Consider the following 272280-nt stretch of genomic DNA (forward strand, 5'->3'; position numbering starts at 1 on the left):
GCAGTGAGCTATGATTGTGCCATTGGACTCCAGCCTGGGCAACAGAGCAAGACACTGTCTCTAAAAGAAGCAAATCAGAACCCTTGTGCGCTGTTCATGGAAATGTAAAATGGTATAGCCATAGAGAATATGGCAGTTCCTCAAAAAGTAAAAAATGAAATTACCACGATTCCAGCAATTCCACTTCTTGACATGTATTCAAAAGAATCAAAGATCTTAGAGTATTTGCACACCCATATTCATCACGGCATTATTTACAATAGCCAAGAGGTGGAGGCAACCCAAGTGTCCATCAGCAGACGAATATATCAACAAAATGTGCTCTCTACATACAACGGAATATGAGTCACCCTTACAAAGGAAAGAAATTCTGACACATGCTGTAACGTCGATGAACCTTGAAGCCATTGTGCTAAGTGAAATAAGCCAGTCAAAAAAAGACAAATACTGTATGATTCCGCTTATATGAGGTATCTAGAGTAGTCAAATTCACGGAGATGGTAAGTAGTGTGGTGGTTGCCAGTGGCTGTGGGATTGGGAAATAGACAGTTGTTTAATGGGTATGGAGTTTCAGTTTTGCAAGATGAAAAGAGTTCTGGAGATTGGTTGTACGACAGTATGAAGGTACTAAAGCCACTGAACTGTATGCTTTAAAATGGTTAAGATGGCCGGGCAGGGTGGCTTATGCCTGCAATCCCAGCACTTTGGGAGATTGGGGCAGGCGGATCACCTGAGGTCAGGAGTTCAAGACCAGCCTGGTCAACATGGCAAAAACCAGTATCTACTAAAAATACAAAAAAATTAGCTGAGTGTGGCGGCAAGCACCTATAATCCCAGCTACTCAGGAGCCTGAGGCAGGAGAATCACTTGAACTTGAGAGGTGGAGGTTGCAGTGAGCTGAGACTGTGCTCCAGCCTGGGTGACAGAGAAGAACTCCGTCTCAAAATAAAATAAAATAAAATAAAATAAAATGGTTAAGTTGGTAAATTTTCTGTTATGTCTTTTACCATAATTAATATAAATGAGATTGAGCTATATCACTTAAATGGAAATAACTGTATGACCTATTAAGAGAAAGTAAATTATAGAACAGGTACAGGGTGATATTGGTTTTAAGTTTTAATATCACAAATATTTAATTGTTTATTTAGAAATATACAGTATATATATAAATGGATAGAAAAAGTTCTGAAGATAAAGCTTTCTCTTCCCTCTCTTCACTGGTACAGAATTCCTTATATAAATTAATGTCAGGCTGGACGCAGTGGCTCACGCCTGTAATCCCAGCACTTTGGGAGGCCAAGTCAGGTGGATCGCCTCAGCTCAAGAGTTCGAGACCACCCTGGGCAACATGGTGAAACCCCATCTCTACTAAAATACAAAAAGATAGCCAGGTGTGGTGGCACTCACCTGTAGTCCCAGCTACTCAGGAGGCTGAAGCATGAGAGTCGCTTGAGCCCGGGAGGCAGAGGTTGCAGTGAGCCGAGATCACGCCACTGCACTCCAGCTTGGGCTAGAGTGAGACTCTGTCTCAAAAAAAAAAAAAATGTTATAGGACTGGATTGTGGCTCACTCCTCTCACTGCCATAATATGGGTGGAATCATCCTGGATAGGCCAATTATAATATCCTTATTCCCATTGCCATTGTGATTATTTCAAACCTGGATATCGAAGACAAGCCAATTAGTTGTAACCAGAGCTTTCACTGGAGAGTTACGCTCTTTTTCTGTGGGAGAACTGTTAAAAGCTTTAAATACAAGCTTTAAAATTGAGAGACAATATTTACTAACACATTGGAAGTGCCTACATGGGTTTTACTTTACATAGCCAAACCCAATCGTAATTAATATCGAATGTATGTCTCCTAAACCAAGAGAGAAAACAGAAAGGAGAAATTCAATTAATTAAAAAAAAAGCAGAACTTGTCAAAATGTATGGAACTGCACCATTGGTGAACTATATGTTTCATTATGTGTAAATGTTTTAAAAAACTAAAAGGAAAAAGAAATGTAGAAGAAGAGAGAGAAGAAGCAGCAACAGTAAATACAAAACATAAAGTAAGATAAGGGCCGGGCGCGGTGGCTCACACCGGTAATCCCAGCACTTTGGGAGGCCGAGGCAGGCGGATCACGAGGTCAGGAGATCGAGACCATCCTGGCTAACACCCTGGCTAAAACCCCGTCTCTACCAAAAAAATACAAAAAAAATGAGTCGGGCGTGGTGGCGGGCGCCTGTAGTCCCAGCTACTCGGAAGGCTGAGGCAGGAGAATGGCGTGAACCCGGGACGGGGAGCTTGCAGTGAGCCGAGATCGCGCCACTGCACTCCAGGCTGGGCAACAGAGTGAAACTCCGTCTCAAAAAAAAAAAAAAAAGTAAGATGGTGGGAATAAGACTAGACATGCAGTAGTCATAATGAATGTGACTGGGTTAAATAGCCTTATTAAAAGACAGATGCTCAGACTGGATTTTTTTTTAATCCTGTGGCTGTATGTTATTTACAGACGTAGCTAGAACAGAATGGCACAGGACAGCTGGAAATAAAGGGAAAAATAAATTTACCATAAAACTCAACAATTCCACTCCTAGGTATCTACCCAAGAGAAGGAAAATACATGTCCATACAAAGACTTGGACACAAATGCTCATATTATTTTTTTTTTTTAATTTTTTTTTTTTGAGACAGAGTCTCGCTCTGTTACCAGGCTGGAGTGCAATGGTGCGATCTTGGCTCACTGCAACCTCTGCCTCCTAGGCTCAAGTGATTCTCCTGCCTCAGCCTCCCGAGAGCTGGGATTACAGGCACGTACCACCACACCCGGCTAATTTTTTGTATTTTTAGTAGAGATGGGGTTTCACCATGTTAGCCAGGATGGTCTCGATCTCCAGACCTCGTGATCCACCTGCCTCGGCCTCCCAAAGTGCTGGGATTACAGGCGTTAGCCACCGCACCCAGCTGCTCATATTATTTTTCTTCATAATAAACAAAAAGTGGAAACAAACCAAGCAACCATAAACACAGTGGTCCCCAATGTTTTTGGCACCAGGGACTGTGGAAGACAGTTTTTCCACAGATGGCAGTGGGGCATGATTTCTGGATGATTCGAGCACATCACATTTATTGTGCACTTTATTATTCTTACATTGTAATATATAATGAAATAATTATACAATTCACCATAATGTAGAATCAGTGGGAGCCCTGAGTTTGTTTTCCTGTAACTAGACAGTCCCATCTGGGGTTGATGGGAGACAGGGACAGATCATCCGGCATTAGCTTCTCATAAGGAGCACACAACCTAGATCCCTTACGTGTGCAGTTCACATTAAGGTTCACACTCCTATGAGACTCTAACACCGCTGCTGATCTGACAGGAGCTCAGGCGGTAATGTGAGCGATGGGTAGTGGCCATAAATACAGATGAAGCTTCACTTACCTGCCCGCCACTCATCTCCTGCTGTGTGGTCCAGTTCCTAACAGGCCACGGGCCACTAGTGATTCATGGCCCATGGGTTGGGGACCCCTGCATAACCAGATAAATGGATAAACAAAATGTGGTGCATTCACACGATGGAATACTGTTCAGCAATAAAAGGTATAAACCACCAATAGAACAACATACATGAATCGCAAAATGAAGTCAAGCAAAAGAAGCCAGATACAAAATATACAGATGGTGCCTGACTTAGGATGGTTTGACTTAGGATTTTTGACTTTACAATGGGTTTACTAGGGTATTACATGCATTTTCAGCTTACAATATTTTGATTTACACAAGATTTATTGGGGCTGGGCATGGTGGGCTCATGCCTGTAATCCGGCACTTTGGGAGGCCGAGGCAGAGGATCACTTATGCCCAGGAGTTTGAGACTAGCCTGGGCAACATAGGGAGACCCCATCTCTATAAAAAATAAAATAAAAAGAAGGTTTTTTGGGATGTAGCTCCATCATAAGTCAAGAAGCGTCTACACACTGTATGATTCCATTTACATGAAACTCTAGAAAAGACTACTCTATAATGATAAAAAGTAAATCGTTGTTATGGTATTAGTGGTGTCCATGAAAAAAAAGAAAAAGAAAAGAAGAAAGTAAACATTGTTCACCTGAGGTGGAGGTAGGGTATTGGCTGGATACAGGCACAATGGAATTAGTGGGGAGGGGAATTCATTGTTTCTAAAAATTATCTATTTTGATTGTTGTGATGATTGCTTGATATATTGATTTGTCAAAACAAATCAAAATGCACACAAAATGATTGCATTTTATTGTGTGTAAATTATGCTTCATTAATTAAAAGATGGAAAAGGACACGCAAAAGAAAAAATAAGCCAGGTACAGTGGCTCATTACTATAATCCCAGCACTTTGGGAGGCTGAGTGGGCGGATCACTTGAGCCTAGGAGTTTCAGACCAGCCTGGGCAACAGGGTGAAACTCTGTCTCTACAAAAAATTTAAAAATTTGCTGGGTGTGGTGGTGCAATTGTGTAGTCCCAGCTACTAGGGAGGCTGAGGCAGAAAGATCGCTTGAGCCAAGGAGGTCGAGGCTACAGTGAGCTGTGATCACGCCACTAAACTCTAGCCTGAACAACAGAGTGAGACCCTGTATCAAAAAAAGAAGAAAAAAAAAAGAAAAAACGGAAAAAGAATATGCTGTTTGAATATGCAACATGGATAATATTGAGGTTTTCTTTGTGGGCTAACACATGGAAAATGTCATGAAAGTACAATGTACACTTGAAAAGGAGGTGCACTCTCTGTTATGTATGTTTAATATTTATCCATAAGATCTACCTAATTAGGTCTTCTGTATGCTTATACTTTTTTTTTTTTTGAGACGGAGTTTCACTCTTATTGCCCAGGCTGTAGTGTAATCACGTGATTTTGGCTCACTGCAACCTCTGCCACCCAGGTTCAAGCGATTCTCCTGCTTCAGCCTACCAAGTAGCTGGGATTACAGGCATGCACCACCATGCCCGGCTAATTTTGTATTTTTAGTAGAGATGGGGTTTTGCCATGTTGGCGAAGCTGGTTTTGAACCCCTGACCTCAGGTGATCTACCTGCCTCAGCCTCCCAAAGTGCTGGGATTACAGGAGTGAGCCACCCGTGCCTGGCCTATGCTTATACTTTTTATTTTTGACTCTTTCAGAAGTCAAAAGCAGAAAAATACATTAGAGTGTCCTAATACTCATGCTTTCTTTTTTTTTTTTTTTTTTTTTGAGACAGAGTCTTGCCCTGTCACCCAGGCTGGAGTGCAAAAGCACGATCTCAGCTCACCGCAACCTCTGCCTGCTGGGTTCAAGCGATTCTCCTGCCTTAGCCTCTCAAGTAGCTAGGATTGCAGGCATGTGCCACCATGCCTGGCTAATTTTTTGTATCTTTAGTGGAGATTGGGTTTCACCATGTTGGCCAGGCTGGTTTCAAACTCCTGACCTTGTGATCTGCCCGCCTCAGCCTCCCAAAGTGCTGGGATTACAGGTGTGAGCCACTGCACCTGGCCTTTTTTTTTTTAACTACTTAGGGTTTCCACTTCATTAAAGTTGCTACTGTATTGTTTTGTTCATGGATACTCATAACTGTTACAGTTCTTCCTAATTGTAGCCTTTGGCATTTTACTACTACGTTTTCATGCTGCTGATAAAGACATATCAGAGACTGGGTAATTTATAAACAAAAAGAGGTTTAATGGACTCACAGTTCCATATGGCTGGGGAGGCCTCACAATCATGATGCAAAGTGAAAGGCATGTCTTACATGGTGGCAGAGGAGAGAATGAGAGTGAAGTGAAAAGGGAAACTCCTTATAAAACCATCAGATCTAATCCCAGCACTTTGGGAGGCCGAGGCGGGCGGATTACGAGGTCAGGAGATCAAGACCATCCTGGCTAACACGGTGAAACCCCATCTCTACTAAAAATACAAAAAATTAGCTGGACATGGTGGTGGGTGCCTGTAGTCCCAGCTACTTGGGAGGCTGAGGCAGAAGAATGGCGTGAACCTGGGAGGTGGAGCTTGCAGTGAGCCTAGATCGCGCCACCGCACTCCAGCCTGGGTGACAGAGCGAGACTCCGTCTCAAAAACAAACAAACAAAAAAACCAAAAACCGAAAAACCATCAGATGTCGTGAGACTTGTTCACTACCACGAGAACAGTATGGGGGAAATTGCTGTCATGATTTAATGAACTCTCACCAGGTCTCTCCCACAACACATGGGAATTATGGGAGCTACAACTCAGGATGAGATTTGGGTGGGGACACAGTCAAACCATATCCGGCATTATAATGTATCCTTTTGCCTCATTTAATGATTTTTGGTCTAAATTCTACTTTTTCTGATATTAAGAACAGGACTTCTGCTTTCTTTTTCTACTTCTTTTTGTATTGCATTTACCTTATATATTTTGTCCATCTTTTTATTTTTACCTTTTCTAAATTCATTATCCCCAAAGTAGGGTGCTCCAGACTAGTCACTGCTGTGTGTCCTTTGTTTTCTTTTTCTATTCTTTTTTTTTTTTTTTTTTTTTTTTTTTGAGACAGAGTCTCGCTTTGTCACCAGGCTAGAGTGCAGTGGCACGATCTCAGCTCACTGCAACCTCTGCCTCCCAGGTTCAAGGGATTCTCCTGCCTCAGCCTCCTGAGTAGCTGGGATTACAGGCATGCGTCAACACACCCAGCTAATTTTTGTACTTTTAGTAGATATGAGGTTTCACCATTGGCCAGGATGGTCTTGATCTCCTGACCTTGTGATCCACCTGCCTCGGCTTCCCTAAGTGCTGGGATTACAGGCGTGAGCCACTATGCCTGGCTTCTTTTTTTTTTTTTTTTTTAAGAGGAATTTCCCTCTGTCACCCAGGCTGGAGTGCAGTGGGGTGATCTTGGCTCACTGCAGCCTCTGCCTCTCGGGTTCAAGCGATTCTCCTGCCTCAGCCTCTGGAGTAGCTGGGACTATAGGCATGTACCACCACACCTGGCTAATTTTTGTATTTTTTTAGTAGAGTCAGGGTTTCACCATGTTGCCTAGGCTGGTCTCGAACTCCTGACCTCAAGTGATCCTCCCGCCTCAGCCCCCCGAAGTGCTAGGATTACAGGCATAAGCCACCACACCCAGCTTTTTTTTCTTTTTTAAAATGGGAGTGTTCACTGTGGATGTTCTGTTCCTATTCTGCCATTGTATATGTGGTGTTTAAAGGCAGATTATTTGTCCTTTTGGCGCATAGGTCTCTAGATCAAGTGAAGCCACACCTCCTGATATAGAAACTACTACATATACCCCTTGCTTGCATCACCTACATATACCTCTACTCTGCATCACCTAGATGTGGTGGTCCTTGAGCGTGATGCCATTACTGGACAGGACTTTCAGATTGTCTCTGTGGGTGAGGGAATTGTGTTTACTTTGCCTGTTATTGGGAAAGTGAGTTCAACATTTGGTAAACAGAGGGTAGAGTGTAGCAATGGCTTGTGCTGGTCACCAAGTATTTCTGGCTCTCTACTTTATGGACCAAGGTAGCATTGCTCTTCTCTACCACCTTTAAAGTCAGATGTGGCAAGGTGACTTGCTTTGGCCAATGAAATGTGAGTGAAGATGACATGTATCATTTCTTGACGAAGATTTAAGTCATTGTGTGATTAGCTGTGCCCCATTTGCCCTGTGTTGGTAATCATGAAAGCCTGGAAATGGAAGCTGACTTGGCCTGGGTCCCACAGAACATCTCAGCCAGTTCATGGTGGTGACATTAGGGTGAACAATAAGTAAGCATTTCTTGTTTTAAGCCATTGATATTTGGGTTGTTGTTTGTTTGTTTGCTTTTATTACTGCAGCATGACCGTGGCCTATACCAACTGATAAAGTATATGTTAAAAAGTTGGAGTTGAAGCAATTAGAAAAGAAAAAGAAAAGATATTCAAGTTGGAAAGGAAGTAAAATGATCTCTATTCACAGATGATATGATCTTACATGTCAAAATCCCTAAAGAATTCACAAACCACTGTTACAGTGAATAAATGACTTCAGCAAAGTTTCAGGATACAAAATCAACACACAAAAATCAGTAGCACTTTATATAGTAATAATCACATGACTGATCTGAAAAAGAAATTAAGAAACCAATCCCATTTGCTATGCATCAAAAAGGATAAAATACTTAGCAGTAAAACTTACCAAAGAGGTGACAGACTTGTACACTGAAAATTACAGAACATTGCTAAAAGAAAATTTTTTAAAAAGATACAAAAATATAGAAAGGCATCCCACAGTCATGGATTAGAGGATCCCCTATCATTAAAATGTCTGTACTACCCAAAGCAATCTACAGATTCAATGTAATCCTTATGAAAATCCCAATGGCAGGTGGGGCGCGGTGGCTCACGCCTATAATCCCAGCACTTTGGGAGGCCAAGGAGGGCGGATCACTAGGTCAGGAGTTCAAGACCAGCCTGACCAACATGGTGAAACCCCATCTGTACTAAAAAATACAAAAATTACCCAGGCATGGTGGTGCGCTCCTGTAGTCCCAGCTACTTGGGAGGCTGAGGCAGGAGAATTGCTTGAACCTGGGAGATGGAGGTTGCAGTGAGCCAAGATCGCGCCACTGCACCCCAGCCTGGGCAACAGAGCAAGACTCCATCTCAGAAAAAGAAAGGAAAAGGAAAAAAACAAAAGAAAATCCCAATGGCACTTTTTGCGGAAATAGAAAAAGCCATCCTAAAATTCATATAAAATCTCAAGGGACCCCATATAGCCAAAAAAATAAAAAAAATCTTGAAAAAGAAGACTAAAGTTGGAGGTCTCACAATTTCTGATTGCATACTACAAAGCAGCAGTAATCAAGAAAGCATGGAACTGGCATAAAGACAGATGTGTAGACCAATGGAACAGAATAGAAAGCCTAGAAGTAAACCCTTGGATATTTGGCCAAATGATTTTTATTTAACAAGGGTAATACTGGGGAAAGCTCACTCTCTTTGACAAATTCTGTTGAGAAAGTTGAATGTCCACATGCAAAATAATGAAGTTGGACCTTACACCATATACAAAAATTAACTCAAAATGGATTAAAAACCTAAATATAAGGCCTAAAACTATAAAACTCCTAGAATAAGCTGGGCATGGTGGCTCACGCCTGTAATCACAGCACTTTTGGAGGCCAAGGCGAGCAGATCACCTGAGGTCGGGAGTTTGAGACCAGCCTGACCAACATGTTGAAACCCCATCTCTACTAAAAATACAAAATTAGCTGGGTGTGGTGGCTCATGCCTGTAATCCCAGCTACTCGGGAGGCTGAGACAGGAGAATCGCTTGAACCTGGGAGGTGGAGGTTGCAGTGAGCCGAGATTGCACCATTGCACTCCAGCCTGGGCAACAAGAGCAAAACTCTGTCTCCAAAGAAAACCCAGAAATTTATTTTTTCACAGTTCTGGAGTGTAAGGGAAGTCCAAGATGAAGGCACTGGCATCTGGTGAGGGCCTTCTTGATGTGTCCTCGCATGGCAAACAGATGACAAGCTAGTCGAAGTCTGCATAAAGCTTCTTTTGCATAAAGCTTCTTTTATAAGGGCCTTAATCCTGTTAATGAGGGAGGAGCCCTACTGGCCTAATCACCTCTTAAAGATCTCACCTCTTGGCCAGGTGCCGTGGCTCATGCCTGTAATCCCAGTATTTTGGGAGGCCAAAGCGGATGGATCACCTGAGGTCAGGAGTTCGAGACCAGCCTGGCCAACATGGTGAAACCCCATTTCTACTAAAAATACGAAAAAATTAGCTGGGCATGGTAGCGCATGCCTGTAATCCCAGCTACTCAGGAGGTTAAGGCTGGAGGATTGCTTAAACCCGGGAGGCGGAGGTTGCAGTGAGCCGAGATGATGCCACTGCACTCGAGCCTGAGCAACAAGAGTAAAACTCCATCTCAAAAAAAAAAAAAAAAAAACAAATGCCACCTCTTAATACTATTATAGTGACATCATGTAGATTTTGGAGGAGAGACATTCAAATCATAGCAGATGGTAAATTTAATGTTATCTTTTTTTAAAAAAACACAAAGTAAATATAGATATGTAGATCAAAGCTATGCACAGTGGGAAATGAAAGTTTAATTATCAAAGGAACTGTTGATCTGAACATCATATCCATTTAAGGTTGTTTTATTGGTTTTTGGTTTTTGTTTTTGTTTTTTTTAGGCAGGGCCTGGCTTTGTCACCCAGACTGGAGTGCAGTGGCATGATCTCAGCTCACTGTAATTTCTGCCTCCTTGGCTCAAGCCATCCTTCTATCTCAGCCTCCCAGGTATCTGGGACACCACACCCAGCTAATTTTTGTATTTATTGTAGAGATGGGGTTTCGCCCTGTTGCCTAGGTTGGTCTCAAACTTCTGAGCTCAAGCGATCGCCCACCTCAGCCCCTGAAAGTACTGGGATTACAGGTGTGAGCCACCGTGCCTTGCCTAAGCTTTATTTTAAAGGCTGTTTTCAATATTACTTGAAGATTGGGCAATACATGATGCAATCAAACAAAACACAGGTTTCAGGTATGTATAAATACTTATGCTTTATTTCATATATAATGCTGTGTGTTCCTTGACACACACAGTTCTATGTATGCCAACTGGTCACTGTAGTTTATCACAGCAAATACATCTTCGAAAGAAAAATGTTAATGCCCTAGAAATTTTCATCTGAGGTATCTAAGCCCGTAATAGGTCATCATTAAATTGTCTCTGAATTATTGTTGTGTATTATATAATGTGTGTATTTTGTGTATTATATATTGTGTATTATAAGTTACACCACAAATACTACAATATGTTCGCTCACTCTAGAAATTAAAAAGTGGGAGATACACTTGAATAAGTATAATGGATTGACCCATAGATGACTTTATATTACATAAACTACTTAAGACACATTCTTTGTGCTGCTTTTTCTAAAATAGAATATGTTAATATAAACATATTTGAAATTCAAAAAATTGGCCTGTGTCTGTTTTGTTTCTCAGTGCAATTTCTGTTATCAATGTGCTTATAAGTAATAATTTATTAATACTACTAATAAAAAATTAACATGATTGAGAGGAAAAAATCTGGATTAATTAGCTAAAGAAATAAAGCATGTAATTCCAACCCAGGAGAGGGAAAAATAAGTCATAAAAAAAGAAAGTGGGCCAGGTGCAGTGGCTCACACTGTAATCCCAGCACTTTGGGAGGCCGAGGCGGGTGGATCAACTGAGGTCAGAAGTTCGAGACCAGCCTGGCCAACATGGTGAAACCCCATTTCTACTAAAAATACAAAAATTAGCCAGGCATGGTGATGTGCACCGGTAATCCTAGCTATTCGGGAGGCTGAGGCAGGAGAATCATTTGAACCCAGTAGGTGGAGGTTGCAGTGGGCCAAGATCACACTATTGCACTCCAGCGGCGGGTGACAGAGCAAGACTCCATCTCGCAAAAAAAAAAAAAAAAAAAAGAAAGAAACTGGATGAGACAGGAGGATCACTTGAGCCCCAGGAGTTTGAGATCAGCCTGGGTAACAAAGCGAGACCCTGTCTCTACAAAAAATAAAAAAATTAGTTGGGAGCAGTAGCATGCACCTGTAGTCTCAGCTACTTGGGAGACTGAGGCAGGAGGATTCCTTATTCTCCTGAGTTGAGGATGCAGTGAGCTATAATCCTGCCACTGCACTCCTGCCTGGGTGACAGAGTAAGCTCCTGTCTCAAATAAATGAGTAAATAAATAAATAAATAAATGGCCGGGCATGGTGGCTCACGCCTGTAATCCCAGCACTTTGGGAGGCCGAGGCGGATCACCCGAGGTCAGGAGTTTGAGACCAGCCTGGCTAACATGGTGAAACCCCGTCTCTACTAAAAATACAAAAAATTAGCCAGGCGTGGTGGCAGGTGCCTGTAATTCCAGCTATTCAGGAGGCTGAGGCAGGAGAATTGCTTGAACCCAGGAGGCAGAGGTTGCAGTGAGCCGAGATTGCGCCACTGCACTCCAGCCTGGGCGACTGAGTGAAACTCCATCTCAGAAAAAAAAAATAAAAAATAAAAAAAATAAATGTATCTGTCTGTTCTCACACTGCTATAAAAATCTATAATACCTAAGATTGGGTAATTTATGAAGAAAAGAGGTTTAATTGACTCACAGTTCTGCAGGCTGTACAGGAAGCATAGTGAGGGGAGGCCTCAGGAAACTTACAATCACGGCAGAAGGTGAAGGGGAGGCAAGCACATCTTACCATGGCAGAGAGACAGCGAGCTAAGAGGGGAGTGCCACACACTTTTAAACCAGCAGATCTCATGAGAACTCACTCACTATCATGAGAACATGGGAGAAGTCCGCCTCCATGATCTAATCACCTCCCACCAGGTCCCTCCCCCAATATTGGGAATTACAATTCAACATGAGATTTGGGTGGGGACACAGAGCCAAATTACATCAATCAATCAGTAAATAAGAAACTGGCAATCTAAAAGAGAGGAAGAGAAGAGAAAAAGACAAGACAGGTGCAACAACTAAAAAAGCACAAAATAAAATTGTTAGATCTTCTCACTTAATCTTTATATATATAAATATATATAATATATATTTTATTTTTGAGATAGAATCTCGCTCTGTCACCCAGGCTGGAGTGCAGTGGCGTGATCTTGGCTCACTGAAACCTCCACCTCCCAAGTTGAAGCAATTCTTGTGCCTCCACCTCCTGAGTAGCTGGGATTACAGGTACATACCACCATGCCTAGCTAAATGTGTATTTTCAGTAGAGACAGGGTTTCACCATGTTGGCCAGGCTGGTCTCAAACTCCTGGCCTCAAGTGATCCGCCCACCTCAGCCTCTCAAGTGCTGAGATTACAAGCATGAGCTACCACACCTGGCCTCAATCTTCTAAATATTTTGACCTCTTTTACATATTTGCCATTTCCTTCTCTTGTGTGCATTCTGGATCTTTCCCCAATTCTATCTTTCAGTTTTCTGATTCTCTCTTCAGCTTTGTCTAATATGCTGCTAAATTGTTAAATTCACTCATTTGGTTTTTTATTTCAATTAGATTTTTTATTACTAGAAGTTCTGTTTTGTTCTTTTTCAGATCTGTGTTTTCTTAGCTCATCTTTGCAAGTCTCTTTTTTTTTTTTTTTTTTTTTGAGATGGAGTCTCGCTCTCTTGTCCAGACTGGACTGCAGTAGTGTGATCTCAGCTCACTGCAACCTTCGCCTCCCAGGTTCAAGTGATTCTCCTGCCTCAGGTTCCCCAGTAGCTGTGACTACAGGCGTGCACCACCATGCCCAGCTAATTTTTGTATTTTCAATAGAGGTGGGATTTCACCATGTTGGCCAGGCTGGTTTCCAACTCCTGACCTTAGGTGATGTGCCTGCCTCAGCCTTCCAAAGTGCTGGGATTACAGGCGTGAGACACTGCACCCGGTTCAAATTACTCTAAGTATATATTTATACTCCCATCAACAGTACATGTGAATTTCAGTTGCTCCACAACCTCATTAGAACTTGGTATTGTCAGTGTGGTAGATACTGCCAGTTGTCCCAGGATCTACTTTCCCCTTCTTCCTTTAATAACAGATTTAATGTGTTTCACCTGGATTGCAGCTAGGCATGCCCAACCAAATCATAGACAAGATGATGTGGCTGAAAGTAATATGCATCACTTCTGGGTCATGACCTTAGGAAGCATGCTCCTTAGAAGGTATGTTCCCCAAACTCAAGATCTTTTTGATGATGTTCTTTTTGCATTTGGTCTATACTTCCAAATTACTTTTTATGTCCCTGTATTTGAATACATTTGCCTGATAATGAAGGTCCCTTCCCCAGGGTAGTGAATATTTATTGTTTTTGCTTGCCCACATCGACTCCTTCTTCCTAATAGTACCTAAATTTTTTTTCTTGAAATGTTACATTTTCCTCAATATAGTAGTAGAATTTAGATCAGAGTGCCCAGCCCTTTCCCTATAGAAGCTGAAGGGGAGCACTGAAGGCTCCTTCTTTCAGAACCTTTCTCTCACCATCTTCCCATAAATCTAAGAAGTCATTGAGTGGCTTAGGGAGAAAAAAAAAGAGTTGAGCCTTGTTTCTTCTAGCATCCGGAGCCTTGATGGTGGAAGGGAAGCAGCACAGCATGAATATTGCCAAGGTTATATATGACCAGGTTACTCTGAGTCTGGACACAATCCATCGAGAATCCTGGTGAAATGCCTGCCTAAGAATAGATCCCATAGCAGTTAATCTGCATCTAGATCCTGTTGTTTCCAATTGCGTAAGCCACAAGAGCTAGCAGAGGTTTTATTCCAGAGAATGGTTTGTAAACCACCAGCCAATCAGAATATGTCCTCAAACCACTAGCTAGTAAAATGTCACATCCTCTTAGAGGCCTCATTCAAATCACTCTAGTAACCCCAAGAATGAAATGTAACAAGTAAGAAATGCAGCTAGGTTATAAACCTAGCCTGGAGGAGACTCATAGTAGTTGACTTTGACAGCACTGACAATCAGCAGCTGACTTCTCTGGGGTCTCCCACACAAAACCTTCTGTGTATTTGTGCTTCAACTCATCTTTTAGACCATTCTGAATCAGAGCACTTTATATTTTTATTGTTCTTTACTTTTTGTGTTCTGGATTGGTGAAATTAATCTCTGAAAAATGGGCTGGGCTGGGCGCGGTGGCTCACGCCTGTAATCCCAGCACTTTGGGAGGCCGAGGCGGGTGGATCACGAGGTCAGGAGATCGAGACCATCCTGGCTAACACAGTGAAACCCCGTCTCCACTAAAAATACAAAAAATTAGCCAGGCATGGTGGCAGGTGCCTGTAATCCCAGCTACTCAGGAGGCAGAGGCAGGAGAATGGCGTGAACCCAGGAGGCAGAGCTTACAGTGAGCCAAGATCGCGCCACTGCACTCCAGCCTGGGCAACAGAGCAAGACTCTGTCTCAAAAAAAAAAAAAAAAAAGGGCTGGGTTGGTCTTTGTAATGTGAAGTCAATGTTACTAAGCTGTCATGAGGAGCGCATTATACCAACAATGAGGCTTCCTTTAAAGAATTTTTGGGGCTGGATGTGGTCATTCACACCTGTAATCCCAGCAATTTGGGAGGCCAAGGCAGGAGGATTCCTTGGAGCCAAGAGTTTGAGAACAGCCTGCACAAATAGTGAGATCCTATGTCCACCAAAAAGTAAAAAGTTAAAAAATTAGCCAAGAATAGTGGCGCATGCCTGTAGTTCCAGCTACTCTGGAGGCTAAGGCTGTGGGATCGCTTGAGCCCAAGAGGTCAAGGCTGCAGTGGCTGTGATTGTGCCACTGTACTCCAGCCTGGGCGACAGAGTGAGCTCCTGCCTCTAAAAAAATTTAAAAAGGAGATTGGCTGCAGTGACTCATGCTTATAATCTCAGCACTTTGGGAGACTGATCACCTGACGTCAGGAGTTTGTGACCAGCCTAGGTAACATGGTGAAACCCCATCTCTACTATAAATGCAAAAATTGGCCAGATGCGGTGGCTCAAGCCTGTAATCCCAGCACTTTGGGAGGCCAAGGTGGGCAGGTCACCTGAGGTCAGGAGTTCGAGACCAGCCCAGCCAACATTGCAAAACCCTGTCTGTACTAAAACTACAAAAATTAGCCGGGCGTGGTGGTGCATACCTGTAATCCCAGCTACTAGGGAGGCTGAGGCAGGAGCATCACTTGAACCCGTGAGGTGGAGGTTGCAGTGAGCTGAGATTGTGCCACTGCACTCCAACTTGGGCAACAGAGTGGGACTCTTAAAAACAAAACCAAACAAAAAGCAAAAATTAGCCAGGCAAGGTGGCTCATGCCTGTAATCCCAGCTACTCGGGAGGCTGAGGCAAGAGAATTGCTTGAACCCGGGAGGTGGAGGTTGCAGTGAGCCGAGATTGTGCCACTGGACTCCAGCCTGGGCGACAGAGCGAGACGCCATCTCAAAATAATAATAATAATAATTAATTAATTTTTTAAAAATTGCCTGGCACAGTGGCTCATGCCTGTAATCCCAGCACTTTGGAAGGCCAAGGCTGGCGGATCACTTGAGGTCAGGAGTTTGAGACCAGCCTGGCCAACATGGTGAAACCCCATCTCTACTAAAAATACAAAAATTAGCTGGGCATGGTGGTGCACACTTGTAATCCTAGCTACTCAGGAGGCTGAGGCAGGAGAATTGCTTGAACCCAGGAGGCAGAGGCTGCAGTGAGCTGAGATTGCGCCACTGCACTCCAGCCTGGGCAACAGAACGAGACTCCATCTCAAACAAAAAAAAAAACTTAAAAAAAGAACAAATTTTTTGGAGACAGGGATTCTGTATAACAAAAATGACTGCCGGGTGCAGTGGCTCATGCCTGTAATCCCAGCACTTTGGAAGGCCGAGGCGGGTGGATCACCTGAGGTAGGGAGTTCAAGACCAGCCTGACCAACGTGGGTAAACCCTGTCTCTAATAAAAATACAAAATTAGCCGGGGTGGTGGCGCATGCCTGTAATCCCAGCAACTCGGGAGGCTGAGGCAGGAGAATTGTTTGAACTCGGGAGGCAGAGGTTGTGGTGAGCCGAGATCGCGCCATTGCACTCCAGCCTGGGCAAAAAGGGCAAAAACTCCGTCTCAAAAGAAAAAAAAAACAAAAAAACAAAAATGACTATGATCTTTGAAAAATAATTGTGCAGGCTAGAGGCTTTGAGTGGCTGAAGTATATGTTAGTTCCCCGAGAGTAAGAAGCTAGGGGATAGGATCCCCACAGCATCTAGAACAATGCCTAACTTTATCTTGAAACAATGAGGGGAATGTGAAAGGGCCTGTTTAAATAGTGGTGCTGTCTCCCAACTAGGTGCTGAAAGACCCTTTGTGTTGAGGGCAGGAATCTGGTTAGAGGACCTGAGAGCCTTAAGCTATCAGGCCAAGTGGGAAAGGAAAAGGCAAAGAGAAGAGTTTCCACCCACCTCCACCTAATCTTACCTTTCTCTGTCTTCCACTACCATCACTTTTTTCGTTTTCCCACCTTATTTTTTCAAAACTTTTTTGTTTTTTTCTTGATACAGGGTCTCACTCTGTTGCCCAGGTTGGAGTGCAGTGGTGTAATCTCATCTCACTACAACCTCTGCCTCCTGGGTTCAAGCCATCCTCCCATCTCAGCCTGCCGAATAGCTGGAACTACAGGCATGCACCACTATGCCTGGCTAATTTTTGTATTTTTTGTAGAGATGGGATTTTGCCATGTTGCCCAGGCTGGTCTTGAACTTGTGAGCTCAAGCAATTGGCCCATCTCGGCCTTCCAAAGTGCTGGGATCACAGGTGTGAGCCACTGCACCCAGCTTAAAATGTTTTTTTTAAATTGTGACATACAGCACACAGACAGGAAAGCATAAGGGATAAATGTACAGCTCCATAAGTTTTAACAAAGAAAATATTTGTGAAATTACCACTTAGTTCAAAAAATTGGCTGGGTGCAGTGACTCATGCCTGTAATTCCAACACTTTGGGAGGCCAAGGTGGGTGGATCACCTGAGGTCAGGAGTTCAAGACCAGCCTGGCCAACATGGTGAAACCCCATGTCTGCTAAAAATAAAAGAATTAGCTGGACATGGTAGTGGGTGCCTGTAATCCCAGCTACTCAGGAGGCTGAGGCAGGAGAATCACTTGAACCCGGGAGGTGGAGGTTGCAGTGAGCCGAGAATGTGCCACTGTACTCCAGCCTGGGTGACAGTGCTAGACTCCATCTCAAAAAAAAAAAAAAAAAAAAGAAATAGAACATTGTCAGCACCCTAAAAACCCACCCACGTCTCTCGCCACCAGGCCTACTCTTTCCCTTCTTCCCAAAGGCAACTACTACCCTCACTTCTAACATTTTAATTTGTTTGCTTATTTTTGAAATATATGTAAAGTTAATTGTACAATAAATATTCTTTTGAACTACTATTGTTCAACATTTTCATGAAGGTACATTTATTAAATTATAGCATATGGAAAAATGCACAAATCATAAGTGGTACAGCTTGATGAATTTTTCACAAACTGAATGTATCTACGTAACTAGCACACAGATCAAGAAATGGAGCATTATCAGAAGTCCCCTTTGTGCCTGCTTCTAGTCACTATCCCTCTCTCCCAAGAGTAGCTACTATCCTGAGTTCTAACAGTATAAATCAGTTTTATTATTTTACCTTATATATGTGAAAATATACAGTATATACTCTTTTCTTCCTAGCTTTTCTCGCTCAATATTGTTTGTGAGGTTCATCTGCATAGTTGCAGATAGTTGTAGATCACTCATTCTCATTGCTGTTTTGTATTCCATTGTATAAATGTACCACAATTTGACGATTCATTCTAGCGTAGGTGGATATTTGGGTTGTTTTTTCTTCCATTTTCAGCTATTACAAATACTGCCAGTATGGGCAGACATGGTGTGTTACACCTGTAATCCCAGCACATTGGGAGGCCTAGGCAGGCAGATCGTCTGAGCTCAGAAGTTTTGAGACCAGCCTGAGCAACATGGTGAAACTCTGCCTCTACAAAAAATACAAAAATTAGCTGTCCATGGTGCCGTGCACAGTAAGTAGTAGTCCCAGCTACTTGGGAGGATGAGGCGAGAGGGTCACTTGGGCCGGGGAGGTTGAGGCCACAGTGAGCTGTGATCATGCTACTATTTGTTTTTATATAAATTGTATATTTGTGGCCAGATGCAGTGCCTCATGCCTGTAATCCCAGCACTTAGGAAGGCTGAGGTGGACAGATCACGAGGTCAAGAGATGGAGACCATCCTGGCCAACATGGTGAAACCCTGTCTCTGCTAAAAATACAAAAATTAGCCGGCTGTGGTGGCGTGTTCCCGTAATCCCAGCTACTCAGGAGGCTGAGGCAGAATTGCTTGAACCCAGGAGGCAGAGGCTGTAGTGAGCCGAGATCATGCCACTGCACTCCAGCCTGGTGACAGAAGGAGACTCCGTCTCAAAAAATAAAAAATAAAAATAAATAAATAAATAAATAAATAAATAAAATAAAAATAAATAAATAGTATATTTGTACACTGTTGGAACTCAGGATAGTAGTGGGAGAGGATAGTGACTAGAAGGGGCACAAAGGGGACTTCCGGCAATGCTTCCTTTCTTGATCTGGGTGCTAGTTAAATAGATGCATTCAGTTTGTGAAAAATTCATCAAGCTGTACCACTTACGATTTGTGCCCTTTTTTTTTTTTTCTTGAGACGGAGTTTCACTCACTCTGTCGCCTAAGCTGGAGAGCAGTGGCGCGATCTCAGCTTACAGCTTACTGCAAACTCTGCCACTTGGGTTCAAGTGATTCGTCTGCATCAGCCTCCCCAGTAGCTGGGATTACAAGTGTGTGCCACCAGGCCTGGCTAATTTTTCTATTTTTAGTAGAGACAAGGTTTCACCATTTTGACCAGGTTGGTCTCAAACTGCTGACCTCAAGTGATCTGCCCACCTTGGCTTCTCAAAGTGCTGGGATTACAGACATAAGCCACTATGCCCAGCCTGTGCACTTTTTTATATGCTATGATTTAATAAATGTTTCCTCATGAAAATGTTGAACAATGTGATCACTCCAGCCTGGGTGACACGGCGAGACTCTCTCAAAAACAAAAACAAACAAATACTGCCAGTATAAACATTCTTATTTATGTCTCCCGGTGAGCATATCTATGCATTTCTTTTTTTTTTTTGAGACGGAGTCTTGCTCTGTTGCCAGGCTGGAGTGCAGTGGTGCGGTCTTGGCTCACTGCAACATCCGCCTACTGGGTTCAAGCGATTCTCCTGCCTCAGCCTCCCAAGCAGCTGAGATTACAGGCATGCACCACCATGCTCGGCTAATTTTTGTATTTTTAGTAGAGATGGGGTGTCACCATGTTGGCCAGGCTGGTCTTGAACTCCTGACCTCATGATCTGCCCGCCTCGGCCTCCCAAAGTGCTGGGATTACAGGCGTGAGCCACCGCACCCGGACCATATCTATGCATTTCTGTTGGTTATATGCCTTAGAGTAAGATTCCTGGGTCATGGGCTATGGGTCTGTTCAGATTTGGTAGATACTACCAGACAGTATTTCAGAGTAGTCATCCCAATTTACATTCCCACCAGCAGTGTATGAGAATTTCATTTGTTTCACAGCCTTGCCAACCTTCAATATTATATCTCTTATTTTAGCCATGTTGATGAGTTGTACATATACTGGTATCTTATTTTGGCTTTAGTTCACATAACCCTGGTTTCTATTGAGGTTGAATTCCTTTCACATGTATTGATAATTTAACTTTTATTTTATGTGAAATACCTTCACATCTCATTTTTCTCCTATAAGTTGTCATTTTCAAATTGATTTGTGGGATTTCTCTACATTGTCTAAATGAATCCTTTGCAGGTTAAATGCGTCACAAATATTTCCTTGTACTCTGTAGTTTCTCAGTTTCTTTATGAAAGGTATCTATGTATAGATTATATATGTACATGTTTATTTGTATATTGGCTTTATGCCCAGCAATCTTTTGATTCCCATAATTTACCTGTAGATTATTTTGGATTTTGAATGTACACAATATAAGTAAACAATGACAATTTTGTTTCTTCCTCTCCAATACTTATTTCCTTCCTTCCTTCCTTTCTTCCCTTCCTCCTTCTTCTCTCCCTTCCTCCCTCCCTCCTTCCCTTTTCCTTTCTTTTTATACCCATTGCATCAGTAGGGCCTGCATTACAATGCTGATAAGATATTGTATTAGTTTCCTAAGGCTGCTGTAACAAAGCACCACAAACTGGGTGCCTTAAAACAACAGAAATGTATTCTTCACAGTTCTAGAGACTAGAAGTCTGAAATCATGATATTGGCAGAGTCATGCTCCCTCTGAAACCTGTAGGGGAATTCTTTCCAGCTTCTTCTTAGCTTCTGGCGGTTTGCAGCCAATCTTGGGTTTCCCTTGTCTTGTAGCAGCATAAACCCAGAATCCCAGTCTCTGCCTTCATCATCACATAGTGTTCTCCCTCTGCCTCTGTGTCTTCACATGGCCATCTTATTTTAAGGACACCAGATATATTGGATTTGGGGCCCACTCTACTCTAACATGACCTGATCTTAACTAATTACATCTGTAACTACCTGATTTCCAAATGAGGTCACATTCTGTAGTACTGGGTGTTAGAACTTCAACATATTCAACTCATAACAGATGTGATGATAGTGGACGTCTGTACTTTATCTTAGTGGCAAAACTTTCAACTTTTCACCATGAAGTGTGATGTCAGCTGGGTACGGTGGCTCACACCTGTAATCCTAGCACTTTGGGAGGCCGAAGCGGGTGGATAACGTGAGCCCAGGAGTTCAAGACAAGCCTGGCCAACATGGTGAAACCCCATGTGTATATATATATATTTTTTTTTTCTTTGTTTTTGAGACAGAGTCTTGCTCTTTTGACCAGGCTGCAGTGCAGTGGCACGATCTCAGCCCACTGCAACCTCCGCCCCCAGGTTCAAGCAATTCTCCTGCCTCAGCCTCCCGAGTAGCTGAGATTACAGGTATGCGCCACCACGCTCAGCTAATTTTTGTATTTTTAGTAGAGATGGGGTTTCATCATGTTGGTCAGGCTGCTCTTGAACTCCTGACCTCAAGTGATCCGCCTGCCTTGGCATCCCAAAGTGCTGGGGTTACAGGTGTGAGCCACCATGCCCGGCCTAAATTTATACATTTTTCAAAAGATAATGTCAGTCCAAAATATTAAAAACACAACTAACTAGGGTTTCTGGGTTGGGTTCCTGATCTGGGTGCTGATTTCACAAGTGTGATTGGCTTGTGAAAATTTACTATGCTGTATACTTAAGACATGTGTTAAATAAAATTTATAGCAAGTCGTGGGTTTGGACTAACCTGCATTAGGCCCAAGAGAATAAACCAAAATGGAGTTTATTGATGTTGCCATGCCAAAATTAAAATCTTTATCTGACCATTCAATAAACCAGGAGAGAGAGAAATAATAGCCAAGTCTGCAAACGGTCCATTTTTAGCCAGCATGATAAAGAAGTCCTCTCTGCTTTAACCTTATAAGAAAAGAAACTTTGAAACAAACAATCCACTTTTAGTTTTCTGTTTCTCTCTTTTTTTTTTTTTTTTTTTTGAGATGGAGTCTCACTCTGTCACCCAGGCTGGAGTGCAGTGGGACGATCTCAGCTCACTGCAACCTCTGCCTCCTGGGTTCAAGTGATTCTCCTGCCTCAGCCTCCTGAGTAGCTGAGATTACAGGTGAGCACCACCACGCTTGGCTACTTTTTGTATTTTTAGTAGGGATGGGGTTTCACCATGTTGACCAGGCTGGTCTTGATCTCCTGACCTGGTGATCTGCCTGCCTCAGCCTCCCAAAGTGTTGGGATTACAGGAGTGAGCCACCGCGCCCTGCCTCTGCGTTTCTTTTCTGTCTATGAAATTATCCCGATTGTTCTGCTCATTGGAACACTGTTTCTGCTTTATAGAGTGAGACGTTGCCTGATTCTAGAATAGCAGGTAAAAGTTAATTAAGATCTTTAAACTAAATTTGTTGTAATTTTGTCTTTTGACATGTAATTTTCTGTATATTCGTTATACTTCAATAAAAAGTTAAAAGAAACATAACTAAATTTCTATTTGAAAACAGAAGCTCTTCCTTTTGAAGGATGCCTTGCTGCTCCACTTTCCATTCACATTCACCTCCTGAGAGAGGTGAAGATCTGGGTTGCTAAGATGGAAGAAAGGTCAATTCTTTGCATGTTACTCAAGTGATGCACTGACACAATATTCTCACAGTTCTCCCTCCCCCCCACCCACACACACCCAAAAGAATTCAGTGTATTAGCTTTGCTTTTTAGTGATTCACTCAAGCTAAAGTAAGAGTTTATGTCTGGTATTACGTTGAGAACTTTTGGAAGATTGTCTTCCAGGTTGTCTTTAGACCATCTTTGTATCTGGTTTTTGCTCTTTGTTTTTGCTCTGAGATTCTGCAACACAGATTTATATGTGTTGAGACAGTCTAAAAAATTCCATTTCTCCCCTTTTACAATTCCTGCAGATGTTACTCACTACATGTCTGCAGGAATTGGTGCAATCTTACACTCTGCCTTGAAAACACCTTTCCATTCTTCACAGCTTTGTTCCCAGTTGAATTTTTGGGTAGAATTGCGTTAGGTCTATTCATTTAATTTGGGAGAAACTGACATCTTTACAATTTTTCCTCTTTTCACCCAGGATCATGGTAAGCCTCTCCATTATTTGAAGTCTAATTTCATCCTACTTGGATATGCTTCTTTATGACTCTGTAGTTTTCTACATATAAGTCCTACATCTTTCTTGTTAGAGTTTTTCGTAGTTGCTTTATGTTTTTTTGTTGTTGTTGCGATTGTTGCTATTGTGAATGGAACCCTTTTTTTTTTTCATTCAAAAATGAACCCGTGGAGCGATAGGATCTCTACCACCTCTTTCGGCTGTGAGACTCTATGGTTTTTCAGTTCTATGAGAACATTCTACTCGCGCCTACATTATCTGAACCCAAAGGACGATGGCAACCACGAGTCTCCAATTAAAGGGCCGCTCTATCTCGCCTTTGTTCTCCTCTCGGTGGTTACTGCGCAGACGTAGTCGCCCAAGTCGCGTCCCCGCCTTCCCGGTCGCGGGCCCAGCTCGGGAGCGCCGGCGCACTGGCGCGCTCCGTTTACACGCTCCGGGGCCTGTAGGCGCCGCGAGTTCCGGCTGTCGCCGTCGCCGCCGCGGCTCCTGGAGGTCGGTTGCGACGAGTAACGGCGCTAGGACGAGCTCTGCGCCTTCTTTTTCGATATGTACCCGAATTGGGGCCGGTATGGCGGGAGCAGCCACTATCCGCCGCCGCCGGTCCCACCGCCGCCGCCAGTGGCGCTTCCTGAGGCCTCGCCGGGGCCCGGGTACTCGAGCTCGACGACTCCCGCGGCCCCCTCCTCCTCGGGCTTCATGAGCTTCCGCGAACAGCACTTGGCGCAGCTCCAGCAGCTGCAGCAGATGCACCAGAAGCAAATGCAGTGCGTGCTTCAGCCCCACCACCTTCCTCCGCCCCCCCTGCCGCCCCCGCCAGTGATGCCGGGGGGCGGCTACGGAGACTGGCAGCCGCCACCGCCACCGATGCCCCCGCCACCCGGGCCGGCCCTCAGCTATCAGAAGCAGCAGCAGTACAAACACCAGATGCTCCACCACCAACGAGACGGGCCTCCTGGTTTGGTTCCAATGGAGCTAGAATCCCCCCCTGAATCTCCGCCTGTGCCGCCCGGGTCCTATATGCCCCCATCTCAGTCTTACATGCCCCCACCTCAGCCGCCACCCTCTTACTACCCCCCGACCTCATCTCAGCCCTACCTGCCTCCTGCTCAGCCGTCCCCTTCGCAGTCCCCACCTTCCCAATCCTACCTGGCGCCCACCCCTTCTTACTCATCCTCCTCCTCTTCCTCGCAATCCTATTTGAGCCATTCCCAGTCCTACTTGCCCTCTTCTCAGGCATCTCCTTCCCGCCCCTCCCAGGGCCATTCTAAATCCCAACTACTAGCTCCACCACCACCGTCCGCCCCCCCTGGAAATAAGACAACTGTCCAGCAAGAGCCTTTGGAGAGTGGGGCCAAAAACAAGAGTGCTGAACAGCAGCAAGCCGCCCCTGAGCCAGATCCCTCTACGATGACTCCACAGGTAAGAAAGCATCTGCCTGAACCTCATCTTTCACCTAGAGGGCCCTGAATGAGCAGGCCTCAGATCTTTAACCAGTGCTTAGTCTAATTCCAACACACAATGACTAGCTAACACTCCAAAGGATTCCGTAAGAGTCAGAGGGCTGACAGCTCAGCTTTTTAATTAGCTAGATGTGAATTACTAAAAAAACAGCGTTTGTAGATGTGTGTGGATTACATACAGTGGTGAGGTGGCTCAAAAGTTACCTCTCAGATACATTCCTTGGTTTCTTTGACCATCCTCTTAGATTTTGTTGCTGTTGCAAATAGATTTTGTTGCAGAGGGTCTTGTTTTAAAATTGTATTTTAAACCAAAATTTCCATTTGAGAGAAAGCGTGAAAAAGAGGCCTCTCCAAGGGCTGACACTTGAATGTTTGTAAACTTTATGATCAGTTAGCTTCTTTTAAAAATATTACTTAGGGGCCAGGGATAGTTGTTAGCTTCCTGAATTAAGAGGTTTCAGAAAAAGGATGGAAATCTTGTCTTACCAGGACCATCCTAATTATGCTTATAGGTACATATACAATACATAGATGAGTCCCTAGACCCTTTTGGGGATCTATTGGTCCATTTTAGGAATTGACCCAGACATCCTTTTCTCATATTATTTAAAGATTGTTTTAAGATAATGGGCAATTTTCTGCATTTCATTGTTATTACCATTCACTCCAAAGAAACAGCCTTGGAATTTGGCCAACGTAAAAAAAGTTTGGTGATATCTTTTCGTGAGAGTCAGCCATTCTTATCCCACAGAACAGACAAATTGACAGGGTAACAGTAATAAACGAGTTCTCCCTTGAGAGAGGGAAAGTCAAACTAAAGCAGAATAAATCAGTTGTTATGATTTCCTGAAGTAGACACTTTTTCAGCGATTACTAATTTACCTTAGATTCACTAAGGAAAAAAGAGAATCTTGTAATATAAACGCTCAGATTTACCTATAAAAGATTTCCAAAAGATAGGGGTGCAGTATTATAATTTTACGGTGGTTTGGCATTAGAAATTAAGAACAGAAGCAAGTTGTTTTAAGAAATGATGCTTGGCACATCTTCTGGAGAAAACACTTGGGATGCTGAAATAAAGTAGTAGAATAATGATTCTGTTGGCTTACATCGAATTTGTACCATCTCACCAGTTTATTTTCCCCAGATTGCTCTATTATAGAGACAGACTTTCTGTCCTCTTTCCCACCCCACTCTGAAGTCTTTAGTACTTTTGTTGTCAAACATTCTTAGAGTTAGTCTGAGCCAAAATAGGACATTTATTTTCTCATTGTACTAGACTGTTTTTCTGACCTTACAGAGAGACAAATTAATTGTATTTTTGGCTTTTTTTGGGAGGAGTGTGTGTGTCAGATCAGGCCTTAATATGTATAGTTACTATGAACAGTGCTTTTACTTTTCTGCCTTTGTACCCTTGTCTGTAATGAACTCAGTGTCTTGAATATTCAGTGCCTGCAATTCTTTGGTGAGAGGCAGAAAGAGTGGTGGAAAATGAGACTTGTGGTGCACATAGACCAGATCAAGAAGAGCCTTGAAGCCTGTGGCTTTCTTTCTTCTTTCTAGAATTCATCCTAACCTCCTCAACCTTCTGTTTCTCCTTAGAGTTGTATTGCTTTTATAGCATATCTCAAATATCAAGGTTTCCATGAAGCCCTGCTTGTGCTCACCCATCTGGTTTGGTTCTGTTCTTCAGATTGTAAGTCCCTTGCAGACAGGAATTATCTTGCTTATCTTCTTATTACTATAGCACCTAGGACAGTGCCTTGCAAATTGTAGGCTCTTCACGGATTTGTTGAATAAAATACGAGAGTTGTCATGTTCTAGACTTAGGATATGTTGGTTTATTAGATGATAAATATTTCTTCATGCCAGTGCCAGTCTCTGGCAATCCTTCTACATATTTATTATTCTTTGATTCATATTTTGTTTTTGGAATGTGTCATTCAAAATTTCTTATCGTGAAATATTTTTAAAATACACAAAATAGAGAAAAAAGTATGATTCCCCATATATACCCATCATTGAGATTCAACAGCTATCAAGATTTTGCCATGTTTACTTCACCTAGGCCTTTTTTATTATTGTTGCATATATATATATAGAGACAGGGTCTTGCTCTGTCAGTCACCCAGGGTGGAGTGTAGTGGCATAGTCTTGAGTTCACTGCACCTCTGCCTCCCAGGCTCAAGCCGTCCCACGTAGCTGGGACTACAGGTGCATGCCACCATGCCTGGCTATTTTTCTTTCTTTTTTTTTTTTTTTTTTTTTTTTTTTTGGTAGAGACGGGGTTTTGCTGTGTTGTCCAGGCTGGTCTTGAACTCCTGAGCTCAAACAGTACACTGCCTTGACCTCTCAAAGTGCTGGGATTACGGGCATGAACCACCACACCTGGCCTCTGCTGAAATATTTTAAAGCAAATCTTAGATCTTATGTCATTTCATCCCTACATTCTTAGTCAAGTACCTCTGTAAAACAAAACAAAACAAAACAAAAAAAGACCTTTTCTTTTCTTTTTTTTTTTTTTTTCTGAGACGGAGTCTCACTCTGTCGCCCAGGCTGGAGTGCAGTGGCGCAATCTTGGCTCACTGCAACCTCTGCCTCCCGGGTTCAAGCGATTCTCCTACCTCAGCCTCCTGAGTAGCTGGGATTACAAGTGCATGCCACCACGCCTGGCTAATTTTTGTATTTTTAGTAGAGACGGGGTTTCACCATGTTGGTCAGGCTGGTCTTGAACTCCTGACCTCGTGATCCAGCTGCCTTGGCCTCCCAAAGTGCTGGGATTACAGGCGTGAGCCACCATGCCCGGCCAAGACCCTTTCTTAGATAAACACATTGTTAACACCTAATAAAGTTAACAGTTTCTTGGTATCATCTAATACCTGATCCGTTCAGATTTCCGTTATTGTTTCATTGTACTAATGGAACTAAAAATAATTCTTTGATACCATCCATGTTAAAATACCCCAAATTGACTCAACAGTGTTGTTGTTTTCTGTCCTCACAGTCTGTTCCCAAATAATGTTTTGTTGGTGTGTTCAAGTCAGAGTCCAAACAGAATACTGAAAAGACTGTTAGTATAGATCAGGGTTTCTCAGCTTCGTCACTATGGACATTTTGGGCAGGATGATTCTTTGTTGTGGAGGGGCTTGTCCTATGCATTGTAGGATGTTTAACAGCGTCCCTGACCTCTACCCATTGGATGCCAGTGGCAGCCCCCAGTCCGACAACCAAAAATGTTTCCACACATTGCCAAATATCCCCTGGAAACAAAATTGCCCTCTGTTGAGAACCCTTGACCTAGGTCAGTCCCTCCTATTTTCTTTTTCTACCTCATGTCTTTGAACTTGATGAAAAATCTGTGTCAGTTTTCCTGTAGAATGTCTGACATTCTGCATTGTCTGCTTTTTCATGGTGTCACATTTGACTTGTTCCTCTGTCTTCCACATTTTTTTTTTTTTTTAATTAGAAGTTAACTCTGGAACCTTCATTTAAGTTCAGCTTTCTTTTGGCAAGTGTTGCATTCCTCATGGGACACCTGATGCCTGATTGTCCCACTGTTAGTAATGCCATTGGTCTCTCTACTGTAAAGCTTTCTATCAATCTTGCATCTAATGTTTCAGTCTACTGGTTCATCAATTGAAGAAAGACCTTGCCTAAGTAAATTATTTCATTAGACAGAGGTTGCAACCTGGTGATTTTTTTTTTCTGCCGTTTCTTCCACAGTTACTATATAGAGTTCTGTAAAGAAAAACTTTTGCCACAGATATTTGATTGGAAATATAGTTGGTATAGGAAAGATAAGATAAATACTTGATATTTTTCCAGGTATTTTCTAGTTTTTTGGGTAAAGCGTTGATGATTTAATGGAATGTGTTTGTTTGTTTGTTTGTTTGTTTTTGAGAGAGAGTCTCACTCTGTTGCTCAGACTGGAGTGCAGTGGTGAAATCTCGGCTCACTGCAACCTCCGCTTCCTGGGTTCAAACAATTCTGCCTTAGCCTCCCAAGTATATGGGATTACAGGTGCATGCTACCATGCCTGGCTAGGTTTTGTGTTTTTAGTAGAGATGGGGTTTCACCATGTTGGTCAGGCTGGTCTCGAACTCCTGACCTCAAGTGATCCACCTGCTTCGGCCTCCCAAACTGCTGGGATTATAGGCGTGAGCCACTGCGCCCAGTCGGAATGTGTCTTTTTGAATAATTAATTTTTCTATGTGTTTAAAGGACTGATTTATTTATTTAGTTAGAGCTGTTGGCTTTGATTAGTTTTTAGAGGTATCATTTATTTAATGTTTAAGTACTTACTGACTAGCAACTATGTGCCAGGTACTATGAGTACTGTGGTTAATACTGGAGATGAAATGGTTAACAAGATAGACATGGGACCTGCCCTCATTGACTTCTTGTTTCAGTTGTGGGGGAAGGGAGAAGACATTTAGTAAGTAATTAAGAGGAGACGTACAGAGTGCTATGGGATTATAAAATATCACTAGATTATTCCCCAAGGAACTGGCAAAGGCAAGTTTTTTTTTTTTTTAAGTTACCACTGTATTCACAGTACCTTGCATAGGATCTAGCACATAGGAGGTGGAGAACAAATATATTTTAAATAATTGAATATAGCTGGGAGCTCTAACCTAATTAAAGAGGATTCTCTTTGTAAAGTGATATTTTTTATTTTTTATTTGTTTTTATTTTATTTTATTTATTTTTATTTTTTTGAGATGGAGTCTTGCTCTGTTGCCCAGGCTGGAGTGCAGTGGCGCAGTCTTGGCTCACTGCAACCTCTGCCTTCCGGGTTTAAGCAATTCTCTGCCTCAGCCTCCCTAGTAACTGGGATTACAGGTGCCTGCCACCACGCCTGGCTAATTTTTTTGTATTTTTATCTTTTTTTTTTTTTTTTTTTTTTTTTTGGAGACGAAGTCTCACTCTTGTTGCCCAGGCTGGGGTGCAATGAATGGCATGATCTTGGCTCACTGCAACCTCTGCCTCCCGAGTTCAAACAATTCTTCTGCCTCAGCCTGCCTCAGCTACTCCCAGGAGTAGCTGGGATTACAGGCGCCTGCCACCATGCTCGGCTAATTTTTGTATTTTTAGTAGAGACGGAGTTTCATCATGTTGGCTAGGCTGGTCTTGAACTCCTGACCCCAGGTGATCTGCCTGTCTCAGCCTCCCAAAGTGCTGGGGTTACAGGTGTGAGCCAGTGCGCCCGGCCATTTTTTTTTTTTGTATTTTTAGTACAGAAGGGTTTTCACCATCTTGGCCAGGCTGGTCTTGAACTCCTGACCTCGTGATCCACCTGCTGCGGCCTCCCAAAGTGCTGGGATTACAGGCGTAAGCCACCACGCCGGGCCTGTAAAGTGATATTTAAGTGAACTCTAAAGAATAAGTAGGAGGACTGGGTGCTCACACCTGTAATCCCAGTTCTTTGGGATCATTAGAGGCCGGGAGTTCAAGGCCAGCCTGGGCAACAAAGTGAGACCCGCCCCCCGCTACAAAAAATTTAAAAAACTAGCCAGGTGGCCAGGCGCAGTGGCTCACGCCTATAATCCCAGCACTTTGGGAGGCCTAGGCGGGCAGATCACGAAGTCAGAAGATCAAGACCATCCTGGCTAACATGGTGAAACCCCATCTCTACTAAAAATATGAAAAATTAGCCGGGCGTGGTGGTGGGTGCCTGTAGTCCCAACTACTCGGGAGGCCGAGGCAGGAGAATGGTGTGAACCTGGGAGGCGGAGCTTGCAGTGAGCCGAGATCGCGCCACTGCACTCCAGCCTGGGCGACAGAGTGAGACTCCGTCTCAAAAAAAAAAAAAAAAAACCTAGCCAGGCATGGTGTTGCATGCCTGTAGTTCCGGCTACTTGGGGGTGGCTGAGGTGGGAGGATTGTTTAAGCCCAGGAGTTCTCGTGCCACTGCACTCTAGCCTAGGCAACAGAGTGAGACCAAAAAAAAAAAAAAATGAGTAGGCCAGGTGCAGTGGCTCATGCCTGTAATCTCAGCACTTTGGGAGGCCGAGGCAGGCGGACTACTTGAGGTCAGGAGTTCAAGACCAGCCTGGCCAACATGGTGAAATTCTGTCTCTACTACAAATACAAAAAATTAGCTGGGTGTGGTGGTGCACGCTTTTAATCTCACCTACTTGGGAGGCTGAGGTGGGAGGATCACTTGAACCCAGGAGGCAGAGGTTGCAGTGAGCCAAGATTGCCCCACTGCTCTCTAGCCTGGGCGACAGAGTGGGACTCCATCTCAGTTAAAAAAAAAGAAAAAGAGTAGAAATTAACCAGAAGTTAGAATTCAAAGAATTAAGTTCAATAAGGCTCACTGAAAGCTCAGGGTGAGGATGGTAGGTATGAACTAGATCAGGGAAGGCCTGTAAGGACTTTATTCTAAGGGCAGTTGGAAGCCATTGAAGGATTTTACATAGATGAATGTGACAGATTGGCATTTTTGAAAGCTCACTCTGCTTGCAGTGTGGAGAGCAGAATTAGAAGGAGCCAGAGTGATTTAGAGAGAATAGTTACTGAAGTAATCCAGGCAAGAGATAATAGTGGTTTAGACTTTGATGGTATTAGTTGAGATGGAGAGAAGTGAGAAGAGTGGAGAAATATTTAGCTGCTAGAATCCACTTTGAGGTTGAGTAGTTATGGAGAGGGAGGCATCAAGATTGATTCTTAGGTTTCTGGGCTGGGCTGTAGGGTGGATGGTGGTCAAATTTACTAAAACAGAAAAACCTAAAGGAGGAGGAGGAAGAACATTTCTGGGGGTGAGGAGAAAATGATGAGTTAGGTTTCAGACATACTGAGTTTGGGGTTCTTGAGACATAGATTCCAAATGGAAATGTCCAGTTGGAAGTTAGATATAGCTCTGGAGTCTAGATGTAAGATCTGGGAGACATAGATTTATAAGTCATCAGCATAAAAATGGTATTTGAAGACACAGAAATAGATGAAGCCTCTCGAGGAGTGTGTGTAGAGTAAGAACTGAGGTTAAAGGACATTAAGCCTAGCTCCACAAATAGCAGTATCTAAGGGAACCAATGAAAGAATGGCCAAATAGGTATTCATATTAGGTTGGTGCAAAAGTAATTGCAGTTTTTGCTATTTTAATGGCAAAACCACAGTTACTTTGGCACCAATGTGATAGATGGAAAATCAAGATAGTGTATAGTGCGGTGCCATGAAAGTCAAGGAACAGACTCTAGGAGGAGGGAGTCATCAGCTGTGTGAAGTACTGCTGAGAGGTCAAGCAAGATAAAGACTGCGAGTTATCTTTTTCACCTACTGACATGTAGATTATTGTTGACCTTGGCAGGAGCAGTTTCATAGTGACTGAAGCCATATTGCATTGATTTGAGAAGTGATGGAAGGTGAGGAAATGGGGATGGTGAGTATAGACAACTCTTTCAAGAAGTTTGACTGAAGGAGAGAGAGAATGAGGGAAGGAGCTGGAGGAATAGATGCAGTAAATGAGCATTAAAAAAAAAATAGGTGGGGACTAAGCTTATCTGGTGACCCTGATTCTTACAGTAGAATGTGAATCTCAAAAATATTTAAGCCTATTTTAAATAAATTTCTAAAATGGAAAGCCAATTCATTATTTTACCAGGTGTCCTCCCTGCCCCCTGCTTTAGAATATAAGGCATAGAACATTGTCTTATAGGCATTTATGATAACCTGGATAAGGAAGGTAATCTTCTAAAATTAATCTTTAAAACATTACACACAAACACTCACCTCCTTTATATTTCTCCACTTGGAAAATCATTTAGTATCTAGTTCATTACTAGCAGCAGTGGTCAGTAAGTGCTTCCTGAGTACATTAAAATCAACATGTTTCTTTTTTTTTTTTTTTCATAGAGATGGGATCTTGCCATGTTGCCCAGGCTGGTCTGAATTCCTGGGCTCAAGTGATATTCGTGCCTCGGCAGCATCTTTCTTAATAACAGTATTTGTGACAAATAGTTCTATATTCTTAATTTTTTTTTTTTTTTTTGAGATGGAGTCTCGCTCTGTCACCCAGGCTGGAGTGCAGTGGTGTGAGGATCCGGGCTCACTGCAACCTCCGCCTCCCAGGTTCAAGCGATTCTCCTGCCTCAGCCTCCCGAGTGGCTGGGATTACAGGCATGTGCCACCACTCCCGGCTAATTTTTGTATTTTTAGTAGAGACAGGGTTTCACCATGTTGGTCAGGCTGGTCTCGAACTCCTCACCTTGTGATCCGCCCGCCTTGACCTCCCAAAGTGCTGAGATTACAGATGTGAGCCACCACACCCAGCCAATAGTTCTACATTCTTTATGTTTGAAATCCCTTCATTCAATCTCGTTTTAAATGTGACCTATACTATGATTTTCCTCTACCAATAAAACAACATCCCATATGAAATGGAGTTATCTGATATGATGGGACATTCAGAAGAGCTGGCATCATTAGCAAGTTCAGGCATGTTTTTTTCTTTCTAAAATAGGGATAATCACACTTCTCTTAGGGTCAGTAAGGACATTTGTGAGTGATATTATTATTTATTTGCAGAGCTTCAAAAATGTGCTGAAGCCTATCCTAGGATTGAATTAGATCTGGTTACTACTTATAGGGTTCATATTAAATAGAAATTGACCTACAAGGCGGCCGGGCACGGTGGCTCATGCCTGTAATCCCAGCACTTTGGGAGGCTGAGGCGGGCGGATCACAAGGTCAGGAGATCAAGACCATCCTGGCTAACACGGTGAAACCCCGTCTCTACTAAAAAATACAAAAAATTAGCCGGGCGTGGTGGCAGGCGCCTGTAGTCCCAACTACTCAGGAGGCTGAGGCAGAAGAATGGCGTGAACTCGGGAGGCGGAGCTTGCAGTGAGCCGAGATCGTGCCACTGCACTCCAGCCTGGGCGACAGAGCAAGACTCCGTCTCAAAAAAAAAAAAATAAATAAATAAAAAGAAATTGACCTACAAGGCATACTGTCAGTGAATCAACAAGTACTTCAGCCCTTAACAAGTTCTTAACCCTGGTCTGGATCTAAGACAAAGCATGAGAATAGGTGATAAAAGAAGAAGCTGATAAAGAATCTCGACCTGTACAGTTTTCATCCTGTACAGTCTTTATATCTTTAGCATTGGCTTAGTTTGTGAAAGATAGTTTGCATCTTTGTATCTTTTAATAATGCTTTCAAAGCAACTTTAAAAAAGGACTTTTAACTTCTACTTGAAAGAGAATGTACTAATTTTTTTAAAACTGAAGGATAAGTCTGTTGATGTTTTCAGTATTAAAATAATAGAAGGAAGTGTTTTAATGCTACATTATTATTATTTTTATTAATACTACATTATTATTATTATTATACATTATTATTATTATTATTATTTCATGGTCAGTGTGCTGTTTTCTTTCTTTCTTTCTTTTTTTTTTTTTTGAGACAGAGTCTTTCTCTGTTGCCCAGGCTGGAGTGCAATGGCACGATCTCGGCTCACTGCAACCTCCGCCTCCCAGGTTCAGGGGATTCTCCTGCCTCACCCTCCGGAGTAGCTGAGATTATAGGTGCGTGCCACCACACCCTACTAATTTTTGTATTTTTAGTAGAGGCGGGGTTTCACCTTGTTGGCCAGGCTGGTCTCGAACTCCTGACCTCAGGTGACCTGCCCGCCTAGACCTCCCAAAGTACTGGGATTACAGGCATGAGCCACTGTGTCTGGCCAAGTGTGCTGTTTTCTTACATTGAATAGTAAAAGTACAGATACTCTTCAACTTACAGTGGGGTTACATCTCAATAAACCCATTGTAAGTTGAGGATAATGTAAGTTGAACATTTAATACAGCTAGCCTACTGAATACCATAGTTTAGCCTAGCTATTAAATGTGCTCAGAAAGTTTACATTAGGCAAAGTCATCTGGCCACACAGTACACAGTAGAGTATTGGTTTTTTTCTTGTTTTGTTTTGTTTTCTTTGAGATGGAATCAGTGAGTGGTGCGATCTTGGCTCAATGCAACCTCCACCTCCTGGGTTCAAGCGATTCTCCCGTCTCAGCCTCCCAAGTAGGTGGGATTACAGGCACCCGCCACCATGGCCCAGCTAATTTTTTTGTATTTTTTTTGTTTTGAGATGGCGTCTTGCTCTGTCGCCCAGGCTGGAGTGCAGTGGCGTGATCTCGGCTCACTGCAACCTCTGCCTCCCGGGTTCACGCCATTCTCCTGCCTCAGCCTGCCAAGTAGCTGGGACTACAGGTGCCTGCCACCATGCCAGGCTAATTTTTTTATATTTTTAGTAGAGATGGGGTTTCACCATGTTAGCCAGGATAGTCTTGATCTCCTGACCTCATGATCTACCTGCCTTGGCCTCCCAGAGTACTGGGATTACAGGCGTGAGCCACTGTGCTCGGCCTTTATTTTTTTGTATTTTTGTAGAGACGGTTTCACCATGTTGGCCAGGCTGGTCTTGAACTCCTGACCTTAGGTGATCTGCCCACCTTGGCCTCTCAAAGTGCTGGGATTACAGGTGTGAGCCACTGCACCTGGCCGAGGATTGGTTGTTTGCCCTCATGATGTGTGGCTGACTAGGAGCCTAGGGCTCGCTGCTGCTGTCCAGCATCACAAGAGAGTATCATACTGAATAATTTGAGCCTGGGAAAAGATCAAAATTCATGGTATGGTTTCCAGTGAAGACATATCACTTTCACACCATCATAAAGTCGAAAAATCGTAAGTTGAACCATTGTTAAGTCAGGGACCATCTGTAATTATATCCTGGGAGCTGCTGATTATATGTATAATAGTTAAAAACAAAAAACCCAGTCATGGGTTAAACGTCAAGATAGAGTTTATGAGATGGAATTTATTTTTCCCAATAGATTGGAACAAGTTTCAGGTAATAGTAATGAGTGACTGAGAGGGAAGGGCTTCAGTTGATCAATAACCATTTATTGACATCCTACTATGTGCTCTAGCACTATGCTTGACTACCAGATAGGATATAAAAAGAGGGGAAGGCAGCTGTCCCCTAAGAAAAATTACATTCTTTGAGTGAAAAGTAGGTAACAAATCAGTATGTTTGGTGAGAAAAAGGTATGTATTATGTATATTTAATGCATCTGTTTGTGTATGGAAAATTAGGGGAGGTTATACTATAAAATATTAACAGTGTAGGAAATCCTAGTTATCTAGAGATAATTGGATTAGAAAATAGGCAAGTAAAGTGAATTCATTTAACACAGGAACCAAAAGTTTATTGTAAAACATAAAACATTTGATTGAGACCCAGTCTGGATAAACAAAGCTGAAAGTGATAAGGATAAGCAGATTTTATATTTGATGGAATTGTTATAAATGAAATCATAGCCAAGTTTTAGAATGAACGAAGAATAAACTATAGATTGGGTTTCTTTGCTGTAATTTTTGTGGGAAAATTGTATAACAACATTATAGATCATCTTTTATTTCATTTTTTGACATGTTGAAAAAATATTTTAGGGATTTATCGATTTTTATAGGGACTGTTTTTCAACCTTTGGTATTCAGGCCATTCTCTTTTATAGTTTTTACTGTAAAGTACTGTTTGGTTGTTAACTGGTGGGACTTCTAGCAGATCCTCAGCTGCCAGTAATAAGTTCCAAACATCACTTTCTTGAAATACTACATCCATACAATTGTAGTAGAATCATATGCTTTTGTTAGTCAAATAAGTATACAGGGCAGTTCATCAGTGAATATTTTAGTGTTATAACTTTTGGTTTTCTTTATGCAACCTTGTAACCATGGGAAATTATATAATACTAGGATAATGACACTCCTGTAGTTTTTTTCTGAGTGGTGAGATTTCTTTTATTGATTTTAATTAATTAGTTATTACTTACCTGTGTAGTCAGTTTTCTTTATTTGAGATTTTTAAACTCACCACAGACACTGAATTAGTGAATACTGAACCAGTGCTCCTTGGGGAAATACAGGGTTAGGTTCCTGTGAGTCTCCTGTCACATTTTCATCAACTGATGAACACATAGCTTTGTTTATGTGTGTTTCTGTTTAAAGAACCTTATTTAGTACATACTGTTGATTTATTAACATTGTACTCATGGCCAACAGCACTGTAGCACTTGCCCAAACAAAGCTGACCTAACACAGATATTTTCTCTGTGAGACATAAGACCGCTTTCTTGCTCTTGGGACACTAAACAGCACCTCAGCTCTATGCCTGGGGGCCATTTTAAACAGTGAAATCAACAAAAAAGCACAAAAGTTTGAAAAATGTGGCACTAAATAGACTGAAAAGGACACTTATTTATAGTATGGAGCTGGAACAAGAAGGCAGAGCATCACCTTGCACTTCATCTCAGCTGGGAATGCACACGAGTCAGGAGACTCATGTTTTTCACTGCTGTCCACATGTTTGGGAATGACTGGGAAAGCTCAGTGAGTATGGATTTTGGGTTTAGAAATAAATTTTAGGTCGGGTGTGATGGCTCATGCCTGTAATCCCAGCACTTTGGGAGGCCAAAGCGGATCACTTGACTCCAGGAGTTTGAAACCAGCCTGGGCACCATGGTGAAACGTGTCTCTACAAAAAATACAAAAATTATCCAGATGGTGGCACATACCTGTGGTCCCAGTTACTCGGGAGGTTGAAGCGGGAGGATCATTTGAGCACAGGAGGCGGAGGTGGCAGTGAGCTGAAACTGCACCACTATACTCCAGCCTGGGTGACAGAGGGAGATGACCCTGTCTCAAAAAAAGAAAAAATTTTAGCAAGTAGGCAAATTTGCAAATACAGAATCCAAGAATAATGAGGATTGGCTGTATTTTCTAATATTTCCATACTAAGCTTATTGTTGTAATTTTTAAATGAAAGCACAAAATAAGCTTTCAGAAAATTAAAGTACAGTATAATTTAGAAGATAAAGCTAAGGCTTTTAAAATAAATAGAAAGCATTTTAAAACACAGTATATTGGCCAGGTGCGGTGGCTCACACCTGTAATCCCAGCACTTTGGGAGGCCAAGGCTGGTGGATCACCTGAGGTCAGGAGTTCGAGACCAGCCTGGCCAACATGGTGAAACCCCATCTCTACTAAAAATACAAAAATTTAGCTGGGCTTGGTGGTTGGTGCCTGTAATCCCAGCTACTCGGGAAGCTGAGGCAGGAGAATCACTTGAACCTGGGAGGTGGCGGTTGCAGTGAGCCAAGATCATACCACTGCACTCCAGCCTGGGTGACAGAGCAAGACTCCATCTCAAAAAAAAAATAAAACACAGCATATTCTCTTATATGTGTGTACATCTGAGTATGGGTAGACTAATGCTACAACAGGTGTTTAAAAGGGGGAGGAGGCTGGGTGCAGTGGTTCACACCTGTAATCCCAGCACTTTGGGAGGCTGAGGTAAGAGAATTGCTTGAGCCCAGGAGTTCGAGACCCGCCTGGGCAACACAGTAAGACCTTGTGTCTATAAAACATAAAAAAATTAGCTGGGCGTGATGGTGCATGCCTATGAACCCAGCTGCTCAGGAGGCTGAGGTGGGAGGATTGCTTGAGCCTGGGAGATCGAGGCTTCAGCGAGCCATGTTCAGGCCATTGTACTCCATCCTGGGTGAGAGAGCGAGATGCAGTCTCAAAAAAAAAAAAAAAAAAAAAAAGAGGGAGGAGCGCTAGAGGAGAAAGAGAGAAGGCAGAGAAGAGAGGTAGGACTGTTCAGTTATATTCATTAATTACAAGACCCCTGTCAATAAATCTGAACAAACTGAAGCCAGGTTAAAAATAAGTAGCTGTGAATACTGAAGGGATTTACCCTGATCATTTATCAAAAAGATGGCTCTCACCTCCAAAAGCATGTGTTTTATTAGAGTGCAGAAGCATGTTGAATTAATATGTATGGTTTAATTTAAATGTATAAATTTGAGGGAGGAACTGAAATTTTTCTGTAGCCTGTGTTTAAGATCTTTTTAACTTATTTGTCTTCCTCAGTCTAGCTTTGCCTTTTCTTACATATAGACACATGAACACAGACATAATGATAGCTCCTTGTCAACACCAAGTTGCAGAGATACATGATTGTCAATCAGAATTCTCAAAAATTGTTTCTGTTGTAGGAACAGCAGCAGTATTGGTATCGACAGCACTTGCTTAGTTTGCAACAGAGGACAAAAGTTCATTTGCCAGGACACAAAAAGGGTCCTGTGGTAGCAAAGGATACACCAGAGCCGGTAAAAGAAGAAGTTACAGTACCTGCCACCAGTCAAGTTCCAGAATCTCCTTCTTCTGAGGAGCCCCCATTGCCACCTCCAAATGAGGAAGTGCCACCTCCTCTCCCACCTGAGGAACCCCAGGTAACCATATAATTAATTGTTTGTGTTTATTAAATTATTTAACTTTTTTCTGATTCATTTATGTATACTTTTATCATAAATGGATATATATTTTTGTTTTTTTAAGTACCTATAAAGTTGCGTTTATGAAATAATCAGATGTCTGTTGTATCAGGTTTGTTTATTTATTTATTTATTTATTTATTTATTTTGAGACAGGGTCTCGCTCTGTTTACCAGGCTGGAGTGCAATGGTGCGATCTTGGCTTACTGCAACTTCTGCCTCCCAGGTTCAGGCAATTCTCCTGCCTCAGCCTCCTGAGTAGCTGGGATGACAGGCGCGCACCACCATGACCGGCTAATTTTTGTATTTTTTAGTAGAGATGGGGTTTCACCATGTTGGCCAGGCCGGTTTCGAACTCCTGACCTCAAGTGATCCACCTGCTTCGGCCTCCCAAAGTGCTTGGATTACAGGCATGAGCCACCACGCCTGGCCTGTTGTATCAGGTTTAGAAAAGGAAATTTTTCCTAGTTTGAGTGAAGAGTTGGATACTCTTCTGAATCGAGTGCCTCTAAGCACTAAAGGAAGATGCCAGCATATGTTCATAGTGACAACACGGGGCAATAGTTGAGTGCATGAGCTTTTAGAGTCAAGCTACCCAGGCTATAATCCAGGTACTGCCACTTGCCGGTAGTGACTGGGCAAATTTGTTAACCATTCCGTGCTTCAATTTACTCCTCTGCAAAATGGGTATATTCAATAGTAGCTATCACACAGAGGTACTAAAGCATTAAATGTGATAATTCTTGTCACTCAGCTTAGTGACTGGCACATGGGAGGTTCTCATATTGGTCCAAAGGTCATTGTTCTCCCAAGAGCCTTATATGAAGGGTTTAATCAAACCATTATGGTTATATTGTAGTCCATTGGTGAAAAGTGACAAAAAAAAGAAAGGGATTTTTCATAGAGTGAAAAGGTCTATAACTTAAGGTTCACTTTTTTTTTTTTTTAGACAGGGTCTCACTCTGTTGCCCAGGCTGGAGTGCAGTGGTGTGATCTCAACTCACTGCAGCCTCAGCCTCCCAGGCTCAAGTGATCCTCTTGCCTCAGCCTTCCAAGTAGCTGGGACCTGTCTTCCCTCCCCTCCCCTCCTTTTTTTTTTTTTTTAAGATGGAGTCTCCCTCTGTCGCCCAGGCTGGAGTGCAGTGATGCGATCTTGGCTCACTGCAACCTCTGCCTTCAAGGTTCAAGTGATTCTCCTGCCTCAGCCTCCCAAGTAGGTGAGATTACAGGTACCCGCCACCATGCCTGGCTAATTTTTGTATTTTTAGTAGAGACGGGGTTTCACCATGTTGACCAGGCTGGTCTTGGACTCCTGACTTCAGGTGATCCACCCGCCTTGGCCTCCCAAAGTTCTGGGATTACAGGTGTGAGCTGTGGTGCCCAGCCTGGGACCACTTTCCACTGGGAAAATTGTTGTCATATTTAGGAATAATAAGATTATTATTCCAGTGAAGACTATAGAATTTATAAACTCCTTTGTATTAGTATCCATAATAGTATAGATAGAGCTATGTGTTTTATCTAAAGATAGAATAGCTGCTCTCAATCCAAAAAGAACTGAAGATACTGTGTTTGACAATTGGATATTTCTAAGTTGTAGGGATTCTGGACTTTATAATACATTTATAAAATATTTTTGCTTGCTGTTTTATGACTTACATAAAGATGTGTCTTCTTTTATCTTTAGTCCGAGGACCCAGAAGAAGATGCCAGGTTAAAGCAGTTGCAGGCTGCAGCAGCACACTGGCAGCAGCACCAGCAGCATCGAGTCGGTTTCCAGTATCAGGGAATAATGCAGAAGCACACTCAGTTACAGCAGATTCTACAACAGTATCAGCAGATTATACAGCCCCCACCACATATACAGGCAAGTGCTTCCATAGTCCACAAATAGGAAGTTGCCCCAAGACATTGAAAGGATTTGTTATTCTTGAAAGATTTAAGTGTGAAAAACAAAAGATACCAACAGTTGAGAATTAGTTGTTTCCCAAGGGGTGCCCAAGTAGTTATCTGCCACATTACCTGGGGGACTGGGAAGGGGTTGGTTATAGTAGAGTTTCCTGATCATGTCAACCCAGGCCAGATGTTAGCTTACTATTGCTAAGGGTCTTAAGAGCTGGGGATTTTTACCATATAGCTACAGGTTAACCTGTGTTTTGCCTGTAAACTACTACAGTAACAGATAAGCAAAAAGGCCAAAAACAGCCATCACAAAAAACCTAAGCAAATATACTGTAAAAGATAAAGTGACTTAGATACTTGTTTGTCTTGTATCTTTGAGGGGTAATGTTGTGTCTGTGTATCTATAATAACAGATCATTTTTCAAGTTCTTGAAATTATCCATATTAAAAACTTGAAAAATACTTATTGCTAAGATAGGTATTTGCTTTATTGTTTGGTTGGTTTTTCCAACTCTGTAGTAAGTTGTCTAAGCCAAAGGAAGGAAGAAGAATGATCATCACTCAAAGAACTTAACGAACTTATTCTTAGCCTCCCAAAGTCTTTAGTGTTCTAATTTCCTAAAGCGTCAAATGCCCTTGATTCATTAATATTTTAACCTATGATTAATTCTCTTATATGAATGGTTTTAAATAGTTTTTTATCCCTTTATTTGTAGACCATGTCTGTAGATATGCAGCTGCGGCATTATGAGATGCAGCAGCAACAGTTTCAACATCTTTACCAAGAATGGGAGCGAGAGTTTCAGCTATGGGAGGAACAACTCCATTCCTATCCTCATAAAGATCAGCTTCAGGAGTATGAGAAGCAGTGGAAAACATGGCAGGGACATATGAAAGCCACTCAGAGCTATCTCCAGGAGAAAGTCAATTCATTTCAGAACATGAAGAACCAGTATATGGGGAACATGTCAATGCCACCTCCTTTTGTTCCATATTCTCAGATGCCTCCACCTCTACCTACAATGCCCCCTCCAGTGTTGCCTCCTTCATTGCCACCACCAGTGATGCCCCCTGCCCTCCCTGCTACAGTGCCACCACCTGGCATGCCCCCACCTGTTATGCCACCTTCTCTACCAACCTCTGTTCCCCCACCAGGGATGCCTCCTTCTCTCTCTTCTGCAGGGCCACCACCAGTTCTCCCCCCACCTTCCCTGTCTTCTGCAGGGCCACCACCAGTTCTTCCCCCACCATCTCTCTCTTCAACAGCACCTCCACCTGTCATGCCCCTCCCACCATTGTCTTCAGCTACACCTCCTCCAGGAATACCTCCCCCTGGAGTTCCACAAGGGATACCTCCTCAGTTAACAGCAGCCCCAGTTCCACCAGCCTCCAGTTCACAGAGCTCGCAAGTTCCAGAGAAAGCTAGACCAGCACTGCTTCCTACTCCTGTGTCTTTTGGTTCTGCCCCACCCACAACTTACCATCCTCCATTGCAATCAGCTGGTCCATCAGAACAAGTGAATTCAAAAGCTCCTTTGAGCAAGTCTGCTCTGCCATACAGTTCGTTCTCATCTGATCAAGGACTTGGGGAGTCTTCAGCTGCTCCATCTCAGCCAATCACTGCAGTGAAGGACATGCCAGTGAGATCAGGTGGCCTGCTTCCAGATCCTCCTAGAAGTAGTTACTTGGAAAGTCCAAGAGGCCCAAGGTAGGTCTGCTTTTTTTCTCTTTTTTTTGGTTTGGCTATTTTATTAACTTAGGCTATTTGGTTCTCGATGGTATAAAAAGCTTCATTTATACAGTGTTTATACTCTCTTTGTACTTACATTGTCTGCTTGTTAGACATCACATATGTAATCTAGAAAAGGTAACATTCCTCCATTTCTTTGATGTCTCTGCTTTTGTCCTATATGTAGAGATTATAATCCAGAATGAATGTAGTATTGTGGAGTAATGCTTATCATTTTGTATTGACTTATTAGCTTTAAAAATAATATTAAACTTTATCTTTTTTTTTGCTTTTTCATTCATTTGACAAATAATTGAATTGGCAATTACTATTTGTTAGATAATTTGTTAGTTGTTAGAGATAAAGATGAATAAGCCAATATTCTACTGGCTTGAGGCAGTGAAATTTAGCATAAGGTAAGTAGGACTTTTATATTACCCATTCAGCAAATATTTAAGTTCCTGCTCTTGTACTTAGAGCAGTGAATATAATAGAACACATAAAATTCCTGCCCCCATGGAGCTTACATCCTTTGTATTTTCCCCAGTTAAGGAGATACTTCTGTTTTGCCTAAACAACATATTTAGAAAGAAAAAAAAATTGCTGGTGTGTAAGTTTTTTCTCTTTACCTTCTAAAAACTGTTAAATCCATTTTTTCCAAGTTTGTAAAAATAGATTTTTCTCCCCAAGTTGACCTAAATGATAAATTTTCTATGGAAATTATTATTATTTTTTGAGACAGGGTCTCGCTTTTTCACCCAGGCTAGTGTGCAGTGATACAATTATGGCTCAGTGCAGCCTCGACCTCCTGGGTTCAAGCAGTCCTCCCACCTCAGCCTCCCAGGTGGCTGGGACCAGAGGCGTGCACCACCACATCTGGCCAGTTTTTAAAAAATACTTCATAGAGATGGGGATCTTCCTATGTTGACCAGGCTGGTCTCGAACTCCTGGGCTCAAGCGATCCTCCTGCCTTGGCCTCCCTGCCTGCCTTGGCCTCCCAAAGTGCTGGGATTACAGGCATGAGTCACCACGCTCAGCCAGAAAAATACTTTAATCAGTTTTTTTTTCTCAGTTGGGAATTGTAGTAGAAATGCATACTCCTTATACAAAATTCAAACATTACAGAAAAGTGTAGGAAAAAGTGGAAGTCACCTAATTCCACCATCTGGAGAGAATAATTTTAAAAATATATGTTGCAGAAATGGGATCATACTGAGTAGATTATCTTATAACTTATTTTTCCACCAGTCTGCGTATCGCTTAGATTTTCATCTCAGTATCAATGGATCTACATCATCATTTTTTTCAACCTCATTTTAACATTTGAAAACAAAATATATCTTTTATTCCCCAAGTTTATAATTCTGAAAGCAGTGTGGCACAAAACTCCATCCACAATCAAAGTTAAGAGAAAGGGTAATTAACATGAATTCCTCTGTGTACCAAGAAGCCTTGCTAGAGACTTTACACACATTATCATCTCATGGGAGTCTTCTCAACAACCTGTGAAGTAGGCAGATTATTCTCCATTTACTCTTAACAAACTGGCACTGAGAGGACTGGGTAACTTGCTCAGTCAGGATTATTTAGCTGGGTGAGTAGAACCCCAGAATAGGTACAGTTGAGTCTGGAGGGTCCCCAAAGCAAAAGTACTATTTAAGCTCTGTTTACTGCCATGTTTCAAGCCTATACTGTCAGTGCTTATTTGGCATGTGTATCATCTTGATTTGAATTCGTTCTTATCTCCTGGAATGAGCATTGCCTTTTAGATCTGTTAACTAATTTGCTATCAGAGAAGTACATTCTTAACACCTCATGAAACATAGATTTCCTGCTCCCTTGATTTCTGTCATGTTAATATTTTCTCTCTTTGCCTACTAAATCTTGGCTGTGCGAATTTAGGACCTATTTTAAGTTTTTTCTTACTTCAGAAGAAAATAACTTCTCAAGTTAATAATCTCAGTGCTGGGAGGATATTAGCAATTATCTAATATTATATCCGTCTACAGCAACGCGCATTTGTATTCCATTTCAGTTTGTCACAATGAGTCTTGCACATATCGTCTTATTTATTCCTTTTAGTGATATCAGGAGGTAAATAAATACATAAGAAAAGCTGAGATTCAGAGAGGTTGTAAATATCTTGCCTGATATAACACAGCTAGTAAATGGTCAAGATGGGATTAGAATCCAAGGACTTCTGACCCACTTTAAGTCCATTGTACTCTCTGTGATGAGCAGTTGTATGCTTAACATTGGCATTGTGATAAGGAACACTGCCATATAAGGCATTGATTCTAGAAAGTTTGTTTTTTACATTGAACCTAAATGTGATTCTTTAACTTTTATCTGTTGATTCTAGATTTGCCTCTGGAGCAACACAGAATGAATTATCCTATGCCTCTTCTACAGCATGTCACTACAGTTATTTAAAAACTATTACCCTCATGTCTCCCTCACCCTACCTTACCCAGTTTGCTCTGCCAATCACAACTCAGATTCTTTTCATCTTAACATTGTTTCTAACCTCATCCTGCTGTACTGCTCACTGTCCTTTGAAGGGCCTTTGGTTTGTTAGTCTCCTTCAGAATGAACACTTACTTCAGATGCAGAGGACCATGGGCCTCGTACCAACTTCATTATAAATAATGTGCTTATATTGTATAGCTTAACAAATTGCTTTTTTATTTGTTTTTTTCAGCACTCTCACAATGTTGACTCTTGTTGAGTTTAACATCAATCTATCTTCCCAGGTCTTTTTCACATTAGCTTTTATTAAGCCAAGTCTCTCTTATCCTGAACTTGTGTGGTCGGTTTTTTGTTTTTGTTTTTCTTGTTCCTTTTTCTAAGACTTTACATTTCTCTTTAGATTTTTTTCTAGTTAAGTTTGCGCCATCATTTCAGCCTGCTGAAATCTTGGTGAATGATGATTATATTGTTTTAGGTATGTGATATCTCTCTTCAGCATTTTCGTCTGCAGCTTTGATAAGGATGGCTTTTTAATCCTTGAATTAGATCCTGCTCACATTATCCACCTTGTTTTGAAAACTGTTCCCCAAACTAGCTTATGTCATTGCCATTTCAGTCACCCCTCTGCTGCTTTTGCTCACTCAGCCCTTATAGAGTATAGTTTGGGACTGTTACCCAGGCATAGTTCTTTTTCTCCAGGGTAACTAGGTAAAAAATCAGTGGGAAGCTGATTAGTGAGTGAACAAGACTAAGGTAAGAATAATCTATACTATTAAGGAAACCTGTGAACTTCCTGTATTCCTAATTCAGATTTTGCTATCAAGATATAACTGATATGGTAAGCCACTTTTTTAATAAAATAATCAAAGCTGATTAGAAAAACAAGAGTTTAGAACACAGCTAAACAAATTTACTGATAACATGCTGTTACAAATAAAGTACTGTAAATGGGTTTGAGTTTTTGCAAAATCCAGATTTAAGCTGCTTTCTAAAAACGAGATTTCTAAAAAGTCATGTGACAAAACTGCATGACATGTAAATAACATGTCACATTGTTGAGAGTCTAGGGGAGCTGTTTTGACACTGTGTGTAACATTGGATTCACTCAGTCTTCCAGAAGACTACTGTTGGTCCAGAAAACTGTCATATCAATGGATGTTGGTTTTCCAGGACCTTTTTTTTCCCACATATAATAAAACTTACTGAAACGTAACAGAGAAGTGCACAATTTTAAGTGTTCAGCTTAGTGAATTTTCACAAAATAAAGACACACATTGGCCAGGTGCGGTTGCTCATGCCTGTAATCCCAGCACTTTGGGAGGCTGGGGTGGGGGTGGGGGGTGGGGATCACGAGGTTAGGAGTTCAAGACCAGCCTGGTCAGTATGGTGAAACCCCATCTCTACTAAAAAATACTAAAATTAGCTGGCATGGTAACATGCGCCTGTAGTCCCAGCTACTTGGGAGGCTGAGGCAGTAGAATTGCTTGAACCCAGGAGGCGGAGGTTGCAGTGAGCCAGGATCATGCCACTCTACTCCATCCTGGGTGACAGAGTGAGACTCCGTCTCAAAAAAAAAAAAGGCACACATGGTATCACTACTAGGTCAAGAAATAGGAATTACTAGTGCCCAAGAAATCTCCCTCATCCCCCTCAGTTATTTTCTAATACCCCAAAGATAACTGCTATACTGAGCCATAGATCAGTTTTACCTATTTTTGAACTTCATGTGAGTAAAATAATGCTGTATGTACTCATGAGTCTGGCATCTTTCACTTGATATTGTATTATTGTGAGAGTCATCCATGTTGTGTGTAGTAGTAGTTTGTTTATTCACGTTCCTGTACGATAGTTCATTGTATGAATATAACACAATCTGTTTATCCATTTTAATATTAATGGTCATTGAAGTTTTTTGGTTATTATGAAAAGTGCTGCTGTGTGTCTTTTGATGCTGTATGTGTCCCTTTAGATGTATGTGTTTGTTTGTGTGTGTTTAATTTTGTTTGGATATCTATTAAGGATTGGAATTGCCTGATTATAGAGTATATACATGTTCTGCGTTAATGGGTATTGTTAAACATTTTTCCAAAGTGGTTGTTTCAGTTTATATTCTCACCAGCAGTGTTTCAGTGTTTCAGTTTTTTTGCATCCTTATCAACACTTGGTATTGTTAAACTTTTAAGGTTTAGCAATCCTAGTGGCTGTTTAGTGGTATCATGATAATGGATTTAATTTACATTTCCCTGATGACTAATGAGGTTTCACTTTTTTTCATTTGATTATTGTTCATTTGTATTTCCTCTTTTATGAAATGCTGATTCAAGTCTTTTCCCCATTTTTTGACTGGGTTTTATGTCTTACTGATTTTGTAGGAGTTCTTTGTGTATTCTGCACATCAGTTCTTTATCCATTATATGTATTAAAAATTTCTCACTGCAGGACTTTTTATTTTCTTAATGAGCACTTGAATGTAAACGCTGCATGCTGGGTACAGTGGCTCATGCCTGTAATCCCAGCACTTTGGGAGGCTGACACGGGCAGATCACTTGAGGTCAGGAGTTTGAGACCAGCGTGGCCAACATGGTGAAGCCCCATCTCTACCAAAAATACAAAAATTAGCCAGGCATGGTAGTGTGCGCTTGTAATCCCAGCTACTTGGGAGGCCGAGGCACGAGAATCACTTGAATGCAGAGGTGGAGGTTGCAGTGAGCCGAGATCGAGTCACTACACTCCAGCCTGGGCAACAGAGTGACAGAGCGAGAGTGAGACTCCATCTCAAAAAAAAAAAAGAAACTAAATGCTGCAGAATGACAGTTTGATCTCAGTATAGTAGAAAAGTAGTCTTTACCGTTTACCTTTTAGGTCTAATGGACCCTTTGTATTTTAAAGTTTAAAGTAATTTTACAAATAGTTTACAGAATTTAAGAATAAAGGGGCCGGGCATGGTGGCTCACATCTGTAATCTCAGTACTTTGGGAGGCCTAGGCGAGCAGATCACTTGAGGTCAGGAGTTTGAGACCAGCCAGGCCAACATGGCAAAACCCCGTTTCTACTAAAAATACAAAAATCAGCTGAGCATGGTTGTGCACACCTGTAATCTCAGCTACTCGGGAGGCTGAGGCATGAGAATTGCTTGAAACTGGGTGGCAGAGGTTGCAGAACTGCACCACTGTACTCCAGCCTGGGTGATGGAGTGAGAGTCTGTCTCAAAAATAAAAATAAAGGGATAGTGAAAAAAATGTTAAAGACAAACTCATTTCATCCATTAAATTTGGGCACAGAAACATCTTAAAAGATGAAATAATTCTGTCATATACCCCTTTTTTTTTTTTTTTTTGAGATGGAGTCTCGCTCTGTCACCCAGGCTGGAGTGCAGTGGCGCAATCTCAGCTCACTGCAAGCTCCACCTCCCAGGTTCACGCCATTCTCCTGCTTCAGCCTCCCAAGTAGCTGGGACTACAGGTGCCCACTGCCACGCCTGGCCAATTTTTTGTATTTTTAGTAGAGACGGGGTTTCACCGTGTTACCCAGGATGGTCTCGATCTCCTGGCCTCGTGATCCACCCGCCTCGGCCTCCCAAAGTGCTGGGATTGCAGGCGTGAGCCACCGCGCCCGGCCTTCTGTCACATATCCTTTTAGCAAATTGAGATGGTCCAGGTTCTTGCTGCAAAATATGTGATAAGATCAGATCCTTCCTGTTTAATAACTAAGTGGATTACCACACCACATTTCCTTTCTGTTCTTAGAAATATATTGTCAGCTGGGCATGGTGGCTCACACCTATAATTCCAGCCCTTTGGGGGGCTGAGGCAGGAGGATTGCTTGAGGTTAGGAATTTGAGACCAGCTTGGGCAACATAGTGAGACCCTGTCTCTACAAAAAGTAAAAAATTAGCCAGGCTTGGTGGCATGCGCCTGTGGTCCCAGTTATGTGGGAGGCTGAGGTGGAAGGATCGCTTGAGCCTGGGAGGCCAAGGCAGCAGTGAGCTGTGCACTGCACTCCAGCCTAGGCAACAGAGTGAGATCCTGACTCAAAAAAAAAAGAAAGAAAAGAAACCCCAAGGCTATAAGTATTATTATTTACTTTTTCTTCTTTTATTTCTTTGACCTTTTATTTTTAAATCAATACTCCATATAGAACTGATTTTATATAGTGTGAGGTAGAGGTCAATGTTTATTTTTTCCAAATAACTATCCAGTTCACCCCAACACCATTTATTGAAGAAGTCATCCCTACTACTTTGCAGTGACTTCATCATAAATCCAATGTTTAATTGAGTTTGTTTCTGGACTCTCCATTCTTGTGGTCTATTTGTCTGTCTTTGCATTAGTGTCATATTGTTTTAATTACTGTAGCTTTACAATAAATTTATCTGTTAGTGTAGGTCCTCCAATTCTGTGCTTCTAGATAAGGGATTGGCAAGCTTTCTTTTTTATTTTTTCTTGAGACGGAGCCTCGTTCTGTCACCCAGGCTGGAGTGCAGTGGCGCTCACTGCAACCACTGCCTCCTGGGTTCAAGCGATTCTCCTGTCTCAGCCTCCCAAGTAGCTGGGATTATAGGCGTGCACCACCACGCCCGGCTAATTTTTGTATTTTTAGTAGAGATGGGGTTTCACCATTTTGGCCAGGCTGGTCTCGAACTCCTGACCTCAGGTGATCCATCTGCCTTGGCCTGCCTGGGTGCTGGGATTACAGGTGTGAGCCATCATCCCTGGTCTGGCAAGCTTTTTATAAAGGGCCAGGTGGTAAATATTTGTAGGCCTTGTGGGTCACATTTGGTCTCTGTTAAATATTTTTCTTTATTTTATTTTATTTTTTTTTCACATTTTAAAAAAATTTTATTGAGACAGGGTCTTTACTCTGTTACCCAGGCTAGAACGCAGTGGCAGGATCACAACTCATTACAACTTTGACCTCCTGGGCTTAAGCAATCCTCCCACATCAGCCTCCCGTGTAGCTGGAACTGCAGGTGTGTCCCACCATGCTTGGCTACTTTATTTTTTGTAGAGATGGGATCTGCTTGTGTTGTCCAGGCTGGTCTCAAACTCCTGGGCTCAGGCCATCTGCCCACCTTGGCCTTGCAAAGTGTTGGTATTACAGACATGAGCCACCATGTGCAGCCTTTTTTTTTTTTTTTAACCCTTCAAGAATGTAAAAAAGATCACTTTTAACTGTATTTGGAACATAGGCCATAGTTTGCTGACCCCTGTTCTGGATTGTCTTGATTATTCTTACTAGAATCAGCTTGTCAGTTTTCAAAAACCTGCTAGAATTTTGATGAGCATTGCATGGAATCCATTGACCATTTGGAGGAAGAATTGAAATCTTTATAATATCAAGGCTTCTGATCAGTCACAACTACGTTTTGACTGGCTTTAGGATTGGAATTGTGGACTTTTTCCATTCTATAGCTATCTTACTAGGATTAGTAAGGGACTGTGAGTGCTATAGGTTTTCTTTATATTTCCATTTGTTATGGTTGTTCTTGTTTATAGTGATAACTTATCTTTGGGAATTTTAATTTTAGGACCTTGGTTATACATATTTAGAAAACAGGTGCTATTTCACATGAAAAGTAAACAGGAAGGAATTTAATTCCAGAATTTGGTATCTTGTAATTCCCATGGTTTGTTAATTTTAATATGTTTCTGCAAATAGTATAATACAGAAAATACCTTCTTTAAAAGTATTTGTATAACTGCATCGTACCTCTTAGGTTTTTACATTTTGGAGTTTTATATCAAATTTTGAAATTTTTATAATTCTAAGATATTTATACCTAGTTTTAGGGGTTTTTAAAGAGATTTATAACACACTTAACTATACAAATAAACACTTTCTAAATACTTAAAACCAGATATTTGCTTATTTTTCTTTTTATCTTACCAATGTACAATGCTTGCGTTTTTATGTGATTGTATTTAGTGAATTTATGTAATGTTTCTACTATATTTTAAATACATGTTTTTATATGTCAAAAGGGTCATAGTATTTCATTATATTGATTTAAAGGTGGCTTATTTTCATACAGATTTTTAATATGAGTATCTCTTGATATATTTGTTACAAAGGCTTAAAAGGTCTCTAGTTTTATAAATGAAAATGGTTTTGAGTGTGTCATTTTGTAACATCTTTGAACTTTGAAAATTTGAAAGTCCAGTAATAGCCAGGTGCAGTGGCTCATGCCTGTAATCCTAGCACTGTGGGAGGCTGAGGCAGGTGGATTGCTTGAGCTCAGGAATTTGAGACCAGCCTGGGCAACTTGGTGAATCCACATCTCTACCAAAAATACAAAAATTAGCCGACCCTGGTGACATAAAAAATTAGCCAGGCATGGTGGCAGGCACCTGTGGTCCCAGCTACTCGGGGGACTGAGATGGGAGGATCACTGGAACCCAGGAAGTCTAGGCTGCAGTGAGCTATGATCATGCCACTTCATTCCAGCCTGGGTGACAGAGTGAGACCCCTGTCTCAGAAAAGGACAAAAAAAAAAAAATCAAATAGTGATAAATATTTGCCATTTATATGTAGTGTTGAAAGTGTATTTCAAATGGTTTCAACAATTTCTGGCCCCCAGAATGAAAATAAAATGATGGGCCTTGGCTGTTGATCAGCAATTTGGTCTGAAAACAAAGCACCCTACCCTTTCAACCCTTCTGCCATGTCCTCTTATCTGCACACCTTTTAATGCTTCCTACTTCCTTTGTCCTTTCCTCTGGCTTTTACACATGCTCTTTTCTTTGTCTGGAATTCCCTTCTTGCCATTCTTTGCTTTATTTTTTCCTGTTTTTCCTGCCCTGAGGCAGCACTTCAGTAACTACAGATTGGGATTCTTTAATGAAATCAGACATTGAGAATACTTTGGTTAGCAAGACAAACATGTTCCATATTTATCAAATTCTGTTCTAATTGTTTGAGTTAATTGTCTCACTCTTCCTGTGGACAGTGAACTCCTTGAGGTTAGGCATGACTCTCTTTTTAGCACCAGCACATTACCTGACAATCAGTAGGTGTTCAATAAAAGTTGCTTCTTCCAAAATGTCAGTCATGGATAAAATTCTCAAGGCATTCACAATTTTGTTAGGAAGGGACTTTGCTCATACTTAGAATTTGATTAGAATACTAGATAACATGTTGATAAGGTCTCTCATGGACTCTTATACATTGTGGAAGATAGTCTTCTTTTATCGCTTACGTGAACAAATAATTGCTACATTTAATACATAGCAAATGATTTTATACAACTTTAATGGTTCGATATATTATTGAGGCACTTTGAATTAATAAGTGTAATTCCGAAAAAGGAACCACACCTTCACAAGCCCTAAAGTGGCATACTTTTTTTTCCTTCTGTAAATATATACTCTCCATCCTTAGCATTGTGATGTATATACTTTGACAAGTTTCTGGTCACCTTCTTTCCCCTTTGCCCATTATAGCTCTGCCAAGCCTTCACTACTTCACATAGACCATCTACTCTAGTGCTGCTTTCTCAATCTTAGCAAACATTTTTATTTTGCATTATATTTATAATTTAGCTTCCTGCCTTACAGGAAATCAAGTCTACCTATCAAGCCCAGTAAAACATCTCACTTCTAACCCTTAGCTTTACTTAGCATGCTCATGATCTTGTAGTCTCAGGAGAAGCGGCCCTTCTGATGAGGGCTAACCCTCTCTCTGTGCCCTTTAAAGAGATACAGTTTACATTTTTATCAAAGTGATTCATATGCATGGTTTAAAAAAATTGGGCCAAATGGCCACCCACTGCTCCATGCCCCCCAAATGTTTTTTCCAATGGCATCCTCTTTCAATTATTTAGCTGTTTCTTTTGGTCGCCATCTTCATAGCACTAAATAATTATGTTGCTCTTTTCACGACTTACACACTTACACATTTTAGATATTACATATTTATTTAACTGTCCTGAAAAATAAAGTTTTCGTTCTTCCTCAACACTCTGCCATATGGGTGTTAACTGCAGCATTCCCCTTGCCGACCCTCCAGAATGTGATTTGCTGTTTATCGAATCTCATGACTTCCTGTTAGCCTTCAGTACTTCCATTTCCTGGAGTGCATGCTCAAGTAACTTGCTAAGGAAGTGTGGGTGAGGGGTAAATTTTCTGAGTCGTCCTGTATCTGACAATGTCTTTATTCTAATCTCACACTTGCTTGCTAATTTGGATATAAAATTTGATGTTGAAGATAATTATTCCTCAAGGTTTTAGGATCATTGTTCTATTTTGTTCTGTCACATTGTGTAGGTGTTATACTGTTCTGATTCTTTTCCTGTTTTGGTGACCTCCTCTCTCCCAAACTTAAAAAATCTCTGGTGTTCTGAAATTTCAGTGTTTTTTGTTTGCTTATTTAGTTTTATTATTAATTGTACTGAGTACTCAGTATGCTGGGCCCTTTCTATCTAGAGATTGGAATCTCTTAACTCTGGGACATTTCTTTGTGCTATTTCTTCATTAATTTTTTTTCTCTCGTTTTCTGTTTCTGGAACTCTTCATTAGTAGGATTTTGGATCTGTTGGATTGATTATCTTTGTGCCTTTTATCTTGCATTTTGTTGTACTTCCTGAGATACTTTAACTTCTAGTCCTTTTATTGCATCTTTTATTTTGAGAATTGGAAATTTTTTTTTCTATGGTTCTTTTGGCGTTGATCTTTTTTATAAATAGCACATTGTTCTTGATTTATAGATGCAGTCTCTTTAAGAATCTCTCTGAGGATAACAATTTGAGTTGAAAGTTCTTTTCTGCTTTTTGCACTCTGTTTTCTCCAAATCCAGATCCTATTTATCTTTAGTTTTTCTTTCATTTTGGATGTGTTCCTCAAATATCTAGCAATCCTTGGCTGTCCATTTATGTTTAAGCATGGAAGACACTGACAAACTGATTGGGAGCTCTGTGTATATGAGAGGGGCTTCTTACCTGTCAGCTTTCTGCTTTATGTGAATAGGGTAAGGAACTGTCACTACTGCTAGGGGACTCTCAAATTCAAGGATTTAAGAGACATTCAGCCTAAGGAAAGGCTGGTTCATGGTTCCGAATATAGATTTACGTATTTTTAGCCCCAAGTTTTATTCCTTTCCTTCCCTAGTACCCCCTAGTGTCTGAGAATCCTGACCGTCTCTGAGGTTCTCTGGGCAAGCCAGCCTTCTTTTGATTTTATCCCTTTCTGCCATCAGTACTCTAAACTGGCTTCTTCCTGCTCTGTAAGTTACCACTTATATATGTTCTTTGTCTTTCAGAATGTACAAACAAGATTTTCATCTTCTGATGACCCCCTCTCTCTGTTTATTGTGGGTTTGTGTATTTTTAAGTTCCTTGCAGTGGGTTTGTAAAAAGCCAACTTGGCTAGGCTAAACTCCATTTCCCAAAATTCCCTTTCTCTCTCTCTTTTTTTTTTTTTTTTTGAGACGAAGTCTCACTTTGTCACCCAGGCTGGAGTGCAGTGGCACCACCTCATCTCACTGCATTCTCCACCTCTTGGGTTCAAGTGATTCTCCTGCCTCTGCCTCCCGAGTAGCTGGGATTATAGGCACACGCCACCATGCCCAGCTTAAGTTTTCTATTAGTAGAGACAGGGTTTCACCATGTTGGCCAGGCTGGTCTCGAACTTCTGACCTCAAGTGATCCACTCGCCTCCGCGTCCCAAAGTGCTGGGATTACAGGCGTGAGCCACTGTGCCTGGCAGCCTTTCCCATATGTTTCTGATTAGGTTAGGTCACAGGGAGATTTTCACACCTAACATGAGACATTTATTCCTGGACAACCAAAAACATTCTCTTTCCCCAGAAGAGCACACAAAGTCTTTTTTTTTTTTTTTTTGTCTTTAAGATAATATTAGTTCATCCTTCTCCACCTGATTCACACTCCCTCTTTCATGTTTTGTAACTTAAATACTGAAATATAAGGTTAACTCTTATTAACACGTTAGATAATAAGGAAGAAAACAAATGAACCAAAAAATATTTGGTTAATACACACATACACACACACATATATATTTAAACACATATATATCAAATTAAGGAAGAAATATTTGTAACTATTGTAGTCCATATTTCTGCAATGGTCGTGTGGTCATAGCTGGTATATATGTTCTTCCACTACTCATTCCATATTCCCTTTGCTCTAAGTAAGTACCCCAGCCAGTTCTGATTCCTTGCCTGATGGGGTGACCCAGGCTTTCATTCTTGAAAGATATGGGCTATTAGCAGTTCTTTCTGAATTACTTCTGCTATTTGCAGTTCTACAAAACCCTTTGCAGTTTTCCGTGGACTTGAATCTCAGGACATGGGAAATACTAAGAGATGTCCTAGAAGATCTCTTGCATTTCGGACACACTTCACTTCACCTGTATTGTGCAGTAGTCACTCAAATTCCTCTTGAAAGTTAGGGTCAATCATCCCCAGTGAATACAGTAAACCTCTCCATTGCCTCTTGATTTGGAACTTCACAGTAAAGTTGCGGTCTCAATTTCAGGTTAGTGGAATCATTTGTTGTGTCCCCTAGTGGATGTGTTCGTCTCTTTGAAACTAGACTTTTAGAACAACAAAGCCTGAAGTCACAGGGATAGGAAATAAATATTTTGCCAACACTGAATTTATTAGTCTTCACTGATTTCCCAAAGAAATGAAAGAAAAAGCCTCCTAGCACTCATTAAACGTCATGAAAGGCATCACTGTCTACTACTCAGTCACCTAAGCCAGAAACCTTGGAATCATCTTAAATTCTTCCCTTACAACTATCATTTTATTTCTACTGGTGACAAAATCCTATCAATTCTACCTTATTTTACATCTCTCACTTTTATCCCCTCCTCTACATTCTCATATCAGTCACTGCCTTAGACTAGGCATCACCTTCACTTATCCAAATTGTAGAGATAATCTTTAAACTTTTTGTCTCTGTCCACTATTTTTCTGCTAAAGCAATCTTTTTAAAAATCAGACTATATTTAGTGGCTCTAAGTGCTTATAAGGTAACACCAAACTCCTTAACCAGCTGAATTAATTTATCTGTTATAATCGAGATCCAAGTCAGATGGCTTTAACAAGTTAGAAGTTTATTCTCTCTTAGGACTTAGATGATGGCTCAGGAATCCAGTTCCTTCTGTTTACCTGGTCCTGGATATTTCACCACCATGTCAGAACCAGCATGAAAAAGGAAATGGAGAAGAGGAGGATGTGCCCTTTCCTTTAAGGGGACAACCCAGAAGATGTGCAAATCATTTGCACTCTCAGCTCCTTGGCCAGAACTTGGCTGCCAGTTCTAGCTGCAAGAGATACTGAGAAAGAGAGTCTTGTCTGGGGGGCCTTGTGTCTAGCTACAGGAGGCCTGTTATTGTAGATAAATGGGGAATGGGTATTGGAAGACCACCAGTAGTCTCTGCCACATGAGGCATACACAGTCTTCTGGAGAGTGATCCTCGCTTACTTCTTTACCTTATTTTTTAGTGTGCTGCTTTTCCACATTTCCTTCTTTATCAGCTCTCTTGACTCTGTTTCCCCTTTGCATTAGCCATGCTAAACTATTTGCACTTCCAGACATGCTCTGCTGATACGCGTTTCTCCGCCTTTCCTCATCTTGCTTCCTTAGCTTGAGGTGCCCTTGCCACATACTTTCCTCATCTCCAACTCATTCTGTCAGCTTGATTTCAGAGAAGTTGTCTTTTAAGACTCAACATAAGCCTCTCCAATTCTGTTGTCCTTATTATGTACACATAGACTTGAGACATTACATCTCTTGGTACTTAGTTACACTTAGACTATCTTTATGTTTGGTGGTAAACTCTTTGAGGGCACAGATGACATTTTATTCTTGTATCTCTTGGATGTAATGTAATGCCTGACAGATAGGGGATGTGTACTTTCTTTTTACTGGATGAGCAAGTGGGTTTATAGCAAAAATAACTGCAGACTTTTTAAAATGTCAGAACCTACTCTTAAGACAGGGCTGCTGTTTCTTTCTTTCTTTTTTTTTTTTTAACTTTTGTCAATCGAAATGTTAGTGCTAGCTCTAACAATATTTATAATCATCGTATATTTTCTTGTTAGTCTTTTCATATTTAGTTTTTAGTTACAATTTAATTCCAGAAGTGCTCAGAGTTAGTTATGGAATTTGTTAATTTTTTTGTCTTTAAAATGAGCAGCCTTTTCTGTCTCCTAAGGCACAGTATTTATAATTGCTTTTTTTTTTTTTTTTTTTTTGAGACGGAGTCTCGCTCTTGTCACCCAGTCTAGAGTGCAATAGTGTGATCTCAGCTCACTGCAACCTCTGCCTCCCAGGTTCAAGTGATTCTCCTGCCTCAGCCTCCCAAGCAGCTGGGATTTACAGGCACTTGCCACCACACCTGGCTAAATTTTTGTTTTTTTTTTTTTTTTTTTTTAGTAGAGATGGGGTTTCACCATGTTGGCCAGGCTGGTCTTGAACTCTTGATCTCAGGTGATCTGCCCGTCTCTGCCTCCCAAAGTGCTGGGATTACAAGTGTGAGCCACTGCGCCGGGCCTGTAATTGCTTTTTAACCGTTCAGTATATCAGTGACTTGCGGCAGGAGATGTGTTGAAGTAAATTAGATAATACTGGCATGATTTCCAAAGCCTGTCCTAAGACCTTCTGAGCACTGCCACCTTAACATACTGGTTCTAAGATATTGGTGACTCAGGATTTATTTAATGACTGAAAAGAGTCATTGTTGTAAACAAATTCTAAGGCAAGAGTGCCTTAAATATTCTTACATGGAGAATTTTTTTTTCTGCTTTACTGTCTTGAGTAATATCTTTTGTTTTACTTGTAGATTTGATGGTCCTCGAAGATTTGAGGATTTAGGGTCAAGGTGTGAAGGACCGAGACCCAAAGGGCCTCGTTTTGAAGGAAATCGCCCCGATGGGCCAAGACCCAGATATGAAGGTCACCCAGCAGAGGGCACTAAAAGCAAATGGGGAATGATTCCCCGGGGGCCAGCATCTCAATTTTATATTACCCCCAGTACATCCCTAAGTCCTCGACAGAGTGGACCACAGTGGAAAGGCCCCAAACCAGCTTTTGGACAGCAGCATCAGCAGCAACCTAAGTCACAAGCAGAACCTCTTTCAGGAAACAAAGAACCATTAGCAGACACCAGTAGTAACCAGCAGAAGAATTTTAAAATGCAATCAGCTGCATTTTCCATTGCTGCAGATGTAAAGGATGTCAAGGCGGCTCAGTCAAATGAGAATCTAAGCGACTCTCAACAAGAGCCACCTAAAAGCGAAGTCTCGGAAGGGCCCGTAGAGCCCTCTGATTGGGACCAGAATGCTCAAAGTATGGAGACTCAAATCGACAAAGCCCAAGCTGTTACTCAGCCTGTACCCCTTGCGAATAAGCCTGTACCTGCTCAATCTACTTTTCCTTCAAAAACAGGGGGGATGGAGGGAGGAACAGCAGTAGCAACATCATCATTAACAGCAGATAATGATTTTAAACCTGTGGGTATTGGTCTACCCCATTCAGAAAACAACCAAGATAAAGGCCTGCCTCGGCCAGATAATAGAGATAATAGATTAGAAGGCAATAGAGGCAGCAGCTCATCTTACAGAGGTCCTGGGCAAAGCAGAATGGAAGACACACGAGATAAAGGTCTAGTAAACAGAGGTCGCGGCCAGGCAATCAGTCGAGGCCCAGGATTGGTCAAGCAAGAAGACTTTCGGGATAAAATGATGGGTAGAAGAGAAGACAGTCGAGAGAAGATGAACAGAGGAGAAGGTAGCCGGGACAGAGGGTTGGTGAGGCCTGGAAGCAGTCGGGAGAAAGTGCCAGGTGGTCTGCAAGGGAGCCAGGACAGGGGTGGAGCTGGCAGCCGAGAAAGGGGACCACCTCGGAGGGCTGGCAGTCAGGAGAGAGGACCTCTTCGAAGGGCTGGGAGTAGAGAGAGAGTACCACCCCGAAGAGCTGGGAGCAGGGAGAGAGGACCACCTCGAGGGCCTGGCAGTCGAGAAAGGGGACTGGGAAGATCAGATTTTGGTCGTGATAGAGGTCCATTCAGACCAGAACCAGGAGATGGTGGGGAAAAAATGTATCCATATCACCGAGATGAGCCTCCTAGGGCTCCATGGAATCATGGAGAAGAGCGAGGGCATGAAGAGTTTCCATTAGATGGTAGAAATGCTCCAGTGGAACGAGAAAGACTCGATGACTGGGATAGAGAGAGATACTGGAGAGAATGTGAACGTGACTATCAAGATGATACACTAGAGCTCTATAACAGAGAGGACAGGTTCTCAGCACCACCATCTCGGTCTCATGATGGAGATAGGCGAGGCCCTTGGTGGGATGATTGGGAGAGAGACCAGGATATGGATGAGGACTACAATAGGGAAATGGACAGGGACATGGACAGGGATGTGGATCGGATTGGAAGACCTATGGATATGTATGATAGAAATTTGGATAATGAGTGGGACAGAGATTATGGGAGACCACTGGATGAACAAGAATCACAGTTTCGTGAACGGGATATTCCATCTCTTCCACCTTTACCGCCCCTCCCACCTCTTCCACCTTTGGATAGATATCGGGATGATAGATGGAGAGAAGAAAGAAATCGAGACCATGGGTATGATCGAGATTTCCGTGATAGGGGTGAGTTGAGGATTCGAGAGTATCCAGAAAGAGGAGATACATGGCGGGAAAAGCGAGATTATGTTCCTGACAGAATGGACTGGGAAAGAGAACGGTTGTCAGACAGATGGTACCCATCTGATGTGGATAGACATTCCCCCATGGCGGAACATATGCCCTCCTCACATCATTCCTCAGAAATGATGGGGTCCGATGCAAGCTTAGACTCTGACCAAGGCCTTGGAGGGGTAATGGTTCTCAGTCAGAGGCAGCATGAAATCATTTTGAAAGCTGCACAAGAACTGAAAATGCTTCGGTAAGTTGACTCCTTCAGATCCTTTCTTTTAATAAAAACCACATTCAGACTGCTCTTTTTAAAGTGATATGATATATTTGAATGGAATCATTTTACTTCAAGTTCTTATCACATACTTTTAATTTATATTTCTGGTCATTCAGTGCTGTTTTAGGGTTAGAATGGGTATTTAGGAACTGTGTTAATGATAAACTTATGCCCTAAGATGTGAAAATTGATTGCTGTCTTGGCCTTTGTAGATGTGTTGCTGGCATGCCATGCCTGTGCATGTTTCAAGTGTCAAACTTCAACTTTTCAGTGTTCTGGATTTCACAGGGTTCATGTGTAACCTTCATTTTTTCCAGTAAGCAGTTTGTTCTTTGGTATTAGATCTGATAGACTTTATATTCACTAATCATTGATAAAACTTTGGAAAGTGCTGTATTTTTCTTTGTTGAAGCGAAGAATGGTTTGCTTAGGAGCATCCTCAGATTTGTCTAACTATTGATACTTTCTTTTGGGGATGTTTTGTCTTTCATTATAACTAAAAGCAGATATTTCTCCTTGAGGATGTTATTTGTTTCTACATAACCAAATGTTTTCTTTGTGAAATGGAAAATAGGATTTCTTGACTTAAAATCAACTGTGTATAGGTATCTACATAATTTTCCTCTTTTCTTGTAGTAACAACAATAACAAAAGCTAACATTTATTGCATGCTTACTCTGGGCCAGGAACTGTACTAAGTGTGTTGTGTATAATAAACTCATTTAATCCTTAAACCAGCTGTATCTTGGGATAGGAATTTAGAAATCAGTGACAGATTGAAAGCTTTTTTAAAGCAATTTTTTTGAGAAAGTCAATTAATGATTAGGTTTTGATAGATTCCAATGTATTTCTTCCATTTTTCAATTCTGGTTTACATTTGTGGATCTTAACAATAAATTATAACTTAAACTTTAGAACTAGGAAAGAAAAATATGGTGAAGAAAAGGTAATGATGAAAGACCAGATACGGCAGGTTTGTATGGTCTATAGCTAAGAGGTTTATTTTTTCCAGATTACTCATGAAGAAAATGTGGAAAGCATGCTATAGAATATTTAGCTACTACACTGTTCACTTTTAAGTTATAGACACCTTTAATTTTAATTTAACACCTACCATGTAACTGGGCACTTGCTAATAATTGAGTGTATATTATGTCAGTCTATCTATCTCAAAGGCCTGCAAAGATAAGGTAGTATTATCCCCACTTCACAAATGACACTAAAGTTCAAAGAGGTTAAGTTCACTTGGCTAGTAAGTGGCAAACCCGGCCTTTGAACTCAATCTGTCTAAAACTCTAAAATCTGTGTTATTTATGGAGAATACCAAGCTGATTGGTGTTGTTAAGCTGCCAAGGTTTCTTTCTTTTTCCTTTTGAAATTTCTTCTTAATTCATTATTGCTTTGCATGGCAATGCTGGATAAAAGGTGCTGCTGCTGCTTCATCCTTTTTTAAAGCTTTCTAGGCAACATGAACATAATTAAACAGTATATAGGGAGTGATGGATAATGTCATAGCCGAATACAAGTCATTTATGTTGTGTCAGTGTAAAGTTGTAAGGAGTATCATAAGGGATGTGATGATGGGATTTACCTGAGCAGTAAATAATCTTACGAACTTGACCCTTACTTTGTGGTCCCTCATTTGTGGACCCTCATTTGGGTCACTTTAATGTAAGGAGAAAATTATAAAAGGTCTTAAGAAGTTGTAGTGGATTTTACCCATGTTTAGGGTAGGCATTGTGAAAAAAAGTAAAAGGAATTTCATCAGTTTAAAGAAAAAACCGAAGGATTACATAATTATCTTCAGGAATATGAAATGTTGTTTTTAAAGGTATAGACTGACAATTGTTCTCACCATCTACAGCAGGGGCCATAAATTAAAATGTCCCCAAGAATCAGATAACAAAAGTGAGTGAAAGTGGGCCAAGTATAACTCTGTAGAGATGGTGAAGATTGTGACAGGTTGTTTCATCTAACATGGGCAGCCTCTACTGCACTCAACTGATTGTTGGCATGTGGGAATGTAGGCCTGGTATTACCATATCTCTTTAAGATTTGAATTTATATATGAAATATTTTGCTTTGTAAATATGACAGCTAATTTCAAATTTTAAAAACTGATGTGAAAGCCACATTTTGAAAACCTTTTTAAGGCCATATTTGGCCCATGGGCCACCATTTTGCCACCTCTGGTCTAAAGAGTTGAAAAAAATAGGCTGGGCGTGGTGGCTTACACCTGTAATCCTAGCACTTTGGGAAGCTGAGGCAGGCGGATCATGAGGTCAGGAGTTCGAGACCAGCCTGGCCAATATAGTGAAACCCCGTCTCTACTAAAAAAAATACAAAAATTAGCCGGGTGCGGTGGTGCGTGCCTGTAGTCCCAGCTACTTGGGAGGCTGAGGCAGGAGAATCACTTGAACCCGGGAGGCAGAGGTTGTAGTGAGCTGAGATCACGCCATTGCACTCCAGCCCAGGCCACAGAGCAAGACTGTCTCAAAAAAAAAAAAAAAAAAAAGCCAAGAGAGCTTTTGGTTGGATTAAAGAAAAACATAACAAGTAGGTGAGATAGAAGAAAACTACTGAGGCAGGTTGTAGAATCTATTCTTGAATATCTTCAATAATTTATAATTATTTATATGTCTTAAATGACTGATGAGTTAGCTACATAAAAGCAAAAGAGGGTAATCCCGGAGCTGCCCATGTATGGCCACTGCAGAGAATTTTAGGACAAGGTTTTTTAAGGTCTCTTCTTTTTAATTAAATATTAATTGTAGTCACTTAGGAATGGAATAAGCATTCTTTATGTACTATGTCAATTTTATTTGTTTGCAGGGAACAGAAAGAACAGCTTCAAAAGATGAAAGACTTTGGGTCTGAGCCACAGATGACTGACCATCTACCACCTCAGGAATCAAGATTGCAGAATACATCTTCAAGACCTGGAATGTATCCGGTATGGGAGAATGTGTGCTCAGAAAATGAAATGGTTTCTACTTTGTATGTATGTTTGATTTTTTAAAAAAATTGAATAAATTACAAATTTCCTCTATAAAATGTAAATTTTAGAAACTTAAAAGTTTATGGTAATTGAACTTTGAACACCTTAAAAGCATGTTCAAAAGTGTGGCAGAGATGCTCCTTTTCCCCAGATTTTGATAAGTACACCAAGTACACCTGAACTACATAGCTTCTGTTCACAAAATGGTGGAATTTTTCTAATAATTTTTATGTTAAAATAGTCCTGTTGTCTGGGCATAGTGGCTCACTCCTGTAATTCCAGCACTTTGGGAGGCTAAGGCGAGAGGATTGCTTGAGCCCAGGGGTTTGACACCAGCCTTCGCAAGATGGTGAGACCCCCATCTCTACCAAAAAAAAAAGAAGTCCTGTTTTCCATCTAGGCAGGGCTAGATGTGGGCCTCGTGATGCTTCCTACCTCTTCAGGCTACTAGTCCTTCAGATGGGGAAATGTCATACCCCAGTACATAACTCAGAACAGTTCAGGCAGTATGAAAAGGGGTGTTTATGTTAAAGACTTGAGTAATTAAGTTCTCCTTTTTTTTCCAAGAGCATGCCAGGACTTCTTTTATTTTTGTTATTTTACCTTTAAGCCAGTAATGGGCTTTTCAAATGTTTAAAATGTTATCTTGCAAGTAGTTTTATGATAATATAATGAAGAAAACAGCTCTACTGAACCTCTACTGAACCATTTCATCAAATTAACACTTTTAATTTCTCAGTGTTGCCTTCCATCCTGGTCTAATACTTAACAGTAAGACATAGTTGTTGACATCAGTGACCACCATGGTGTTGTTGACTCCCCAGATCGGATCTCCTGACCTTTGTATGCATCTACCTGTCTGCAGGGTTTCTGTCTGTGGGTGTGACTCCTGTCAAATGCAGTATATTCAAAATGGGGCTCATTATCATACCCCATTAAATTATCTTTTTTCCTCACCATCACCTGGTCACCCTAACTTGAAACCTGAAAATCAACCCTCCGTCTTGCTCCATCTTGCTGATTTGTCCTACCCTGCTGCTGATTGATTTTACCTCCTTTGAATCAAATTCTCAAGTATAATTACACCCATTTTAAGCCTATAGTTCGAGTTTTGACTGATGTATACCAAAAGATAAAAAAATTCTCGGCCAGGCGCGGTGGCTCACACTTGTAATCCCAGCACTTTAGGAGGCCAAGGCGGGCAGATCACTTGAGGTCGGGAGTTTGAGATGAGCCTGACCAACTTGGAGAAAGCCCGTCTCTACTAAAAGTACAAAATTAGCCGGGCGCGGTGGCGCGGTGGCGCATGCCTGTAATCCCAGCTACTAAGGAGGCCGAGGCAGGAGAATCACTTGAACCTGGGAGGTGGAGGTTGCGGTGAGCCGACATGGCGCTATTGCACTCCAGCCTGGGCAACAAGCGAAACTCCATCTCAAAAAACAAAACAAAACAAAATTCTCATCATCCTAAAAAGTTCTCTCATGCCCTTTTGTAGTTGGGATTACCCCATACTCCACTTCAGGCAGTGCTGATGTGATCTGTGGCCAGATGGACATTTTAAAACAAAGCTCACCATGTGGCTACCTGGCTTTAAAACTCTTCAGTGTTCTCCCATGCCTTCAGGATGAAATTTAGAATTTCTTGCATGACTTTCTTGTTCTTCCTGAGCTGGCCTGACCTCTGCTGACCATTGCTTGCTACTCCACTCTCTGATGCTTCATTTTCCCTCCACATAGAGCTACTTAACAATTTTGTGAATGTGCTAGATTCTTTTACTTCTTCATTCCTTTGCATATGCATGTTGTTCTCTAAGCCTAGAGTCTTTTCTTTGCCTTCCCATCCCCTCCTGCAACTGGCTAATGTTTGTTTATCTTTTAGAACTCAGCTCTGCTATTTTCTCTTCCACCTATGTAGGGCAGTTACCCTCGTACATACCCTGTAACATATCTTGTACTAGTCTCTGTTGTCATCTTTATCATGTTGCATTTTGATTGTCTGTTTTCTTGTCTGTCTTTCCTTCTAAATTGAGTCCATAAGATAAGAACTATATCTATCTTTCATCTTTGTGTGTCTTAGTAAATAGAAGCGCCAGATTGTACATCCACATTTCTGCTTTATTTGCTTAACAAATCATAATCATCTTTCCATATTGTTATATGCTATATTATTTTTTGATTTACAATAATTTATTGAATTAATTCAATTTCTGTTGAAATTTGTTTCTAATCTTTCACTGTTAATATTACCCTAATGAATGTCTTTCTATTGGGTTCTTATTTTAGATAACTCCTTTTCTTTTTTTCTTTTTCTTTTTCTTTTTTTTTTGAAATGGAATCTCACTCTGTTGCCCAGGCTGGAGTGCAGTGGCATGATTTCAGCTCACTGAAACCTCCACCTCTTGGGTTTAAGCGATTCTCCTGCCTCAGCCTCCCAAGTAGCTGGGATTACAGGTGCCTGGCACCACACCTGGCTAAATTTTTTGTATTTTTAGTAGAGACAGGGTTTTACCAATTGGCCAGGCTGGTCTTGAACTCCTGACCTCAGGTGATCCACCTGCCTCAGCCTCCGAAAGTGCTGGGATTACAGGCATGAGCCACCGCACCCAGCCAATAACTTCTTAGGAGTAAGTTTTATGTTTTTGTTTTGTCTCTTTTTTTTTTGCTCTGTTGCCTGGGAGGCTGGAATACAGTGGTACAATCATAGCTCACTGGAGCCTCAAACTCCTGGGCTCAAGTGATTCTCCCACCTCAGCCTCCTGAGTAACTGGGACTACAGGCACACACCCCATGCCTGGCTAATTAAAAAAAAAAATTGTTAGTAGGGACAGGGTCTCGTGTTGTTGCCCAGGCTGGTCTCGAACTCCTGGGCTTAAGTGATCCTCATGCCTTGTCCTCCCAGAGTGCTGGGATTACAGGTATGAGCCCCTGCACCCAGCCAACAGTGATTTTAATGTCTCAAAGTGGGATACTTCAGTCAAAGAATAAGCATACTTTTTTTTTTTTGAAACGGAGTGTAGTCTCTTACCCAGGCTGGAGTGCAGTGGCGCGATCTCAGCTCACTGTAATATCCACCTCCCGGGTTCAAGTGATTCTCCTGCCTCATCCTCCTGAGTAGCTGGGATTACAGGTGCCTGCCACCATACCTGGCTCATTTTTTTGTATTTTTAATAGAGATAGGGTTTCACCATGTTGGCCAGGCTGGTTTTGAACTCCTGACCTCAGGTGATCCACCTGCCTCAGCCTCCCAAAGTGCTAGGATTACAGGCATGAGCCACCACACCTGGCCCAGAATAAGCATACTTTTTAAGTGATTCCTGTCACATAGCCAAACAGCTCTCTATAATAGTTGTATAATGGCCGGGCGCGGTGGCTTATGCCTGCAATGCCAGCACTTTGGGAGGCCGAGGCAGGTGGATCACAAGAGGTCAGGAGTTCCAGACCAGCCTGGCCAACATGGTGAAACCCCGTCTCTACTAAAAATATAAAAATCAGCCGGGCTTGGTGGCATGTGCCTGTAATCCTAGTTACGGGTGAGGCTGAGGCAGGAGAATCGCTTGAACCTGGGAGGCAGAGGTTGCAGTGAGCCAAGATTGCACCACTGCACTCCAGCCTGGGTGACAGATCAAGACTCTGTCTCAAGTGCACCACCTGAGGTCAGGAGTTCAAGACCAGCTTGGCCAACATGGTGAAACCTCGTCTCTACTAAAAATACAAAAATTAGCCAGGCATGCGCCAGGTGGTGTGCACCTGTAATCCAAGCTACTAGGGAGACTGATTCAGGAGAATTGCTTGAACCTGAGAGACGGAGGTTGCACATAGCGCCATTGCGCTCCAGCCTGGGCAACAAGAGTGAGACTCTGTCTCAAAAAAAATATAAATAAATAAATGAAAAAAAATAATTGTATAACATCTATACTATAGCCTCATAAGCATTAGCTACTTAATATTTTTGGTATATTTAATGATTTTAATACAGCATTTTTGATTACTAGTGAGCATGAATATTTTCCCATATTTGTTAATTATACTTTCCTCTTACAGAAATTCTGTTTGTGTCCTTCACCCATTTATCTGTTTGAGTCAGGTTTTTTTTTTTAAATTAACTCATTATCCTTAATATAATATAGATATTAACCCTTTCTCATATAAACAATAATTTTAAAAAATGTATCTTACTTTCACTATATAGAATGAAGAAAGCACTTTTTAAAAAATTTATAAGTATACTTCCATGAGATCTTAAGATATTTAAAACTTGTCTTGATAGATCTACCCAGACTGAATAGCTTCATCCTATATTGGCATTTTCTTAACAAAGTTTACCATGCCGTACTTTAAAAGTTTACCTTTAGGTAATAGCCATTTGTCTTTAACTGTAGCCAGTAGTTACCTCCAGTCAAATAATGTTCCTTCCATATTAGTCAACTCCATTTTATTATTCAGAAAGTTTATTTTTAAAGTACTGCCTATATATGGGCAAATATATAAATAAAGTATATTGTGGGCAAATATATAAATAATGTATATATGGGCAAATATATAAATAATGTATATTGTGGATCTAAAATAGCTGTCAATAAAGAAAAAAACATCCTAGAATAACAGAGAAGTAAAAAACCGAAACAAAACAAAACACCAAAAAAAAAAACCAAACCAGCCAGACACAGTGAACTAAGAAATGGGTAGTAAGTGTTTGAATCACGCTTACGAAGATTAAAATAGAGACTAGGCATGGTGGCTCACACCTGTAATCCCAGCACTTTGGGAGGCTGAGGCGAGAAGATTACTTGAGGCCTGGAGTTCAAGACCAGCCTGGGCAACATAGCAAGACCCCGTCTTTACCAAAGAAAGAATAAAAATAAAATGTATGTGGCAACTGGGTTTCAGTATTGAGTAGATAGGACCTATCTGCTAAGAAGTCCTACCATCTCCGTCATAGACATTTCTGATGGCACCTGGTGATGCTTTGGGAAAACAGATGGAAGGAGGGCACACAACAGTGGCACTCCTTAGATTACTAGATGTTCATTTAGTTTATTTTGTTGTTTCATAGTACTCATGTTCTCTGTTGGTCTCAGCTTTATCACAGACGACTATTGTCAACCAGATAACTGAAAGGAACAGAAGTGTGGAGGCTATCTAGGATTTCTCTCACTGAAAATTTACTGTTTTTGTGAAGGAGATAGGTCTCTAGAGTAGGAAGATAGTTCTTATTTATATATTCATTTCTCTCCTTCCTGCACACTGAGCTTAGGAAGATAGTTCTTAACCAAGGGGTATAAATCAGAATTATTCATGGAGGGTTTTGTTTTTTTAATTTTGAATTACTGGTGGGACCCCACCTACAGAAGTTCAGTAGATTTGGTATTGGCCTGGGACATTTGAATCTTACATGGCTACCACCCTAATTTGGAGTATGGAAATTTTAAAACATTTTCATTACCCCTGTAAGATCACTGCACCAGTTTACAGTTAGTTAATCCTCATTCCTACCCTTGTCCCAGCACTTTCTGTCTATATAGATTTGCCTTTCTGGGCATTTCGTATAAATGAATTACATAATATGTAGTCTTTTGTGTCTACCTTCTTTTCAAAGTTTATCCATGTTGTAGCACGACTCAGTACTTCATTTCTTTTTACTGCTTTTAAAATTTGTTTTTATTTATAACCTGTGACATGAATATGCCACATTTTGTTTAACCATTCACCAGTTGATGGACATTAGGGTTGTTGAATAGTACGGCTATGAATGTTTGTGTGCAAGTCTTTGGATGGACGTATGTTTTTATTTTTCTTGGATAGATACCTAGAAATGAAATTGCTGAGCCATATGATAAATTTATGTTTGGCCGGGTGCGGTGTTTCATGCCTGTAATCCCAGCATTTTGGGAGGCTGAGGCGGGTGGATCGCCTGAGGTCAGGAGTTCGAGACCAGCCTGACCAACATAGTGAAACCCCATCTCTACCAAAAATACAAAAAATCAGCTGGACGTGGTGGCGGGTGCCTGTAATCCCAGTTACTCAGAAGGCTGAGGCAGGAGAATCACTTGAACCTGGGAGGCAGAGGTTGCAGTGAGCTGAGATCGCGCCATTGCACTCCAGCCTGGGCAACAAGAGTGAAACTCCGTCTCAAAAAAAAAAAAATTATGTTTGACTTTTTGAGAGAAATTGGCAAACCATTTTCTATAGTGGCACCATTTATTCCCACTAACAATCTAAAAGGGTTTTTCTTTCCTATATCCTTGCCATCATTTGTTTTTGTCTGTCTTATTAATTATAACCATTCCAGTGCATATGAAAATGGTATCTCATTGGGATTTTAATTTGCATTTCCCTAATGACTAATGATGGTGAGCATCTTTTCATGTGCTTATTGGGCATTTATATATTTTCTTTGGAGAAATATCTATTCTCATCTTTTGGCCATAGTTTTTTTTTTGTGATTTGTCTTACCGAGTTTAAGTGTTTTGTATATTCTGAATTCAAGTTCTTTATTAAATATAAGATTTGCCTATGTTTTCTCCCTTTCTGTGGCTTGTCCTCATTTTTTTTGATGGTATGTTTTGAAGCACGAAATGTTGAGTGAGTCCAAGGTGTTAACTTTTTTCTTATAAATTGAGAACCAGATTTTAATTTCCACTGATCTATAAAAACATAGTGGTATACTTGTCCGCTAAGCTATTTATTCTGTTCTCTAGCCTCCAGGGTCCTATAGACCTCCCCCTCCTATGGGCAAACCACCAGGTTCAATTGTAAGACCCTCTGCTCCACCAGCAAGATCATCTGTTCCTGTGACCAGGCCACCTGTCCCAATACCACCACCTCCACCTCCTCCACCTCTACCTCCTCCTCCTCCAGTGATAAAGCCACAAACTTCAGCTGTAGAACAGGAACGATGGGATGAAGATTCTTTCTATGGGCTCTGGGATACAAATGATGAACAAGGACTGAATTCAGAATTTAAGTCAGAAACTGCAGCAATTCCATCTGCTCCAGTATTACCACCCCCACCTGTTCACTCTTCCATTCCCCCTCCTGGCCCAGTGCCTATGGGTATGCCACCAATGTCCAAGCCACCACCAGTACAACAGACTGTTGATTATGGCCATGGCCGAGGTGAGTAATGATAGTGAACTTGTATTTGGGATTCTACAGGGATTGTTAGCTTCAGCTTTAGCTTTTTCTAGCTTCACTCTTACAGTACTTTATCTCTGATTTTGTTTACCAGATATATCCACTAATAAAGTTGAACAGATACCTTATGGAGAAAGAATAACTCTACGCCCAGATCCACTACCTGAAAGATCAACTTTTGAGACAGGTAGGATTCCCAGAGAGGTCAGTATTTTTAAACATTTTAGGGCCTAATTATCACGTGATTTTCCTTTTGGTGAGATTATCTGAGCCTCCATTTAATACAGCTAAAAGATTCTTAAGTTGAATTTAGGGCAAAAATTTATACCAGCTCTGAAGTTAGATTTATACTTTTCTGCTTTTATTTCTATAAAAGGGATGTAGTTATTTTGTACTAATTGTTTTTGTAGAGCATGCAGGCCAACGTGATCGTTATGATAGAGAAAGAGATCGTGAGCCTTATTTTGATCGTCAAAGTAATGTCATAGCAGATCATCGAGATTTTAAAAGGGATCGTGAGACACATAGAGATCGAGACCGGGATCGTGGTGTTATTGACTATGACCGGGATCGATTTGACAGAGAACGCCGACCCCGAGATGATAGGTATGCTATAAAACAATCTTTGCTAGGTGTGCAAATTACTATATACTTAACAGTAAAAATTTAAGAGAAATTTAATAAGTAACATATTCTTCTCATGCATGTGTATATGTAATTTGGAGGGGAAAGAACAATTCTGGACCAGTTTTCAGGAAAGTAGGTCCTTGACTTGGTAGCTTGAATTCCAGAGAATTAAATGGGAGATGGAGATAGCCAGAAAGGAATGGAAATGGTATTGTCAATAAAGGTGCAGTCATACTCAGTAGGCAAGAAATTTATTTTTGCCATTCATGAGCTTTTTATTTATTATTATTATTATTATTATTATTATTATTATACCTAAGGGCATTCTGGCAGCCAGCCAAGGGAAAGGGAAAGGGGGGCAAGCCCGTGAACTATTTATTTATTTATTCATTACTATTTTGTATGGAGACGGGGGTCTCTCTCTGTCTGTCACCCAGGCTGGAATGCAGTGGCGCAGTCTCAGCTCACTGCAGCCTCCACCTCCTGGGCTCAAGTGATCCTCCCACCTCAGTCTCCTGAGTAGCTGGGGCCACAGGCATGTGCCACCATGCCTGGCTAATTTTTTTTTGTTTTTGATGAAGATGTGGTTTCACCATGTTGCCCAGGCTGATCTCAAACTCCTGAGCTCAAGTGATCCACCTGCCTCGGCCTTCCAAAGTGCTGGGATTATAGGCATGAGCCGTCATGCCCAGCTTTCCCATGAACTTTTTAGATATATGTATATAAAGTAAATCTAAATGAAAAAGCAAAGTCAAAATGTAAATATTGGCCGGGCGTAGTGGCTCACGCCTGTAATCCTAGCACTTTGGGAGGCCAAGGCAGGTGGATCTCTTGAGCTCAGGAGTTCGAGACCAGCCTGGCCAACATGGCGAAACCCCATCTCTACAAAAAATAACAAAAGTTGGCCGGGTGTGGTTGTGTGCACCCGTAGTCCCAGCTACTCAGGAGGCTGAGATGGGAGGATTGCTTGAACACTGGAGATCAAGGCTGCAGTGAGCCGAGATCACACCACTGCATTCCAGCCTGGTTGACAAAGTAAGACCCCCATCTCAAAAAAAAAATAAACATTTACTGTGTGGAGTACCTGCCTATAGAGAAAATTGGGCAGTTAATGCTGTTGCATTATAAAGCAGAGAACCCCAAATATTTTTTATTTGCTGAAGCACTTCCTATTACACCTTCTAGAGCTCAGTCATATCGAGACAAAAAAGACCATTCCTCATCCAGAAGAGGGGGTTTTGATAGGCCGTCCTATGACCGGAAGTCTGACCGACCAGTCTATGAAGGACCATCCATGTTTGGAGGTAGAGTGATGCCTTATTAACTACGAGGATGTTGAGAATGTAAAGCATGGGAGATGCTTTCCATTGTAGCTATGAATTTAAATTTTTAGAGTAAAACGTATTCAGATTTCTTAGAGCTGGTGGCATTGTCCTAAAAAATAGCAGTGTAATTAATGAAATAAAACATGTTTATTTTTGAAACAAAGTAGAAACAAAATTACTAGTAGTCTCACTACCTACCATACTACAGCTATTATAATTTTGTAGCTTTCCTCTCATTCTCTCTTTACAGACATATTTATGAAGTTGTAATCAAAGTATAATAATATAATTTCTTTATCGTGATTGTTGTGATTGATATTGCACCATACACATTTTTCATATGTAAACCTATTTTATTAATGGCTCTGTGACATTCCATTGAGTGGATAAAATATAAGACCAAGACCCTTATTGTTAGTTATTTAGGTTGCTTTTAGTTTTTCACTGCTATGATTTACACTTAAACTAGAAACTCATAACTATTTATAGGAACAGGCTCTCCTGAGATGGTGTAACTCTTATTCTTAAAACCATAAAGCAGAAGTTACAGAACTTAGGACCATCCAGCAAAGCATTTATTATTCTTCCATGTCCTGTTGCTTAACTTTCCTACATTTAATACAAACAAGGATGAATTCAGTGTTTTGCAAAACATTCTATTTGCCTGAAATCATACTTAAATCTCATTTTCTTGACTTCAGTAGATTTTACATTACCTTAAATTTTCTCTAATTGAAGTTAAAAGTGGCCCCAAAATCACTGGACTTGGTTTGAATTATATTACCTTAGAATGTGTGGGGAGAGTTGAATTTCAAAATAATTACTATACAAATAGTAATTTTGTTTAACTGCTGGAATCCTAGGAGAACGAAGGACTTATCCTGAGGAGCGAATGCCTCTGCCAGCTCCTTCACTGAGCCACCAGCCACCTCCAGCTCCACGAGTCGAGAAGAAGCCTGAATCAAAGAATGTGGACGATATTTTGAAACCACCGGGCCGGGAGAGCAGACCTGAGAGAGTGAGTCCTATGAAGTTGATTTGTCTTCATGCAAACCAGAAGATAAGAGATCTTGTTAATATCCTGAAAAGAATTTCTTTATTTTTCTGCAACATAGTAATAATATCAGATTCAAGACGTTTTACTATCTCTAAATCACCATATAATCTCATAAATGGCCTACACTATAGAATCTTTAAGAATTTAGCACTAAAGTACTTGGCAAAAAAGATGTTGAATTTTAAAACATATTCATGAGACCTCAATTAATTGCGCGTTGAAGAGAGGAAAAGTGGATTTGGTTTTGTGGTATGTGGAATAGAAAGGGAGAATTAGGAGACTTGATTAGCTTAGGCTTAATTTCCTAGTGACCTCCAAATGTGTGCATTCTATTAAATTTGTCTTATTACAGAATAATTAGACTGACTCCATTTGAATTAACTGGTACTGGAGATTTCAGCCAGATATTTTAATTCCATATATACAGAATTAATAGATTCTTGTTTTAAAGTCTTTTTGCCTACTATTAATATATAGCTACTTGACCTTTCCTGTGGTTGCTGTTTGCATGATAAATCTTTTACCATTTCCTTACTTTCATTCTGTTTGTATCTTTTAATGTAAAGTGTGTCTCCTGTAGTATGCCTATGGTTGGATCTTTTTTTTTTCCATTCAGGTTCCCTTTATTTCTGACATTTCTTCACCATCCTTGCAAGGGTAACTCCCTAATCACTCTAGAAATTCAGATTCCTATTTCTGACTCTGTAGGACACAGCGGATCGTGTTTTTTAATGCAGTCTGACAATCTCTGCCTTTTGATTGGATTGTTTAATACATTCACATTTTTTTTTTTTTTTAATTATGGATTCAGGATACATGTGCAGGTTCATTACACAGGTATTTTGTGTAATGCTGGAGTTTGGGCTTCTAAAGAGCCTGTCACCCAAAAAGTGAACATGGTACCCTGTAGTAAAGTTATTATTGATGGCTTAATTTCATTTTTGGATTGTTCATTGCAAATATATGGAAATATGGTTTATTTTTGTTTATTCATCTTGTATCCTGCAATACCACTGAATTCATTTATTACTTTTAGTAGATTTTTAGTGGATTCTTAAGGTTTTCTATGTATAAGATCATGTCATCTGCAAATATACTTTTACTTCTTTCTTTCTGAATTGAATCCCTTTTATTTCTTGCCTAATTGCCCTGGCTAGAACCTCCAATGCAGTGTTGAATAGACATGGCAAGAGTGGACGTTCTTGTCTTGTATCTGATTTAGAGAGAAAAAAATACAATCTTTTACCATTAAGAATGATGTTGCTGGGTGCGGTGGCTCACGCCTGTAATCCCAGCACTTTGGGAGGCTGAGACGGGCGGATCATGAGGTCAGGAGATCGAGACCATCCTCGCTAACACGGTGAAACCCCGTCTGTGCTAAAAATACAAAAAATTAGCTGGGTGTGGTGGCAGGCACCTGTAGTCCCAGCTGCTTGGGAGGCTAAGGCAGGAGAATGGCATGAACCCGGGAGGCTGAGCTTGCGGTGAGCCAAGATCGCACCACTGCACTCCAGCCTGGGCGACAGAGCGAGACTCCGTCTTTAAAAAAAAAAAAAATTGGAAATCATCATTCTCAGTAAACTATCACAAGGACAAAAAACCAAACACTGCATGTTCTCACTCATAGATGGGAATTGAACAATGAGAACACATGGACACAGGAAGGGGAACATCACACTCTGGGGACTGTTGTGGGGTGGCGGGAGTGGGGAGGGATAGCATTAGGAGATATACCTAATGCTAAATGGCGAGTTAATGGGTGCAGCACACCAGCATGGCACATGTATACATATGTAACTAACCTGCACATTGTGCACATGTACCCTAAAACTTAAAGTATAATAAAAAAAAATGATACTAGCTGTGGAATTTTTTTGTAGATGCACTTTATTAGGTTGAGAAAGTTCCCTTCTATTCCTAGTTTGTTGAATGTTTTTATCATGAGAGGATGTTGGATTTGTTGAATGCTTTTTCTGTGTCAGTTGAGATCATCGTGTGATTTTGGTTTTTAGTCTGTTGATATGATGTGTTACATTAATTGATTTCATATGTTAACTTTCATTCCTGGGATAAATCCCACTTGATCATGGTGTGTAATAATTTTTATATGTTGCTGGATTCAGCTTGCTAATATTTTGTTGAGGATTTTTGCATCCATATTTATAGGAGATATTGTAGTTTTCTTGTCTGTATGTGGTTTGGTGTAATGCTGGCCTCATAAAGTAAGTTAGAAATTATTCCTTCCTATTCGATGTTTTTGAAGACCTTGGGAAGAGTTGGTATTTAAATGTTTGGTGAATTCAGTAATGAAGTCATCCAGGCTTGGGCTTTTCTTTGTGTGTAGTTTTTTTTAAATTACTGTCTTAGATTCTTCACTTGTTATAGGTCTATTCAGATTGTTTATTTGTTCTCGAGTAAATTTTAGTAGTCTACATCTTTCCAGGAATTTGTCTGTTTCACCTAAATTATCTAATTTGTTGGCATACAATTGTTCATAGTATTCCTTTGTAATCTTTTTTATAAGGTTGGTAGGAATGTCCCCTCCTTCATTTCTTTTTTACTTGAGGCAGAGTCTCACTGTTGCCCAGGCTGGGGTTGCACTCCTGGGCTCAAGTGACCTTCCTGCCTCAGCCTCCTGAGGAACTGGGATTATAGGCACACGCCACTGAGCCCAGCTTTCATTTCTGATTCTGGTAATTTGAATCTTCTTTTTTTTCTATTCAGTCTAGGTAAGAGTTCATCAAGTTTGTTGATCTTAGTCAGGCATGGTAGCTCATGCCTGTCATCCCAGCACTTTGGGAGGCTGAAGTGGGCGGATCACTTGAGGCTAGGAGTTCAAGACCAGCCTGGCCAACGTGGTGAAACCCCATCTCTACTAAAAACACAAAAATTAGCTGGGCATGGTGGCAGGCACCTGTAATCCCAGCTGCTTGGGAGGCTGAGGCATGAGAATCGCTCAAACCTGGGAGGCAGAGGTTGCAATGAGCCAAGATTGCACCACTGCACTCCAGCCTGGGCAACAGAGCAAGACTCCATCTCAAAAAAAAAAAAGTTGGTCTTTTTTAAAGAACCACTGCCACCATTTGGCTTTATTGACTTTTCTCTTTTTTTTTTTGTTTTCTCTTTTATTAACTTCTGCTTTAATCTTTATTGTTTCTTTCCTCTGTTTCTTTAGTTTGCTCTTCTTTTTCAAGTGTCTTAAAGTGGATGGTTAAGTTATTGATTTGAGACTTATTTCTTTCCTACTTTAGGCATTTATAGCTATCAATTTCCTTTTAAGCACTGCTTTAGCTGTATCCTGTAAGCTTTGGTATGTCGTGTTGTTTTCATTCACCTCAGAGCATTTTCTGGTTCCTCCTGGTTTCTGGCTCCTGGTTTCTGACTCCTCTTGATTTCTGGTTCCTCTTCATTTTTTCTTTGATTCATTGGTTATTTAGGAGTATGTTGTTTAGTTTTCACATATTTGTGAGTTTCTCTAATTTTTTCTTACTATTAATTTCTAATTTCATTCCACTGTGGTCCAGTAACATACTTTGTGTTATTTCTGTCCTTTCAAATTTGTGAAGGTTTGTTCCATGGCCTGTTGTATAGTCTATCCTGGAAAATGGTAGGTCATTGTTTACTGTTATCTCATTGCAGAAAATTTTCTCTCAGTGATTTTTTTTTTTTTTTTTGGTCTATTCTGTTTCAGATTGTTGTTATAATGAGAGGGTTACCTGGCAGTGGAAAGACACATGTTGCAAAACTTATTCGAGTGAGTATGGGGAAGCTGAAAAATCAGCTGCTTGTGCTGCTTGTGTTAGTAGTCACTTGCCTTCTTATTAACAGCAAGCAACATAATGCCAATAGAATTGTCTTCCGTTTGATCCATTAGAGTTGGCCCATGTGGTAGATCATGTCCCATATATATTTTTATCTACTCAGAGAAACATTTTTGCCTCTGCTTGATTTGAAACCACCAGAATATTGTATATTATTTAGCCACAAGAGGGAACTTTGGTGTGAACATTAATTTATTCCATAAATTCGTTTTAACCTTCTTGACTATATGATTCTTAGGATAAGGAGGTAGAATTTGGAGGACCTGCACCCAGAGTTCTAAGCCTGGATGATTACTTCATCACTGAAGTGGAAAAAGAAGAAAAAGATCCAGATTCTGGAAAGAAAGTGAAAAAGAAGGTATGGTATTCATCTCAGATCTCATTCTGATTCATTAATAGTATTTAAAGGAAAACGTGTTTGGAGAGAAATGTGGGTTTTTTGAGGGCAAGGACCTCTCTTTTCTGAACACGGTACTTTAGTACTTGGGTGTGAAGGAAAGACTACAAAGTCATCTCTATCCAAATACTAACCAAGGAAAAGGTTTAGGATGATTCTTCGCTTTTGCTAATTCCGTATCTCTTTTGGGGGACCTTAGGTAATGGAATATGAATATGAAGCTGAGATGGAGGAGACTTACCGCACCAGCATGTTCAAAACTTTCAAAAAGACTCTGGATGATGGCTTTTTTCCCTTCATCATCCTGGATGCCATCAATGACAGAGTTAGGCATTTTGACCAGTTTTGGAGTGCAGCAAAAACCAAGGGATTTGAGGTAGAAACTTAAAGAACTTTAAGGTACTTTGTGTTGTCATGTAAATGTTATATATCTTTGCCTAATTATTATTCATTCTTGCTTAGGTATATTTGGCTGAAATGAGTGCAGATAACCAGACTTGTGGCAAGAGAAATATTCATGGAAGAAAGCTTAAAGAAATAAATAAGGTGATTTTAAGAAACATAGAATAATAGAGTACTAACATGCGCTACATAATGATGTTTTGGTTAAGGAAGGACTGCATATATGGTGGTCCCATAAGATTATAATGTATTTTTATTGTACCTTTTCTGTGTTTAGATATGTTTAAATACACAAATACTTCATTGTGTTGCAGTTGCCTACAGTATTCAGTACATTAACATGCTGTACAAGTTTGTAACCTAGATGTGCAGTAGGCTTTATCATCTAGGTTTGTGTAAGTATACTCTATGATGTTCACACAATGACAAAATTGCCTAATGACCCATTCCTCATAATGTATGCCCATTGCTAAGTGATGTGTGACTGTACTCTAAACCTCATATCATCTGTATCAGCACTCTTGTCTGGAAGCTCTTGTTTATCTCCTTTTTTTTCATAATAACTTTCCTATCTGCTTTAGTAAATGTTTCTCTTCCTTTGTTTCTTTTCCTAGCTCTTCTTGAAATTAGCCTGTTATGGCCTGGCACGGTGGCTCAGGCCTGTAATCCCAGCACTTTGGGAGGCTGAGGTGGGCGGATTGCTTGAGCCTGGGAGTTTGAGACCAACCTGGGCAACATGGCGAAACCCTGTCTCTACAAAAAAATACAAAAATTAGCTGGGCATGGTGTCATGTGCCTGTGGTTCTAGCTACTGAGGAGGCTGAAGTGGGAAGATCACTTGAGCCCACCATGTCAAGGCTGCAGTGAGCCATGTTGGCGCCACTACACTCCAGCCTGGGTGACAGACTGAGATTCTGTCTCAAAAAAAAAAAGAAATCAGCCCATTAGACTTTACAATATTAAATTAATATTTAACAAATATTTAATTAATATTTAACAATATTTTAAAATATTGTTAAATGTTGTTTATCTTGGGTGCTTACTTGGTCTTTGAGTAGTTTCTAGAGATAACTCGACCATCTGAATTTTTCAATAGATGGCTGATCACTGGGAAACTGCACCTCGTCACATGATGCGTCTAGATATTCGTTCTTTGCTGCAAGATGCTGCTATTGAAGAGGTGAGTATCCTTTGGTTCAAATGCAATGCAAAGTGACATTACTTTTTCACCATTTTACTTTGAAAAACTTAAAACCTACAGAAAAGTTACATGAATAGTATTCATACAAGAACACCTACTGGTATGCCTTTCATTGAGATCACAGTTAGTATTTTGCCACATTTTTCTCTGAATGCATGTATTCTTATTAACATTCTTGTTAATGATGTCACTATTTTTGTGGAACCATTTGAGAGTTAAGTTGCAGATCTCATAAACCTTCACCCTTAAATATATCAGTAGGTATCTTGTAAGAACAAGGACATTCTCTTTTGATTTGATGACAGTTATCAAATGCAGGAAATTTAGTATTGATAAAATATTATATTAAGTAATATAAATTTCCTGAATTAAATTTCTTGAATTATCTCACATATAGTTTATATTCACATTTGACCAGTTGTCCGTATAACGTGGTATATAGAAATTTTCAAAAATCCAAGATTCAATCCTTTAATATAAAATATAGTTTCTCAGCCTAGTCATTGTCATGAAAGATAAAGAATTTATGAAGAGTATAGGCCTATTTTGTAGAATACCCCTCAATTTGAATTTGTCTGTTTGTTTCCACATGCTTCGATTCAGGTTAAACATTAGCGGGAATGCTACATAAGTGATACTGTGCCCTCTCAGTGTGTCACATCAGGAGCCATATGGTGTTAATTTATCTCATTATTGGTGATTTAAGCACTGATTACTTGGTTAAGGTGATATCCATCAAATTTTTCTACCTTTTTCTCTTTGTGATAAGTAATCTGTAGGGAGATACTCTTTTTTTTTTTTTTTTTTGTAGAATTTATTCATTTATTTTTTCACTGACATTGAATTTTTTCTTTTATTTATTTATTTATTTATTTATTTTTATTATTATTTTTTTAATTTATGAAGTATTTATTGATCATTCTTGGGTGTTTCTCGGAGAAGGGGATATGGGAGGGTCATAGGATAATAGTGGAGAGGTCAGGAGATAAACACATGAACAAAGGTCTCTGGTTTTCCCAGGCAGAGGACCCTGCGGCCTTCTGCAGTGTTTGTGTCCCTGGGTACTTGAGATTAGGGAGTGGTGATGACTCTTAAAGAGCATGCTGCCTTCAAGCATCTGTTTAACAAAGCACATCTCGCACCGCCCTTAATCCATTTAACCCTGAGTTGACACAGCACATGTTTCAGAGAGCACAGGGCTGGGGGAAAGGCCATAGATCAACAGCATCCCAAGGCAGAAGAATTTCTGCTAGTCAGAACAAAATGGAGTCTCCTATGCCTACTTCTTTCTACACAGACACAGCAACAATCTGATCTCTCCTTCCTTTCCCCACACTTCCCCCCCTTCTTTTCAACAAAACCGCCATCGTCCTCATGGCCCGCTCCCGATGGTCGCTGTCTCTTCGGAGCTGTTGGGTACACCTCCCAGACAGGGCAGCCGGGCAGAGGCGCTCCTCGCTTCCCAGACGGGGCCGCCTGGGGAGAGGCGCTCCTCACTTCCTCCCAGACCGGGTGGCAGCCAGGCAGAGGCGCTCCTCACTTCCCAGACGGGGTGGCCGGGCAGAGGCGCTCCTCACTTCCCAGAGTGGGTGGCCGGGCAGAGGCGCTCCTCACTTCCCAGAGTGGGTGGCCGGGCAGAGGCGCTCCTCACTTCCCAGACCGGGCGGCCGGGCAGAGGCGCTCCTCACTTCCCAGACGGGGCGGCCGGGCAGAGACGCTCCTCACTTCCTCCCAGACGGGGTGGCGGCCAGGCAGAGGCGCTCCTCACCTCCCAGACAGGGCGGCCGGGCAGAGGCGCTCCTCACTTCCCAGACTGGGCGGCCGGGCAGAGGCGCTCCTCACCTCCTAGACGGGGTGGCCAGGCAGAGGCGCTCCTCACTTCCCAGACGGTGTGGCGGCTGGGCAGAGGCGCTCCTCACTTCCCAGATGGGGCAGCCAGGCAGAGGTGCTCCTCACTTCCTCCCAGACGGGGTGGCGGCCAGGCAGAGGTGCTCCTCACTTCCCAGAGGGGGCGGCCAGGCAGAGGTGCTCCTCACTTCCTCCCGGACGGGGTGGCAGCCGGGCAGAGGCGCTCCTCACCTCCCAGACGGGGCGGCCGGGCAGAGGCGCTCCTCCCTTCCCAGACGGAGTAGCCAGGCAGAGGCGCTCCTCACTTCCCATACGGGGTGGCGGCCGGGCAGAGGCGCTCCTCACTTCCCAGATGGGGCACCTGGGCAGAGGCGCTCCTCACTTCCTCCCAGACGGGGTGGCGGCCAGGCAGAGGCACTCCTCACCTCCCAGACGGGGCGGCCGGGCAGAGGTGCTCCTCATCTCCCAGACGGGGCAGCCGGGCAGAGGTGCTCCTCACTTCCTCCCAGACGGGGTGACGGCTGGGCAGAGGCACTCCTCACCTCCCAGACGGGGCGGCCGGGCAGAGGCGCTCCTCACCTCCCAGACGGAGTGGCCAGGCAGAGGCGCTCCTCACTTCCCATACGGGGTGGCGGCCAGGCAGAGGCGCTCCTCACTTCCCAGATGGGGCAGCCGGGCAGAGGCGCTCCTCACTTCCTCCCAGACGGGGTAGTGGCCAGGCAGAGGCGCTCCTCACCTCCCAGACGGGGCGGCCGGGCAGAGGTGCTCCTCATCTCCCAGACGGGGCAGCCGGGCAGAGGTGCTCCTCACTTCCTCCCAGACGGGGTGACGGCCGGGCAGGGGCACTCCTCACCTCCCAGACGGGGCGGCCGGGCAGAGGCGCTCCTCACTTCCCAGATAGGGCGGCCGGGCAGAGGGGCTCCTCACATCCCAGACGATGGGTGGCCAGGCAGAGACGCTCCTCACTTCCTAGACGGGGTGGCGGCGGGGCAGAGGCTGTAATCTTAGCACTTTAAGAGGCCAAGGCAGGAGGCTGGTAGGTGGAGGTTGCAGCGAGCCGAGATCACACCGCTGCACTTCAGCCTGAGCGCCATTGAGCATTGAGTTAGCGAGACTCCGTCTGCAATCCCAGCACCTCGGGAGGCCGAGGCAGGCAGATCACTCGAGGCCAGGAGCTGGAGACCAGCCTGGTCAACACGGCCGAGAGATACTCTTAATATCTTTTCCCCAACAAGTTTTCATTCATTGGTAATTCTTGCCTGAATTAATTATTTATTTGATGGAAGGAGAAATTTTCTGTTTTTTACCAGTTGTAGGTTTCTGTTTTGTTTGACCTCTTCCATATTCAATATTGTCATTGTGCTTTTTTTTTTTTTTTTTTGAGTTGGAGTCTCACTCTGTCACCTAGACTGTAGTGCAGTGGTGTAATCTCGGCTTACTGCAACCTCCGCCTTCGGGGTTCAGGCGATTCTCCTGCCTCAGCCTCCTGAGTAGCTGGAACTACAGGCATGCGCCACCATGCCTGGCTAATTTTTGTATTTTTGGTAGAGATGGAGTTTCACCATGTTGACCAGGCTGGTCTTGAGCTCCTGACCTCAAGTAATCTGCCCACCTCAGCCTCCGAAAGTGCTGGGATTACAGACGTGAGCCACCATGCCCAGCCGTCATTGTTCTTTTATGTGTTTTTAATTCCCATGCCATTTCTCAACCCATTTCTTTCTGGCTTCTGCCACTACCATTGTCTGGCAACTCTTTCACTAATGATTTCCGTGGCAGTGGACAGTTCTCATTTCCTCTATTGATTAATTTTGCAGCCACATGTGATATAGTTGACCATGCCCACCTTCTTAAAAAACATATTTTTCTCTTGGCTTTTGTGAATTCACATTCTTCTGGTTTTCCTTTTACTTTTTTGGCTATCTCTTTTCAGTCTTCTTCACTGGCTTCTCCTGCTACTCAGTCTTTAAAAGGGCCCCCTTAGGGCTCCATCCTAGGCTCTGTTTTTATTTTGTACCCTCTGTATAGATCATCTGAATCTTTCTAGTAGCTTAGATTGTCACTTACGTGCCATTAATGTTATAAAGTCTGAACTGAATTATATTACTATCTTAACAGTAGTGTTTCTGAATGGAGAGAGTATAGGTGATTTTTATAATCTTTTTACTATTATTTTCCAAATTCTCTACAAAAAATCTATATTATCTTAGTATACCTCAAACTCAACCTATCCAAAATATAGTTCGTCCAAACCTGTTTTTCATTTAGTAGTCTCTGTTTTAGTAATTAGAACCCTAACCACTTGATTGCAGAAACCGGTGCTCTGGGAGTTATCGCTGACTCTTTTGTCATTGTTGAGACAGAGTCTGACTCTATTGCCCCGGCTGGAGTGCGGTGGCATGATCATAGCTCATTGCTGCCTCAACTCCTGGGTTCAAATGATCCTCTCACCTCAGCCTCCTGAGTAGCTGAGACTACAGGCGCATGCCACCGTGCCCAGCTAATTTTTAATTTTTTTTTGGAGATGGGGGCCTCACTATGTTGCCCAGGCTGGTCTTGAACTCCTAGACTCAAGCGAGCCTCCTGCCCCAACCTCACAAAGTGCTGGGATTATAGGCGTGAGCCAGGCCTGACTCTTTACTCTGCCCTTATGACCTGTCATGTAGTCAAGAAAGTTTAGTCAGTTGTACCTTTTAATGACCTCTGTAACTCATCTGCTTATTTGCATTGCTACCACTCTGGGCCAAGCCAATATCATCCCACTTTTCACTATACTTTTTCTTATATTTTGAAATTTGAATCATTGACATGTTTTTACTTGATTGGAAAAATACTCATTAAAGATTTTTAAAAGTCTAGTAATCCATAGGCATTCAAAATAGGTAACCATCTACTTAGCACTTATACTTAACTTTACAGGGAATTATACAGATGGATATTCAAGGAAAATTAAAGGCAGTAGTATCCTGTCTTTTATCAGTTCTGTTTCAAAATTTAGGGTGTTAAAAATTACTTGGTATGTAACAGTGAGCCTGTCTTGCTCTGGGCAACTGTATTCATTCCAGATCTCAATGAGGGAGTCAATATTTTGCTAAATGTTAACTCAGTCTTTTTTTTTTTTTTTTTAATGGTCGGTATAGGTAGAGATGGAAGATTTTGATGCAAATATCGAAGAACAGAAAGAAGAAAAGAAAGATGCAGAGGAAGAGGAAAGCGAACTGGTAGGAGACAGACCAACCACTTTGAACAGTGTCTCTTTATTAAAATTCTTAAAGAAGGTTTAAATTCAGATCTGTGGTCAGACAACTACTGTTGATATACACTTTAGTGGTAATAGTTTCCATAATCATCTTCAAGGAGACTTTTGGATACTCTTTATTTTTCCCCAGACCAAAAGAACCCTCTACTGTGGTGTTAAAAGAAACTTTTAACAGAGTGCTAAGAAACTTACCCTTGTACTCATCTATTTGTGGGTGGTTTTAGGGGAGTATACCTTTTAAGAAAATCAATTACATATGAAAGGGCATTCTTACATTCCAGCAGATATGTGGCACAGCCTACCCAACATATGCATAATTGTCTCTTCTTTGCTACAAGATCTGCAAATTTGAGTTCTGTCAACAGAGGCAGAAGAACTTATTGAATGGGGAGGCAGAGGGTTGCCACTGGCTGCCTAGATTTGTTCTTCTGCATTTTATCCTAAGTGACGAGGAAAAATTAAATGACTGTGTAGGCAATGGATTTTGCTTAGGCTGATTAGAGGCTTACATAGTGTGAGTTTAAAGTTTCTGTGTACCTAATGTAAAATGCTTTCGATCACACCTCTGTAGAGATGTTTGCCTTTCCCTGTCATTCAAGAATATGCAACCTGTAGAGTTACGTTGACTTTTCAGTGTTTGCTGAAGTACAGAGATTAGCAATGCCTTGGAATAGTGTTGCTTTTTAAATCCAGAATATTACTCGGTTTATTTAATACTTGAGCCCTTGCTAAAGTTGCTCCTCATATTCTTTTGAAAATGTACAAAATGAGAACTCTGATTCCTACCCCCTAGAGTATACAGAATCTCCAGGGAGTGGTCCCATTGAACCCGTGTGTGATATAGAGGACTCTTGATAAAAACTGTGTTTATATAAAGATGGTGTCAACCTCTACATTTCAAGATTTCAAATGTGGATTAAAAAATAAGTTTTAAAGTTAATGGCATTTGAGTCTCAGTATGTGTTTTTTTTAAATCTATTTTTCTTAAGTTGTATTTTGGCATATATAATTTAAAATGTAGGCAGGATATTCACTACAAGGTCCACGCTCTTCTGGAATATGGCTAATGACTTCTTTAGCCATTTGCAGCGTGTGTACTAGAAACTGATTACGTGAGAAGCCTATAATGTTTTAGCTTTCTGAAGCTCCGTCTTTCTTTTGTGGAGATTTCAGTTCAAGATATGGTTCATAACATCTGACTTGCTTAGGTGTAGGTCAAAACTTGGGAACTTTTAATTGAGTGTACTATTACTTTTTAAAGTGAAACACACTGTAATACTATATTTTTACATCAGAGTCATGGCAAGGAAGCCTTAGAATTCTACCCTGCTGGATTATCTGTTTTATTTCCAAGTGGCCTACAATTTCAAGCAATGGGAGAACAATATAGTTTAAAGGAAGTTTAAAGGATGATTCCAGCAGGGGGAAATGAATACACTTGTTTGCCTAACTTGATTATAAAACTTCTCTTAACCCATTCAAAGATGCAGAATTGAAATCTTTTGCTATTGGAGTCCATTCTAAGAGTAAAAGATGCTTGGAGAATATATTAACCAAGGGTTAAGATCAAGTTTCATACCAACCACTCAGATCATTTAAATGGAATTCTCAGTAAACTTTGCATTTTCCACTCTGCGCTAATTAATATAGCTGGATGAAATCCAAAGTTTTGTTGGTAAAGATAATCCTTTGTAGGGGATCATTGGTATGATAGTTTGTCTTCTTTAGTGCTTCAGTGAACCTAGTAGATAAAATTTATAAATATATTATTCCCGTGATGCTTAAAGTTTTCAGACGATTTTTAAGATGTAACTTGTCTTCAGTACTTTTAGCACTATCACTTCAGCATAGCTTTGTCTTGGTTTGTTCTAAAAAATGTATTTGGGTAATATATAATTTGTAATCCAAAATACTACCTAGTAAGTTGAAATTGAATTATTAGTTCTGGCTGGTAGACTAGAAATGTATGAAACCCATAGGATTATGCTCTATTAAACTCTCACACAGAAGCTATCATCATGAAATCTTCAAAATGCTTTGTGACTTAACTTTACCTGTGTGTCAGTTTGTTTCATGAACTTGAACATTCCCAACAGTAGAGAGAGAGATTGATTCATAAAAGAAGATACTGACACCTTTGATGAATCTGTCCTATTTACTAGGTTCCAATATTAACATTGCTGTATGTTAGGTCTAATGGAAAACAGTCTAAATGAAGGTAAAGGGGAATAATGATAAATCACATGGTAAAAGCATATACTTGCTAGGTGAATAAACAGAAATGATTACTGCGTAGTTCAATAGGCACATTGGGAAATTTGAAAATCTTTTGGGAGTGACTTTGAAATAAGCCACCCAGTTATTTTATGAAATATGAGATGTAAGTTGCCAGTGGAGATTTCTGGTTTTTCATGTAAGAGGAAAACATAATTTTAAAAAACATCAGAAATAATAATCTAGTTTTCAGCTGATGAAAATGTTCTGAATTTGATTCAGTAAAATTAGCCTTTGTATGCTCTAACTGGTAAATGAATTGAGTCATTTTAAAATGAAGTTGAACTTCCTAATCGGGTAATTGGGTTAAGTGCCACCAATTCTTTTCCTTTCTTTTGAGTACTTAAAATTACTGAAATATAAAGTAACTATCTTGAAGAACACTTTTTGCACCTTATGGCTACTATCACTTGAGAATAGCAGTTGTATTTAGAAGATAACCTAGCTAGTATTACAAATTCTCTGATACTCTGAGTAATATTAATATTAGCACAGTAACTACCTGTATGTTCTTATCATATTTGCTATGCAGCTGTTGTTCAGACTACAATTGTGAGTCCTGAACGATAGCTGCCTCAAAGCGCCTTCATGATACTATCCTGAAATGACTACTCTGAAATGTGGACAGTGAAGTTTGGTGAATTTGGTCATTTAGTTTCTTCAAAGATAATGAGATTGTGTTTCCCCTAAGGATGTATTTACAGCTAGTCAGTGGAAACTGAATCCATTCCCAGTTTTAATGCTTTTCCAGTTCAAACGTGATATGCATGTATGTGTCTCTTTCTAACCCTTCGAGCTTCTCTCTGTGTACGATTTAGGGTTACATTCCGAAAAGCAAATGGGAGATGGACACATCTGAGGCAAAGCTAGGTGGGTATTTCCTTTTTCCTGTTTTTGTATGTGATACCTGATGGTAATGGTCGTAGATCTTTCTGCTATAAGAGGAACAAATTTCCTAAAACTTCTACTTGAACAGAGATTTCTGGCCTACCTTATATCTTCCAATCTATTTTGCTAGCTTTTATATCTTGTAACAAAGTGATAAGTATTTTAAAAGAACTGCTTTCAATACTATTTAAAGTTTTTAGAGTCAACAGAAATATTTGATAATTTAGCAATGAAATATTGTCACTTATAAAATCTATTATTTTATATTAATCAGAAATGTTGGTGCTGATGAGATTTCTTTTTTTAAAGAATATTTAAGTGCATCCAAAGTTAAACCTGATCATGAATACTTTAGATAATAAAAATAATATAAAGTTTAAAATTAATTAAAAGCCATTTATTTTCCTTGTATAATAAATGAGAGTTTCTGTGTAGAGAGGAGTAGATATATAATTCAGATTTTTGAGGAGCCTACTTTATAAGATTCAGTTTAAATTTTTCTTCAAATTATTAATGCCAAATTCCAAGGTAAACCAGTTTAAATGATTGTCTAAATCAGAATTTGGAGTTGCTTAATGTGAAGTTATCTGTCAAACAAAAAAGTCATACATATCCAGTGGATTCCCTCTATTATATGTTGGTGAAAACTGCAAAATATTTTTTCAGTTTTACTTCGCTTAAAGAGAACCATTTAACATGTTGATTAAGATGTATTAATAAAAATCTAAAACAATGTGCTAAGGACTTTTTGAGATCAGCCTTACTGGTGTATGAAGTATGACTATCAGTTTATATTTATTTTCCTGGTATTATACTCCAAAACTAAAGGAACCATCTAAGTATCTTAAATTGATACAGGAAGTTTGAGTCATTGAGCTGCTTCATTGCTTGGGACATGTGTTTCTGACATCAGAGGAGTGCGTTTTACATGCAGTTACATAAGCTGTGCCTTTAATTTGCCCCAACTACTTGTGTTAGTAGTTGGTATTGACTAGGTTCTGTGTTAAAAGACAGTTCCACGAACTGTATTATTACACTACTGGTATAGGTGCTTTGTTGTCAAGTCTAAAAGATTTTTTTTTAGTTTATGTCATGTGAAAATTATATGTGGTTTTTGACATATTCTTCTAGTAGTCTTCCCTCTGTGGGAAATCTTAATAATAACCAATTGTCATCTTCCAGAGACCCTTAAAGCACTTATGTGTTTAAATGCAATTAAATATGTGGGAAAATAAAAATTACAAAATACTTTTAAAATAATAATAATGCTTTAGTTCTGCTTATTTCGACGTTAGATTAACTCTCTGTGAAGTTCTGTACGTTAGAATGACCCATAATATGCCAAGATCATTTCTCTCTTCTGGTTCTCTTAAATATTGATTATCCTTTAGGGCAAAGAGAGATCATAAATAAAGATAGTTAAGGGGAATGTAAAAGTGATAAATATTAGCTTAACATGTAATCTCTAGAGGCCTCATGTAATACATGATCTGGGATAATGCTGTTTTAAACTCAAGCCAGTCCATCTTTTACTTTTCTTTGTTTTTAAAAGGAAAAGGGAATTTAGTTGTGATGATTATTCAAGAATATATATTAATATTGATATTTCTTGGAATTTCTGGAAAAAATTCTGGCCCGTCTACCATTTGCTTCTCAGAAAAAAACATTTTATACAAATTTTCAGTTTTAAAGACAGAATAGTAGACAATGAATTCCAGAAATGGATTTTTTAAATAAACCATTTCAATGAAAGGCACTGAAGATCTGGTAATAAATCTAGGAAATAAATTTTAACATATTTGCAGTCGGGTTTTTATTATTTTTTAACAAGAGTGACAGTGATGTTGTATGTAAGGACTTGTATCTTGCACCACTGTATTGAGAGCTAATCCCACCACAGGGGAAGGCAAATTTAGTGTGCATTCTTGAAAGTGCTTAGTACTTTGAGGTTGGTCCATTGAGCAAACTGAGAAGATTCTTCTATAAAACATGAGGATCTTGTGTCGGATCTTGTAGCCTATTTATGTTGCCTTCCTTATCATAACAAATTTAATATAATTTGATTACCAAGTACAATTTATTTTTCTGAGTACTTTACCAACATTCTCCAATTACTCTTGGAAAATGATTATACTGGGTGGAAATGTATTAAGTTTTAGCAGTGTCACATGTTGAGCGAAAACAGTTGAATCTGAAACAGGAATTTTGATTCACAAATGAGTCTGCCAGTGAGAACATACTTACCTATAGTCTTTAAAGCAGCTGGTTAGATCTTATTGCAGATTCTTGGTCTATGCTCATTAAGTATAGTACACAGTTCAGCCTGTGCCTGAATGTTAAATTGGAAGTGATGTGATTTTAGAACAGTTCAGAACAGGCCTGAGCTACCTCTGGCATGGTTGTTGAAGGCTGCCTGTGGCCCACCTTCAGTCCCACCAGACTGGTTCTTCCCTGCTGGGACACAGGCATCCTAATGCAAGGGTGGATTGTTACTTGCCACATCAGGTGCTGGGATTCAGCATTGAAGCTACTTAAACTCCAGTGACATGATTTTAGTTTCTCATACTGTGAAGCTAGAATATTTGAGACTGTTACCATCCTAATTTAGGTTTCTTCATGTAAAGTACTTTTGCTTTTCTCATCTCAGTGTCATTTGTCTCTACTCTTGAGTTGTATATTGGTTTTCTACATGTCAGACAGATTCATCTCTTCAGAGTTGGAATATAATTATTATTTGTATAGGTGCATAATCTTGTATGTTTACTTTGAACAGATTTTCAGAAATACCATTTACATTTAGAAAATACATAGCTGTATCTAAGGAATTTTTCTGTTGTGCTATAATACATACTGTTTCAAATATGTGGTAAAATTCTGTGACCTGCCATATTGGATTTAAAACTTCATCTTCATCTTAAAACTTCATGTTTTGAAATCTCTGAAAATCATTAGTGTGCATGTATTGAACACCAGTCTTTATTCTGTAATTAACACCCCAGATTTCTTTCCCCTCACCTTATGCCATCCATCTGTGTGTTTGGTTTCCAGTATGCCATGTGGAAGAGGTGTGAGCCTTTCTTCAGCCCAAGAAGGAAACTTTAAACATATTTGCACAATAAAATTTCAAATTAAACATTTCAACAAGGGTGCTCAGACTAGAAATACATGCTCTTCTGAAATGCCATGTTGCAACTGTAACTCCTGTCATACATATCCAGTGTATGAGGAAAAGTTCTTGCAGTTTTCACACTGCGCTTCTGTATTGCTGCCTGGCTGTGCTCTGTTGTTGGAACTGAAATATGAAATTTTTACTTTGAAGTATGTTAATGTCAAAGTTGATCGTATTAAGTTTGGAAATCCTTTGAGGTTTATCTAATAAGTGTGTTGGAGCTTCTTTCTCTTCTGGTAATACTGTACCCTGTTGAACCAAGAACAGTTTTATTGTTTGTGGGACTTCATTGGTTTTCTAATACCATAACCTGTGTCCCTGTGCAGTCAGGGGGTCACTTCTTTTAAGATCATGTATAATACGACCCGTCATATACACGTAGATAGAGCCATTTGGTACAGCATGTGATTCCAGAGATTAGAAGACTGGATCTGTGGAATCCATACATGTTAAAATTTTGCCAAAATGAGATGATTAAAATTTTTGTGAGTTTTATAAACTGTTGCAGTTTGCCTTACTGATTTTTCAATGATAATCACTTTTATGGGAAAGGGGCTTAGGAACAAAAAACTTTGCCAAGAATGCAAAATTTTACTGGTTTTTAAAGCTTGTAACAGTTAGTTGTGTGTAAAACTTTTATATTTGAAACGTAAACTCACCCTTTCTGCCACTGCTTTCATTGCACTTTTCATACCAAGTTCTCTCCAAGGTGGTGTCTAAAAGATTTTTATTATATACAGTCTTTATGGAATTCAATGAAGTGTGGTTATGCTGTGTTTCTGAAGTTTTTAGGCTTTTCTTCATTGGCCTGCCTAATACTAGTGTGTTTCTTTAACTTCAGATGATTCAAAAGTTTAGTGCTTCATTGTAGCAAAAAATGTATATAACTCATAATATCCTACATGTAGTATTCAAAATCAATTATTAATAACCAATAAAAGACTCAACACATTTTCATTGCGTGTTCTTCTTTAAGACACCTAAACTCATATCTCATAATTTCTGAATCCGCAATCCCTATTCATTAATTGATTACAGTTTTTGAGTTGTTGGAAAGCCTAGCCCCCTCAGATTCAGGGTTCAAAAAGAATTACCAGGTCTGGTAAAATTGTCTGACTAGCCCTTAGCCTCAGAATGGTCAACTTCATGGTATAAGCAAAGAAAGTGGTGATCTCATATAGTCAGCTTATTCATGAACATTAATTCATGGTGAATGCACTCACAGCAACCAAAATCCAAAAAAAAAACCTGTTCATCTAAAACCTTAAACGCTAGCTTGGCTTATTAAGTTCTTGGTACTACCTGCTTTTCATATGACACAGTATCAAACATGATTGCAGATGAAATGGGTGGTGTTAATATTGTGTTAAAGAAAAAAAGAATGGAAGACACTGTCTAGAAAAGCCCAACTTTGCATTTGCCATCAGAACATGAGAGCTGTGGTGGGTGGGAGGACAAGGAGGCCAGGAGCCAAGTGCCTTTTCTTGCCTTGCCCATATTTGCTCTTAAACCAACATCATAAACATAATGGCTACCAGTGTGAATACCAAACAATGGAAATTGCACAGAACTTGATATTATCTCAGCCAAGAAGATAGTTTGGATCTGCAAGTGATGCTGCACTCAAAAATGTGGATATGCCCTCTGAAAGCGTTCCAGCCTTCTTTTCCCCTGTGTGTGTGTCGTGTGCAAACTCACACTCTTCCTTAATGCTACGGCTCTGTGTTTGTCCCTCAGACAAGTTGGATGGCTTGAGGACTGGTACTAAAAGGAAACGTGACTGGGAGGCCATTGCCAGCAGAATGGAGGATTATCTTCAGCTCCCCGATGATTATGATACTCGTGCTTCTGAGCCTGGGAAGAAGAGGGTAAGAGACTTTGTCAATAACTGCCAACAAATGAAGGGCCCATTTAGGCATCTGGTTTTAGGAAGTTACAGGCAGATAATCACATGGATGCTATTTTTAGAATGATTTCGTTTACGCTGTGTCATGTATCCCAAGAAAGGAGTCAGTCATACCTTATAAATTATCTCATCAAAATGTACAAGTAACTTAAAAAATTGGAGAACAGAACCTCACATGGCTAGCACGTTGTCAACCTTAAAGGCATTGGGAGTGGCCAGTCACTTGTGCCATTTTGTCATGGGGCAAAAAAAGCTGGGTACAGAGTAGGGTATTGAAGATAACCTGTGGAATTTCTTAATGGATGGGATGTAGAGGGTCCAAAGGTAGATCAAGGGTGACCCCTTGGTACTCTGGCCATGAACACTGCATGTGTGTGGTACCATTTAGTGAGAGAGAAAACTGGGGGAGTCATAGGTCATAATTTTTGGAACTGAGAGAAATAATTTAAGTTCTGTGAGAGAAATTCTAATTTTTCTTCTAATTAAGTTAGAAATATAAGTGAAAATGTCAAAATGACTGTTGGATTTATTGGTATAAAACTCACCAGAGAGATCAGACTGAACTAACAAATTTCAGGAAATGGTATTTAAAACCATGGGACTGAATGATCTTGCCCAAGGAAAAAGTATAAATGGAAAATGTAATAGGACACCAGACTCCAAAATTTAGTTTAGATAGAGGTATTTCAAGAAGAAAAGAGTATAGTCAGTTTTTAAATGATGCAGAAAAGACAAGTAAGTTTGGAACAGATAAATGGCTGCTAGATGTTGGCACCATGGAGGTCACTGATGATTGTAGTTTGTCATCAGTCTACAGTGATGAGGCGGCAGAAACCAGTTTGGAGCAGATTAAAGAATGAATAAGAAATGATGAAGTACAGTACAGCATATATAGGCAACTTTTTGAAGTTTTGCTGTGAAAGGGAATAGAGAAATGAAGCTAGGACATTAGATAGTCTTTACATAAATGTTGAATTCAATAAAAGTGATAGATGTGTATATCCTTTAAAACAAAATAAAGCAAAGGGATCGTATTGTATATACTGTTCTGTACAAGTCTTTTTCAGCTAATCCATCTTGATCTTTCTATATAAGCATATACAGAACTAACCATTCTTTTTAAAGGGCTACTTGGTGTCCCGTTGTTTGGTTGTACAATCAGTTATTTAACTAGTCCCTTTGTGATAGTCCGTTTGCGTTGCTATAAAGGAATACGTGAGATTGGGTAATTCATAAAGAAAAAAGGTTTATTTTGGCTCACTGTTCTGCAGGCTATACAAGAAGCATGGTGCTAGCATCAGCCTCCTGGTGAGGCCTCAGGAAGTCTTCAATTACGGTGGAAGACAAGGGGGGAGCCAGCATGTGACATGGCGAGAGAGGAACCAAGGGGAGGGGGTCCCAACTCTTTTTAACAACCAGATCTCACATGAACTCAGAGTGTGAACTTGCTCATTACCATCAGGAGGGCACCAAGACATTCATGAGGGATCCTCCTCCATGACCCAAACACCTTCAGTATTGGGGATTACAATTCAACATGAGATTTGAAGGGGACAAACATCCAAACCATAATGTGTTTACTGATGGATGCTTACAGTGTTTCCATTTATTGCCAGTACAGATGTGAAGGTTGTGGTGTGTATGTCTCTCTTTACACACTTACATGCAAGTAATTGCCTGTTTTTCTACACTTCGACCAGCAGTGCTGTTATCAGACTCTTTTAACTTTTGACAATCTGATACGTGAAAAAAAATAGTGTCTCATTTTTCATTTATTTACTTAAGAATGAGGTTGTGCATCATTTATCTTTATGCATCATTTCTTTGTATTTCTTTCTTAATGAATTTTCTCAGTGCCTTAGTGTGCTTAGTGTACTTTGTAATGGGTATCATTACAAAGAATCCAGGTTTCGAAGCTTTTTAAAATACTGCAGATACTCCAAAGCCTGCCCTTGTCTGTGTAGCTTCAAAGGATGGGTAAGGGAGAGCCCACTGCCATTTGCACCCAGCATCACCAAAGGATTGCTTATAGTGATACCTCTTACTACAGTTTTAAGGCTGGAGCCAACAGAGGCAGAAGTGGCCCTTCCTTGAAAATAATAAAGTGTAGTTCTGGTAACAATGAGTAATCTAAAATGAGAAATATTTTCTCTGTTTTTACTCAGGTAACTGTCACTGTCTTCACTGAGGAGTATGTAATCCCATGCAGTTTATTTTGTTAGGTTGGGTGACCAAAGAGAACTGAGTGGTGCACATTCCAGTTCTTTAAAGTTGCTCCTCTTTAACTCTCCTCCCCTGCCTTATACCTTGACTTCGGATAGTTTTTAACTCTTGAACCACTCACCAAAACCAACATTAGAGCACAAGGAGATCCTACAGGTAGCAAAGAATACAGAATGCTGTACATTACTCATTCCTTCTCTGGGGTTTCTTTGTTTCTGTGATTCAGCTTGTTACAGATATCAGGTGGGTTCTTGGGATTAACTTCCTCTATAACGAAAAGGTGGTTCTGTAGAGTTGGTTATGTTAGAATTTTGCCTAAATGGCTAGGCTTTAAAATATAATTTACTTTTTAAATGTTTGCTTGCTTGGGTATAAAATGGTAGCTTACTTGGACTTTAATTTGTATTTCTTTGATGGCTATGGAAGGTGAACATTTCCCTTGTTTGTCTGCTGAATTTGTGTATTTTAGAAATATTTATAGTGACAGTGGATGAAATATAAGTACCTCAAACCTTTGAGTGCTAGTCAAGATTTTTCTGTATTATAACAATTTTATTTTTACAGGAAAAAACCACAGCAAAAATGTCGTAAGTCTCAAAAGTACCTCTAGGAAAATTAAAAGGGACACTGACATTCAAGAAGCCATTTCAAGCTGAAAGTCATTATTGTGCTCCTTACATTTTTAGTGGTTCGGTAATCATTTATTCATTCCATATGTCGAATGTCTTTGTACAAAGTCTATGAATGAGTGCTCTTAAGGAGCTGACATCCAGTGGAGGAATTCAACATGTAAATAAATAATTTTACTATAGCATCAGTATAAATTAGAGATATTAACAAAATACAATAATTTCCAAAATATTTTAATTCCAACTTCATTTGTTTTTTGTTTTTTATTTTTGAGACAGAGTCTCACTCTGTTGCCCAGGCTGGAGTGCAGTGGCGTGATTTTGGCTCACTGCAACCTCTTCCTCCCAGGTTCAAGCCATTCTCATGCCTCAGCCTCCTGAGTAGCTGGGATTACAGGCACCCACCACCACGTCCGGCTAATTTTGTTTGTATTTTTAGTAGAGACGGGGTTTCGCCATGTTGGCCAGGCTGGTCTCAAACTCCTGACTTCAGATGATCTGTCTGCCGCAGCCTCCCAAAGTGTTGGGATTACAGGCGTGAGCCACTGTGCCTGGCCTAATTCCAATGTTAAAATCTTGAGCATTTATTCGCAAACATACTACTCATTTCAAAAACAACTACACACTTTTTCTTCTAATCCTACATTCTTTATTTTATCTGAGTTTAAAACTTAGAATTTAAACTGTAGATTTAAAAGTAGCAAGGTGAGATTGATCGGTATATTTAACTATGTGCTGAGGATGCCGTGGGAATGGATTTAAATTTGCTGTGGGCTGTTTACTTTTTCTTTGTTCAATGAGCCTTACCATATAAGGGGCAAACTGGCCACTGAACAAAGAAAAAGTAACCAGCCCACAGCAAATTTAAATCCATTCCCACGGCATCCTGAGCACAGTAGTGTGTTTTCACATAAATGCCCAAGACTTAGTTCGTAATGATCTTTCGCTAAAATGTGTATGCTTGATCCAGGTGGAGCTGAGAGAATATATATGAATTAAATTTAATTAATTAATTAATTTATTTATTTATTATTGAGGTAGGGTCTCTCTGTCACCCAGGCTGGAGTACAGTGGTGTGATCTTGGCTCACTGCCACTTCTGCCTCCCAGGCTCAAGCAATTCTCCCACCTCATCCTCCCTAGTAGCTAGGACTTCAGGCACCCACCACACACCATGCCCAGCTAATTTTTGTATTTTTAGTAGAGACACGGTTTCGCCATGTTGCCCAGGCTGGTCTCGAACACCTAGGCTGAAGTGATCTGCTGGCCTCGGCCTCCCGAAGTGCTGGAATTACAGGTGTAAGCCACTGTGCCTGGCTGTATATATGAATTAATCAAAATAGGTACTTCAGCATTGATGAGCAGAATACCCAAAGATTTTTCTATATTGAAGCCCACATTATTTATTAGGCTTCTTATTAAAGCCCATGAAAGACATTGAGCCATAGGTTTTCTATACACTAAAAACGTACTTTCTGGAAAGTCAGATGTTACCAGTTTCTTCCCACTGCTATTACTTTGGCTCCTCCCTTTGACCAGGTGATACTGTTAGAAGCCTAGTTATTTCATTGCCAGTCATGCAAATGGTAATTAGTGTACATTAGAGCAATAATGCATTCCCAGGTTCAGTGTAAAGAGCATGTTTTTTCCGTGCTCTGGTTCTCTCTCCTTGTCACAGATAATAAATCACAAGCCATGTTTAAAATACATTCTCTGCAGTCTTTGATACTGTGTAGTGCAAGCAACAGATTCATAGTTTGTTTCTTTTTAAGAATCTGAACTTTTATAGAATATGTATATCTCCATATACTTTTAAAAACATATTAACATAATATGTGACTGGGCATGGTGGCTCATGCTTGTAATCCTAGCACTTTGGGCGGCCAAGGCAAGAGGATTGCTTGAGCCCAGCAGTTTGAGACCAGCCTGGGCAACATAGTGAGACTCTGACTCTAAAAAAAAAAAAAAATTACAAAAATTTTTAAAAAGCATAATATGTAAGAATATATATATTTTAAAAATCAGAATACCAATAGGAAATATCCCTGATCCATGTATTTGTAGTTGTAATCTTGCCATGAATTATATCAGTTGAGTCTGTTTCTTGGTCTCTTTATCTCATGAATGAAAGTAATAATACCAGCTTACTGTTTTCTCTAAGATTAAATTTCAAGAAATATTTTTGTGTAGAGATAAATAAAATTCAGTTATTGATCTAGGGTGTTGATAGTCTGTTAGGGAAGACAGATCTATAAGTGGATAATTATAGCACAGTGTGGAAGTTCAAAAGCAGACATATCAAAATCCAGAAGTTAACTGTGGGAAGCAGTGATTATTTGATTGGCAAAGGAAAAAGGGGTAAGTCAGGGAAGGATGACTAGACTCATGCCAAGTGGATAAGGTTAGGGAAAAGACATTTCAGGAAGAATGACTAGTACATATATGCAGAGTTATAGAGACATGAAATGGTGCGATGCACTCTGAGTGCTAGAAGGAAGTCTGTATTGTTTGTATAAAATGCCATAGGCACTGGCCAGAGATGTTGCAGGAAAGTGTAGCTGGGGCCAGATCAAGAGGGACCTGAGTTCTTGGACTTTGCCTGGTAGGTAGGGGAAGGAGTTAAAGCAAATGAGTCACAACTGTGTGTTTTAGGAAGATCACTCTGACAGCATGAATCTGGAGGGGGTGAGTACAGACAGGAAGACTAGGTAGAGATTAGTGCTTTGCTTTCAGGTGAAAAAAAAAATGAGGTCAGTGAATTATTAAATAAAAAGGAATGGCAGAGGAGAAAGAGAGGACAGGATTGAGCTGAACTGTTCAGGAGCTGGAATGGTTAGGACTTGGATTGTCCAGAGAGTTTTCTCTCTGTGACTTAAAATATATGGCTTTTCCCAGTTTTCCTGGGTTAGTTTTTAATTTTTTAAACTTGCGATTTCAAATGAGTCATTCTACCCCTTAGACTGTCCAGAGAGGGAGGGGGCTCTTTGCATATTTATTTTTCCTAAAGCTCAGCCTAATACTGTGTTCTTTTTAGGTCAGATGGGCAGACCTGGAAGAGAAGAAGGATGCAGATAGGAAAAGGGCCATAGGTTTTGTGGTCGGACAGACTGATTGGGAGAAGATCACAGATGAAAGTGGTCACCTGGCTGAAAAAGCCCTCAATCGAACCAAATATATATGAGACTTAGTTTTTGAACGGAGTCATTATTCCTCTAAGGTGAGAGTACACAGTCATATAAATAGCCTACTGTGTGGTTGCTTCAAAGGGTTTGAGATAAAGAAGACAGCATATTTTGCTAAAAATGCTCTCTTCTCGTGTTATTTTATAGTTCTGAAAGAGTAAGTATGTACTAGTTGTTAACATTTACAATACTGTTAGAAAAGGAAGCCATTTTCTGCAACCTGGCTCACTTATAAAAATAAAAACCTTGAGAAAAACTTATTCTATAGATTTGGGAAGGACTGAAATGATGTTATACTAAGGGCTACTGAACTTTTTGCCTGTTCTTTCCAGGTGTGACAGCCTTTTCTTTTCTTTCCAGGTGGTTCGCTTTGAGGTGGTCTGAAGCCAAGGCCTCACGGAGCTTCTTTGTGTGTCACCTTGCTTCCACATTTCAGTTCTTGTTTTGTTTCTACTGCTTTAGTTTTTTTTAAAGTTCTCCAGTGTCCCCAAGAGGTATTAGAATCTTGCTGTACCCAAGCAAGACGTTAATTTTTCTTTTAACTGTTTTGGGGAGGGAGGGAGTGATAGCTTAACTGCTGAAGCCAGGCGGGGGTCTGCTGGAGGATTCCAACTGAGAATATTTCCTCCACTGTACAATGTCACAGACTGTCATCATTGCTTTGTGGCTGTTTCTGTTTTTTACTGTATGTAACTGGTAGCTGATTGTACTAGGATTAAAAACAATAAACTTTCATGATAAAGCCGATGAGATTCATGGGCTATACAGCATGGGCCCTTTTCTCTTGTTTTCTGAATTTTATTTTTAATTGCTTTTTAAATATGGTTATGTCCTAATTAAATGCTAGCTGAACATCCCAAAACCTCTTTTTCATTGAATATTATATGGCTCAATGATTCCGTAGCACATGTTGTAAAACACAGGGTTCAAATGATGTTCAAAACACTCGTCTTTGTTGTATAGCTGATTTCTCTATCTTTGTGTCTTGAAGACTGATAAACCAAGTTCAAATATTTATCAGTTCCCTGGAGCATATCCATTCTGTAACGTGATGCTTTATTTAAAAATTTTTTTTGATCCTCTCTGTTCTTCCCTCTCTTCTTTCCTTCCTTCTTCTTTTCACTTTCTGCCTTTATGCTATGTTAGGTTTTTATTTTTTCCTGATCTGACTTTGAATCCTGGTAGACAGAACTGATGTATTCTGTGGAACTCAAGCTTGTTGCCTTCATTTGAACTTGAATTGTGGATTTTTAAATGAAGATTGCAGGGAAAGAGTATAAAGATGCAGAGCACTCTGGCATGTAACCTTTAAGCCTGTCAGGTTTTCAAGTTCTTGCCAGATTGTTCATTACTGGAAAGCATGGCCTTCTGCACAGAATTTCCTCTCTTGTGGTTAATACCAGGTGGAACCCAGAAACATACAGAGATAAAACCCAAATATTATTTTTATTTAAACACAGAAAAGGGACTCTTCCCATCCTGCAAAGAAAAAAGTCATCTTTTAGCATGAAAGAAGATGAGAGAGCCTTCTTCCTCAAGCAGCATTTGCATTTTGTAATCCAACTCAGCAATTTGTAAATGTGTTCACTGAAGACTTCAATATTTTGAAATATTCTCTTTCAGGCCACAGATGAAAATCCTTTACTTTTATGACCTACATTAAAGACTGTATGAATAGAGCTAATAGTTACTAGCATTTGAATAGTATCACTTTGGGTTCAACAAATTGATATTATAGTACTGAATACCCCTAATTTAATGGAAATTCTAACAACTTTCTGTACTTTTATCTGCCCTGAAAATCTGAATTTTTAAGCAAAAGAGACTTTAAGTTCATTAACAAGTCAATATTGAATGTATAAATTGCTACATAAAATAACTTCCGCTGTTTGTAGTATTTAATAAGCTATTTTGATTGCTTATTGGCCTACAATACATTTCTGTGTACTGACCTTTCTCAGCAGCCTTTATTATGTTGAGTGAAGATATGTCGCAAAAATAGCCAAATAGAATTATTGTTTGTACAAAGACTCATTTACTACTTTCAAAAGCCACCCAATGCCTATTATCAAAAACAAAACTTCCATAATGTGTTCTCTAGTTCAGACGAAATGGAGGCCGATATGTTCTTCTGCAGGATGCTTTATTTCAGTTGTCCTTAACCTTGTGATGTTCTAACTGACAGTAGTCAGAATGCCAGTGAAATTAGTGGTGATTATCCGTGAATCACTTGGAATCATGGGTAATTTTGCGTATGTGTGTTTTAACCTTACAGCCATGGCTTTATGTCTGTGCTTTTATACCAGGGCAGGGTGGGGAGCTGGGGAAGAGTTAACATAGTCAGAAACGGCCTCTGCCAGTTTTCAGAAGATACAGATTATGTGACCTTAGAGAATGAACATAGAGTGCTCTTACTTTAGAAAACGGGTATAACAACCTTCATGCAAGGAGATTAATGAAAAAAGATTTGGCACCAAAAAGAGTAATAGAGACAGCCAGTTGATAATTGATTTTGCTAGTCCAATGTGGGACTTAACAAAATTCTTGCACTTACATTACTACTAGAAGCAGTATAGTATAGGAAGTCCAAGGTATCTTGAAGAAGAAATTTGGTGTGGGTAGAAAATGCCATATTTTAAGTTTGTTAAGAGGTGTCCTGGAAATGCAGAGGACCAATCTTGGATTCCATTGTTTGCTAGCATTTTATTTTAATTTTATTAACATTGTTTGTTTTCTCTTAGAAAGTTGCTGGTTTTAATCATATGAGTTTTATTTTAAATCTTTTGTGGTGTCATGTTACTTAAAATAATCTTATGTTGGGAAAGGTTTCTGATACCTTGGTGGGTATTTCAGCTTTTTTTTTTTTTTTTTGTCAGCTCTGTAAAGGATGATTTCAGACATTTTAAACTAAAAGTGAAATCTCTCACTTAAGTGATCCAACTTTACTTGTAAACTTCCTGTGTGAGGAATTCAGTAGATGAGACCCAGAAATTTTTCTGTTTGAGAATATTTAAAGTGCCATATTTGAAATATTCAGGGACCGATTACAGAAATCAGAAGCCATTAATAATAATACAGAAGTAGTCTATTGACAGTTGATCCATATGATTTTCTAGAAGTTTGAATTTGATTCAGATATCAGTGTTCAATCCAGAAGTTTATTGACAAAGATAAAATCTTAAATTTTCTGGTTGGATTTATTTTCCTCGTGAAAGAGTTTTGATCATTGAGCAAACCAGAGTAGGTGCCATCTCATCTGGAGATCAACTATTACATTTTTTATTGGATTGACTAAGAATCTCAACTGAGGTTTTCTTATTTTTAGGCCCCTCAGTTTTTGTATTAAGTATTTTATCCTGCTAACTGTGCAAATTGCAGATATTTTGGTAAAGGTGTCTAGAGCCTGGCTTAATTCCTAGGATTATAAAAGTAACAGATTCTCAGCTGAGGTAAGTTTTACTAAGCCATAGAAGGAGAATGATTTCTCATTTTTAGTGTTCACAGACCCTAATACAAGTTCAGGTTCTTCTCCTAGAAGCTGTATGACCTTAAGCAACTTTTTTTTTTTTTTTTTTTTTTTTTTGAGACAAGGTCTCACTCTGTTACTCAGGGGCTGGAGTGTAGTGACGCGATATAGCTCACTGAAGCCTCAAGTTCCTGGGCTCAGGTGATTCTCCCATCTCAGCCTCCCAGGTAGCTGGGACTACAAGGGTGCCCCACCACACCCAGCCTTTTTTTTTTTTTTTAAGAGACTGGTTTTTGCCATGTTTCCCAGGCTGGTCTTGAACTCCTGGGCACAAGTGATCGCCCATCTCAGCCTCCCAAGGTGCTGGGATTATAGGCGTGAGCCACCGTGCCCGGCTGAAATATTTTAACCTATCTGAGCTTCAGTTTCCTGCCTATAGAATGAAAATAACAAAACACACCTATTAAACATTGAGATAATGCGTGTAAGCTACTTGGCACAGTACTGAGCACATAGTAAAAGCTCAAAAATCAGTAGTCATCATCGTTACTTTTTCACTTGTTCTCACGTGTTCTTTTTGAAATTAAAAATATCCAGCTGGCTTGAAGACAGTTGTCACGTTTTATAGTCAGCTATCATAGACTGAGCTATGTCGTATGTAATAGTACAGTGTGTTGAAAGAGTAATTATTCAGAAGCATTTTCAGGTAACCAGTAACATTGATTTTCAGAACTAGTATGGAGGCTTGAGAAGCTCAGGTGTAAAAGGTAATTTAGTACTTAGAGGGGGTTGAGTAGTAACAGAAAGTAGTTGCCAGACCACAGGTATAAACATAGGTGAGGGCACAGAATCATTGATTTGCCTTGATTTTCACATATTCAAGAAGAAAGTAACTTTGTGAATAAATAATGCGTTCATAAAGGTATAAAACTCAGGAGGTTCAAGTGTCCCATTCATCTTAACCCTCAGCCTCCCACGACTCCATCTGTAGAGGCAACCAGTGTTAATTGAGAAAAATTATGTGGATAAACATTAAGTATTAGTGTTTTTACCTGGTTTTTGTATACACACTACCTTATTTTTCCTTTACCAGTATGTTTTAGAGGTCATTCAGATCATATATAAAATATTCACATTTTCTTTCCCCCCCCACCTCCCTCTTTAGTTTTCCAAATGTACCTTCATAATATAAAGAGGTTTACTGAAAAAATTCAGAAATTGTTTCAACTGCATCTCTATTCTTTTCATGGCATGGAATATATGGTATGGGTATATTTGTATACAATTCTTTCATATATGTAGGTTGGTGTAACCACCCTGCACCTTTCTCCTAGTCCCCCCAACCCCACCATCTCTAACCCTTGGCAGCCACTAATCTGTTCTCCATTTTTATAATCTTGTCATTTAAAGAGTGTTATAAATATGAAGTCATACAGTATGTAACCTTTTGGGATTGGCATTTTGGCTTTTTTCACTCAGCGTAATTTTCTTGAGATTCATTTAAGTTATGTGTGTCAATAGCTTATTCCTTTTTATTGCTGAGTAGCTTTCCAACTCATTCTCTTTTGCAGCTGCAGAATATTTTATGTCTTTACTATCATTTTAACTTACAGAGTCTCTATTAATGGGTATTCATGCTCTCGTTTGCTGTTGTAAATTATGAATTTCATATATACTCAGTCATTCTGCGGCTTCCTGTACTTGCCTGATTTCTAGCAATGAAGGAAAATACCGATGGCATCATTTCATAGACATACTCAAAGGATGACAAGCACTTAAGGACCAGCACAGCACAGCGGTGAACTATCAAGACAGTATGACAGTAATGAGATGACGAAGGCACATCTTGTTTCCTGGAAAATTCTGCATGACAGGAGTCTGACATGACGAAGGCACATCTTGTTTCCTGGAAAATTCTGCATGATAGGAGTCTGACAAAGCAAAGAACCATGATGTGTCTTAGAGAACCAGAATGGCCAGAGACTCTGATGATCCCCTGGTCCACACGTGACTGAGAGTTAATACCTTAGGTCACTGTTCTCAGAACCTGGATATTTATATGCACGTGCACCTCAGTGACTGGTCCGTTCTCAGTTTTCAGGTCCATTGCTTTCACATTTCAAATAGTCAAGGAGCATCTTTATGACTGGGGCTGAGCTTCTGCATTCATGTACAGCCCTCTGCCTGCCAGCAGTGCCTTGCATTTGTGATCCTACAAAGAGCCTGTGGACTTAATGGTTTACTGTATAGGGAAAGGCTTGACTTTATGTCTTCTACTTAAGAAGCTTGAACTTTTTACCAAATATTCGTACTCCTTTTCCTGAAAATACTGATCTAGGCTACAGATCCATCTCTTACCATATTTGAAAGATTCTAATAATATCTTCTGCCATAACTTGAAATTCCACTCTCAGATCTGTTATTTCTGACAGTGAGTTTGTATTTCTCAAGTAGATATGTCTGATGCTTATTTCTTTTACAGTATCTGGCTCAGTGCATGGCTCGTATATCTGTAGAGTGAGTAAATACAGGGAATGTTTCCTATGTGTATGGCAAGGGTCACAGACTCAGGCGGGTAACACATGAGCAAGGCAGAGGGTGGAGACTGGTAAACTAGACAACTAGATAGGTCAGGTCAATCGGGAGCAGCACCTGCTCAGCCATAGCAGATTGTGGCCATGTGGGGATGTAGGTCTCACATTGCCAGATTTCCTGGGTTTTCAACAAATAGTGAAAAATCTGGATTTTTATGTGAGATCTTCCAATATTTCAGCATCAGGTTCTTTTTGTTTGTGAGTGCTTTGGCCCTCACAGCCTGCCTGCCACATCTGACTTGTGGGCTGCCAGCTTGAAACCTTTGATATTTAGAGAAGTGGTTAGACCTTAGAGTTGGTTCTGGTGAGATCCTTCTTGTTTTACAGATGAGGTTTCTGAGACTGAAAGAAGGGAAGTGACTTGCTCAAAGTCTCACTGTTACTCAGTGGCAAAACAAGACTAGAATTTGGGTTTCCTGGTCCATAACCTGGCACTTTGTTTTTTCTTAACTGCAATACCTCCTTTATGAGGACCTTCATAAATTCTAGGGTGGCGAATTCTCCTTTATTTTGTGTGTCGTGTGCAAGTGGACATGTGTGTATTTACTAAACTCTGTGGACCTGGAAATACATTCTGATATGACTATCAGGAACAATGTGATTACTTCTGAAACCAACTTCCTTAAACTCTCACAAGTATAAGGTAGCTATACACCTAGGATCCCTCTTAAACGCTTACTACTTAGTTGGGTAATTCTCATGAATAACAGAAGCTTGAAAATTAACAGAGTATTGGATTCAGTGATTGTACAAGAGCAGTGGAGTTTTCTCCACAAAGTAGAGAAAATCATTTGTGTATTTTTGTGCAAATAGCTTACAGAAGTATTAATAATTTTGTTTTCTTTAATTTGTAATTTCTTATGTAACTCGTCCATTTGCTTTCACTCCAGTGATGAGCATCTTACCTGCTTCACTTGGTAGTGCTCCATTCCTGATCTTTTTAAGGACAAATTCATCAACTTGGCGTTAAAGTCTGTCAGTAACATGATCCCAGCTGCTTCTCCAGATTCCTCTTGCCCTGTCCATGTGCACTACACTGCAGCCGCACTGTGTGACTTATTCCCTGGGGTTTCTATTGTTTCTGCCTTCCTTTTCTCATCCTTTAGATATTATCGTTATTGGCTGGGCACAGTGGTTCACACTTGTAATCCTAGCACTTTGGGAAGCTGAGGCAGGCAGATCACTTGAGCCCAGGAATTAGAGACCAGCCTGGGCAACAAAAATCTCGGCTGCAGTGAGCTGATACTGCTGTCCAGCCTGGGCAACAGGGTGAGACTTCATCACAAAAAAAAAAAAAAAAAAAAAAAAGCCAGGCACGGTGGCTCATGCCTGTAATCCCAGCACTTTGAGAGGCCGAGGCAGGTGGATCACGTGAGGTCAGGAGTTTGAGACCAGCCTGGGCAACATGGTGAAACCCCATCTCTACTAAAAATATAAAAATTTTCAGCTACTCGGGAGGCCGAGCCAGGAGAATCACTTGAACCCAGGAGGCAATGACCCAAGATTGCACCACTGCACTCCAAGCTGGGTGACAGAGCAAGACTCCATCTCAAAAAAAAGATTGGTGGTGGGGGAAACTGTCCAAAGGCCCAGCTCACATGGTACTGCGTCCCTGAATCTGTTCCTCATCTTGTTCCCTCCCAGCTCTCACAGGCTTTGTTTGTACATGTCCTACCATCTTCTCTTAATTTGCCTTTCTAGTAGAGTAGCTTATATATCTTCCCCCCCATCCCTACCCACTTACATTCAAGCTCCTAGAAGGTGAGAACTATGTTTTACTCATCTTCCATCCTTGTAACACATAATATGCAGTATCTGTTACATATAGTTGCTACTCAAGAAGTATGTTTAGAATTGATGACCTGGTGATTTTTAAGTATAAAATTAATTCATGTAGGTTCATATGTGTATGATTTATAAAACCAATTCTTGTGTTTGCTTTTTCCCTACCTCTGTATCTTCCAGCTGGTGGCATATCAATACTTAAGGCATAGCAAATTCAAATGCCTTCAAAGGACAGGAAGATAACTGTAAATGAGAGAATTGGCCAGTAATTTCATAATATATTTAGTTGTATTCTTTCAACAGAAACTTACTTTCTTTGCAGATTAGACATGTAGGAATATTCTTCACTCTTATGGAAAAATACCCTGTTTCTCATTCTCAAAACTTTTGGCACTCTCTTAGTTCTCCCTCCTTTGGTAGAGACGTAAGTACAGTATTATTTTTTCTTTACTGTGAGAAAAACAACAGCAGAAGCAGAATAAAACAGGGTACTTGGCCCTCTCAGCCTCAGGGTTCAGGAAGCAGTAGGGTATGGTGGAGGCTGGGATGGTGCAGAGTGCTTGTCCTGTCTCAGGGGACAGTTCTCCAGCCAGTGGTTGGAATGAAGAAAGACAGACCCAATGTTACTAGATGAAGATGAAGTGGAAGTCTGGATTTTTATGTGAAATAGTCACAGTAGAAACAAATCACATCTGGAAGCCACATGTTACCAATAGGCTGTCATTTTGGGACTTTTCTGACATATACTCTAAAGGATGATGACAAGTCTGAAAGACAGTTATGGCAAAGAAGATATTTGTAAGAAAGGAAACATCAGATTTTATTACATATAAATATTTTGAGCAGCACCTTTTTACTGTATTTTGGAAAAGCATTTCTGTCTTCATTGAGCCAAGTGGCAACACATATGTAATATACTGATGCTGAATTTGCGGTGGGTTGATTTTTGTCCATTGCTGGCTTTCACATGGAAGCATGAATATTGTCTCCCCGCTACCCCTTTTGAGTGACATCCTTCCAGTGCCTCCATTTCTCAAGTTGCAGGTAAGCACCTTGTGTGTATACAGTTAAATAGTGGGCACACATCTATCCCAGGAAAAGAAGACAGTGAGAATTCCCTTTGGTTAAGTGGAACAGCTAAATGGCCACTATACCTGGATGCAAATTTGGTCCAAATATTCTGCTCTAAACCCTCCACTGCTTTCTACTATTTCCACTGAGGAAAGAGGATGTGTGTCATTAAAGCTCTGTTGGCACCTGTCACAGTCAAGGTGGGTATAATTATGTTTAATTTCTTAAAGTGTTCCTGGGCATCGTCTTTTTCAAATTCATTTATTCTGTCCAGAAGATGTGAATTCATTTTCATTATTAAAAAATAAAATATTACAGATAAAGCTCAACACTCCCCTCTCCCCCTTAAGCACAAATACCTTGAATCTTAGAGGTAATTACTGTTATTTTGGAGTGTGGCTTTTCCAAACCTTTTTGTGTGTATTTGTATACATATGTACTTGCCTATACAAATACAGTTTTACTGTTTTTTACATGACTGATATTCTTTACATACTGTTCTGCAGACCTACTGTGTCTTGGATACACACACATGCATGTATATGTATATATAGGTAAATATATATACATGCATTCATGTTTGTGTATATTCCATGGTATGTGTATAATGGATTACTTTTTCCTTTTTTTGTGAGTTTTTCACTGTCATACCAGTGTTGCATTGAACATCCTTGTAAATGCCTTTTGCAGGCTTATTTTCAAAAATCTTCCCCCGGGGAAGATACAGAAGAATTGAATTACTGGGCTATAGGGAAACCATTTCTCTTTTTATGTTCTCCTAATAATTATCTACATGTGTGTTTTAGAAACAGTCTTAATTTAACATTGGGGGTTTCAAAAAAATTTTTTTCTCATTTTAAAATTCCAGTTTTATATGCTGCAGTCATTTGAATTCTGCCTTTTGAATCTAGATTTGGAATTGATATGGATAAGCAAAATAGGTTCTAAGTGGTAGCGATAGTTCATAACCAGTTTGCTTTTGGAATAGGTGCTGTTTCAATCTTGGGGAAGGTAAAATGTCAATTGAGAAAATAATCTTTAATCATGAAGTTCTTTTTTCCAAGTCATTCTCTGCTCCCTTTGGAATTATGACAACTTGGATCCGGAGGTGCTGTGAAAATATTTTCTTACATCATACCTCTTCTTTTCATACAAGTTTGAATGATCCTGGAAAATACAGTTTTTGTATTTTCAAAAAAAAAAAAAATGAAGTCTGGAACACCCACTTTTCTTAATAGGATCTAGTTTATTTGTTTAGGTAGTAAAGCTTTTATTAAAAGAACATACTTTGAGGATTTTCTGTTTCTCACCTGGGCCTTCTGTTTTCACTAGATATGCAACTGAGTGCATTGGCAGGGCCTCTACTAGACCTGAAAGGCAGCATTCCCAGTGTTTATTTTCAGGGCCAGAGGGAAGGCTATTGACTGACATTGGAGGCCTTAACTCCTGGATTGGTAAGGTTCTGGTGGAATGATTGCTTAGATTCCATAAACACTCAAATAGATGATTACTCCTTTCTCTATGTATGCATTTTTGGAAGAATGATAAAATATAAAAAGTGTGAAGAGTTGTGCACTCAAGTGGTGGTTTTGACCTGGGGAGCTTTTAAAACTCCCAAAGCTCAGGCTACACCTCATAGCAATTAAATCAGAATCTAGGAGTGGGACCCAGGCCTTGGTAATTTTTTAAAAGGCCACCAGGTCATTCTAATATGCAGCCAACTTTGAGAACCGGTGGGGTAAAGGGGATTTTAAATTTTATTTCATCTCTAGCTGACGATAGGTTCATTAAGCAAAACTTGCGAAGGCCCTGGTCCGTTGGTTAACTTTGCAGGTGTGGAAGATAACAGTTGTTGGAAGGATGCTTGTTAATAAAACTCTTTAAATGTGCGAAAGAAAATCCACCTAGCTTGAAAGAGTTAATGCGGTTTCCAAAGGTGCTTGATAGCCAAGGAACAGCTTAGGCACAGGGACAGTCTGGCTTCTTGGAAGCAAATAAAGCCAAGATTTAAAATGCCTTTTAATCTAAAACATGTGTTTGCCCGTGGGCCTGGAAACAAGCCTAGGCCTTTGCAGTTGTGAAGTTTCCTCACGATAGACAGACATGAGTTGTGGTCCAACGTTATTTAAACTTGAAAGCTTAGAGGAGAAATTTGGTTTGTGGAGGAGGTTGTAGATGGAAGAAGAGAAGTGCAGTGGGCAGGCAGAACAAATTATTTTTCTGTGGCTTGTCCTTTCTGATTTTAAGGAGAGAACTAGTTCATAGTTCCAGTTATCACATACAAAATGAACAAACCTCAAGAAAATGAGAATTGCTATTTTTAATAAGCTAGAATGATCTCTTTAAATTAATCTGCATTGATACCTAAGATAATTAATCTCTATTTGTGGCATAAGTGTCCTTATAAATGCATTTTATGGTGGTATGGACTTTTTTGCGTCTTCTTTAGAGTACATGACTCCTTCGGTAGAACTTTTCCCCAAAGATTCTGATTTCTCATTGTTTTTTAAATTTTTATTTTGAAATAGTTACAGATTCATAGGAAGTTGCAGAAAAAAATGTACAGAGAAGTCCTGGTGTATTCTTCAACCAGCCATCCTCAATGGTAACATCTTATACAATGAGAAGTGTGTGTCAAAACTTTTAAAAGCCAAGAAATTGATGTTGATACACTCCACAGAGCTTATTCAGATTTTACCAGTTTTACAAGCACTTGTGTGTGTGTGTGTTTGGTTCTGTGCAATTTTATCTCATGTAGCTTCATGTATTTGTGTGTGTTTTGTTCTGTGCAATTTTATCTCATGTAGCTTCATGTAATCACCACCACCATAATCAAGATTCAGAACTCCATGTGGGAATGTGAAGAACTGTTAAGAGAATGAGTATAGAATGAGTCACTTTGCTTGTAGTCCCATCATGACTTAAATTCAGGACTTTATATTGTTGGGGACTGCTGCTTTGAGGGGGTAAGTAGCATAGCTTTTGCAACATAAAGTGGCTTTTTTTTTTTTTTTTTTTCATGAGATCATCAATATTGGTGCTTTTCTCAGTAACTATGCTTTTGAGTAGTTCAAGCATGGTCACTTGCTTTATTTGAAGGGAGTAAAATGAGAAGTATATGCCCCAGAGCATAAGAATCTGTTGCTGATCTTAATTTTTGGACAAATTGAATGCTAGGAAGTTCTTTTTCTGCCAAACTTCAGAACATTTGAGACCTGCTCAGTAAACAGTCATTGTGTATTTTTAGTCCTAAAACAGTAAGAAGACTATTGGCCTCCCAGAGAAATGCCCTGATGTGTTTGAATTGAATAGGCATGGCTTTATAATAAAGAAATAGAAACAGTCACTTTAAATAGCATATTCTAAGCATTAAGTCAACTGTCAAACCCTGCCTCACCCCCATTTTTTAGGTGTTACTGTCTCCAGAGCATAAGGATACATAATCATGTCTACCGTTCACATGGCATGAGGATAAATCCTCATGGATAGGATAATTTAAAAATTATCTTTGCAACTGGTATGTCAAAATTAAGGTGTTTAGGAAAGTCCAGTGTTATTAAACTTTCTGTTCCCAGGACTTGCTGATAAATTACAATCAACAAAACAGTTTGTATTCTGTTCTTGTACCCACATCCCCCTGTCTACCTTAGAAATTCTTTTTTGGGGCACCATTTTTGGCAAGAATTCTATATGAAATAAGAGTTTCTGGAGTTTGCTCTGATTGGTTCAGAGTCAGCAAGCTCAGCTCTGATGAAGTAATGGGATGTGTGAAAAGAAGTGTCTAAACACAAAGATAGGAATCTTGAGCAAAAGCAGCTTTGGGGTATATATCAAAAATGCATTCTGCCTGATGTAATTATGTTTTTTTGTTAGAAATTTAATACAGTAAGAAGTCAGCAAAACTTGATGTTGACAATCCCATTGTCTCATAAAGTTTGATTTGAAAAAGACAATGTAGAAATAGACTAGCCAGAAGACATTTAGAGCCTTAAATATTCTGATAATCACCAACCCACACTCATGGAAGAGCAGAGGAGAAGATAATCAACATTAGTGACTATAAATGAAAAGAACCAGAAAGGAGGCTGGATTACTTTCAATCAAAAAAAGTAGGTTGGGTGTGGTGCCTCACTCCTGTAATCCCAGTGCTAGGAGGCTGAGGTGGGTGGATCTCTTGAGCCCAGGAGTTCCACACCAAACTGGGCAATATGGTGAGACCCCATCTCTACAAAAAACAGCCATACATGGTGGTGCATGCCTGTAGTCTCAGCTACTTGGAAGGTTGAGGTGGGAGGATCCCTTGAGCTCAGGAGGTGGCGGTTGCAGTGATCCAAGATTTTGCCACTGCACTCCAGCCTGGGTGACAGAGCAAGACCCTGGATGCAAAAAACAAACAAAAACCAACTATATGAAAAAATAATCCTGAATATAGATTTAACTGTTAAGAGGGGAGAAAACCAGGATTCCAGTTATGTTTCCCTCCCCACCCCTGACCCAGTCAAGAAGGCAATGAACCAGCCCCTTTTAACAAGTGGAACAACTACAGAGACGTTTTTGAATAACTGTACAGAAGTTAAGAAAATATTCAAGCCAAAACTATTCTACTCAATGAACATAGATAACAGCCCCAAAAAGCAGTGGTTAGAGATGGCAAGTTGCATAATTTTAGAAATACCACATTAGTCACTGAGCTTTTAATTAAGAGGATGTCAAAAATGCAGTGTAGGCCGGGCGCAGTGGCTCAGTCTTGTAATCCCAGCACTTTGGGAGGCAGAGGTAGGTGGATCACAAGGTCAGGAGTTCAAGACCAGCCTGACCAATATGGTGAAACCCGTCTCTACTAAAAATACAAAAATTGGCCAGGCGTGGTGACATGCGCCTATAGTCCCAGCTACTCAGGAGACTGAGGCAGGAGAATCACTTGAACCTGGGAGGCGGAGCTTGCAGTGAGCCAAGATTGCACCACTGCACTCCAGCCTGGGCCACAGAGCAAGACTCCATCTCAAAAAAAAAAAAAAAAAAAAATGCAGTGTATCCCCCTGTGTAAGGAAAAAGCAGGTCAGCGTCTGAGCAACAAACCAAGAAACAGCAATAGTCGTAATGCCATTTGTCAAGTAAACATGTCAACATGGGGTTGTAATTAAAAAGTAAATGACGAAATGCATATAAACTTTATAGCACAAAGGCTTTTAGCTGGGTTTTCTTCTCAAACTATATTAACATAGTTTAAAGCTAAGTTTTATGGTTGCATCAGTGTTACATGTCAGTGGTGTTCTTAAGCTAAGAATTCTTTTTCACTGTGAAGCAGTACAAATTCATGACTTTGCTAACAATTTATGACTGCTGAACAGTAATACAGCTAACATTTACTGAGCACATACTATGCTCCGGAAGTGTGTTGAGCATTTCACATGTATGGTTTTACCTGAACCTTAGAACAATATTATGAGGTAGGTGCTGTATTATTATCTCTGTTTTACAGATGGCCAAGCTGAGGCCAAGAAGAGTAAGTAATTTAGAGAGATCCATAGCTGATAGGTGGGTGAGCCCAGATGAAAACACACCCCAAAGCCCATGCACCTAACAAACTACTCGACTTGGGAAAGGTATTAGGTGAGGTGGAAAGCAAATAGGGTGGGGGAAGCATTGTCAGGTCAGATACCTGAGGATAAAGTGGGAAAAAGGTAAAGGGAGGAACAACATTCTTGCAGACAGCTGAAGCTCCAGTCCAGAAGCAGTAACTGAGGGCATGGAAGTCAGAGCCACAGAAATCAGTAAATAGGAGAAAGAGGGAGGTTTTCCTAAGGGAAGAAGAGGAATTGACATTTGTTTGAGGTGTGACTGGAGAATTGGAAATGGCAAAACAAGGGTTTCTGAGCATGAACAGTGAGATCGTGAGAAATGAAATCACCCTGAAAAACTCTTGGTGAAAGAAAAGCAGACCCCTGGTGAGCAGATGGACATGTAAAACTGATGATGGTTTGGGTTGTTCCTTTACTGTGTTCATTGTTTACCTGCCTTCAACATTTCATCAGACACTCCCTTCCTCTGGAGGCTAGCATCTGTTTTGCTTTTTTTTTTTTTTTTTTAAATAGGACTGAGCATTCAACTCTTAGGCACTTGGTTATATATAGCACTTAGGTTATTGAAAAGAGGGCCGGGTGTGGCAGCTCATGCCTGTAATCCCGGCACTTTTGGAGGCCAAGGCAGGCGGATCACCTGAGGTCAGGAGTTCAAGACCAGCCTGGCCAACATGGCGAGACCCCGTCTCTACTAAAAATACAAATATTAGCTGGGCATGGTGGTGTGCACCTATAATCGCAGCTACTTGGGAGACTGAGGCACAAGAATCACTTGAACCCGGGAGGTAGAGGCTGCAGTGAGCCAAGATTGCGTCGCTGCATTCCTGCCTGGGTGACAGAGTGAGACTCCATCTCAAAAAAAAAAAAAAGCTTTTTCTTTGTGTAGGAATTGTCTAATCCTGAAAAATACTCCTTTCATGAATCATCTTCTTCCACGTGTGAGTGCTTAGTAACTCTTTGTAAATGTAGATACCATGATCTACCTCAAAGGTACAGCATGCATTATTAATACTCTAAAGTGGATCATCTGAACTCGTACTTTACAGGTGTATGTGTGTATACCTGTGGTAAATCTGACCAAGAATATTTTATACAATACTTTCATGAAAAGCATTATATTTGCCATATTGTCACAGGTGCATTTCTATCCACCCCAAAGGTTCAATCCCTGAAGCAGTTAAGACTTGTACAGAACTCAAATTCAAATGTATATAATCCTCAGCCTTATATTGTTCTAGCTAAAGTATTCAGTATCTCTTTCGTGCCCATCACTGTTTCATTATCTTGTCTGATGATCTTGCTTTATGTGAAATCTATGCAATGCTTAACAGTTTGTGTAAAAACATCAAAGGATTTTTAAAATTTCTGTTTTGATTGTATATATTATCAAACTATGATCTGCTTTACAGAGCAAAGGATCAAAACTGTAAATCAAAGGACTAGAATCAATTATTACGAAAATCTGGACTATATAGGACTTCAGAAAACTGGTTACCAAAATTTTGGCTAATTTTGTAAGGACTTTTTTCTTTTTTTGAGATGGAGTTTCGCTCTTGTTGCCCAGGCTAGAGTGCAATGGCGCGATCTCAGCTCACCACAACCTCTGCCTCCTGGGGCTTAGGTGATTCTCCTGTCTCACATCCCGAGTAGCTAGGATTTACAGGCATGCGCCACCATGCCCGGCTAATTTTGTATTTTTGGTAGAGGTGGGTTTTCTCCATGTTGGTCAGGCTGGTCTCAAACTCCCAACCTCAGGTGATCTGCCCGCCTCGGCCACCCAAAGTGCTGGGATTACAGGCATGAGCCACTGCGTCCAGCCTTTAGGACTTTTAAAAGAAATAATTTTTATCTTTTTCTTTCTTTCTTTTTTTTTTTTTTTTTAGACAAGGTCTCACTCTATCGCTCAGGGCTGTGCAGTAGCATGATTGCCGGCTCACTGCAGCCTCAACCTCCTGGGCTCAAATGATCCTCACCTTAGCCTCCCAAGTATCTGGGACTACAGGCACATGCCATTATGCTGGCTAATTTTTGTATTTTCTTTTTTGGTAGAGATGGGGCCTCACCACATTGCCCAGGCTGGTCTCAAAGTGCTGGGATTACAGGCATGAGCTATCGTGCCCAGCCAAAGATATATTTTCAAAAGACACTTGTAAAATTAGGTTAGGGAAGTGCAATTTTAAATTATTTTTTTCTGAGGATTCTATATTTTGTCATTGAAAGCAAAGACAACATTTTAAAAGTGGACCTACGTAAGAGGGCTGGGTGTAGAGCTTTATTAAAGAGCGCTGTGCTATTTGCTGTTTATGCTTTGCTCATTCTCTGATGGAAAATAAATTGTTTAGGTACCCCTTACATGTCCAGGAGATGCCTTCAGCCTCTCACTGTTTGAGTCTGGTTTGGGATTTGTATACTATATGAAACCGTGTTTGAAATAAAGGTTCCTAATGAACATTTTCCTCCATGGGATACCAATCAGCTGCCTGCTTTTAATTGATAATTGGGCATTAACTTCTCAGTAGTGCCATCATCATAAACCACAGTCCAGACCCTATAGTCCACCATTGAAAAATTAGACAATTATGCAATATTTGAACATGTCTAATCTAGGAGAGAGTAGCACCCAAGGCCGGGCACAGTGGCTCATGCCTATAATTCTAGCACTTTGGGAGGCTGAGATGGGAGAATTGCTTGAGCCCAGCAGTTCGAGACCAGCCTGGGCAACATAGTGAGACCCCCATCGCTACAGAAAATTTTTAAAAAATTAGCTGGGCATGGTGACATGTGCCTGTAGTCCTAGCTACTCGAGAGGCAGAGTTGGGAGTATCACTTGAACCTGGGAGATCAAGGCTACTGTGATCGTGGCACTGTGCTCCAGCCTGAGTGAGAGAGTGAGACCCTGCCTCAAAAAAATAAAATAGTGCCCTTATATACCTTAGTGGAAAAAATGACCAGATCTTTGGCAAAGTATGATTGCTAAAATAATAACCCACTCAGCTTACACTCCATGTGTTTCCAACAGAGAGGGATACGCACTTGGTAGAAACAGAAAATTATAATCAAATAGAATTCTTCTGTTGGCAGAGCATATATATTTATACATTCTTCTGTGTTTAGCTCAGTGGTTAGAGAACACTTCCTGGAAAGACTGCAGTACACAAATGTTTTCAATTTGAGCTTGTACATTTTATCTAATTGGTCCCTGAGACAAGGTTCACTGCCCTGGAGGTGACTTGGCTCAGTCTTTAAACACACACTAATGAATTTCAGGTTTGGGACAGAAGAAGGGCTGTTCTCTATTGGACAGTCATGTGAACTTGTTTCCCCTGTATGTCTAACTTAGGTATGTAATGTCACTCTGGATAGAGGGTTCTTCTACTGTGTCCAGACACAGAAAACTGATTGCCCTTGCTTAGAGCACTCCATGCTTGCCTGTGTTTAAAACTTAGGTTTGGCAGATTCCTTCATTTTTGTGAAAATAGGGCAAAGATCTTCTGAGTGCAATTGGATGTACTGGAGGGCACTTAACCTTTAGCCTGTAAAGATGGGTTTGGGCTAAGTCTGTTTTGTTTTTCCTTTCAGCTGTTTGAAGAGAAAATTCAAAGGAAAATTCATCTTTCATACTTTTTATGCTGATAGTTCTAGTAATAGTTTAGGGATTTTATCTCATCTGCTCCAGCAGCACCCCACCAGAAAAATTATGGAAGTTGAGTAGCCGAATATGAAACTTGTTTTATACAGACAGGAAAGAAGCTAATGAACTCACAGACACCCCTTATCAGGACAACAAAGCCCGAGCTGTGTATTACCCCCACCCCACCCCACGCCACGTACCTTTGGCAGTGCTTACAAAGACTTGATCCTGACTAACTTAGAAGACAGATGCAGTTACCCAGCTTTGTACATGTCTTGCCTATATGCTCAAGAGTGGGTTACAATTGTGTTGGGCCAGCAGGGGGGGAAATGTTGATTTCGTGAATTCCTTCATCAGTGGAAGGTCAGTCATGGACTGTAATTTTGTTGTGGAGTGGGAAAATTTCCATTTCTGTGTGATGCTGCATTTGTCCCAGTTATGCCATTTATCATCTGCAAGGCTGTGCACAGCCTGTGTAAGCCTCCTGTCTGGACTGCGGTTCTTCCTTCCTAATTTAAGCAGCATGGGCCAGATGATCTCCTAAGGCCCTTTCTACCTTTCACAGTGTGAAGTTCAGCTTCTTCTGCATATATGAGGTTGGGGCACCAATTGCAGTGGTCAGCTGGAGACTATTTGCATTATCCAGCTGATAAACTCTTCCAGCAGACAAATGTGAATAAACAGCAACACTCAAGTCCTGCAGAAAGTTTGTCTTGAGTTTGCTGAAATGATCAGCAGAAATCTTGGGCGGTGAAGTGCTCCTAAGTGCTGGGCAGGAGTTGTCAGGTGACGGTGCCCTGTCAGCGCTGGATGCTTACTAGGGATGGGGTCCTGCTTGAGATACTGAGTTAGCTTCAGGAGATGGGTCCAGCATGCAGTTGGGCATCAGAAAGTCTTTGTTCCTCCAGGCTCCTAACTGTCCCTATCAACCCAGAAGTCCTAGCCTCATAGGCTTTGGTGAGTTACCTTGCAGTTCTAAAGCTTCTGTTTGGTCATTTTTTAAATGATGATAATAACTACTTTTCAGGGTGAAAAGCTTAAAGTATGTGAAAGTATCTAGCAAATAGATGGCGCTTTATAATTAGGTGACTAAAAACAACAATTTGTAAAAATCCCAAATAAGATAACCTTATCTGAAAGAGGGGCTCAAAAAACTGACATTTGTGTGTGAATAACATTGCATAGGACATACTGTCCTTTAATCCTTAACAACCTCATTTTACAGATACAGAGATACCAGGAAGTTCCCAGGGTCACAACACCTGGAAACAATGGAGTTGAGCTTCAAGTCTTCTGGTTGGAAACTTGTGTTCCTTTTACAATATACTACCAATACACCAATATAGTTAGTACATTTTATAGTTAAATTTCTGATGATTCTGGAAAGGGAAATAAATGATCAAAATGGTAATAGTACCTATTTTGGTAGAGATTTCCTTGTGCCCTTTTTATATGACTACAGCTAAATTGCCCTTTAAGACAAACCCAGGAAACCCTAGCCAGTCACTCCTCACGTTGTGGGATCTTAACTCCGAAACAGCTACTGGGGATAGCTGGAAGATTTGAATATCTCTGGGATGTCACTGTCCAGTTTCGAAATAATTTTATAAATGGGTTTCTTCCAGGAAGGATCTGAGTCTCTCCCTGCGGAGACAGCCCTGAAGAACTCCTGTAACGTCAAGCTGGCAATTTCCAAGAAGCAATCTGGAACCTGCATTTCCAAAGAGACCCACAAGAAAGAAAAGACGTGATGCTGGGAAGCACTGGTGCCAGAGCCCTCACTGGCGGATGCTGCCTGTTTCTTGGGTAGTGGGCTAGGAGCATCCCTGCTCTAGCGGCCCCTGATTCTGCAACCCTAGGAATCCTCTGCTCCCTCATCAGACACAAACCTTGATAAGACAGCTCCAATGAGAAAGCCCTGGGAGAAGGTGAATTAAGGACACTTCCTTTGTAGGAGGAGCTGATCCTGCTAATGGGTGACTTTTTATTAAGCAGGTCAGAAAATCTTACTGAAAGTAAATCTGTGGCTCAAAGAGACTTTGGTATTCTTTTCCCTAGCACTAACTGGAAAGGAGTGCCCCCAAGCTTCTGACTGTCATACCGCATTCCACTGCCTTTTGGGCTGGGTCTGAAGAGCTTACTCTCCTGCTTTCAGAGCCGGTTGACAGGGGTGCTGTTCTAGAATCCTAACCCAGACTGGCACCATGAATGATGGGTTGCCCCACCGCCAAGCTCCAAACCCAGCTTGGCTTGGGGCTTGCCGCCACTGCAGGTCAAATGACCACCCTATGTGGAAAGATGCAGCAGTGCTGCCTGTCCCATACTGACCCTGACCCCTTGAGCCTCAGAAAGGGAGACACGGACAATTTTCCCCACAGGTAGTCTTAGCTTTCCAAACATATTCTGACTGACCAGTCAACAAGTGGATGACCGCAGTTCTTGTATTTTTTGGAGGCATCAATAAACCACTCTGTGATCACAGTCAAGGGAGAAATCAAGAAGAGGGAAGTGTAATCTGTGACCAGATATACCCGGCACCTGCAGAATCAGATGCCAGCCTAACAGCTGTCAGCTGTGCATGAGGCAACATGCGTCTCTTGATTAGGAATGTGCACCAGTGACACCTAAGCTCACCCTTCACTGACGCTTTACCTCTGAGGTGCCACCAGTGTGCCTTCATAGGGATCCCCGAGGGACTGAGCTTGAGTGTTGTTTATTGTTATTTCCAGGAAGGATTTGAGGTGACTTGCTATGGAAGGCCCACTGATACATTTTCAAGGGAAAATACAGATAAGAATCAAATCATGAAAAGCACAGAAATTGTTGAGAAAACCTAGGCCAAGACTAGCTGCCACAACTGAGCTCAGCATTCAGTCCTGAGCCTCCTGGCACTAAGGCAAAAAGTTCAGTAAGTTATGTAACTTGATAATGACAGGGTATTCAGTCTAAGATGGTGTAATACCTGGCAGACCTCTCACTAAGCTTCAGAATGAAGACTGGCTGTAGACTCAGTTTGCTGCTTCCACCTGTTGCCAAAGTGAAGCTGTTGAGGCTGTAATCTTTGTGGATGATACAGAGATTGGCCCAGGCTGCCCTGGCTCTCAGTAACTTAAGGAGACACAGAAGGGGGATCTTTCCTAAAACTCGAATCATGTAGGGAAGACACTCATCAGATCTCATGGGAACCCAGTACATGGTCTTACCTCAAAGTCATTTCCCTTGTTATAGTGCATATTGAGAGCTCGAAAAAGTTCTGAATTGCGGAGAACCACCAGCATTTTGGGATTTGTGACACCATCTGAAATTGCTTGCCGGGCAGATTTTTCCATTTGGATGTAATAAAACTCACGAAAGTTGCTGAACCACTTGATCATCTGGGAGGTAATGCAGCGGTTGAACTGTACAAACAAGAAGTCCATCCAGTCAGACATTTGCCTCTAGGTGCTCAGAATTACAACTGTCTGCTTCCAGCTCAGTATAGGGGTTCAGATACATGGCTTTAACCAGCATTAACAGGGGCTTCCTTTAAAAAAAGAAGCAAAGCCACCACTATTTTCCAAGCCTATTTAGTTATACTCAGAAAAATCTAAATTAGCTACAGTGCCCATTAGAACATAACTTTTTTTTGATATGCTAGATTTATGAGGGTTGTTTTACCCATGAAAAGCTTTTTCTGGTGTTTGAGTGGGACTTAGGGGTCAAGACCAGCGCGGTGCCAGATTTTGCTGCACCCAGGTGGACTGCATGGCAGGCCTGGGGCCTTCCACCTGGATAAAGGGCCAAGGGAAGGGCAAGGTGTAGGTCAGGGAGCAGTTTATTAGCAACTTTGAATTGTGGAATGAATTGAAATCAAAATCAGAGGTTGCTTCAGGGATCAACCAACCAACTGAATATGAGGGAAAGAAAAGCTTGAATGATGTAGACCAAAAGTATTAACAGCCCGTAACCCAACATCCAAGGTAAAGGAGGCCCTCAGAAACCTTTTATGGGAACAGGGGAGGTCTGGTCCCAACAATTAGTTTGATTTTCCTTATTGTCACACTTCATCTGTATGTACGTTCACTCAGTTTTGAACTATAGCAATTTGAACATAAATTTGACAGTGTCTGACACTCTCTCTCTCTCTGCCTCTCTCTCTCTCTATTTTTTGTTTGTTTGTTTTTGTGTGTTTTTTTTGAGATGGAGTCTCGCTCTGTCGCCCAGGTTGGAGTGCGGTGGTGCGATCTCTGTTCACTGCAACATCCGCCTCCCGGGTTCAAGTGATTCTCCTGCCTCAGCCTCCGAGTAGCTGGGATTACAGGCGCACGCCACCACGCCAGCTAGTTTTTGTATTTTTAGTAGAGACGGGGTTTTACCATGTTGGTCAGGCTGGTCTCGAACTCCTGACCTCAGGTCATCTGCCCACCTCGGCCTCCCAAAGTGCTGGGATTAGAGGCATGAGCCACTGCGCCTGGCCTATATTTTATTTTTCATAGTGTCCCCAGCCAAGGCAGAAAACTAGCCATAAAGGCCACTAACTAGTGTTTCTGTTTCCCTCTACTTTTCCTGCCCATGTGTTTCTGTTTTGGGGATTATCTACAGCTCAGTAGCTTAAGAATTTAGACAGCCAGCCTTTCTAGCCTAAAGTTATTCATGGTTATTTGGGTAGAGTCTCAGCCCAGAACTGGACATTGCACAGCTTCCATCAACAACACTAAGGGGAGCTTGAAGTGCACATATGATGACCTAGGACTTGCCTCACACCAGGCGAAACACACTGCCACTTGGGAGTTCTGCAGAAGCTGCCATTTAGTTGAGTGACTTTACCTGAACATCAGGAAAATAAGCCTTCAGGAGGTTGGAGCTGGGATATCGTGTGAAGAAAAACATTAGTTTGGCCTTCTTCAAGTGACCAGGGTTTAGACCCTCCTGGATTTATCTCAGTGTCAAGGAAAATGAACACTTTAAAATGCCAATTTATCAATTAACTAGTGAATTCCTTGTTCCTGTGGTTTCTATTTGATTTCATTTTGTTTTTCTGATTGGAATTGTGTATTTGCTCCATTTTTCTGTCTCTGGAAACTGTTCAAGTAAGCTGGATGACATATGTGTACAGTTAAGTCACAGAATGTAAAAATCATCTCGATGTGGAAAAGTTATGTAGCACAGATGATGTCAAATACAGGTTGGTGTATTGTGTGTGTGTGTGTGTGTGTGTGTGTGTGTGTGTGTGTGTGTGGTGTCGGAGTGGGATGGGAAGAGATGGCAGTTCTATCCCAGATAAACCATTTCAAAACCCCAAGCAGAGATTTACTTCCCCTCTCTGCCTCAGTTTCCTCAGCTGTAAAACAAGAAGAGTAAACTAGGTGGTCCTTATTCTGGCTGTCACTTTTATCATTGCCTTCGCAGTGTTGCCTTTATAACCAGCAAACATCTAAGCAGGCTGAGTACCAGCTCATATTTTGCTCTTGCTCAAGAAGCTTGAATGGTTGGGCGGCACCCCCTCTCCATTTGCCTGGCAGAACTATCCCTCATCATTTAGGTCTCAGCTCAGAAGCTCCCACCTCTGTTAAACTCTTGCCAAATTAAGCCTTTCTTACCCTGGGCTATGAAGACTCTTTGTACAAACGGTTGCAGCAATGACCTTATTGGAATTTTTACTGCATGTTTGTCTCCTCGTCTAGACTGTGAGCTCCTTGAGAGTGAGGACCTTATCTTTTCATCTTTGTGCCTAGCCCAGTGCTAGGAACACAGTAGGTGCTCAATAAATATTTGTTGTGTGAAGGAGTGAGTGAACGGTCAACCTTAATCCGTACACATATATGGAAATTAGATTCCAAACTATATCTCACTCTGGGAACAGACAGATTCCTTCCCCTTTAACAAGAGTCGGAGAGTTGTGATGTGACTGCCTAGCACTGGGGCAGGACGGAAATGAAAAAAAGATTCTTACACAAATACGCTTTGCATTTTTAGGGACAGTCCTTAGGCAGGGTGAGAAGCATTACACAGAATAACCTGGGATCTCAGATCCGAGAGCTGTAGCTTAAGACAATTAAGACTTCCACATAGGATGAATCTGTTTAACCAAAAGAAACCAGACCAACTGACTATGGTTATAGGTGGCCCAGGCACCTAGTTGCTGCACAGGAGATCCCTCCCTGCTGCCCCATCAGCCCTACTTACCCTTCCTACAGATCCACAAATGCTGTGGAGAGAATCCTGGATTGGGATTCCAAAGACCCAGTTTCAGATACTGATTTTGCCACCTATTAGCTGTGTGACCTTGGGCAAGCCACTTAACTGCTCTGAGCCTCATTGCTAAGATGTGGAGAATAGTGGTTAAAGCTTGTACTTGGCCATCAGATCCCGGGTTTGAATCCTGGTTGCTCATTAGTGTGTCTTGGGACTTTGGGCGAGTTAGCTCCCTTCTCTGTCTCTGCTTCTCGGATACCCGATCTTAGAGTGGATGCTTAAGAACGGTGAGATAATACAGGTCTAAACCCCTTATCTGAAATGCTGGGCCAAATGGAGTTCAGATTTCAGAATTTGTTAGCTTATAAAGATAATATGATGTGTGTACCACACATTAATTAACATCCACAGCTGAGACAGTCTGTAATCCAATACATTAACATTTCTGCAGCAAAATGTATGACTATACCAAGTGGGATAAAAACTATTAATAGCCTCCAATCAGTGCAGGCCAGGTTTTGCTACCAAAAAAAAAAAAAGATTGCATCATTCTTAGGGGGCGAAAATCATAGGGCCTTTCAAAGCTTTATGGGTTTCAGAATTGTAGCTAAGTGGTGGTGGGCACATACGAGAAGGTGTTCTGTCAGTGCTCCCCTCGTGATCTTCACATCTGCCCTACCTATGTCACAGGATGTCATGTGAATGTGAATGTTCTTTTTATACTGTAAAGCAGCTTGCTCTCAGGTGGCTTTCATGGCCCACAGGAATAAATCTCTTGGAATATAGGCAGCAGGAATGAGGGAAGAGTTGAGGGGCCAGGGTGCTGCTAGGGGGCCCCAAGTCATTCCAAAGATAGTCAAGTACTTCACCCATGCAGCCAGTCCTGGCTTAGGTATTTCTTAGGATAGGCCCCAAACCTCCAGAAGCTCTCTGAGCCCAATCCCCAATTTAGGGGGCAGGAACAGGCACATGTAGGCGCTCAACAAACAGCAAATTCTGGGAGACTGTCTGTCTGAGGTGTTTTTGCAGCTGTCTGAATTTAATGGAGAGTCAACTAGTGGTTATCAAAGGCCCAGACAGGTAGCCTTTCTTATAAAGAAAATCTGTCTATGGTGGAATCTCTGCCTCCAAGAGTGGTGGCAAGTGAAGTGTTCTCAGCGTTGGTTTTACAGTTGCTCGCTAACTTCCAGGAAAGCTTTGGGGTGTTTCCAACACTTTTGACCGGCAGGGGGCGCTCATGGCATTTAGGACACAAAGGCAGGTTCTGGCATGGTAATGAGCTGGTCCCACCCCATCCTGCTGCCCTCACAGCAGTTGCCAGGCAAAGGACACGGACTGTTCCCACCTGGATATGCAACTCCACAGACTCATCAGCTTCTGGAGATTCCCCTCAAAGCTGCACACGAGAAGCAGCAGCGTGAGCACAGCTAGCTTAAAAAGCAACATCCAAAATGCATTCTCAAGAACTTAAGTTCTGCAAGATGCTTGTTAGAAGTGGATTATTCTATGGGTCATATGGGTTTGGGGCTGTATACATTCTCCTCTTAGAGCTTCCATTTACTAATGTTAAAGGCTCCGAGAATTCCTGCAGAAAAGAAACTATCTCAGTATTTCCCCAAGGTACTTTTTCTTCTAACTCAACGATTATTAATATCCCGAGGGTTGCTCTGGGAAATACATTGAGCGTAGCGTCTACTTAAGGGTTGCAAAGATGATGCAATAAGATCCAGAGCCCTGCAGATCAGCCTGGGCCACTCAGGCCTCCTCATGGGGAGCCTCCTCTCCCTTCATATGCCCAGCCCCTAGTCTCCAGGCACTCCATTGCACCTTGGAAGTTGTTCCTTAAACTGAAGACCTCTGGCCGTTTCCAGCCACCTCTCTGGGTTTAATCCCCGAGGAAAACTCCTTTTCCATCTGGCCCAGAAGTTTCTGGTCCCTCATCTGCTCCCCAGGAATTATCTACACAATATAGGATTTTTGCTTGTAGAGCTATGGGGTTGGGGAGGCCACACCTCAGATGACGTCATTCCTTTGACCCTCTCCTCCTAAGTGTATGGGCAGCTGACAACCAAATTATGGATTCTTTCTTCCTTAGGGCATTCATCGTATTTCAGAAGCCTATTTGAGTCTCAAAACAAAACCCTTTTAGACCCAAAGGAATAAGTCAAGTGGCAGAACCCGATGGGTCATAGAAGAAGGTAAGTGAACCTTCCCAGGTCCTTAAATTCCAGAATGTGGTCACCACTTTAAGCTGAAGGCCCAGAGCAACATTAAGAAGACCCTGAGTGATCCGTCCCCAGCTCCTCTTCAAATTTCAGTTTTCTTGTTTCTCTGCACAGTGTCAATGATATTTTAATTTATTTATTGAGACATTGTCTCTCTCTCTTGCCCAGCTGGAGTGCAGTGGTGCAATCATAGCTCACTGTAACCTCGAACTCCCGGGCTCAAGCAATCCTCCTGCCTCAGCCTCCTGAGTAGCTAGGACTACAGGCGTCGGCCATCATGTGCAGATAACTTTTTATTTTTAGAGATGGGGTCTAGCTGTGTTGTGCAGGCTAGTCTTCAACACCTGTCCTCAAGTAATCCTCCCACCTTGGCCTCCCAAAGCACTGGGATTACAAGCATGAGCCACACTGCACCTGGCTAACAATGAGAACTTCAATTGCTGTTAAAGGATATGTGGACCGAAGAGAAAGGCAGTGCCTCCGTGACAGCATGCAGGCCTCTCTGTTCCATCTTCACCAAGGGAAGAAGGGGTAGACTTTCCAGATGGGCAGAGGTGAAAGGCGGGGGACACTGCTGCTGGCTCAGGACCAATGGTTGCGGTTTAGTAGTTCTCCAAGGTCGTAGGGCAGGCTCTGAGGAGGGGTGCCTCTGGGAAGATGAGTCCTGGGGAGGACTGCTACTCCAGTGGCCATTGTTGCATCCATGACCCAGTAGCTGGCTAAGAGTCTGATTTTCCTGGATGTGGGAAGGTGCAGTCAAGGGACAGTTTGCTGGGGGATCCTGACAGGGTTTGGGGATCATTCTTGGAGGGATAGGGTACCTAGGAGAATCTAGACGCTTGGCCAGTGATAAGTTTCCTACTGGGACCCCAGCTTGTAGCTGGACCCTCCTGGGCAAGGCAGCCAAAGCAAGTGGATCTTTACAGGCCCCTCCCACAGGAGGTGAGGGCTCGCTTCTACCCTCTGGCACCTGCCCCTGGAAGCTTCTGCCCAGCTGAGTCAGGCAGCCTGGTGGATCCAATAGTACCTTTCGTAATACTGAGTCCACAGCCTGGGACACTGCCCTGGTCAGCTCTTTCCTCAGAATCTCCAGCGAAGCTGGTGCTCCAGAAGGAAGGAACCTGGGCTTCTCAGACTCTTGGTGTTTTTCTGCCCCAGGGAGGTCCTTGCTGGAACCTTGCTGGTGGTCACCGTCCACAACCCAGGGGCGAGGCCCACAGCCATTCCCCTGCTTTGCACTCAGAGGTCCTTTCCCCATGCCACAGCCTCCTGGCCCCTGAGCTGTGTCCCTGGGCTTGGCAGCCTGTAGGATGTGCTCTTGCAGATGTCTTAGCTGTTGCTTCAACAGGTGAAGTTGTTCTCTCACACGAGGGCCCCCCTTCCTGTTGCCCTGGTCCCGGGCAGGGTCTGGCATCAGGAGGCCTTGCTGTGTGGGAAGGCTCTGCTTCCTCTTCCTCTCTCGGGCCTTCTCTGGGCAGCGTGGGCTGACCCCAGCTTGCGCATTGCCTGGCACCAGAGGATTCGGGGAGAGACACATGCCTCGGATGATGGTCTCCACTCTGGCCCTCTTCGCCTGGATGTGCTCATCACCAAACCATTCGGGGTCTGTAGGGCTGGAGCTGGGGACCTGACTCCAGGGAAACGGGGAGTCTCTATCCAGCTCTGGAGGGGATGAGCTTCTTTCACCTTCCATACAAGCTTCTGCTAGGTGGGAGCAGATCTGGGGCTGAGGAGAAAGCAAGATGGAGTTTGGATCCATCCCAGGCACTTGTTCAGGGCTTCAGGAATTCCTCCTCCTTATTTCCTCAGCTGGAAGTGCACCCAGAATGCGCTGGGCTTCCTCCTCTGCACTTAGAAGGGTGAAGAGCCACTGTCGCTGAGGAAGGATTCAGATTCTGGGATGCCAGGGCTCATGAACCTCCTGGGCAGACTCCTGAAATTAGAGACAGGAAGAAAAGAGTACGTGTGACTTTGAACAGTCCTTTTTAAATGTGAATGTGCAAACATTCAATGCAGTCTCGTTAAAGTGTAGATTTCAATTCGGTAGATCTGGGGTGGGGCAGAGATTCTCCATTTTAAACCAGGTCCCAGGTAATGCTGATGCTGCTTGTCTCAGAACCCCACTTGGAGGAGACTCCCAGAGTGATCTTACAGGGAGAAAAATCTCCTGCTTGGGCATAACAATAAAATAATAATAATAATAATAATAATATCGTAGTGGCAGCCGCCTGAACAACTGGCATTATGCCAAGAACTCTACATCCATTAATTAATTAATGTGTCATAACAGCTCCATGAGAATGTGGTCATGCCTATTGTCTACAGATAAGGAAACAAGATCAGAGAAGAAGCTACTTCCCTATGGTCATGCAGCTCGTAAGTGACAGACTGGGGTCAAACCAAGCGTTGTCTGATTCGGAGTGACTTTTCTAGTGACTAAGGGCAACAGAATCACCCAACGCACTTCTAGAAATAGCAAATTCGGCAGGGCACAGTGGCTCACACCTATAATCCCAGCACTTTGGGAGGCTGAGGCAGGCGGATCACCTGAGGTTGGGAGTTCGAGACCAGCCTAACCAACATGGAGAAACCCTGTCTCTACCAAAAGTACAAAATTAGCTGGGCATGGTGGCGGGCACCTGTAATCCCAGCTACTTGGGAGGCTGAGGCAGGAGAATCACTTGATCCTGGGAGGCGGAGGTTGCCGTGAGCCGAGATCGCCCCATTGCACTCCAGCCTGGGCGACAGAGCAAGACTCCATCTCAAAAAAAAAAAAAGCAAATTCAGGCCGGGCATGGTAGCTCACACCTGTAATCCCAGCACTTTGGGAGGCCAGGGCAAATGGATCACCTGAGGTCAAGAGTTTGAGACCAGCCTGGCCAACATGGTGAAACCCCATCTCTACTAAAAATACAAAAAATTAGCTGGGTGTGGTAGCATGTGCCTGTAATCCCAGCTACTCGGGAGGCTGGGGCAGGAGAATCGCTTGAACCCAGGAGGTGGAGGTTGCAGTGAGCCGAGATTGTGCCATTGTACTCCAGCCTGGGCAACAGAGTGAAACTCTGTCTTAAGAAAAAACAGAAAAAGAAAAAAAAAACACTGCCGTCCTAACTCTTGGAAAAATCAGATTACACATTCATTGTTCAACTATTTATTGAACAACTATTTATTGAGCACCTGCTGTGTGTTGGGCCTTCTTCTGGGCTCATGGAGTGAGCAAGATCAGCATAGTCTGCCCTCCTGGAACCCGCAGTCTAGCAGGGAAAGCAAAGAATAAACAAATATATTTTCAGTGTGTGATACCTGCTGTGAAGAGAAAGCACAACAAAGGGTTGGAAACTGGAGAGAGCGGTTGGGGAGAAGGAGGGAGCGATTTCAGGAAAGACTGCCTAAAGCTGTTTTATTCCCACAAAGCATCAAAGTACGCTATACTCCAACTACGTCACTTGCTTTCTAACTAATAATAATCATTAAACTGGGCCGGGCGCGGTGGCTCACGCCTGTAATCCCAGCACTTTGGGAGGCTGAGGCGGGCGGATCACAGGTCACCATCCTGGCTAACACGGTGAAACCCTGTCTCTACTAAAAATACAAAAAATTAGCCGGGCGTGGTGGTGGGCGCCTATAGTCCCAGCTACTCGGGAGGCTGAGGCAGGAGAATGGCGTGAACCTGGGGGGCGGAGGTTGCAGTGAGCCGAGATCGCACCACTGCACTCCAGCCTGGGCAACAGAGCGAGACTCTGTCTAAAAAAAAATCATAATCATAATAATTAAACTGGCAGAATTGATATTTTAACCAACAGGGACACTACAACGATACCCTGGATATGTTAAATTTGATATAAGTACTAGACAGACATCTAAATGTCAAGATGTCAAGAAAGCAATTGGAGGCTGGGTGCGGGGGCTCATGCCTGTAATCCCAGCAATTTGGGAGGGAGAGGTGGGCGGATCACGAAGTCAGGAGTTCAAGACCAGCCTGGCCAACATAGTGAAACCTTGTCTCTACTTAAAAAAATACAAAAATTAGCCGAGTGTGGTGGCGGGCACCTGTAGTCCCAGCTACTTGGGAGGCTGAGGCAGGAGAATTGTTTGAATCCAGGAGGTGGAGGTTGCAGTGAGCCAAGATTGCACCACTGCACTCCAGCCTGGGTGACACAGCAAGACTCCGTCTCAAAAAAAAAAAAAAAAAGAAAAAAACAGAAAGCAATTGTAGGAATAAGCCTGGGGTTCAGTCGGGGAGATCTGGGCTAGAAATATAAAATTGAGGGTGGTCAGCATGTGGCTGGATGAGGTCACGAAGGGAGTAAATGTAGACAGAGAAGGGAGGAGGGCCAAGATCCAAGTCCTGGGACACAGGGACATGAAGAGGCTGGGGGCAGGAGCCGGAATCAACCAAGGCAACTGAGAAGGAGCAGTCAGAGAGGCAGGGGGAAACCTAGGGGTGTGCAAGGTCCTGGGAACCAAGTGAAATAAATGTTTCTAGGAGGAGGGAGAGGCCAAGTCACAAAGGGATTGTCAGTTGCCCATTTGAATTAGTAATGTGGAGTCACTGGGAATCTTGATCAACAGTTTTGGTGGAGTACAGGGAGAAAAAAGCCTGATTGACCTGGATTTAAGGGAGAGGACAAGAAGAGGAGTAGATGACATTGAATTTGACAACTCTTTCAAGGAGTTTTGTAAAGAGGACAGAAATGAGACAGTGCTGAAAGAGAAAATGGGGTCAAGAGAGAGTTTTTCAAGATAGGCGGAATAACAGCATATTTGTAGGCTGATAACAATGATGCTGCAGAAAGATGAAATATGTTAATGTAGGCAAGAGGGGGAGAATTTCTGGAGCCATGTGCTTGAGTAGGAAGGAGGGGAAGAGATGTAGTGCACACAAGGAGGGATTGACTTTAGACAGGGGAATGCTCAGTTCATCCACGCAGCAAGAGGAGGAGCAGTGCAGGTACACCAGTGCAGGCACACCAGTGCAGGCAGGTGGATAAATGTGATGGGAACTGGTGGAAGTTTTCTTTTGATTGTTTCTGTTTTCTCAATTACATTGTCACTGGTATTAATCTTCTAAAATGTAGCTAGCTCTGCTTATGCCCCTCTATGGAATCAAAGTCTTTGCTAGCTTCCTGTGGACTAGAAGGTTCAGGTGTCTCAGCTCTTCACAAACCTGGTCTCGATCTAACTCCTTTGGAGCCACTACCCTCAACACTTGCCTGTGTCCAGCTGTCCTGGACTTTGTGTTCACTGAACAGGCCAAGCTCCTTCCAGCCTCCGTGTCTTTGCACTTACATTCTCTCGGCCCGACCAGCCCTTCTCCCACTTTTCCACTGACAAACTCTTATTCCTCTTTCAAAATCCAACTGAAATGTCACTTCCTCTCTGAAGTGATCAATGCATCTTCCCCTTTAGATTGTGAGCTCCCTCTTTGTGTCCCCAAGTAGTGCCTGACTGCCAGATGTTACCAGATGTTTGCTAACTCCATTGAATAAATTGTCCATAAATACTTCATTTATATTGATTTTTGTCTCCTCAATAGACAATACTTTATTTCACATCTCTCCAGCACCTAGCATGGAGGCTTGTGCATGGAACAAAATAAATGCAGACAGAAAGACAGATAGAGTCATTGATTAGAAGGGCATAGAACCACTAACATTGCTGAATCTCCCTTGTGGGTTATTCAAGGTATTGTTTCTGAGGTTCCGTGTAGTCTGTGTGCTCCAGAAGACAGATCTACTAGGGTAACAGATGGGACCAGTGTGTTTAATGAAGCAACAATGAACAGAAATATCTTGAGGTCAGAAACTGGAAATCCAGCCAGACTCCACTGTGGTTGGGTGCCCAGAGATGTTTACGCCAATGCAATCATGGAAACTCTGCCTCTGGGCTGCTGAGAAACAGGAAACCTCTGCTGAGGCCAGCGTGCTGCCCACAGCCCTTTATCTGGGTAAGTCTGCATGAAGCAGTGATGCTTTCTGTTTGAAAATTAGCTAGTAGCACTCTCATATTCACTGATGGAGGTAACAATTGTCACAATCCTTTAAAAATAGCTTTATTGCATCTCTTAGATGATGAAAGTAATGTAGGATCATTTTACTTCCCAAATATAGAAATATATTAAGAGGAAAAGAAAGACACTCTAATGCTGCTCCCAGAGAAAATCAGTTAAAATTTTGGTGTTCAACATTTTTGCCAAACTCTTTTCTCCATGTACGGAGAAGTTTATAATTTCTTGTAATTATATATATATATATATATATATAGAAAAAAACAAAAATGGTATTATAGATATATCGTTTTATGCCTCCATTTTTTAATCTTTCATGTGGATGAATATCAATCTACAGCAACATTGTGAAAGGTGATAATATTCCATTGTATAGATGTACCCTAATTTACTTAACAAGTTCTCCTTTGATAGATTCCTTCTTATATTTTCACTATTATAGAAGCATAGACAGGCCGGGTGCAGTGGCTTATACCTGTAATCCCAGCACTTTGGGAGGCCAAGGCAGGCGGATCACGAGGTCAGGAGATCGAGACCATCCTGGCTAACACGGTGAAACCCCGTCTCTACTAAAAATAAAAAAAATTAGCCGGGCGAGGTGGCGGGCGCCTGTAGTCCCAGCTACTTGGGAGGCTGAGGCAGGAGAATGGCGTGAACCCCGCAGGGCGGAGCCTGCAGTGAGCCGAGATCACGCCACTGCACTCCAACCTGAGCGACAGCGAGACTCCGTCTCAAAAAAAAAAAAAAAAAGAAGCATAGACAAGATAGTACGGAAATGGAGAACATAGACCCACAAGTCAGACTGCCTAGACTTGAATCCCTAGAGCCACTTAGCTAGCTTTGTGACCTCTCCGTACCTCAGTTTTCTCATCAGTAAAATGGGCATAACCATAATATCTATGGTTATTGTGGAATTCACGTCTGGATCCAATAAGTTAACACATGTTATATTTTTAGAACAGTTCCTGGCACTTAGTTACTGCTGATAAGTTGTAGCTATTGTTATTATGAATAATATTGGTATTAACACTCCTACATATATCTTTGGGGACTACATTTCTAGAAGTGAAAATATTGCATCAAAGGCTAAGACTATGTTAAACTGTTCTACTTCTTTTCTAACTGCCCTCCAGAAACGTACCAACTGGTTAGGGGTAGAGAGGAGGGACTGAAGCAGAACCTTCAACTTTTTTTTTTTTTTTTTTTTTTTTTGAGATGGAGTTTTGCTCATGTTGCCCAGGCTGGAGTACAATGGCACAATCTTGACTCACTGCAACCTCTGCCTCCCAGATTCAAGCGATTCTCCTGCCTTAGCCTCCCAAGTAGCTGGGATTCCAGGCATGTGCCACCATGCCTGCCTAATTTTGTATTTTTAGTAGAGATAGGGTTTCTGCATGGTGGTCAGGCTGGTCTCAAACTCCCGACCTCAGGTGATCTGTCCACTTGGCCTCCCAAAGTGGTGGGATTACAAGCGTGAGCCACCATGCCTGACCTCAACTTTTACTCCGTATATTTCTATATTAATTGAATTTTTACAAGAATATATTCAGGTGTTACTTGTATATATATACTTTTAAATAGCCAATTTGTGCTCCTACCAATGTAGCTATAAAAGAACATAAATCTCCTTATCTTTATCAACGCTGGGCATTGTCTTTTAAATCTTTGCCATTATGACAGGTGACAATGTTACCTCATTATGTGTATTTCTTTGATTCTCAGTAATCTTGCTCAGTTTTGATATATTTTTTGGAAATATTCATGGATTGTATATTAAGAAACTTAAAAATGTTTATGCCGTTTGAATCAGTGAGTCTATGTCTATGAAGTTAAGCCAAGAAAATGATGGCTAGACTCATAAATTTATGTCAAAGATGGCCATCCAAGTATTATTAATAAGAGTAGGCACTGGTTAAAGTATGGTATAATCTGCATGATGCCATATTATGCAACCATTTTGAAAAATAGTGTTTAAATAAAGTTTATGTAACATTATTTTATAAAACTGGAGTGAGGGGTAAGAGAAAATTAGATATTAAAAATACAAAGAAAAATATGAGGCCAGGTATGGTGGCTCATGCCTGTATTCCTAGCACTTTGGGAGGCTAAGGTGGGAGGACCGCTTGAGCTCAGGAGTTTGAGAGTAGCCCAGCAACATGGCGAAACCCTGTCTCTCCGAAAAAATATCAGCTGGGCATTGTGGTGGCTTGTGCCAGTAGTCTCAGCTACTAGGGAGGCTGAGGCAGGAGGATCACTGAGACCAAGAAGTTGAGGCTGCAGTGAGCTCTGATTGTGCCACTGCACTCTAGCCTGGGCAACAGAGTGAAAGCCTGCCTCAAAAAAAAAAAAAATATATACACACACACACACACACACACACACACACACACATACATTATAGAGAAATAAATACATCAAAATGTTGTTTATGGGTGATAGAACCACAGGTAATTTTTTTCTCTATTTTTTCTTTTTATTTTTCTGAATTTTCTAAATTTTTAATGGATATGTTTTCAGTTTTGTAACAAAAAAAAGGCAATCTTGCCTTTGTTAAACATTTGCATGTATGGAGAAGGCTATGCATGTTGAAGGCAGGGGATATATGGGAAATCTCTGTCTGTATTTTCCATTCAATTTTGCTGTGAACCTAAAACCACTCTAAAAAATGAAGTCTATGCTGGGCACGGGGGCTCATGCCTATAATCCCAGCACTTTGGGAGGCCGAGGGGAGTGGATTACCTGAGGTCAGGAGTTCGAGACCAGTCTGGCCAACATGGTGAAACCCTGTCTCTACTAAAAATACAAAAAAATTAGCTGGGCGTGGTGGCATGCACCTGTAATCCCAGCTACTTGGGAGGCTGAGGCAGGGGAATTGCTTGAACCAGGGAGGTGGAGGTTGCAGTGAGCCGAGATCAAGCCACTGCACTCCAGCCTGGGCAACAGAGCGAGACTCCATCTCAAAAATAAATAAATAAATAAATAAATAAATAAATAAATAAAGTCTAGACAGATGTGGTGGTGCTTACCTGTAGTCTCAGCTACTCAGGAAGTTGAGGTGGGAGAACTGCTTGAGCCCAGGAGTTCAAAGCTGTAGTGTGCTATGATCATGCCTATGAATAGCCACTGCACTCCAGCCTGGGCAACAAAGTGATACCCTGTCTCTAAAAACATAAGGTAAAATAAATAAAGTCTATTTTTTTTTTAAAACTGCACTTTTTTCTCATTAACTCTTTCTCAGATACATATTCCTGGGTACCAGAAATAAAAAACCCCACTGGAGAAGCAAATTTAGCTACAAACACAAGCATAGAACACAGGACTTATAAGATAACAGGGAAGGCACATAGGATTTTATAGCTGGAAAATGTAAAATGAGGGTGAGTTTGAATTTCAAGTATATAATGGACGACATAAGGCTGGATGTGGTAGCTCACGCCTGTAATCCCAGTGCTTTGAGAGGCCAAGGCTGAAGAATCACCTGAGCCCAGGAGTTCGAGACCAGCCTGGGCAACATATCAGATCCAATCTCTGCAAAAAATAAAAAAAATTAACCAGATGTGGTGGCACCTGTCTGTGGTTCCAGCTACTTGGGAGGCTGAGGTGGGAGGACCTCTTGAGCCCAGGAGGTCGAGGCTGTAGTGAGCCATGATAGCACCACTGCACTCAGCCTGGGCGACAGAGCAAGACCCTGTCTCAAACAAACAAACAAACAAGAACATACGAGAGAAGTTGTGTGTTGTCTCCTTTCAGCTTTGTGTTAGAGCACCGGGGCATGAGCTGAAAAGGAACAGCCAGTGTCTGTGGCATCATCACCTGCACAGATCACCTCCTACATGGCAGCCTTTCTCCCTGTGGGTCTGTGTCCTTCCATGGAATATCCCTGGAGAGCTCCCGAATCTCTGCCCAAGTGGGACAAAGGGGAAGGGCTGCCTATGGGGCCAGCTGAGGTGAGACTGGCAGCTCACAGGCCATGTTTCCCCTTCTGTGATGTGTGCACATTTAGGGAACAGCAAACACCTTTGATGTGCTTCAGCTGGGTCATGGGAGAACCAATCAATAAAGCAAGGTGGGCTATGGAGAGTCCTTAGGTAAAAGGTACCTTGTGAAGCCCAAGAGATGCTAACTCATTCTCATCACTGCCATTGAAGCTCAAATCAGATTTATACAAGAAGTTTTATTGTTATTTCCTTGATAAAATTCCTGCTTGGTTTTTGTTGGGAAAACATGTTTTTATTTGCAGTATTTTGTTCATTCATTTCCTAGATTAAGTTGGATTCCAACTGGACCAGCCTTGTGCTTAGATGACCACCCAACATGATTGGAAAGCTATGGAGGAAAATGCCTTATCCTGAAACAGCTGCTTTTACCTTCATCAACACTTATCATGGGATCTAAGGGCCCACCACTGGCATTTCATAATAATGATGACTTAATCACATCTGTATATGAATACATTTTTGCCTTACCCATTGTAATCCTGAACAGCCTCCCATCCAAATACTTGCCAGACAGAGCTAACTTTTGCTACTGATGAAGACTTGTTCAGGGTAGCACATCTCAAAGTCATGTAGTGTTTTTATACTTTACAAAGGTATTTGCATATACAGCCTTGTCCTGTTTTATTCTCTACGATGAGAGGCCCCCTGCACTGTCCCCACTCTGCTGCAGGTCGGAGGCCACCCATCCATCTCTGGTTCAGCCCTGAGCAGCTCTCTTCACTGCACTGGCTAATGACAGAAATGAGGAGGGGGGTCAGACTGACAGGCCCAGGCCACACAGCCCTGTCCATCCACAGACACAGACACAATGGAGTCAGAAGTCCTGGTGGTCTGCATCAATGATGGCTGTGAACTATGGAATGATCTACCAGGTATTAGACCTGGGGGGAATTGTTAGCTATTTTTTTTTCTTTTGAGACAGAGTCACGCTGTGTCACCCAGGCTGGAGTACAGTGGTGATCTCGGCTCACTGCAACCTCCACCTGCTGGGTTCAAGTGATTCTCCTGCCTCAGCCTCCTGAGTAGCTGGGACTACAGGCACGTGCCACCATGCCCAGCTAATTTTTTGTATTTTTAGTAGAGGCGGGGTTTCACCATGTTAGCCAGGATGGTGTTGATCTCCTGACCTCATGATCTGCCCGCCTCAGCCTCCCAAAATGCTGGAATTACAGTCGTGAGCCACCGCGCCCAGCTCTTTGTTAGCTCTTATGTGAACTTAAATTAACTCTGCCTTTTCCCTTTCAGTTTCTCTGGCTGTAAAATGGGGTTGATAACAGCCACTCTCCTAGGATTGTGGTGAGGATCACATGTGGTGGGCCTTGCATTCTCAGGTGCTGGAAATAGGCACTCGTTAAACTGGTTTCCTTTCCTCCTAGGGTGGGTTCAGGAGCCCCCACAGCCATAGAACTCTAGAGCTGGAAAGGGCTTAGGAGCATCTGGTACAGTGGCTGGTCTCCAGATTTTTATATTTTTAGATTTCAACCATTAATAAAATGAAGAGGTCTTCTGGCCCCGGCCAAGGTGCCGGTCGCCTCCTGAGATCCGGTGCCTTCAAACCCTGAGAGTCCATATTTTTAAAAATACAAAATGAAGGAATTAAGGCTTAAGGAACTAGAGAGTCACCTGCAATAAGTGGATGGATTCGAAAAGGCCAAGCTACTTGTAGAACAGTATCCCACCAAGTTTCACATTGCAGCATGTATGCTCTATGCAATCCATAACACTTATGATGACATTGAAAGGGAAGTTTTTGCAGATCTAGGCTGTAGTTGTGGAATGCTTAGCATCAGAACTGCAGTGTTAGGAGCAGGGTTCTGTGTTGGATTTGACAGAGATGAAGATGTATTGGAAATATTTAATAGGAATGTGGAAGAGTTTAACAAATATTGACATGGTTCAATGTGATGTGTGCCTGTTATCTAACAGGATGTCAAGTCATTTGATACAGTAATTATGAATCCGCCTTTTGGGACCAAAAATAATAAAAGGATAGATATGGCTTTTCTAAAGACTGCTTTGGAAATGGCAAGAACAGCAGTATATTCTTTACACAAATCCTCAGAGAACATGTTGAAAAGAAAGCTGCAGAATGGAAAATCAAGATAGATATGATTTCAGAGCTTCGGGATGACCTTCCAGCATCATACAAGTTTTTGTTTTTTGTTTTTTGTTTTTTTTTGATATGGAGTCTCACTCTATTGCCAGGCTGGAGTGCAGTGGCGTGATCTTGGCTCACTGCACCCTCTGCCTCCCGGGTTCAAGCGATTCTTCTCACTCAGCCTCCCAAGTAGCTGGGATTACGGGTGCCCACCACCGTGCCCGGCTAGTTTTTGTATTTGTAGTAGAGACAGGGTTTCACAATCTTGGCCAGGCTGATCTTGAACTCCTGACCTCGTAATCCACCTGCCTCGGCCTCCCAAAGTGCTGGGATTACAGGCGTGAGCCACCGCGCCCGGCCCATACAAATTTCATAAAAATAAATCAGTGGACATTGGAGTGGACCTAACTCAGTTTTCGTTTTAAAAGCCCCCAAAACAAAAGTAGTTTAAAACTTATTTAAAATGAATAAAAAATTGGTTTACTAAAAATAAAAAATAAAATGAAGAGGAAAGATATTGGACCAGTTTGAGAGTTACTGACATTTTATTTTGCAGGTAAAGGCACAAAAAATAAGTATACAAAAGACTACTATCTACCATCACTTTTATTTCCTCTTTAAAATTTTTTCATCTCCCTTCACTGACACATGATTTTTATTTCTTAAAGAATCTTAGCCAGGCAGGGTGGCTCACGCCTGTCATCCCAGTGCTTTGGGAGGCTGAGATGGGTAGATCGCCTGAGGTCAGGAGTTCGAGACCATCCTGGCCAACATGGTGAAAACCCGTCTCTACTAAAAATACAAAAATTAGCTGGGCGTGGTGGCACATGCCTGTAATCCCAGCTACTCAGGAGGCTGAGGCGGGGAGAATTGCTTGAACCCGGGAGGTGGAGGTTGCAGTGAGCCGAGACGTGCCATTGCACTCTAGCCTGGGCAACAGAGCAAGACTCCATCTCAAAAAAAAAATAAAAATAAAAATAAAATAAAATAAAATCTTAACCACTTTGTTTTTAAAAGAATAAAAGGGGGAAAGGCATAATATGCAAATAAGTTTAGCTTTGTGAAAAACTCTTTACATTGTCTTTTCTCATTTTTCTAAAAACCAAGGGAAATGTCACAGGCTAGCGTTAGGGGTCCAAGGATCTTCATGACATGCCTTTACTTTATGGATGAGGAACCAGGAGCCCAGAGAGGTAAGGTGACATGCCCAAGGTCACACAGCAGCTGCAATGCCTCCTTGCTCTCTAGGAAAACACCCCTGGACATCAGAGATCCTTTCATGTGGCTGTCCAAGCACTTGGGCTGGGAGTTAGGAGGTCTGGGCACTACTCCCAGTCATTGGCCCTAAAGCCGCACTTTCTGCATTTCAGCTTTTATAAAATGGAGGTGATAATCATCCCTTCACTCAGAACTTGGGTGAGAATCTAATGAAAGAAGAGCTTCAAAAGGGCTCCAGAGATGCATACACAGTATTATGGAGTGAGGAATTAGGGAGTGAAACGTCTCCATGTCTATAATTTGCCTGAAAGTATTTCAGCCAACAAAAATAAGCAAATACGTATGAACAATTGTTAAATCTAGGTGATGAGTATAGAGGTGGGTATTGCTATGCTACTCTGTCTACTTCTCTGCATATTTGACAATTTTCATAATCTTCCATAATTTTTTAAAAAGTACTCTGGCAAGGTACATGGAAAGGATGATGTTACTCACAGGGAAGAGGTCCTCTGGGAGGTCCTTGTCTTGGGCTCTGTGGCCAGGTGGGGCCAACCACTCTAGAAGACGGAGCAGCCCACTCTTCACCAGCCCTGGGCAGACACAGCCATGGTCGGGAAGTGCTTCTGGTTTCCCTGCTTCCTCTCCAGGCAGGCCGGGTGCCCGTGGCTGGGTGAGGGGAGCCTCTGGCCCCTTCTTAGCACAAGGCACTGTCTGACAGACCCAGTCTTGCTGCAGCCGCTGACTCTGGGGACAGTGGGGGCTGCTTAGCGTAGCCAACCAGCATGGGGGGCTTATGAATATGCAAATAGAGGCCAGCTGGTTGGCTGCCCCCTGTGCCATTTCTCAATGCCACCCCAACTCAGGTGCCCAGAAAAGCCAGCTCAGAGAGGGCCTTCCTGAAATGCCATCTCTTTTGTCCTTGCCTATGGACCACAGAGCCCTTTGAAAACTTGGGCACTGAATCACCCAGCTTCTCTCATTGCTCTGGCCTCCAGCGGGAAGCTCCTGACTTCTGCTTTCAAATTCCCCAGAGAGGCAGCTCCAATATGAACATCTTTCTCCCTGTCCCTCAAGCATCCTGAGAAGACTGGAATCAGCCCAAAAGCAAACCATGGCATCTCAGATCTGCAGGAAGGAGAGGCTGCGTGGTCCCTTCCTCCCACAGAGGCCTGAACACTGCTGAGGAAGCTGTTGCTGGGCCAAAAGCACCCATCCCTGACAGATCTGGGAGAACTCACTTGCCAAACCCACCTACTCCCGAATGTAACCCAAATTTTGCCTTCCCCTCCTCCTTCAGCTTGGGAAGTGGAGGGGATGTTGTGAAATACAGCAATGAAAATTAGTAAACTACAGCTCAACTCATCAACGTGGACAAATCCTCAAAATACAGTGTTGACTGAAAGAAGTAAGTCACAGAGGCTGGGCTCAGTGGCTCACACCTGTCACTTTGGGAGGCTGAGGCGGGCAGATCACTTGAGCCCAGGAGTTCAAGACCAACCTGGGCAACATGGAGAGATCGCATCTCTACCAAAAATACAAAAAAAAAAAAAAAAAAAAAAGAAAGAAAAAAAAATTAGCCAGGTGTCGTGACATGCGCTTTTGGTCCTAGCTACTTGGGAGGCTGAGGTGGGAGGATGAGGATTGCTTGAGCCCGGGAGGCAGAGGTTGCTGTGAGCCGAGATTGCACCACTGTACTCCAGCCTGGGCGATAGAGTGAGACCCCATTAAAAAAAAAAAAAAAAAAAAAGGGTGGGCGCGGTAGCTCACACCTGTAATCCCAGCACTTTGGGAGGCTGAGGCGGGCAGATCACGAGGTCAAGAGATTGAGACCATCCTGTCTAACACTGTGAAACCCCGTCTCTACTAAAAAACACAAAAAATTAGCCAGGCATGGTGGCTGGCACCTGTAGTCCCAGCTACTTGGGAGGCTGAGGCAGGACAATGGCATGAACCTGGGAGGCAGAGCTTGCAGTGAGCCGAGATCACACCACTGCACTCCAGCCTGGGCAACAGAGCAAGACTCCGTCTCAAAAAAAAAAAAAAAGAAGTAAGTTACAGAATGATACAGGCACTGTGATTCCATTTCTACTAAGTTAAAAAATAGACCAAAAAAAAAAAATACCCACACAAAAACATGTCTAGATTTTCATTGTGTATTCATCGGTCCATTATTTTGAATTACAACTGAATGAAGAGACAGACAGATGGAATCTAGGTATCATAGGTAACACAGAGTGAATATAGGGCATAGTCCCTATTTTAAGGAGTCCAAAGATGGAAGCATAGGCTATAGCCCTATCTACTAGCTGGCCAATAATATTCATAAATACATAGGCAAGGATGTGAATGTATGGTTCAGAACACACATAAGAAAATCAGGGGATTTGAGGTAAATGAGCTACTTAATCCTTTCTAAAAACACACCTTTTTTCTTATTTAATTTGAAAGTAAATACATCTTTCATTTTCATTTTTTATTTTTTTCTATATCAGGCCACTGCTGGAGACATCTTTTTCTTAATTTAAAAACACAGGCAAAAATGTGTATAGTTTAGAACATAAGCATATTGAAGCTATAATGAAAACAAGGGGATGGTTAATATGTAATTCAGTATAGTAGTGGCTAACTGGGTGTGATGATGGAGGAGACCACAGGGAACTTTTCCATTCCTTCAGCTGGGCAGCAAGTATGGGAATTCCTTTTATTATTTTTCTTTTAAACTGAACATATAGATTTTTATATCCTTCTTAATACGTATTTTATAATGAAAATGTTTTTAAAAATTATCTTTTGGGCCGGGTGCAGTGGATCACGCCTGTAGGCCCAACACTTTGGGAGGCCAAGGTGGAGGGATCACTAGGTCAAGAGATCGAGACCATCCTGGTCGACATGGTGAAACCCTGTCTCTATTAAAAATACAGAAATTAGCCAGGCTTGGTGGTGGGCGCCTGTAGTCCCAGCTACTCATGAGGCTGAGGCAGGAGAATCGCTTGAACCCAAAAGGCAGAGGTTGCAGTGAGCCAAGATCGTGCCACTGCACTCCTGCCTGGCGACAGAGTGAGACTCCACTCAAAAAAAAAAAAAAAAAACTCTTTTGAGCCCTGCCACAATTTATATTCATAAACTCTTGCCCCAGTAGATGGTGCTGTGTCTTGGGAAGCTCTAAATGAAGGAGTGCACTAGCTTATTGGGTTGCAGCTTGGAGTCCGTGGAAGCTCATATGTGAATCTCGAGGAAATCAATTTAAACTTTTACCCTCTGAATGGGATTTTGTATGAAACCATGCTCGAGTGTGTGTGTGTGTGTGTGTGTGTGTGTGTGTGTGTGTGTGTGTGGTGTCTTAAGACTGTAATATCTAAGATTAACTTGGGTGATCACTAAAACTCCAGAAGTGCTTTGCCACATTATAACCAGGCTTGAAGCCTTGAAGCCTCTACATCTTTTTTTTTTTTTTTTTTTTGAGACGGAGTCTAGCTCTGTCACCCAGGCTGGAGTGCAGTGACACGATCTCGGCTCACTGCAAGCTCCACCTCCCAGGTTCACACCATTCTCCTGCCTCAGCCTCCCGAGTAGCTGGGACTACAGGCACCCGCCACCATGCCCGGCTAATTTTTTGTATTTTTAGTAGAGACGGGGTTTCACCGTATTAGCCAGGATGTTCTTGATCTCCTGACCTCGTGATCCGCCCGCCTAAGCCTCCTAAAATGCTGGGATTACAGGCGTGAGCCACTGCGCCCAGCCTGAAGCCTCTACACCTTCTATAAGAATCTCGAAAATTGTTAAACACTGTGAAAGCCTGTAATCCCAGCACTTTGGGAGGCCGAGGCGGGCGGATTATGAGGTCAAGATATCGAGACCATCCTGGCCAACACCCTGTCTCTACTAAAAATACAGTGACACCCTGTCTGACACCCTGTCTCTACTAAAAATACAGAAATTAGCTGGGCATGGTAGCACGCACCTGCGGTCCCAGCTACTCGGGAGGCTGGGGCAGGAGAATCACTTGAACCCGAGTGGCAGAGGTTGCAGTGAGCCGAGACGAGATCATGCCACTGCACTCCAGCCTGGGCAGCTGAGCGAGACTCCATCTCAAAAAAAAAAAAAAAAAAAAAAGACTGTGAAAGGACTGGGTAGCTATCTAAGAAAAATATTAATAGCAACACTGGCAAGAAATTGCCATAGCCCCTGACTACCATTCTTGGATTCTTCAGCTGTGTCCACCAATGTTGTAAACATGGAAGTATTTAGTCATTCCACAAATATTTATTGAGTACCTACAGAGTCCCAGGAACTCTGGTGTCCCAGGTGTTGTGTTTGGAAAATTCAGGAAAATAGAGAGTAGTCTCTTTCCACCTGCTGCTCTATGCAGCATGGGAGACAGACAGGTAAACAGGACATTACAATAAAATGCAATGTACAGACCCAGACACAGTGCTTTGGAAGCATAGAAAATGTATCTGTTAACTCTGCCAGAGGGGTTAGGAAGGGATTAAGAAGGAGATTTAAAGGATGACTAGGAGTCCCTAGGCAAATAGGAGGAGGAAACAGCCCATGCAAATAGCTCAGCAAGGCTATGGCCAGTAGTGTGGTTTGACTAAAGCTCACAATCTGTGAGAATGTGGGGCGAGAATCAGAACATAATCAGAGGCCTGATTATCAGGTGCCTGGTCAAGTTGAGGAGTTTGTACTTTATCCTACAAGGGAGATAAACTTTATCTCCCTTTCTTTATCCAACCAGGAGAAACAATGAAAGACTTTAATCAGGGGAGTGACAGGATTAGGTTTGCATTTCAGAAGGATTTCTTTTTTTTCTTTTCTTTCTTTTTTTTTTTTTTTGAGATGGAGTCTCACTCTGTTGCCCAGGCTGGAGTGCAGTGGTGCAATCTTGGCTCACTGCAACCTCCATCTCCTGGGTTCAAGCAATTCTCTTGCCTCAGCCTCCTGAGTAGCTGGGATTACAGGCATTCGCTACCACACCCAACTAATTTTTGTATTTTTAGTAGAGACAGGGTTTCACCATGTTGGCCAGGCTGGTCTTGAACTCCTGACCTCAAGTGATCCACCCACCTCATCCTCCCAAAGTGATGGGATTACAGGTGTGAGCTACCGCACCAGGCTCAGAAGGATCTTTGACACAGATATAAAGGATGATGGGCTAGAGAAAGCGAGAGTGGAGGCTTAGAACTGCTTAGGGAGCTTTTCAAATAATTCAGGTGAAAGCAACTGAGGAGTTAATTCTGGGTAGCAGCAGGGCAGAGCTGTTTTCTGTATTTCTAGTTAGGACTTTGGCCCATCCTTCCAGAATTCCAGTGGCAGTGCTTTCAGGGTTCAGGTGAGTGAAGGCACCGTAAAGGTCCTGATGGAGTTTGAGGCCAGCCTGGGCAACACAGTGAGACCCCGTCTCAATTTACATTAAAACATAAATTAATTAGAAAAATAAAAAATAAAGGTCCTGAGGGCCAGGCAAAATGCCTCAGATAAAGAAATCATCATGAACAGGCACCAAGTGGTTCATTCATTCATTCATACATTTATGTGTTAATAATTCAGCCAGAGGTTTAAAGAACATCTATTTTATTAGGAAGGTGAGCCTTAAAGGTGAATACTCAAGGGGCCTGAATACTTAAAGAGGGGAAGGGGATGCTATGTGCTTTCACTTCAAGTCAGCGGGAAGAATGGCACACTCAAAGTGGGGAGGTTAGCCTGGCATGGTGGCACCTGTAGTCCCAGCTACTCCAGAAGCTGAGGCAGAGGAATTGCTTGAGCCCAGCGTGTCGAGGCTCCAGTGAACTATGACCCGGTTTCTTAAAAAAAAAACAGCTGGGAGTTTATATTCTAGGGATAGGGTGACAAACGAACAACTTCCAAAATGCACAAGATGTATGAGGAACAATTAGTTTGGCTGGAATTTGCGTTGGGGGGAGATCAGAAGCTGTTGAGAAGTAAGGCTGTAGTTGGTGAAGATATCCGACTCGTAAAAAGGCAATGGGAGCCCTTTAGAAATTCCTGGGATTCTGTTTCTTTGACTCGGGGTTAGGAAGACAGGGAAGTAACAAGTGCCTTTTTTTTAAAAAAATAGTTAGGAGACCTGATACTGGGGGTGGGGGGCAATGTCATCTGCCCCAAGCCACACAAGTGTAAGATCAGGCATGCATGTCTGCCAAGGTTTCAGTTCAATGTCCGTGCCCGCCTTTTGCTCTCTTCCCAAGGTACAGAGGCAGAAAGGCGCGGCGCCCTCGGGTCCCAAGAGAGAAGGGCGCCAAGCTCAGAGCCAGTTCTGTGGAAGGGTAGGGGAAGGCCTGACCGCGGGGGCAATGTGGTGGCGGGACAGTCGTATACACCTTCAGGAGAACCACCTCAGGCTGACAGGCAATGCGGAGGGCCCCGAGAGCGCCTTAGGGTTACCTGCTCCAGAGAGCGAGACTCCTGTGCTGCAGCCGGGCTACTGGGCGCCGCCGTGCGCCCACCCCCTGCCAGTGGTTCGCTCCGAACACCCCTCGTCGGGCGGCGGGTACTGCGGCCCGCCCCACTTCCGGTTGTTGCCGGGCCCTATATCCGGTGTCCGCCCGCCCTCGGCTCCGCCGCCGTGATGCTGTCCCGGTCCCGCTGTGTATCCCGGGCGTTCAGCCGCTCGCTCTCCGCCTTCCAGAAGGTACGGTCTGGCCGAGCCGGGGCCCCGACGGGTGAGGAGTCTGTTGGCGGGCAGACAGGCGACCTGGAAGGCAGGGGCGCGGCGCGCCGGCCGGGCCGGGCACCAAGGGCACTGGGACGCGGAGGCCGCGCGGGCTGGGCGGCCCGGGGCCGTGGTTGCCCTCGGGACCGTTTTGCGGAGCCCAGCGGCCCCCTGCCTTCTCCAGGCAGCCTGCGGGGAACGTTTCCTGCTGTACCCCACCCTCCGCGCGGGAGCTGGGGAGCCGCGCCCGTCCAGATACTTGACTCAGAGTTAGGGAGGAGGCGCGGCGGAGTCCTAAGGCGGGATTCGGCGCCCGTCTTCTCTTGCTATGTTATAATCAGTGGGTATTAATGAGTCCCGTTGGGAAGTTGAGATAGTTTGGCAGGCCCAGCGTGTTGATTGGGACTGCCAGCATGGTGTGTTGCATTTACCTTCGGAGTTACGAGATTCACCTGTCACCACCACTGGGACAGCTTTGAGCGTGTACTTAAAAGAAAAAGCTGGGTTTTTTTTTTTCATCTTGGGTGACGTCGATAATGTCTTCTTTCTCAACAGGGGAACTGCCCTCTAGGGAGACGTTCCCTGCCTGGTAAGTTCTGCCCTTGCCGTCACCTAAAATGCTCTCCTCCTGGGCAGAGCAGTATGTGAGGAACTCGGGGGTGCCTGTGTTTCTCATAATATTTAAAGACAGTTCGGTTCAGAGAGTAGTGAGACACAATGCTACATAATCACGAGCTATCGTTTATTCATTTAGCTCGTAGTTGAGTTTCTACTGTGTTAGGCACTGTGCTAGACACTAGGGATACAGGAGTGGATACAGAAGTGTACCGTTCTTGCCCTCATGGAGCTCCTAGGCTAGTTGGATAGTGTCAATTGCTAAACAAGCGAACAAAGGCAAATTTTGGTAACTGCTGAGAAGGAAACGAGGGTGGACAGAAGAGCCCTTTTTGAGGAGGTGACTTAAAAGTTATGGGCATGGCCGGGCGCAGTGGCTGACGCCTGTAATCCCAGCACTCTGGGAGGCCGAGGCGGGCGGATCACGAGGTCAGGAGATCGAGACCATCCTGGCTAACACGGTGAAACCCCATCTCTACTAAAAAATACAAAAAATTAGCCGGGCGTAGTGGTGGGCGCCTGTAGTCCCAGCTCCTCGGGAGGCTGAGGCAGGAGAATGGCGTGAACCCGGGAGGCGGAGCTTGCGGTGAGCCGAGATCGCGCCGCTGCACTCCAGCCTGGGCGACAGAGCGAGACTCCATCTCCAAAAAAAAAAAAAAAAAAAGTTATGGCTAGCAGAATGTGACGGAGCTAACCCAGTGAAGCCCAGGAGAAAGAGAATGGCATTCACAAAGACCCTGAGGAAGAAAAGAGGTTGGCAGAACTTAAGAACTGGAAAAAAGGTGATTTGGCCAGAGTATTTTGGTTAAGGGAGAGAGTGGCAAGAGATAGAAGATGGTATAGAGACTGAAGGAGTTTAGATTTTATCCTAGCAGTTAAAAAGAAAAAAGTGTCATCCATAGCTTTTTTTCTGTTGTATGCCTAGCCTGAGTATTTGTTGAATGGGTTGACCTTGTTGTGGGCTTTCTTTGTGCCAAGCATTTATATGAGTGCTTTCTGTGAATTTTTTAATCATCTCAAAACAGTAAGAAGTATTTTCTCTATTTTACAAATGCATAACCCAAGACAAGAGAGCTTAAAAGCCTTGGCCATGGTCACCCACCCAGCTGTTGATCAAGCCAGGTCTACCTGACCCAGCCTGAACTCTTAACCCACCATGTTCTCATTTACTCATGGACTCAACAGATCATTTATTGAGTGCTTACTATATGCCAGCCGCTGTTCTAGGTAACAGGGGTACAAATGGACTGTAGCCTCGAGATTTTATGGGCTAGCTGGAGAGAGAGAGCAAATATATATTTATGCTCCGACAAGGGCATAAATTGTGGTTACTACGAGAGAGGAATAAAGGGTGTGATGAGAGGGTGGGATGATGTAGACCAGCTTGGGAAGGTTGGGAATGTCAGTAAAGGCTTCCCTGAAGAAGTGACATTTAACTGAGACCTGAATATAAAAGAGCCAAGAAAATGTATTCCAGGCAAAGGGCATTGCTTGTGCAAAGGTTTTCAGACAGGAAAGGACTTGACCAGTGATAGACATGGGAAGAAGCCTGTCTGGCAGGAAAGATAGAGTGGGCTGGACGGTACAGGATGGTGTAAAGTGTGGACTTTATCCTAAGAGTTATGAGAACATAAGGCACCTAGCACAATGTCAGCTTGTAGTGGACTGTCAATAACCAACATATTTTTCAAGTGGGAACCCTGAACAATGTCAGTAAACATTTTCTCCACTTTATAGGTGGGCAGGACAATACAAAGAGCCTTGCACTTGGGGATTTGCATTTGGGCTCAGGGATTCACCTTGGGCTAGTCACTTAACCTCCAGAAGTCCTACTTACATGAAATGGGAATAATGGCAGATGGTCGTTCCACTTCAGAGAGTTGTGAGACTAAAATCAAAATGAGGTCATTATGGGAAAGCTTTTTATAAACCCTAAAGCACTGTACACATGAAATTTGCTGTAGGATGAACTCTGAATTGGACTCCAGGTTCCCAAAATCAGTGTAAGCCGCCAGCTATTCTAGTTCAAAAACATACTATGCTTAGAATTTGCACTGCATAGTCATTGGCTGCTGGACATAGAGGTGACTGGCTTACCTATCTTGGGATGCTTGTGAGGAGGTGGGCATAAGAGAGGGCTAGCTCTCATTTGGTGTCTCCTGAGCCCATGGTTCAGAAAGAGTTGTTAATCTGAAAGAAAAAAGACATAAGAAAGAATTCAGAAGAGGCAGCTGTAGTTACTAGTCATCAGTTGGGGAAGTGCAGTTAACTATGATAAGGACAGCTGGTGGGCAGAAAAGGTCTCTCACCTTGTTGAGAGTGAGCAGGGTGGAAGACTTCAGAAAGGGATGGGAAGTCAAACTGAAAGATGGGGACATGATTTTCTCAGCTCTAGGACAAGCTGGAGACCCCGAGCCTAAAGTAGCCAAGTCTTTGCTACTAGGATTCAGGTGATAAGATTTCCAACCCAATCTTTTCAAACCCAGACCAAACATCCTCCTTGCTTCTCAAATTGGGTTATGTATAGTCACAGGATAAGCCATCCCGTGTCTTTCTCAAGCTTCAGTTGTATTTGAAGACTTGGCGAGTAGAGACATTTTATTATGAAAACATACAGGAATAATGAAAAGTTCTGACTTTTTAAGGTAGATGAGATTATATAATCACTTTGGGCTGTGCCATCAAATTTTTTCTCTTTCCTCCCCAGCCAAACACATACCCACTCAATCTCACATACCCATTTGCTCTCTGCCACTAAGGCTACTTTGGAAAAATTTGAGAAGCAGGATTCTATGATAAAGATTATATCCGTTGCCGTTGATCGTGCTCTGTCTCAGGGTTGGGGGTGAGCAGACCCCTTTTCCATTCCCAGCATGTATCCTTTGTGAGATAAGAGTTGTTGGTTAAGAGTTATTTTGTTTCTTGCAGGGGTCTCCTTATGCCAGGGACCAGGTTACCCTAACAGCAGGAAGGTTGTGTAAGTATCACTGGGGAGTACAGATATGTGGCCACAGGTTATTTATTAAGACATAAAGTTCTAAATTTGACCATCTGATTTCTTCACTGGCCTCTAGACCTAGAAGTTGAGGTGATTATGTTGAGTCCCTAGACTAACCTCAATGTTCACTTTTCCCATGTGATGTTCCTTGAGCATCAGCTCCATGTCAGGTGTTGGACTGGGAGTGTGCCCGCTCTCCACGTGTTTGGATTATAATGAAAGTTAAGTTGGAATCCTCTTTTTATGGGATATAGAAGGGTGCTCCTAGATATTCTATTTGGATGTAAGTGCAGCTGAAAGGCTTGAGGTTACATTTATTGTGGAGATTGAGAGCATCCTCTCAGTAGCATAGTTACTCATTTTTAAAAACAGTAAAAGCATAAAACTGGTTGAGTCCTGGGACTGACTAGTTTGGAGGGAATGCTGTTATTGCATAATGCAGAGTTTGGAGAAAGGCTACCCATGTGTGTTTCAGATTAACTTCTGCGTATGAATGTTGCTTAAATGCTGCTTTGCATTCCAAGTGTTTTCGTGGTGGTGCTAAGAGAATGCTCTCTAGTAACCTGTTCAACAGCTGTCAGGTTGCTTACTCTACAGGGAGAATCCTCAAAGTGAAGAGGTCAGCGGATGAGCTTCTTACTTACTCTACATCACAATGAGGGTTTTTGTTGTTGTTTTGAGACAGGATCTTGCTCTGCCACTTTGGCTGGAGTGCAGTAGCCTGATCTTGGCTCACTGCATCCTCAGCCTCCTGGGCTCAAGAGATCCTTTCACCTCAGCCTCCTGAGTAGCTGAGACTACAGGCGCATGCCACCATGCCCGATTGGTTTTTGTATTTTTTGTAGAGATGGGGTTGTTTTGCCATGATACTTGGGCTGGTGTCAAACTCCTGGGCTCAAGCAATCCATCCACTTGCCTTAGCCTCCCAAAGTGGAGGATACAGGCGTGAGCTATGGTGCCTGGCTGATTTTTTTAAATTGAGTAAATGTTGCACTCAGTACTAGAAATATGAATCCCTGTGTTATTTTGGAGGACAGTTTGATAGTCATAAGTCTTTGAAGTGTGTGTACCTTTTCTTTTTTTCTTTTTTTCGAGACGGAGTCTTGCTCTGTCACCCAGGCTGGAGTGCAGTGGCGCGATCTTGGCTCACTGCAGCCTCTGCCTCTCGGGTTCCAGCAATTCTCCTGCCTCAGCCTCCTGGGTAGCTGGGATTACAGGCGCATGCCACCACACCTGGCTAATTTTTGTATTTTTAGTAGAGACGGGATTTCATTTTGTTGGCCAGGCTGATCTCTGAAACTCCTGACATCAGGTGATCCGCCCGCCTCAGCCTCCCAAAGTGCTGGGATTACAAGCGTGAGCCACCGCCTGGCCTGTGTGTTCCTTTTCATCTAGCAGTTCCATCTCTAGGAATCTATACTGAAGAACTGGTATATTTATCTCAGATTTAATATCTGATAAGATAAATATTATCAGATTTATCTCAAAATGGCAAAGAGCAAGGGATTGGCTAAACTATAGCATGTTCACTTGTTCACACTATGAAAAGTGGGAAAAAGCAGGTTACAAAATAATTTCATTTTCTACTGTGTGGTATGATCCCATTGTAAGTATTCTTTTTGCTATTTCTAATATTCTGTAGTGAACATCTAATTATTTAGAGATTCAAAATGTATTACTCATCTGCAATCAAATGAAAATTGGGGCAATCATGAATCTACAATAAATGCACTAAATACTTGAAAGTAAATAATGAAGAAAAAGTAAACTTTGTGTGGGATCACCCCAATCATGTCACCCTAATCCAGTATCTTTGTGTGTGTTGTGCCTTTTTTGTGAATAAGGTACCCACTTTATTTAATAAATCTTTTATTGTAAAACAATTTTTGGTTTTATGTTTTTACTAATAGTATTATATTTACCTGATTAAAAATTCAAAAAGTAAAAAGGGTGTCTATGAGAAGACTTTTTTATCCTTGTCCTCTAGCCACCCCCCCCGCGAATGCCTCTTGGTAGTGGTGGCCACCACTCCGGGTTCCCGGATGACTTTCAGAGCAGCCTCTGCACTTGCATGTTACCTGTTAGTTCTTGCCTGTGGGCATGTACTTTACAAGGTTACAAACTATATGTAGAACAATTTGTATTCTTGTAGTTTTTAAATATCTTCATTTTTTCTTGGTTATACATAGACCTTATAGTTATTTTGACATTATAAAAGTAAAAATACCTAAAGGCAACTTAAATCTCTTTTACTTTTCTATTATAAAAATGCTTGTTGTAGAATATTCAGACAATCCTGAAGTATAAAAAGTGAAAGTCTCCATCCATCCAAATCATTCTCCCAAATTGTGTAAGTGTGCAACACATAACCAGAGATACCACATATGTCTACATCTCTCACCCCTCAGAGGTAACCACTGTTAATGGCTTTGTGCATACAGGGTGAGCTGATTCTCCAGCTTATATTATTTACTGTAAAGGCCATATCAGTAAATGCCTTGGTCTTTGAGGTTCGTTTTGAATGAGTCCGGAATGTATTGATCTGCTGTGTTCTAGCAAGAGAACCGAGTAGGAGATACCATATGGGGTTTGTGTGTGGTTTTTTTGTTTTTGGGTGTTTTTTTTTTTTGGCATAACACCTTGTTTTACTTCCGAGTTAACCTTGTTAATCTTGCTGCCTTATCTGATCTAAATCTGTTATCTTGAGGGCAGAAATTCCATTATACCTTGCACAATGGCTTGTACCCTGGGCAGGCCATATATCTATCTTGGATTTAGTTAAGAAAGAGACCTGGTTGGACATGGTGACTCACTCCTGTAATCCCAGCACTTTGGGCAGGATCTTGGAGACCCGTCTGGGCAATGAAATCCATAGTCTACAAAAAGTAATTTAAAAAATTATCTGGGTGGCATGTGCCTGTAGTCCCAGCTACTCGGGAGGCAGAGGTGGGAGGATCCCTTAAGTCCAGGAGTTTGAGGTTACAGTGAACTATTATCATGCTACTGCACTCTAGCCTGGGTGACAGAGCAAGACTCTTAACTCTTAAAAAACAGAAAACCAAATCAAGAAGCTAAGTCCTTTCGGTCTGCAAAGGACCAAGGTGCTTATTTTTTTCTTTAAAGAACCAAATGTAAGTCTGTTTTGTGAGAGCTGGCATTGCATTGCAACACAGGGGCCTGAGCATACTTGGGGAGCTCACCATTTAAGGTACCTGGGTCTTTAGGCTCTACTCCAGACCTGCTGAGTCAGAATCCCTGGGGGAGAGGCCCAGACAAGTGAACTTTGAAAAAGTTCCTCCCCAAGTGACACTGATGGACACCCCTGGTCAAGAGTCACTGTTTAAGGGGAAGGTGACCCATGGGGCATTAACTAGACTAAAATGTGAGTGGTTCGCCTGCTAAAGGAGTTAACGTGTGTTTCTTTTGTAGCATTAACAACAGTGTCTTCAGTGTTCGCTTTTTCAGAACTACAGCTGTATGCAGTAAGTACCTGCCTTCTTGGGAATGGAATTTTATGGGAAGAACAACAATTGATTGAGTTTAATTAAAGAAAAATATTAAAAAGGAAAAATGAACTACTTGTGATTTTCTTTTTTTATTTTTCCTAGAGGATGACTTGGTTACAGTCAAAACCCCAGCGTTTGCAGAATCCGTCACAGAGGGAGATGTCAGGTGGGAGAAAGGTAAGATTTAGTTTCCTCTTTTTTTTTTTTTTTTTTTTTTGAGACAGAGTCTCGCTCTGTTCCCAGCCTGGAGTGCAGTGGTATGATCTCGGCTCACTGCAGCCTCTGCCTCCCAGGTTCAAGTGATTCTCCTGCCTCAGCCTCCCGAATAGCTGGGATTACAGGTGCCCACCACCATGCCTGGCTAAGTTTTTTGTATTTTTAGTAGAGATGGGGTTTCACCATGTTGGTCAGGCTGGTCTCAAACTCCTGACCTTAGGTGATCTGCCCACCTCAGCCTACCACAAAGTGTTGGGATTACAGGCCTGAGCCACTGTGTGAGCCACTGCGCCTGGCTCCTCTCACTTCTTAAGTTTAAGTGCTATCTAAAATTCTCCCCTCCCCCCAGGATAGTTGTAGAATTTATAGCTCTGCCGTTTTCTTTACATATGTACTTTGCACTGGCCCTGTAGGAAAGGGTTCTTGTAACATACCTGCCAAAATGGGTTTTGTGGCTACTGGAGGCTCCCGGCTAACAGGTAGCCTTGTAGCCTTTGATTGTCTTTTCAGCTGTTGGAGACACAGTTGCAGAAGATGAAGTGGTTTGTGAGATTGAAACTGACAAGGTAGGCTTATCTTATATTCGTACCAGTTTTTCATGGGCTTCCCTTAGTTAACCTAATGAAAGAAACAGGGACTTAACCATTGTTTAGAGATAATTTTTAACTAGCTCTAACTTCAGTTGTAAAATTATTGGATTCATTCAATTAAAAAAAAACTTTTTACATTTAACTTTTTTTTTTTTTTTTTGAGACTTGCTCTGTTGCCCAGGCTGGAGTGCAATGGCCTGATCTCAGCTCACTGCAACCTCCACCTCCTGGGTTCAAGCGATTCTCCTGCCTCAGCCTCCCTAGTAGCTGGGCTTACAGGCGCATGCCACCACGCCCGGCTAATTTTTGTATTTTTTGTATAGACAGATAGACAGGGTTTCGCCAGGCTGGTCTCAAACTCCTGACCTCAGGTGATCTGCCTGCCTTGGCCTCCCAAAGTGTTGGGATTACAGGCATGAGCCACCGCGCCTGACCTGCATTTAACTTTAAATTGTTTGCTGTGTGTGTACTATGTACTTCATTTAGTAGCTTTAGTCTTGTAGTGTGTGGTGAGGGGGTGGGGAGGGTAAATGAGCTGTTTCCAGTTTTTCCTGTATCACTTGGAAACCTATTAACTGAATATTGCCTGAATGTTTCTGAGAAAGGACAGAAAGAGTGAATCTTGACAATAGCGATGACTTATCACCCTTGCTCTGAAATTATGGCCTTAAGATATTTGTGTGCAGGGCCTTATATATTGTGTTGCAACTCTTGTGACTCACTGGAGATTTGTTGTTGTTGTTTTGAGACAACGTTTCGCTCTATCACCCAGGCTGGAGTGCAATGGCGCAATATCGGCTCCACCTGCCAGGTTCAAGCGATTCTCGTACCTCAGCCTCCGAAGTAGCTGGGATTACATTTTTGTAGTTTTTAGTAGAGATGGGGTTTCACCATGTTGGCCAGGCTGGTCTTGAACTCCTGACCTCAAGTGATCCGCCTGCCTTGGCCTCCCAGTGTGCTGGGACTACAGGCATGAGCCACCGTGCCCGGCTTCATTGGAGATTCTATACAGCTAATTTTCTAATGCTGGATAAACATTTGGACTTCCTCCATCTGTCTTCCTCTTCCAGACATCTGTGCAGGTTCCATCACCAGCAAATGGCGTGATTGAAGCTCTTTTGGTACCTGATGGGGGAAAAGTCGAAGGAGGCACTCCACTTTTCACACTCAGGAAAACTGGTGGTAAAGAAGTTCTCCTGGTGGTCAAGGTCTCCAGTGTTCCCTCTTGGGATTGGGACTGAGCATAATATGCTAATTCCCCGATATGTCAAAGACTCTGTCATTCCAGCTGCCCTTAGTTGAGGGAATAAGGGGTAAATTTATATATAGTGTGAACTTTAAATGTCAAATTCTAAAAGAAAAGTTTATTTTTTAAAAAATAAACCTTATACTCTGAAATGCTTCAAAACTTTTTGAGCACTGACATAATGCTCAAAGGAAATGCTCATTGTCTTTTATGGGGAATTCAGTGTTGTTTCTTTTCACATCTATTCTCTCATATCTTTAGGAAGGGTTGGTATTTCTTTTGGGAAGAAATGAGAAACGAATTTGTACTGGACCTGATAGGATTAGAGATTAATAACTTTATCTGACTCTTAGTTAAATTTTATAACCACTAAAAAGTCTATTTCTTTTTCCTAAGCGAGAATCGTACCCGTAGACCAACGAGTCACAAAAGTCTATTTCTTTTTCATTGTTACACTAATAAGGCAGATAGACCGCGTGATTGAGGTTAGTCAGGCAAGACCAGAAGCTCAGAGTAGAAAACATGTATGGTAGAAGGCTGGGAAATAAGGATAGTCCTCCTGTTGCAGAAGTTTGTCTGAGCACTAACCCTGGATATAATGTCCAGATGGGTGAAAAACAGAAACAAACATTTCATTTAAAGTTGTGAGATTATTACTTGGCCACCTCAGTGATTTATGAGTCATCCTGGATGAAGCGCTTTCTTAAACCTAAGTCAACCCTCGATGACTATTTTATTTTTTGAGACGGAGTTTCACTCTGTCGCCAGGCTGGAGTGCAGTGGCCTGATCTTGATTCACTACAACCTCCGCCTCCAGAGTTCAAGTGATTCTCCTGCCTCAGCCTGCCGAGTACCTGGGACTACGGGTGCATGCCACCACGCCCAGCTAATTTTTGTATTTTTAGTAGGGACGGGGTTTCACCATGTTGGCCAGGATGGTTTTGATCTGTTGATCTTGTGATCCGCCCGCCTTGGCCTCCCAAGGAGAGTAATCCCTTGGCCTGTAATCCTGGGATTACAGGCATGAGCAACTGTGCCCAGCCTGTTTTTTAATAGTATTCTTGCATATGTAATGTTAAAATAGAGGATGGAGAGTATCAGTAATTAGAAATATATTATGTTTATGTATGCATTTCAATATTTTAAATTGCCTAGGTGTTTTTTTTTTTTTCCCCTTGGAAGTTTACATTTTCTTGGGCTTGAAAGGTGCTTTGAAAGTACTTGCTGAATTTATTCAGTAGAAACCTGTGAAATTGGGAAGGGAGCTATAAATTGAGCCAGTTATCTGATGGACATTTAGGGACCCTGAGGACTAGAGAATAGTGCCTTATGTCATTGTGTGTGTGCCTTATAGTGCTTTGCATATTACTGATACCCAGTAGACATTTGTTACTTGATTGGAGCTAGAGTTTTTGCCACTAAATTTTGCTTGGTTGCTTCTCATTTCAGACAGTGCCAGTGGCATATACTTTTCTTGTTTTTCAGCTGCTCCTGCTAAGGCCAAGCCGGCTGAAGCTCCTGCTGCTGCAGCCCCAAAAGCAGAACCTACAGCAGCGGCAGTTCCTCCCCCTGCAGCACCCATACCCACTCAGATGCCACTGGTGCCCTCGCCCTCACAACCTCCTTCTGGCAAACCTGGTAGGCTTCCAACTCCCACATGTCATGTGGGAGAACATCTCGTCTAATATGTTCCCTCACAGGGTAAACTCTAGACTGATGATGGTTCTGAACAGGCCAGGTTGGCTGCTTTGTAGAAAGAATTCTAGACTTTGTATCCAAAGGCCTGCTGTGCATCTCAGCTTTCTGTTACTAGCTGTGTGTCTTTAGGCTAGTCACTTAATTTATCTGAACAGATTGTTCATCTGTGAAGTTGGAGTGATACTAATATACCTCAGAATATCTTGAAGATTAAGTCACAGTACATATGAAAGCACTGGCACAAACTCAGTAGATGTTTCTTTCTTTGTCTGATGCAGCTTTATCCTCTTTTCATTTTCAGTGTCTGCAGTAAAACCCACTACTGCTCCTCCACTAGCTGAGCCAGGAGCTGGCAAAGGTCTGCGTTCAGAACATCGGGTAAGCCTCTGAGGACCACTTCCAGGAAAGAGGCAGGGGGCAGTGTCGAGATTAGTGGAGTATGGGTGTGGTGGTGCCTACCTTTGAATGGCTGGCAGCTCATTCCCTCAACCTTGACAAAGGGAGTTTAGGATATAACTTCTTCATAGTCACATAACCATCAAATGATAGGATTAGAACCTGAGGTCTTCTGAACACTCGTTCAGTGGTTTTCCTATTATATTATGCTACCAGTGAAAGCCTTGGGTAAGTTAAATATTTGTAGGGGATGGTAGCTTAGTAACTCACCCCCTTCCTCCCACGATGTCACACACTTCAGAGAGGTGGTTTAGTGAGCTCTATTCCTATACTTCCGGGATACTTAGCTGTAGCTAAGGGATAATACTCAGTAGCAATAGCTGTCAGGTGCAAACATAAAACCTCAAGGAAGTATGGTCAGGATTGTGGTTCCTCTGCCTGAGAATACTTCCTAAAAATATGATAGCCTGGAAAGTTTGTTGCTCATGAGGTTCTGTTCCACAAATAGCTATTCTCATGCAAGTCTTTATCAATAGAAAGTGCCCTTTTTCTTATGATTCTTATGTTGGCTAGACTACACTACACTACATTCTTTCATAAATGGGTTTTGGTTTTTAAATCACTGTTTCTGAGCCTTCATTCTTGGTCAAGCCTCAGGCACATCTGAGTGAGTAGTTTTGTGTTTGCATGTGTTTGCTTGGAGGAGAAAGGGCCACCACAGGAAAGGGAAGCCTGGAGCTCTTGTACTCAGATACTGTAGTCCTTGGCCATCTACTCGTGGCAAGCCGTGTTCTTTCTGACTACACGGGGAATGCTTGACCCAGAGAGATCAGATTGTCAATGCTTGTTCCACTCTCACTTTCAGGAGAAAATGAACAGGATGCGGCAGCGCATTGCTCAACGTCTGAAGGAGGCCCAGAATACATGTGCAATGCTGACAACTTTTAATGAGATTGACATGAGGTAGTGTCTCTAGTCCCTTTTAATCCCCTAGGCCCTTTTTTGTTAGAGAACACGAACTTGCCCCAGTCCTTATCTAGTGCAGATTCTAAAACTGACTTGTCAGGGAAGAGGTATTTGTTTGTTTATTGTTTTTTGTTTGTTTGTTTTTGTTTTTTGAGATGGAGTCTTGCTGTCTCCCAGGCTGGAGTGCAGTGGCGTGATCTCGGCTCACTGCAAGCTCCGCCTTCCGGGTTCACGCCATTCTCCTGCCTCAGCCTCCGAGTAGCTGGGACTACAGGCGCCCCCCACCACGCCTGGCTAGTTTTTTGTATTTTTTTAGTAGAGACGGGGTTTCCCCGTGTTAGCCAGGATGGTCTCAATCTCCTGACCTCATGATCTGCCTGCCTCTGCCTCCCAAAGTGCTGGGATTACAGGGGTGAGCCACCGCGCCTGGCCTGTTTATTGTTAACTTTCACAGAGTGACCCACTGGCTTCTTCTCTAATTGGCTTTCCTGATACTATGCCTGCCTCCTCCATGACCTTAACCTTAGCCTTGGCTAGGTGTAGCAGCTCACACCTGTAATCCTGGCACTTTGGGAGGCCGAGGCAGGCGGATTGCTTGAGTCCAGAAGTTCAAGACCAGCTGGGTAACAAGGCGAAACTCCACCTCTACAAAAAATACAAAAATTAGCCAGGTGTGGTGGTGCACACCTGTAGCCCCAGCTACTTGGGGGGCTGAGATGGGAGGATCGTTTGAGCCCATCACTTACATATTTTCCTAAGTGATTCAGAATCGAGTAGATGAAAAGGCAAAGATAGGCTGGGCTTGTCTTTCATTTTACCCAGCTTTGATAGCGAAATGGAAAACAAGTTGTGTTTTTAAAGAACCTTAGAATGTTAACCAAAGGTATTAATTCATTAGGTGTGTGTATGCCCATTTCTGTAGTGAGCTAATTGTTGACTTACCTGTTTTCTTCAAGGTTTCGATGTGTTCAAGTACTGTCAGGAAGAGAAATTTGACAAACATGTTTTGAGTGCATACTGTATACGGAGTACTGTGCTGTGGAATTCAGTGGGGATATAGGCTGGGCACCATGGCTCGTGCCTATAATCCCAGAGCTTTGGGAGGGTGAGGAAGGAGGATCACTTGAGCTTAGGAGTTGGAAACCAGCCTGGGCAACATAGCAAGACTGTCTCTACATAAAATTTAAAAATTAGCCAAGTGAGGGCTGGGTGCGGTGGCTTGCGCTTGTAATTACAACACTTTGGGAGGCTGAGGTGGGTGGATCACATGAGGCCAGGAGTTCGAGACCAGCCTGGCCAACGTGGTGAAACTCTGCCTCTACTAAAAATACAAAAATTACCCAGGCATGGTGGCGCATGCCTGTAATCCCAGCTACTCGGAAGGCTGAGGCACAAGAATTGCTTGAACCCAGGAGGAGGTTGCAGTGGCTGATATCGCACCACTGCACTCCAGCCTGGGCAACAGAGTGAGACTGTGTCTCAAAAAAAAAAGTTATGTATGGTGGCGTGGACCTATAGTCTCAGCTACTTGGGAGGCTCAAGTGATCCTCCTGCCTCAGCCTCCCAAATGGCTGGGACTACTAGGAACACAGGCGTGTGCCACCAGGCTTGGCCAATTTTTTTAGTTTTTGTAGAGACAAGGTCTCGCTGTGTTGCCCAGGCTGGTCTCCTGAACTTCTACGGTCAACCCATTCTCCTGCTTTGGTCTCCCACTGGGATTACAGGCATGAGCCACCATGCCTGGCCAAAAAAGAATTTTTAAACAGGTCTTCAAGAATGACTAGCATTTTGTCAGCCTTGTGGAGAAAGGTCATTCCAGACGATGTTAACAGTATAGACCATGAGATGGGCAAGTAGAAGACACATTTGAGAAATTGTCAAAAATCATTTCTGTTGTGAGGATTTTGTATAGCAAAGAATGGTAAAGAAGGTTGGATCCTTACTTCAGAATGTTTTGAATGCCAGAGTATGAGTTTATATTTAATTCAGGAAGCAAATCAAGTCTCAGGTCATCTCTTTGTTTCTTTTTGTCCTGAGGGTTTAGTCTGCGAATCTACTTTTCATTAGAGAAATTTGCTTTTCTTTGGAAAGGGTTTGAAAAATAGGGAGAAGGGAGTGTTTTCTTGATAGTGTGCTGTGGCATTGTTCAGGGTAGGGCTCTGTGACCTGTTTTACTAGATGTCATCCATGCTGTTGGGAAACTTTCTGAAGAGACTGGATGACATTCAAGCCAAAGATTTCTCTCTTGTTCATAGGATGTAGGGGAAGGACCTTGACTAATGAATCACAAAGGCTGCAGCTTATGTTTCAGTGCATTAGGGCCAAATTGTACACAAATTGAATTGGACTTTGAAATTCTACCCAATTTCTTAAGACGAAACATGTAAATATTTGTGGCCCTGAAAGATGCAGTTGGCCCAACAGCTTTGATTGGAAAGTAAGCGTAATAGCTGGATCTCCTTTCAGCAGCTAATCAAGGTGTCACTTAACAATGGCCTGCGGTCTTGCTGCAGCCTAATTTGGTTTAGATCGAGTGCCCTTTGGGTCTTTTCCTGATCAGCTAACCCATAAGGGACCTTTCTGAGACCTTCTCCCTTCCTCTATTGTCCCAGCCTTTGCCTCCAAGGGCAGAGCTCTGAAATAGAAACTACTTAATGACCAGACAATAACATTTGGGCAGGTTTGAGAGCAGAGATGTTTATCACATCTCTTTCTCTCTTCTGCAGCTCTTGTGTCTTGGGAACCAGTAATGTCTTTAGTGTGGTAATCCTAGCACTAAATAAGGTTAGAATCAGGAAAACAAGCATTTTAAACCCAATTTTAAACCCAATCAGTCCCCCTTGGAAAAACTTCCTTTTTCAAAAACAAAAGATCTGAAGGGGGCTGTTAAAATTGTACCACATCTTACCTTTCATGCTAATGTCGAATTAGGCCATTAGAGGGAGAAAGGGAGAACTGAGCATTTGGCCCTGAGATAAAGTTAAATTCAATTTTCATTGTAGAACTGCATTACTGCATTCCGATAAATACTGAGATTTCTGCAGCAAAGTGATGGGAAAGCCATTTCCCACTAACTCTGCAATGTGTCATTGAAAAAAACCAGTCCCAAAAGAATAAAGGCTGTTCATGTTGTAAAGGCTTTTCAGAAGACTTGCTGCTTAATCTGAAGGGGACCAGCCTAAACCACAAGTGGCCACTTTTCTAAATACCAAGGAAATCACAGCCACTAAACTAATCTTAAGGGCAAGAACTGTGTCTTAATTAGCTTTGTATCTTGGTACCTGGCCCTGACCCTCACATGTAGTAGGTGTTAGTACCTGTTTGAAAGAATAAGTGGATGGAACTGCTAACTCTGGAAAGATGAAGAATGAATATGACTTTCTGTGAGCCTGAAAGAACACTGGGTTATACCCTTCCCTGCATAGTCATGACTGCTTTTTCCCATATGGAGCCTCATGTACCCATGAGGTGTTTATTTTAGTCTCCACTAATCAAGAGATAGGAGGAATATCACACGGGAGTTATACTCAGATTTGGTGGGGTTTTTTTTTTTGTATTCTAACAAGAAATAAAAAGAATATTGCTTATTTTGTAGATTTTGTTTATACTTTAAAAAAATTTTTTTCAGGATGGATAGCTCAGTTATTCAGGGCGAGGATGTTGGTGTGCTGTGTGATCTCTTGTTCATATGATGTGTCACTGATATCTGTGACTTCTAGACCATGAAGGAGCCCTGTAAAGAGCTCAACCCACCTTAAAGACAGATTGGGCCTGATTCCTTTATATTTCTTTGTAAATATAAAGAACAGAGTTACTGTGTTAACCTCAGGTAGACTATTTCAAAACTTGAACTAAGGTAATGGTCCAAAGGGAGGGAAAAGCTCTCACCTAACTGTGTATATGGAGTGAGAAACCTGTGTGAAAGTCAAAATGCAGGCTTTGTGGTCAGTTTGTTTTGTAATGTTTTCACAGTAACATACAGGAGATGAGGGCTCGGCACAAAGAGGCTTTTTTGAAGAAACATAACCTCAAACTAGGCTTCATGTCGGCATTTGTGAAGGCCTCAGCCTTTGCCTTGCAGGAACAGCCTGTTGTAAATGCAGGTGAGTTGCTTGTGGCCAGAATTGGAGAGGTCCTGGGAGGTAGGTGTATGAGCACAGACCTGCTCCCACATGCAGAGGATCAACAGACCAAGGCTTTTTATTTGCTACCTATAGAAATATCAGTATCTTCCCCAGGGATTTCTTGGTTCACCTTCCTGAAGCAGCATCATGATTACTTTCTACCCACCAGCTGGGCAGAACAGTTTCTCTTCCCAGTGTACAGCTTGGCAGCTGCTCAGGCAGCAGGCAGTTCTGGGATAGCCCAGCTCTCCAGGCTGTCTCCTGTCAAGGTGGAAGCGTGTGTTCTGGCTTCCTCCCCTCCCCCAGCTCCACAGGCCCTGTTATCTTGGGGCCTGACTTCCACACTTCGTGTAGGCTCCTGGCTGACCTTCGATCTTAGGTCGATAGGCCTCACTGGGAGCTTCGGCTTGGCCTCTCATGGACCTGGTGCTTATTTTCTTTCCTTTTTACTTACCTACGTCATTGTAGTATTGACCTAACAAGCACTTTGTTTTCCTGTTGACACACTTCCCTGTTCCTTGGGAGATTGGAGAGGGGGCAGTGATACTTTTGCCATCCTCAGCAGTGTCAGGGGCCCTAAAGGTCTAGAAGTAGAAGCCCCAGTCCCTCCCGTTGAGTGGTGCTCTAGGGAGGTAGAAGGCCATCTTTGTTTTGCCCAAATGTATATCTCTTCTTGTTTTTCCCATTCTTCTCATGCCTCCCTGACTGGCTCTCTCCATCTTTTTCAGTGGCCCCCTTCTGCTTGCCCACACATGTAGGCAGCTCTCAAAAGTTCTCGTGGCCTCTTTTTCACGTTACATGCTTCCTCTGGATGTCTTATCTAACAATACAACATGGACTTTTTGCGGAAATGATTCCCAAGCCTTTATTTTCCCATTAGTGCTAGGTGTACATTTTCAGATGCTGGTTTGCCATCTCTTGAGGTAGCGTATTTCAAAGCCAGATCACCCCGCTTACTCTTGGATCGCCCCTCTTCCTCTGTTGAGAGTTGGAAGCAGAGAATGGGTAGTATCTCTATATCCCTTTTCCTTTGCTAATTTGCCCTTTTTTGGAACATTTGTTAACCCTAGTCATTCTCTGCTAAAGGAGGGCTTGAATAGAGCTACTTAACAAGAATTTAGTGCATACCTATCCTATGTAAGCCAGTGTGTTGAGCCCTTCTTAGGGCTGCCAGAGAAATGGATGCTCCTATGCCCAGGCTCAGTCAGGGACTTGGGAGATACTACACTTGGTTGGGATGGGAGTAAGTGGAATGCCAGCTGTCATGCATAATGCAATGGTGTTCATGGTGGTTGGTCAGCCCACACTGTATCAAGCTCTGCAGATTTTTACTCTGTTAATGCACATATTACCTCATTAGTCTTGGCCTTCCTGGGGAGTTGTATGTAACATGTATTTTCTCTCTCATAGTGATTGACGATACAACCAAAGAGGTGGTGTATAGGGATTATATTGACATCAGTGTTGCAGTGGCCACCCCACGGGTATGTTGGGGCAGGAGGTGGGGAATGTTGGTCTTAGACTCTCACCTTATCTGTGTGAAGGAGATCACACAAGAGAAATCATTTCTTTAATTCTGTATTTTTAGAAGGGAGTTAGTAAAAGTAACCTTTTTTTTTTTCTTTTAAACCATGCCACATTCTTTTATCTTAAGACTTTCTGTTAATCACATTGAGTAATGAAGGTATTCTAGGGAGGGGATACCACTGGTTGAATCAAGGGAGTTGTTAACTATAAAAGGTACTATTAATTTGCAACTGAAAACAGCTCTTCACCCCCTTCAGGGTCTGGTGGTTCCAGTCATCAGGAATGTGGAAGCTATGAATTATGCAGATATTGAACGGACCATCACTGAACTAGGAGAGAAGGTAAAGTAGAAAGATGTATACAAGCTGCTGAGCAGGCGAGGGAAGAGAGCCTTCGGAAGGCTGGGCTCACCAGCAAGCCGTGCTCATGGAGAGTCAAGTGCATAGCCCCTGAGAAAAGCAGTGGCCCATGAGAGCTAAGTATTATATATATCTGGTGGAGTTTACCATGCTCTGGTAACTGAAATCTCATCAGATGAGACCTGCTAGAAAAGATCATCTTTGAAGTCTTCAACTGTATGAAATTGTGCCTTTTCTCTGGTGGAGCACTGGTCATAGACACCTCAGCCGAACAGCTGTCACACGGAAGCTAGCGCTTGTGCCATCGATCTCGATACAAGCTTTCTGGACTTCCTTTGCTTTTTTGTTTTTAGAGGCAGGGTCTCGCTGTGTTGCCCAGGCTGGAGTAGAGTGGTAGAGTCGTAGCTTACTGCAGCCTTGCGCTCCTGGGCTCAAGCAATTCTCCTGCCTCAGCCTCCCGAGTAGCTGGGACTACAGGTGTGCACCACCATGCCTGGCTAATTCTTAAGTTTTTTATAGAGATGGGGGTCTCGCTATGTTGCCCAGGTTGGCCTTGAACTCCTGGCCTCAAGCAGTCCTCCTGCCTCAGCCTCCCAAAGTGCTGGGATTATGGACTGACTTTAGGTGAAGGAAGCTGGGTTGGCTTAATATTTCAATTATGAAATCTGTTTTTAGGCCCGAAAGAATGAACTTGCCATTGAAGATATGGATGGTGGTACCTTCACCATTAGCAATGGAGGCGTTTTTGGCTCGCTCTTTGGAACACCCATTATCAACCCCCCTCAGTCTGCCATCCTGGGGATGCATGGCATCTTTGACAGGCCAGTGGCTATAGGAGGCAAGGTACGAACCGTCACTTCTAAGGTCCTAGTGGCTAGGTCTTGATGAAAGGGAAATCCAACTAAATGCTAATTGTAAAACATTAACTATAATTTCAGGCCTGAGTTCCATTTCTTAGTTTCTAATAGCCAAGGCACTGATTATCAAATTGTGGTCTGGATCAGCATCATCTGGGACCTTATTAGAGATGCATATTCTTAGACCCCATCCCAGACTTAAAGAAGAAGTGCAGATAATCCTGATGCATATTCAAGTTTGAGAACCACTGAGCTGAGAAGGCTTGTTTGCTTCTGTGGAGTGGGGGATATAGTTGGAGACGTGGTCCCTTGCCCCTGGGAAACAGATGACAATTATGCATGTCAGTCTATGAGCTGCCAAGTTGTATGATAAAGCTTGTAAATTTCCCGGGAGTTCAGAGAATTAAGTATTAAAAGGGGCTTGAGCTGGCCCTTAGAAGATACGTTGGTATCAAAAAGCTTTCTGGGAACTCCTGTGTTTAGAATCCTTTTGGGTTACTGACTCCTGTGTGAAACCACAATCCGTAGATCTTCCTGGAAAATGCCCATACACCCAACTACACGTACAATTCCAGAATTTGTAGACCCCAGCTTAATTTTTTTTTTTTTTTTAATTCTGACCCCAGAGAGAAGCAAGTACAGGCAGCCAGAACTGAAGGGAAAACTTTCCTTGTAGGCAGCAGATGCGTTTGAGGCCAGAGTATGTTTTTAAAAAATAAAAGGCAGTTGTGAGAAGACAGTTTTCTTGGCAAATTTTGTTTCTGAGTGGGGAAGCTTTGCACTGAGGGTAAGGCCTGGTCTTTGAAAATACTGTAAATATGCAGAGGCAACATCAATAGGAAAGGCTCTGGAATTAGGAACTTTCCTATGGGCTGTGCTAAATCTCCTTCAGCAAGGCTGGCTGTGGCTTGCTGGAGACAAACCTATTTACCTTTCCTCTCTGTAGGTAGAGGTGCGGCCCATGATGTACGTGGCATTGACCTATGATCACCGGCTGATTGATGGCAGAGAGGCTGTGACTTTCCTCCGCAAAATCAAGGCAGCGGTAGAGGATCCCAGAGTCCTCCTCCTGGATCTTTAGGAGGAACCCACACACCCTACAAGTTGATCATGCAGGAACTGAAAACCAGTCTTCTCCCTGTCCCCTCATGGGTCCCAGGTTAGCCTGGTGACAGGCAGGCACATGCTGTTGGCCTCAAGCACAGAAGCAGAGCACTATGTAACCAGCAGTCACAGGTCTTTTCTTGGTGTTCCTGCCAGGCTCTCCCTCTCTCTACCTGTCTCATACCCTCGAATATCTTAATTCCTTAGGCTTGAGAGAGAGAGCCTTAATGGATGCTCATTCATATTCCTGCCTTTCTTCCATCAGCTCTCTGCAAAGATGATTTTGCTTCTCCCTAGTGCTGGTATACTATAGAGAAACCCCTGGGGACCATGTGATTAAGTTCCTATCTTTTGAAAGTTTGTTCTACAGAGACTTCTAGGAGGATGCTGTGCCTCCCAAGCTCAGAGCAGCCTCTGTCCTGGTTGTGCACATTCTCCCTTGATTCCACTTGTGTGGAGGGATTGAACACAGGCAAAGAGGTGCTGCTTTGCTTCTTCAATGGCACCTTCATTCTCCGTTGTCATTGACTTCAAGATGCCTCTTCTACCTCTTCCAGGAAGCACAGGCCAGGGGATCTGGGTGTGTGAGTGGGAGGAGAGGGCAGAGGTCCCCTGAGGTCACGCGTTGTAATCATCATAGAAGGAGAGCCCAGGCCTGCCCTAAACGCTCTCCATCATAGGCTGACACCAAGAAGACTCGTCTTGGCACAATCTCACACAGCTGGGGCTGTAGCAACCCTTTCCAAACTCTTTGCTGATTGCTGGGCCTCATTCTAGCACCTTGTTCTTAGAGCAGATTCTAGCACATCATGGCAGTGGGACCGAGTGTGGTCCTGAGGAAGGGCCAGAGCCTGGTAGAGACTAGGGAAGGGAGGTCTCCTCTAGACTGACTCAGATTGCCTTGAGCTTTTCAGTTAAGTTGCTGTAAGCACCTGGGCTGAGGAGGCAGTTTTTGTTCCTTCCTGCGTTATAGCGGGGCCTTGTCTCTTCCTCTGCAGGACACAGATCTGGAGGACGTGGACTGGGGTAGGAAACCACCCTGAGGGTGTTAGTACATAGTGGTGAAATGGATGAGGTCATTTCTAAGGTGTGTTGCCGGTGGATCTGGGCACAATCATTGGAATTCCTTGGAGCCACTGGGATTCATGGCTTTGTATCCAACTGCATCCAGGCCTGAGGCTGCTGACGTTTGACACCAGGGCCAGTAGAGAATGCGCTTTTGTATCTTGAGCCAAGAAGTGAGGCCTGGGGGTGGGGGAGGGGGGAAGGGGTGGGAGCCAATACTGAGTGCCTGCAGCATCTACTACTCTGTCTTCACTATTCAGAACTTGTAACTAAAGTATTTAAAGAAACTGATTTTAAATGCAAATTAAAGGGCAGATGTTCTCAAACAGGGTTCCTGTATCTGTGTTCCTTTTGGCTACTGAGGTGGTACAAGTTCCCAGCACTGTTGCACTGAAATTATTGAAAGCCACTCAAGGTCCTGTTGCTTATCTTGTGAAATCAGAAATCACTTATGTGGAAGTTAACACTGTCATAATTTGACAGAAGGTAGAACCCTGACTGCCAGCCAGGAAAATTGCCAAAAAGAGTCAACCTCTGTAAAATATTTGAAGAGATTTATTCTGAGCCAAATGTGAGTGACTGATGGCCTGTGATACAACTTTTAGGAGATCCTGAGAACTTGTGTCCAGGGTGGTCTGGCTACAACTTAGTTTTATACATTTAATACGTTTTAGGGAGACGTAAGATACCAGTCAGTACATGTAAGATGTACAGTGGTTTGGTCTGGAGAAGCAGGACAGCTCAAGGCCTGGGGATGTTGTCATAGGCAGAATCAAAGATTTTCTGATTGGCAGTTGGTTGAAAGTTATTATCTAAAGACCTGCAATCAATAGAAAGGAATGTCTGGGTTACAATAAGGGGTTGTGGAGACCAAGGTTTTATGCAGATGAAGCCTCCAGCCAGCAGGCTTCAGAGAAAATAGATTGTAAATGCTTCTCATCAGACTTAAGGAGCCTGTTTTAACAGTAATTCCAAAAGAGAGGGGAGTATAATGAGGCATGGCCCGCTCCCTCTTCCCACCATGGCCCGAACTAGCTTTTCACGTTAACTTTGGAATACCCTTGACCGAGATGAGGTCAATATAGATGGTTGGGGGGGCTTAGGATTTTTTTTTTTTTTTTTTTTTAGTTTCCATAAAGCATCATAGTCTCTTAGTGCCTCAGCTTCCTTGAGCCTGTCAAGCCATACTCTAGAATAGAGAATTTGGGGTCACCATCTTTGTGAAGCCCTTTCAAAACACCAGTAGACTTGCATTTTTTGTGAGGGCTTACATTATTTCAGTGATGGATTTGGGAGGAGTGGGGGCATCTCATTTCATTTGGATTTGATTGCCTTGTGGACCAAGATGCTCAAGGTCAATACACATGAACAGGTGAGGGTTGATGACCTAGGAGCAGTGGTCAGTGAGGGTGAGTGTACAGGGTGGGTAGCTAACCTAGACGGCAGGTAGCAGGTGTGATGGATTCCAGGCTTAAACACAGCCTTGTCTTTCCAGAGTCCCTGTCTGCTGAGCTCTTGCAGTGAGGCCATCCCACTGTGAAGGTGTGTCACAGGAGGGAAGTGGGTCCCAGAGAGTAGAACTAGAGCTCTAGTAGATAGAAAAACAAATTAGGTTGAATGAAAGGAAGAACAGGACTTGGTGTTAGAAGCTTTAATTTATCTGGTAAACCTGCAAAATAGGCATTACTTGCCTCATTTTATCGAAAGGAGGTCAGCTGTAAGAGCTGGGACCCACAGTATTCTAAACTCAGGGCCCAACAAAGTGTCAGATGTGTAGCTTTGGGTGGATGAAGCACGGAAGTTCCAGAAGTGACTTGTGCTTCATGAAGCAGTGGTTGGAAGTGGTCCAGCCTGACTTAGGGAGAGTAGCAGAAGGAACACTAACTTGCAACTCTGGCTAGGTTGTGTCCTTAACCTCTTTGAGCTTCAGTTTTCTCAGGAGCTACCGTCTGTTGCAAGGGGTCACTGTGAGGATGAAACTGGTATTCCCCCAGGCACCATGAGCCTCTTCCAAGGCTGCTTCATCCTCTTCCCCACAGAACCTGGTCCTCCCCGACCCCACCCCTTCCCCTGAGGCCCACGTGGCATGCTGCTCACCACCAGCCCTGTGTCCTACTTCCTGGCAGCCCCCAAGCTCGCTCTTGACTTCACTCTGGAGCTTCTATAGGGGAGCCTTCCAACCTGCCCCAATGAGCCATGGTCACTGCATGGAAGAAGCAAGAACACCGTAGGCCAGAGCAGGCTTTATTGGGGCTGCGTAAACCCCAGGGAGAGGCAGGACGTGGACCACAGAGAGTCATGTACAGGCTGCGCTTTCACTTGTCCTCTCTGTCTCCTGAAGAGCCCAAGGAAGTCAAGTCTCCCCACCATGAGTGACAGGAGTCTGGCCTGACAGAGGAGTTGGGCCTTCAGAGCCAGGCAGGTGGACTGTGTCGGAAGCGCCACCTGGTGGTGACTGGGATGCTGGCAGGGAGGAGCTGAGGGCAAAAGTCTAGTGGAAATTTCCCAGGTCGGTCCCACACCCCGGTGACAGGGTGAACCCTGAGAGGAGCCCCCAAACTGGGGGCGATTGTTTTTGGGGTAACCACTCACCCCAGTTTTTCAGAGACCAGAAGCAAAACATTTCTGGCTAAGAGCCATGGATAGTTGTTCCATGCGTTTTGTGGTTTCTTATCCCAAAAGGGCATGAAGTCACAGTAGGCAGTGACATGGTAAACAGCCAAGGCCTGAGAGGGAGTCCTGATGGGCACACCTTGTCTCAGCTGCTTTGGCCTGGAGGCTGAATTGCTGTCCTCTTGCACCCCTGGGGCAGGCTGCCCCCCTTCCCCCACACAGATGGGCCCACTGGGGAGGAGTACTCTTGATTCTGGTTTCAGACTTGCTCTAAGGGGCAGAGCCATGCATTCATTCCTCCCCCCATTCCTCTTATTTTCTTCCCCTCCCTTTTGCTCTCCCAAGTCTGAAATCAAGATAGGGGGCATGGTCAAGAATGGGGAGGGGGGGTCATCCTGTCCCCTACCTCATCCCTCCCCACACAACAGATGGCATCCCTGCTTCTGGGCCTCCCCAGCTGCAGGAACAGCTTCTGGTGGAAGAGGCCTACTCGCTGTGTGACTAAGAGGACTAGCCAGGACAGTCTGGTTTGGGTCCACTGAGCCAGTGGATCAGTGTCCTGAGATGAGTCTCCAGAGATGTCCTGAGTGGGGCACAACATGGCAGTGAGTGAGTCACAGAACCTCACAGTAGGGTGCAGCAGGTGGTCAACAGCTCAGCGCCAGTGCCACAGAAGGCAACCTTTAACATGGTGAGTCCGCATGCTCAACGGGTCTGTTGACTGATGGGTGGAAGGTTCAAGCTGCTTAGCAGGGCAAGCCTTGACTGCCCCCACCTCCAGCTTTTCCAGGAGCTGGCCCTTTCTGGGTGGTGGCCATAATTCTGAGGCCCCAGTGGGAGCCCAGCAGGACAGACAGTGCCCTCCATTCCTCGCCCAAAGCCCGCTGATAGAGGGCCAGCCCTGGGTTGGGTGTCAGGCAAGGAGGAGAGGCGATCCAGACCAGGCCAGCTGCTTCTGTCACTCGCTCTGCCCTCTTACCCCACCAGTTTGCTCCACTGGATGGTACTGAAAAAGGGATGGGACTTGAGTTTGCTGACACCGCCTTCTCCCATGCCCAGGCGCCGGGTAGGCTCGAACTGCAGCAGCTGCAGAGAGAGGCCCAGTCAGCTGGGCCACTCCGGCTGTGGAGGCATGGGGTGACCTCCAGGGACTCCAACCACTATGGCCTCTAGGGGGCCTGCTCCCTGGCAGCCTGGCCCACAGAACCCCCATTTTACCCTGGGGACATTGGTGGTGGTTGGCCACCAACATATAGAAATGTGTTGACCCTACTGCCCTCTGCACCCACATCAGACACTGAGCACGAAGCACATGTGGTTCAGACACAGTTCTGCGCCCCTCCCAGCACCTTCCTCAGGCTAGGCAGCTGCTTCCTCTGGCCGGGCTACACCTCACCTCAGTCAGCAGAGAGGCCGCTGGGCGACTGAGCCACTCGGGCAGCTGGAGCTGGGTGTGGGCCTGGATTCCTGAAGGGTGGCTCTGGGACAGTGCCTGGGAGGACACAGGGAAGGGCCTCTGAGGAGGCAACCCCAGGACTGTCTACACTCCAGTGGCAGCCAGGATTTTTTTTCCCCATGTCACATCCCATGAGGAGGATGACAATAATGATAGTTGCTACAGCCAGACACAGTGCCTGATGGCTAAGCAGTGCCTTTATGTTATCCACGAAAGGCAAGAAACAGGCCGAGAGAGGTAACGGGACTTGTGCTGAGTTCAGGGTTTGAACCTAGGTCTCTTGGCTCCAAGCTTGCTAGAAGCAACTATCTTGGGTTGCAATCAGGGCAGGCACTCTTGGGAACAGTGATGGATGGAACTTGTCTCCTTATTTTAAAAATCCACATGGGCTATTCATTTGGCAGCAGGCCATGGCATGCTACCATTGGGGCCAAGGCAGGGGCGTGGCAATAAAAGAAAATAGGACCTCTCCACACCCCAGAAAGGCACAGCTTTGAGGAGCAGAGGGTCTGTCTGGAGGGAAGTATGAGCTTCCAGGAACCCCCAGGAGGAAGGCCAAGAGCTCTGGGCTGGAGAGGTGGGAGAAGACAGGAAAGAGAGAGCCACTCTGGGGGAAATTGCAGCCAGGACTCTCGGGGCCCTGTGCCATGAAAAGCAGGAGGGAGCCTGGATGGACGGGTCAGCTCTGGACTTCAGTTCACGCTGCATCCATTCTGGCTATTTCCTGCTCAAATGCAGTTTGGCCTCCCCCTTGCTGCCTACATAACTAGCCTCAGTTGCGGTGCTCAGCTCATGAGGGAAGGACAGAAGGCAGAGCTATAAACTGTTCCCAAGAGTGCCTGCTCTGATTGCAACCTGCAAACACAGGTTCCCGGAGTGTTTGCAGGGGGATCTTTTGAGCTCTTGGCTGACCCAGGCTGGACAGGGCAGCTGCTTGCCTGGGTGAAAGAGCCCCTCTCTCCCATCCTCCAGCTAAGGTCTGGGGGTGACAGCCAACGAGGTCACGGGTGGGAGGAGTGAACAGTGGGCTCAGGATGATTGAAAGCCTTCCAGGGAAGAAGGGCTGTGTCACATTCTGCGCTTCCTCCAAATCTGACACCACCTGGGCCCAGGCTCTGTGGCAGAAACCTTCCCTGACCATCCCACTCTACTGTCATTCATAGAAGTTGACAGTCTCCTTAGCTATAGCCAACTAATGTGTTGGGAGTGCTAAGTGTGTCCCTGGCCTCGGGGGCAGTTGTGCTGGTAGGACAGCCAGGCAGTCTCTGCACAGACTGGCTAGATGGACTAAGCCTGGCCCATCCCACACTCAGTGGCACCCACCAGGGCACTACACCCAGCCCAGCCACTCACCATTCCCGTCAGCAGTTCATACAGTAGAGACCCAAAGCTCCACCAGTCACAGGCTTCCGTCAGCTCGGAAATCCCACCCACCTCTGTGGGAACAAGAACACAGGTGTCCCAGCCTCACCTAAGAGGGCCTCTTCCATTCTCCTTAGCCTACCCAGACACCACCCACCCCCTCTGTCATTCTCAGACTCTGGGCACAACCCACACAAAGGCACCCAGGTGCTAGGGCCCACCCTGGCCTCCCCCTTCTTGCCTGGGGCGCTGTAGAGATTGTCCACGGCCTCCCCGCAGCACTGGGGCTCCACCTCTGACCACTGGCCAAAATATGTGAGCCGGATGTGACCTCCAGTGTGTGGGAGGAAAAAGGAGGGGACAAAAATTGAGGACAGCTGATACAGGGGAGGGGGTTGCAGGGCTTCCCCCAACAGTCATGCGGTGGGAGCCAATGGCCTTGCTGGGCAGAACCTCGGCAGGGGCACAGCACCCTGAGGCCCACAGAGCCCACAGGGTACTCCCAGGAGCCTCGGCCAACAGACCCCAGCCTAGGCCCACTGAAAGGCTGGCTGGGGCCAGGGAGGAGCAGACAACCTTGGAGGTCCCCTTGACTTTGGGGATCTCTCGTCCTCTGCCTGGAGGCTTTGGGGGCCGCCCCCCTGAGGGGTGAGGAGGGCACCTACCTGCCTGGTCCAGGAGTAGGTTCCCGGGGTGGAGGTCCCGGCACAGCACCCCCTGCTCGTGCAGCGCCTCCAGCGCTACCAGCGTCTCTGCCGCCCACTGCTTCACCTGCTCCTCTCTTACACTCCAGGTGGCCCTGCCACAGCCCCGGCCAGCCCCATCTGCTGACAGGCAGCTCTGATCCATGCCTCGGCCACAGCCCCCTAGCACCGGGCCGGCCCCCTCAGGAACCCAAGTGAGCCCCCGAGGGGGCCCAGCATCTGAGTTCTGGCCAGCCCGCCTAGCTTGAAGGTGCAGGTGGCCACCTGGGGCCTTTGGAAGGTCCGAGGAGCCAGAGGTGCTGGTCCTGGCTGTGGGTTCACCTTCAGCCTCCCTCTGGGGCCTGGTGGATGGGGCCTCCCCAGCTAGGGGAAGGCTCGGAGAAGTCCTAGGAGGCTCCAGGGCGATTCTGTCCTGGCCAGGGGCATGGCCTGAGGGGAGCCTCGCTGGGGTCAGGAGGTTGAGGTGGGGGTTGAGCTGAGCCTTCATCCTCTCCTGGGTAGAGCCAGAGCTGAGCCCAGAATGTCGGGGGTGCGCCTGGGAGAGCAGGTGGGACCAGAGAGTGCCTCCTGGGCCATGTAGAGGGAGTGGTGAGCATGGGGACAGGGAGAAAAAGAGTATGGATGCCAGGGCCCGCTCCCACTCCTGCCTCCCCTCTGTCTTGGGCACAGACTTTCGGCCTCTGGCCTAGTTCAGTCCCTCACCTCTGCTCCCTCCCACCCCTCAGCTTAGAATGCCCTCTGCCCTCTTCTTGACCCACCTAAAGTGGGCCCAGCCTTACAAACTGGCACACCACCGATAGATGTCCAGCACTATCAGTGTCCGTGGTTTGGGTGGTGGGTTCGCTAGTGTGAACACTGTTTTTAGGGAGACTGATATAAAGAAATTTAAAGAAAAATCAGGCACACACTTATGATGACTATGTGTCATAACCCCAGATGTGCACCTCACTTTAAAAAGTCATCAATACAATCATCAGTATCTGCTACGTGGCCCAGTTCCTGTCCTCATAACTTCAGTCACCACCACCCTGTCTGGCCACTCCCAAGGGATTAGCACAACCCGGAAAAATGAAAAGAGCCAACGCTGGAGGAAACAGCGACAGAGGAGACAGCTGTGATTCTCACACCCACTCACGATGTGGACATCCTCCCAGGATGTCCCCTGCCCCCTTGGTACCACACAGGAGCCCACAACAGCCTGACTGGCCTCCAGAAAGGCCGGGTCCCCTGGTCTGTGCTGTACATCTGGTGCAAGCTCCGCCCCTCCCCAGGGCTCAGGTGTTTTTTTTTTTTTTTTTTTTTTGAGGCGGAGTCTTGCTCTGCTGCCCAGGCTGGAGTGCAGCGGCGTGATCTTGGCTCACTGCAACCTCCACCTCCCGGGTTCAAGCCATTCTCCTGCCTCCACCTCCCAAGTAGCTGGGATTACAGGCACATGCAAGCACACCTGGCTAGTTTTTGTATTTTTAGTAGAGACAGGGTTTCACCATGTTGGCCGGGCTGGTCTTGAACTCCTGACCTCAGTTGATCCGCCTGCCTCGGCCTCCCAAAGTGCTGGGATTACAGGCGTGAGCCACCACGCCCTGCCAGGGCTCTGAATTTTAAGGGTTGACGACATACCCCAAAGGCCTGGGGAGCTGACAGGGGCCCCCAGGCCCGCTCACCTTGCACATGCTCCAGGTGCAGGAAGATGGAGTCCTCGCTCATAAAGTACCTGAGCAGCTTCGTCATGTAGGGGACTCCATGTGGGATGATGGTCAGCCGCTCCCTGCTTACCATGTGGCACCTGGGTAGGCTCTGGGAGGGGCAGGGCAGGCAGATCAGCCGGGGACAGGCCAGATACTGCTGCTGTTAGGGGACCTCCTAGCCCTGGCTTCAGGGGCACTCTAATGAGGGTGCAGCAACTGCCTCCCTCAGTTCCTGACCTGTCCTTACCCCCCACTGCCCCTGTAGAATCTGGGTCCTCCACCCTCTAGCCAAAGAGGGGGCAGTGTGTGTGCATATGTGTTTGTGTGTGTGTGTGTGTATGTGTGTGTGCGCATGCATGTGTGTCCATCTGGAAAGCGGGGCATGTTCAGGCAGAACAAGCAGCTTTTGTGGGAGGGAGTGCAGGCTTCAAATGCAGGTTCTGGGTAGGAGTTTCCAAGAGCCCTGAGAAAGATCCAAGGGGAATGCAGAGTGGCAGGGGCAGGGTGGCACCTGCCTTCACCACGAAGGTCCCTCCAGTTGCCGGGTCCTGGACCAGCTGCACCTGCCAAAGTCCAAGAGGCACTGGTTAAGGCATGTACTAGCTCCTGGGGCTCCGTGACCCCAGCCTGACCCCCTCCCAGGTTCCTCTACTGAGGCTAGCTCACTCCAGTGGCAGGGCAGGGAGGGTGGGCTTTGGTGGCACTCCTGAAGTGGACATCGATCCTATCCTGCTCACCCACCCCTGCTAGACCTGTGGTCTCAGATGCTGCCTCCTCCAGGAAGCCTTCCCAGGATTACAGGGGCTGGGGTCCCTAATCTGTCTCCAATGCTTAGTTCACCCTTAGGAGAGCCTCTTCACACTGTCTAATCTGTCTCCCACTGGACTGTGAGCTCTGTATTCCTGGAGCCCTGCACAGTGCAGGGATGTAGTAGGTGCTGGACACACGGACTGTGAGCAGCCCGGGCCTTGGCTCACTGTGTGCGTGGTGGGCATGCGAGCAGAATGCCCTGCTCTCTCCCTGCCCATGCTGGGCCAGGCCTCACGCCGCCTGATGGGAGGGCTGAGAAGCCCTGTTCCACCTGGACCCCAGAGATCAACTGAGAAGCCCTGTTCCACCTGGACCCCAGAGATCAACTGAGAAGCCCTGTTCCTGGACCCCAGAGATCAACTGAGAAGCCCTGTTCCACCTGGACCCCCAGAGATCAACCCGTCACCCAAGGCCTTGGCCAGAGCCCCACCATCCTGCAGGGTCTGAGGTGTCATGGCTGGAAGGGATCTCAGAGCCAATCACTTCCTCTGATCTCTTGTTTTACAATTGAGGAAGCCACAGCTCTGAGGTGACTCCAGGTCTCCCAGCGCAGCCATGTTGTATGGGCTTGGCACGCTGCGTTCAGGCCTTTTTCCCACTCCGCTCCACCCCCTTCATTTACACAAACCCTACGGCACAAGTTTATCTATGTGAAAAACCTGCACATGTACTCCTGACTGCAAATAAAAATTAAAAATAAGTAAGTAAAGTCCGCTCGAGAGGCCATCTTTGGAGAGCAGCCTCTCCTTCTTGTGTGGGTTTCCATTAGAGGCAGACGCTGTCAATCGCAAAGTCAGGGCCATGTTTGGAGTTGGGCCCCTGACTCATCTGCGTGGTGGGCAGGGGCGGGCCCCAACAGTAGGAGCGGGCACATGGGTATGTCGAGGGCGGGAAGGCAGAGGATTCAGCCCAGGTGAGGGCGTGTGGAGGCAAGGCCAGCACCCTGGGGTTGTGACTCCTTGGCTGTTGGCCTGCCCTGCGGACATTCCCCAGGGAGGCCATGGCCAGCCATGGTCGGCGGTGGGAACTGGGCCCTGAGGCCAGGCTGCTGGGCAGTGAGGAAGGCCACAGCTTGGGATCAGGGTAGGGGAAGGGGCACTGGGCTTCGATCTTGGGCAAATTGAATTGATTTTCTCATCTACCAACCAGGAATTCCAAATGCCTACCTTCCTACATCTCTGGATTGTTGAAGCCATACAGAAAGCCCTTGGTGAGGGCCAGGTGTGGTGGTTCATGCCTGTAATCCCTGTAATTTGGGAGGCCAAGGCGGGTGGATCACCTGAGGTCAGGATTTCAAGACCAGCCTGGCCAACGTGGTGAAACCTCGTCTCTACTAAAAATACAAAAATTAGCTGGGCATAGTGGTGCCCGCCTGTAATCCAAGCTATCTGGGAAGCTGAAGTAGGAGAATCACTTGAGCTCAGGAGGCAGAGTTGCAGTGAGCCTAGATCAAGCCACTGCACTCTAGTCTGGACAACAGAGACAGACTCCATCTCAAAAACAAAACAAAACAAAACAACAAAAAACAAAAAACCAAGAAAGCCCTTGGTGAGTAGAAAGGCTGTGAGAATGTCAGTGATCACATCTGCCAAGTCACATGGCCTCTCTGAACCTTGCTCTTTTTAAGTACAAAACGGGGTCATAGCAGCACTTCCTTCAGGGGGTCCTGAAGAGGATTCTGTTAAAGCAGGCAATTCAGGCAGAGCAGCAGCCTGCACCTGCTGCAGAACACACCCTTGATAACCTGTCGTGATTATTACCAGTGTCATCCGAGGGGAAGCCCACCCTGGCTATAAAGTGGTTACTCTGTGCTAAGCACTTTACATAGGTTGTTTAATTTCATCCCCACAATCCTGCCAAAATTCAGGCCTGAGCCTCAGAGAGGTTATGTGGCCTACTGTCCCAGTGCTAAAAAGTGGTCAAGTCAGGACTTGAACCCAGACAGGCTGATCCCGGAGCCCTGCAGACTTTACTGGAACTGGGGGCACAACCAGGTGACCTTGGCAATGGCCTTCCCTCCTGAGCCTGTTTCTCCATCATCAGTGAAAGGAAGGCAGTGGACTAGATGAGAGCGCCCAGGACCCTTTTCTCAGCAGGAGCGAGGTGTCCTCTCCGACCACCAGAGGTCTCTCCTCCAACAGCCAGAGACCGAGTCCAGCCTGGGCTTGGCTCCCTGACCAAACTTGTGCAATGTTTGAAAAAGCAAGGAAGAAAACTCTGGAGTCATTTAGGAGAACAGAGTTTCCCACAAATCCTGACACCCCAGATAATTCCCCACTGTCCCTCGCCAAGTGGGATTCCCCACCACCTTGTCCTGGGCAAGGGCCTCTAACTGACAGAGTCCAAAAACACCAGCGAAGGAGGGAAGGCTGAGGAAGCCAGAAATAAACCTTGATCCATACACTGAAAGATTTCTGTTAAAAACATATTAAAACCAACCTCAGTATTCAGAAATAATTAGACTAAAACATTAACAGTGATTATCTTGGAGTTCGGTAGGATTCAGGGGATTTTCTTTTTCTTCTCCTTTTTCTTTCATTATATTTCAAAAGGGCAGCAAAGCAGCAGGCATTTTCCCATTCATCTAACCAAACAAGAAACTCCTTTTACTCAGTGGTTTGGAGGATGGAGGACTGTCTAGTGCCTTGACTTCTTTGTTTATTACTTTTTTTTTTGAGACGGAGTTTCACTGTTGTTGCCCAGGCTGGAGTGCAATGGCGTGACCTCAGCTCATTGCAATCTCTGCCTCCCAAGTTCAAGCGATTCTCCTGCCTCAGCCTCCCAAGTAGTTGGGATTCCAGGCATGCGCCACCACACCCAGCTAATTTTGTATTTTCAGTAGAGACGGGGTTTCACCATGTTGGTGAAGCTGGTCTCAAACTCCTGACCTCAGGTGATCCACCCACCTTAGCTCCCCAAAGTGTTGGGATTACGGGTGTGAGCCACTGCGCCCAGCCCCGTTGACTTCTTTGAACCTCAGTTTAATTCTCTGTAGGACAAGTATTAAAATGCAGCACTGTCCAATTGAACTTCTTATCATGATGGCAGGATTATATGTCTGCACTGTCCAATATGGAAGCCAGTAGCCACATGGGGCCATTGAGCACTTGAAATGTGACTGGTGCAACTGAGACACAGATGACTTCATTTTAATGAATATGAATGCACAGAGGCTTATGCGCCTAGTGACTACTGTGTTGAACAGCACCATATAAGGCTTCGTTCCCCCATGGTGACTGGGACGATTTAATGCCACAGCTCTGTAAATGAGAAGGTTCCATACAACTGTCGGGTGAGCCTTCCATTTGGGAAGATGGAAGGCAGTTCTGAGTGCTTTCTCTCACCTTTTAAAAAAGAGCAATTGTTTTAAATAAAGAGACCCACTGAATTCTTGGGACAGAGGGACAATTAAAGCTTTGGTGAAACACGGTAAACCTTTTCTTTAAAGATGCACAAAGTATCAAAATCCCAGGAGCAATCTCCCATGGAACAAACAAGCCTAAAGGTTTCAAACAAGTTCTTAAACTCAAAGGCCCACAGGGGCCAGGCATGTGAGCAAATAGGCAGGGTGGAGGCGCAGAAGGGAGGGCTGGTGCCCCGTCTAAAGCAGGCATCTCCTCCTCTGCTCCCTGCTGCCACAGGGGAATGGGAGCCCAGCGTTTCCAGATCTGATTTTTTCAAGAGAAGCAGGAAATCTGGACTTTTATAAGAATCTGCACATTTTTAAATGTTGGTAACAACTAAAAAAAACCAAAAAACAAACAACAAAAAAAACACCCCTGTGTTTAAGCCAAATAAAAGAAGAAGTGACTTGGATGACCTTTTTCTTCCTCCACCCTGTCTCAGAGCCTGGCTCCTGCAAGAGGCTCAGCAAATAGCCGGTGATGTCGCCCTGGCTCCCAGGCTCTGAGGCCAGGCCCTCGGGTATTCTGGCTGCTCACCAAGTCACGACCCACCCACCTCACTGCTCCCTGCCACCATCTCTTCAGCCCTTAGTTACCCTAACAGCCGGACATGTTAGGGGTCACTCAAGCATCATCCCGAGCAAGCCCTTTGCTTCCTCCCTGGGCCTGAGGGTTGCTGCTGGCTGGCACTACCCACTTGCCTGGATCTGTGTGGGCAGAGCTGTGGAATGGAACAAGGGTGACAGTATATCCAAGTCTGGCTGCAGGCACCCAGGCCCAGGGGCAGTAACATCTTTCCTAATTTGGGGAAAGTGATGCTCCTGGCTTGGGCATGACACAGGGAAAGGAAGTAGGATCTCAGGAGGGAGGTGAAGTCCTTGAGTACCCAAGACAGGATAAAGAAGAGAAAAAAAAAGAAGGGCAGTCCTGAAATAGAATGGGGCGGGCCAGTGGCTCATGCCTGTCATCCCAAGCGCTTTGGGAGGCCTAAACGGAGGTGGAGGATCACCTGAGGCAAGGAGTTTGAGACCAGCCTGGGCAACACAGCGAGATCTCTCTACAAAAAATAGAAGAAATTAGCAGGGCTTGAGACTGTGGTCCCAGCTACTCAGGAGGCTAAGGTGGGAGGATTGCTTGAGCCTGGCAGGTCGAGGCTGCAGTGAGCTGAGATCACGCCACTGCACTCCAGCCTGATCTACAGAGTGAGACCCTATGTCAAGGAAAAAAAAAAAAAAAAAAAAAAAGAATGGTTGGGCTTGGCCTTAATTTGTGCTTTCCATCTGCAGGGGCCTCTAAACACTGGATTCCTAAACCACTTTCCTGAGGCTAAACAAGTTTGGGGAATTCTGTGTCCCAGTGTACATCTGCATCTAAAAACTCTAAGAACTCCTATCATTAAAAAACAAAGCAGTATAACTTTAACTCACTGTTTTCCTATCACACTCAGCTCAGAACCCCTCTCGCCATAACACCTATGGTTCAGCGGGATCTTACCGGAAGGCACGGTGTCAGTCACCTCCTGGCCGGTCCCTGGGAACGGCTGTGCTCAGCCAAGGTTGGGTCGTGGCCACTGACACTCGAGCAGTGGGGAGGGGACCATGGCAGATGGAAGCTGGCAGGGCGTGCACTGACAGTCTGGGACCTGCCCCAGGGACCCAGGAGAAGCAGCTGGAGTAAGGACCGGGAGCAGGAGCCTGCGCACCTTCCAGCTCACTCCTGTCACTTGTATTTAGAGCCATCAAGCATGTACTCAGTGTCATAGCATGTGCCAGGTCTTTCCCCAAAATTGTTTTATTTTACCTCCCAGATCACCCCATAGGGGGAGAATTCTCATCTCACTTTCCAGAGGAAGAAACCACAGCTCAGAGAGCAGGGGGCTTGCCCGTGGCCACCCGGGGTGGTGCCCAGCGCGGGGCCTTCCCGCAGGCAGCATGTCATCCTCTTGCTCGTGGGAAGTACAGGACTGTCTCCTTTTCTCTGTGGGCCCCCAGATCTACCAAAATCACCCAGTGAGTATGTTAAATAACAGATTCTTGGGCATCTGTATTTTTAGGAAGCTCTCCATTTAGCCAGCTTGGTAAAGAACTTCTTGGGTGACTATTCCAGGGTTTGGGGGAAGAGGGGAACCTCATACTGGCTGGACTCTTATTTGACCTCATTGTCTGTCCTTCTAATCAGAAGCACTCCAACAACGAGTGCCCCGAGTAAGGGTTGGGACGTCGCCTCCCATCTTCTTGTCTGCCCTGAATAAGGCAAAGCATGCGAGATGGCATTGAGACAGGGTAAAGTTACAGTTAGGTCAGGAGAGGAAAAAAAGGGTAGACTTGCCAAGGCCCTGGGCAAGGACGGGCCAGCACGGGCCCTCTCTGGACAGGTTTCTGGAGTTCAGCACGTCCCAGCCGCAGGAAGTCCCCAGCTGTGCTCGGTAGAGCATCTTGGCTGCAGCCCTGGGGTTCAGGGTGAGTGTGGTGGGGGTGCTGTGGGAAGCGAGAAGTGGGAGTGAGCAGGGCCTCGAGGGCTGGCAGGGTGCCCTGGGCATAGCTCCTCGCTCCTCCTGCAGTTTCTGTCCCAACTCTCCCAAGGAGCAGGTTTTCTGGATCTGAGCTGCAGGGCTGTGGAAAGGGCCTGTCTGCCTCTTCTTTTTATATTTTATTTTATTTTAGTTTTATATTTTATTTTATTTGAGATGGGGTCTTGCTATGTTGCCCTGGCTGGCCTCTAACTCCTGGGCTCAAGCAGTCCTCTTGCCTTGGCCTGGTGCTTGGCCCAAAGTGCTGGGATTCCAGGTGTGAGCCACTGTGCCTGGCCAATCAGCCTCTTCTCGTTCCCTATATTTTCCTCTCCAGGACCCAGGACCAGAGTCATGCGTGTCAGGGATGGGGGAGAGATGGGAACTGCTGGACACAACTGCACTCGCACTCCCCACTGACCCCTGCCCACCTCCTCTGGAGGAGTGGGGGCTACTGCTATAGACCTGCTTTCAGCACATCACGTCTCTTTCCCCACTGCCACCCCATATTGCATACCCTGTCTCCCTCCTGCAAGGCGAGTGTCCACTCACTCACCTTCTCGATGACCCCGACCACCCGGCAGCCCCTCAGCTGCTCCACGGCAGAGCTCAGCGTGCGAATGGGCCGGAGCCTCAGGCTGCTGAAACCCTGCAGAGGAGGGAGACAGGCCACACACAGCCTCAGGGCTGAGCCCTCCTTGGCCATGGCCTTGTCACCAGGCATCAGGCAGGGGCTTCTGGATGCAAGGAGAGCAGTCGGGAGGGCAGGGGTATAGGCAGGCCCCACCCCACCGTGGCAGGCTGGGTGGAAAAGCTGGCCTTGACTGACAGGCACCCACACTGGTCCAGAGTGGTCAGGCCGACCTCTCTGCTGAGCCCGTCCAAGACCCATGAAGTTCTCTGGGCTTCAGAAGCCCCCTCTCAAAAGCCCCATCTAGGCCAGGTGCAGTGGCTCACACCTGTAATCCCAACACTTTGGGAGGCTGAGGCGGGCAGATCACTTGAGGTCAGGAGTTTGAGATCAGCCTGGCCAACATGGTGAAACCCTATCTCTACTAAAATACAAAAATTAGCCGGGCATGGTGGCGCCTGCCTATAATCCCAGCTACTTGGGAGGCTGAGGCAGGAGAATCGCTTGAACCCGGGAGGTGAAGGTTGCAGTGAGCCAAGATCACGCCACTGCACTCCAGCCTGGGTGACAAAGCGAGACTCCATCTCAAAAGATGCAGATGCTCCCAAGGTGGGGATAGGGAAGTAACCTGGGAAGCTGTGAGTCTCAGGGAACGTGCCTTGAAGACCAAGCACCTACTTTGGGGAAAGGCAGCCATACAGGATGCAGTGAGCCAAGGAGGGCTGTGTGAGTGCGCGCGTCCGTGGGGTAAGAAGCGAGCGTGCATTTTCCACCCTCACTGAACACTTACTTGTTTGGAGAAAGCCATGCGGGGAGAGTGTGTGTGCAGATACATGCACAGATATGTGTGTGTGTACACGTGGGTGTCGGGGTCTGCTCCAAATTGCATGCCAGTTCACAACACAGACAGAATCAGGAGGCTCTGAGTGTGGACACACATAAGCATGTAAATTGAACGGTGTGCAAGGCTGGCAGATGTATATGTGCACACATGGCAAGTGCTCTGTGAGGGAGGCAGACAACTGGAGATGACTCAGTGAGTTGTTTGAAAATGAATGAACCATGAGGCGTGGAAGAGAGAGGAAGCCAGGAGGAAAAGAAGATGGGCCGCCCTGGCACACTCCAGCCCAACTAATGACTTCCACTGCCGGCCTCTGCCCTGTAGCCCAGGGCAGGCCTGTGGGTGTCGGGGCCTCCGCAGTCTCCCCTCAGAGCCCTCCTCCTGCTCAGGCTTTTGGGTGGGGGGGTCTCCTCACCGTGCTGGGGCTGGCTCCACTGCTCAGTGGCCGCTGCAGGTGGCAGTTGAAGATCTCCTCTGCCCGCCGCAGATATTTGGTAATTTTCAGCTTCACAGCCTCACGTCGCTCCTTGTTGGGGTCAACTGTGGGGGACAAGAGTCACCAGGGTCCCCAGCCACGGCCTCGGAGGGCTGGAGTTCCAGCTCCCATTGCCTGCCCTCTGCCCTCCCAAGGAGGGAGCTCCTGTTTCTAAGGCTGGTTCGGCAGATTCTGCCCCCAGATTGCTTCGTGAGCCCCTCCTCTGGGGTGGGGGACCAGCCAGGAAGGAGAAAGGGAGCTGGCAGGAGGAGGTTAGGAACCAGGGTCACTCCTCAGCAGATAGCACTTCACCATTAGCACCCACTGCCTTGCTGGCGGCTGTCACACCCTGGGAAGGGACAGGGTGGGGATTTCCCCATCCATTTTTTCAGAGGAGGAGACAGAAGATTCCTGAGAGCATTGCTTCTTCCATCTCTGATGCCCAGTGTGAAGAAGGCTAGGGTGGGGACCAGGATCGGGGGATAAAGGAATTTGCTGGACAGACTGGAAGCCCAGGCTTGAGGGGTCTCTTCAGCCAGAGGGCAGGAAGGGCCCAGTGCCCACCTCAAGGCCTGGCCACCAGGGCCCACAGGCATCTCAAACTGGCCTCAGCACCAGCCTCTCCCCTGACATGGAAGTTCCTCACACTGCCCTGGAGGGACCTCCCCTCTCACCTCTAGGCCTTGACTGTTCTCTCTGGAACTCTAGTCAGTCCTTCAGCTGGATAACGCACCTACCATTCTCCAGTGCTCAGATTAGAGATCTAACATCTAGAAAACGCTCTAGGCCAGCCCAGTCTGACCTCCATTTCCCTCTTTCCTCTCTTCACTTCCCCCCAGTCCTCTTCCTACCTGAGACTATAATAGTCCAAATCAACTCATCAGTCTCCCCCCACTAGAATGCAAACTCCCAGAGGGCAGGAGCCCAGCCCAGCTCCCGGGACAGTCAGGTGTAGTGGGCCAAGTACACAGCCTGTGAAGTCAAACCCCAGCTCTGCCATTTGATAGCTGCGGAGCCTTGAGCAAGCTACTGAACTGCCCCATGCCTCAGCTTCCTCATCTGGAACATGAGAATTTAAAAAATGGTTCCTGTGTACTTGGAACGACATACAACAACATATATTAGTAATTTCTATTACTGTGACGCTCAAATGAATGAATCTACATGAAGCCCTTAGAATAGTGCCTGGTATGTAGAAACTGCTTAATAAGTGCCAGCTATCATTGTCCTTTATGGAGGCCCTGCAGGCCAGCATAGTGCCCTGCTCACTCAGTACAAATGGACAGGGGACAAGACAGATGGGTGACAGGAGGAGCCCTGCACTGGCCCTTCCGCACCCGCCCCAGCCCTGCCCAGCCCTGGTCCCCACCGTGTATGCCACGGAGCAGCACATCCACGCCATTCTGATAGTGGTTGAAGGCCGCCTCATAGTCCTCACTAACATCGCGCTCCAGGGCCAGCCGGATCTGCGTGGCCGCATCCACCAGATAGTCACGTTTTGTCATGTCAGGCACTCCCAGAGCCACCCTGTTGCGAATCTGCTCCAGGTACACGCAAGCCTGGGACCGTGCTCGTGAGCAAGGCTCAGGCTCCAGGCCGGGGCTGGGCAGGCACTCACAGGCCACCAGGCTCATGGCTGCCCTGCAGCTGGGACCTGGAATGGGCAAATACATTAGGGAGGACCTAGCTGGGAGCAACACCCCTATCCGTACCCCAGTTTCCTCCACTGAATGTCAGGGAGACTAATATTCACCTCCAAAGACTGAAAGGGTCAGAGCTAAAGTGGGTAAGGTCTTTTCATGGATCCAGGTCCTTCCTAAGTGGTGGTAATGATAGAATCATAACCAGCTCGGGATTCTGTTTTCTTCTTTTTTTGAGTCAGAGTCTCGCTCTGTCACCCAGGCTGGATTGCAGTGGTGCGACCTCAGCTCACTGCAACCTCCACTTCCTGGGTTCGAGCAATTCTCCTACCTCAGCATCCCAAGTAGCTGGGATTACAGGCACTTGCCTACCACACCTGGCTATTTTTTGTATTTTTAGTAGAGACAGGGTTTTACCATGTTGGCCAGGCTGGTCTTGAACTCCTGACCTCAAGTGATCCGCCTGCCTCGGCCTCCCACAGTGCTGGGATTACAAGCGTGAGCCACCGCGCAGGCCTGGGGCTCTGTTTTCCTTTCCAATCAAATTCAGTTCAGCAAACATTTCTGGAGCATCTGGTACTGTGTTGAGCTCTGGAGAGAGCTGAGGATATCTGTGATCCACAGCCACCTTCACAGGGCCTCCATGGAGCAAGCTTGGTATCCAGTACCATTCAGCACATGGAGGCCACACACGCTGGGCTCAAATGCTGTTCCTCATGCTGTTCCCTCCACTCTGCCTGTTGTCCCCTCCCTGCTCCTCCTGTGGGAATCTCATTTACCCTTTGGGGTTTAGCACTTCTCCGTGGACCGGATGGATTGCCCCTGCTGTGTTTTGTTCCCTTGGTCCTGAGGTCAGTGTGGTCACCGAGTAAGGACCCCTCCTGGAGCCAGCAGAGAGCTGAGCACAGAGGTGGGCTGTAAGACCTGTTGGCAGACGGAATGACTGAGTGGCAGACTCGGTGCCACGCTGGATGGGGGTAGAAGAGGGCAGGGTGACCTGGCCCCAGGGAGGGTCGCTCTGTCCTCCTGGCTTTACTTTTGAGAAGGTCATGTGGCCTCCAAGGACCTGACAGCAGCTTCTTCCTGAGCAATGTGTGACCCAGGCGGCCAAAGGGATGAGAGCCGTGGCTGCGGGAAGGGAAGGGGCTCAGAGAGGCCCGCAGAGCTGCCCCGCCTTTGCTCTCCCAGGTCCCAGTGGGAACCGGCAAGGCCCGGAACTTCCAACCCCAGGTAATTTGGAGAGAGAGAGGAGAGAGCAGGATGGGCGGTGGGGCGGGGAGGGAGACCCACAGCCTCAGCCGGCGGGGAGCTGAATCCGGGCCAGGATGCGGCCAGGAGGCGGAGGGAGGCCGCACCATCCCTGCTCGGCCAAGCCCAGGGGAACTTGAGGCTCTGAGGCCTTGCTCTAGGGGGTGCCTGGGTGGGACTGGCTTCAGGGGCCACCCCGCCGGGCAGGGTCCTGCCGGGCAGAGCCGCCGGCCCCGCCTGGACACAGAAAGCGGCGCGTGCAGCCCGCGGGGCCCCAGCCGCAAGGTGCACGGTCCCAGGGTGGAGGGACGGCCGACGGGGCCCCTCGCCTGGGAGTGTGGAGAAGGGACCGGACAAAACACCGTACCTGCCCAAGCTGGGAGCGGGGTCCGCGGGCCAAGGCTCCCCATCACGTACCGGCCCTTCACGCCAGAGCGAGCCGCGGGCCGCTGCTTTCCGGCATCCAGCGTGCGTGGCCAGCCGGTGCAGCGCGGCCATTGGCTGCGGATGAGCTCATACTTGAGCCTTAGAATAAACCACCAATCACCGCCCGGCTCGGCTCCTGCTGGCCTTAAAGCCGCAAGGTCTGCACGGCGGGGCTGTGAGGGGAGGGGGGCGGCTTAGAGAGGGGAGGGTGGGATGGGGTGTGGAGTGGGTGGGGAGAGCAGGTCTAGAATCATCCAGGGATGCGGAAGGGGCTGCTTCAGAAATCTAGACCGTGCCACTTCTAGGACTTTTCTCATTCATTGCTTCATTCATTTATTCAACGATTCAGTGCTATGTATTGAGAGTCTCCCATACATGAGGAGCTGGATGTTGAGATACAGCCGTGAACTAGACAGCGCTGTTTACATCCGCATGGGGCTTACAGTCTAGTGAGGGCTACCGAGAGTAAAGAACCCAGCAATAGAAGGCTTTTGATGTCGGAACCGAGCTTAAAATTCAAGACACAGGCCGGGTGCCGTGGCTCATGCCTGTAACTCTGCACTATAGAAGGCCGAGGCGGGAGGATCATTTGAACCCAGGAGTTCAAGACCAGCCTGGGCAACATAGGTAGACCCAATCTCTATAAAAATTACAAAATTTAGCCGGGCATGGTGGCGTGTGCATGTGGTCCCAGTTACTCAGGAGGCTGAGGTGGGAGGATGGAGTGAGCTCGGGAGGTTGAGGCTGCAGTGAGCCGAGATCCTGTCACTGCACTCCAGCCTGGGTGATGGGGCAACAGATCACAGGCAACCCTGTGACACAGATCTCACCTGCAGGTTCAGTGCTGACTCGCTTCACACTGTCCCCCGGCTGCACTTGCTCTACCCTAGATACCCTTTCATACTTTCTCCCTCTGACTCCCACCCATCCCCCTATCCTCACTCTCAGCCAGCACTGTTGCTTCATCCTTCCCTTGACAGCAGTGACACACAGACTCCCACAGGCTTGCTCTTGGCCCGCGGGCGGGGCTGTGCCCCCACTCTGCTTCCAACCTTTTTCCACAGGTGACTGTCTGTGCCCCATCGAAGGCCACCCTTCCAGGTGGGCATCAGTCCCGTGCCATCACCTACTCAGCCATACCACTCCAGCGAGTCTCCCGTCTCTCCCACTAGATAATTCCCATCTTCTGATACAAAAATAATGCTTGTTTCTCCCCTCTTAAAAGCAAAACAAGAAAACAAACAAACAAAAAAAACACTCTAGGCCTCACTTCTTCCTTTACCTACCACCCTAGGTTTGCAGTACGGCTAATTTTCTTTCTTTCTTTCTTTCTTTTTTAAGTAGAGATGGGGTTTCGCCATATTGCCCAGGCTGGTCTCAAACTTCGGAGCTCAGGTAATCCACCCACCTTAGCCTCCCAAAGTGTAGAGATTACAAATGTGAGCCATGACATCTGGCCCAAAAGTAAACTTTTAAAACACATCCTATAAAATGGGAGAAAATACTTGGAAATTGTATATCTGATAAGGGTCTAGTATCTAAAATATATAAAAGACTCTTAAATTCAACAATAAAAAGACATCCCATTTAAAAATGGGCAAGTAATTTGAATAGACATTTCTCCAAAGAAGATATGCAAATGAATGCCCTAAGCACATGAGAAGATCCTCTACGTCATTAGTCATTAGAGGAATACAAATTAAAATCACAAGGAGACACCACTTCTCACCCACTGGGATGACCACAACGAAAAAGACAATAATAACAAGTGTTGGCAAGGATCTGGAGAAATTTGCATATTGCTGATGAGAATGTAAAATGGAACAGCTGCTTTGGAAAACAATTTGGCAGTTCCTCAAAAAGTTAAACATAGAGTTACCATATAACCCAGCAATCTACTTCTAGGTGTATAGTTAAGAGTATTGAACACATATGGTCACATAAAAACTTGCACATGAACATTGATAGCAGCATTATTCATAATAGCCAAAAAGTGGCAACACCCAAGGTCCATCACCTGATGCATGCATAAAATGTGATGTGTCCGTATAATGGAATATTATTCAGCCATAAAAAAGAGTGGAGGGCCATGGACGGTGGCTCAAGCCTGTAATCCCAGCACTTTGGGAGGCCGAGGCGGGCAGATCATGAGGTCAGGAGATCGAGACCACGGTGAAACCCTGTCTCTACTAAAAATACAAAAAATTAGCCGGGCGCGGTGGCGGGCGCCTGTAGTCCCAGCTACTCAGGAGGCTGAGGCAGGAGAATGGCGTGAACCCGGGAGGCGGAGCTTGCAGTGAGCCGAGATTGCGCCACTGCACTCTAGCCTGGGTGACAGAGCGAGACTCCGTCTCAAAAAAAAAAAAAAAAAAAAAAAGAGTGGAGTGCTGATACATGCTACAACATAGATGAACCTTGAAAACAGTATACTAAGTGAAAGAAGCCAGTCACAAAAGGACACATATTGTATACTTCCATTTATATGAAGTTTCCAGAGACAGAAAGTTCATGTCAGGGAGGGGACAGTATGTATGGGGTTTCTTTTTGGGGTCATCAAATGTTCTAGAATTAGACAGTGGTAAGAGTTGTACAACCTAGTGAATAATACGAAGGACCACTAAATTGTATATTTTAAAAAGGTAAATTTTGGCCGGGCGCGGTGGCTCATGTCTGTAATCCCAGTACTTTGGGAGGCTGACGCAGGTGGACCACCTGAAGTCTCGGGAGCTGGAGACCAGCCTGACCAACATGGAGAAATCCTGTCTCTACTAAAAATACAAAAAAATTAGCTGGGTGTGGTGGTGCATGCCTATAATCCCAGCTACTCAGGAGGCTGAGGCAGGAGAATTGCTTGAACTCAGGAGGTGGAGGTTGCAGTGAGCCGAGATCGTGCCATTGCACTCCAGCCTGGGCAACAAGAGCGAAACTCCGTCTCAAACACAAACAAACAAACAAACAAATAAAATAAAATGGTAAATTTTATGGTATGTGAATTATATCTCAAAAAAAATTATTACAATAAAAAAGAAAGAAAAAACAATGCCTGAACTCTTGATCCTGCCCTGAAACCTTTTCACCTGAAGCCTTTCCCAACCCCATCCTGATGATCCGCCCATCCTGTTGTTGCTCAGGCCAAACATTTTGGAACCATCTTGATTTCTCTTATTTTCTCGCACAGCCCCTTGGCCCTCTCCATTATTTTTCACCAACCTCACTCACTCAACTGCAACTCCTGGAACACACCAGGCAGCTCTCACCCCAGGGGCTTTGCCCAGCAGCTGCCTTCTGGCTGAAATCGTCTACCACCAGGTATTTGTCTGGTTTTCCCTGCCCTTGGCTTTTTTTGTTTTGTTCTTTTTCTGAGACCGAGTCTCGCTCTTTCGCCCGGACTGGAGTGCAATGGTGCAATATTGGCTCACTGCAAACTTCACCTCCTGGGTTCAAGCAATTCTTCTGCCTCAGCATCCCAAGTAGCTGGGGTTATAGGTGCACACCATCACTCCTGGCTAAGTCTTGTATTTTTAGTAGAGATGGGGTTTCACCATGTTGGCCAGGCTGGTCTCGAACTCCTGACCTCAAATTATCCACCCGCCTAGGCATCCCAAAGTGCTGGAATTACAGGCATGAGCCACCATGCCCAGCCCCTGCCCCTGTTCTGAGGTGTTGCCCTGATGTGACTTTCTTGTGAGACCTACTCTGACCATACCTCACCCACAACACCTTCATTCCCCCTCATTCCCTCTGCTCTGCTTCTTTTCCATTGTACTTAACAGTGTTAGCTACATAACTTACTATTGATGCTATATAACTTATTTGTTTTTTCTTTGACATGGTGTCTCATTCTTTTACCCAGCTGGAGTACAGTGCTGCAATCACAGCTCACTGCAATCTCAACCTCCTGGGCTCAAGCAACTCCTTCCATCTCAGCCTCCAGAGTAGCTGAGAGTATGGGCACATGCCATCGTGTCAGCTAACTTTTTTTTTTTTTGTAGAGACGGGGGTCTCACTATGTTGCCCAGGCTGGTCTTGAACTCCTGGGCTCAAGCAATCCTCCTGCTTTGGCCTCCCATAGTGCTAGGATTACAGGAATGATCCACCACGCCCAACCTGTTTTTATGTTTATTTCATTTCCTACCCCCAGTGTAAGATCCACATGGGCAAGGGTTTTTTTGTCTGCTTTGTTCATCACTGTATCCCAAGTGCCTAGAACAGCATCTGGCATATAGTATTATTCAATAAATATTTGCTGAATGAATGAGAAGGAATTAACTAAACACTAAAGAACGAGAAGGAATTAACCAGGAAAAGTGGTTAGAGAGGGCAGTGGAAGGAAATGTTCGGGGAGGAGAAACAATATGTATAAATGGCTTAACAAACTAAGGGAGAAAAAAACAGCATTTGCTCATCAAACAGATGGCATAAAGTCATTTGATAAAAGTCAACATGCATTCACGATAAAGACAACCTCTTAACTTGCTTAACAAACTAAACAAACTCATGAACGTACTTCTTAACTTGATAAGGTGTTCTACCAGAAACTTAGAGCAAACACCATTTGTAATGGTGCAGCATTGGAAACATTGCCACGGTCCGACTGTTTTTCTGGTATCTGGAAGGATCCTATTCCTCTACCCCTTTAGAAGTTAGGCTTGGCCATGGCACTTGCTTTGAAATGCTAGTGAACAGAATATGTGTTGCTTTAGGGTGGAAGCTTCCAAAGCCAGTGCATAATTCATCTCGTTCCTTCCTCCTGCCTTAGTGATCCTGGAAGCAGCTGACCATGGAGGTGCAGAGCCTCAATTAGCCTGGATCCCTGAGAAACAACAATAAACGGACGCCTCCTCAGCCTGTGACTTGTGTTGGACATGAAATGTGAGTGAGAAATAAATTTCTATTGTGTTATGCCACTAGATCTTGGGATCGTTTGTTACTGTAATATACCTTGACCTATCCTGAATGTTACATCCAATGTAGTCAGAAATGAACCAATGCTTCTACTCTTCTACAATGTACTGGAAGTTACAACTAATGCAATAAAAATTTAAAGATGAGCAAGAGGTTTAAGGATTGGAAAGGAAGAGGCCAAATTGCCATAGTTTCTGGTGATGTGATCATCCACCTGGAAAACTCAACAGCAACAATTGGTGAGCCCAGTGATCCTCCTGCCTTGGCCTCCCAAAGCGCTGGGATTACAGGTGGTCCTTGAGTGTTTTGACTGCAACCCATCACATGAGGTTAAGTGTGGAATTTCTCACTGGTGGTGTCATGTCTGTGCTCAAAATATTTCAGATTTTTGAGCATTTTGGGTTTTGGATTTTCAGATTAGGGATGCTCAACCTGTACACATAATCTATCAATTCTACTTCTAGATATTTAATCTAGGAAAATGCTTGCCCAGATACATAAGAATATATATGGATATTTATGGCAACATTGCTTGCAATATTAAGAAATGGAATAAATTTGAAATACAATATCATAAGTAATATCAATATGAAATTAATAACATGTGGGATATTCATATATTAAATTATTATTTTCGGCATTTTAAAAGAATGAAACTGAACCAAATCTATGTGCATGAACATGTACAGATCTCAAAAGCATATTCCTGAGTAAAAACAGTCAGTTCCTAAGTGCCACCTACAATATGATGCCATTTATATTTATATCTATATTTTAAAAATTGTTTTATTCTTTTATTAATCTTTATGCCTATGTAAACATCATCATCATCTTATTATTATTATTATTATTATTATTATTATTATTATTATTTTGAGACAGAGTTTTGCTCTTGTCGCCCAGGCTAGAGTGCAATGGCGTGATTTTGGCTCACTGCAACCTCTGCCTCCCGGGTTCAAGAGATTCTCCTGCCTCAGCCTCCCAAGTAGCTGGAATTACAGGCTCCCGCCACCATGCCCAGCTAATATTTGTATTATTTTTAGTAGAAACGGGGTTTCACCATATTGGCCAGGCTGGTCTCGAACTCCTGACCTCAGGTGATCCATCCGCTTCGGCCTCCCAAAGTGCTGGGATTACACACTTCAGCCACCGCACCCGGCCTGTATTATTTTATATATATGAAATATTTCATAACAAAACAAACTAAAAAGGAAAATAAATGTAAATAAAAAATATCCACACCTTCTAAAGGGTGTGCAGGGAAGTCTGTATCCTATTCTGTGCCTCCAGGACCCACTACCAGGTGCAGTTATCAGTTTACTGGGGCTCAGTCAATCAATTCTTCCCATTTTTCCTGGGGATATTATACACTGTATTGAACCTTGATTTTTTTTCATTAAACCATATATCTACCCAAAGGAAACCTGTATGCTCAATGGCAACAAATCCAAACTGTGTCAGTGAAACATACGATGTGTGTTGAAAACCCAGGAAACTGAACACAGAGATGACAGGAAATAAAGCTGCATCTCATGCCCCAGCACAACTGCAGGGTGTGGAAGCAGCAGGAAGAGCAAGTGCCCTGTGTCTGTGGGTGCAGGAAGCGTGTCTGTAGGTCCAGAAATGCAGGATTTGTGGGTTTTTGTTTTGTTTTGTTGAGACAAGTTCTTGCTTTGTCGTCCAGGATGGAGTGCAGTGGCGCAATCTCAGTTCCTTGCAGCCTCGACCTCCTGGGCTCAAGCCATCCTCCCACCTCAGTCTCCAGAGTAGCTGGGACTATGCTCAGCTAGTTTTTAAACTTCTTTGTAGAGACGGGGGTCTCGTGATTTACCCAAGCTGGTCTCATACTCCTGGGCTCAAGTGATCCTCCCCACTCAGCCTCCTAAAGTGGTGAGATGACAGGCGTGAGCCACTGTACCTGGCCGCCATTCACATTTTCATGTTTCTGATCCTCTGGTTGTACTGGCTATCAGGACAGTGCAGCACTAATCTTCATGCAGCTGCATTGCCGCTGTATTTGCATCCTACTAGAACAGCTGCAATAATTTCACCATCTCTATTTTCTTTGCAAAGTACTTGCTTGACACCAGAATTTTAAACAGACTTTCTGACTAAGTGGTCTTAAACATTCCATGGCCGCCTTTCTTAGTGTCCGGGTAATTCAGAATAGGTAATAGGGGAATTGTCAAAATCAAATGAAGTTTAAAGTGCTTCATGGTTTTTAGAAAATACTTCATGAAAGGAAGGCAGAATGTTTAAAAATCTAATAATTAAATGTGAAGGGTAATCTAAAAAGATCTACAAATTCATAGCTTAACTGGCCTAAGACCCAGTGAGCTATCACACACCGTGGGCACCACAGCACGACCTCAAGAACTCATGAGGAATTTCCTTCCCCATGTCACAGAGAGCTTTGTGACAGGGACTGGCAGGAAACTATGGTCCCACCTAGTAGATTCTGAGATGTTTTCCACTCCTTTTTTTTTTTTTTTTTTTTTTGAGACGGAGTCTTGCTCTGTTGCCCAGGCTGGAGTGCAGTGGTGCGATCTTGGCTCACTGCAAACTCCGCCTCCTGGGTTCAAGCAATTCTCCTGCTTCAGCCTCCTGAGCAGCAGGGATTACAGGTGCACGCCACCACACCCTGCTAATTTTTGTATTTTTAGTAGAGACGGGTTTCACCATGTTGGTCAGGCTGCTCTCAAACACCTGACCCTGTGATCCTCCTGCCTCGGCCTCCCAAAGTGCTGGCATTACAGGTGTGAGCCACTGGACCCGGCCGTTTTTCACTCTTAAGGGATATTCATTTCAGTAGCTAAAGTAACTGAAATAATTTCTGGGTTGCTTCTTGGTAAACAATATAGACTTGAAAGAAGCAGTTCTCTAACTTTTTGGTCTCATCAACACAGAGCCTTTGTTTATCTGGGTTATTTCTATTGATATTTAGTGTATTCTAAATTATAAAAGACATTTAAGGATATTTCATTATTTAAAAATAACAAGAAATCCAACATATGGTAACACGAATGTTTTATGAAAATATTTTCAAAGTATTTGGTGACAGGAGTAGAATTATTTTCCTTTTTGAAAACCTCTTTAATGCTGACCTTAGGGATAGAAGACCGCTGTGCTTTCATATCTGCTTCTGTGTTCAATCTGCTGTGATGAGTTGTTTTGGTTGAAGTAGGTGAAGAAAATCCAGCCTCACACAGAGATGTAGCTGGAAAAGGGAGAAGTAATTTAACAGCCACTTCAGACATTCTGGGTGTGTGTTTTGTTGTGTTTTGTTTTGTTTTATTTGAGACAGACTCTCACTCTGTTGCCCAGGCTGGAGTGCAGTGGCATGATCTCGGCTCACTGTAACCTCCGCCTCCCAGGTTTAAGCGATTCTCCTGCCTCAGCCTCCTGAGTAGCTGGGATTACAGGCATGTGCCACCACGCCTGGCTAATTTTTGTATTTTTAGTAGAGACGGGGTTTTGCCATGTTGCCCAGGCTGGTCTTGAGCTCCTGACCTCAAGCAATCCGCCCGCCTCAGCCTCCTAAAGTGCTAGGATTACAGACGTGAGCCACGGTGCCTGGCTTTACTGAAATCCTAAAACCACACTATTAGTTACTATTATTAATCTTTACAGATGATAAAACTGAGGCACTGGGAGGTTAAGTAACTTGATTAAGCTTACACAGCTAGGAATTGGGAGTGCTAGGAATCCAACCCTGGCAGTTTGGCTCCAGAACCCAAGTTTGGAGCACTATACTGATTACATTAAGCCCTTAACAGTGGAGTTCTCCAGGGAGTGGGGGAAGGGACCTCTTGGGGAAGAGAGTGGGCAGCGGTCAATTACAGCTTTGTAACACCTGTAGTTGTTCTATGCTTTTAAACAATAAAGTATATTGGCATATAATTTGTAATGTTAAAATTACTTTCAAAAAATTATATATGGAATAGCTAGGTGTAGTGGCTCAAACCTGTAGTCCCAGCTACTTGAGAGGCTGAGGTGAGAGGCTGAGGTGAGAGGCTGAGGTAGGAGGCTGAGGTGAGAGGCTGGGGTGAGAGGCTGAAGTGGAAGGCTGAGGCGAGAGGCTGAGGCAGGAGGCTGAGGAGAGAGGCTGAGGCAAGAGGCTGAAGTGGGAGGCTGACGCAAGAGGCTGAGGTGAGAGGCTGGGGCGAGAGGCTAAAGCAGGAGGCTGAGGTGAGAGGCTGAGGTGGGAGGCTGAGGCGAGAGGCTGAGGCAAGAGGCTGAGGTGGGAGGATCTCTGAAGTTTGCATTCAGCTTGGGCAATGTAGCAAGCCCTTGTTTTCTTGTTTTCTTTTTTTTTTTTTTGAGACAGAATTTCGCTCTGTCACCCAGGCTGGAGTGCAGTGGTGCGATCTCCGCTCACTGGAACCTCTGTTTCCTGGGTTCAAGTGATTCTCCTGCCTCAGCCTCCCCAGTAGCTGGGATTACAGGTGCACAACACCATGCCTGGCTAATTTTTGTATTTTTAGTAGAGACAGGATTTCGCCATGTTGGCCAGGCTGGTCTTGAACTCCTGACCTCAAGTGATCCACCTGCCTCAGCCTCCCAAAGTACTGGGTTTACAGGCATGAGCCACAGCGCCCAGCCTGTAAAACCTTGTTTTCTTTAAAAAAAAAATTATTGAATATAGTTTTGGGATTATGTACTTATTTTTCATAATATAGTGAGGAGAGCTGTAAGGAAGTAGACGGAGTTCCCTAAGTCTCTAGTGGTGGACCAGACCCAACGTGATGCAGAGGAGTGTTTGGGAGGCTTTCCTGAGGAAGCACCTTTTAGCTGAGTTACAGATGATGTGTGTCTGTTAGTCAACAGAGTTGAGGGATTGGGTGTGGGAGGGGGAAGGGATTTCCGGGCAGAGGAAACAGTGTGAGCAAAGGTCCTGAGGGGCACTACAGATTCCAGAAACTGAGAAGAAGACAAGTGTGTTGGCCCTTAGAGAAAGAGGGGGCATGGCAAGAGACAGGGCTGCAAAGGAGGACAGGGATCAGACTTCATGGAATCTTCCAGGCTGAGGAAAGGACTGGGAGCATATTCTAAGAGCCACACGTGCTGCTGAGTAAGATGAAAATGGAAAATGCTGATCGGCACCAGGGAGGTCCCTAGAGTCACTTTAGCAGGGGCTGTGTTACAGTAGTGAGTGGAACTGCCAAGAAACAGACTGAAAGTGTACACATCTCTTTCAAATGTGTTGCTCTAAAGCACAAGACCGGGATAGAGAGGCACCTGGAGGGAGAACGGGTTTGATTTTTTGTGCTGCCATTCCTGTTTCTGTGATGGGGAAAACCTCTTCACACAGAGACATGTCCACAAGGATGTTTATCACAGTATTATTTATTAAAACAACACCAAAAAAAGAGGACCTACATATCCAACGATAGACCCTTTAATCAAATTATGGGATATCCAAATGATGCAATACAACTCAAGACTTAAAAATCATATTGTAGCAGAAGAGAAATACAACTCCATATGTATGAGACAGAGTTTTGCTCTTCTTGCCCAGGCTGGAGTGCAGTGGCGTGATTTCAGCTCACTGCAACCTCCGCCTCCCAGGTTCAAGCGATTCTCCTGCCTCAGCCTCCTGAGTAGCTGGGATTATAGGCACCCGCCACCATGCCCGGCTAATTTTTCTATTTTTTTTTTTTTTTTTTTTTTTTTTTAGTAGAGATGGGCTCTCACCATGTTCTCCAGGCTGGTCTTGAACTCCTGACCTCAGGTGATCCACCCACCTCGGCCTCTCAAAGTGCTGGGATTACAGGCATGAGCCACCACACCTGGCCAGTGTATCATATATTAAGTTTAGAAAGCAAGTTATAAAATAACAAATCTATTACCATCTCATTTTGGTATGGGGAGTTGAGTATATGTGACAGGGTGTCTCCTTCATCTCTTCCTTTCTTCCCTGTCTTCATCCCTGGTGGTGATGGTGGTAGTGGGTTCTTTGGATATAATGCACCACAATAAAAATTATGCCAAGAGATGTGATCCACTTTATCAAAAGGGAAATGTATTTGTTTTGTAGGTGCTCCACGTGGGGACACACGAGGGTCCACCGCAATCTCCCAGGAGGGAGCTGGGTCCTGGGAGGAGGGCAGAGGGATCAGAGAGGGAGACCAGGGGGAGGAGTTTCTGGCCCCAATTTTGTACCAAAGCTGGAAAAAACAAAGTGTTGCTCATTCTTTGGGTTTTGGAAAATTTGTGATAGATTATAAGACAGATTTTTTGGGGGGTATTGAGGAAAGGTGTAACCACTCATTGTCTGAAACAAGAGGCTGAATTTATTGCATGCTTAAGCGAGGGACAGCTGTACTTGCAAGGCACAGTGTCTCTGAGCAAAGCAGAGAATTAATCCCATATAGGTTTCGGGAAGTGTGAGGTTCAAGGATGGGTCAACGTGTGCTTGTTGATCTTTGGCAGTCATTGGCATGCGGCTGTTGCCGACTGGTTATTTTCAGAAGAGTGGGGCTGGTCCTGATTGAGTGCATAGTTTCAGCAGCACAGTTACTGAAACACATGGGCATATAAACCAGGTTTATAACTGGTTCTAAGAGTCACTTGATATCATAGCCACATACCAATTAGTCTTTTCCTAAGAGGGTGGGCATGTTTTATTCTAGGGGGAAGAAGGGGAAGGGCAGATAGCTCTACACACACATAAAAAGGAAGGTCTCAGTAAAGCAGCCTGTGTGTCTTCTCCGCTGCTGGAGCTCATCTTGACTGGCCAGGGCTGGTTCCTAAGAAGGATCCCAGGCACCCGGAGCCTCCTGGGTTTGGATGTGAGAGGAAAGTCCTGTGACCTCCTTTGCCTCTCCCATGTCTGGAGAGAAGCTGTATTTCCAGCTAATCCAGGAGCGACAGCTCCAGGGTGCACCCCAGGTTCTGACATGGGGACCTGCAGGTCCAACCCTGGGTTGGACCCTGATGTGCCCGGCACCCCTTGTGAACCCAAGACCTCAACTTCAGCTTCTCTGCACAGCAGCCGTGGCCAGCTGTCAGCCGCCACCTCCTCCGAGAGGCTGGAATTCCTCAGGCAGATTTCTCACCCTCGCAGGACTTCCTTCCAGCGTATCTGGCAAGTGAGAGGGCTTCGCAGGCCCCAGGAGAGGCTTGTGGCAGAGAGGGCTTTGAAAGGGAGAGGAGGAGGGAGGGTATCCCTGTTCCAGCCTAAGCCTCAGGCCCCCGCTGTGGACGTCAGGTGGCCCATGTCTGGAAACACCCAGCACTGTGGCCCACGTAGTGACTCTTGGGTGGCCCAGGCTGGGTGTGCGGGGGCAGGGCCTCAGAGAAGAGAGAAGAAGGGGAAGACCGAGGGCTGGGGGTGGCGGTGGAGAGGCCACTGAGGACAGGGAGTGGAACAACCTTGCAGAGAGTGGTGTAGGGAGAAGTTACTAGAATGGCAGCACCCTCTCCTGCCACCCAGGCGACACCTCTCGGGGAACCCACCTCTGCGAGGGAGCCCTCAACTTCCTCCTGGCCTGACCTTCCTGCTCGAGGGTTTCCACGGTCATGAAGTTACCTCAGGGACTAGAAAAGAACCATCTTTTTGGCCTGGAGCCTCTGAGGTGGGGCCTCCTCGGCCTCAGTCACAGCCAAGGTCGGGGGAAGGAGAGCGCCCCAGGCTTCCCTCAGGAAAAGGAAGGGTCCGGCTTCTTTAGGGAAACAGCTGCTGGGATCTGGTGCTGACAGACGGCCATCTTTCCACACCAAGGCTCTGGCCTGTCACCGCCCTGTCTGGAGCCTCGAGTTCCCACCAGAGTTTTCAGAGGGGCCTCTTCTGCTGACCCACCCAATCCACCCGCAGATGGTCTGGCCCACCTCTCAGACTGGGAGCGGACCCAGCTCACTTCCCTACCGCCCCACTCCCCTTCTCTCTCTCCATCCTCAGGAGGAGGTGAGGTGGTGAGAGGCAGTGAGCACAGGCTTCGGATTCAATTCCACGTCAGTCACTTATGGTACAGTTTTAAATTCTGACTCATTTAACTTACATGGCTTTGGACCAGCCTGGGCCTCAGCTCCTTCATTTGTAAGATGAGGAGGTGGAAATGGATTATTTGTAAACTTTCTTTCAGCCCTAAATTCCATGATCATATCATATTATTGTTTAATTTCTAATTTTTTTTTTAGAGACAGGGTCTCACTCTGTTGCCCAGGCTGGAGTGCAGTGACATGATCATAGCTCTCTGCAGCCTCAAACTCCTGGGATCAAGCAATCCTCCTGCCTCAGTCTCCCAAGTAGCTGGGACTACAGGTGTGCACCACAATACCTGGCTAATTTTTTTTTAAATTTTAATTTAAGATGGCATCTCACCCTGTCACCCAAGCTGGAGTGTAGTGGCGTGATCTCAGCTCAGTGCAACCTCCACCTCCCAGGCTCAAGAGATTCTCCAGCCTCAGCCTCCTGAGTAGCTGGGGCTACAAGCCTGCGCCACCACGCCCGGCTAATTTTTGTATTTCTTGTAGAGACGGGATGTCACCATGTTGCCCAGGCCGGTCTCAAACACCTGGGCTCAAGTGATGCACCTGCCTCGGCCTCCCAAAGTGCTGGGATTACAGGCGTGAGCCACCATGCTCGGCCATAATTTTAAATTTTTTTGTAAAGACCTCAATTGATTGCCAAAGCAGTCCTCTCGCTTTGGCCTCCCAAAGTCTTGAGATTACAGGCGTGAGCCACTGTGCCCGGCCACATTATTGTTTTAAAAACATGCCTCTTGCAGCCTAGCACAGCCCTAACTCCCCAGCATGGCACCTGGGGCCCAGCCCGTCTCCCAGCCTTAGCCATCATCCTCTGCTTCACCTGCCTTAAGCATCAGCCAGACTGAACTGCTGGAGAGTCCCTGTACAGGTAGGGATTTTGCCACCTCTGGGGTCTTTGTTAACAGGTTGCCTCCACCTAGAATGGCTTCCCCAGTCATCTCCCCAGACCCAAATCTTGCCTTCTCTTCAAGTCACAGCTCAAATGCCACCAGCTTTGCAAAGCCAGTTCTGATGTTCCCCAGCTGCAGGTCATCTCATGTGTCTTTAGCAGCACTTCAGCAGCATTTGTTTAGCTACATGGCCTGCTTTCCTTCTATTCTAATCACCTGTGTATATCCGATTCCGCTGACGAACTTTTTAAGGTCAGCAACAATGTCTTATTTCTCTCTGCGTAACCCTAGCTAATCGAGGTGCTCCCCTGGGTTCAGTCTCTGCCTAGTGTCTCACTGAGTGGGCACCTCTCAAAGAACATTCGGGCCTGCAATGTTAGGGAGCATGACAGTTCTTCTTCAAAGCCCTTCTTCCACTCCCCAAACTGTCTTATATCAATAGAGACTCCACAGCAAAACCCCAAACTCCTTCTCTAGTCCCAGCCCCGAGGCCTTTTATTTCCCTCTGCCTGCCTGCTTGCTTTCTCTTTCCTAGCTGTTAGGTAGACCAGCTTAGCCTCTCCAGCTATGATCTCTCTCCTTCTTCTCCTTATTTATTGCAGAATAGAATTTTCTTTAGTAGGTAGGGAAGACTTTTGCTTGCTAATATACTTTGCCCTGTCATACATGTATCTACTACAAAATACCTAGGCCTTGTAGACTCAAAAAATGCTCATGAGTGAATAAATGATCAGGGTTACCAGCCCACATGCATGATTAAGACCACACAATCTACTTCTCTCTATCCTCGTTACTTCTCCCTAGACCAAACCACCATAATTGGTTGCCTGGCTTCTCCACAGCCTTTGAAGTGGTATTTGTACTCTAAGTTTTACACTCCTAGAGACCATTTTCCACATAGTGGGCAGAGTGATTGTTCAAAAATGTACCTAATGGCCGGGTGTGGTGGCTCACGCCTGTAATCCTAACACTTTGGGAGGCTGAGGTGGGTGGATCACTTGAGGTCAGGAGTTCGAGACCAGCCTGGCCAACATGGCAAAACCCTGTCTCTAATAAAAATACAAAAATTAGCTGGGTGTGGTGGTGTGCACCTGTAGTCCTAGCTACTCAGGAGTCTGAGGCATGAGAATCACTTGAACCCGGCAGGTGGAGGCTGCAGTGAGCGGAGATTGTGCCACTGCACTCTAGCGTGGGTGACAGAGTGAGACCCTGTCTCAAAAAGAAAAAAATGTATCTAATGTCATTTCGTTCCCCTGTTTGAAACTCTGCAGCGGTTTATCTCACATTATAACAAAATTTGAACTCCTTACCCTGACTTGCGAAGCCCTTTATGGTCTGGCCCCTGGCTACTTCCATCACATCCCATATCCCCGCTCCCTGCTCATCATGCTCCAGCCACACTGAGGTTCCTTCCAGCACTTTCCACCAGCTGTGCCCTCTGGAGTGCTCTTATCCCTGATCTTTACATGACCAACTCCTTCTTGTCCTTCAAACTTTACCATCAATGTCATCTCCACAGAGATGCCATCCATAACCTCCTGACCTAGAGTACCTTCCCCCCAACGCTATCTCTTCACCTTTCCTTATTTTCTGTTCTTGTTTCCTATTGCTGCATAACAAACTACCTCAAAACAATTTGTTATTGTAGTATTTTATGATTCTGTGCATCAAGGAAATCAAACGGCACAGTGGATACAGCTTGTCTTTGCTCTGTAAGATCTGGGGCATCTGCTAAGATAACTGTAATGGCTGGGGGTTCGAATAGCTTGGGGTTGGCTGAGTCTCTCTCTCTCTCTTTTTCCACCTCTATACGGCCAACTTGAGCTTCCTTCCAACATGGTGACCTCAGGGTAGTTGGACATCTTACATGACAGCATAGGGTTCCAACAGACCAAGGCAGAAGCTGCCAGTCCTCTTGAAAGCTAGACTTGAAACAAGTTTAGGGTCTCTTCTGCTATAGTCTACTGATCAACGCAGACCCAGGCCAATTCAGATTCAAAGAGAGGGAAGACACTTCACCTCTTAAGAAGAGGAATGTAAAATAATTCAAGAGCATCTCTAATATGAGAGAACACATTTTGGCAGCAAGACATTTTCTTATTAATGTATTTGTTTATATGGGTAACTTGCTTATTGAGCAAGTTTTTTTCCCCCTTCCATCATTGCTTCTAGATGAACTATGTTGGTTCTCCTTTTTCTGTCCTATAACAGTATCTTGGGCAGATCTTCTAGTGTTCCTGTTGCTTTAGCTTATTAAAGGCCCAGCCCCATCTAGGCTGGTCCATCTAACCAAGACTAACCCTTTCCCTTCCCCAGGCAGGGTCTGGATTTGGCCCAGGGGAGTGGGGAGGGGTGTAGTTTGCCCCTGTACCCCCCCCCCCCACTCCTCTCTCTCTCTCCTCCTTTTCTCTCCCCTTTTCTCTTCTTTCACACAGATGGGGAGGGAGAGCTTTCAGGAAAGTCCCTGTCAGCTGTGGCCATTTCTTCTCTGGCTATGAGTGTTCCTGGCATGATGGCGTTCAGATGCTAACTCTCTTGTGGGTTCACCACAGGGCCACCCCGCACCACTGTTCCCTGATGTGAGAGGTCCCTTCAGCTCTATATCTCTCACCCCACCACTCAGCCACTGCCCCAATCTCCACCCAACAGCCTACCGACTGTGGGTCTGCACAGCTGCAGCTCTCCCTCTTGGGAGGACATGGACAAGACAGCTCAAGGACATGCACCTTCTGCCATGTCCACCTGACCCATGGGCAACGACTGTTGGGTGCCCCAAGGAGTCCCTGCCCTGTCTGTCTCGGCCTCTTCAATCCTGCCCTCCCCCAACCTCCCTGTCCAGACAGTGCGTGGGCTGATCTCAACAGCAAATCCAGATCCAGGGAGAGGAGGGGAGGGAGTCAGCACCCCAGGACTCCAGTGACCCCATCTCCCTCTCTCTTCCTTCCCCTTTCCCGGACTTCTGCTTATGGAGACTGAGGAAGGGGGTGCTGGGAGATTTGGGGGCATAGCAGAATTGCTTTAACCATCTCCTAATAAATCCTGTAGGCAAATCGGCCTAGTCCCACACGGTTCCTTTGTTTCAGAATATGGGGTACTCAAGGCCCTTTTTCCGTAGCTCTGAGTCCGGCCACCAATTCGAGCAGCAGAAAAGGCCCACCCAGTACCCTCTGGCACTAGATCATGGGCTGTCTCTCCCCTCGCATGTGTGGTCCATGAGAGCAGGGTCCTGTGTGTCTGTCCCCACTGGATCCTCAATGGCTAGTCAGTGTCTAGGACATAGAGGGTGCTCCACAAATAGATGACAAGCAAATCCCTCTAGGACCTAAATGGCTGGAACGGCTGCCAACATAGTCAAGTGGGCCAGCTGGCTCCTTCCTACCCATTCCTGCTGCGAGGCTCCTGCCCGCGGATGTGGAGTTTTGCTTCCGGCTTCCAGGAGCTTTTCTGGTTTCTGTCTTGCTCTCTACAGGGGTCACTGGCCTGGGTTGGGAGGCTGCCTGCCATGTGGGTGACCTTATGGAGCCAAAAGCCTTGAAGATGCTACCAGGCCTGGGGTGGGGTCCTCAGGGCTGAGCTAGAGGCCTGGCCAGTGGGAGGGGACGGGTGCTCTTCTCAGCTCACAGTGAGTCAAAGGCAATAGCTCAGAACAGCTGCAGCTAAAGAGAGGAGAGGCAGGAGAGGAAGTGCATTTCTTTGGCGAAGTTTCTCCTGGGGCTGACTCACACCCGTCTATGACCACAGCCAGAAGCACATTCTGACCAGCGTGTCCTGCAGGGTCCCCAGGCCTCAGTGAACAGGGCACCAAGGACAGCTGCCTCAGCAGGGCCACCCCACTCCGCTGGACATCTGCTTGAGCTCCCCTCAAAGCCCCAGGCAGGCCCCTGTCCCCCTGGGTCCCTGTGGGTTTCTCTTCAGCAGCCTCAAATGAGGAAGTGAGGCTGAGGAGAGAACGGGGGAACTTCTCTTCCCCCAATACATATAACAGCATATAACATCAAAGACACACACACACACACACACACACACACACACACACACACACACACACCTTGCAGGTCAGAAGCAGAGGGGAGTTTGATAGTAAGTGGTTTGGATTAAAAAAAATAGGCCTGGCATGGTGGCTCATGCCTGTCATCCCAGCACTTTGGGAGGCTGAGGCGGGTGGATCACTTGAGGTCAGGAGTTCAAGACTAGCTTGGTCAACATGGTGAAACCCTGTCTCTACTAAAAATATAAAAATTAGCCGGGCATGGTGGCGCACGCCTGTAATCCCAGCTACTCAGAAGGCTGAGGCAGGAGAATCGCTTGAACCTGGGAGGTGGAGGTTGCAGTGAGCTGAGATTGTGGCACTGCACTCCAGCCTGGGTGACAGAAGGAGACTCCGTCTCAAAAAAAAAAAAAACATAAAAAAATAAAAAGAAGATTTATTTTTTTCCTGCCAAAGCACTGAGGAGGAAGACAGAAGGAACTGGGGGGTTAAAGGCAGAGAAATCCGGGCAGCATCTGCTGGTCCCTGCGTCTGTCCAGCAGCCCGAGCAGGCTATATGTGCTGCCGTTCAGCGCCCTGAGACCCAGCCCAGGGTGTCTCTCAGGAGAGCTGGAGGAGTTCGGGAGTCCTTGCGGCACCGGGCTAGGGCAGCCCTAAGCCCTGGGAGAGGAGGAGATTGTGCTCTTGATGCTGTTAAAAAGTGGCTGGGACCAGCCTCTCCTCAACTTTGGAAACAAAACTACATCTTGGGAGCTCCTCATTAAGGGAGGGGAGACCCCAGGGTGCTGTAGGAGCAGGCTGGGTGACCTCCGGGGCAGCCTTGAAGTGGCCTCCACAGGAACAGTCTCCAGTGACCACCCAGGGCCACTGAGACTTGAGCCTGGGCCCCAGTAGAAATGTGTCAAAGCCAGAAGAGCCATCTAGCCAGGCCCCTCAGGTCAGAGATGAAACGTGAAGGCAGAGGGAAGCCCAGTGCCACTCGGTGAGTTAGAGACAAAGCCAGGCCTCTGACCCCCGCTTCAGTGCTCTCGACTCTCCATCAGCCATTTCACCTTCTTGGGCCTAAGTGTCTTCAGCTGTCAAAAGGAGGAAGGAAGGAGCAAGCTAACATGTTGTCGTGAGCTGTGACATGCCCTCTCGTCGACTGAGTGAGGCATTTGAGATAAGGAAACTGAGGCTCGGAGAAGGTGCTGTGCTCTTCCTGTTACACTCCCATCCCTGGGTCTGTCTGGCTTCCGTTTCCGGCTGATGCTCACTGCCCCGGCAGATACACCCGCTAGATCAGCGTTTCCACACTAGAATACTTTATTCAAGAGAATCTGGCTTGGCAGTCAGATGGCCCTGCAGGGACAGCTTGTGGGGGTGCCAGGGCCTTTGGGGAACCTGCTCCCCTGCCACTGCCTTCAGCTGGGACGCACAGGCTCCTCCCCTGGTGACCTCATCCCCACTGGCTGAGCTGTTTCTCATCCAGGCAGCTCTTTGTCCAGCCCGGGGCCCACTCTGTATGTGTCTCTTAGAGGGGGCAGGGTGGTGGCACCTTGGCTGGAAAGAACAATGTCCCAGCACAAGCAGATGGCAAAGTGTGAGGGGAGATCACGGAGGACAAGGAGTGGCAAAAGCCCCCAGGCAACCACTGTTCTCCAGAGCTGAACATTCTGATCTTCAGAAGAAGAGGGGGAAGTGGCTGGATCCCCTCCGCCTGCTGCAGGCCTTCCCACCAGCCAGGCCGTGGCGGCCCCAGCAGGATCCGCATCCCTACTTTGGACAGGAGCTCCGAAAGCAAGGGCTGCTTGTCTGTGCAGAGCCTGAGGCCCAAGAACAGGTAGCAGGGACTCCTTCTTTCCTTCTTCAGGCCCCTGGAGACCTCCAGGGCCTCTGGGGCCTAGCTTGCCCCTCACGAGGCCACATGTCTTTCTTCTTCCAAAGCGGAAGCTCCCAGGGGTCTGTGGCTGGCTTCTCTCTTTTTCTCACTTGTTGAAGGCACTGAATTCCTGAGGGGCCTGTCCTTCCCTGCCCCTCGTCTTGGAGGGAGCGAGGCATTCAGCAGGGAAACAGTTGGCTAATAAATAGAGGGCAGGTACCAGCAGGAGTTACTTAGAGTGTGACGGTAATAAATACACGAGCCGGGTGCGGGGTCTCTCTCCTCCAAGGGGCTGGTTACCTCCGGGGAACAGCATCGCCGCACCTGCCAGAGACCAAGCACAGATGGGGCGGGTATCAGCACACTGTGGAGGGTGCGGTCTCCTCCTATGGAGGAGGGGGCAGGCCCAGAGGACGAGCTTGGGCAGGGAGCATGGGGAGGGTGCAGCACTCCTGGGTCCCTGCTTGCCTCAAGCTGAGGAGAAGCTGGGAGCTACCCTTCACCAAACACTTACCCAGGTGCCCAGCCCTGTGCCAAGCACTGTCTTCTTCACCCTCAACAACCTTCCATGAGGAAGGCACCCTGATTATTCTTGTGAAGATTAGGAAACTGAGGCCCAGAGAGGTGAAGAAGCTTGCCTGTGGTCACACGGCCAGTCGGTGACAGAGCCACATTTGAACCTAATCACACTCCATGCAATCATGCCTCTGATTACCCTAAGACAGCAGTCTCCAAACAGGGGAGTACCGATGGTTTTAAAGAAATCCATTTTCAGCCTCCAGGTCTACATTGCCTTAAAATTATTTTTGTGAGGCAGTGGCTGAGATCTGTTTCTCTGGCCACAATATATCTTGCTCATTCTAAATCCTCATTAAGTGCTTTGCTGCCAGGTAAAAGTATTCTGAGGACATGAAAAAAAGAACAATTTGAGATATTGATGTAGGTCTTGAGAAAGAAAATATGGCTAATGACTGGGTAACCAAGGCTTTCAACAAAACTGAAGGACAGCTTAACCAAATTGTCAGCCAGGATATCATGAGAAGTAATTTGTTCTTAGCAGAGCACGTTGAGATTTCTGGCAAATAACTTGGAAGGAAGGAGTTCAAGTAATTGAGTGACATCTAGTCTCATTTACTTATTTATGTGAACATGGTTTCTCAACCTTCTCATCAATAAAAAAATGATAAACAGGAATTAAATTAATGCAGAATCCTGTCTCAGTCTGGCAGGAAGTAACATTCATTAATGGATTCATTCACTAATTGAAACGAGGTAGCCACATCCATCTCGTTGAGATGCATTCCCAATCAAATTGATTGTATTTTTATGTTGAACATCTATTAAAATAGGACATATTTGTGCTGTTTTGACCAAATGGTGCTACTAAGATTTTGATAATTTATTCCAGGAGAAAATTTAATTTAGGTTTATGCTCACAGGAAATTTAAAATAATTCAAACTCATATATCATTTTTTTGTGGCAGATAAATATGACAAGGCAATCAATAAAAGACTTCTGAAAATTAAAAGTACTATTACACTAGGCTGAAATTCTTGGGGATGGGGAGTGAAATGGAAATACAAGTTCCAGGAAAAAAGAAACAATGTAAATATATAATTATGAAAGGAAGTGTTCATGTATTTTTTTTTGCTTGTTAATTTTCTTTTCTTTTCTTTTTTTTTTTTTTTGAGACGGAGTCTTGCTCTGTCCCAGGCTGGAGTGCAGTGGCGCAATCTCGGCTCACTGCAAGCTCCGCCTCCTGGGTTCATGCCATTCTCCTGCCTCAGCCTCCTGAGTAGCTGGGACTATAGGCACCCACCACCACGCCTGGCTAATTTTTTGTTTTTTTAGTACAGACGGGGTTTCACCATGTTAGTCAGGATGGTCTTGATTTCCTAACCTTGTGATCCGCCTGCCTCGGCCTCCGAAAGTGCTGGGATTACAGGCGTGAGCCACCATGCCTAGCCTGCTTGTTCATTTTCTTAAAAGTGGATGATGGTGAGTATAACATTAAAATGGCGTATTTAATAGGATACACCTGGAGAGTGTTCTATAATAGCTTTGTATTAAAATATAAATAATATGCCAGAAATTGTATCCTTTGTAATGACTTATACTTTTTTTTTTTTTTCTTTTTTTCAGACAGGTTCTTACTCTGTCACCCAGGCTGAAGTGCAGTGGATCTATCTCGGCTCACTGCAGCCTTGACCTCCCAGGCTCAGGTGATCATTACACCTCAGCCTCCTGAGTAGTTGGGACTACAGGCACATGGCACCACGTCCAGCTAGTTTTTGTATTTTTTTTGTAGAGATGAGGTTTCACCATGTTGCCCCGGCTGGTCTTGAACTCCTGGCCTCAAGCGATCCACTCGCCTCGGCCTCCCAAAGTGCTAGAATTACAGGCATGAGGTACTGAGCCTCGCTTGACTTATAATTCTGATGAAAACGTTCAATGTTAACTTAAAAATGGGCAAGGGAGCACATGGGCTTTTGGAATTCTTTTTTTGTTTTTTTGAGATGGAGTCTTGCTCTGTCACCCAGGCTGGAGTGCAGTGGCATGATCTCGGCTCACTGCAACCTCCACCTCCCAGGTTCAAGCGATTCTCCTGCCTCAGCCTCCCAAGTAGCCGAGATTACAGGCATGCGCCAACACGCCCAGCTAATTTTGTATTTTTAGTAGAGATGTGGTTTCACTGTGTTGGGCAGGCTGGTCTCGAACTCCTGACCTCAAGTGATCCACCCACCTCGGCCTCCCAAAGTGCTGGGATTACAGGCGTGAGCCACCGCGCCTGGCCACTTTTGAAATTCTTTCAGGAGAATCCCGAGTGAAATGTCTGAAGACTGCTGCCTTGGGAACGGGAGTCACGGGACACTTTCTGCCTCGGCTGCCGGCGGGTAACCCGGGTCTGGATGGACTTCCCTGCCAGCTTGTTCCCCAAATTGCCACGCAGGCCCAGAAAAGAGAGGAGAGCATAAACCCCTAGGGGGCGCAGTCCCCAGGATCCCTGTCTTCATGGAGTGGGGCTCATGGGGTCAGGACTTGGGTCAACTCCACTCCATAGCACGAAATGACTTCCTGGAGTCATGTGCCTGGGGGAGGCTTAGCCCCTGAAGGAGAGCCACCTCTCTTCAGTGACTGATTGACTGTGCATGTGAAATATTTTATTTTTTCTATTTACTCTCACAGATTTGGGTTTTCCCTCCTCTCATCCTTCTCTCCCAGCCACACTCAGGCCTGGGGCTCCATTCTGCTGCCCACAAGGTACGAAGTGGGTTAGAAGAAGCAAGGGGACCCACAGGCAAAAATACTCCAGGAGACAGTGGCGAGGGGCACATGTTCCCTGGTGCTACTGGGAAGTGGCCCCAGATAACGTCTCAGCTGATGACAGACTTTTAATCACTAAAAGGTAAACACTAACGTGCAGGAATCCTGTTTGTTTGCTCACAGATGTACCTGACACACAGTAAGTGCTCAGTAAATGTTTGTAGAGTGACTGAATGTTTGCTGGACCTCCTGCCCCTCGTTCTACACAGAGAAAAGCTAGGCTGACAAAGGTGAAATGATTTGTTCAAGGTCAATGGAAACCTAGGGCTAAGCCGGGACAAAAACCAAGGTCCACTGATGCTTCCTGGGCCCTAGAGTCTTGAGGAGGTGCGGCTCCCTGTTCTGCCCCCAAGACTGGCCTCAGTCCTGCCTCTCCCCCTCCCCAACCTAACCCTGGCGGCAGGGCAGGGCTCCCCTCGGGCCCAGCCTCCTTGCCATCCCTGGGACCCCGCGCACTCACAGGTGGCAGTCTGTGGGTCTCTGCTTCTCTCTCCTCCTCTTCCCCCTGCCCTTGGGTCTCCTCCTGCAATAAGCCAAGCGTCAGGACAAGGTGGCTGGGGACCCCCATGCTAGGACAGAGGCTGGCAGGCCCGAGAATAGCCCCGAGCCCCAGCCAAACCACTTACCTTTCCGGCTTCATCTTCTCCCGCAGAGGCCTAGGGAAACAGACAGAGGGAGGGCAGAGGAACGTTAGGAAAGCAATAAGTGGGGCTCCCTGCCGCCCGGACAGGTCCCCTCCGACATCCCCAGTCCTGGTCCTGCAGCTGACACTGAGGCCACTAGGGGGTAGCATGGAGCTGGCAAGGGAGAGGTGGCCAGCGCCTCAAGGCTTCACTCCACTCCAGGCTCCGGTGACCCCACCACGACAGGGACAAATCAACCTCCTGGGGACCCCTGCCACCCGCTTCTGCACTTCTCAGCCTCTTGGCATCAAATCTGGGGTCGTTTCTGTCTGTTCTCTGCTGCTTTTTCTTTCTCACTTTCTTTGCTGCTTTTTTCCCTTCCTTCCAGGGTGCATTCTGGGAATTTCCTCAGGGACAGGAGATGATGGCCAGACAGTGGACTGGCTGCCTGTCAGGGCACAGCCCCCACTCCATCCGGAACAACATGGGGAGTGAGTGACGGGGTGGGAGGAAGGGAGGGAGCACCAGCCCTGAAGTCACCAGGCATGTCTGGGCTCTGCCTCCCAGGGCTGTGGCTGTTGGCCCAGAAGCAAGAAGAAAGGTGTCCCTGTTGCCTGGCCCCTGGCAGGGGACAGGGCCTCAGTCTTCCCTGGGAACAGTGTGTAGAGACATGGGCCAGCATGGTAGCAGTCAGCTTTGGGGCCAGGACATGCTACCCTCAGCTGGTTCCTCCCTTGGGAGCCAGGGCAAGGTACCAAGGCCTCTTGGGACTGTCTGGTTGTACCTCTCCATATTGGGCAAGTGACAGACACTCTTGAAACCTCAGTCTCTTCATCCGCCTGCCCCAAAAGAGTGGCTGTCAGGGCAAAGGGGATGTAGAAGGTGACTCTGGGTCACCACCCAGCATTGCACCCAGGAGGGTTCATTACCGAGCTCTTGTTATATGGCTAAGCTCTGGCTTGGAGGGATGGGTGGAAACAAGTTGAGGCAGAGCCTCCAACACTCCAACAAAAGGGGCAGCCATAGCCCTGCCCAGGAGGCAAGGCTAAACCTGGGGGCTATTAGAAAAGTGGTCATGGCCATGAAAGGTAGCCTGAAAAACGAAGGCTTACGAGTTAGGTCAGGGCTCAGAATCCCTCCTCCCACATTCACTAGCTGTGATAAATCATGAAACTGTATTGAGCCTTGATTTTCTCATCTGTAAAATGGGGATGACAATAGGGCCTACCTCCCAGGGTTGTTATGAGAGCAGGAACCTTGCTCACCACTGCATCCCATCTAGGACATGCGGTAGGTGCTCAATAAATGTATGTGACTAAATGAGAAACATTCAAGTGCCTCCTGCGGGGCTAGGCACAGAATAGGTACACAATAAGTGGTAGTCTTCCCTCCTCCTGCCCCTGGCTAGGGCTCTGGACTTCTAATCTCGTGCCTTCATCCATGGCCCAGTGGTACCAGGAGCAGTAGCTCAGCCCATTTCTCTCTTCCCTGAACCTGGTTGGCAGTGCCAGGCCTGTTGCTCCTGCTAACCAATGTTCCAAGTGCCCCCGGCACAGGCAGCAAGACTGGTGCTGGTCAGAGGCTCTGTGGATTGGGAGGGGCCGTAGCAGGGTGCTGCAGCATCAAGGAAGCCACAGTGTCACTCTTCTTCTGCCCCTTTTCTCCTACCTGAGCTTGTCCTTCTTGCTGCTTCTCAGCCTGGTTTGCCCGCTCCTGTGGGCACGCAGCTTGGCCCAGAACGAAGTTCAGACTTGCAATGTCTTTGCCTCCAGGCACCTCTTTCAGAGGCCCGTGGCAGCTGCCTCCCATCCCAGAGAAGGGGAACGACACGCACCGAACCCCTGTGAGGCTGGGAGGGACCCACCCTCTCTCTTCTCTTGCAGTATCTCAACCGCTGTACCCCAGCTGCTGGGACCAGCTCCCTCGGCAAAACTGGCTGGTGGGGGGACAAAATGAATGGTAGCCACCCCTGATCCTGCCCTCTTGGTCTCCCTCAGTCTGGAAGAAAGTGCAGCCTGCAGCGGGAATGGGCAGCCTTTGCCTCTGCCCTGGGACCCATCTTTGCTGAGGCTGCCAAGAGGATGGGGGCCTTTCCCTGCTACCCACCCCACCCCGGAGACCTACCGGCACTCGCAGCGAACGTGCTGAGAGAATGTCAGCTCCACGTAGGAGGGCCGGTCCCCAGAGCGGATCTTTAGGAGCTGAAGGAAGAAAGAGTTGATGCCTGGGTTGGGGAGTGGCCCATGAGTTTCCAGCACTCTTCTCTCTCTCCTTGTAAGGAGAACCTGACTCTGTTTCCTGCTAGCCTGTGGACTACGGGCCCTCACTCCACTCTGCATGTGGGGCAAACAGCTCTCTCAGCTGCATGGGGATCTGAGGGAGGCCCCTGTCCCTCACCCAGGGAGCACTAGCACAGTAATAGCACAGGAAGGGGGCTCATGTTCTGGAGTCAGAGAGACCCGTGTTCAGATCTTGACTCTTTTACCTGCCGAACAAGTGAAATAACATCTCTGAACCTCGAGTTCTCCATCTGTGAAATGGGAATGACACCAGCCTTGAAGGATTGAATGACACACCACTTGTGGCACGCCTAGGACAGTGCTTGGCATTACTCAGTAAGTGCTCAATAAACCACTGTGTGTGTGACATGTAAGCTGCACTTGCTTGAAAAGGCACCAAATGCTCCTGGTGTCAACAGGGACTTTATACAAGCAGATTTCTTTCCAGCTTTAACTAGACACCCTGAGTCTTGGGATAGGACTCAGCGTGAGGCTGAGAAAGCTGGTGGGGGTTGAGATGAGTGGGCTCAGAGCCATCGGAGGGCTTAGGAAGGAGGGGCCCTGGGCTGGGGTGGTAGGAGCACTGGCCTGGGAGTCAGGCTCCAGCCCTGGGACCTGGGCCTCTCTTCTTCCCTCTCCAGGTCCCTTCTAGTGGGCAGATTCGGTGGCCCCCTAGGCAGGGTGTGGACCTACCTGCATGGTGACATTGGCTGTCTCCACTGGCACACAGTGCAGGTTCTCATCGCCGCAGCAGCCGGTGCAGCGCAGCAGGGAGACACAGGATGGGCTGAACATGTGCTCCACCTCGCTGGGGTACTCAGACACGATGTCCACCAGCCTCTCCAGCGCCCGGCAGTAGCTGCGACCCCACACTTCCTGGAAGGGCACCACTGCGAGGAGGCAAAGGGGCTGGGTTAGGCCAGCAGAGACCCGCCCCTTGAAGCCCTAAACCCGGCTCCCAAGGCCCTGCTGGCCCTCCAGGTTCAGCCCCCAGCCCCATCCGAGCTCCCTCAACTCTGAACTCCTAATGTGATCCCTCCGAAATGCCTGCGGGCCCCTTAGCTCATCTGCTGGATGGAAATCCCCATGGAACAGAATCTCTCAGGGTCCCAAGCTTTGCTCTGTCCTCAACTCAGGCACCCACATCTGCCTTGGCTCCCTGGAGCTTTGAGGATTGTAGCCCCGGCAGCTGCCCAGGCCCTCTGGATCTTTCTCAAGCCTGACCCGGTGCTTCCTCCACCTTGGAGAACTTGCAGAAAACAGTCATTTCTGGAGTCATGCAGGGAGGGTTGGCCTTCCCTTATTCCTCTGCTCGAACACCTTCCACGGCTCCCTCATTTCCTACCCCACTCTGTACCAGCTCCTCTGCCTGGCAAGCAAGACCACATCCAGCAGTGTGGCCCAACCCTCCTCTCCATTGAGTCCAACCAGCGCTCACACTGAGCCACACAGCACCACATTCACTCCCAGCTCTGGCTTGTGCACTCTGCAGCCCGTACAGCTGCTCTCCTTCCCCCTCCTCTCATTTCTATCCAAATAAAGCCCACCCGCCATTTTCCACGACCTGCCTCCCCACCTCCTCTTTGAAGCCTTCCCCAGCAATTCCAGCGCACACAGATGAGCCTCCCTTGAGCACTGCTTGGCCTCCGGCCTCAAGGGGTTGCCTTATCTCCGGCACTGGTGGCTCTTATCTCCTTTACAACCAACTCGAGGCTCCATGAGGGCAGAGATGGATGTACCCGTAAACACAGGCTAAGTCATTCTTGGTTGATTAGATGACATTTCACTGAGGATCATCCGGGACATCCCTGACCTCAAGATGTCCTGGCGATCGTGAATGGGATCTTTTGGGGGCTGATCTGGAATCCCTCAAAAGATGCTGCTCTTTCAGGGGAAGGCCTGGGACCAGGCCCCAAATAAAGGCTCACAGGGAGAGTGGCCAGAGTCAGACACCTGGCTTCCAGTCCCGGCCCTACACTGGCTGTGTGACCTTGGGGAGATCACTTGACCTTTCTGGGTAGATCACTTTCCTCGGGTGGGAAAAAAGAAGGTTGGGAACAAATGGTTGCTAAGGTCTTTCCCTCTCTAACCAACCGCCGGTGAATCAGTGCCTGCAACCCAGCCCAGCCCAGAGACCATGGACAGAGAAACACCCCCGGGCTTGGGTCATCCTGCTCTGCATCTGATGGTCATCGTCAGCTAGTGGCGAAGAACGGGGAGCTGGGGGCCCTGCAGCCTCTGCCATGGAACAATGGCCTCTCCCAGCAACCCCTCATTTCTTCCACGCCTCTGCCTCGGAGGCAGAAGGGGCCAAAGTCCATTCCACTGAGCCCATGAGGACACAAGCCTCCTGGTAATCTCGGAAGAAAAATAAACTTCACTCCTAGCAGAGGCCCTCGGGAAAGGCTACAAACTGGTGGAAAATACCCAGAGGCGGTGTGTCCATGTGGAGCTGGCTAGGCAGTCATAGAGGCAATAAACAGTGTTATCTGCTTGTTTGCTGCTCCATTCTGCTCCATTCTGCCGTGCTCTGCTTAGGGGGAACTAGGGCTGGGCTAGGGGCTGGTGGTGGGGGGAATCCATAGGCTTCTCCTGACTCTACCACTCGGCGCCACTGGATACTGCCCCGGAACCCAGTGGGAAACAAGGCCTCTCTCCCCAAAGGCGCCCAAAGTGCAGGGAAGCCTGCCTTTGCAATCCAGGGTCAGAGAGCACCTCCCTATCACCAGCTCCTTGAGCTGTGTGTTTAGTTTAAAATCTTCATGAGCACTATGTGACTCTGAACGTTTAATCTCCACCTTGGAAAACATAAATAACAGCAGAGGAATAACGAGCTGCCAAAGCACCACAGAAGATTCAGGTTCCTGCCCTGGGACCAGCCATCAGCGAGGGGACAGCAGCAGAGAAGGGGCACCCCAGCCCCCTCCCATCCTGCAGACAGACGCCCACCCAGCTGGGCTGCGGGGCCATGGCCATCTTTGGCAGAACTGGCTGGGCCTCGGCGGCAGAAGAAGGGATTTCCTTTCCTCACCCCACATCCCACCATGCAGACTCCGGGTCCCTGAAACCCTGGAATCTGCCACTTTCCCGGCCCTGTGGCTGAACCGTGTTGGGGGAGGGCTGAGAAGGAGGTGGGCTGGAGCCTGGTTTACCTGGCAGCTACCAGGAAAGAGGGCAATTCATCCCTGAAGGCCCCGGTATGGGTGTGTGGGAGAAACAAAAGAGGCTGGGTGAGGGGCTGGGCTGAGGGAGTACAGTGACCGCTCCCAGATGTGGGCTGTGTCCCTCAGGAAAGAGCTCTGCTCAGCTGTCCCCGAGAGCACTTCCGCTGGCCCCAGACCTGCTCCGAGAGGGGGTGGAGGTGAGAGCAACGGGAAGCTGTGGCCCCCTCAGGCACTGCCAGGGCTGGGTGGTCCCCAGGGCTGCTTCTGAGGCTGCGAGTGGGCCCTCAGCTCTCTCGCCAGCCCTGTGAGTGAGCCTCCCACCTGCCTACCTACCACCTGGGATGGGGGAGACCCCAGGAGAGAAATGCTTAATCCTGAGAGCAAGTTTCTGTGGAGGGCACTAGGGATGTGATGGGCCACAGGGCTGGGCAGAGCCACTGGCCACCAGCCCAAGCCCGCAAGTGTCCTCTCCATGGTCACTGGCAGGGCACACAGACAGCCTGCCACAAGGGACACCCTGCTCATGTCCGCTCAGCCACGGAGCTATTGGGAGCACTCGGTTCTGCCAGATCCATGAGGAATGTCTGAGGCTTGGGGCGACCCCCAGGGCCTCTCTGAGCCTCAGGGCCTGCATCTGTAAAAATGGAGTACAACGCCTTCCTACTTCACAGCCTGTGGTCAAAACAGAATGACAGAAAATGCCTAACACTGTTACCGTGAATAGTAATAGTAAAAATCAATGCCCATGGCTGGCCATGCTGTCTCTTGCTCTGGTGTTAACAGGTGGGGATGCCATTTTCAGATTTTGAGAGCTGGGGTGCAAAGCTCACTGTACTTCTCCTGGTCAGATTGCAGACTCCCTGATTGATGTGTGACAGGAGAGCTGACCTAATGAATCTACACTTCCAGGCCTCCCCACCTCAAATCCTGGGTGATATGTACACCCATTTCTCCTCTCTGGAGTCAGAGGACAAGTCCCTTTTTCAGTCTCGGAAAAAGAAGAAACCATAGACATCACGTAGTCTACGGCTCCCATTTTACAGATGAGAAAACTGAGGCTAAGGCATCTTTGGTAGCTGTGGCCTGACCTACACCAAAAGCACCAAAAAGGACATAGTGTGAAGGTAGGGGATGGGTCCTTCCCCAAATCCCAAGGAGCATAATGTTGTGCTGGTTCCAGAGGCACAGCAAGGGAGGCACCCATGAAGTCAAGGGCAGCTACCTCCTCCACCTGCTCAGGGGTCTATGGGCCTAAGCCTTAGGTGTCAGAGTATGGCCAGGCCCGGGAGAGGCGGGCTGCCAGGCAGGCAGCCCAGCAGAGGGTGTTCCCAGCACGCAGATGGCTATCACGCGTGTACGTGTGCATGTCCCTACATGTCCACTCTCCCATGGCGCAGGGGAACCTCAGCGGTGGTGTGTGGCCACTTTGCACGTCTTGGAGAGGCAGGGAGGGAGGAGCGAGGTAGGGGGCCTGGCATGGGCCTCCTGCCTTCTGCACGTATGTCTCTTTGGCAAACATCTCGTTGCCCTTTGAAGATTCCCTCTTGATGCAACCAGGGCGGGGAGTGGAGGGGCCAGGGAGGGCGCGACTCATGTTCTGTCTGTTTATAATCAATGGAAGGGCATGGTCAGATCCCCACAGTTCCACCAGGGCTGGGCTGCTGGGGAGAGCCCCTCACCCATTCCTGATCCTCTTGACTGCCCACTGCATTCAGCTCCCAGACCTCCATTCCGGCCCCTGGCACTCACTCCCCACCCTGTCCTCCAAGACCCCATCCATACCCTTAAGTCATGCTGGGGAAGGGCTCTGAGCCAGCTGGATGAACCCTGGCTATACTGGCCCCAGCCCCACTCTCCGTGTGCTGGTGACTCCAACCCACACCTCTCTAGTCTCTGGGTCACCATGAGGGGATCTCTTAGGCCCTGCCAAAGTCATCAGCCAGCATGTCTAGCTTGTAGGCTCTCCCCAGCTTTTATCAACCTGCACCCACGCTTCATGCCACGCCTGAGCTTGAGAGAAAGGAAGAGAGGGGCTTGGGGAGCATGCGTACCCCCAGCCTGGCCAGCTTACCTTCCACCTCTGACGAGCCGTTCCCAGCAGACAAGGCCCACTGCTGTGGACAGAAAAGTGCAGAAGTGAGCCGCGGATAACTTGGAGCTCTGCACTCTTGGGCCAAGTGTGATGGCAAGAAGGTAGGGGCCCCTCTGGGTTCCTTCCCACTTGCTGCGCACGTTCTGCCCTGTCTCAGAGCAGTCTGAGTTCCACTAAAAACTCACCCGACCCTGGGTAGGTTAGGTCCCACCCCTCTCTGGCCTCAGTTTTCCTCATTTGGAAAAGGATGGGAGGCTAGAAGCTTTTGGAGACCCTTGGCCTGCTGCATCCCAAAGATCTTCCAATTCTGCGGGTCTGCCTTCTACCCAGCCCCCAGGCCAACCCTACTGGGCCCTGCACAGCCCGCCTTGGCTGGGTGCCAGAGCCCAGGGGGAGGTGATCAGCTGGTGGGAGCTGAGGGGCTGGAGCGGGTGGCGCCATGAGCTGGTACAGCCGGTAACGTTACACCTCTGGCCAGCCCTGCAGCAGGCAGGCGGTTGGCTGGGCTACTCGGACTCCTCAGGGACTGCCCAGCCCACTCCTACTCTTGGGCTGGGGCTGGGGACTCCCAGGGCAGTGGGACAACGCAGTGGGAAGGCAGTTCATTGGCTTTGTCAGGATTTCACTGCCCAAGCTGGCTCCCAGCCAGACTCACCCGGCTCCTGGGAAAAGGGCCCTGCTCACTTCCCCAGGCCCTGCACTTAGGACCTCCGGCCACCCACCCAGGAGAAAAGGCACAGCGAGACCCCTTGTCTCGTCCCCAGCCCACCCAGGAGCCCACGGCTCAGTCCTGAGCCCTTGTGGGGGCAGGGCCCAGCCTCCCCACCATCAGCTTCTTCAGCTGGCTCCTCCGCCACCCCCACCAGGCCAGGTCAGAGGTCCTGGGGACGCCTGGTTGGCCATGGGGCCTCGACCCTGACCACAAGGCCAGGGACCCGCCTGGGATTAGTGGACAGATGCTTTTAGCAAAGCCACCAGGGCTCCAGGGGCCAGACAGGAAACCTCCCTCCCTCCCTCCCTGTGGCTTCCCTGCCCCCACCAAGACAGCCCCCAGGACCTGGGGGACAGCCAGCCTGAGGTATCTTCCTAAACGAAAGAAGTCCAGCCTGGCCTTTAGGAAGTGTGTGGACATCCTTGGAGTTGCTGCTCCCTGGAGTGGGTCTGTGATTTCAGAGTCCCATGCTTCCAGTGCTGGGATGGGGAGGTCAGGGGAGCCAGGCTAGGTGGGGGTAGCTCTTACCTGGGGGGGCACAGCAGGCAGCGCCAGCCCGGCCAGGAGCTGCAGGAAGCAAGGGAACAGCCTCATGACCGGCATCTTCTCAGACGTCCCGAGCCAGGGGGCTCCGAGGGAAAACCACCATGCTCATCCCCCGGGGAGCCCCTGGCACAGGAGGAGAAGAGCTGAGTGAGGGGCTGGACGCCTCCCTCACTGCTGCCCCGAGGCCCCGGCCGGTGGTTCGAGCATCTTCTGGAAGCCGTGCGGAGTCAGGAGCCCGTAGGTAAGGCTGCGGCTGGGGAACCCGACGGGGAGCGGCCCGGCGGGGCGGGGCGCCGAGGGGCAGGCGGGTCCCGGGGATGGTCCGTCGGGCGCCCAGTGCCACCCCAGGTCCTCCCGTAGCTGGGCGGCCGTCCGTCGATGCAGTTTCCTCCGCAGACAGCAGCTCCCTTCTGGGACTGCAGCCGGTCCGCGCCTGGGTTTCAGGGACTGAGCCGGGGCGGGGCTCCGGGCCGGCCCCGCCCACCGCAGACGAGGTTCCCGAGCCGAGTTCCCGGAGCGCCCGGTCAGCCCGCAGCGCCCGGGTAGCCCGCAGCGCCGGAGCCCGCAGTGCGTGCGAGGGGCGCTCGGCAGGTCCAGACGCCTCGCTGAGCCCAGCCCGCAGCTCCCCGGGCCGCGCCGCGCCCGCCCACAGGGCCCACAGCCCTGCTCCGGCTCTCGGGGCCGTCACCTGGGATGGGGGCATCCAGGAGTCCAGCGTCAGCCGTCAAGGCTCATGACCTAGCCGCCTCTGCAGGAAGGGCCGTCCCGGATCCCTGGGAAGGCAGCCATGTCCACACCCCTAGGGGGCCAAGGGATTCCTAGCCGGGTTATATAGATGAAGAAACCGAGGCTCCGAGAGCACCCCTGCCTGTATATGTCGAATGGACACAGGCATTCTTGGAAAGTGTGTGTGTGTGTGTGTGTGTGTGTGTGTGTGTGGTGTGTGTGTGCGCGCATCTGTGTGTCCGAGGAACTGGCAGAGACAAAACCCAAGCCTACGTGACTCCAGAACTGTCTCTCACCCGACCTACCACCCTCCTAGCCGGGCACGGACACAGTGGGCCTCCCACAGGAAACCTCTCAGGGCACCTGGCTGGAGGATCAGGCCTGTTGCCTCCTTAGGAAGCAGTCTTCCCAGGCCCTCCCTGCGGGGCCAGCCCCCTGGGGTAGAGAGTGGCCTCACCCAGGCATCTCCTCCTGCTCCCTGGCCGAGGAGAAACTGTACGCTGCGCGGGGGTCTGTGTGCATCTGCACATGTGCATGGGCATTTGCGGGTCTGTGAATATCCCTGAGCGGTGTGTCTGAGCCTCTGTGTGGTCTGAGTACGTGTGACTACTGTACGTCCAAATACGACTCTGTGTGGGGGTCAGGTCTCTCTATATCTCTGTATGCTTGTGTGATCTGTTCGTGTCCGCTGTGTATCTGGGTGTGTTTGGAAGTGTCTGAATGTATATATTTCAGTGGGACTGTGAGTCTGCACGCCTGCCTGTCTCTGCGTGTATGTGTCTGTCTCTGTGGGTGAAGACTGTGCCTCTCTCTGTGCGTTTGTGTGTGCCCTCCCTTGGTTCTGGATCTTTCTTTACCACCACTCCTCTCACTGCCTTCTGTGTCCAGCTCCCAGGCTGCAGGAACCTGGCAGGATTGGGAGTCACGAGTTGGCTGGGCCTGGGGCTGGTGGGTGGCTGTGGGGGAGGAGCGAGGCCTGGGAAGTGGCCCCTACAGCTCACATTCCAGCCAGGAGCAGGGAGGCCAGGGCAGCCCCAGCTCTCACCCCAGTGACCTCTGCATCCACTGCCTGCCTGCCTGCCCACCCACGAGGGGCTGCCAGAGATGCAGCCTGCCTGCCTGGCCAGCCCTAAGCCTGGAGGTTCAGGAGGCGGGGGCCAGTCACCAGCCGGCTAAGCGGGGTTTGCAAGGAACATCCTGATGAGCTTCAAACAAGCTGGGGTTCTTGGGGTAGACAAACTCCTTCCTGGGCCCAGAGTCATTGTGGAGGGTCACTGTGCATGTGTGTGAGGGTGAGTAGGTGTGTGTTTGTGCATATCTGTATTGTATATGTTGCCCATAACATCTTTGTATACATACACGTGTTTGTGTGTGTCTTTAGTTTGGGTATAGTTTTGTGTATGTGGGCACAGGTGTGTATTGTGCACAAGTGTGTGTGCGTGTGCTTAAGTATCTTCATTGTATATGCTTGTCTATAACTGAGTGTTTCTAGCACTTATGCATGGGATGTGTCTATTGTGTATGAGTTTGTATTTTTTTTTTTTTTTCTGAGACAGAGTCTTGCTCTGTCGCCTAGGCTGGTAGACAGTGGCGCAATCTCGGCTCACTGCAACATCTGCCTCATGGGTTCAAGCGATTCTTGTGCCTCAGCCTCCCAAGTAGCCGGGATTGCAGGTGTACACCACCATGCCTGGCTAATTTTTGTATTTTTAGTAGAGACGGGTTTTTGTCATGTTGGCCAGACTGGTCGAGAACTCCTGGTCTCAAGTGATCCACCCACCTCAGCCTCCCAAAGTGCTGGGATTACAGGTGTGAGCCACCGTGCCCAGCCTGTATTCATTAATTTGTTTTCTCATTTGGCACGTATTGCCTGAGCCCTACTATGCTCCAGGCACTGCTCTAGGTGCTAGGGATATGATATGGAGGGTCTCTCTAAGTTTACGTTCATGGAGTGGGGGGATACCGATGGCAGGGGATGCCGAAGTTCTCTTTCCTGAGTGAACTCAACACCTTGGGCGAAGTCTGTGGTTCCCACAAGTGCACCTCAGTCCTTCATCACTAAATTGGGGACCATACCCTTCTAAACCCAGCTTCCTGGGCTGTGAGACGAATTAGCCTAGGGTAGGCTCAGTGGCAGAGACCAAGGAACTCTAACACTTCCATGGATTGAATCAAAGTTTGTTCTTGCTCACGTCCAGTCCAGAGCAGCTGTGCTAGTAATTCTGCTCCCTTGTTTTTTTTTTTTTAATTTTTGTAATTTTAATTTTAATTTTTAGAAACGAGGTCTTGCTCTTTCTCCCAGGCTACAGTGCACTGGTGTGATCACAGCTCACTGCAGCCTCCAACTCCTGGGCTCAAGGGATCCTCCCGCCTCAGCATCCAGAATAACTGGGACTACAGGTGTGTGCTACCATGCCCAGTTAATTTAAAAACTTTTTTTTTTTTTTTTTTTTTGGGTAAAGACAGGGTCTTGCCATCTTGCCCAGGCTGTGCTCCTTTGTACACTGGCCTCACTATTGACCAGCCAGCCACATCGCCTCAAGCAGCTTCCTTTGTTTTCAGAGCCCCAGCTTCCTCCATCTGTAAGAGTGGGAATGATAACTGTACTTACCTCACAGGGTTGTGCGAGGACTGAGAAAGCACCTGTGGTGCAAAGAATGGTAGCAATTGAGCACAATTTCTAATTTAATTTTTGACTTGTATTAGAGAAATAAAAATACTATAGTTAGACCGGGTGCAGTGGCTCACGCCTGTAATCCCAGCACTTTGGGAGGCCAAGGAGGACAGATCACCTGAGATTAGGAGTTCGAGACCAGCCTGGCAAACATGGTAAAACCCCATCTCTACTTAAAATACAAAAATTAACTGGGTGTGGTGGGAGGCACCTGTAATCCCAGCTACTCAGGAGGCTGAGGCAGGAGAATCGCTTGAACTCAGGAGGTAGAGGTTTCAGTGAGCCGAGATCGTGCCACTGCACTCCAGTCTGGGCGGCAGAGTAGGACTCCGTCTCAAAAAAACAAACCAAAACAAACAAACAAAAAACAAACTACAGTTACAGAGCAGAGTCCTGTAGCATGGACATGAGATAGAAAATAAAGAACCTTATGCTTCTGCCTGTGGCAGTGGAGAAAGAAAATGGAGCGATTTGCATAGGTGCAAACACTAATTCTCACCATCACAGCCCAGGCTCTCCATCCTCAACTGTCATGGAGGCCCTTGAAGTAGACCCAGGTGCTTAGGGGGTGGCAGTCAGTGCCCACAACTCAACACTTAACTGTTTATCACCACAATCCCTTGCTGTTGTTTCAGGGAGAGAAGTAATATTTGTTGAACATCTATTATATGCCAAACAGTGTGCTTGGTGCTCTAACCACTTTGACTCACTGCATTCTGATCACAGCCTTGTAGTGGTAGGTTTTAATTATTTCCATTTTGAAGATGGAAAGATGGAGGCCCAGGGAGTTTATGTAATTTTCCAATAGTCGTTTAGCTACTTAAAAAGGAACAGTGATGGGGATCAAGCCGAGATCTTTCTCCAAAGATCTTTCCAGTGAACCTAAGCGCTAGCTCCCAACCTTACTGCAAGGACGTTGAAGGTGAGGGCTGATGTCTTGAGCCATTTCTGGGTCTTCCCCATGCTGGAGCAGAATGGATGCTTGACGAACTTGGGATGGTTGATGTGTGGAAGGAAGGAGCCCTGATCTCAGGAGCTGACTCTTATGCGGGTAGTCAGGCAGATACAGATAAACATGAGGGGCTGGCTGTAGAAACACTGGGCCACGACAATGCAGTGGACCCTGAGCAGTCATGGCTTCCAGTCTGCAGACCAGCCCCTGGCCCCCAAGACATCCTGCAAACACAGTTTTCCATACTATTAGTCATGATGTTAGCCCGAAACACCTGCCCCAACCCATCCCAGCTTGTAGGCTTTCAGCTTCCTGACTCATTTCCCCATTTTCTAGCCATTTTCCCACTTTCTAGCCTCTTTGTTGTCTTGGTCCTATGAACTTTTCCCCAGTGATGACTTGTCCTCTCTTAATGACAATTCAGCATCTGCCTCTGGAGAGGTGTCTCAAGTGGTCCTGGGTAAACACCCTCTGCTTCTGACCTTGTTCCTGAGTCCCGGACTTGGGTGGCTGAGAAGTGTAGCATCCAAGGATTAAAATCTTCCCCTTCATGGCTGGTAGAAAGGAAAACAGTGGGCAGCTCTGGGCCAAGGGCCTTTTCACTTTATAGACTGAACCTGCATTATAGCCAGCAGCTACTCAAAGCTGCTAGCAAGCAGATGCTTGCTTGGCCTCCTCTGCCTTCTCGCCCTGCTTCCTGGGCTGCGATTTCCTGTGGACCCACCCCAGCCTCCATCCTGAGCTCTTCTTCTCTTTATGCACTTGTTCTAGGCAGGATTCCATGGCTTCCCTGGCAACCAGCACTGGGTAAGACATCCCTGGTCCAGGTTCCCACAATACCTTGAATTCCCCTCCGTCATGGCACCTGGCCTTCAGTATCACAATTGCCCAGTTGCTTATCTGTCTTGCCTAAAAGATGGTAAGATCTAAGAGAGCAGGTACTGTGTCTCTTGTTTACCCTTGTAGCCTCCACACCTTGCTCAGTGCCTGGGACATAGTAGGCCTTAATTGATATGTTTTGAGTTGGATCAATCCTCAGAGACTAGTCCTTCCCCATGGGGAAAATGTCCTAAGTCTGGCCCTCCCTTTCTCACGTGCCCTTCAGCTGTTCAGAGATGCCCCCTCCTAGACCCCATACTCAAGAACTTTCAACTTGGGTGGGCCCCTCTGATGGTGAGGGATGGGGAGTGTGGGAGAACCACCTCTTGTTATTGTGTAATCATGTGCTGGGTTGGTCACCACAGCCCCACCAGCCACCAGGGGACAAGGCTTATGTCTCAGGCCAGAGACCAGAACCCAGTGGGAGGCCTGGGGTGGGGCCCTGTTGGAAGGGGGCCAGGAGAAGAGCCCATGGGTGTCCAAGTGTTTCCAGGGGTGGGAAAGAAGATGGCATCTGCCGCAAGAGCTGGGAACGAGGGAAGCCAGGCGAGGTGCCCACGGCCTTGTCCCAGGCTTCTGGGGCGACGTGTCATCACCAAAGGAATGGAAACCTGTACTTTGGGAACTTGGCAGCCAGGGCTGGGTTTTTCGTGTTTTCTGTAATTATTTCCCTTTTGTTCTCCCTTAGTATTTAGTAAAGCCCTTTGTGAAAATGCCAGCTGGTCTCAGCTGTGCTAAGAGCGGTGACAAAGGGGGACTCTGTGCATGCTTGGCCCTAAGCTTTAATGGAGGGACCTGGCTTAATGGTGGCAGCAAAGTCAAGGACCATCAAGGACATAGGGAGGCTCTGGGAACCACGGCCCACACCTCATGTCCAGATAGCCTCCCGAACACTGAGTCTCCTCCCAGGCTCTTCCAGAACCCAGCTTCAATAGCCTGGGCTTTATTGAAACCTGGGGGGAGTTTGAGACCAGTCTGGACAGCACAGTGAGACTCCATCTCTATGAAAAAAAAAAAATAGCCAGGCATGGTGGCATGTTCTTGTGGTCCCAGCTACTCAACAGACTGAGGTAGGAGGATTGCCTGAGCCCAGAAGGTTGAGGCTGCAGTGAGCTGTGATAACACAACAACACTGCTCTCCAGCCTGGGCGACAGAGCGAGATGCTCTCTCTGGAAAACAAAAAACAAAAAGGAAAAAGAAAGAAAAAAAAAGAAAACTGGAGGACTGGAGTGCCAGCCAGGCTGATTTGAGAGAGAGTGTTTGTATCCCAGCGGTGTAGAAAGCTCTCCTGAAATCCAGAGGCTGGGCACCTGCTGTGTTCCAGGTACCCCCTAGGGTGACAATCCCTCCTTAGCTGGGGATGGCTTGGTGAACTGCTGTTCAGGAGTGAGGCCTCTGAGCTATCTTCGTTTTCTGCTCTTACAACACAGGGCCCTTTCTAAGCCTTGGACCCCTACCTGTCTGTTGCCCACCAGGGGTGGACACTCAGCCCGTCCCTTCCCACCTGCCTGGGACCCACCACATCCTTAGTTCCCAGGACTGTGCCCCTCTTCTCCTAAGCCCCCTTCCCATCCCCATTGTAGCTCTCAGCTGCTCTGGCGAGAGGGGCCCAGGGAGACCTTCTTCCTCAGGAACAATCACCCCTTTCTCTCTGTTGTGTAAGTGATACACGAGGAGAGGAAGCTATTTGTAACTAATTGGCTGTGATGAGGAACGGAGCCTTTGGAGAAATGGAGAGCCTGCGATCGCTTGGGGCGGTCCTGCCTCTGGTTGACAGCTGGGTGGTTCTCCTCAGAGGGGGCAGTAGGTCACCACTTCCTCTGCCCCCACTCCACTGGGGAGGCCTGAGGGATGCTGGCAGGTGGTAGCTCCTGCCATTTGCACCTACTGTGTGCAGGCTCCCTGCTTAACATGCTCAATACTTGGAAATTTCTCAACCACCTTCAAGGGAAGTATTATTGTGCCCACATTTCAGCTGAGAAAATGGAGGTTGAGAGAGGTGAAGTCATTCATGCGAGGTCCTGGGTCCCGCAGCCCGCAAGTAACAGAAGCAAGAGAAATGGACAAGGATCAGCTGAGGCTGACCTAGGATAGTGTCGGGGAGGGATTAAGATCCTGCTTCTTACTGGCCATGTGACCTTGGGCAAGTCTTTGCAGCTTCCTAACCCATCTCGGCGGGGGGGCTGTGTGGCTTAAATGAGAAAGAGGAAGCCAATCATGCAGCACAGTACGTTGTAAATGCTTAGCAACTTCAGTGATCTTGATTGCTTCCGGGAGAAAATACATTTCCTCCAAGCTCCTAGCAGACCTCACCCTGGTCACCTGTCAGGGAAGCCATCCCAGAACAGGAGAGTCTCTGGGTTATTTCTCGGCCCTCCAAGGGGAGGAGCCAACCTCCAAGACCCCCTTCTCTGTAGAGAAGGATCTGAGGATAAGATGAGAGAGAAGAGGGCGCCCATGTCCGTGGGGCCTGTTCTCTGTGCCAGGCACATAAGGAGACAGAGGTGGTCCCAGTTCCTAGACAACCACAGATAATTATGAATCAGCCTCTGATGAACACAGCCAAGGTACAAAGTGCTAAGGGAGCATAAACGGTGGGGAAGATGATGCTAGGCTGCGTGTGTGTGTATGTGTATAAAGGTGGGGGATCAAAATAAATATTGGATCTCCCTGGCCTGGGAATCCTGACCATCCTTTCCCTTAGGGAAGGCATCCAAGCCCTGCTAGAAGATTCTGTGAAAAGGGAGAGGAGATGGGCCCCAGGACCAGGGCCTGAGGCTTCCTGGAGAAGGAGGTCTTAATGCCCCAGCATGTCTTCAAGGTGGCAGTGTGACTAAAGTCTTCTTCAGGGGACGTCCCCACCCCAAACGGGGGAAAAAAAGAAAAAAGCAATGCCTGCTTTCTGGGTGGTAACTGAAGGACCTCCCTGAGTGACTGTGGGAGGGGCTTGGGGTCCCCCATGTCTCAGAGGCAGAGGAAGCGGCCCCTCACCCTCCGCACACTGTGTCCAAAGGCTGCAGAGTCGGGAGGCAGCCAGTCTGGCCCCAAAGGCTGTCACTCGGCATCCCGGAGCTGGCACTGGGGTGAAGGTCTGGAGTCTCCCCTTGGCAGGAGATCCAGTGCTCATCCTGATCCGGGGAGCCTGGGGGATGGCAAGGGGCTAATGTGCTTGTTGGGAGTGACGCTGTCTCTGCTAGGGAGCAGGAGGTCAGTGGGGACAGTATGGACTAAACTCATAATTGGAGCAGCATGGATCTGGGTGAGGATGCTGGGAGAGCTGGATCTGTTCCAATTTACTGTCATCCCTTGGAGCGTTACAGCTTGGTCAGTTGTCCTCTGTGCTTCAGAGAGAGGGAGGCCAGAGTGCGTGATTCCACAGGACCAGAGCACCTGCGTGGCAGGCTCTGATTTCATCCCTGACAAAGAGCAGAGGCTCCTGGCAGGGGTGGTCTGAGCTAAGGAGGAAGGAGACAAGAAACTGAGTGTTCTACGGATTCTTCCTGCATTCAACCCTGTACGGTGCCAGCTCTGGCTCAGTGCTGGGGACACCAAGACAGTGATGGCTCTCGAGCAGCTTCCAGTCCAGGAGGAACAGCTTAACATTGGCTTAATACCAAGTCTGTGCAAAAAAGAGCTTCCAGGGGCTCTGACGCAGACTTGTGGTTGCAGGCAGCTGAGCAGGTCTGCACGTTCTGGGTGGCCTGTCCTCTCCAGCACATTCGGGCGTGTGGAAGACAGAGTGTTCGGGAGACTTCTGAGGAGGCCCACAGAGGGAGCAGCAAAGGAGTTAAGAAAGATGTGACCTGGAGAAAGTAATGCTTGTGTAGCATCTTACAGGACGGATTGAAGCTTACGAGGAACAGAAGGGCAGAAAGGGCATTACAGTCAAGGAGCGAAGCTGGACACAGTATGGGTTATTTGAGGAACATCTAGGAATCTGATGGGGCTAGACTGTGTGCAGGGGAGGGGAAGGACTATGCCTGGAGGTGAGGCTGGCTGGGGTCAGGTTGTGAAGAGATTTGAAGACCAGACTGAGAGTTCACAGTTTATTCCAAGGGCTCCAGGGAGCCATCGCAGGTTCTTGAGCAAGGGAGTGATATAGCCAGATGTGTGTTTTGGAGAAACAACTGAGGACAGGTGAAGGGTTTGTCCCAGAGGCAGGAAAACAAGATCTGTGGTTACTGCAGAGCTGAGTGGCCTGAATCAGGACAGTGACTGTGGGAGGAGAGGGATGGGACCCAGTGTCATCCTGATAAAATAATTTCTCAGCCTTCTTTGGAGCTGGCTGTGGCCTTGGAACTAAGTTTTGGCCAATCCCTGACCCCTTAGAACTTCTTAGGGTCTGGGTGTAAGTGAAAGTGTTAGGCTTGACCTTTGGGAAGTATCTTTAAAGGAAGGAGCATGTTTCACTGCTTCCCTATCTGCCAGACATTGCCTGGAATTCAAACCTGATGGTAGGAGCTCTTGCAGTTATCCTGGGCCATGAGAATTAGTTGCAAGGAAATTGGTACCCTGAAAACTGTGTGGAACTGCCGTACCGGCCCTGAGCTGCTTACATCCAGAATTATTATTATGTGTTGGAGAAATAAGCTTCTCTTGTTTAAACCACTATTATTTTGGAGTTTTCTATTAAAATGTGCTGTTTGCCATTTTTGCCTTCTAAAGGTGAGAAAATTAGTCCCGTGGTTCTATATGAGTGTCATAGAGCAAGGATTGCATTCTTCCATGGCTCCTCCTGGGAAGTGAGTCACATCAGTTTCCTGGGAAGAACTGGGCTCTCCCGTTCCCTCCCAGTTTGAAGCAGGAACGAGGAGGCCACAGCTAAGGATACAGATGTTGTGGTCCAGCTGAGCTAGACCAGCCTCCCCAGATGCATCCCTCCCTTCCAGCTCTCATCTCCCATGGAGCACAGGAAGGAAACTGTGTTGGGGGCAAGGGGTGCAGAGGGGAGCCAGATTAATTCCTCTTATGGTTGGATCTCCAGGGGTGGAGGAGACAGAAAGTCTAGCAGAGCTTTCAGCAGACAGACAGTGGACCTCCAGCTGGCCCCTCAGGCCTTGGGCTCTTCTGTGAGTCAAAGAACACTTGGCTGCTTCTCTAAAGATCCTCTTCTGCCTCTAGCTTCCTTCATCTGAAAGAGCAAGGCCTCGAGTCTACAGCCCAAGAGATCCTAAGGGGCAGGATTGGCCCCTACTTTGGGTGTGATGAGGTGGGGGTTGGAGGGCGTGGGGTGAGAATGGAGGTGGAGTTGGAAACTGACATCTGTGATTTTACTCTCTTACTTTCCAGCTCTAGCTTCAGGTCAGGAAAGCTCTGGGGAGTCCAGTTCTCCCAGATGATGAATTCAATGCTCCAGATGACATCATGCACCTGAATCATTTCCGTATCTTTCTTCCAGGAGCCTGCAGAATTCCCTGGAACCCATATTCACCAAGCACTTACTACGTGTCAGGGCTCATGTATACATGTGTGATCTTATTCATTTCTCACAACGGGCTTGAGAGGTTGGCATTGGTCCCACGTTAGTGATGAGAATCATGAGCACAGAGAGGTTGGGTAACTTACCTCAGGTCACCCAGCCAGTAGGTGGCTGAGCTGGAACTTGAACACTAGTTATATGATGCCAGACCATGCTTTTTGTATTAGACATTGCCGGGGTCCCGTGTTGGGGAAGGCCTATGCTGAGGTCACAGGGGGCAGTATATTAGTCCATTTTCACACTGCTATGAAGAAATATCCAAGACTGGGTAATTTATAAAGAAAAAGAGGTTTAATGGGTTCAAGAGTTCCACATGGCTGGGGAGGCCTCACAATCATGGCAGAAGGGGATGGAGGAGCAAAGTCACGTCTTGCATGGAAGCAGACAAGAGACTGTGTGCAGGGGAACTGCCCTTTATAAAACCATCAGATATCATGAGACTTACTCACTATCACGAGAACAGCATGGGAAAAACCCACCCCCATGATTCAATTACCTCTCACTGGGTCCCTCCCACAACAGGTGGGGCTTATGGGGGCTACAATTCAAGATGAGATTTGGGTGGGGATACAGCCAAACCATATCAGGCAGTTTGCAGGTGATCCCACACCCAGATCAGATTGTAAAGGAGGGGCCCAGTTCTCCCTTTCCAGGCCTCCTGCCTCTCATTCCCTCTCAGCACCTCCCTTTTTTCCTCATTTTTACTTCTGGTTGTCTGCACTGGAAAGATTTTCAGTGACAATAGATTTGTGATTCAACCAATAATAGTATTAATAATCCCTTATAGAGATGTATGATTTCAGACTCCTTTCATATACTTTGTGCTGGAAACACCGCTGTGAGGCAGATGAATGAGGAGATGGAGACTCAGAGAAGCTGAAGAACTTGTCCAGGCCCACACAGCTAGCAAGGTTAGGGGTCAGAACCAGAACTCAGGCTCCTGGTTCCTTATGCTGCATGGAGTCTGACTTCTGACCTCAGGCCTCTTAGCACTTTTTTTTTTGAGACAGAGTCTTGCTCTGTCACCCAGGCTGGAGTGCAGTGGCATGAGCTCAGCTCACTGCAGCCTCAAACTCCTGGGCTCAAGAAATCCTCCTGCCTCACCCTCTCAAGTAGCTGAGACCACAGGGGTGCACCACCATGCCTGGCTAATTTTTTTTATTTGTAGAGCCGAAGTCTTACCGTGCTCCCCAGTCTGATCTTAAGCTCCTGGGCTCAAGCAATCTTCCTGATTCAGCTTCCCAAAGTCTTGGGATTACAGAACCACCTTGCTCGGCCACTTAGCACTTTTTTAATAACATCTACCTTGTTCTAGGCCCTGTGCAGGGTACTGGGAGAGATTCTGAGGCTTAAGACACACTCTCAGCCTTTGAGGAGCTGAAAATTCAGCAGTAAAAGAAATAAAAGCCAAGGAATCACACAGAGACAGTAAAGCAGCAATTGGCAGGGGTCTCAGAAGAGTCCCTTGGAGGTATCATTCCTCCTAGGGATGTCTGCATCTCGCCGGAGACCAAAATTGTCAATAACCATGTGCCATATTCATGCTGCTTGCCATATTCAAATACCATCTCTATTAGTTTGTTCTTGTGCTGCTAATAAAGACATACCCGAGACTAGGTCATTTATTAAGAAAGAGATTTAAAGGACTCAGAGTTCCACGTGGCTGGGAAGGTGTCACAAACATGATGGAAAATTAAGGAAGAGCAAAGAGACATCTTACCTGGTGGCAGGCAAGAGAAAGCTTGTGTAGGGGAACTCCCCTTTATAAAACCATCAGCTCTCGTGAGATTCACTATCACGAGAACAGCATGGGAAAGATCTGCCCCCATGATTCAATTACTTCCCACTGAGTCCCTCCCATGACACGTGGAAATTATGGGAGCTACAATTCAAGATGAGATTTGGGTGGGGGCACAGCTGAACCATGTCGCCGTCTGTAGTATTACTTATTTACAGTAGTCCCCCTTATTTATTGAGGATATGTTCCAAGACCCCCCGTGGATGCCTGAAATCATGGATAGTACCAAACCCTATATAGTCTGTTTTCTTCCATAACTACGTAACTGTGATAAAGTTTAATTTATAAATTAGGCACAGTAAGAGACTAACAACAATAAGTAATAAAATAGAACAGACCAGGCTCAGTGGCTCATGCCTGTAATCTCAGCACTTTGAGAGACTGAGGTGGGAGGATCACTTGAGGCCAGGAGTTTGAGACCAGCCTGGGCAACATAGCAAGACCCTGTCTCTATAAAAAAAAAAAGACCAGGAGAGGTGGCTCAAGCCTGTAATCCCAGCACTTTGGGAGGCCAAGGTGGGTGGATCATTTGAGGTCAGGCGTTCGAGACCAGCCTGGCCAACCCCGTCTCTACTAAAAATACAAAAATTAGCCGAGTATGGTGGCGTGCACCTGTAATTCCAGCTACTCAGGAGGCTGAGGCAGGAGAATAGCTTAAACCCAGGAGGCAGAGATTGCAGTGAGCCCAGATAGCACCACTGCACTCCAGCCTGGGTGACAGAGAGAAACTCCGTCTCAAAAAAAAATAGAACAAGGAGAACAATATATTGTAATGGAAATTGTGTGAATGTGGTCCATCTCTCTATTTCTCTTTCAAAATGCCTTACTGTACTGTACTACAGGTAATGGAAACCATGGAAAGTAAAACTGGATAAGGGGGACTACTGTATTTGTTTAAGCTAATTGACTCTTTTTTACTTAAAAATATTTTTAAAGGAAACTTTGTATCACTACCTTAAATAGAAAGGTAACTACAAAAATCAATTAAATTATAGCTGGATTTGCTGGCAGAGAATCTAAGCCCAAGGCCCACTTTCTTTTTGTTTAAAAAGAAAATTAGCAAGTGTTAGTGAGGTGTTATAGACATACTACCTCCTAACCAAGGCTTTCTTTTGGCTCATTAAAAGTTTGGAAAGAGAATTGGAAATGGGACAGCTTTCTCACTCCATGATTCAATGTTATTAAAGGCTGTGTTTGGAGTCCAGCTAAATTCATCTTAAACACACCCCCAAAACATCTCATATGTTCATGCTTGAGATGAACCAGTGACATAGAAAAATAAACATTTTAAGCTCATGGTCTGGGTAGGGGTGACGTCTAGGGGAGCAGAACCTCAGCTGGTAAGCCACCGAGGGCAACATGGAAGGTTCCTGCCATCTTCTCTCTGAAAAAGATCAAGAAGGATAGGGAGATTTTCAGCCTTGGCACATCCTTTTACAACGTGCAGAGAATTTTTTTTTTTTGACAAAGTCTTGCTCTATCGCCCAGGCTGGAGTGCAATGGCACAATCTTGGCTCACTGCAACCTCCGCCTCCTAGGTTCAAGCGATTCTCATGCCTCAGCCTCCCGAGTAGTTGGGATTACAGGTGCATGCCACCATGCCTGGCTAATTTTTTTGAGATAGAGTCTCGCTCTATCGCCCAGGCTGGAGTGCAGTGGTGTGATCTTGCCACACTGCAACCTCTGCCTCCTGGGTTCAAGCGATTCTCTTGCCTCAGCCTCCTGAATGGCTGGGATTACAGGCGCGCACCACCACGCTTGGCTAATTTTTATATTTTTAGTAGAGATGGAGTTTTACCATGTTGGTCAGGCTGGTCTCGATCTCCCAACCTCATGATCCACCCTCGTCTGCCTCCCAAGGTGCTGGGGTTCCAAGACCCCCCGTGGATGCCTGAAATCATGGATAGTACCAAACCCTATATAGTCTGTGAGCCATATAGGCGTGAACCACGGCGCCTGGCTGATTCTTTATTTTTTTATTTTTTAGACAGGGTCTCACTCTAGCACCCAGGCTGGAGTGCAGTGATGTGATCTTGGCTCACTGCAGCCTCCGCCTCCCAGGTTCAAGCGATTCTCCTGCCTCAGCCTTCTGAGTAGCTGGGACTACAGATGTGTGCCACCATGCCAGGCTAATTTTTGTATTTTTAGTAGAAACAGGGTTTCACTAAGTTGGCCAGACTGGTCTTGAACTCCTGACCTCAAGTGATCTGCCCGCCTCGGCCTCCCTAAGTGTTGGGATTACAGGCATGAGCTACTGCTTCTGGCCACATGCAGAAATTTAAAAAAAAAATTGAGGCCAGGTGCGATGGCTCACACCTGTAATCCCAGCACTTCGGGAGGCTGAAGCAAGCAGATCACTTGAGGTCAGGAGTTTGAGATCAACCTGGGCAACATAGGGAGACCCCATCTCTACCAAAAATACAAAAAATTAGCCGGGTGTGGTGGCGCATGCCTGTGGTCCCAGCTACTCAGTAGGCTCAGTGAGAGGATAGCTGGAGCCCAGGAGGCGGAGGTTGCAGTGAGCCGAGATCACACCACTGCCCTACAGCCTGGGTGACCGAGTGAGACCCTGTCTCAAAAAAAACCCAACCAACCAACCAAACAAACAAAAAAGCCATTTGAAGCTCACAGCCCCATGAAGCACACAAAATAGTACTTTCTGTTATGGCTGAGAAAGCTCAGCTGGTGAGGTTTTCAGGGACCACCCAAGGTCATCCAGCCGGTTATCCCACAAAATACTGAGCAAATGCTTGATGCCCCTCTCTGGAATCACATCATCCTCAAGCAGGAGCATGTAGTATCCACTTTGTAAGAGAAATCTGTCCCCCATTGAAGCAAAATCTGGACTTTCAGAGGTTGGTCCTAGAGAAAGAACTTCCGCAGGAGCCATCCTGGGAATCTGATCTCTGCCTTCAAAACCAGATTCACCTTCCCTTGGGGGGTCTCTCTCTTTCTGACTCCTGCTGCTACCACCTCATTGGTCCCAGTGTTTACTCAAGGGAAGGAAGATCAGAGGGGAAACAAACGCCAAGGGGTTGGGAATGGGTCGGCATCTGGAGCCTGAGATAGCTGCCCTCCTGTGTCAAGGGCTGTGGGCCTCAGTTTCCATCCTGTGCCAGCCTCCATGTGGACAGCTCGGCTTATTGTCCACCACCTGGAAATTCCTCGAAGCTTCATGGTCCAGGTCAAGAGAATCCTGTTCCTGGACCTCTGCCCAGCCAGGCCTTGCCAGCTCAGGGCTGACTCCTGCACCAAGTGATGCACTTTTCATAACTGGTCCACCAATGCCTCCTCTTCAAGTGAGAACTACCCTTTACATTCAGGAGTGTGGCCCCGCGGTAAAAACACACTAACTTTGTCTTAATTCAATAATTAATATATATTCATTGTAGAAAATACAAATTAGCATAAATAATAAAACAAACATTATCCAATCTTATTACTCAGAGAAAACCCTTATTAATATTTTGTTATACCTTTGTGGATATTTTCTGTGCATGCATTTTTTTTTTCCTTATAAAAATGGCATCATGGCAGGTGTGGTAGCTCACACCCATAATCCCAGCGCTTTAGGAAATCAAAGTGGGAGGATTGCTTGAGGCTAGGAGTTCAAGACCAGTCTGGGCAACATAGTGAGACCCTCATCTCTACAAAAAAAAATTAAAAATTAGTTAGTCATGGCAGTGCATGCCTCTTGTCCCAGCTACTAGGGAGGCTGAGGTAGGAAGATCACTTAAGCCCAGGAGTTTGAGGCTGCAGTGAGCTTTGATCTCACCATTGCACTTCAGTCTGGGTGACAGAGTGAGACTCTGTCTCAAATAAATAAATAAATAAACAAATGAATAAAATGACATCTGTTTTGCAGCATGCTTTTCTTCATTTTATCATATTTTGGGAAGGCCTTTTCATATCAATGGTGAAAATTCCACAGCTTTGCTGCTCAAATTGTGGTCCGGGAACCAGCAGCATTGGCATCACCTGGGAGCTTGTTGAAATGCAGAACTTTAGGTGTCATCACAGAACTATTGAATCAGAATCTGCATCTTAACAAGATTCCCAGGGAATTCTCGTGCACATTGAAGTTTGAGAGTGCACTGTTTGGCATCATTCTTAACACTTACATATTGTTAAATTCTTACCACTTACCCAGGGGATACTTAAAACTGCATGGCTAAATTTTTTTTTTTCTTTCTCTTTCTCTTTCTTTCTTTCCTTTCTTTCTTTTTTTTTGAGACAGAGTCTCCTCCTGTCACCCAGGCTGGAGTGCAGTGCCACAATCTCGGCTCACTGCAACCTCCACCTCCCAGCTTCAAGCGATTCTCTTGCCTCAGCCTCCTGAGTAGCTGGGATTACAGGCACCCGCCACCAGGCCCAGCTAATTTTTGTATTTTTAGTAGAGACAGGGTTTCACCATGTTGGCCAGGCTGGTCTCGAACTCCTGACCTCAAATGATCCACCCGCCTTGGCCTCCCAAAGTGCTGGGATTACAGGTGTAAGCCACTGCGCCTGGCTAAATTTTTCTTTTCAAACTCACCTATAATTGGGCATTTAGGGTTTACCTAATGTTTTCTCCATTATTAACAATGCTGTGATGGACATCTCTATATGTAGTTGCTGCTCATGTCCTTTAAATTCCTAGAAGTAGAATTTCTGGGTCAAAGGCTTTCGATACTTATTGCCAACTTGCTCTACAAAAAGGTCATCCTAGTGTGCAGTCCTTCCCGCAGCGTCTAAGAGTGATGAGATCCCTATACCCTGACAGTCCCTGGTACTATCATTCTTTGACATCTTTGCCCATGAGTTCCATGAAAGTCATGCCTCAGGGTTGGCTTTGGACATATTTCCTTTGTTATTGGCTGGTCCAGTTGAACATTTCTCTGTGTCAGTGTTGGCCATTTGCATTGCTTTTGGCTGTGTGCCTGCTGGGGTCTTTAATGCCCGAAGCCCACCAAGATAGTGGGAGATGTTGCCAGAGAGGGCTGCAGGGAGTGTGGCCCGAGCCCAGCCCTGATGCAGAGTCCTGCACATAGTGGTCGCTCATGTTGCTGCCTGGCTGAGGGCACAGCCAACTTGGGCCAAAACTCAGACCCAGCCTGGCGGCTCTCTTGCAGTCCCAGCCTTGTGCTGTGTCCAGACCCCAGAGAAAGTGCCCAGCCAAGGTCTCGCCTCCTGGCCTGTGAGGCCTGGGTACCGGCTGCCACCCAGGATGGTGCTTGCAGGCCGGGTCAGGCACCCCATGATTCCCCAAGCAGCAGGCGGGTGGCCAGGTGTGCTGGGAGGAGCCAGCGGTGAGGACAATTCAGGGAAGTGACCCTGCCCCGTCCCCGAGCTCCTACCGCAGCAAGCATTGTGAGCCTCCCGCTGGCCACGATGTCTGAAGCTGCTGACAGTGGCGGCAGGAAGTGGGGCGCTTACTCAGCCCAGGCTGCACGTGGCAGGGCCTGCTGCCTCCCTCCACCCAGCCTTCCTCCCAGACACAGCCTGCGCAGCCAGCAGTTGGGGGAAGGAAACAGGGGGGACCGCCCCGCACATCCCCTGCAAGGCTGTACCTGTGCCCTGCCGGCTCTGCCACCTGTTACTGACTGGGCATGAGGCCTGCCCCAGGGCCTCTGCGGCAGAGCGAGGAGTGGGGCTGGGGTGTGGGGTGGGCAGGTGGGCTTGGGGTAGGATCTGCACTGACATCTACTGAACGTACCACCCTGAGGGTCTCACTCCACCCAATCCCCACAGCCCCGGGACTACAAGTACTATTCACCTCCCTTTCACTAACAAGGAAATTAAGGCTCAGAAAACAGGAGTAATGACAGCTTAATCTAGAATTACTTCCAGGTGCCAGGAACTCTGCTGCACACTTCATGTGTTCGGTTATTTAAGCCTCACAAGAAGAGTGGGTGCAATAGGAGCCCCATTTTCCAGATGAAGAAAGCCAGGCATAGAGAGGTGGCAGCACACAGCCTATTAGGGGCAGACCTTAGTGTCTGGCCCCAAAGCTCACACCCTTAACTGCCTCCCGCACTAGCAGGTGACCTAGAGCCTCAGGCCTGGCTGAGAGTGGCAGTGAGGAAGGGGACGGGGCCAGCCCGCTGCCCTCATTAGATTGTCTTGGCACTGGCCACCTGTCCCCCACAGGAGCACCCAGGTTTCACCCCACTGTGTCGCCCAACCCTGGGCCTCTGTCTCCAGTCCTCTCCTGTGTCTCCTGCCCTCTAACCAGGCAGCCTTTGGGGACTGTCTCTCAGGTGCTTGTCTCGCTCCTTCTCTGGCTGTCCCTGTCCTGCTCTTTGACCCCTGACCCTGGGTTTCTCTGGCTCTTCTTTTTAGTAGGCAAAAGGGGGAAAGAAGGCATTTGCATGGAATGTGGCAAACATCCCATCAGAGGGCATTTCTGGAGGTGCCTCTAATTGTGGCCCCCAGTTGCTATGGGAAGCAGAAAAGTGTCTCCCAGATGGGAGCGGTGGGGATAAAGGATAAAGCCGAGGGGAAGGGAGAGAGGAGCTTCTTCAGGAGCTGGAGGCCCATGGGACTGGGGTCCAGAGGATGAGCGCTGCCTGCTGCCCAGAACAGGGAGGGTGGAGCAGCCCTGGGCCCCACGCGCCTGGCCTCCTTCCACCCCCGACTGTGAGGGTGGTGGCCCCAGGCTGCCCCTGGGCCTGTAGCAGCTGTTGCTGCTGATGCAAGCTGCTGGCTGCGGGAGGCGGGAGGGCGATGAGGAAGGAGGGAGTTGCTCTCAGGGTGAGGGTCTCTGCGTAAGCCTGTTGACAAGCTTTCAAGTCTGCAGGACAGGACTCCGGGTTTCCAACCAGATTCACTTCTGTCCCAAGTGGGGCCCAAGGCCAGGCCTCCCGAAGCCTTTTGCGATCAGGGTGGAGTCCAGCCACCAGCTGTTATGGTAACCTGTATCTCTTCAGGGCTGCAGGGAGAGGCCTGGAGCCCGCAGCCCAAGGAACCAGGGGCTCAGAAGTGAATGGCAATGGGCAAACCCATGGGTATGCCAGGAGGAACCCTACTGGGTAAGCCCCAGAGAGGGGCCCGTCTCTGGCCCAGCCACTTCCTTCCAGTCCTTGCCTCTTCCCGGCAGTGTCTCCTGGGTCTGGCCTAACTAAGCTGGGCTTCGGCCAAGCTGGCCGGCCTCCAGGTGGATTTGGGACAGACAGCTGGGATGTGGTGTTTCCCGCTCTGAAGAGATAGAGGCTGGAGGGGGCCGTGATGGGGCTGGAGCCCGGAGTGCTGGGCCCTTGGCCACCTGACCACAGCAGGATGGTGGGGGTAGGGTGGGTGGGCTGGCGGGAATGTCTTTGGTGGAGGTTTCCCAGGGAGGGGAGGTGTCAAAGGAGTAGGACCAGGTAGCTTCCCATACCTCCACATGTTCTCTATCTGGGTGGGGAAACAAATGGCTGTTACCCTTGAGACCTAAGTGGGTCTCTCTGGTGGGTCAGCCAGCTGGCCTTGGCACCTGTCTTGCGTCTTCCCTAATGGCTCTCACTCACTCAGCTCCTCTCCTCCCTGGGTCAGGTCAGCCTGGCCCAGGGTAGCATCAGGCAATGTTCACTTGCTTCTTTTTACATGTCCTGGGGGACCGTCGTAGCTGCCTGGACTCCTTGATTCTGGCACAGACACTGTGTTCAGCTTCTCAGGACAACCTGTGCTTGGCTCTACAGGGCACACATGAATGAAGAGCACAGCCCTCCTTCCCACCACACATACACACAGCTGCCAGGTTCCATTGCCAGCTTTGGTCAGCCTTCCTGTCCTTCCTTGTCTGGATGACTCCAATCCATCCTTTGAGGCCCATGTCAAATGGGGAGCTGTTCCTGCCCTTCCCACCTGCTCCAGGCAGAATCATCCATCTCCCCTCTGTGCTCCCTTAGACAAAGCACGTAGGAGGCACTGAGTGAATGAAGCTTCCGAAAGGGCCATTCGGATCCTTCCAGTCTCCTGCTTAGAAATGCTCCCCGGCCCCCATTGCAAAAAGCCCTTTTGCACTCTTTGGCTTCATCATCCCCTAGGCTGAGCCAGAGAACCCTCTGCTCCCATAAAGTGGTCTCCTAGCCTTCCACCAAACTTGGCCTGAACCTTCCCGCCTCCATCCCCTGCTCAGGCCACCCCTTGTCCTGGAACGCACTACCACCATACTCACCTCTTGAAACTCCACTCTGCGAGGCCTGGTGTCTCTTGGTGTCCTGGGAGGCCAGTGGCTCCCAAAGGGCATGGGAGAGACTCCCCTTAGGGGCCTGATGTTCTTCTTCCTTTCCTTCCCCTTGCTCCTCCTCTTTACGGACTTTTGAACAACTTCCAGGATACATTCCATAAATCTGAAGGAGGTAGTAACTAACAGCCTCCCATTAATGTTCCCGTGTGCACACACATGGAGTGTGCCATTGTGTGTGGATGAACATATGTTCATATGACGATATGAGCAAGCATGTACATGGAGATAGGACCTATGTGCAAAAATGAGCGTTCCTGTGTGTGTGTGTGAAAGTGGGCGCGTGCATGTGCATGTGAACATTTTTGTGCAGGTGAGCCTGTGCAGACATGCCAAAATGTGTGCATGCATCAATGTGCATTGCAGGTGTGTGCTTGTACGTGCTGGTGAATCTCTATGTGCATGTGGGGTGTACGTGTTCTAGTGAGCTTCCTTTTGCTCAGCCCAGGGGTACTGGGGAAGGCCAAGGCCAGTCTGCCTTCCACACCTCGCCACCCTCAACCTCCAGGGAAGTGAGGAAGGCTTCACATTGCATCCTGACTTTTGACAGAGATAAATGAAATTCCTGTGAGGTTGCCAGGCTGCAGCAAAGAGCAGCAGTGAGTGGCAGGGGTCCGGCCCCGGACTGGCCTGGCCCTTGGCCTCCAGCCCTCAGCACACCGTGTCCCCCATCGAAGTGGTACCCAGGATGAGGAGGACTCAGGACAGGTTCAGCAAAGAGTAATGGCTCTGCCCTGGTCCCCAGGCAACAGGGTCTGTCTCTGGGTCTGCAAGTTTGTGCCTGGTGGTGGGGATGATGGTGGGGCCAGAGTGCCTAGGAGCTGCCAGATCGAATGGTGCTCTTTCCTCTGGGGAGTGAACTTTGGAGGAACAAAGCAATAGGTTAATGGTGCAGGAGGATCCATTTATGTGAACCCACTTTAGATGGAACAAGGAAATAACAGGTTTAAAGTGCAGCAAGGAAGGTTTAGCTAGACTTAAGGAAGGAGTCCTTCAGTGGCAAAGGCCGCAAAATCTGTGTCCACAAAGATCTGGACAACAGGATCCATATCCACCCGTGGGGCTGGTGGAGGTGGTCGGAGGCAGGAGACTGGCTGGGATGACCTTTAGAAGTGCTCCCTCCCCACACAGTCCTGGCTCTGTCTCGGGGTCTCTGCAGCTCCGTGGGGACCCAGAGGGGAGTCTGGCGGGGAGGATTGGCCAGGCACACTTCTGGGCACTGCTCCCAAGCTCCTTCCCTTCTCTGCTTCCTCCAGAACCTTCTTATCCTTCATTTCCTGCTGCCCTCCTCTCACCTCCAAGTGGCTGCCCCAGCCATGCCCCCAAAGTGGCTTCCTCACTCCCTCCCTGCTGCTCCAGAGTTGGGAAAGAAGCCACAGATTCCCCCAGCGGACCACCCCCAAAGGCCCAGCCCCGTCCCACCCATGAGAGGTGCCTAGAGGCCCAAATTGGGTGCGGCTGCGGGGAGGCGGGAGCCAGGGGCCTCGGTAGGCATCATCCCTCCACCAGGGTGGTCTCAAGGAGACAAAGCCAACGGAACAGAGAGAGTGCGCCCTGCAGGCAGGGTCACAGGAGCCCTGACGCCTCCCTCTGTCCGGGGCCTCCCTCTCTGGGGGGCGTTGGGGCCTCTGCTTACCCTCTCTGGTGGCTTCCTCTTGCTCTCTAGGGAGTGGCCCATGGGGAGGACATGCAGAGGTGCTTGGGGAGGATGTGGAAGGAGAGAGGGTGCCCCCTGCACCCCTTGCTCCCCTCCTCCTCCTCCTCCTCCAGGAGCCCCTGTGCCTTTCCTGGGAGGTCTGACCCAGGCGAGCCCAGGGACGAGGGGAGGCAGTCATTAATCACCGTTATTTATTATTTCTTATGTAACAGGGTGTTATGAAACATGCAACCCTGTACCAGGCACGACTGGGAATATGGGAAAGACAGTCCCTACCAGTAAGAGCTTCCTATGGGATGACCAGGTAGGTCCAGGAGCCACTGAGCAACCTGTGGACCAGCCTGGAACGTGGGGTGCAGGCCAGGCTGGAGGTGGGATGGTCCTGCTGCAGCTGAAAAAAGGAAAAAGGAAGGGAGTGGGCAGCGGGAACCTCAAGGTGGGAAGGGAGCTGGGTTTCCACCCCCACCCCCCTGCACCTCGCCAGGCCGGGCCCAGACCAGCTCTGGCTCTGGGGTGGCCTGGGTCACAGCTGGAGTTGTCACAATATTGACCCAGGAGGAGATAACATCCAAAGGGCTTGGAGTCCCAGTCGGACAAGGAGGGGGATGTCGCCGGAAAAGATCCCTGGCCCCCAGGGGGATCAAACTAAATGGGGCTTTAATAGGTCTCTTCCAGCTCAGATTTCATGGATAATTGGAAGCAGGTCTCCAGCCGGGCAGAGTGGGCGGCCCTAGTGGCCTGCCGGGCGGCCACCGCAGCCAGGAGACAAGGAGGGACAAGGCGGGGTGGGGGTGCCGCCTCCATGCCACCCCATTGTGGCCCAGTGGGCCTCTGGCCTCGCTGGGGCTTCTGGGCTCCCTTCTCTCTGTTCCAGAAGTGCTGCTGCTTTAACCCCCTCAGGGAAGGAGGTGGACAAGTGAGGAGACCTGAGTCAGTTAGCTCTGGGGAAGGAGAGCAGCCTGTCCCAGCCACACATGCCCGAGGCTCCTTCCGTCATTCAAATACACATTCACATTTAAAGCTGGGAACAACTCTGAAAAATAATGTCTTTTTTTTTTTCTTATCACAAAAGGGGTACATACTTGCTGAAACAAAATTCAAGGTATATTAAGTAAAAAGTGAAAATTCTCTCCCCACCGCACACCCATTACTTCTCTGTCCTTCTCTCACCACCCCCAGACTCTGCGGGTAGCCTCTGACTGCAATTTATTGGCTATCTTTCCAGAGCATCTCCAATGCCTTCTGAATTACATCCTGCTGCTTTCGCTCAGCAATGCAACACTGATATCCTTCCAAGGCCAGTAATTAGGGCGTGGACATTCGTCACTCCCATTTTAAAGATGAGGAAATCAAGGCTCAGAGAAGTTTCATGGCTGTCCCGGGCTGCACAGCCAGGCCTCGTGCTCATCCTACCACAGCTTTCAGCCTCTTCCCTGGGGGCGGGAGGATGTGAGGAGCAGAGGGGTAGAAAAGCCCTGGGGTGGGGGTGGTGGGTTGGGATGGGGGAGAGGGGCCGAAGAATAAGAAGGAAGCAGCAGCAGGCGAGGGAGGGTGTGAGGTCTCCTTGGAATGCGGCAGTGCCCCTCCTCTCTGAAGGATCCAGGTTTTCCTCAGGCAGCAGAGCCTGGGGCCCTGGAGGCCTGGGCTGGGCAGAGCTGGGCAGCTGGCAGTGGAGGGGTTTTCAAGGCAAACCTGGCAAGAAGGCAAGACGGATTGCATTTCAGCCTGAACGTGCCTGGGATATGCACATGTCTCCCCAGGCCTTAGGGGCATTTCTTGCCTAACACCACCAGTGGGAGCTGGCTCTGCCTCTGCCTACTGAGGCTGACAGCTGGGCCTGTGTGCTCCCTCCACGGCTGCTGCCGTCTCTAGCACCCTGGCCTCCAGCACATTCAGCAGTGGAGGGGATGCCCCTTATTCCAGCCACAGCCCAGAGCAGCCAAGAGCCAGCTCTTACTCACAGAGAGCCTGGGGCACTCCCTCAGGGAAGAGCCTGAGGGGACAAGCAGGTGGGAGGCTGATGTGGCCTGGGCCTCTGCCTGAAGTGTAAACAAGGAAGGCTCTGGAAAGCTCGTGACCCAGAGGCCTTTACGCCAGACACCCAGCCTTCCTCCTTCCTGCCTAGGACCTCCAAGGGAGGGACCCCGGGAAGCCAAGAGGACACAGACGATGCGTGGGGAAGAAAATAGCCAGTGCCCCTCCTGGGTAGACGTAAGCACACATCCCCAGGTGCATGCATGCGCACACATGCTCATGCACACAGGCACGAATGCAGGGGGGAGAACTCAGAAGTGTGGAACAGCTGCCCAGCAGAGAGGGCTGGAGGGATGCTCTTGGAGAGTCAGGGCCAGGGACCTGGTGGTCTTTGGAGAGCTCTTTACTCCTGAGATTGTAAAAAAATGCTCCCACAGGTACCACCCAGACCTTGGAGGGGGTCACAGAGATTCTCTCACAAGGCACTTAGGCCAATCAGGGAAGAGGACATCCATCCCTTCCGTTTGCCAATATCCTTAGTAAACTTACTCTGTGCCACGCTCCATGCTGGGAGTACAGAGGCCACCCGCAAGGCTTGACTAGTGCCAGGCACCAGTGGGAATGTGGGAAAGAAGGTCCCTACTGGAAAAGCTCATCCTCCACATGGAGCTGGCTGGGCAGTTGCGGAGGGACTGCAGAGTAGGCTTTGGCCAAGCTTAGTCCTGGATGAAGACCCTGCACCCCCACCCCAGCTAGTGGCCAGCTTAAAAGGAGCCTGGAAAGGCTGATGTCTGCTCTCTGCCCACAACCCACCCCCATCCCCACAGTCCTGGCCCTGGCTGGGGCCCCAGGAAGGAAATCACTAAGGAGGATTGAGTGTCGATTCACAACCTAATCCCATCAGCGCACACAGCTACAGCACGGGCCGCCCCCTCCCCTACTCTGCAGACCCTGGCGGCTGCCGGCTGTCAGGCCCGGCCCCTGCCTGGCTGCGAGGCCAATTACTGCAGCCTTAATCACCACAGTGGCGGCGGCGGCGCGGCGTTAACAACTGTCTGCTCATCAGTCTCCTTCCTGGGGCGTCGTGGAGGGGATGACCCCATGCAGCTCTCCTCGAAGGAGCTTGAAACTGGATCCCAACAACAGCCCGATGGCCGCCGTCCAGGGAAACGCCTGGCTCCCTCCTGCTGCCTGCTGGTCTCCTGTGTGTTTGCCCAGCTCCTCCTGTCCTGGGGCTGAGAGCCCACGAGGACATGCCCGGGGACTCCGCATCCGCTGAGCGAGCACTAAAGCCATGGTTCCCTCTGGCCAGCACTGCCAACAACTGAGCCTGGGAAGGGCGACACTCCCTGCCAGCCAGAGCAAATTGGGTGCCCGGATGTTGAGGTCTGGTTGGCATTTCCTGTGTTGGCTTTGGCTGGTGAGGCCAGGCCAGTGGGCTGCCCTCTTGACCTGAGCGGAGTCAGGCAGGCACGTCCCAGACTCTTGAGCCCACTGAGTTTTGCCCTGCGCCCCACAGGGAGTCTTGTTCTGGAAAAAAGATCTCCCTCCCTGTCTGGGTTCATGCTGAGCAGCCTTCCCTGCCTTGTAGGGTGCTCTGACAGCCCGAGGCCTGGCCGGCCCCCAACCTGGCTGCCTCCGCGCCTGCTCCTTGGGCTCAGGCGGATCTTGGTGCTTCCTGGATATGGTGAGGCCCGTCTGCACGTGGTCCTCAAGGCTGTGGTCCAGGAGAGGACTCTGAGCTCCTCTGATCTGCTCGCATCTGTATGTGGAATAATTTCCCCAGCCCAAGGCCTGGACCCCTAGGAGCCATCAGCACCGGGTTCCAGCTTGGGAGCCTGCAGGAGCTCCCATTCCCCACCCCTGAAGGGCCAGCTTCACCTGAAGGCTTCAACAGTGCTGGCTCCAGTTCCTCAGCCCTCTTTTTTTTTTTTTGGCATTGGGTCTCTGGGACATCAGATTGTCCAAAACAAGACAACTTCATGATACTTGTTTTTCCAAAGAACACAGTCTGTACACAATCAGGCTTTCTGTGTGCAGCGTGGATCCTGCTGCTCCTGCCCTAGTCGCCCCATTCCTGCCCTGGCCAGGTCCCTCTGGGACATGGAGTGTTCCTCATTCCCTGTGGCCAGAGGTCTCTGGCCTAGGGCTGAGCAAGGCTGGGCAGAGAGGGCAGAGCCGATCCCACCCCACAGACCATCACTGGCCCACAGCGCTTCCTTTTCTTCTCCCAGACTTGGGATGCCAGGAGAGCCCCTGGGAGAAGCAGCAGGACGTGGGAACCATCTAGAGCACAAGCTCTGGAGTTAGACCTGATTATGAATCCCAGCTCTACTGCACACCAGCTGTGTGCCTTAAATACAGTACCAAATGGAACCCGGTCCCTTGGTCAGCAAAATGGAGATAATAAAGGTACTTGTAGCACAGGGTTTGTGTGAGGGGTCAGTGGGCCCGGCCTATAGTAAACCCTCAACAGCTGTCATTTACATAGCTACTCCTCTGCATGGGGCTGGCTGGGCAGCCACTAAGGGGTCTGCAGAGTGGACCTAGGCCAGCCTTAAGCCACACCTGGGATAGAGATGCTGTACCCTCACCCCACTAGTTGCTGCTTTGCCCAGGCTGGCTCTCTCCTGAGCCACTCGGCTCCATGGCCATCAAGGATTTAAGACAGGGAGCTGCAGGGGGCACTGGAAGGAGATGGTTGGGTCCCTGAACCCCTGTTTGTAGAGCTCTCCACCTTTCTCCAGGGAGAGATGAGGCACAGCCCAGCACCCCAGGTCCTCAGGGCCAGGCCCATGGATGCTCACAAATTTGCTGAATGTGTGGTGAGCAAAGGAAAAGCCTCTGGATTTCCTACCCTGCTCATGGAGGAGCAGTGGGCATGATTTTTCTGGAAAGTTTGGGGGGATATTTATCAAGAGACTGAGGAGTGTTTATCACTTTGATGAGCAATTCTCCTCCTGGGGTTCTCCCTTGAGAAATCACCTGAGATGTCAGAAGTCAGGCAGGGCCACGGGAGGGCCCCCAAAAAATTTCTACCAAGATGTTTTTCTCGGGGCCATTTATAATAGCGACAAACAAACCAAGCAGACAAAGAAAGTATCTCAGTATTTAAGAGTAGGATACTGGTGAAATATGTGCTATTCCATCTATGAGGAATGAAAAGGCAGCCCTAAAAATCATGTTTAGGGCCAGGCATGGTGGCTCACACCTGTAGTCCCAGAACTCTGGGAGGCTAAAGAGGGTAGATCACTTAAGTTCAGGAGTTTGAGACCAGCCTGGGCAATGTGGCAAAACCCCGTCTCTACGAAAAATACAAAAAATTAGCTGGGTGTGGTGGCATGTCCCTGTAGTCTCGGCTACCTGGGAGGCTGAGGTGGGAGGATCACTTGAGCTTGGGAGGTCAAGGTTGCAGTAAGCTGTGATTATGCTACAATCATCCCAGCCTGGGTGACAGAGTGATACCCTGTCTTAAAAAAAAAAAAAAAGAATCATGTTGAGAAAAAAAATTTAATGACATGGCAGCAGCTGAGTTAAAAAAAAAATCAGGATATTTAACATCTGACAAAGCATAATCTTGAAAAACAGGTTATGAATAGATAAACAAAATGTGACACACAACAGAATATTACTCAGCCTTTAAAAGGAGGGAAATTCTGACACACGCTGCAACATAGATGCACCTTGAAGCTAATATGCTCAGTGAAAGAAGTCAGACAGGAAAGGACAAATACTGTATGATCCACTTAGGCAAGGTACCTAGAGTTGCCAAATTTGGAGAGACAGAAAGTAGAAAAGTGGTTGCCAGGGGCTGAGGGGAGGTGGGAATGGGGAGTTAGTATTTCATGGGTACAGAGTTTGGGAAGATGAAAAGTCCTGGAGCTGGCTGGTGATGATGGTTGTAAAACAGTGTGAATGTACGAATGCCACTGTACACACAATAATGGTTAAAATGGTAAATTTTAGGGCCGGGTGCGGTGGCTCATGCCTGTAATCCCAGCACTTTGGGAGGCTGAGGTGGGGAGATCACAAGGTCAGGAGTTCGAGACCAGCCTGGCCAATATGGTGACACCCCATCTCTACTAAAAATACAAAAAAATTATCTGGGTGTGGTGGCACACACCTGTAATCCCAGCTACTCAGGAAGCTGAGGCAGGAGAACTGCTTGAACCCGGGAGGTGGAGGTTGCAGTGAGCTGAGATCCAACCTCTGCCCTCCAGCCTGGGCAACTGAGCGAGATTCCATCTCAAAAAAATAAAAATAAATGAAATTTTTAAAAAGGTAAATTTTACGTTATGTCTATTTTACCACAACTTTAAAAATAGCTTATGGGGAAATATGTCAAGATGTTCATAATGAATATTTTTGAGTGAAGGGACTAGGGGTGATCTTGGTTTTATTCTTTTTAGTTTCCAGCGTTTTCCCCTTAGTAAATGAGATGTTTTGTTGTGTTTGTTGTTGCTTTTAAGGAAGCTTTCTCCAGCATCTCCCAGATGTGTGCGGGGGCTGGGCGAGCGGGGAGAGGCTGGGTCCAGCTGCAGTTAGAAACGAGGGAGGCTACAGTCATCTGGGGAGGGGCGGCTCAGAGAGGGCGTAGGGCTCCTAGGCTCCCCTAAACTCTCTCAGCCCTACTGGCTGGCCTCCTTCTCTGCCTGCCCTCTACGCTTGGGCCTCGCCCATGGGCCTCTCTCCCCAGGAACAGCTCCGTCACTAGCCTGAAGGGGCTGCCCTGGGCCTAGTGGGAATGTGGGCTCAGGGCTTTCTCAGACGGTCAGTGCCCGAGACGCCTTCCCGCTGCTGCTCCGCCCCATCCCAGCTGCAAAAACAACAGCCCATACCCAAAGCCCTGTTATTGCAGCCGAGAGTGGAGCCTCAGTGGACAGTGGAAGGAGTGGGGATGGGGCCGGCCAGCCCTAAATGGACCTGGGGCAGGGGCTCCTTGGGGAGGGGTAGAGTCCCCTCCTGCTCCTCCTGGGGAAGCCTGGCTCTGAGGTGTGTGGGGGAAGGGGCTTGCAGGGGCCTGTGGGACTCGGGGACTGAGGGTCAACTCTGCCAGTGGCCTCCCTGTCTCCCTGGGGACTGTGGGAGGTGGGGGCCAGAGGGGGGAGGAAGTAAAGCCACTTGGGAACCCGCTGAGCCAAGCCGTGGGCAGGAGGCGGCACCAGCGTGGCTCCCGGGGGGGCCAGGGCCAAGGCTTTCCCACGGAGTGTGACTGGCCACCGGGCTCTGCAGAGCTGTCCACTCCAGGCTGGGGCCTATGAGCCTTGGGAAGTTTCTGTGCTCTCTTCCCTTAGGGGATAGGGACTGGCGGCCCCACGTTCAGAACCCAGCAGGACTCTTCCTCTCCACTCCCCGGTGCCCTCAGGTGTGTGCCAGGCATCTTATCGAGGCTGGGGCTCGGCTCTCAGAAGCCTGACGCCCAGCTTCCTTGGTACCCATTCCAGTTTCATCTGTCAGCTTCATACTCAGTGGGCAGGGAGAGGAATGCAGAGCTTCTATCACCAAGGTCCTGAAGGCTTCAGAGGCTGGTGGGAGCCTGGCCCCTGTCTGACCCCTCAAGGCCATTCCTCCCATTCTAACAAGAAGGATGTGGCTGTGGTGGAATTAGGAGGCACTGTGGCAGTCTCTGGAGACAGACACCCTGGGTTAGAACCTACACTTCGTCCCCATCAGTTGTGTGGGCACGCCACTCAACTTGAGCCTCAGCTTCCTCTGCTGTAAAATGAAGATGTTAACATTTACCGTACAGAGCCCTGGGAAGCTTCAAGGTGATTATAAAAAGTCTCTGGCACAATGCAGGTGCTTCATCAGTGCAGGCCACTGTGATTCTTCTTCCTCAAGCCCCAAGAAGGGAAATTAGCTGAGAATGGAAAGAATTTTCTGACCTCAGTTATCCCCACCTCCACATTCTGTGCAATGGAGAGAGCAGCTTGAGAAGTTTTGCCTTCTTGCCCGAAAACCCTGCTCAGAAACCAGTTAATCAAACTACCCCTCTGAAGTTAGACAATGACTGTCTGTTAGAATATTCCTGGCCACGGCCATCAAACCAGGGACAGAAACTATTCCTGGGACAGAGGGGAGTCAGATGGGAGTGAGGGAGTGTTGGGCTTCTGGGGTCTGCTGCCTGCAGGTTGGTCACCGAGGGCCATGTCTGCTCCAAGAGTGGCAGGAATCTGCTGGGACCCAGGACACAGGCATCTGGACGGGGCTGCACCACCATGCAAGGAGTCCTTGAAAGAGACGTTCTCAGGTAGTTAAAATAACTGGGGAGTCCTTGAAAGAGAGGAGTTATCAAAATAAAAGTCGATATTATTTTTCTCTGAATTGTCCAGTCTGAAATTACAACCAGGTATACCAGAATCACCTTTTATGGAGAGTTCTAAAAATTCTCTCATGTAATGGGTATCCAGACCTGCTACTTTAAAGATCAGTAGTAGGTCAGGTGCTGTGGCTCAGCCTGTAATCCCAGCACTTTGGGAGGCCAAGGCCAGTGGATCACCTGAGGTCGGGAGTTCAAGACCAGCCTGGCCAACATGGTGAAACCCCAACTCTACTAAAAATACAAAAATTAGCCAGGTGTGGTGGCCCACGCCTGTAATCCCAGCTACCCAGGAGGCTGAGGCACGAGAATCACTTGAACCCAGGAGGCAGAAGTTGCAGGGAGACGAGATCACCTCACTGCACTCCAGCCTAGGTGACAGAATGAGATTCTGTTTCAAAAAAAAAAAAAGGCCAGTAGTAGTACATGTCTCTAAATGTTTGAGATCCTTACCATTTATCAAAGTTCCCTGTTACTAACATCTCCACTGACAGACAAGATCACCCAGCTTGTGAGGGGCAAACTCTAGGAGATGTATGTGACTTTCAAACACCAGCTTTTAAATGATTTAACATTCAGTGACTAAGAGAATAACTGGCTACTGGGCCTTGATCGCCACTTTTTTTTTCTTTCGGAATCTCAGACTATATTGTTTTGTGTACCTAAATGACTGGACATTCTCACTTAGCAGAAGGGACCTATCAATTGCAGAATAACTATCTGTTGACCAGAACCAACCCATCCTGTAGGGCTGTTGTAGACACCAAAAGAGAGAAGGAAAATGAAAGTCTCTAACCAAAAAGCAAAAATCCTCTAAAGTGTAAGGGATGATCTGTTTATTAGTATTGAGTTTCTCCTTGTACAGGGCCTGTTTCCAGTATTCAATGTTGGTGCTTGGTATAAAGGTGCATAATAAATATTTGTTACATGTTAAGTATGTTGATCTATGAAGAGCAACAGTTAATACACAATCCTACTAACAATAGGGTAAGATTGTTTTTTTCTAACTGGGTTCCACTACCTGTGTCTGTCATTAAACTTTCTCTTCAAATTCCTAGCAATTGGCCTGGCGCAGTGGCTCACGCCTATAATCTTAGCACTTTGGGAGGCTGAGGCGGGCGAATCACCTAAAGTCAGGAGTTTGAGAACAGCCTGGCCAACATGGTGAAACCCCATCTCTACCAAAAATACAAAAAGTAGCCGGGCATGGTGGCACATGCCTGTAAATCCCAGGTAGTCAAGAGGCTGAGCCAGGAGAATCACTGGAACCCAGGAGGCAGAGGTTGCAGTGAGCTGAGATTGCACCACTTCACTCCAGCCTGGGTGACAAGAGCGAGACTCCTTCTCAAAAAAAACACAACAAAACAAAACAATTCCTAGCAATTGACCATGATCAAGTGTCAGGGAAGCTCAAGAACAGAGCCAGATGCCACAAAATATAAATCTGTACCTAGAGCAAGATTAGTTTCTTGTTTAGCAGAAGCAATCAAATAACGCACTCCTCCCTTGACTGAAAATAGGCTTGGGCTCCTGGGAGGACACAAGAAGCTTAGGCAAGGCTCTAGCAACTCAAAAAGTTAAGCCAAAGGGGAATTTGTTGAGAAGTCCGGGGGTGGCTCTACCTTCAGGCATGGCTAGATCTAAGGGCCCACATCAGCTCATCTCAAATCATCAGCTCATTTGTTCTTTCTCCCTCTGTCTAGGACTGGGCTCTACTTGCTTCTTCTGGAGCAGCTGGCTGACTTTCTCCTACACTAGACAAGCTCTCCCCATGAGGCAGGAAAGGTAGCCACCGCTAGTCCAAAGCCAACCTCTTTACAGCAGATGAGGACAGAAACCTGCTTTCTTCCAGGGTCCATATAGCAAATCACAGGACTGAATGGCTTTGCATGACCAATCAGCGTGGAAGTTGGATGATGGACCAGTCCCAGGTGTGGGGGGCCAGGCCTGTGGTTAGGGCCCACTTGGGGCATGAGGAGGTGCTGGGATTGACAGTTCCACCCAAATCACATGAGATGAGGAAGGGCAGTTCCCAACGGAAAGCGGGTGCAGGGCAGACAAAAACAACAGGTGTCTACTACAATAGCACTTGTTCTCAGGTTGCATAGAGACATGACTTATCCACCAAAACAATCAGAGAAGGATAAAAACAGTAGTGCATTCACATGCCCAAGTGTTGAGTCAAAGGCCTTCAGGAAAAGGAAGTGATCCTATGGCCTAAAGGAGATTCTTTAGAACAGGAGGATAAAGACACAAACATTTTAGTAAGCCTCCCTGCCCCCAGTTGAGAATTATCATCATAACCACCGTATTCTCCAAATTAAGTCCAGGAAACTGTTATTTGATAATTATGCAGACAATCAGCCATAATGTTTGGAATTGGGACATTTCTGGAAAATCTGGAAGATTTGATCAACATAATCATATTTCTGGCTGAAAGAATGGGGCTGATGGATTTCTCACGTTTCTTACAAATAACTTTTACTTCTCATTATGAATGGCATATGTTAACTGTAGAAATTTTGGAAAATACAGAACAGTACACAAATAAAAATAAAAATCATTCTTGCATTGTATTAGATTTGGGTGTGACTGCAAGTGATGGAAACTGCGAGATAACTGTGGAAGTTAAACAAGACTGAAATTTATTTAGCTCTCAGCTGTATGAAGCCCAAAGGTAAATATTCCAGGCTGGTATGGAAGCTCCACTCCGCAGAGACCTCAGAGTGTGCAGGCTCCTTCTAGCTCACTCCTCTGCCATTCCTACAGTAGGACCTGTATCCTCACCACCTAAGCTGACAGAGCAGAAATGCAGCAAGAAAGAGAAAGTGATGAAGAGGCCAAAGACCCATCCCAGCTATCTCCTAGGGAAGGTTCTCAGAAGCAGAAACAAAATATTAATACTTCCACACTTTCCCATTGGTAAGAACATAGTCACATGGCCACATCTACCTGTGAAGGAGACTGTGGAATGTAGTTTCTATTCTGGGTGGCTATTTGCCCAGCTAAAACTCTATTACTATAGGAGGGGAGAGTGGCTTTGGGAGCAATTGTGTCTGATAAACCTGTAATCGTACTATCCAGAGATAGTCACTGTTAATGTCATGGTATATGTCATTATACACACTTCACACACACACACCTATATACATATATATGTATGTGTAAGAATATGTGTATTGTGTATATTTATATATATACAATATATACAAATAACATATATTTTTAGAGTGAAATTGAGGTCCCACCAAATATACTATTTTTACAACCTGCTTTAAAAAAATTATAGACTTTAGGCTGGGCACGGTGGCTCATGACTGTAATCCCAGCACTTGGGAGGCCGAGGCGGGTGGATCACGAGGTCAGGAGTTCAAGACCAGCCTGGCCAAGATGGTGAAACCCCATCTCTACTAAAAATACAAAAATTAGCCAGCCGTGGTGGCAAGCACCTGTAATCCCAGCTACTCGGGAAGCTGAGGCAGATAATTGCTTAAACCCAGGAGGCGGACGTTGCAGTGAGCCGAGATCGCACCACCGCACTCCAGCCTGAGTGACAGAGCAAGACTCCATCTCAAAAAAATATAGAGAGAGAGACTTTAAACAGCCTCTTTCAAGATCTATTTTAACATTGTGTCATTTAATAATTACAGCTACAGTTATTTTAAAAATTCACTGGGCACAGTGGCTCATGTTTGTAATCCCAGTGCTTTGGGAGGCTAAGATGGGAGGATCTCTTGAAGCCAGGAGATCAAGACCAGCCTGGGGAACATAGCAAGATCCTGTCTGTACAAAAAAAAAAAAAAAAAGCCAGATGTGGTGGCCCACACCTGTAGCTGTAGTCCTCACTACTTGGGAGGCTGAAGGGGGAGGATCAGTTTGAGGCTACAGTAAGCTGTGATTAGACCCCTGCACTCCAGCCTGGGCGACAGAGTAACCCTGTCTCTTAAAAAAAAATGACCAGCCCCCAAATGTAATGCTTTATAATTTTATAATTTTCTTTTAAATAGATGTTTTTATTTAATAAATCCTGGTTTTAATTTGTTTATTAACTATTTATTTTGAAATAATTATAGATTCACAGGAGGTTGCAAAGAAATGTATACCCTTCTCTCTCTTGCATCCTTCCCCCAAGACTACTCCAACGCTAACATTTTATACAACCATGACACAATGTCAAAACCAAGAAAATGACATTGGTACAATCCATAGAGCTTATTCAGATTTCACCAGTCATACATGCATTCCGTGTGTGTGTGTGTGTGTGTGTGTGTGTGTGTATGCACAATTTTATCACAGATAGTCTTGCATAACCACCACCACAATCAAGAAACCCAAGTGTACTATTAATATCACAAGATTCCCAGTGTTACTCCTTTGTAGACACACATCCCACCCATCTGTAACTCCTGGAAGCCACTAATCTATTCTTTATTTCTATAATTATGTTATTTCATGATTGTTACATAAGTAAAGTTATGCAATATGTATACTTTTTTTTTTTTTTGAGACAGGGGCTTGCTTTGTTACCCAGGCTGGAGTACGGTGGCGCGATCTCAGCTCACTGTGACCTCTGCCTCCCGGGTTCAAGCGATTCTTGTATCTCAGCCTCCCGAGTAGCTGGGATTACAGGCATGTGCCACCATGCCTGGCTAATTTTTTTTTTTTGTTGTTGCATTTTTAGTAGAAACGGAGTTTCATCACGTTGCTCAGGCTGGTCTTCAACTCCTAAGCTCAAGTGATCTGCCTGTTCCAACATCCCAAAGTGCTGGGATTACAGGCGTGAGCCACCACTGTTGGCCTATACTTTTGAGATGGGTTTTTTCACTCAGCATAATTTCCTTGAGGTTAGTCTAAGTTGTTGGATGTATCGATATTTCATTCCTTTCTATTACCGAGCTGTATTCCATGGTATGGATGTACAGTTTGTGTAAACATTCACCAGTTGGAAGACATTGGGTAGTTTCCAGTTGTTGGCTATTATGAATAAAACTGTCATGAACATTCACCTGCAAGTTCCTATGTGGACTTTCTCTTTCTTGCTGCATTTCTGCTCTGCCAGCTTAGGTGATGAGGATACAGGTCCTACTGTAGGGATGGATGGCAGAGGAGTGAGCTAGAAGGAGCCTGCACACTCTGAGGTCTCTGCGGAGTGGAGCTCCCATACCAGCCTGGAATATTTACCTTTGGGCTTCATGCAGCTGAGAGCTAAATAAACTTCAGTCTTGTTTAACTTCCACAGTTATCTCGCAGTTTCCATCACTTGCAGTCACACCCAAATCTAATACAATGCAAGAATGATTTTTATTTTTATTTGTGTACTGTTCTGTGTTTGTGTACTGTTCATTTCTCTGGGATAAATCACCAAAAATACAATTGCTGGGTTGTATTATAAGTTCATTTTTAGTTTTGAAAGGGACTGCTCAACTATTTTCAAGAGTGATTGTGTGCAATCCGCCTTTTAAAACTGATAGTACTGCCGGGCGTGGTGGCTCACGCCTGTAATCCCAGCACTTTGGGAGGCCAAGGCAGGCAGATCACGAGGTCAAGAGGTGGAGACCATCCTGGCCAACATGGTGAAATCTCGTCTCTACAAAAAATACAAAAATCAGCTGGGCATGGTGGTGCACACCTGTAGTCCCAGCTACTCGGGAGGCTGAGGCAGGAGAATCGCTTGAACCCAGGAGGCAGAGGTTACAGTGAACCTAGGTTGTGCCACTGCACTCCAGCCTGGCGACAGAGCAAGAGTCCATCTAAAAAATAAATAAATAAAAATAGAAAATAAACAAAACTGACAATATGTTATCAACAGTTCTCCTTATTGTTAAGCATTTACCATATCAAAAGTCCAAAAATCGATATTCCATTGTATGACTGTACTGTAACATTCGTTTGTTTTGAAAATAATCATATTTTAACAAATACACAATCATAATTTCCATTTCAGTTTTGAAGAATCACAAAGATACATGGAAACTATAAAGCACCTGAGGTTACCTTTCAGCTTTCAAGTCTCAAAAACAAGAATTACTTTCAATAGAAAGTAGCTCATCTTCCAAGTTTAAGAGAATAAAGAAGAGAATAAAGAGAATAAAGCTAATACCATTTTAGCTCCAAATTTTAATCAGACTACTTTATATCAGGGTAATATAGCTCACAAGCGTGGTAACAGCCAGGTTGAAAGTACTTTTTATGCTATAATGTTCTAGACCAATCTCCTAATTTTTAATATTTAGGTTTATTTCTGATTTTTGTGTTAAAAATAATAAAGTGAAAAATATTACTGTGGGCTGGGCGCCGTGGCTCATGTCTGTAATCCCAGCACTTTAGGAGGCTGAGGTGGGTGGATCATTTGAGGTCAGGAGTTTGAGACCAGCCTGGCCAACATGGTGAAACCCCGTCTCTACTAAAAATACAAAAATTAGCCGGGCGTACTGGCTCAGGCCGGTAATACCAGCTAGGCAGGAGGCAGAGGCAGGAGAATCACTTGAACCCGGCAGGCGGAGGTTGCAGTGAGCCGAGATTGCACCATTACATTCCAGCCTGGGTGACAAAACCAAAACTCTGTCTCAAAAAGAAAAGAAAAGAAAAGAAAACAACAAAAATAAAAGAAAAATATTATTGTGGATAACTGTATGCCTATTTCTGATTATTTCCTTAGAATGCATTTCTAAACATGGATATGCTGGCTCAAAGGGTATAAATGAACATTTTAAAGTCTTTTGCTATTTTCCCAACTAAAACAGCTACTAAAAGGTGCTTTAATTTGCACTCCCACAGGAATATATGAGAATTGGGACAAAATTTCTAAAAATACTAATATTGCTACACAAATGGCAGTCAAATGGTTGGTATCTTAAATCCAGTATATAAATAGATGTTACCAATCAACTAAACACAGATAAATACCCAATATCAAGTCGCTTTGGACTGCAAGTGATAGAGAACTCCATTCAAAATTATATAAACAATAGAGAATGTATCATTTTATATAATAAGTCTAAAGGTAGGGCAACTTCTGGTTTTGTTGATTTCATACAATTTTAATAAAAGATACCACAGTACATAGACTAAAAGTGCAGGCTCTGAAGCCAGACTGTTGTGTTTACATTCCAGTTCTTCCACTTACTAGGTGTGTAACATTGAGCAAGTTACCTATTTTTGCCTCAAGTTTCCCTTTTGAAAATGGTTACATTAAGAGCATCTATCTCAAGGTTTTTGTAAGAATGAAAACAGTTAACATATATAAAATACCCATTAAGTGTTGATATTGTCAAGAGCCTAGGTCCTTTCTGTTTTTTCTTTTCTTCTTTTTTGGTAAGGGGGAGGCAGGGCTCACTATGTTGCCCAGGCTGGTCTTGAACTCCTGGCCTCAAGGGATCCTCCCACTTCTGCCTCCCAAAGTGCTGAGATTACATGTGTGAGCCATCACACCCAGCTTCTTTCTGTTTTTCTGTTCTCCCATCCTCAGCATGTTAACTTTATTCTCAAGTCTTGAGACCTCAGGTCACAAGATAGCTGCAGTACGTCCAGGCATCATATTCAAAAAGACCAGCGATAGAAGAGACTAAGTAGTCTTCTCTGCTTCCTTCTTAAGAGCAGGCAAACCTTTCCAGGTAATCCCAAACAGACCTCTTTCACATCCTGCTGGCTAGAAAATAGGTTACCCTACACCAATTTGTAAAAACAGGAGAATGGAATTACCATGATTGGTTTAGACCAATTAGGGTTTACCCATGAGTTACAGTCACCCTATCTGCAGACAGAAACCAAGCAAAATCAGTTCTGTTAATGAGGAAGAAGAAATAAATGAATTTGGGTGAATGACCAAAATATCTACCACACATTGCATTAGAAAAAGGGGCAAACCATATGACCAGAAATTCATGAGAGAAGAAATGCAAATAAATATATGAAAAAATGTTCATCTTGACTAATAAGCAAAGAATGAAAATTAAAAGGAGTTGTATTTTCACTATCAAGTTGGCAATGATGAAAAAGAATGATAATCATCTACAACAGCAACAAACATAGAAGGTGGCTAATAATAGCTCTTACATGAGATGTGCAAGGCCTACATGGAGAAAATTATAAAATTTTACTGAAAGATAGTAAAAACCTAAATAAATGGAAATACATACCATGTTCATGGAAAGACTTGGTATCTTACTGTCTTAAAGTTGTCAATTCTCTTCAAATTGATTAATAGATTTAAAGCAATTCCAACTAAAATATCAATAAAGTTTTTAATTTAAATATATTTTAGAATGCCATTTCTAAAATATATATGGAAGTGGCTGAGCCACTAGTCCATGCCTGTAATCCAAGTACTTTGGGAGGCTAAGGCAGGATCACTTGAGGCCAGGAGTTCAAGACCAGCCCAGAAACATAGTTGAAACCCTGTCTCTACAAAAAATAAAAAAATTAGCTGGGCATGGTGGCACACACCTACAGTCCCAGCTACATGGGAGGCTGAGGCAGGAGGATTGCTTGAGCCCAGGAGGTCAAGGCTGTAGTGAGCCAAGATTGCACCATTACATTCCAGCTTGAGCAACAGAATGAGACCTTGTCACTAGAAAATAAAATAAAATAAAATATTGGCCAGGCATGGTGGCTCATGCCCGTAATTCCAGCACTTTGGGAGGCTGGGGTGGATGGATCACACCAAGATCGTGCCATTGCACTCCAGCCTGGGCAAGAGAGTGAGACTCCATCTCAAAAAATAATAATAATAAAAAATAGGCCAGGTGCAGTGGCTCACACCTGTAATCCCAGCACTTTGGGAGGCCAAGGCGGGCAGATCATGAGGTCAGGAGATGAAGACCATCCTGGCCAACATGGTGAAACCCCATCTCTACTAAAAATACAAAAATTAGCTGGGCGTGGTAGCACATGCCTGTAATCCCAGCTACTCAGGAGGCTGAGGCAGGAGAATTGCTTGAACCAGGGAGTTGGAGGTTGCAGTGAGCCAAGATCATGCCACTGCACTCCAGCCTGGTGCCAGATCAAGACCTGTCTCAAAAAAAAAAAAAAAAAAACCAAAAACAATAATAATAATAAAATAAAATATAAAATAAAAATGCAAAGGCTCAAAACTAGTTAAGTAATTTTTAAAGAAAAGAATTAAGCAAGAAAAAATTTCTTACCAGAGATAAAAACTTTTCAATAAAATAATAGTTGCTGGGTGCAGTGGCTCATGCCTTTAATCCCAGCATTTTGGGTGGCCAAAGGGGGTGGATAGCTTGATCCCAGAAGTTCAAGACCAGCCTGGGCAACCTGGCAAAACCTAATCTCTACAAAAAATACAAAAGGCTTGTGTCTGTAAATCCCAGTTACTGGGGAGGCTGAGGTGGGAGGATCAATCACCTGAGCCTGGGAGGTTAAGGCTTCAGTAAGCCGTGATGGTGCCACTGCACTCCAGCCTGGGCAATAGAGTGAGGCCCTATCTTAAAAAAAAAAAAAAAAAAAAGACAATTGTTAAGATAATATCATATTGATTCAGAAATAGGCAAATTCAGCAATGAAACCAAATAGCCGCCAAACAGACTCACATATTATAGAAACTTGACATATGACAGTGGTGACATTAAAAATCACTGGAGAAAGAATCGAAAAATAAAATTGGATTCACACCCCTCACCTTACATAAAAAGCAATTCCAAATTATATGTAATTCCAATTCTAATTATATGTAAAGACAAATGTTTTAATAATCGGAAGAAAATATAGGAGATTATATTTATAATTGTGGATTAGGGAAGAATGTATTCTGTTTTTTTTTTTTTTTTTTCAGACAGGGACTCACTCTGCCACTCAGGCTGGAGTGCAGTAGTATGATCACGGCTCACTTCAGCCTTGACTTCCCAGGCTCAAGAGATCCTCCCACTTCAGCCTCCCAAGTAGCTGGGACCAGAGGTGTGAGCCACCATTCCTGGCTAATTAAAAAAAAAAATTTTTTTGTAGAGACAAGGTCTTGCTCTGTTACCCAGGTCGGTCTCAAGCTTTGGAGCTCAAGTGATCCTCCCACCTTGGCCTCCCAAAGTATTGGGATTACAGGCGTGAGCCACTGCATCTGGATGGATTTTTAAATTTTTTTATTTTTTTGAGTTGAAGTCTCACTCTGTTGCTTAGGCTGGATTGCAGTGGTGCTATCACAGCTCACTGCAACTTCAAACTCCTAGGCGCAAGCAAACCTCTCACCTCAGCCTCCCAAGTAGCTGGCACTACAGGCACATGCCACTGTACTTGGCTAATTTTAAAAATTTCTTGTAGAGATGGCATCATGCTATTTTTCCCAGACTTGTCTAGAACTCCTCGCTTCAAGTGATCCTCCTACCTTGGCCTCCCAAATTGTTGGGATTATAGGTATGTAATCCCAACACCTGGCAAATCCACTGCGATTGGCTGAATTTCTAAAATAATACAGAAAAGGCATTACATATAAAAGACAAGGTTGATACATTTTAACACATTAAAATCAATAATTCTGTTCAAAGACATCTCAAAGTAAAGAAGACAAGCCATAATTGGGAGAAGACATTTATTTATATGATAAATAATTGAAAGAAGATTAGTATCTAGAATATAAAAAGAACTCTTACAAATCTACCTGGAAAAATTTTTAAGCCAAAAACAGTAGGTAAAAGGCACAAACAAACATTCACAAAAAACTCATGGCCAACAAACACATGAAAATATGAACAGTAATCAGGAAAATGCAAATTAAGACCACAGAAAAATATCCTTTTATACCTACCTGATTCCCAAATAATAAGATATTTGATAATATCACATGTCAGTAAGGATGTAGGTCAGCTGAAACTCTTTAAATATTGCTGGAGGGAGCATACATTAATTGAACTACTTTGTACTATTAGATCTATTTGTAAAGTTGAACATTCTATAGCCTCTGATCTAGCTGTTCCACTTATATAAGTGCCAAGACATACACAGGACTATTTATAGTTTATGTTCACCCACCCCCCTAAAAAGATTGGAAACAACCCAAATATCTGTTGAAAAAAAATGAATACATAAATTATGCTATAGTCCCTGAAATATTAGTGCAAATAAGAGAACTACAAGTTCTCACCAGTACAAATTCACCAGTGCAAATAAGAGAATAACAAGTACATGTAACAACATGGATAAATTTTATGAATGTCATATTGAGCAGAAAAAAGTGAAATATACCACATATTTACTAAATTGTAAAATAACACAGAACATAAATTTTACCATCTTAACCTTTTTAAGTGTGCAGTTTAGCGAAACTAAACTGGCATGAAGTACATTCACATTGTTGTGCAATATAAATGCACAACCAGGCCCGGCACGGTGCCTCACGCCTGTAATCCCAGCATTTTGGGAGGCCAAGGCGGGCGGATCACGAGGTCAGGAGATCGAGACCATCCTGGCTAACATGGTGAAACCTCGTCTCTACTAAAAATACAAAAAAATTAGCCAGGCGTGGTGGCGGGCGCCTGTAGTACCAGCTACTGGGGAGGCTGAGGCAGGAGAATGGTGCGAACCTGGGAGGCGGAGCTTACAGTGAGCCGAGATCGTGCCACTGCACTCCAGCCTGGGTGACAGAGCGAGACCCTGTTTCAAAAAATAAAAAATAAATAAAAATAAATAAATAAAAATAAATAAATAAATGCACAACCATTATCCACCATCTATCTCTAGAACTCTTCTCAACTTGCAAAACTAAAACTCTGTAGCCATTAAACAGTAACTCTCTCCCTCCCCTCAGACCCTGGCAACCACAGTTCTACTTTCTTTCTTTTCTCTATCTTTTTTGAGACAGGGTCTTGCCCTGCTGCCCAACCTGGGGTGCAGTGGCAGGATCATAGCTCACTGCAGGATCATACATAGCTCACTGCAGCCTCGACCTCCCAGGCTCAAGAGATCCTCCCCCCTCAGCCTCCCAAGTAGTTGGGACTACACACATGCATCACCACACCTAGCTAATTTTTAAATTTTTTGTACAGATGGGGGTCTTGATATGTTGTCAGGGCTGGTTTCAACTCTTGGGCTCAAGCCATCCTCCCACCTTGTCCTCCCAAAGTGCTGGGATTCAGGTGTGAGCTACCGTGCCTGGCCAACACAGCTTTGCTTTCTATCTCTATTAATTCGAATATTTTAGTTTCAAAGTGAGGAATTGGTTCACATTCCTCAACGTATTCGTCGTCATGCCTTATAACTTGCATACACACACATATAAATTCTTTAGTATATATAAAATACTATATACCTTGGTTTTTTTTTGTTGCTGTTGTTGTTTGTTTGTTTTTGAGACAGTCTTGTTCTGTCACCCAGGCTGGAGTGCAGTGGCACAATCTCAGCTCACTGCAACCTCCACCTCCCAGGTTCAAGCTATTCTCCTGCCTCAGCCTCCCTAGTAGCTGGGACTACAGACATGTGCCACCACCCCCGGCTAATTTTTGTATTTTCAGTAGAGACAGGGTTTTGCCATGTGGCCAGGCTGGTCCCAAACTCCTTTCAGGTGATCTGCCCACCTTGGCCTCCCCAAGTGCTGGGATTACAGGCATGAGCCACTATGCCTGGCCTATATACCTTATTTTTTTAATGACTTGATATATGAAAAAATAATGACAATATCCAAAATTGGCTATAATATGGTAAATGCTAGCCAGCATGTAAATTGATACAATTTTAAAGACATTTAAAAATTAACACACAATTAGCCAGGCATGGTGGTGTGTGCCTGTAGTCCCAGCTACTCAAAAGGCTGAGGTGGGAGGATTATTTGAGGCAGGGGAGGTTGAGGCTGCAGTGAGCAGTGAGCGTGCCACTGCACTCCAGCCTGGGCAACAGTGTGAGACCCTGTCTCAAAATAAACAAACAAATCAATAAATAAAAACTAACACACAGCAAAATTGACAAATATTTTATGGCTCTTTAGAGCAACTGTGTTTTCAACTTCAATTTCTGATGTTCATTGCTAATACACAGAAATATAGTTTTTGTATCCTTGCTAAACTTAGGTTCTAGGAGGTTTTGTTTTTGTTGCTGTTGACTCTGGGATTTTCTGTGTAGACTATCATGTCTTCTGTGAACAGGGACAGTTTCTTTCCATTCTGTATGCTTTTTCTTTTTCTTGCCTTATTGCAAGGGCTAGGACTTCACGTATGATGTTAAACAGGAGTGGTGAAAGTAGACATCCTTGCCTTGTCCTGATCTTAGGGAGAAAGCAATCTTTTACTGTGAAGTATGATTTTTGGTGTAGGATTTTGTAGATACCCTTTATCAAGTTCACGAAGTTCCCTTTTGTTCTAGTTTTCTGAGAGTTTGTATCATGAATATTGAATTTTGTCAAATGTTTCTTGCTGCATCAATTGACATGATCATGTGGTTTTACTTCTCAGATTGTTAATATGGCATATTACGTTGATTTTTAAGTGTTTAATCAGCTTTGCATTCCAGGTTTATGTTTTACTTTGTAATTACATATTATTCTTTTTTTATGTATTGCAGGATTTGATGTGCTAATAATTTGTTGCAATTTTTGCTTCTATGTTCATGAGAGATATTAATCTGTAATTTTCTTTTCTTTGTACTACCTTTGGCTAACTTTGGTATTGACATAATCTTTTTGGAGGGCAATTTGTTAATTGTAACAGAAGTCTTTAAAATGTGCTCGCCTATGGATTCCACTTGGAAGAATTTATCTTAAGGAAATAGAGATTTCTATTACACACATACTTTGGGTTCAGGTAGACCTGGATTTAAGTATGAACCCAATCCTTATATTAACTGCTTAAATTCTGTGGGTCTGTTTTCCAATGTGTAAAATGGGGATGAGGACCTATTTCAGACCTTATTAACTGAGACAATTCACATACAGTGCCCAACATCCAGTAAGTTTTAAGTAAATGGTAGCTCTTGGTATTACGTTATACTCTCTGGCCTCTCTGTAGGAGGACACTTCTGTCCAAATCAGAGGATGTCATCTTTGCTTCTGTATTGGCTCCCACTTTGAATCTCCTTAATCTTCCTCATCTCTAATTTCGCCGTCTTCTGTTAGACGTGTTAGGCCTTGAGAATACAAAAGCAACAAAAGATATCGTCCTTGTTTTCAGAGACATGAACCTCCTAGACACAGGCGCAAACGGTACCAAGCAATGTAACAGAACAAAAGTGAGACGTCTGCCCAAGGGGCAGCCGGCCCTGGACACGCATTCAGAGCGTCAGTGTCAGCTGACACTCGGGAGTTACAGCTCGGGCGGTCACCGAGCTGGGAAGACAGGAGGCAGTGCCGCAACTTCTTCAGCGTAGCCTTAAGTCGCGGTGAGGGGCGCGTAGAGACTTGCTGCTCCCATAGCAACGGGACCAGCCACCCTCTACAGGCCGGACGGGTTACTTCCGTTCACCGTCGGCTGAGCCAAGAAAGGCCGCTTCCGATCCCCCGAGGCGCGGGGTCGCGCGGACGCCCGGTTGTAACTGAACAACCCGAGCCCCACGTCTCTGATTGGCTCAGGCAGAGGAAGGGGGCGGGAGAGCGGCAACGAAGGGCGTGGCCGGCTTCTACTCAAACTTGAGGTTTCTCTCCTCCCCTCACAGCGGAAGCCGACCTCGCCCGCCCCGGAAGTGCGAACTGTGTGGTCTGGCAGGTGTGGATTCCGCCGGTGAAGGCTGAAGGCAGCTACATTAAAGATGCCGGGATCTGCAGCGAAGGGCTCGGAGTTGTCAGAGAGGATCGAGAGCTTCGTGGAGACCCTGAAGCGGGGTGGTGGGCCGCGCAGCTCCGAGGAAATGGCTCGGGAGACCCTGGGGCTGCTGCGCCAGATCATCACGGACCACTGCTGGAGCAACGCGGGTGAGGCCGGCCTGCTTCCGCCGGCGAACCTGGCCCCTGTCTGTTCCCGATCCCAAGGCTGAAAGTTTCCCAGGCCTCACTTCGCGTTGGCTCCTCTTATCCTCTCTCTTTTGGACTGTAGGGGAGCTGATGGAGCTGATCCGCAGAGAGGGCAGGAGGATGACAGCCGCTCAGCCCTCCGAGACCACCGTGGGCAACATGGTGCGGAGAGTGCTCAAGATTATCCGGGAGGAGTATGGCAGGTCAGGCTCACGTCCTGGGCTCCGGGTTGGATCCAGTGACACTTTTTGCACGGGCCCCTCTCCCTGCTCGGAGACTTTATTGGAGCTGAACAGCCCTTGTTACCTGCCTGACCACTCCTCCTGCCCACCTCTCTCTTTGGGTCTTGTTGCCTCTATAGACTCCATGGACGCAGCGACGAGAGTGATCAGCAGGAGTCCCTGCACAAACTGTTGACATCCGGAGGCCTGAACGAGGATTTCAGCTTCCATTATGCCCAACTCCAGTCCAACATCATTGAGGCGATTAATGAGCTGCTAGTGGAGCTGGGTAAGAGGCCTGATCGCTGGGAAAATGGGACTGGTCACAGGCAAATAAGGGAACAGAAGCCCCTGAAGGTTGTTCGTTAGCAGAGACGGGAGATTAGCTGTCTTCTGGTTCTCAGAGTTTTGTCCTCCTTCCTGATTAGGAAATGTTGCAACAGGTGACAGGACCAAAGTAACCCTCTCTACTTTTCCTTACAGACCAACCCTTGATAGCCTGCAGATCTGTGGAGTGGAACAGACTCTATTAGGACAGAGTTTTATTTTCATTGTAAAGAAAGAAAATGAACTCCCTAGAGAACCAAGGTCGATAGACCTCCTTCACTATCTGAATTTTTATACACACGTAACACGTATACCATTTCTATCCCCCTTGTCATTGCGGTCCAAGTGACTTGCAGATATTCATTGTAATCAGAGGGTGAAGAAGCTGCTTCCAAATTCCTCCCCCATTTTTCTTCTCTGGCCAGTCTCTCTCACGTAGAATTGTTGTGGCCATCTTTTGGAGGAAGACTCCTTTTAGGCCGAAGCTCTGTTTACCCTATTCTCAGCACTTTAGGATTTCCCAGATTGCCATTCCTTGGCTGAATCCACTGTCTTCAAAATCAGTTGTAAGGAGCTCTGTAGTGACAGAGGTGGTTCATAGGTAGGGGTACTTCTGGAAGAGGGCAGGCAGAAAATCCCAGAGGAGTGCGGCTTTTAAGAAATTGTGACATAGCTGGGTGTGGTGGCTCACACCTGTAATCCCACAACTTTGGGAGGCCAAGGTGAGTGGATTGCTTGAGACCAGGAGTTCAAAACCAGCCTGGGCAACATAGTGGGACCCTGTCTCTATTAAAAAAAAAAAAAAATTGTGACATTTCACTTTAAGCACATTAACCCTGTGGTACCAGGGTCTGCTAGGTGGGCAGTGCATGTGAAGGGCAGACATCTTTTTCCATACATGCATAATGTGTGTTTGTGATATAGCAATTTCATATATATATATATATATATATATTTTTTTTTTTTTTTTCTTTGCAAAACGGTTCTTACAGAAGGGACAATGGAGAACATTGCAGCCCAGGCTCTGGAGCACATTCACTCCAATGAGGTGATCATGACCATTGGCTTCTCCCGAACAGTAGAGGCCTTCCTCAAAGAGGCTGCCCGAAAGAGGAAATTCCATGTCATTGTAGCAGAGTGTGCTCCTTTCTGCCAGGTAAGGAGACTGCTGGAGTTGCTACTAAGAAAAATGAAAAATGAAGAAGAAATAAACAAGGATGGGTAGGGCCATTCCAACCTTGAATTGATAAGCAAGACTTTGAGACACTGAGAAGATAAAGTAAAACATTAAGGGAATTTTCAAGTTGTTCGTCCTGTGAACATTCATAAATAGTGGTTTAAGAAAGTTGGGGCCGGGAGCGGTGGCTCATGCCTGTAATCCCAGCACTTTGGGAGGCTGGGCGGGTGGATTACCTGAGGTCAGGAGTTCGAGAGCAGCCTGGCCAACATGACGAAACCCCGTCTCCACCAAAAATACAAAAATTAGCTGGGCGTGGTGGCACATGCCTGTAATCCCAGCTACTCTGGAGGGTGAGGCAGGAGAATTGCCTGAACTTGGAAGGCAGAGGTTGCAATGAGCCAAGATAGCGCCACTGCACTCCAGCGTGGATGACAGAGTGAGACTCTGTCTCAAAAAAAAAAAAAAAGATGGCGAACTGCTGGGTTCAAGGAAAGATAGGTTGGTTCTTTTAGGAATTAAAGCAGGGTAAATTACCTTGGGGATGACTGATGCTTGGTCTGACCTCACTTGATCCTAAGTAAATAATAGGTCTCAAAAAGGAAATATGTAAGGATGCAGGATGTTTTAAAATAATGAGCCAGGAGCTATCTTGTCAGCAATCGTGATTATATTATACATGCATGTTGTATTTCCAGTTTTATGGCTGCTCTGGTGTTGCTGTGGAGCATTAGACATTTATTAGCTTCCCCTGGGCTTCCCTACAGCTTACCAGAGCTATGATAGTCTGAAAAATCAGTTGTCCAAAAAATGAGTTATCTATTGGAAATTATGTGCTGGATATGCCCATATCACACAATTCCCCAGATCCAGTTACATTTGAGAGCACTTTTCACTATTTCTCACTCTTTCTCTTAGAATCAGCCTTTCCCTCCCATTGCAGGGTCATGAAATGGCTGTGAATTTGTCCAAAGCAGGTATTGAGACAACTGTCATGACTGATGCTGCCATTTTTGCCGTTATGTCAAGAGTCAACAAGGTGGGTGTATTTGGAGTTATGTTGAATTCATGAAGATTATGTTTCTAAAATATTGATTTTTATCTCCTCCTGTAATATCCATCGTGAGAGAATAAAGTTTCTAGCACCTTTCAAAGTACATACTTAGGCCTTTTTAATCTGTTAACTGAATTTCTTTTCCCTTTTTCTGCATCATTGTTCCTCTCTTGGAGTAGCCTCTAAATTTGGTTGAAGCATCGAAAAGAATGAAGTATTAAATAGAACTAAGGCAAGAGTGTCAGTTTCTAGGGATTGGCTACAGGGCTCCTGCCTTATGCTCAAAGAGCTTGGCAGTTGTGGATAGTGAATGAAAAAGATTCCTGGCTTCTCAGAAGGTATGGCATCTCAATTTCCAGAAAATATGGGACTGAGAGCAGTAGGTTTTGCAGTTTCTTGTCCCATTTTACATTCATTCTTTCCTTGGAAACCTACTTTTAAGCTAGAACTTGTACTGAGCCAGGGATCCCTTCCCCTCTACCAGTCTGTGACCCCTCACGATACCAATTCTGAGGTCTGAGCATTTAGCTTTTTGTGGCCAGTGGCCCTTTTAAGGCTCCACCCCCAGGATGGCTCACATTTTTTGTCTTGTCCCAAAGGTGATCATTGGCACAAAGACCATCCTGGCCAATGGGGCCCTGAGAGCTGTGACAGGAACTCACACTCTGGCACTGGCAGCAAAACACCATTCCACCCCACTCATCGTCTGTGCACCTATGTTCAAACTTTCCCCACAGGTATGTGTGTCTGTCTCTAGCTAGAAGGCAGCAGAAAGAAGGAAGCCAAAGGGTAGGGTTGAACTCTGGGACTTCAACCAGCTCACTCCAGGGCCTCCATTTATCTGCATTTACTTAATGGATTACACCCAGTGGAGGCTGGAAAGAACCACAGAAGTCTTGATTCAGTAAAACAGTTGAGGGTTCTCAGCTGTCAACTTTAGGAAGTCAAGATTGTAAGGACAATATGTAGTTGGGAAAGGTCCTTTGCTTACGATTGCCACCACTCCCTGTCACGTGACCATTTCTGAAAATGCCAAGCAGGTTGAAAGTAGGATCATAGAATCAGTTTGGTTATTGTTGCAGGGCCTGTCCTTTGTAACCTGAATACAAGCAGGGACTAAGTGAAGAGCCATTTCATCAGTGATAGAAGCTATTTGCTTTGAAAACATCAACCTATTTATAGGTCTCTATTTTTTAAATTGAGGTGAAATTCACATAACATACAATTAACCATTTTAAAGTATACAATTTAGTGGTATCTAGTACATTCACAGCATTGTACAACCACCACTCTCTAGTTTAAAAACTTTTTCTCCACTCTAGAAAAACACCCTGTACCCATTAAGTAATCTCTCCCTATTTCTCCTTCTCCCCATCTCCTCTAATCTGCTCCTGTCTCTATGGATTTGCCCATTTTGTATAAAAGGAATCATATGTGACATGTTGTGCCTGACTTTTTTCACTTAGCATGATGTTTTCAAAGTTCACCCATGTTGTAATGTCAGAATTTCCTTTCGAGGCTGAATAATATTCCATTATATGAACATACCACAATTTATTAATCCATTCATCTGTTTATGGGCATTTGGGTTGGTTCCAGCTTTTGGCTTTTGTGAATAATGCTGCTATAAGCATCTGTGTATAAGTTTTCTGTGTGGACATATGTTTTCATTTCTCTAGGGTACATATCTAGGAGTGGAATTGCTGGGTCTCTAGTTTTTAAAAATTTTTTCCTTTTTAGTTCCCCAATGAAGAAGACTCATTTCATAAGTTTGTGGCTCCTGAAGAAGTCCTGCCATTCACAGAAGGTACAGAAGCTGTGTGTGCATGTGTGCATGTGTTGTGTGTATTCGGGGTTTGAGTGTGCATATGTTTTGGTCTTTTTGTTGTTTTGTTGGTCAATAGAACTGAATGCTGTCAGGTTGTGTTTTTTATCATACTTCCTGTGAGGACTGTTTTCTTTAGCAGCTCAAAGTGCTTGAGGACCTGATCAAGTCCATGTTAATTTGTTCTGAGACAAATATATTTTAGATTTGTTGGGGCTATTGTGGGTTGGATCATCTAGCGTTGTCTGGGTTTGGCTTTGCATGCTGTTTGAGATATAGACAACAACCAGTTGGGAAAATGTACCTGTTTTCCTGCTATAAGGAGTCATTTTGGTGAATTGACTCCCAAAAGAAGCAGGTTGTGAAATGTTCCTCCTTAGAAAACTCGCCTGTAGCCTGGATAGTCTCATGTGTTGGGGTTCTTTTCTCTGGCTTCTTCTGAAGGCAGCAGCTCAGCTCGTTACACCTGCAGCCTCATCAGCAAGGGTGGCCTTACACACCCTCTGAGAGCAACGCATAGTAGTTGGGGTCCTAGTTCCTCTTGGAAGTTGAATGACTTCATCCCTTTATTTAAATAAACATTAAATCTTCAAGAAATAGTTATTGAGCACTTACAATGTATCCAGCACTCTTCTAGGCACTGAAGATATAACAATGAATGAAAAAGATAAGGCCCTGTTCCCATACATTCTATTGTGGAAGACAGATGAGAAAGTATCAGGTCATGGGATGCCTGAGGACAAGCAAGGCTGATGTGGTAGAAAGTGGCTAGGGGCCTGAGATTGAGGAAGGGTCTTAATGAGATGACATTTCAGCTGAGTCCTGAATGAACAGAGTCCACCATATGAAGATCATAGTTTTCCATGAGCTGGTGCAGGGGCGCTTAGCCAGTTAGAAAAGGATGGCCATACATGGCTAGACAGTAATGAGCAAGAGGGAGAGTGGTCCAATTCATGTGGTGTGGCAGGGAGGGCCCAGATCTTAAACTTCAATCCTGAGTTTGAATTTTATTCTGAGGGCTATGCAGAGGCATGGGAGAGTTGTAAGCAGGGATTGTCATGATCTGAAGTCATCTCTTCTGGTTTGCATTTTTCCATAGCTTCCCATCCTTGGGGAGCTAATATGCCTGCATTCTCGAGCCTGGAATCTATATGCTACTTAATTATGAGAGAGGGAGCCTCAGTTTTACCTTTAGCACGTGTGCTTGCCTTTCAGGGGACATTCTGGAGAAGGTCAGCGTGCATTGCCCTGTGTTTGACTACGTCCCCCCAGAGCTCATTACCCTCTTTATCTCCAACATTGGTGGGAATGCACCTTCCTACATCTACCGCCTGATGAGTGAACTCTACCATCCTGATGATCATGTTTTATGACCGACCACACGTGTCCTAAGCAGAGATTGCTTAGGCAGATACAGAATGAAGAGACTTGAGTGTTGCTGCTGAAACACATCCTTGCAATGTGGGAGTGCACAGGAGTCCACCTAAAAAAAAATCCTTGATACTGTTGCCTGCCTTTTTAGTCACCCCATAACAAGGGCACACGTCCAGGACTGTGTCTTGCCTTTCAGATCTTAACAGAGCAGCAGGGCTTAACCTGTTGATTTTGGAGCCTCTTAGTGACCTGGCTGCGTCTGTGTCAGGAACTTAAACTTTCTGGTTCAGTAGTGTGTTAAACATAACACTGAATACCTTGCTGGGATACAGATTTTTGCTCAGAAATGGCTACGACACTTCTTCTAGGCTCTACCAATAAAAGCCACTTGAAGGTTCCATAGTTGGTTTATTTATTGTCCTACTTTGACAGAACTGCTTGAAACAGCAGCAGCAGAGCCTTTTTTGTGTTTGCATAGAGGGCTGTAGTTAGAGGGAAGAGTGTACAACGTGGAAGTACTGGCCAGATGCAGTGGCTCCCACTTGTAATCCTGGACTTTGGGAGGCTGAGGTGGGAGGCTTGTTTGAGGCCTGGAGTTTGAGATTAGCCTGGCAACATAGCAAGATCCTGTCTCTACAAAAAAATATTTTAAAAAATTAGCCAGACATGGTGGCACATGCCTGTGGCCTCACTATGCTGGAGGCTGAGGTGGGAGGATCACTTGAGCCCATGAATTCAAGGCTTCAGTGAGCTATGACTGTACCACTGCACTCCAGCCTGGATGATAGAGCAAGACCCTGTCTCTAAAAAAATAAAAACAGAAGTACAAATGAAAGTATAGTTTCCTTTACGATTCACTGCTCCTGGCCCCAAACATCTTGTTCATAGGCTAAAACAGTAGTTCCAAAACCTCACTGATCATCAGAATCACCTGAGAGTGATTCCGATCACTCACTCACACAGTCTTGGGTTTCATCTCAGTCCTACTGCATCTGATCTCAGGGTTACTACCTGGGAATCTGTTTAAAGCTTCCCAGAAAAGGATAGTCTCATGTAGTGTTTATAGGACTATAAATTGGTACTACCTTTTAGAGGGCAATTTGGAAGCTGTATTTCTAGAATTATTTGTACAAGCAAAAAGATTTATACAGAATGTTCAGTGTAGTAGTTGTAATGTCATAGCCTAAGTGTCCAGCAATAGGAGAAAGGTTGAGTAAGTATTGACAGTTACACTGTGGAACATTATACATGGCAATAGAAGTTTCAAAAGGATGGCTGGAGGGGCAGTGTCTGGATTGAAGACATTTGGGCTGGTTCACTGCATTTAATGTGAATTTGTTACCAATATTTAAAAATCTGGAGATTGCACATTTCAAAAATTCAGACTTCTTGCTTTTCTTGAAAACTCAAATTTGGCAACTCTGGGCCAACATTTCCAAACGGCAGTAGTTAGTTTGTGGTTGGGTAACATCTGATGCCATTAGATGGAACATCTCCAGTTTTCTGCAGATCCAACTGGATCCATTTAACTCATTTATGTTATCTTCCTAACCCCTGTAGGCATTTGAGTTGTGATCCTGGTGTTAAAAGAATGGGACAGATTTGCAAGGAAGTCCATTTGATACTCTGTTAGTTAAAAACAAGCTGGGGGAAAAAACACAACAAGCTGCAGAGCAATATGCATAATACGGACTCATTTCCATAAAACAACACTGGCTGGGCGCAATGGCTCACGCCTATAATCCCAGCACTTTGGGAGGCCGAGGAGGGCAGATCACTTGAGGTCAGGAGTTTGAGACCAGCCTGGTCAAAATGGCAAAACTAAAATACTATAATAAAATTTTTAGTCTCCACTACAAATATGAAAATTAGCCAGGTATGGTTGCGGGTGCCTGTAGTCCCAGCTACTCGGGAGGCTGAACTTGGGAAGTGGAGGTTGCAGTGAGCAGTGCCATTGGGCCACTGCACTTTAGCCTGGGCAAGAGTGGGTGAGACTCTGTCTCACAAAAACAAAACAAAATTATACGTACACGCATAGGGAAACAGTATAGAAGTATAATACCAAGCATGGCAAGCAGAGGGACATCTTCTAATTTTGTTGACATGTTTATGCTTACATATTGTTTCCGGTTTTTAACCTAAAAAGTCTCCCAGGTGATCCAGATTTTCTGCCATGTTTAGGAACTAGTGGTCCAAAGCAGGGCCTCTTGTGCAGTGTCTGTGTGGGTGGAGGGAGCACTAAGAATCTGCATGTTTAACAAACAACCTGTGGGCTTTGAAAAGGTGATTTGAAATCACATTTTGGTTAACAATGGGCAGAGGCAGGTTCTAAGGGAAAGGTCTCTCTTCTTTGATATCTCT

General features: G+C 45.2%; 6 protein-coding genes and 1 pseudogene across 22 annotated transcripts; 4 read left to right on the plus strand and 3 right to left on the minus strand.

The window, feature by feature from the left end:
• The first annotated feature begins 23616 nt into the window (after positions 1-23616).
• On the plus strand, positions 23617-122323 carry YLPM1 (YLP motif containing 1). 5 transcript variants are annotated; one of them, XM_054448448.2, is made up of 21 exons: positions 23617-24665; positions 38770-39006; positions 40736-40915; positions 41667-42658; positions 57952-60069; positions 62929-63049; positions 69792-70209; positions 70322-70414; positions 70638-70833; positions 72040-72158; positions 73043-73197; positions 76928-76990; positions 77296-77415; positions 77654-77830; positions 77917-78000; positions 78953-79036; positions 84043-84123; positions 87254-87305; positions 92230-92360; positions 98284-98466; positions 98792-99293. In XM_054448448.2, the coding sequence occupies exons 1-20, from the start codon at positions 23793-23795 to the stop codon at positions 98428-98430; spliced, it is 6441 nt and encodes a 2146-aa protein (XP_054304423.1). In that variant the 5' UTR covers positions 23617-23792; the 3' UTR covers positions 98431-98466; positions 98792-99293. The 5 variants fall into 5 exon arrangements, 4 of the variants coding, with proteins under 4 accessions (XP_054304423.1, XP_063507933.1, XP_063507932.1 ...); XM_063651863.1 differs by lacking the exon at positions 57952-60069; XR_008493655.2 differs by lacking the exons at positions 87254-87305; positions 98792-99293 and having other exon boundaries at positions 98284-98302.
• Positions 114613-139026, minus strand: PROX2 (prospero homeobox 2). 2 transcript variants are annotated; one of them, XM_054448451.2, is made up of 6 exons: positions 133993-134087; positions 125420-126892; positions 124080-124091; positions 121367-121468; positions 119764-119958; positions 117901-118271 (listed from the first exon to the last, which is right to left on the minus strand). In XM_054448451.2, the coding sequence occupies exons 2-6, from the start codon at positions 126716-126718 to the stop codon at positions 118101-118103; spliced, it is 1779 nt and encodes a 592-aa protein (XP_054304426.1). In that variant the 5' UTR covers positions 126719-126892; positions 133993-134087; the 3' UTR covers positions 117901-118100. The 2 variants fall into 2 exon arrangements, with proteins under 2 accessions (XP_054304428.1, XP_054304426.1); XM_054448453.2 differs by lacking the exons at positions 121367-121468; positions 124080-124091 and adding an exon at positions 138776-139026 and having other exon boundaries at positions 114613-118271; positions 125987-126892; positions 133993-134127.
• On the plus strand, positions 136552-137487 carry LOC129012600 (rRNA N6-adenosine-methyltransferase METTL5-like; annotated as a pseudogene).
• A 5785-nt stretch (positions 139027-144811) lies between the features above and the next one.
• Positions 144812-166546, plus strand: DLST (dihydrolipoamide S-succinyltransferase). Of its 2 annotated transcripts, XM_054448459.2 has the most exons (15): positions 144812-144932; positions 145509-145542; positions 148497-148545; positions 151996-152048; positions 152175-152249; positions 152799-152854; positions 153949-154060; positions 155610-155762; positions 156124-156200; positions 157084-157181; positions 161157-161287; positions 162719-162792; positions 163093-163176; positions 163870-164037; positions 164998-166546. In XM_054448459.2, exons 1-15 carry the CDS (start codon positions 144870-144872, stop codon positions 165130-165132), a joined length of 1362 nt encoding a protein of 453 aa, XP_054304434.1. In that variant the 5' UTR covers positions 144812-144869; the 3' UTR covers positions 165133-166546. The 2 variants fall into 2 exon arrangements, with proteins under 2 accessions (XP_054304434.1, XP_054304437.1); XM_054448462.2 differs by lacking the exon at positions 148497-148545 and having other exon boundaries at positions 144832-144932.
• A 1902-nt stretch (positions 166547-168448) lies between these two features.
• On the minus strand, positions 168449-186066 carry RPS6KL1 (ribosomal protein S6 kinase like 1). Of its 9 annotated transcripts, XM_063651868.1 has the most exons (11): positions 185966-186065; positions 184080-184364; positions 182651-182775; positions 181320-181412; positions 174556-174603; positions 174017-174149; positions 172317-172922; positions 171893-171982; positions 171643-171725; positions 170230-170325; positions 168449-169919 (listed from the first exon to the last, which is right to left on the minus strand). In XM_063651868.1, the coding sequence occupies exons 1-11, from the start codon at positions 186006-186008 to the stop codon at positions 169809-169811; spliced, it is 1713 nt and encodes a 570-aa protein (XP_063507938.1). In that variant the 5' UTR covers positions 186009-186065; the 3' UTR covers positions 168449-169808. The 9 variants fall into 9 exon arrangements, with proteins under 9 accessions (XP_063507938.1, XP_063507941.1, XP_063507940.1 ...); XM_063651871.1 differs by lacking the exon at positions 181320-181412; XM_063651870.1 differs by lacking the exon at positions 171893-171982.
• Positions 186067-205083: 19017 nt separating this feature from the next.
• PGF (placental growth factor) lies at positions 205084-219127 on the minus strand. Of its 2 annotated transcripts, XM_054448464.2 has the most exons (7): positions 218381-219127; positions 217120-217162; positions 212578-212774; positions 211730-211806; positions 209609-209638; positions 209443-209505; positions 205084-205981 (listed from the first exon to the last, which is right to left on the minus strand). In XM_054448464.2, the coding sequence occupies exons 1-7, from the start codon at positions 218453-218455 to the stop codon at positions 205954-205956; spliced, it is 513 nt and encodes a 170-aa protein (XP_054304439.1). In that variant the 5' UTR covers positions 218456-219127; the 3' UTR covers positions 205084-205953. The 2 variants fall into 2 exon arrangements, with proteins under 2 accessions (XP_054304439.1, XP_054304440.1); XM_054448465.2 differs by lacking the exon at positions 209443-209505.
• Positions 219128-261964: 42837 nt separating this feature from the next.
• EIF2B2 (eukaryotic translation initiation factor 2B subunit beta) lies at positions 261965-270317 on the plus strand. Of its 2 annotated transcripts, XM_054448466.2 has the most exons (8): positions 261965-263902; positions 264024-264144; positions 264303-264451; positions 265482-265645; positions 266610-266705; positions 267320-267457; positions 268461-268527; positions 269761-270317. In XM_054448466.2, exons 1-8 carry the CDS (start codon positions 263740-263742, stop codon positions 269916-269918), a joined length of 1056 nt encoding a protein of 351 aa, XP_054304441.1. In that variant the 5' UTR covers positions 261965-263739; the 3' UTR covers positions 269919-270317. The 2 variants fall into 2 exon arrangements, with proteins under 2 accessions (XP_054304441.1, XP_054304442.1); XM_054448467.2 differs by lacking the exon at positions 267320-267457.
• Positions 270318-272280: the final 1963 nt, after the last annotated feature.

Source organism: Pongo pygmaeus, chromosome 15, assembly GCF_028885625.2.
Source record: "Pongo pygmaeus isolate AG05252 chromosome 15, NHGRI_mPonPyg2-v2.0_pri, whole genome shotgun sequence".
Lineage (NCBI taxonomy): Eukaryota > Metazoa > Chordata > Mammalia > Primates > Hominidae > Pongo > Pongo pygmaeus.

Coding starts and splice junctions, on each gene's coding strand:
- YLPM1 (XM_054448448.2), top strand. CDS start 23,793: ATGTACCCGAATTGGGGCCGGTATGGCGGGAGCAGCCACTATCCGCCG. Junction 24,666..38,769: donor CCTCTACGATGACTCCACAG/GTAAGAAAGCAT, acceptor TTTCTGTTGTAG/GAACAGCAGCAGTATTGGTA. Junction 92,361..98,283: donor CTGAGCCTGGGAAGAAGAGG/GTAAGAGACTTT, acceptor TGTTCTTTTTAG/GTCAGATGGGCAGACCTGGA.
- PROX2 (XM_054448451.2), bottom strand. CDS start 126,718: ATGGATCCAAACTCCATCTTGCTTTCTCCTCAGCCCCAGATCTGCTCC. Junction 119,959..121,366: donor CTTATTTTCCTGATGTTCAG/GTAAAGTCACTC, acceptor TTGTTTGTACAG/TTCAACCGCTGCATTACCTC. Junction 118,272..119,763: donor ACAAGGGAAATGACTTTGAG/GTAAGACCATGT, acceptor TTGGAAATGCAG/GTTCCAGATTGCTTCTTGGA.
- DLST (XM_054448459.2), top strand. CDS start 144,870: ATGCTGTCCCGGTCCCGCTGTGTATCCCGGGCGTTCAGCCGCTCGCTC. Junction 152,250..152,798: donor AGATGTCAGGTGGGAGAAAG/GTAAGATTTAGT, acceptor TTGTCTTTTCAG/CTGTTGGAGACACAGTTGCA. Junction 152,855..153,948: donor GTGAGATTGAAACTGACAAG/GTAGGCTTATCT, acceptor TTCCTCTTCCAG/ACATCTGTGCAGGTTCCATC.
- RPS6KL1 (XM_063651865.1), bottom strand. CDS start 186,008: ATGGGGAGCCTTGGCCCGCGGACCCCGCTCCCAGCTTGGGCAG. Junction 182,776..184,079: donor GCTGCTCCGTGGCATACACG/GTGGGGACCAGG, acceptor TGTCCCCCACAG/TTGACCCCAACAAGGAGCGA. Junction 174,150..174,555: donor GAGGGACCTTCGTGGTGAAG/GCAGGTGCCACC, acceptor TGCCCCTCCCAG/AGCCTACCCAGGTGCCACAT.
- PGF (XM_054448464.2), bottom strand. CDS start 218,455: ATGCCGGTCATGAGGCTGTTCCCTTGCTTCCTGCAGCTCCTGGCCGGG. Junction 217,163..218,380: donor TGCCTGCTGTGCCCCCCCAG/GTAAGAGCTACC, acceptor TTCTGTCCACAG/CAGTGGGCCTTGTCTGCTGG. Junction 209,639..211,729: donor CACGTTCGCTGCGAGTGCCG/GTAGGTCTCCGG, acceptor CTGTTTCCCTAG/GCCTCTGCGGGAGAAGATGA.
- EIF2B2 (XM_054448466.2), top strand. CDS start 263,740: ATGCCGGGATCTGCAGCGAAGGGCTCGGAGTTGTCAGAGAGGATCGAG. Junction 264,145..264,302: donor ATCCGGGAGGAGTATGGCAG/GTCAGGCTCACG, acceptor TTGCCTCTATAG/ACTCCATGGACGCAGCGACG. Junction 268,528..269,760: donor AGTCCTGCCATTCACAGAAG/GTACAGAAGCTG, acceptor CTTGCCTTTCAG/GGGACATTCTGGAGAAGGTC.